This window comes from Sus scrofa, chromosome 5, assembly GCF_000003025.6.
Source record: "Sus scrofa isolate TJ Tabasco breed Duroc chromosome 5, Sscrofa11.1, whole genome shotgun sequence".
Lineage (NCBI taxonomy): Eukaryota > Metazoa > Chordata > Mammalia > Artiodactyla > Suidae > Sus > Sus scrofa.
Window position 1 is genome coordinate 41,099,585 of NC_010447.5, and position 288,358 is coordinate 41,387,942.

A 288,358-nucleotide genomic window follows, 5' to 3' on the forward strand; every position below is an offset into this window, starting at 1 on the left:
CTATCCAGAGAAAACCACGACTCGCAAAGACACATGTACTCCGATGTTCATGGCAGCATTATTTGCAGTGGCGATGATATGGAAACAACCTAAATGTCCATTTACAGAGGAGTGGTTCAAGAAGTTGTGGTATATATACACAATGACTATTACTCAGCCATTAAAATTAACGAAATACCAGCATTAAAAATGGATGGACCTAGAAACTCTCATGCTAAGTGAAGTCAGCCATACAATGAGACACCAACATCCAATGCTTTCACTGACATGTGGAATCAGAAAAAAGGACAAACTGAACTTCTTTGCAGAACAGATGCTGACTCACAGACATTGAAAAACTTATGGTCTCTGGAGGAGACAGTTTGGAGGGTGGGGGATGTGCTTGGGTTATGGGATGGAAATCCTGTGAAATTGGATTGTTATGATCATTATACAACTACAAATGTGATAAATTCATTTGAGTAATAAAAAAAATTTTTTTAAATCCTAAAAAAAAAGACAAATATCATTGGTTATTACTTATATGTGGAATCTAAAAACATGAGGCAATTGAGATTATTTATAAAACAGAAACAAACTCATAGATATAGAGGGGAAGAAAACTTAAGTTTACCAAAGGAGAAAGGGATGGGGGAAGAAAAATTAGGAGTTTGAAATTAACAGATACATAGTACTATACGCAAAAGATAAACAACAAGGATCTAGCACAGAGAATAATACTCAACAGTTTGTGATAACCTGTAATGGAAAGGAATCTGTAAAAGAATATATATATAACTGAATCAGTCTGCTGTACACCTGAATCTAACACAACATTGTAAATTAACTATACTTAATTTTTAAAAATAGATGATAAATTTCACATTGCCCGCAAATCTGCCCAGATGTGATTGAACATACAAGCCTAGATGGGGAGATTATTTTCTATTGCAACTCTAAAACATTGTGAATTGTTCTCTGTCTTTGAAAGTTTTTTGCCAATTGAGTTTTGTGACAGCTAAAATTTAGTTTAAAAATTTAGGATAACTTAATCTAAAAAGTTGTTATGACATTTGCTTAGGTGGATGTGCGAATAAGGTGAAGACAAAATGAAACTGGAAAAACATGATACTGGGCTTCTTGCTTTGTTTTAGCCTTTTTTTAAATCTAATTTTATTTTTGTTAAAGTATAGTTAATTTACAGTGCTGTGTCAATTTCTACTGTACATCATAGTGACCCAATAATACACATATATACATTATTTTTCTCACAGGGATATCTTCCGCCATGTTCTATCCCAAGAGACTATATATAGTTCCCTGTGCTATACAGTAGGACCTCATTTTTTGGTCCATTCTAAATATAATAGTTTACGTCAACTAACCACAAACACTTCATCCCACTTCCCTGCCCCCTGCCCCCTGCCCTTGGCAACCACAAATCTGTTTTCTATGTCTGTGAGTCTGTTTCTGTTTTGTAGATAGATTTATTTGTGCCATATTTCAGATTTCACATATAAGTGATATCATATGGTATTTATCTTTCTTTTCTTTTGTCATTTTTGTTGTTGCTGCAACTGCATCAAATATGTTTAAATTTTGAGGTCATACTAAAGAATAATAATACAACATCTGTCTGTTAATGATAATTTAGATTAAGATTCTATATATTTGATAGCAAATGTCCAACACAATAATTTGGTTGACTTGTTGGTGCATCTATATCACTCCCTATATTCTTTATATTTTTGTCTTAACTTTTTTACTTCATATTAGACTGCAAAGGTCTAGAAGATTAGGATAATGTCTCTTTTTGCCTGATTATATGTAGCACAACATATAGTATCTGCTTATATAAGAATTTAATAAGTAATGTCTAAACTCTACCAATATTTTAATGTACTTAAGAGTTTGAAAAGTTTTGATCTTCTGCATAATTAAGTTTTCCAACTTGTAGTACATTGCAGTTAATACATGAGAACTTTGTTATTGCCTTTACAACATAAAAATATTTAATCCTATTATAAAACCAAAAATTAGTACTCCTAACTTAAATGTATTTAAACTTAAAGTGGTAAAACTTCAGTGGATTTGCAAAGGTCATCTAAAGACTTTATAGCTCTGTACTGGGTAGATGACAGTCTCTTATTTAAAACAATGAGGAAAAATGTGTACAAGCTCTGCAAAGTACAGAAAGGTCTCCTTAAATATCTAACCCAGAAAGCCATCTTGAACTCCAGACCTACCTTTGCAATTACCCCCAGAATCTCTCCCCAAACCAACATGTCTGCAATACTTTCACTAAAATACCACGCCACTATTATCTGAGAAGTTTTTCCCAGAAATAAGGATAGAAAGGGGTTATTGATGAGGATAAAGGTATAAGCCTCCTATATGTAAAGTTATCTGCCCTTGTATAGCTCCCATCCACTTGTGACCTTATTAAGGTTCACAATACCAGATTTTTCAGGCTGTCTGACATCCATCCCAAAATTGAATTATCAGTTCACTAAAATTGGCCAGGCCTTTGCATATGCTCAGATCTGGCTGGACATGTGGCAGCACATTTGGACATTTGGCAGGAAGTAATTCATATGCATCATAGCTAGAATTTCTAGGTTTCCCAAATATCATAGTCTTTGCTTATTTCTAAATCATTTTTCAAGCTAACTTCCCAGGACCATGCACAGATTCAGGAAAGCTGGGCAGTAACAATGTAGGGAAAGGAGATTTGAGCATTATGGTACTGTAATTTATTACATATTATATTTCTGCTCCATCACAACTATCTGAAAACCATTAATACTTAAATCCATTGTTTTGGTGATTGTGAGCAGATATAGTTTATTTTGCCTTAAACAACACAATAGGCAGAAAATTTGATTCCTATTATCTAAAGGCTTTTGAAAACCTGATAAGCTTTTGAAAAAATGTCTCTCAAAGAGCAGTGCACCAAAACGCCCTCCCACAAAAGTGCTCCTCTTTCTGTGCTCCCCAACTTGGTAACAGATACATTATTCACTCAGCTTCCCAAGCTGGAAAGCTGCAAGGCATCTGAAATTACTGCCTCTCTCTTAAACATGCATGCAATTAAGGATAAAAGCTCACTCAAAAAAACATCCTACGTGACTATAAAATCCATTTCCTCACTACCAAACCAGCACTACTACCCCTCCTGTCTGAGTTACTTTAACAACCTGCTAACAGGCTATTTTTTCCTTCAGCCATTCTAAGCTACTTGTATTTCCTCAATTATAACCACACTCATTTGTTTATACTGAACTATACCACAGTCACTCTCACTAAACTTATTATTCCTTTAACACTTAAACTAAGATTAAATCTTCCAGAAAAACACTCTAAAAATTCTAACACCCTCCCAAAAGGCCCAACCCCAACACAAAATTTGTGTTATGTATGACTCCCTCTTCAGACTTTCCACCAGCCTAGCTTCTGTGGACTGGTACAGTGAAATATTCTTCCAAGCATTTTTTTTTAATCCTATGTAAATCTCTTACATAAGAGAAGGTGTTTTAGATATGTCATGGTGGTTATACAATACTCTTCTTTGTAAGACCACAATTTTCAACTTGCCGATTAGACTTTGAATAGTACTTATTTTTGTTTTAACTTTAGAAGAATAACTTACTTAATGAAACACAAGATTAAAGAAGAATAAGAGATGCAGTATATTACTATATAAGAGTATATGTCCCTGAAAGCGTGGTGCCAATATAATTACTCTTTCTGCTACCAATGCTGCTGTTGGGTCCCACCTTCCGGTTTTGCTTCATCCAGTCTTCCTACAAATGCCAGTGGTCTTTGCTACTAACCACAGCCAACCTGTCTCTCTCCCATCCAGGATACTGCACATGAGATTCGAGATTAAAAACTTAAAATCTCTTGACCCTCCTGATCTTGGGAATATTTTACTCTTTCCCTATATCAAGACACTTTTGCTTTTTCTTCCTTTGCTGTTGTCTCTTTCCTTTACTTCTAGTAGTCCTTCTTTCACCAAAATTGAAATAGAAGTCATCTTCTGAGGGCCTAGTAAACATAGAGTAAGGAAAAAAATGTCCAGTTCTCTTGATTCTTCTACAGAAACTAAAAAAAAATAAGATTAAATTGCTATAATGTGCTATTCCTCATAGACTAGCAGATTATATTTGTTTATTGAACATACACTGTATTTAAGCAAAGCATTACATATTTGTCCAGTGAAAAATATGGAAATTTTAAGCAAGGGCACATTAAAGAGAAATTAGAGGTTTTTCTCTCTTTATCATGCAATTCTGAGAGTTGAAAGGATGAAAATTTTAATCATTGCATACAAAGTATATCAGGCATAATTAGGTTACCCTCATTTTACTTAAGATTTGGAATTCTTGTTATTCTCCAATGACATTTTATGAGAAATTAATTAAGCACATTCAAGATTCTGATTTATTTAGAATGAATAGCTTCTTTCAATGGCATGACACATATTCCATCGAAAGGGTATGAGATAATAATGAAAGTATCCTTTCTACAATGAAGGAGCAAAAATATCCTTGAAGGAGCTGCCAAGGCAGTTAGCATATCTGTCTATCAGGAAGGAGATGATATTGAGGGTAAGCCATAGGCAGACATCCTAAGTAGGTGACATGTGCCATCTAGAATTTTTAGCTTCCCTGATTTAGGTCTTTTACCATTTTTAGTGTCCTTGTCTCCCACTTCAGGCACACAAGATGCTTAAGCTTCATCTAATGCCTCTGTATCTCCTGTCGAAACTTTCAGGAAATGTCCTAATGAATTTAACCACACTAAAATATAAATGATTAATGTTGTTTAAATTGAAAAGTACCTGTAGTCGCTGACTTTCAGGCTTTACAGATGGGTGGATAAGGATTATGTTTGGTCAAGAGGACTATTCAGCCTCTAAAAATCACACTGATATGACCATGCCAAAAGCACTTCAAGTGAAATGTCTATTTGTATATGTTTGGGAAAGTGTTCAAGATGACTTATTATCTACTAAAAAGTCTACCGAGAAAAACCACTGTCATAGTCAAATGAGATTATATATGGAAAAACACTTTTTAAAGTTAATAGTAAGAGTATGTACAGATACTAAATCATATTCTGTTAGCTTAATCTGAATCTTATTATTCTTTATGATAGCCATAGGAGATAAGTGCTATTATTCTTAGTACACAACTGAGAGACAACAAGAAGATAAGTAGTTTTCTGAAGGTCAAAAATATGGAAAGTAGTCCTGTTTCCAAACTACAACTTTTCATTACAATAATTATCAATGGTATTCTCATAGCTGGTAGGGTGAAGAATGGGTAATGAGAGAAAATAAATAGCTTAATTTGTAGGTTGTGTTACCTACTTAAGAAGAAGTACAGGCAGCAAAATTATTGTAGCTAACACTTGGTAGGTCATTCCTATGGCCTAAGTAGCCTGGTGTTAGCTGAATGTGTATCACCTCACTTATTGCTGCCAATAGTCCTGGAAGTAGCTCTCTTCAATTGACAGATAAAATCAAGGCTTATATGATGCACAGACAATGACACAGAGACACAGCCCCTTATCCAGTGGGTAGCACCAGTCCCAAGCCCTCCTGGCCACACAGTCATCTGGACAGAAATCCTATCACAACAATCCAAAATCATTGGGATGCCTCAAAAACAGCTCTAAGGGGGAAGTTTATATTGATATGTCTAGTTTGGAGAATAAGAAAATCCCAAATAAACAACCTAACCTTATACCTAAAGGAACTAGAAAAAGAAAAACAAACAAATCCAACATTTGTAGAAGGAAAGAAATCATAAATATCAGAGCATAAATAAATGAAGTGGAGACAAAAACAGAAAAACTCAGTGAAGCTAGGAACTGTTTCTTTGAAAAGATAAGAGCTGGTTCTTGATGAAAAGACTCATAAAGAAAAAAAAGAGAGAGGAACCAAATCAATAATATCATAAGTGCAAAAGATGAAGCTACAAGTAATACCATAGAAACAAAAGGTCATAAGAGATTATTACAAGAAAATATACACCAAAAACTGACAACTTAGAAGGAATGCAAAATTTTCTAGAATTGTACCACTCCCAAAACTAAATCAGGAAGAAATAGAACACACAGAGTAATTACTAGTATTAATATTGAATTGTTAATTTAAAAAAAACTACAAACAAACAAAAATCCAGGATGACATGGCTTCACAGGATGAATTTTGGCAAATATTTAGGGAAGATTTAATACCAATCTTTCTGAAACAATTCCAAAAAAATTGCAGACAAAGGAACACTTCTGAGCTCATTCTACAAAGCTAGACAGCAAAAACAGACACAGATATGACCAAAAAAGAAACTTACAAGCCAATGTCATTGCTGAACATAGATGAAAAAATCCTTAACAAAATATCAGCAAACCAAATTCAACAGTATGCTAGTTCCCATTGTGGCTCAGTGGTAACAAACCCAACTAGATCCATGAGGGCATGGGTTTGATCCCTGGCCTCACTCAGTAGGTTAAGGATCCAGCATTGCATGATCTGTGGTATAGATCACAGATGCAGCTCAGACCCCACATTGCTGTGGCTATGGCATAGGCCGGGAATTGTAGCTCTGATTCATCCCCATGCTGAGGGCATGGCCCTAAAAAGCAAAAAAAAAAAAAAAAAAAATTCAACAATACATTAAAAGGATCAGACACTATGATAAAATGGGATTTATCCCAGGAATGTTAGGATCATTTAATATCCACAAACCAATTAATGTGATACACCATATAAACAAACTGAAGAATAAAAATTATATGATCATCTCAATAGATGCAAAAAAAAGCTTTTGACAAGATTCAACAACCATTTACGATAAAAACTTTCAACAAAATGGGTATAGAGGGAGCATAGCTTGACTTAATGATAAGCCTTCAGCTAACATGTATATATATATATATATATGTATGTATATCTCACATATATGAAAGTAGTTAAGAGAGAAAATCCTGAGCTCTCATCAAATGGTGAAAGTATTTTAAAATTTTCTTTAACTTTGTATCTATATGAGATGATGAATGCTAACTAAAATTATTGTTGTAATTTTTTGAATGTGATATACACATGTGATGGAATATTACTTGTCCCTAAAAGTAAATCACCATTTCCAGCAACATGGATAGATCTATAGGGTATTATGTTTTGTGAAATAAGGTCGAGAAGACAAATACTGCATGATATCACTTATACGTGGAATCTAAAAACCAAACAAGCAAAACAAAACAAAAACAGATTCATAGATACAGGGAACAAATAGCTGTTTGCTAGGTGGGAGCATGATGGAGGGACAAAATAGGCAAAGGAGATCAAAAGGTCAAAACTTCTAGTTTAATAAGCAACATGGATGTAAAATGTAGCATAAGGAATATGTAGCATAAGGAATACAGTTAATACTGCAATAGCTTTGTATGGGAATAGGTGTTTAAAGATTTATTATGGCATAATCATTTTATAATGTATGCAAATGTTAAAGCACTATATAGTATGTAGAAACTAATATATATTGTATGTCAACTATATTTCAATTTTTAAAAATAGCTTATAAAATTTTATTGTTTTATCCAAGGTCATATGCATAGCATTTCATTCCTAGGAGCTGGCCATTTATTGCATATTCATAAATTTAAGCACTGTACTGATGATTTTAAATACTTTACCCCATTTAATCCTCATACCAGCTTATTAAAAAGATTATACGTATGGGAAAACTGAGGTTCTATGTAGTCAAATAATTTCCTTGTCTTCACAGCAAGTTGGTATTAGAGTTTAAATTTGAGTTTAGAAGTTTGTGATCCTCAAACCAAACTCTTACCTGTATGCTGCTCTGCTAACAATAGATAATAACTCTTGGGGTTTAGTTCTTACCTCTTCCTCTTTTGTTTAGAGTCAAAGTAAGTGAGAAAATTATGGAACACTAAGGCAGTGAGGATAAAAGGGGTAAGAGACCACACTCAAGAGCCTTCTACAACAACCTATACATCTCAATTTATTTTCTGAAATTCATGAACATTTTACAAACAAATGTTAATAATGTATTATTTATGTGTTTATAAAACTCATAGTAGGAGTTCCTGTTGTGGTTTAGAACTTGACTATTATCCATTTCGGATGCGTGTTAGATCCCTGGCCTCTCTTGGTAAGTTAAAGGATCCAGCATTGCTGTGAGCTGCTGTGTAGTCCATAGATATGGCTTGGATCGCATGTTGCTGTGGCTGTGGCATAGGCTGACAGCTGCAGCTCCAATTTGACCCCTAGCCTAAGAACTACCATGTGCCATGGGTGTGGCCCTAAAAGAGGAAAGAAAGAAAGAAAGAAAGAAAGAAAGAAAGAAAGAAAGAAAGAAAGAAAGAAAGAAAGAAAGAAAGAAAGAAAGAAAGAAAGAAAGAAGGAAGGAAGGAAGGAAGGAAGGAAGGAAGGAAGGAAGGAAGGAAGGAAGGAAGGAAAGAAAGAAAGAAAGAAAGAAAGAAAGAAAGAGCAAGAAAGCAAGGAAAGGAAAAAAACTCATAGTATAAACAAAAACACCAGTGGCAAATAACTGCAGATGAGGTCCATATATTTTTCACAAAGAGAAAGCATCTGATTTTGCTGGGGGATTCTGTGGCCTACAGAAGATAGAAGGTGGACATCTTTAAATTAACTGTTCAAATGTTGAACTTACCCATCAAATGTTATTTTGTAACTGGAGATAAGACAAGATATTTTTTTGCAAAGTTGAGCTACTGGTGTAAATGCTTTTGTTTGTTTTTCCAAGCATATTTGACTAAGATTATCATCCGAATTTTTAGCCAATAACCACTACCAAGAATAAGATGCTTAAAAATCTTTCCAGCAGACTTACCTGCTGTTCTTGGAGAGTCTCCTGGAGGCAGGAAACAACTGCAGCTCACATTGGGGACATAGACACTGGTCGCGGCCACTTTGGGTAGCTCCTTCTACCATGTAGACAGAGAGGCAGGGAAGCAACAAATTGTGGAATTTGCCTTTTGATCTTTAGCAAGAAGACCTGACCCTAACCAGGAGCCTGTGGGTGCCAGCACTAGGACACAGCTGGCTGCCTTAGGGTGCCCTGAACCCACAGTCACCTCTGGACATGACCTTGCCCACCACAGGGCCCAGGACAGAGCTTCACCCACCTGTGTCCCAGAATCCCCTAGCACTGGCCTTGCCCTTCAGGAAGGCTGCTGTACCCTCTGGACAAACCTCACTCACCAGGGAGCAGACACCATACTCAAGGGAGCCACAATCCTACAGCCTGCCCATCAGCAGACCTGATCTTGCCCTGAGACCAGCCGGGCTCTGCTCCTTCATACCAGCAAGTCAACACAAGCTTCAGGCCACCCTGGACCATATACCCAACTGTATCAGGAACTGGACCCCTACCATCAGCAATCCAACAAAAGCTTTGTGACCCCTGGGTCCCACAGCCAGACTCCAGGACCTGCCTCTGCCTACCAGTAAGCAGGCACTAACCTGGGGACGTGTATTATTCACCCAACGGTAAGAAGTCAACAGCCCAATCTTCTGGATGTTGGCTCCACCCATCAGTAAGACAACATAAGCTCCAGGGCCCCTTGGGGTTCTGCAGTCAGCCATCTGATGACCCAGTCATTCTATACAGTAAAGCTCTTATTCAGGTTTGATGAAGAGATGAAATACTTTACAAGGAAGCAAAGTTAAAGGGTTCAGCACCACCAAACCACTTTACAACAAATGCTAAAGAAATTTCCCTAAGATAAAAATAAAAGGCTACAACAGGAGACACGAAAATTATGAAATGAAAAAGCTTGTTGGTAAAGGCAAACAAATAGAAAAGATCCGTTATAAATGTATATGCACCATACATAGAAGCATTTAAATATATAAAGCAAATATAAACATACATAAAGGGAGAAATTGATGGCAACACAATAATAGTAGGAGATTTTTTAATACTAACACCCCACTTACATCAATGGACAGATCATCCAGACAGAAAATCAATAAAGAAACACTGGTCCACAGGAGTTCTTGTCGTGGCTCAGTAGTTAACAAACCTAAATAGGATATATGAGGATGTGGTTTGATCCCTGGCCTCACTCAGTGGGTTAAGGATCCAGCATTTCTGTGAGCTGTGGTGTAGGCCAGCAGCTACAGCTCCAATTTGACCCCAAGCTTAAAAATACATTATGTAAGAGGGACTAAATACAGGCGTATATAAATGTCCATCTGAAAGAGCCAGAATACACATTCTTTTCAAGTGCACGTAGAACATTCTCCAGGATATATCACACACTGAGTCACAAAACAAGCTTCAGTAAATTTAAGAAAATTGAAATTATATCAATCATCTTTTGCCAACACAATGCTATGAGGCTAGAAAACAACTACAAGAAAAAAGATGAAAAAAAAAAAACACAAATAGAGGTGGGACATGGATTGCACCTTCTCCAACAGTCACATTAAAAAAATATATACATGTAGAACAATTCACACAGAACATCTATTGCATACTGGTAGTAGACCCCAGACTTTCAAAAAGAGCAAGAAAACCTCCACATAACTGGATAGAACAAAAGGGAGAGAGAGAGAGAGAGAGAGAGAGAGAGAGAGAGAGAGAGAGAGAGAGAAAAGGAACAAGGATGGAACCAGCACTCGTGAGAGAGAGCTGTAAAAGAAGAAAGAATCCACACCCTGGAAGGGCCCCTCGTTGATAGGGAAATCAGCTGCAACAGATGGGGAGCCTCAAAGCCTCAGAGAAAAATGAAGCTGCTTGTCTGAGAAGGGCAAATTAGAGAGAGGCACAGACAATCGGTACCTCAGCCTTAGACACTCGGGCAGGGCCTGGGCATAGAAACTCTGGCTATGGAGGTCAGTTCTGGGGAGAAGACTAGGGTTGGCTCTGTGAAAACAGCCTAAGGAGGTAAGGGGATAGTGCACCATAGTCAAGGGAATCCTGGGAAGAGGAAGCCTGGGCCCAGAGAAGCAAGGTGCCATTGTTGGGGAGTGCCAGATGAAGAGGGGGTGGGACCACCATAGAAACTTATTTCTCTATGCACACATGGGCTCTCAGGTGGCAGGGTGCCTTTTGCATAGGCTATTGGGGCAGCTGCAAATTGCCATAGCCATATCACTCCAGAGGTGGATGCAGCATGCCATCACTGAGGGTCCCATAACCAAGCACTGTTGTGGCCCCACTCGCCTCAGGGATTACTGCCATAGAGGGACCTGCAACTGAACGCCACCTATTTCTCCCACCTCCCTGGGAATGCACACACACCCCTGGACTGATACAGTTGGTTAAGGATCTGGCATTTCCACAGCTGTGGCATAGGTCGCAGCTGCAGCTCAGATTCAATCCCTGGCCTGGAAACTTCCATATGCCATGGGTGCTGCCAAAAAAAAAAAAAGAAAAAAAAAAAGCAAACAAAAAAAATGAGAAATGAGATGTTACCTCATACATATCAGAAAGACTGCTATCAAAAAGACCACAAATCACAAATGATGGTAAGAATGTGCAGAATAGTGCATACACTGTTGGTTGGAATATAAACTGGTACAGCCACTGTGGAATACCATATGGAGGCTCCTTCAAAAAACTAGAAATAGAACTACCATATGACCCAGCAATTCCATTCCTGGGTACATTTCCAAAAAAAAAACAAAAGCACTAATTCAAAATGTACATGCACCCTAATATACACAGTAGTGCTATTTACAATTTTCTGTCCCCTTCTCTCTTTCTCCTTCTGGCATCCCTATAATACAGATGTTGGTGTGTTTCACGTTGTCCCAGAGTTCTCTGAGACTCTCTTCGTTTGTTTTCAATCTTTTTTCTCTTTTCTGTTTTGCAACCATAAATTCCTCTAATCTGTCCTTCACCTCGCTTATTCGTTCTTCTGCCTCCTGTATTCTGCTGTTAGCTGCTTCTAGTGAATTTTTTATTTCAGTTATTGTATTTCGCATCTCTTCTTATTTAAGTTTGATATCTTGTATGTCTTTGGTCAGTGTTTCCTGTAAGTTATCCATCTTTGCCTCCGAATATTTCCAATGTCTTGCATCATCTTCAGCATCAGCAGTCTAAAGTCTTTTTCCTGGAGGCTAAGAATCTTCTCCTCACTTAGCTGTTTTTCTGGGGTTTTTCCTTTCTCCCTCATCTGAGTTATAGTTCTCTGTCTTTTCATTTTTATAGGTTTTTGGCGTGGTGACCTTTTTACAGATACTAGAGTTGTAGCCTCTCTTACTTCTGGTGTCTGCCCCCCTTGTGGCTGAAGTCTGTATGGGGGCTTGCTCTAGGCTTCCTGATGGGAGGGGCTGATGCCTGCCCACTGGTAGGTGGAGTTGATTCTAATCCCTCTGTTGGGTGGGGCTTAGTTTCTGGATGGGATTAGAGGCAGCTGTGTGCCTGAGGGGTCTTTAGGCAGCCTGTTTACTGAGGTGTGGGGCTGTGATCCCACCTGGATTATTGTTTGCCCTGGGGCTTCTCAGCAGCTGACTGACAGGTGGGGCCAGATTTTCCCAAAATGGCCACCTCCAGAGAAAGGCACGGCTGCTGAATATTTCTGAGAGCTTTGCTTCCAATGTCCCTCCCTCACAACAAGCCACATTCACCCCTTCTTTCCCAGGATGTCCTCCAAGAACTGCAATCAGGTTCGACCCAGATTCCTATGGAGACCTCACTCTGCCCTGGGACCCAGTGCACGTGAAAGTCTGTGTGCACCTTTTAAGAATGGGGTCTCCGTTTCCCCCAGTCCTGTGGAGCTCCTGTACACAAGCCCCACTGGCCTTCAATGCCAGATGCTCCAGGGGCTCTTTCTCCCAGTGCCAGATCCCCACCTGTGAAGGTTTGATGTGTGGGGATATATATTGCAAAATCACCCCTCCTACCTCTTGATGCGTCCTCCTCTTTTTCTTCTGGAGCAGGATATTTTTTTAAGGTTTCCAGTCCATTTGGGTGAAGAGTGCTCAATCTTTAGTTGTGAATTTTGTTGTTTTTAGGAGAGAAGTTGAGCTCCAGTCCTTCTATTCCACTATTGTAATTCCATCTCCTGACTACTTTTTATATGCTTAACAAAAACTTTATATCCTCTTTAGTGAAAGGCCTACTCGAGTGTTTTCTGTTCATTTGTGTTGCCTACTATTTTTATATTAATTAACAGGAAATATTTGTAAAGACTTTGTGTGAAATATTTGACAGATACAGTATTTCTTACCTTTTTACTCCCTTAATAATATATTTTATTTGTAGATTTTTTTCAATTTTAAAAGAATATAGGAAATATTTTTCTTTATGGTTAGTGCCTTTTGTATTCTTTTAAGGCAATATTACCCTACTCTAAAGTTCTAAAAATGTTCAACTATGTTAACCCTCTTTAGTGAAATAAAATTAAATTTTATTGTTTTCTATGAGACAAACTTAACTATAGGTCACCCACAATTGATCATGTATATAGTGTGAAATTGGGTCATATTAACTTTACATGCTTATCAGATTGATTCATTACCATGTGTTTAAAAGTGTGTTCTTCCCCACTGTCCATGCCCTTGCAAAACTATTTTTTATAAATAAAAAGTAAAAATCAATTTAAATATTAAAAATTAACTCCAAATATCAAATAAACAGTGATGAAAATTAGGTGCTTTTATTTTTTTATTATATTAAATTTTATTTTTTTAATTTTTTTATTGAAGTATGTATGATTTACAATGTTTCAGGTATACTGCAAAGTGATTTACTTACAATATACACACATATATATTCTTTTTCAGAGTCTTTTCCATTATAGGCTATTACAAAATATTGAGTATAATTCCCTGTACTATACAGTAGGTTTTTTTGTTTACTAACTTTATTTTATTTTACTTTTGGCTTTCTGTCTTTTCTAGGGCCGCACCCGCGGCATGTGGAGGTTCCCAGGCTGGGGTCCAATTGGAGCTGTAGCCACCGGCCTATGCCAGAGCTACAGCAACACCAGATCCAAGCCACATCTGTGACCTACACCACAGCTCATAGTAGCGCCAGATCCTTAACTCAGAGAGCAAGGCTAGGAATCGAGCCTGCAACCTCATGGTTCCTAGTCCAATTTTTAACCACTGAGCCATGATGGGAACTCCTGTTATTTTATATATAGTTGTTTGTATCTGTTAATTCAAAAGTCCTGATTCATCATGCTCCCCCACTCCTTTCCTCTTTGATAACCATGTTTTATACATTTGTGAGTCTATTTATGTTTTGTACTTAAGTTCATCTGCACCATTTTTTTTAGTTTCATATATAAATGGTATCATATGATATTTCTCTTTGTCTGAATTCACTTAGTATGATAATCTCTAGATCCATACATGTTGCTGCAAATGGCATTTTTATGGCCAAGTAATATTCCATAGTGTATATGTACCATATCTTCTTTATCCATTCCTCTGCTGATGGAATTTAGGTTGTTCCATGTGTTGGCTATTATAAACAGTGCTAAAATGAACACTGGGGTGCATGTATCTTTTCAAATTATGTTTTTCCTCTGGATGTATGCCCAAGAGCAGGATTTCTCAATCATATGGTGACTCCATTTTTAGTTTTTTAAGGAATCTCCATACTGTTCTCCATGCTGGATATACCTATTTACATTCCCAACAGTTGGGAATGGGCCCCAAAAGGGCTCCTTTTCCTCCAAACCCTCTCCAGCATTTGTTATTTGCAGACTGTTTGATGATAGCCATTCTGGCCAGTGTGAGGTCATACATTATTGTAGTTTTGATTTGTACTTCTCAATAATTAGTGATATTGAGCATCTTCTTATGTGTCTGTTGGCCATCTGTAGTACGTCTTTGGAGAAATGTCCAGATTGTCTGCTCATTTTTTGACAGGGCTTTTTGTTTTCCTAATATTATAAGCTGTTTGTATATTTTCAAACTTGAGCATTTGTCAGTAGCATCATTTGCAAATATTTTCTTCTATTTCACAAGTTGTTTTTTCATTTTGTTTATGGTTTTCCTTACCTTACCATAGTTTTGCATCTAATTAGGACACATTTATTTGTTTTTACTCTTGTTTCCATTACTCTAGGAAATAGATACAAAAAATATTGCTGCAATTTATGCCAAAGACTGTTCTATGTTTTCCTCTGGAGATTTATAGTATACAGTTTTACATTTAGGTCTTTAAGCCATTTTGAGTTTGTTCTGTATATGGTGTTAGAGAGTGTTCTAATTTCATTCTCTTACATGTAACTATCCACATTTCCCACCAACATTTATTGAAGAGACTATCTTTTCTCCATTCGTTGTAGCTTTATTGACCATAAGTGCATGGGTTTATTTAATTCTGGGCTTTCTACCCTGTAGCATTGATCTATATGTCTGTTTCTGTGACAATTTTTGATTACTGTAATTTTGCAGTATGATTTGCAGTCAGGGAGGCTGATTCCTCCAGCTATGTTCTCATTTATCAAGATTGTTTTGACTATTCAGGATCTTTTATGTTTCCATACAAATTTTAAATTTTTATACTAGTTCTGTGAAAAATTGATAGGGATTGCATTGAATCTGTAGATTGCCTTGAGTAGTATAGTCAATATTAATTCTTTGAAACTAAGAACATTGTATATCTTCCCAACCATTTTGGTCACCTTCAATTTCTTTCATCAGCATTATAATTTTTGGAGTGCAGGTTTTTTTGCCCACATAGGTGGGTTTATTCCTAAGTATTTTATTCTGTGTCATGCAAATGATAAATAGGATTGTTGTCTTAGTTTCTCTCTCTGATATTTCTTCACTAATGTACAGAAATGCAACAGATTTCTGCATATAATTTTGTATCCTGCAACTTTACCAAGTTCATTGATGAGCTCTAGGAGTTTTCTTTAGCACCTTTAGGATTTTCAATGTATAGTATCATGTCATACACAAAAAAATAAAAAATGACATTTTTACTTCTTCCATTCCAAATTAGATTCTTTTTATTTACTTTTCTTCTCTGATTGCTGTGACTAGGACTTCTGAAACTATGTTAAATTAAAATGGAGACAGTGGGCATCTTTGTCTTGTTTCTGATCTTGAGAAAATGCTTTCCACTTTTCACTATTGACTATGATGTTAGCTGCAGTTTTGTCATGTATAGCTATATTATGTAGGGGTAGGTTCCCCCTGTGCCCATCTTCTTGAAGGTTTTTTTTTTTAATCATAAGTGGGTGTTGCATTTTGTCAAAAGCTTTTTCTGCATCTGTTGAGATGATCATATGTTTTTTATTCTTCTGTTTGTTAAAGTAGTGTTATCACCTTGATTGATTTGTGTATATTGAAGAATCCTTGCATCCCTGGAATAAATCCTACTTGATCATGTTATGATCCTTTTAATGCATTGTTGGATTTTCATTGCTAGCATTTTGTTGAGGATTTTTGCATCTGCTTTAATCAGTGATACTGGCCTGTAACTTTCTTTTTTTGTGTGATCTTTTTCTGGTTTTGGTATCAGAGTAATGATGATCTCATAGAATGAGTTTGAAAGTATTCCTTCATCTGTGACTTTTTAGGAGGAGTTTTAGAAGTGTAAGTGTTAACTCTCCTCCAAATGTTTGGTAGAATTCACCTTTGAAGCCATCTTGTGTACTTTTGTTTGTCAGGAGTTTTTAAATTACTGATTCTATTTCAGTACTGGTAACTTGTCTGTTTGTATTTTCTATCTCTTCCTGTCTCAGCCTTGGAAAATTGTACCTTTCTAGGAGTTTGTACATTTCTTCTAGGTTGTCCATTTTATAGTGTATAGTTGCTCATAGGAGTTTTTTATTGTCCTTTGCACTTTTGTGGTGTCAGTTGTTATGTTTCCTTTTTTATTTCTAATTGTATTGTTTTAGTCCCTCTCCTTTTTAGTTTATTACTTGATGAGTCAGGCTAAAGGCTTATCAATTTTGCTGATCTTTTCAAAGAATCAGCTTTTAGTTTCATTGATTTTTTATTGTTTTGATTTTTTTTTTTTTTTGAGTCTCTGTTCATTTATTTCTGCTCTGATCTTTAGGGTTTCTTTCCTTCTACTAACTTTGGGTTTTGTTTGTTCTTCTTTCTCTAGTTGTTTTAGGTGTGAAGTTAGGGGTTTTATTTAAAATATTTCTTATTTCCTGAGGGAAGCTTGTATTGCTATAATTGTTCTTCTTAGAACTGCTTTTGCTATATGCCATAGGTTTTGGAATGTTCTGTTTTCATTTTAATTTGTCTCTAAGTGTTTTCTGATTTCCTCTTTGATTTCTTCATCGATCCACTGGTCATTTCATATGTTGTATAGCCTACACATGTTTGTCGTTTTTGCAGTTTTTTTTTTCTTATAATTGATTTCTAGCCTAATAGTATTGCAGTGGGAAAAGATGCTTAATATGATTTCAGTCTTCTTAAATTTACCACATCTTGCTTTGTGGTGCACATGTGATCTATCCTAGAGAATGTCCATGGGCACTTGACAAGAATGTGTATTCTGCCTTTTTCAGATGGAATACTCTATAAATATCAATTAAGTTGATCTGGTCTAATGTATCACTTAAGGCCTGTGTTTCCTTATTGATTTTCAGTCTGGATGATATATCCATTGATGCAAGTGGGGTCTTAATGTCCTCCACCACTATCATTTTACTGTCAATTTCTACTTTTATATCTATTAATATTTGTCTTATGTATCAAGGTGCTCCTATGTTGGGTGCGGATATGTTTACAAATGCTGTCTCATCTTCTTGGGTTGATCTATTGATCATTATGTAGTGTTGCTTTATCTCTTGCAATAGTTTTTATTTTGGGATCTATCTTGCCTGACATAAGATTTGCTACTCCAGGTTTTTAAAATTTCCATTTGCATGGAATACCTTTACTGTCTACTCATGTTCAGTCTCTATGTGTCTCTAGATCTGAAATTATTCTGTTGTACGCAGCATCTGTATGGTTCCTGTTTTTGTATCCATTCAGCTACTCTGTGTCTTTTGGTTGGAGTATTTAGTCCATTTACATTTAAGGTAATTATTAATATGTATATTCTTATTGCAATTTTGTTGTTTTGGATTTGGTTTTATAGGTCATTTTTCCCTTTTGTTCTTTTTGTGTATGTGCATATATGTTATATATTTAGTGTTATGTTTGAATTCCTTTTTCTTTTATGTATGTATATTCACTATAGATTTTGTTTGGTGTTTATCTGAGGTTGTGTGTGTGTGCTTATTTTAAGTCCTTGATCTTTTATTCTTAAATGCATTTTAATTTTTTTTGTCTTTTTTAACATTTTTCTGGGGCTTCTAGGGGTATAATCAGAGCTGTAGCTGCTGGCCTACACCAGAGCCAAAGCAACATGGGATCTGACCTGCGTCTGAGACCTACACCACAGCTCAGGGCAACACCAGATCCATAACCCACTGAGCAAGGCCAGGGATCAAACTCACAACCTCATGGTTCCTACTCAGATTCGTTAACCACTGAGCCATGACAGGAACTCCCTATTCTTAAATACATTTTATATACCCTGCATTTGTACTTTCCTCCCCTCACTATTAATTTTTTGAGATTTTACATATCTTAAATGTTTATTGTGGATTCAGATGATTTTACTACTTTCATCTTTTAACCTTGATACTAGCTTTGTGTGTGTATAATGTCCTACTTTATCGTGTGTTTACTTTTACCAGTGAGCTTTTATATTTCATAATTTTCTTCTTTCTAGTCATGGCTTTTTTTTTTCAGCCTAATGAAGTTCCTTTAGCATTTGTTGTAAGGCTAGTTTGATGGCACTGAATTCCTTCAGCCTGTCTTACCTGTAAAGATTTTGATCCCTCCATCAGATCTGATTGAGAGCCTTGCTGGGTAGAATATTGTTGGTTGTGGATTTTTCTCTTTCATCACTTTAAGTATAAAAAATTATGTCATGCCACTCTTTTCTGGATCACAGAGTTTCTGCTTAAAAATAAGCTGATAGCCTTATGGGAGTTCCCTTGTGTGTTGCTTTTCACTTGCTGATTCTAGTATTTTCTCTTTATCTTTAATATTTGCCATTTTTGAATTATGCTTATGTAATTAATTCTCCAGAAAACCCCAATAAGACAGAGTTTGGAAAGCTTATGTGTTGGCAAGTGGTAGATTTGGGGAAAGCGGTGTGCCTGAAGAGGGCCTGGAAGCCCTGCACCCTTTCCCACATATCCTGACCTGTGTGTCCCTTCCATCTGGCTGTTCCTAAATTAGAATGTTTTATGATCAACTGTTTATCTAGGAGAAGGATCAAGATGTTGGAGGAGTAAGACATCATGCTCATCTTCTCCCAAAAACACATCAAAAAACACATCTATATGTAAAACGATTCACACAGAACATCTACTGAACACTGGCAGAAGAAATTAAACCTCCAAAAAGGGCAAGAAACTCTTGACATAAATGGGTAGAACAAAAGAAAAAGAGAGAGAGAGAGAGAGAATCAGGATGGGGCTAGCATTCCTGAGAGGAAGCTGTGAAAGAGAAAAGGAACCCAAATCCTGGGAAGCCACCTAACTGGTGGGGAGATAAACCCAGATGGAGGGACCTCAAAGTGGCAGAGAAAAGTGCAGCAGCTGGACTGAGGAGGGTTAAGTAGAGTGGGAGCCACACAGATTATCTGTACCACCTCTCCGGTGGGCACAGCCTGAGATGCTTGAGTGGGGGCTGGGTGCTGAGACTCAGGCTCTGGAGGTCAGTTCCAGGGAGAGGACTAGGATTGGTTGTGTGGGATAGCCTCAGGGGCTAAGGAGTGGTGTGTCACAGGTGGGGAGCAATATGCTACAGGCTGGGGAGTGGAACACTATAGCAGAGGGAACCCAAGGGGAGGTCTGGGCCCACAGAAGCAAGTTGAGAGGAGGAGGGACAGACAGCCATAGGAATCTCCCTGCATACTCATGGGCTCTCAGAGTGCAGGGTGCCTCTGGCTCAGGCTATTTTAGGTGAGAAGCCACTAGTTTGGGCTACAGGAGACTGGGAACTTCTTGTGTGGGCCATGGAGGGCCTGACTTCTCTGTGTGGGCTAAGGGCAGAAGGAGTATAAGTCCATGTGGTGCCTCTTGCATGATATAAAGTTGGCAGGGACAAATCTCGGTGGTGACCTCAGAGGCCAGAGGTAGGCATGGCCTGACACCACTGGCGGCCTGTAAGTGGGCTCCACCTGTGGCCCCAGTCACCTCAAGGGTTGGCAAAAAAAGGGGGCACTGCAACCTAGCACCAACTGTTGTGATTCTCACTCCCCTGGGAAAACACCAGCCCTGCTGCCATCCCTGCCAAATTCTCTGGACAGTGCAGACACTTGATCAATGTCTCTTCCCAAGACTCTGCAGCTAGTTGCAGCTGGTGCAGCACTACCTGTGTGGGATGGGGTGCTTCTTGCATGTTCTAAAGTTGTAGGGCAAACCATAGCAGTTATCTCTGACTCTGGAGGTAGACATGGCCCACCACCACTAGGGGTCCATGAACAGGCACCTCTTGTGGATGCCGTCACCTTAGAGGTCACCCCATAGAAGGGCATTGTGACCAAACACCACCTGTGTTGCCCTCGCAATTATGGGAGCATACCCGCCCTATGGCTGCCAATGCCAAAAGTTCTGGGCAGTCCCCACACAATTGATCATTGTCACTTCCCAGGATTTGTAACTAGGAGTGGACTTCACAGCACTTCCTGTGTGGGCTAAGCAGGAGGGTGTGCTTCTTGCAGGGTTTAGAGGTGGCCAGGGAAAACCACCACAGTTATCACAGACTCCAGAGGCGGGTGTATCCCTCCCACTAAGGCACCACTTGTGGCTCCAGTGACCTCAGAGGAGAACATTGCAATGGAACTGCCACTGCCAAATGCTCTGGGAACCTCCTAAATCTGCCTAAACCTCATTACCACTTCCCAGGGCCCTGCAACTAAGAGTAGATTGTGGCACCTTCTTGCAGGTCCTTGAGGCTATTAAGAGCCCAGCAACGAGACACTGACTACTAGCCCTACCCATTGCCTCCTTCTCCCTGGAAACACACTCAGCACCCTGGGGATAATAGACTGCTCACACCAAAGAAACAGAGATCAAATATCCAAACTCCAATGCCAAAAATAAATAACAACCCCCCAAAAAATACAAAGGGGTGCTCTTGCATGAAAGTAGCCTTCCAAGGCTACAGTTTGGCTTCCATAACCTCACAGACAAAAAAAAAAAAAAAAAAAAAAACATAAGCAAGAGGAAGAAGCTCAGGAACCATCCTCAGTTAAAAGAACAGGAAAATTCATCTGAACCAGCAAAAAAATGAAACAGACCTCTGCAGTCAGACAGACACTGAAATCAAAAGGGAGATAGTGGAGTTCCCGTCGTGGCGCAGTGGTTAACGAATCCGACTAGGAACCATGAGGTTGCAGGTTCGATCCCTGCCCTTGCTCAGTGGGTTAATGATCCGGTGTAGGTTGCAGACGCAGCTCGGATCCCACGTTGCTGTGGCTCTGGTGTAGGCCGGTGGCTACAGCTCCAATTGGACCCCTAGCCTGGGAATCTCCATATGCCGCGGGAGCGGCCCAAGACCAAGAATAGCAAAAAGAGCAAAAAAAAAAAGGGAGATAGTAAAAATACTGAAGGAATTAAGGCTGACTATCAAGGAAAGAAGAGAAGATATGAACTGTAATGCGGATTCCTTTAGAAAGGAACTAGAAAATATAAGGAGGTACATTTAAATATTAGAAAATTCATTTGCAGAAACACAAACTGAGATAAAGGCACTAAAGGGCAAAATGAACAATTCAGAGGAAAAAAATTAGTGACTTGGAAGACAGAATAATGGAAATCACCCGATCAGGACAGCAGACAGAAAAGCAAATAAAAAAACAAGAGGGCAATAAAAGAGATCTATGGGATAATATAAAGTAGGCCAATCTATGTATAATAGTGATTCCAGAAGGAGAAGGAAAAAAAGGGGATTGAAAATATATTTGAAGAAATTATGGCTGAAAAGTTTCCAAATCTAAAGGAAACAGATATCAACATACAGGAAGCACAAAGGGCCCCAAACAAGTCAAACCCAAATAGGCCCACACCAAGGCATATAATAATAAAAATGGCAAAAGTTAGAGACAAAGAGAGGATTCTAAAGGCAGTAAGAAAAAAACAAAATGTCAATTATAAGGGAACCCCCATAAGGCTATCAGCTGATTTCTCTACAGAAACACTACAGGCCAGAAGGGAGTGGCAAGATACATTCAAAGTTCTGAAAGGAAAAAAAAATTGCAACCTAGAATACTCTATCCAGCAAGAATATCATTTAAAATAGAGGGAAAATAAAGACTTTCTCTAACAAACAAAAGCTCAAAGAGTACAGCAATACTAAACTCGTTCTAAAAGAAGTACTGAAAGGGCTTCTGTAAATAAAAAGATAAATAAGAAGAAATAGGATGGAGGAAATCAAAATTGGAAAGCAATCATGTAAATAAGCCAGCATACAGATCTAAGAGTGGAAAAAAAATCTACCGCAACAATGATGATAAACACAAGGAACAGCAAAAGACAAACATGAAGATATTAAAAAAGGACTTTAAATTATAGAATGTGGAGAAGGAACATAAGAAAATAAGACTCTTTTTTTTAATAATGTGTTTGAGCCTCTATGACTATCAGGCTAAAGCAAGCAGATGCAAGAAGTGTTTAACAAACTTAAAAAATAGGGAAACCGCAAATCAAAACCAAATATTACATTCACACAAACTAAAAAGAAAAGTACACAAGCATAAAATAAATGGAAATCATCCAACCAAAATAAGAAAAAAGAAAAGAGAAACATAGAATCAACTGGAAAACAAGGTTTCAAATGGCAATAAATATGTATGTATCAATAATCATTTTAAATTCAATGGACTGAATGCTCCAATCAAAAGACACAGAGTGGCACTTTGGATAAAAAAGCAAAAACCTTCTATCTGCTGTCTACAAAAGACTCACCTTAGAGCAAAGGAAAGGAAGAGGTGCAATACTCACATAGTTTGAAGGTGAGGGGAAAAGATATTTCATGCCAATGGAAAAGATAGGAAAGAAAGAGGTGCAATACTCATATCGGAAAAAAATAGACTTTAAAGTGTAGGCCATAAAAAAAGACAAATAAGGACGCTTTTTAATGGTGAAAGTATCCATACAAGAAGAGATATTACAGTCATGAATATATACGCCCCAATATAGGAGCATCCAGATACCTACAACAAATACTAACAGACATAAAAGGATAAATTAATGGGAATACAATATTATTAGGAAAATTTAACAATCCATTCACATCAATTTCCTCTAGACAGAAAATCAATAAGGCAACAGAGATCTTAAATGACAAAATAGAAAAGTTAAATTTAATCAATATTTTCAGGACATTACATCCAAAAAAAATCAGAATATACATTCTTCTCAAGGGCACATGAAACATTCTCAAGGATTGATCACATACTGGAACACAAAGCTAACCTCAATAAGTTTAAGACTACAGGAATTATTTCAAGTATCTTCTCTGACCACAATGGAATGAACCTAGAAATCAACCACAGGGAAAGAAATGAGAAAAAATAGCGTTAAGGAGAATAAACAATATGCTACCAAAAAAACCAATGGGTCAATGAGGAAATCAAGAAGGAAATTAAAAAATTCCTTGAGATGAATGATAATGAAGATACAACCACTCAAAATCTATGGAATGTCACAAGAGCAGTGCTCAGAGGGAAATTCATAGGAATATAAGCCTTCCTCAAAAAAAGAACAAAATCTAAAGTCAGCAGAAGGAAGGAAATCATAAAGATCAAAGAGGAAATCAAAATAGAGATTCAAAAAACAATATAAAAATCAATAAAACCAAGAGCTGGTTCTTTGAAAAGGTAAATGAAGTGGACAAATCTCTGGCCAGGCTCACAAAGCAAAGAAGAGAAAAAACCTAAATAAACAAAATAAGAAATGAAAAAGGAGAAATCACAATGGATACTGCATAAATACAAAAAAAATAACACCATAAGAGAATACTATGAACAATTATATGCCAACAAATGTGACAACCTAGAAGAAATGGACAACATTCTAGAGACTTACAGCCTTCCAAAACTGAATCAAGAAGAAACAGATCAACTGAACAGACCAATCTCTAGAAATGAAATTGAATATGTCATAAAAACACTCCCTACAAAGAAAATGCCTGGACCAGATGACTTCACAAGTGAATTCTACCAAACATACCAAGAGAAACTTATACCCATCTTCCTTAATCTTTCCAAAAGGTTGAAGAAGAAAGAACACTCCCAAATACATTCTATGATGCCACTATGACCCTATACCAAAGCCAGACAAAGTACTATCAACAAAGAAAATTATAGGCCAATATCTTTTATGAATATAGACACAAAAATTCTCAACAAAATTTTAGCCAACAGAATCCAACAACCTATAAAAAAGATCATATGCCATGACCACGATCATCCCAGATTCAGAAGAATGTCTACACATGGACAAATCAATCAATATCATACACCACATTAACAGAAGAAAGGTCAAAACCCACATGTACCTCAATAGATGCAGAAAAAGCATTTGATAATGTCCAACATCTCTTCATGATAAAAACTCTTACCGAAGTGGGTATAGGGGGAACATATCTTATAATAAAAGCCATTTATGAAAAATCCACATCAAATATAATACTCAATGGAGAAAAGCTGAAAGGCTTCCCATTAAAATCTGGAACAAGACAAGGATGCCCACTCTCACCATTGTTATTCAGCATAGTATTGGAAGTCCTAGCCACAGCAATCAGAAAATAAAGAGAAATAAAATATATCCAAATTGGAAGAGAAGAGGTAAATTGTCACTGTATGCAGATGGCATGATACTATATATTTAAAACCCAAAGGACTGAACCCAAAAACTACTTGAACTGATCAACAAATTCAGCAAAGCAGCAGGATATAAGATTAACATTCAGAAATCAGTCACATTTCTGGATACTAACAATGAAATATTAGAAAAGGAATACAAAAATAACTTTTAAAACTGCACCCAAAACAAATAAAATACCTGGGAATAAACCTGACCAAGGAGGTGAAAGACTTATATGCTGAGAACTATAAAATATTAATCAAGGAAATTAAAGAGGACCCAAAGAAATGATAAGATATTCCATGCTTCTGGGTTGGAAAAATTAATATCATAAAAATGGTCATACTACCCAAAACGATCTACAGATTCAATGCAATCCCCATCAAATTACCCATGACATTTTTCACAGAACTTGATCAAATAACCTAAAAATTTATATGTAACCGCAAAAGACCCAGAATTGCCAAAGCAATCCTGAGGAACAAAAACCAAGCAGGAGGCATAACTCTCCCAGAACTTCAGGCACTATTACAAAGCCACAGTATTCAAGACAGTGTGCTCCTGGTACCAAAACAGACAGACAGACCAATGGAACAGAATAGAGAACACAGAAATAAACTCAGACACCTAAGGTCAATTAATCTTTGGCAAAGGAGGCAAGAATATAAAATGGGAAAAAGAAAGTCTTTTCAGCAAGTAGTGTTGGGAAAACTGGACAGCTGCATGTAAATCAATGAAATTGGAACACCCACTCACAACATACACAGAAATAAACTCAAAATGGCTTAAAGACTTAAACTTAAGACACCATCAAATTCCTAGAAGAGAACATAGGCAAAACATTCTCTGATGTCAACCTTACAAGTGGTTTCTCAGGTCAGTCTACCAAGGCAACAGAAATAAAAGCAAAAATAAACCAATGAGACCTAATCAAACTGACAAGCTTTTGCACTGCATAGGAAAGCATAAAAAAAAAAAAGACAACTTACAGAATGGGAGAAAATATTTTCAAATGATGCAACTTACGAAGGCTTAATCTGTAAATATACAAACAACATATACAACTCAACAGCAAAAAAGTCAACAACCCGATGGAAAAATGAGCAAGACACCTGAATAGACATTTTTCCAAAGAGGATATACAGATGCCCGACAAGCACATGAAAACATGCTCAACACCATTAATTATTAGAGAAATGCAAATCAAAACTACTGTGAGGTACCACCTCACATCAGTCAGAATGGCCATCATTAATATGTCCATAATTAATAAATGCTGTAGAGTGTGGAGAAAAGTCGGTGGGAATGTAACTTGGTATAACCACAATGGAAAACAGTATGGAGGTACCTTAGAAAACTAAATATAGAACTACCATGTGACCCAGCAATCCCACTCCTGGGCATATATCCAGACAAAACTTTCCTTGAAAAAGACACATGCACCTCTATGTCCACTGCAGTGCTATTCTCAATAGCCAAGACATAGAAACAATATAAATAAATGTCCATTGACAGACAATTGGATTAGGAAGATGTGGTATATATACACAATGGAATACTACTCAGCCATAGAAAAATAATAATAATAATGCCATTTGCAGCAACATGGATGGCACTAGAGACTCTCATACTGAGTCAGAAAGAGAAGTCAGAAAGAGAAGCCAAAAAGAAAAAGGCAAATACCATATGATATAACTTATATCTGGAATTTAATATATAGCACAAAGGAACATTTCCACAGAAAAGAAAATCATGGACATGGATTACAGACTTGTTCCAAGGGTGAGGGGGAGGGAGTGGGATGGACTGGGAACTTGGGTTTAATAGATGCAAAATATTGCCTTTGGAATGGATAAGCAATGAGATCCTTCTGTATAGTGGGAATTATATCTACTCACTTATTATGGAGCGTGATAATGTGAGAAAAAGGAATGTATATGTGTATGTGTAACAGGGCCAATTTACTGTATAGTAGAAAATGACAGAGCACTGTGAACCAGCTATAATGGAAAAAATAAAAATCATTAAATTAATATATATGTCATTTTTTTAACAATGTATCTTTGGGTTTTTGTTGGGGGGGGGTTAGTACTGTATAGGATTATCTGTACTTCCTGGACTTGGGTGACTGTTTTCTTTTCCAGGATAAAGAAGTTTTCAACTATTATCTCTTCAAATAAATTCTTAGGCCCTTTCTCTCTCTCTTCTCCTTCTGGGACTACTATAGTGCAAATGTTTTTGCACTTGATGTCCCAGAGGTCTCTTAAACTGTCCTCATTTTGTTTCATTCTTTTTTCTGTTTTGTGACAGTGATTTCCATTTCTTTATATTCCAGCTCATTGATCCATTCTTTGCCTCATTTAGTCTTCTTTTGATTCTACCTAATGTATTTTTCATTTCAGTTATTGTATTCTTCATCTCTTTTTGGTTGTTCTTTATATTTTCTACCCCTTTTTAAAAAACTTCTTATTTCTCATTTTATGCATCCATTCTTCTCCCAAGTTCTTTGATCATCTTTAGTTGCTATCTGTAATTTTATATATGTGGTAGATTAGTTACATTTCTCACTCTTGGAGAATTGGCCTTCTATAGGAGGCTTCAATGCATCCCAACAATTCACTCCCCTCATGTCACCCAAGCTATACACTCTAGGTGTTCTCCCTAAGAATGCTGTGTGAGTGTCTCTGTTGTGGGGTGCTGACTATGTGGGTGGTCTGGTAGACATATTTGATCTCTTGTCTTGGTGGCTGTTAGGCCCTGCTTTGTGTGGATGCTCCTGGCTGTTGTTTAGGAAGGATAGTTCATGAATTGGCTGGTTGTATAATCCAAGGGGTTCCCAGGCTAGTTCTGGATCATTGGTGGTTTGAGTCAGCATCCCAAAGACTCTAGTACTGTTGCTTGCCCACTGGCAGATAAAGCCAGATTCTTGGATTAGTGCTGGACTACTGGCAAGCACAGCTGATTCCTAGAGTCTGGCTGCAGGGCCCAGAAATTCCAGAGTTTGTTTCAGATCATTGTGTCTGTGTGGAAGAATGGGGGTGGTGCAGTCCCTGATACAGTGGGTATGGGATCTGAGGTGCCCAGAAGGATGTGTTGGCCTGATATTTGTCAGGGCCAGGGCCCAGCTGGTCCGAGCCTGGGGTCTGGGCTACATTTTCATATCATGTTTTCTTGCTTCTTGTGTCTGTCCCATGGTGATTGAGATTAGTCTAGAGCCCTCTGAAGGCTTCCTGGTAAGAGCGGCCAGTGCCTGTACACTGTTGGCTAGGTCTTTGCCCTCTGTTGGGCTTGGGTATGTCTAGGGGCATATCCAGAGGTGCCTGTGAGCTCCTTAGTCTCCTGTCTGCTAATAGGTGGGAATTTGTCTCCATCCATTTAGGTGTTTGGCCTGATTTTATCCTAGAACTGGAGCATAGTCTGTTGGGTTGGGTCAGGCCTTGGTGCTTCTGATCCAAGATGTCAGGTACAAGAAGTGGTCACATAGCTGAATATTCCCCAATATATCTACCATGAGGGTCCATGTCCCAAAGGTGAGCCACTGCTGCCCCTGACCTCTCCAGGAGACTCTCCAAGAGCAGCAGGTAGGTCTTGCCCAGGCTCCTATCAAGTTACTACTTTAGCCCTTGGTCCCAGTGCACATGAGATTCTGTGTGTCCCTATTAAGAGTGAAGTCTCTATTTCCTTCAGTCCTATGGGGCTCTTGCATTAGGCCCTGATGGCCTCCAAAGCCAAATGTTCTTGGTGATCATCTTCCCAGTGTTGTAACCCCAGGCTAGGAAGGCTGACATGGGCTCAGAACTCTCACTTCTGTGGGAGGAATTCTGCAGTATAATTACTCTCCAGTTTGTGGGTCAGCCACCCAGAGGGTATGGGATTTGATTACATCACAAGTCCATCCCTCCTACCCATCGTTTTGTGTTCCTTCTTCATGTCTTTAGTAGCAGAAAATCTTTCCTGGTAGTTTCCAGTCTTTTTAATCACTCATTGTTCTGCAAATAATTGTGATTTGGGTGTGCTCATGGAAGTAGGTGAGCTCATGGTCTTTCTACTCTGCCATCTTGCCCGCTTTTCTCAAATATTGGCTGCTTTTAAATTTCAGGTCTGCTGTAATATTCTAACTGAAAATATTTGTAATTCATTGAAAAGTATTAAGTATTTAAATTAATGCACAATAGTGATCTTGGACATAAATGAAGAGGAAATTTAAAGATATTCCAAGAAGGGAAAGTTGTATATGAAATGTACCTCTAATTTAATTTCTTTTATTTTAAACAACAAAAACTTGATATTTGTATTTCCTTGAAAGAGTGAAGTCATTTGTTATTCAGACAATTATATTTTTATTTGTTGGCCAGTAAACAAATGATAAACCATTTGAATAATCAGAACGAACATTTACCATGCAGTTTACAAAATCATATTTTTTTGTCTTTTTGTCATTTCTTGGGCTGCTCCTGCGGCATATGGATGTTCCCAGACTAGGGGTCTAATCGGAGTTGTAGCTGCCGGCCTGCACCACAGCCACAGCAACACGGGATCCGAGCTGCGTCTGCAACCTACAACACAGCTCTCGGCAACGCCGGGTCCTTAACCCACTGAGCAAGGCCAGGGATCGAACCCGCCACCTCATAGTTCCTAGTCAGATTCGTTAACCACTGCGCCACGATGGGAACTCCACAAAATCATATTTTTTAAAGACAAAGTTAACTGGCAATGAATAGTGTTTTCTCTCATTTACTATCTTACTATGTTGTTCTTTTTTAGCATTTGGAGTAGGGAGGAGTGAAGCATTAAAAAATCTAATCCTCTATTATCCTAAATAAGAAACCATGGAAGTAAATCATGTTATTTGTAAGTGAAGATTATTGTAACTATCTTGCCAAGGTCACACAACCAATAGGTTGGTGGGTCCAGGATGTAAACCTATGTATAATGGCTGTTCAGTTAACAAGTAAGCTATTGCAACTACTTTGTAACAGCTTGCAAGTGTTTTCACAAGATGAGAGACAGGGCTGCTAAAAGTGTGTATTGTATTTCAAATGCATTTATTCTAATTTATTCAACTTCTTTGTTTTCCTTGACTTCCAATTTTTGGTAAGCACAGAACTGAACTGCTCAAAAACAATGATTAATTCCTTCTACAATATGTCTGTTTGTGCACTCATGACAGGGAACAGTCCATCACTGTGAGAAGACATTTTTTTTCCAAACAGCAGGTGACCTCATGCATGGAAGGTTTGTATTTGTGTGCTTCTAGATTCTCTTTCCTTCCAGATGCATGCCACTAGTTTTGGTTGGGAATTACCTTAGGATATCTACTCAAAACCCAAGCCAACTCCTAAACATAGAAATAATTCAATCTGACGTGGGCTTTTGGGATCATTCTCTTCATTGTTTTGAAAAGGATAATGAGAATCATAAAATAGTGATTTGAAACATGGATGCTGGAAACAGACTGATTGATTCTAAGCTAAGATTCAATACCTGGACAAGTAACTTAACCTCCCTCCATCTCAGTTTCCCCTCCTATAAAATACAGATGATAACATAGCAAATACCTCCTCAGGCTGCAATGACAATTAGATGAGTTGATACACGTAAAACACTGAGAAAATAGATTATAGTAGCCATATAAATAAAATAAACATGACAGCCATCTATGATCTTATAGGAGTATTTAATACCAAACTTATGTCTGACACATAATACATTTTTTAAGCCAACTGATGAGGACATCCCTGAACAGAGCATCAAATATTTTATTTAATGTTTTATTTTATTCTTTCATATTTTACAATAGCATTGTGGGTCTCATAAATATTTTTTACAATTTTTTCCAAAAATACTGTTGCCTCATAGTGTTTATTGATATTCTAGTATGACCTTCCAACTATTCAAATATTTACCTTAGTAGGTTATCACAAGTACTCTTTAGTATCTCCTAATCTTGCAACTTAGTCCTTCCCATTGAAAACCTTATTTCTGCCTACAAAGACCCACCTTAGGGAAAGGGTCACATATAAAATGAAAGTGAGGATATAGAAAAAGAAATTTCATGCAAATGGAAAAGACAGGACAGCAGGATTTGCAATATTGATATCAGACAAAATAGACGTTAAAATGAAGTCCACAAAGAAAGACAAAGAAGGACACTATTTTATGATAAAAGGATACATTCAAGAAGAGGATATTACACACATAAATATATATGCACTTAATATAAGTGCACTCAAATACATACAAGAGATATTAATATACATAAAAGAAGAAATTGATGGAAATACAATAATAGTAGGAGATTTTAACATCATTCATATCAATGGACAGATCCTCTAGACAGAAAATCAATAAGGCAACAGAGATCCTAAATGACACAATAGAACAGTTAGATTTAAGTGATATTTTCCAGGACATTACATCCAAAAAAATAGAATATGCATTCTTTTGAAGCACATATGGAACATTCTCAAGGATTGACAACAAAGTAGGGCACAAAACTAACTGCAACAAATTTAAAAGTAGGGAAATTATTTCAAGTATCTTCTCTGACCACAATGGCATGAAACTAAAAATCAACCACAGGAAAAGAAATGAGAAAAAACTGACTTCATGAAGACTAAAAAAACATGCTACTAAATAAGCAATCGGTCAATAAGGAAATCAAAAGGGAAATTAAAAATACCCTGAGACAAATGATAACAAAAACAGAACCATTCAAAATCTGTGGGATGCTATACAAGCAGTTCTTAGAAGTTCATAGTGATATAGGCTTTCTTCAAAAAATAAGAAAAATCTTAAATCAACAACTTAAGCCACCACATTCAGGTTTGTCAGCAAAAGAAAGAGATCATCAAGATTTAGAGGAAATCAATAAAAAAAAGAGATTCAAAAAAATAGAAAAAAATCAATAAAACCAAGAAATGGTTTTTTGAAAGGGTAAACAAAATTGACAGACCTCTGGCCAGACTTGCCAAGAAGAGGAGAGAACAAACTCAAATCAAAAAAAATAACGAATAAAAAAGGAGAAATCTCAAGAGATACTGCAGAAATACAAAAAACCAGTGAGTTCCTGTTGTGGTGCAACAGAAATAAATCTAACAAGTATCCACGAGGATGCAGGTTCAATCCCTGGCCTCACTCAGTGGGTGGGGGAGCCAGCATTGCCATGAGCCGTGGTTTAGATCAAAGAACTGATTCAGATCCCATGTTGCTGTGGCATAGGCCAACAGCTACAGATCCAATTTGACCCCTAGCCTGGAAGCCTCCACATGATGTAGATGCAGCCCTGAAAAGAAATAAAAAATAAGAGAATACTATGAACAATTATATGCCAATAAATTTGACAACCTACAAGAAATGGACAACTTTCTAGAGACCTACATCCACATACATACAAGTGAATCGAAAAGAAATAAATCAATTGAACAGACTGATAACTAGAAATGAAACTGAATACGTAACAAAACACTCCCTACAAAAAGAAATCCAGGACCAGATGGCTTCACAAATGAATTCTATCAAACATACAAATAAGTCATGCCCATCCTTCTTAAACTTTTCCAAAAGGTTGAAGAAGAAGGAACACTCCCAAAGACATTCTATGATGCCACTATGACCCTAATACCAAAGCCAGACCAAGTACTATCAACAAAGAAAATTGTAGGCCAATATCTTTGATGAATATAGAAGCAAAAATTCTCAACAAAATTTTAGCCAACTGAATCCAACAACACATTAAAAAAATGATATGCCATAACAAAGTGGGATTCATCCCAAGTTCACAAGGATGGCTAAGCATAGACAACAAATCAATCCATATCAAACACCAGATTAACAAAAGAAAAGTCAAAAACCACATGATCATGTCAATAGATGCAGAGAAATCATCTGACATGGTCCAACATCCATTCATGATAAAAAAAACTCTTACCAAACAGACTTTAATGTAATAAAAGCCATTTATGACAAACTCACAGCCAATATGATACTCAACAGAAAATAGCTGAAAGCCTTCCCACTAAAATCTGGAACAAGACAAGTATGCCCACTCTCACCACTATTATTCAACATAGTTTTGGAAGTCCTAGCCACAGCAATCCAATGAACAAAAGAAATAAAAAATTATCCAAATTGGAAGAAAAGAGGTAAAATTGATACTGTATGCAGATGACATGATACTATATATAGAAAACCCTAAAGACTCCACACAAAAACTACTCAAACTGATCGAGTTCAGCAAAGTAGCAGGATACAAGATTGACATTCAGAAATTAATTGCATTTCTGCTTACTGACAATAAAATACTAGAAAAGGAATATAAAAATGCAATATGCTTTAAAATCACACCCCCAAAAATTAAATACCTAGAAATAAACTTGACTGAGGAGGTGAAAGACTTATATACTGAGAACTATAAAACATCAATTAAGGAAATTATGATGAGAAATGTTCTTTCAGGTGAAGTGTGATTTGACATGTCTTTTCAGAGCTGCAAGAGAGAAAGCAACATTTATGACTATCAAGAAATTAAAAAGAATAGACACTTCTCCAAAGAAGACATATGGATGGTCAACGGGCACAAGAAAAAAATTCTCAACATCACTAATTATTAGAGAAATGCAAATCAAAACTACAATGAGATATCACCTCACACCAGTCAGAATGGCTATCATTAATAAGTCTACAAATAACAAGTTCTGGAGAGGGTGTGGAGAAAAGGGAACCCTCTTACACTGTTGGTGGGAATGTAAATTGGTACAACCGCTAAGGGAAACAGTATGGATGTACCTCAGAAAACTAAACATAGAACTACCATACTACCCCTAGGCATATATCAGGTCAAAATTTTCATTTGGAAGATACATAAGAGTTCCCCTTGTGGTTCAGTGATAACAAATCTGACTAGTAACCATGAGGAAGTGGGTTGGATCTCAGGCCTCACTCAGTGGGTTAAGGATCTGGCATTGCTGTGAATTGTTGGTGTAGATTGCAGATGTTGCTCGGTTCTATCTTTGATGTAGCTGTGGTGTAGGCTGGAAGCTACTGGAGCAGTTTGACCCCTAGACTGGGAACTTTCATATGTTGTAGGTGGGGCCCTAAAAAGACAAAAAAAAAAAAGATACATGCACGTCTATGTTCATTACAGCACTATTTACAATGGCCAAGACATGGAAACAACTTAAAAGCACATCAACAGATGAATGAATTAAGATGCGGTACATCTCCACAATGTAATACTACTAAGCCATAAAAAACAAAATAATTCCATTTGAAATAACAAGGATGGAATTAGAGATTCTCATACTGTTAAGTCACAAAGAGAAAGACAGGAGCAAGATGGGGGAGGAGTGAGAGGTCACATTCACCATCTCCCAAAGACACAACAAAAAAACACATCTACTTGTAAAATGACTTGCAGAGAACATCGACTGAATGCTGGCAGAAGAACTTAAACCTCCAAAAAGGGCAAGAAACTCTTAACATAACTGGATAGAACAAAACAAAAGAGAGAGGAGAGAGAAAAGGAATCAGGATGGGACTAGCATTCCTGAGAGGGAGCAGTGAAGGAGAAAAGGAACCCATATCCTGGGAAGCCACCTAACTGATGGAAAGATCAGCCAGGTCAGCAGGACCTCAAAGTCTCTGAGAAAAGCACAGCAGTGGGACTGAGAACAACAAATCAGAGTGAGAGCCGCACAGATCATTTGAACCACTGCCACAGACACCACAGCCTGAGACACTCGGGCATGGGCTGGGTGCTGAGACTCGGGCTCCGGAGGTCAGTCTCAGGGAGAGGTCTGGGGCTGGCTGTGGGGGACAGCCTGAAGGGCTAAGGAACAGTGCGCCATGGGTGGGGGAGCCATACACCACAGGCTAAGGAGGGGAATGCCACAGCAGAGGAAACCCAGGAGAGAGTCCTGACCCAGAGGAGAGGAAAGGCACCATTGTTGGGGAGGGCAAGAGGAGGAGGCGTGGGCTGCCATAGGAAACTCCCTGAACTGGAGCATGCACATGCCCATGCCCATGGGCTCTCGGAGGGTGGGGCAGCTCTGGTGCACCTTATGGGTGGTGAGAAGCCTCCTTCTAGATTAGAGGAGATTGGGTGCTCCTTGTGCAGGCTACAGGTGTCCAGGCACCTCTTGTGTGGGCTAAGGGCATCAGGGGGCTAAATACAATGTGCTGCCTCTTGTGCAATCTACTGGTGGCAGGGACAGACCATGGCAGTTGTCTCAGAAGCCAGAGAGACATACGGCTTGCCACCACTGGGGGCCTGTGAGTGGGCTCCACCTGCAGCTCCAGTCACCTCAGGGGTTGGCCAAAAAAAAAAAAAAAAAAAAGAGGGCGCTGCATCCATGCACCATATGCTGTTGCTCTCACTCCGCTGGGAATACACCAGACCTGCAGCTGTCACTGCCAAACACTCTGGGGGTTCTCAGACACTTGGTCACTGTCTCTTCCCAAGACCCTACAACTAGGAGCAGCTGGTACAGCACTTCCTGCATGGGCTAAGTGGGACAGCATGCTTCTTGTGTGGTCTTCAGGTGTTGGGGCAAACCACCACAGTTATCCCTGATTCCAGAGGTGGGCGTGGCCCCTGCCACTGGGGATACCTGAACAAAAATCACTTGCAGCCCCAACCACCTCAGAGGGTACCAGAGAAGGACATTGCTACAGAACACCACCTGTTGTTGCTCTTGCTCCCCTGGGAGCACACCCACCCTGCTGCTGCCACTGCCAAACACTCTGGGCAGTACCCAGATACTTGATCACTGTCCCTTCCCAGGAACCTACAACTAGGAGCAGCTTGTACAACACCTCCTGTGAGGGCTAAGCAAGATGAGGTGCTTCTGGCATGATCTACAGGATGTGGGGGTGAACCACCGCAGTTATCTCTGGATCCAGAGGTGGGAGTGGCTTGCCACCACTAGAGGTCTGTGAACAGACACCACCTGCAGCCCCATTCACCTCAAGGGCACCACAAAGGAGGGCATTGTGACCAAACACCTCTTGTTGGTGCTCTGCACCCCTGGAAACACACCCGCTCTGCTGCTGCCACTGCCAAACATCCCTGGTAGTACCACATGCCTGATCTCTGTCACTTCCCAGGATCCTGCAACTAGGAGCAGCCTGTAGAGCACCTCCTATGTGGGCTCAGTGAGACAGGGTTGCTTCAGGCATGGTCTACAGGTGGTGGGGGCAAACCACCATAGTTATCATCAACTCTAGAGATGGTCATGGCACACTCCCAACAGGGGTCCCTGAACAGGCACCACCTGCAGTTCCAATCATGTCAGAGGAGGGCACTGCAATAGAATACAAACTATTGTAGCTCTCACACCCCTGGGAACTCAAGCACCCTGCTGCTGTTTCTACCAAATTTTCTGGTCACCTTGAAGATCTCCCTAAAGCTTATTACCACTTCCCAGGGCCATGTAAGTAGGAGTAGCATGTGTCACCTTTCTGCAGGTCCTTGCTGCTGTTGAGAGCCCAACAACCAGGCACTGACTGCTGGCCCTACCCACTGCCTCCTTCTCCCTGAAAACACACTGAGCATCCTGGGAATAACAGCCTACTCACACCAAAGAAAGAGACAGAAAATATTCAAACTCCCACACCAAAAATAAATAGTAACCCCCCCCAAAAAAAATACAAAGGGGTATTCTTGCATAGAAGTAGCCTTACAAGACTACAGTTTGGTTTCCCAAACTCACAGCAAAAGAAGAACACAAGCAAGATGAAGAAGCTCAGAAACCATTCCCAGTCAAAGCAACAGGAGAGTTCACCTAAAGCAATGAAACAGACCCCTGCAATCTGACAGACATTGAGTTCAAAAGAGAGATAGTGAAAATACTGAAGGAATTGAGATGATATGAACAGTAATGCAGATTCCTTTAAAAATGAATTAGAAAATATAAGGAGGAGCCAAGATAAACTAGAAAATTCATTTACAGAGATACAAACTAAGCTAAAGGACACAATAGAAAAGTTAGACTTAATCAACATTTTCAGCTCATTATATCCAAAAAAATCAGAATATACATTATTCTCAAGCGCATATGGAATATTATCAAGAATTGGTCACATCCTGGGACAGAAAGCTAACCTCAACAAACTTAAGTGTAGAAATTATTGACCACAATGGCATGAAACTAGAAATCAAACACAGCAAAGAAATAACAAAAAAAAAAAAAACTGATTACATAGAGACTAAAAACATGCCACTAAAAAACCAATGGGTCAATGAGGAAATCAACAAGGAAATTAAAAAATACCTGGGAAAAAATGATGAAGACACAACCACTCAGAATCTATGGGATGCCACAAAAGCACAAAAGTGGTGCTCAGAGGGAAATTCATAGCGATACAACCATCCTCAAAAAAGAAAAATCTCAAATCAACAACTTAACCCACTACCTAAATGAATTAGAAATAGAACAAACAAAACCTAAAGTCAACAGAAGGAAGGAAATCATAAAGATCAAAGAGGAAATCAATAAAGTAGAGATTTTAAAAATAATAGAAAAAATCAATAAAACCAAGGGCTGGTTCTTTGAAAAGGTAAACAACATTGACAAACCTCTGGCTAGACTCCCCAAGAAGAGGAGAGGAAAAAACCCAAGTAAACAAAATAAGAAATGAAAAGGGAGAAGTCAAAACTCATACTACAGAAATACAAAAAACCATGAGAAAATACTATGAACCATTGTATGCTAACAAATTTGACAACCTAGAAGAAATGGACAACTTTCTAGAGACTTATAGCCTGCCAAAACTGAATCAAGAAGAAATAGATTAACTGAACAGACCAATCACTAGAAATGAAATTGAATATGTCATAAAAACACTCCCTACAAAGAAAAGTCTAGGACCAGATGGCTTCACAGGTAAATTCTACCAAACATACAAAGAGGAACTTATACATATCCTCCTTAAACTTTTTCAATATGTTGAAGAACAATAAAACATTAATCAAGGAAATTAAAGAGGATTGAAAGAAATGGAAAGATATTCCATACTCCTGGGTTGGAAAAATTAATATCATAAAAATGGTCTACAGATTCAATGTGATCTACAGATCCAAAGTGATCTACAGATTCAATGCAATCCCCATCAAATTACCCATGACATTTTTCACAGAGCTATAATCAACAATCCAAAAATTTATATGGAACCACAAAACACCAGAAGTGCCAAAGCAATCCTGAGGAACAAAAACCAAGCAGGAGGCATAACTCTCCCAGAACTTCAGGCACTATTACAAAGCCACAGTATTCAAGACGGTGTGCTCCTGGTACCAAAACAGACAGACAGACCAATGGAACAGAATAGAGAACATACAAATACACCAAGACACCTATGGTCAATTAATCTTTGGCAAAGGAGGCAAGAATATAAAATGGAAAAAAGACAGTATCTTCAGCAAGTGATGTTGGGAAAACTGGACAGACGCATGTAAATCAATGAAATTGGAACACCCTCTCACAACATACACAAAAATAAACTCAAAATGGCTTAAAGACTTAAACTTAAGACAAGACACCATCAAATTCCTAGAAGAGAACATAGGCAAAACATTCTCTGATGTCAACCTTACGAGTGGTTTCTCAGGTCAGTCTCCATATCTCTGGATTTCCGTAATATGTGTAATAATAAACTTGCTCATGTTTTAAACTAGTTTATTGCAAAATTTTCTGTTATGGGCACAGAAAATTAGGTTTTAGGTAAATTTCTTACCTAAAACTCATAGAAATAAATTACTGGCTTAATTGAAAAGACCCACACGATCTGTTCTTTTAAAGTAAAGCAATATTTAATAATAAACAAAGGAGAATAATAAGAACAAATCATTTTCTGAAAGAATTTCATGCTTGGAGAAATCATTTTTAAAATGGCTGTGAACATTTTCTCCGTTTATATGATTTTGTTGGCAGAAACAATGTATCTCCCAAAATAATCCTATTGTACCATATCAGAATAAAATTTATTTTTATTCTAAATTTTTAGAGGATTTCCGCAGAAGAAATTGAGTTTCAAGCACATTAGATTTTTATTAAAATGTGAAGATGTAAAACATTCAGTCTGAAAGGAAAATTCATAGATATTAGGGGAAAATTGAAATTTACTAGGTAAAATTTAATAGAAACCGTTTCCAAAATTGGTGGTTGAGAGTAACAGATCACTCAATATTATTGTCTAATGACTCAGATGACTATTTTTAATCAGCCTTAGCTAAGAGTATTCAGGACAAACAAACATGTTCTGTCTACAACGAAACTCTGTGTATTTTAACCAGTTAGTCTTAATGAAAATTGTCAAGCTGGATCAAGGCAAAATTATGACACTAAAAAGTTAGTTAACTTAGAAGTTGAGAGCACACCAACTTCAGAATTAAACTAATTCAGGTTCGAAACTCTGCTCTACCTTGTAGCCCGGTTAACCTTGTTCAGTGTGGCTTTTTCTAGATCTTGTTTCCTCTTCCAGAAATGTAGATAATAATTACTTTATATGCTTTTTTTATGATTACGTTACATCTTATATGTAACTGTGCTTAGCTACAACCTATGGTAGCTATTTTTTTATAAAGTAAAATAATTGCTGTGACATATAAATTCTGGATTGCAGTTGAGTTGATATGATTCTTTAAAAAATCACCTACAAAAAGGATTTTCTCAGGAGACTTAAAAACTGACTAGAAGCAATTCCTTTTGTTATCTGGAGTTGGGCAAACATTCTGTCAATTCACTTGAGGGACATTCTGAAGATTCATTCAGAATTTTTTTCAACCATGAATATAACAAGAAAGCAATATCTTACTTTCCTATTGGTTAAGGGGGCTGGGGAAATGACAACTACAATGCATGCTAGAGATGTTTGGTTCAAAATTTCTTGGTTTTGTGTCCTTTTGTTTTCTGCTTGTGTTTGCTGCAATGGTGCAGTGGTTCAGAGGCAACAGGTAATACTAAAACTTTCTAAGTAATCTTTTTTTAAAATGAAAAAATACACACAATTTTTGGAGTTCCCGTCGTGGCACAGTGGTTAACGAATCTGACTAGGAACCATGAGGTTGCAGGTTCCATTCCTGGCCTTGCTCAGTGGGTTAAGGATCTGTCATTGCCGTGAACTGTGGTGTAGGTCACAGACACGGCTCGGATCTCATGTTGCTGTGGCTCTGGCGTAGGCCGGTGGCTACAGCTCTGATTGGACCCCCAGCCTGGGAACCTCCATATGCCACAGGAGCGGCCCTAGAAGAGGCAAAAAGACAAAATATATGTATATAGATACACAATTTTTTTTTTTTTTTTGGCTTTTTGCTATTTCTTGGGCCGCTCCCGCGGCATATGGAGGTTCCCAGGCTAGGGGTCCAATCGGAGTTGTAGCCACCGGCCTACGCCAGAGCCACAGCAACGTGGGATCCGAGCCGCGTCTGCAACCCACACCACAGCTCACGGCAACGCTGGATCCTTAACCCACTGAGCAAGGGCAGGGACCGAACCTGCAACCTCATGGTTTCTAGTCGGATTCTTTAACCACTGCGCCACGACAGGAACTCCTAGATACACAATTTTTAAGAACACAATTGTATAAAAGAAAGTTATTTTCAGCAATCACAACTGCACATCCCAAAACTCTGTATATATTTAGAAATTTAATTTAAAAATGGTAAGTTTTACTTTCCTAGAACAAGGTTTTTTTTCATGTTACAAAGATAAATGATTACACACCATTCTGTACAGTAGAAAAAAAATAATAATATATTGGGGAAATAAAAATTAAAAAAACAAAGATAAATGATTAAGTACTCTGCTATGTCACTAACTTCCTCTTTTCTTTACAAATACTTTTTCAAAGTTCCCTGCATGAAATGGTAATAAGACCAAATGCAAAAGTTAATTCATGAAAAGGAGGTTTAGGGTAGAAACTGAGAACATGTAGAGGATAGGCAATAAGTCAGTCAGCAGGAAGCCTAGTGAGTAAAGTGGAGTGGTAAGTAGGACAGAGAGGAATCTGCCAAATCACACAAGTACTAGCTGGCCATGACAAGGGCTTCAAATTTCAAATTGAAATGAAAATTTATTGGAGTTCTTTACGTAAGAAAATTGTATTATCTGATTTACATTTTAAAAATATCATTGTAGCTGCTATGTTGACAATAAGCATAAACTTAAATAATACACTCATATCCTATTTCTTGACCTATTTACTCCATTTAATACTTACTGAGTCTATGAAATGGAAGAGAAGGAATTTACCTCTTCTTGACTGCCTTTAAATCTTTGTTACAATTTTATTTTTATTTATTTACTAGTTTATAAATTATTTAAATAATTTAATGTTTAACCTCTGTTTCTTGATCCTTCACTTTTATATTCCATTTTATTCTTCCAAAAACATAGAAAAAATTATATATGTCCACCATAAAACTTTTAAGAAATCCAAAAATTTTAAAAAAGAACATAAAAAAATTCACCAAAATACAAGCATGCAGAAATAACTATTTTTAAATTTGGAATTATTTTAGACAAATATTGTATGAGCATATACTAAAAGGAAATGGAAAAAAATTACATATCTTGGATTTTTAATAAAAATATAGGTTTTAATTTTACTTAAATTTAACTGAAGAGAATGGGAGGAATAAAGTCAAATATAAAGAATTTATAAACATTACATAAATATTTCTCCCCCATCATACATAGTAGCTCCTCAAAACTCCTCTAAAATTTAAAAAAAAATAGATATGCATATTTCCACATCAACGCCTTAGTCTTTATTTGAGCATTTACTTTTTTAGACTGTGTCATACGATAGGCTGGATTAGAAGAGCTAATGCATTTTGTAAAATAATTTTCCGTGATTTCTAAACTACTGATTCTAAAGTTTCTTCCGTTCAGCCATTGCTAGTTTATTACTCATGCTGATTACTCTGTTATCAAAAACAATCAATAGTCAATCTAAGAAAGAAATGAAAAATTATTTTCAAGTCAACATGACAATTATTACCTGGGAGACAATCTTTCAGAAAGCTCTTAGCAGTATTCTGCCCCTTTAAGGTCAAAACATAATTTTATAAGTTTTTGAGACAAAAAAGTTGTGCATCAAAGTAACATACTGACAGTTTACATCGTCTGACAAGTTAAGGGTCATTGTGACCCCTTACAGGATTGAAAAATAAATATTACCTCCTAAGGAGGTATATTTATAGTACTTGCTGGTACTAGGAGGAGATTGCTTAATTTGGGTGGTAGGTATTCCAGTGTCTTCTAAAGGTATCTAGTAAATATATAATGCAGAAGCATAATGCACACTAAAGAGGCTCAAATGGTCAGAGAGAGAATTTTATGTTTAAAATGTTCTTATCTTGCCTTAAAAGTCATTTTATTTCATCAACTCTTACCAATGAGAATCTTTGGATAGGAGTATATCAGAAAGAACTATTGTTTTTGCAAGAACTGAGCACCAATGTTGTCAGGAGTTGTGCCTCATGGTGCAGGAGATTCGAATTTTTAATAATATATATAAATTTGTACCAAATTGTGCAATGCTTTCTAAAAGTTCTTTAGTTTTTTTGTGTCACCTTCATGGAACAAAATCAGAAGAAACACACTTTCTATTTATTTGCATTCCAACACCATGGAGTATACTTTGCTGTAGCACCTGTGGGAGTATCAGAGCACAAAACAAAAGTACATCTAAGTAATTTATCCCAAAATGAGATAAATTTATCCCACCCATGTTAACATGACCCACTTCAAGAAAAAGAGTATTGATAGAACTCTAGAGAATGCCTCCTACCCCACCACCAGTTCCTCTCTTGCCCTGAAAATGAAACCAATACCTGGAATTTACTGGTAATAATTTCCTTATTTTTTTTAGCTTTAATGTGTATTGCTAAACTAAATAGTTTAATTTTGCCTGGTTTTTTATCTTTCATGTAAATAAAATCATATAGTATGTATCACTTTGTATATGACCTCTTTGAACACTATACTTTAAAATCATCTGTTTTTTAAATAGCAAATATTTGTTCATTTTTGTTGCTATACAGTTTATAACATGAACAATTTGTTTATCGCTACTCATTGATGAACACTAAAAATTTTCTAGATTTTTTTTTTCTATTATGAATAGTGATATCAACATTCTCATACATGTCTCTTAGTACAAATATATATGCATTTCGATTGGGTATATACTTAGGCATAAAATTCCTAAGCAACTGAATATACATTAACTTACCTTTAGGGATAATGGCAAACTGCTTCTGAATTAGTTACACCACTTACACTCCCATCAGTACTACAGGAATTTCCTTTGTTCCACATAGTCACCAACACTGTATTAACAGTCTTTAATTTTGCCATTCTAGTGGCTGTATAGTAGTATAGTTTTTATTTGCATTTCTCTTATTTCCAAAGAGCTTGAGTTTCTTTTCAGCTGCATATTGGCCATTATATATTCTCCTCTGAGCAGTGCTTATTTAAATCCCTGGTACACTTTTCCACTAAGTTATTTTTCTTAGTGATTTTGAAGCGTTTTTTACAAATTTGAGATATTTCCTTTTTTCTGTCTCTCTTTTTTTTTTTAGGGCCGCACCTTCAGCATAGGGAAGTTCCCAGGCTAGGGGTCAAATTGGAGCTGCAGATGCTGGCCTACGCCACAGCCACAGCAATGCCTGATCCAAGCCACATCTTCAACCTATGCCACAGCTTAAGGCAATGCTGGATCTTTAACCGACTGAGCAAGGCCACATATAGAACCCATATCCTCATGGACACTACTTTGGGTTCTTGACCTGCTGAGCCACAATGGGAACTCCACTTTTGTAAACTTGTAAATTTTTTACTTTTGTAAACTTCATACTTTTGATAAGCAGAAGTTCTTGAGTTTTTTGTTTGTTTGTTTGTTTGTTTGTTTTGTCTTTTTAGGGCCACACCAGTGGCATGTGGAAGTTCCCAGGCTAGGGGTCTAATTGTAGCTATAGCCGTGGCCTATGCTGCAGTGACACTAATTCAGGATCTGAGCTGCATCTGTGACCCATGCCACAGTTCACGGCAACACCAGATCCTTAACCCACTGAGCAAAGACAGGGATCGAACCCTCATCCTCATGGATACTAGTTAGGTTCATTAACCACTGAGTCACAATGGGAACTCCAGAAGTTCTTGGTATTATTAAGGTGGTTAAATTTATCAATCTTTTTTTTGGGGGGGGTTCTTTTTATTTTCTGTGTAAGAAGTTTTTCCCTATTCCATGGTCATGAGGAAAATTTCTTTTATAACTCTGTAAATGCTTTATGTTTCACTTTTTCCCTTTTCTTTTCTTTTTTTTCTTTTTTTGGTCTTTTTGCCTTTTTTAGGGCTGCTCCCATGGCATATGGAGGTTCCCAGGCTAGGGGTCTCATCGGAGCTGTAGCCGCCAGCCTATACCAGAGCCACTGTAACTCAGGATCTGAGCCACATCTGTGACCTACACCACAGCTCACAGCAATGCCAGATCCTTCCTTAACCCACTGAGCAAGGGCAGGGATAGAACCCGCAACCTCATGGTTCCTAGTCAGATTTGTTAACAACTGTGCCACGATGGGAACTCCTTTCCCTTTATTTTTGCAATCCACCATCAGCACTTGGTGATTTTGCATATAGTGTTACAGTCAAATTTTTTTAGTTATGTGTATTCAGTGATGTTGCCCCATTGAAACTGAACGGGACTCTGCGATGCTTTTCTGGGGACAATTACTCATCACACCTTGTCCTCTGCTTACTGGTGATTAGAAAAAAACTGTGGGGATATACTTTGGCCTCCTAGGCCCTCCATGAGTAAAGAAAGAAAAAAGCAAGCCCTAGAAGCTGATGATTAGAAAAGGTAAGGAATACAGAGACAAAGATAGGGCAGTCAGGCAAAGACAATTAAAACAATAAATTAGCCCCAAGGACTCCCAGTTCTATCTCAAAGATAAAGATAAATCTAAAGCACATTCCTATTTTGCTCTGCACAAACAAGATTCCAACCTGAGAGAGAGAGTGATGACCAAGAGAACACAGTCCCCCAAATGGGCTTGAGCCCGAGATTGATTACATTAACCCCTGTAACTTCACCTAGTTACCTCATCGCCCACCCATTAGAGAACTGCACACCAGCTGAACACACACCCCATGATCATCTCCCTCACAGTCTTTGAAAACACATCTGTAAAAGCTACCAAGGAGTTCAAGATATCTTACACATTTTTATTCATTCTTAGGTGTTTGTTTTACTATATGTATATGTATATACATGTATGTGTATAATTCTTTACACATACATGTATATAACTTTTCAAAGCATTTCATTTTCTGTTTGTTACAAGTACATAAAATAAATGGATTTCAGTATTGTGAAATTATATCTGGCGAACTTCCAAAACTTTCCTATTAATTCTAATTATTTATCCATACCTGGTTTGTGGTTTTCTATTTACATAGTAATATTGAAGAGTAATGACATTTTATTTCTCTTTTTCTGACTTCTACTTTTTTTCTTTTCCTTTTCTTTTCTTTTTTTCCCTTACTTCCTGGGCTAAATCTTCTGATACAATCAGAATAGAGATAACATAGAAGATTCCTTTTCTTGATACCAATTGCACAAAAATCTTTCAAACTTTCACCATAAAACATGATGTTCACTGAAGGTAGATATGCCTTGTCAGAAGGTCATACATCTTAACACTGTTCTATAAATGAATGTTGGATGTTACAAATGTTATTTCTTCATCTATTGACATGATCATGTGATATTTCTCCTTTATTCTCTTACTTTGAAATTTTCATTGATAGATTTTTTCCAATGTTACACACATTTTTAGAATTGCTCTATTTATTCACTCATTATTATGCATATTACAAATACAGACATAACTTTCTATCTCTACATATACTTACTTATACATGCAGTCACTCATACACACAACACCACATACATAATTCCTTGATTCATTTTATTTTCTTTATTTAGGTCTTTTTAGTCCACTGTCTTGCCTAAAATAGGCCTATAATTTTCCTTCTTTTTTTCTTGTCAGGCTCTGATAACAATATTATTCTGATTTTATAAAATGGATTGGGGAGTATTTCCTCTTTTCCTATTCTCTAAAAGATTGTGTAAGATTTTAAATATCTGGTAGATTTCATTGTTTAAACTTGATCAGTATAGAGTTTTGGGAATTATGTTTTGGGATTGCAGTATAGATTTAATTTCTTTAATGTTATACTCTTTAGATTTTGTAATTTCTTCTTTTGTCAACTTTGTTAGAATAATTTTTTAGGAATTTATATATGTAATCAAAATTTTCAAATTCACTGCTAGGAAGTTGTTCTATTTTTAATATCCTCTTTTGCTGTTTTTAATGTCTGCAAAATATTTAATGATATTTTCTTTTGCATTCCTGGCATTAGTTATATATACTCTCTCCCTCTCCTCACTCTGTCTCTGAACAATCATATCACTTTTGGATTTGTTAATACTTTTTACTATATGTTCACTTTTTAAATTAATTTCTACTCTTATCTTCATAATTTTCTTCTCCTGCAGTCTTTAATTTTTCATATATTTTTTTTCTTCTTTAGCTCAGCTTTCCTTCTTTTTTGTTTTTTCTTTTTAGGACTGCACTTGTGGCATATGGATGTTTTCAGGCTAGGGATTGAACTGGAGCTGCAGCTGCCAGCCTACACCCCAGTCACAGCAACACCAGATTTAAGCCACATCTGCAACCTACTTTGCAGCTTGCAACAAACCCAGATCTGATCAAACCTGCATCCTCATTTATACTAATTGGGTTCTTAGCCTGCTGAGACTCAGTGGGAACTCCTCAGCTTTCCTTCTTTTCTAACATATTTTAAAGGTTCATATTTCCCTCTAAGCTGTACTTTAACTATATCCCACAAGTTTTATTAGGTATTATTATCACTTAGCTTAAAATGTTATCTGTTTTCTATTAAGATTCCTTCCTTGCCCAGCCAATCATTTGGAGATTTATTTCTTATTTTACAAACACACAGATTTTTAAATTATTTCTTGTTAACTAATTTCTAGCATAATGGCACTATAGCAGTTAATAAGTATGATTTTTAATTTTTTGACTTTGGCTCTATGTACTGGAATTTAGACAATGTTTTTAAATATTCTATATTTTAGTCTTTTTCTGATGGGTCTAAAATCGTCCTTTACTGATCTTTTTCTACTATCTACCATTTCTGTTTATTTCCTTTTGTGCTGTCTTATCTTCTCACTTTGCAAATTATGTTTTATTGTGAATAAGCATTTTATTTGCAAAATTGTTTGTAAAAATAAAATTTTGAGGACCAAGATGATGTAGCATTCCTCTAAGGAGAATTTATGTTTGCTCCTGCCAAGCACTTGGGGCCACTAGCAAACGGAGTTTCTCCTCAATCCAGTTGTCATGAATTGAGATAAATCTAAACTTAGCCATCTGAAAGAAGCATGGCTACTTCTTGCTCATCCTTACTGGGGCTATTCAAAGCAGGGAGTTTTGCGACTCCTCCCCAAGGGGCTCCTAAACACCAATTGCAGTTCATCTATTTTAGTGAGACTGTCGCATGTACTGCTGAGCCTATTGGTCTTCATCCACCCCTGCAGAATCGGCAAGGAACCCAGAGAAAAGGGACCACCTTTTAGGATTTTTGTCCTTTCTGTCTCTAGCCCATTCATTCTCTGGTATCCTGTTTGTTCTCCAATGGCTTTAAATGGCTTTAAATGGCATTTTAAAAATTGAAATATATTTGACATATGACATTGTATGAGTTTAAGGTGACACATATGTTGATACATTTACATATTCCAATATGATTGTCATTGTAGTGTTAGCTAACACTTCCATCAATCACATAATTATCACTTATTTTGAGGTTTGGAATATTTAAGATCTACTCTCTTAGCAAACTTGATGTTTATAACACAATATTGTTGTCTATAATCACTGTACTGTGCATTAGCTCTCCAGGACTTATTCATCTACAAGTTGCAAGGTTGTACCCTTAAATTACTTTTCTCTTATTCTCCCATACCTCAGCCATTGGTAAGCAACATCCTATTCTATATTTTTACAAGTTTGGCTTTTTTATATTCCACATATAAATGATATCATACAGTATTTTTCTTTCTCTGTGTGATTTATTTCACTTAGCATAATGTACTCAAGGTCCATACCACAAATGGCAAGATTTCCTTCTTTATCATAGCTGAATAATATTCATCTGTGTGTGTACCTTTATCTATTCATTCATTGACAAGACATGTAGGTTGCTTCCATATTTTGGCTATTGTGAATAATGCTGCAATAAACATGGAAGTTCATATATCTCTTCCATATTCTATTTTCATTTCCTTTGGGTATGAATGGATCCTAGGATAGTTCTATTTTTATTTCTTTAAGAACCTCTATACTATTTTTTATAGTGGCTCTACCAGTTTACATTTCCACCAACAGTTCATGAGAATTCCCTTCCTCTACCTCCTTCCAAAGCCTGTTATCCCTTTTCTTCTTGATAGTAATAATTCTAACAGTTGTGATGTCGTATCATGTACTTGGCAATCTGTTTGACTTCTTTGGGAAAAAAGAAGCACCTCTGCCCATTTTTAAATGTTATTAAAAACAAATTAATAACAACTATTTGAGGTTTTATTGTTATTGAGTTGTATGAGTTTTTTATATATATTAGATATTAACCCCCTCTTCAGTATGTGGCTAGCAAATAGTTTCTCCAATTCTGTAAGTTTTCTTTTCATTTTGTTTTTTCTTTTGCTATGCAGTGGCCTTTAAATTTGACTTGGTCCCACTTTTTGATTTTTGCTTTTGTTTTGTACTTTCCGATGTCATATCCAAAAACTCATTGCCAAGGCCAATGTCAAGGAGTTTCTACTGTATTTTTCTAGGAGTTTTACAATATCAAGTCTTATGTTTAAATCTAAATAGTTTTTAAATAATTATTTTCCCCTGATTTATTTGTTTTCTTTAGCACAGAAATGTCTAAGTTGTGTAAGTTGCCACTACCAAAGATATAATTCAAGTTAAGTCTTTAATTTCATTTTCATTTTAGAGCTGTTAAAATTACTTGTCTCCATCATTACCTTATAAATAAAACAATTTTGGTAAGGGAAGGCATATAAAACTCACAGTGAAGTCAGCACTAAATGATTTAGTCTTGTTGTTACTAAGATGTTAAATATAATTTATGGCTGGGGTATCTATATTGCTAAAGTTCTAGACCTCTTTTTCTTACTAAAATCCCAGCCTACCAAGTGAGTAAATAATATTCTGCCTTACTATTTTCTACTGCAATTACTGTTAAGGACTATAAACATTAAAGATAATTAGCATCAAGTGGAATTGTACACAACAGTTAACATTAGCATAATTAAAGATTTAGGCTGTCTGCTGCTACAAAATTAAGTTAAAATTTCAAGCAAAATCTATATTGTAGTTAATATATATTCACAGCCATATAGTGGATTGCCCATAAACCCAAATTAGATTATAAAGTTCACATAGAAGATATACCTTTATTTCCTCCAAGGTATCAAATTTATTTATTTTTTATTTGTTACATGTCACATTCTGTTTTCCATAATATGTCATAGGCTCCATTAAATTTTACAAAGATTAGTATACAGAAAATAACAATTTACCTCTCAAATAACTTAATGTTTGCATTGTTGATCAAAGTCATTTTTATTTGTTCCAACATCCTTCCCACAAAACAACAAAGACCTCACTAAAAACAACAAAAAGTATAAAAGAGAAAATAATAATATTGATAAATTAACTCAATTTCAAAGCTCATAGAATGAAGTTAACCTGCAAAACACTATGGAATCTAGACCAGGAAGGGAGGAATTGTTAAGACAAATTGTGACTACTGAGGCTTTAACTGGTACAGAACACCCTGCACCCAAGTGAGTACCTCAGTCTAGAAACATTTAACCTATTACTCTGATTAGAATGTCAAAAATAAGTGGGCAGCAGGAGAAAAGATGGTGGTTCTCTAAAGATCTGATATTTTAAAAATATTCATACATCATTAAATGTCAGGGGGCAAATCATTCTATCATATTAGTTTCTATTGTTTAACCCTTATATGTCAATAGAGTAAATGTTCATCATAAGTGAATTAGTGAATAGGGTGAAGAAAGGGCAAGAGTCAGCAAATTGCAATACAGCAAGCTTGCGACTTTAAGGGATTTTGTTCTGAGACACATCATATTCCTAAGAAAACTGAAATACCCCAGATAAAAAAGCAATAAAATTGGAGTTCCTGTTGTGGCTCAGTAGTAATGAACCTGACTAGTACCCATGAGGACACAGGTTCAATCCCTGGCCTTGCTCAGTGGGTTAAACCATCTGGTGTTGTGGTGAACTGTGGTGTAGTCACAGATGCACTTAGATTCTGTGTTGCTGTGGCTGTGGCACAGGTCAGTGGCTAGAGCTTCAATTCAACCCCTAGCCTGAGAACTTCCATATACCGTGGCTGTGGCCTGAAAAGCAAATAAAATAAAACAAAACAAAAATGCTAGATTTGATGAAAGGATCTTCAAGGCCACAAATGGTAACTGCATATAGTCATAATTATCTTTCCTCTACATCTTTTTTCTCCTGTTCTCATTCCATTCTTTCCAGCAAGGAATTCCATTTGAGGACATGAAATATGCATGAAATATGCATAAATTATGGGGGGCAATGAGAAAAGGCAAAAGAGGAACACAAGCTAAATGGAAATTTACCCATTTAAACATGTGAAAAACCAGGCAAAGAATTTCTACTCTCTCAAAGAAATTGCAGCTCTGAACTTTCTTTTAAAAAAACAGGATGGGGCATAAGCAGGCTATAATGTTCAAAGAAGAGACTACAGAAGGAAGTGAAAAGGGAACTTAGGAGCTCAGAACAGAAAAAAAGATAAAAATAGCACAATATGGACAAAAACCAGATTAATATGTCCAACACACACACATACACACACACATACACACACGCACACACACATGCTGTCTTGATGATTGTGGCTTTGTAATATTGCCTGAAGTCTGAGAGAGTTATGCCTCCTGCTTGGTTTTTGTTCCTCAGGATTGCTTTGGCAATTCTGGGTCTTTTGTCATACACATATAATTTTTAGGTTGTTTGATCAAGTACTGTGAAAAATGTCATGGGTAATTTGATTGGGATTGCATTGAATCTGTAGATCGTTTGGGGTAGTATAGCCATTTTTGTGATATTAATTTTTCCAACCCAGGAGCATGGACTATCTTTCCATTTCTTTGAATCCTCCCTAATTTCCTTGATTAATATTTTATAGTTCTCAGCATTTAAGTCTTTCATCTCCTTGGTCAGTTTTATTCCCAGGTATTTAATTTTATTGGGTGTAATTTTTAAAAGGCATTGTATTTTTGAATTCCTTTTCTAATATTTCATTGTTAGTATACAGAAACGCAACCAATTACTGAATGTTCATCTTGTATCCTGCTACTCTGCTGAATTCGTTGATCAGTTCAAGTAGATTTTGGTTTGAGTTCTTAGGGTCTTCTGTATACAGTATCATATCATCTGCATAGAGTGACAGTTTTACCTCTTCTCTTCCAATTTGGATAATTTTATTTCTTTTCTTTGTCTGATTGCTGTGGCTAGGACATCCAATACTATGTTGAATAACAGTGGTGAGAGTAGGCATCCTTGTTTCAGATTTGAGAGGGAAGGCTTTCAACTGTTGAGTATAATACTCTGTTGAGTTTTATACTGGCTGTGGGTTTGTCATAAATGCTTTCTTTTTAATCTATGTTCCCTCTATACCCACTTTGGTAAGAGTTTTTATCATGAATGGATGTTGGATTTTGTCAAATGTTTTTCTGCATCTATTTAGATATTCATATGGTTTTTGACCTTTCCTTTGTTAATGTGGTATATGATGTTGAACATTTGCATATATTGAACCATCCTTGTGAACCTGGGATGAATCCCACTTGGTTGTGGTGTATGATCTTTTTTATGTGTTGTTAGATTCAGGTGGCTAAAATTTTGTTAAGAATTTTTGCATCTATATTAACCCAAGGTATTGTCCTACAGTATTCTTTCTTGGCCTATTTTTCTTTGTCTGGCTTTGGTATTAGGATGATGGCGGCTTCATAGAATGTCTTTGGGAATGCCCCTCTTTATTCAAACTTGTGGAAAAGTTTAAGAAAGATGGGTATAATTTCTTTGTATGTTTGGTAGAATGAGCCTGTAAAGCCATCTGGTCCTGGACTTTGTTTGTAGGGAGTGTTTTTATGACATATTCAATTTCATTTCTAGTGATTGGTCTGTTCAACTGATCTATTTATTTTTGATTCAGTTTTGGCAGGCTATACGTCTTCAGAAAATTGTCTCTTTCTTCTAGGTTGTCAAATTTGCTGGCATATAATTGCTCATAGTATTTGCTGCCTTTTTTTTTTTTTTTTTGGTGTTTCAGTATTATCCAGTGAGATTTCTCCTTTTTCATCTTTTTCTTAATCTTTTTATGGCTGCACCTACAGCATATGGAAGTTCCCTGCCTAAAAGTTGAATCAAAGCTGTACCACTAGCCTACACCACAGCCACAGCAAAACAGGGTCCAAGCTTCAGCCACAGATCACAGCAGTGCCAGATCTTTAACCCACTGAGTGAGACCAGGGATCAAACTTGGGTCCTCATGGATACTAGTTGGGCTCGTTCACTACTGAGCCATTATGGGAACTCCTCCTTTTTCATTTCTTGTTTTGTTTATTTGAGTTCAGGAAGCACAGAGGGCCCCAAACAAGTTGAGCCCAAACAGGCCCACACAAAAACATATTATAATAAAAATGGCAAAAATTAAAGATCAGAGAGGATTCTAAAGGGCAGCAAGATAAAAACAGACTTAATTATAAGGAAACCTACATAAGGCTATCAGCTGATTTTTCTACAGGCCAGAGGAAAGTGGCAAGATATATTCAAATTTCTAAAGGGGGAATATTTGCAGCCTAGAATAATCTACCCAGCAAGCATATCATTTAAAATAGAGGTAGAAATAAATAATTTCTCCAAAGTAAACTAAAATTGAAGGAGTACAGGAATACTAAACCCATTCTAAAAGAAATGCTGCAAGGGCTCCTCTAAATAAAAATAATCAAGAAGAATTTGATGGAGGAAATCACAGTTGTAAAATATTGCTAAATAATCCAGTTTAGAGATATAAAAGAAAAAAACTGTTATAAAAGTGATGATAAACACAAGGAAAAGAAAAAGAATAAACATGGAGATGTTTAAAAAAAGGACATAAAAATCATAAAAATTGGAGAAGGAAAGTAAGAAAATCTAGGGTCTTTTTTTGGAGGTGGGGATTGTGTTTGGGCCTATATGACTATCAGGCTAAAGCAAGCAAGTATAAGAAGGGCTTAACATATTTGAAAAACAGGGCAACAATAGTCAAAACTAAGCAAATATTCATAAAAACAAAAAGGAGGACCCAAGCATAAAATAAAAGGAAAACCTCCAACCAAAAAAAGAAAGAAACAGAGGAGAAACATAGAATCAACTTGAAAATAAGGTTTAAAATAATAATAAATACATATTTACCAGTAATTGCCTTAAATGTCAATGGAATGAATGCTCCAATCAAAGGACATAGAATGGCAGACTGGGTAAAAAAAACAAGAGCCTGCAATATGCTGCCTACACGAGATTCATCTTAGGCTAAAGACATATATTAATTGAAGGTGAAGGAATGGTAAAAGACATATCTTGTGAATAGAAAATATAGGAAAGCAGGAGTGACAATACTCATATTAGACAAAATAGACTTTAAAATGAAGGCTATAGAGAGGATTAAGATGGCGGAATAAAAGGACTGGAGCTCAACTTCTCCCCTAAAAACAACAAAATTCACAACTAAAGACTGAGCAATCCCCACCCAAATGGACTGGAAACCTTAAAAAAGATACCCTACTCCAGAAGAACAAGAGGAGGCAACATCAAGAGATAGGAGGGGTGATTTTGCAATATAAACAACCCCAAACCTCCCGGGTGGGAAGCTCCACAGACTGAAAACTAATTGGTTCACAGAGACTCACCTACAGGAGTGAGAGCTCTGAGCCACACATCAAACCTTCACAGGTGGGGATCTGGCACTGGGAGAAAGAGCCCCTGGAGCATCTGGCATTGAAGGCCAGTGGGCTTGTGCACAGGAGCTCCACAGGACTGGGGGAAACAGAGACCCCATTCTTAAAAGGTGCACACAGACTTTCACATGCACTGTATCCCAGGGCAAAGCAAAGTCTCCATGGGAATCTGGGTCAAACCTGACTGCAGTTTTGGAGGACATCCTGGGAAAGAAGGGGTGAATGTGGCTTGTTGTGAGGGAGGGACATTGGAAGCAAAGCTCTCAGAAATATTCAGCAGCAGTGCCTTTCTCTGGAGGTGGCCATTTTGGGAAAATCTGGCCCCACCTGTCAGTCAGTGCTGAGAAGCCCCAGGGCAAACAACAATCCAGGTGGGATTACAGCCCCACCCCTCAGTAAACAGGCTGCCTAAAGACCCCTCAGGCACACAGCTGCCTCTAATCCCATCCAAAGACTAAGCCCCACCCAACAGAGGGATTAGAATCGCTCCACCTACCAGGGGGCAGGCATCAGCCCCTCCCATCAGGAAGCCTAGAGCAAGCCCCCATACAGACTTCAGCCACAAGGGGGGCAGACACCAGAAGTAAGAGAGGTCACCACGCCAAAAACCTATAAAAATGAAAAGACAGAGAACTATAACTCAGATGAGGGAGAAAGGAAAAAACACAGAAAAACAGCTAAGTGATGAGGAGATTCTTAGCCTCTAGGAAAAAGACTTTAGATTGTTGATGCTGAAGATGATGCAAGACATTGGGAATAAACTGGAGGCAAAGATGGATAACTTACAGGAAACACTGAGCAAAGAGATACAAGATATCAAACTTAAACAAGAAGAGATGCAAAATACAATAACTGAAATAAAAAACTCACTAGAAGCAGCTAACAGCAGAATACAGGAGGCAGAAGAATGAATAAGCGAGGTGGAGGACAGATTAGTGGAAATTACAGGTACAGAACAGAAAAGGGAAAAAAGACTGAAAACAAATGAAGAGAGTCTCAGAGATCTCTGGGAAAATGTTAAAGGCACCAACATCCATATTATAGGGTTGCCAGAAGGACAAGAGAGAGAGAAGGAGACAGAAAGAATATTTGAAGAGATAATAGTTGAAAACTTCCCTAACATGGGAAAGGAACCACTCACTCAAATCCAGGAAGCACAACGAGTACCATATAAAATAAACCCAAGGAGGAACACCCCAAGACATATGTTAATCAAACAGGTCAAAATTAAAGACAAGGAGAAAATCTTGAAAGTAGCTAGGGAAAAGAAACAAGTAATATTCAAGGGAACCCCAATAAGGTTATTGGCAGATTTTTCAGCAGAAACTCTGCAGGCCAGAAGGGAGTGGCATGATATACTTAATGTGATGAAAGGAAAAAACCTCCAACCAAGATTACTCTACCCAGCAAGGCTCTCATTCAGATTTGAAGGAGAAATCAAAACCTTCACAGATAAGCAAGAGTTGAGAGAATTCAGCAACACTAAACCAGCCTTACAACAAATACTAAAGGAACTTCTCTAGGCAGAAAAGAAAAGACAGCAACAAGAAACAAAAATTCCACAAATGACAAGGCTCACCAGTAAAGGTATATATACAGTAAAGATACGAAATCCTCCATGCACAATTATACCACCAAAATCAGAAATCATGAGAAGAGGTGGGTACAAATGCAGGACACTGGAGATGAAATTGCAATTAAGAGAACAACAACTTAAAACAGTCTCGTATACATATAGACTCTTACGTCAAAACTTCAGAATAACTGCAAACCAAAAATCTACAATTGATACACAAACAAGGAATCTCTGAAGAAGAAATATATCTCATAGTAAATAAGTACATAATCCACCATGAAGGGGGTCATTTGACATCATTCTTGGAATGCTGAAGTCTTCTTACTACTGGTTTCTTCTCCATCAAAGAATTTATGATAATTATAATTAAATAATACATCTGTACAATTAAATCATATAGGTCTACAATTGTATTATTAATAACCATTTCTCTCCATGGTACAATGTAAAGTCTATAATGTCTTGTTTATCACATCACCTAGGATGGTGTAATGCCTTTTCTTCTTTGCTTAGAGAAGATCCTAAGAAGATCCTTTTGGTCTTGCCATCAAATCTGAATGAGAGTCTTGTTGGGTAGAATATTGTTGGTTGTAGATTTTTCTCTTACATTGCTTTAAGTATATCATGCCACTCTTTTCTCGACTGCAGTTTCTGCTGAGAAATCAGATGATAACCTTATGGGAGATCAAAGCACATATAAATGTCCCCAAGAGCTCAAGGAACCTGGTTTCCTTATTAGAGAACTAGTACCTCAGAAAAATACATAAAAAGATCAGTTTGCAAATTAAAATATAATAAAGTAATAAATTAAAATAAACATTTAAGTCCTATGGTTTAAAGTTTTCCTTGATACATATATATGATGTTTACTCTTGATAATGACCCTTCTCTATAATTTTAAAATGTCTATTCTTTTCACATAAGTCAGACCATTTCTTCTGCTCAATAGTGTTTCAATAAAGTACATATAGATGTTCCCATTTCAAAATCAATGTGTATGATCTGAATAAAAGTCACTTTAGTATGATTTGAAAGTGAGAAGTTATCACAGCTCCTGATTTCCACAAGACTCCTATCAAGATGGTCTGCTCTTCAGTACTAGTTTCTCAATGAGTGAATCAATAAATCATGCTAATTTGAACATAAATTCCATAGAAGACTTTCCCTTTTCAAAAATTGCCATGTGTGGAGTTCCTGTCGTGACACAGTGGGTTAACGAATCTGACAAGGAACCATGAGGTTGCTGGTTCGATCCCTGGCCTTGCTCAGTGGGTTAAGGATCTGGTGTTGCCATGAGCTGTGGTGTGGGTCACAGACATGGCTCGGATCCCATGTTGCTGTAGTTCTGGCATAGGCCGGTGGCTACAGCTCCGATTAGACCCCTAGCATGGGAACCTCCATATGTCACAGGAGCAGCCCTAGAAAGGGCAAAAAGACAAAAAAAAATGCCATGTGTTTAATTTTGACCATTTTCTGATTTTGTTTTTCTGTATTTCCTTGTTCTAGCTTATAGACTTTCTTATTTCAAAAAATTCATAAATATCTGGAGTTCCAATCATGGCTCAGTGGTTAACAAACCTGATTGGCATCCATGAGGACATGGCTTTGATCTCTGGCCTCAATCAGTGGGTTAAGGATCCAGCATTGCCATGAGCTGTGGTGTAGGTCACAGACATGGCTCAAATTTGGCATTGCTGTGGCAGTGACTTAGGCCAGTTCCTAGCCAGGAACCTTCATATGCCACAGGTGTGACCCTAAAAAGACAAAAAAAAATTCATAAATATCTTTATAACATAAGACCCCAGAGTGGTGGACTAGTGACAAAATAAAACAATCACTAAATCCAGGAGTAAGGTCAACAAACTATACTCTCTAGCTCAGAGACTACAAACTAGCAGTTGATGGCCTAGGTTTTTGTTTTTGTTTTTGTTTTCTCCCACTCAGTTAAAATAAAACAAACTTGAATAAGTTAGTTACTAGAATTTTAAAAATTAGGATATCTCACATAAAATTTTGAGTTCTAAATTTCCCTTTGAAAATAGAACATGTAGTTCTCAACAATCATTCCCACATGGGGGAAATTGCTAGAACTAAACTAAATCTGCAGCATGCAAACTTAAGGTCACCTTCTTGAGCTACCATGGCCTCTTACTCCTTCCTTCATTACTTTTCCTTTTCTCCTTCCCCTTCTTTCTCTTTCTCTCTCCCCTTCCCTCTCTTTCTTTCCTTGTCTGGTTTCTCCAGATATATGGATTAAACAAAATTACCACACAATTGAGAACAGTACATTAAGATATCAGTCTACTTTGTGATATAAAGATCAAATTATGGAGGTATATTCAGTTCCTGAAGATATTTTCTGCTGTATCATCCTAAAGCTCTCAAGTGAAAAGTAAGGAACATTAATCTTGGAAGCTATACTTTGCCATGAGCATTTTTAGAAAACTGAATAAGTGGTATTTATTAAAGTCCCTTCCAAGACAGACAGGTGTTGAGAAGCACAACGATCCAACTGATGGTCTCCTCAGAGTTGGGCTGCATGCATAAGAAAATACTTTTATAAGATTGCCATGCCAGATCCAAGGCAAGCAACCCCAACAAGGGTTATTGAACCAAAGGTACATATTAGGAGAAGCAATCCACAAAATAAGAAATAGGCTGTAATCTTTAAGAAATTTACAAATATCTTCCTGCCTCACTTTCATACGTTTAGGTATGCTTAGAACTCTTAAATGTGTTAAAAACACAGCAGATGGCAGTTAAAATTACGTGTATCTTATTTTTTTGTGTTTGTGCATGTATATATTCAAACTGAATTATTTAATTTTATTTTTATAAATAATAAAAATAGTAGCATTATTTTAATAATAATGCCAAACAGAAATTCTGCCTAATGTCTTTATGAAAAACAAGTGTTGGAGGAAAATATGTCCATATTCTTAGTAACTGAACCCAGTTTTACTGTTGGTCTTGAAAAGAACAGGGTTTTCTCTTAGTATATTAAAATGTTATAACTCAAATTGCTTGTTTCCGCCCATATCACCAGAGGAACTGTTCTCTATATATAAAAAATAATTTTTTGTGGGAGGAGGGAAGATTTTTCTCTCCCAAAAAATTTTGCTTCTCCTGAGCTTTCTCTTCACTGTAGACCCTCTTTGCTCTGAGATATTTGTTAGTTTTTTTAAGTCCAAACCTGCAGTATATGGACGTTCCCAGGGTAGGGGTTGAATTGGAGCTGCAGTTGCCAGTCACAGCCACAGCCACAGAAACACAGGCTCTGAGCCACTTTTGCAACCTACACCACAGCTCATGCCTTGCTTAACCCACTGAGCAAGGGCAGGAATTGAACTTGCATCCTCATGAATACCATTAGGGTTTGTTAACCACTGAGCCACTACAGGAACTCCTTGCTCTGAGATCTTTTAAGGAGCAGAACTGAACTGACCTGAAGGTGAACTTATAGATTTTCATTATTTAGTCTCTTTTCCCTCTCTGTCTCTCTGAAGTCTTCAAAATGAATGCTATAGCCAATCCACAGCCTTTATCATTTCTTATGTGGCTTGAACTTTGGATAACAGAAAGTCAGTTGAGTGATTCCTGCTTGCCAGTTACTGAAGAAGTTGTGAGGGCCGATAAAATGTGAAATTATTTTCTTTGGGGGTAATGAGGTGTTTAAAATGAACTGTATAACTGGAGCATTCAAACTTTCAAAGTCATCTGGGGAGAATAGACCACATTCCATTCAACTATCTGGGTCCTTTGGGCTACATTCCAGGATAAGAGGGAATCCTGACCCAAGGGTGAATGCACAAGAAAAAACATTACTACAGGTTACCACAGCAAAATGTCATTTAACTAAATTGTATCATATTACTTGTATCCATATAACAAAGTTGCATCACTACTAATATTTGGGGCAAAAAAATCAAATTAATTTGGACAGTACAAGAGGGGAAAAATCACAGAAGGATTATAGAGGAAAGGAAACTTAAACAGCAAAATTATAGTGTGTTCATTCAGTGACTACAATCCAGGGGTGAATCCTGCATTTAGGGGAGATGCACATCTAGGAAAAAACTGGGCACAAAAGCTAGGACAAATTCTTCTAAGGGACATCTAGAAAGCAACCTCTCATATTCATATTTAGATGCAAGAGGTAATGAAGAAATCCCATTTTCCCCCTAAAAAGACCATTTACAGGACATGTTGGGGTGTCTGAATTTGTTTGCCACTGCCAAGTTGAAATTTTGACTTCCACAGTATTGCCAAAAAGCAGGAATTCCATTTGATTTGAAATGCATAGAAAGCACTGTTTTCTGATATGGTTTCCTTGGACACCTTTCATTGTATACTGTATTCTCCCTGCCTGAATCCTCTTTACTTCACATGTCTGGCTCTTTCTCAGGCTTCGCAGTTTGTAAACATTAAGGTTAAGGTTTATACCTCACTTCCTCAATGGCACAGTCCCTGATCTGCCTCCATCTAAAGTAAGTTGTCTCTTGGGGTACAGAACTCCAGTATATTGTTTAGTTCCTTTATAGCACACATCACAAACCATAATTTCTTTTTGTTTCTTTGCATCCTTCTCTGTTGACTGTCCACCCCATCTCACTCCCATCTCAGTACTTATTTGTGCTGGAACATCAAAGACATATTGGTCTAATTTACAGATGTACCTACTGGGTACCTTGCAAGGTGTCTGTCACAAGATTTTCTCCATAACTGTTTGAACAAATGTTAATAAGTGGGTAAATAAAAATTTTTCCTAGGTTATTAAATTCATTATATGAAACTTAGGTAAAAGCAAGTGCAACAAATTTCTTTATGGAAGGATTCCTACTACCAGTTGTGAATCTCCAAGATAAGTCCACATTCACTCTTTTTTTGAGAATTTCTTCACTACATTTTCATGGTCCATCTATTATCATCTACTCAATCTGTTCCCTTTCACTAGAAACATCATTTAACCAATGGACTGTGACAGATCTTTTGGCAAAAATGCCTTTAAAGCAAAAACAAGTATTCCGTTTGGGTAACACAACCCAGATAAACATATCTTCAAGGGCACTCAAATTGTTTTATGCCTCTCTGACCGTGCAATTTTTTTTTTTTTTGATCTTTTTGCCATTTTCTGGGCTGCTCCCTCGGCATATGGAGGTTCCCAGGCTAGGGGTCTCATCGGAGCTGTAGCCACCAGCCTATGCCAGAGCCACAGCAACACAGGATCCGAGCCATATCTATGACTTACACCACAGCTCATGGCAACGCCAGATCCTTAACCCACTGAGCAAGGCCAGGGATCGAACCCACAAACTCATGGTTCCTAGTCAGATTCGTTAACCACTGAGCCACGATGGGAACCCCCGACCGTGCAATTTTTTAACATAAAATTTATATTTTTAAATTTAGCCCATGCCACCAATAATTATGATTCCCAAGGTAAAATCTCTCTTATAAATCAATAAATTGGCATTTTGATTTGCAAATTCATCTCATAAATTTGACTGACATGAAATTGAACCCTTCTAGATAAAATAATGACAAATCAGTTGTTTGGTGCTGGAAAACTGAGGAACGAAGCCTCAGTCAAAATACAACTCAATTGAACAGCCTCATGGCCGAATATGACTTTGTCTATAATTACAGAAAAAATTTAAATTAGCTGCATACAAGCATCATAGAACTCAAAAATATATCTCAGGACATTGCTACATTTATCACTATAGGTCTCTGCTGAGCATGGTCCTTTATCTGGATCAAAAGCCAGTCAGGGTAAATTAATTTTTGTATTCATTTATTTATTTACCAAATGTGTATTGAGTATTTTTTCTGTGTTGCATTTGCTCTGGTGCAAGAGAAACCCTGATGAATAAAAGAGCTCCTGCTCTCAAGTTGTTCAGAGACAAGAGAAGTCAAACCAAAATACAAAATAAAAATGTTAATATTAAAATTCCCTCCATAATAAGTGTCATGAAAAAGGTATTTATGGCAATGAGGAACACATGGAGAGGCACATCTTAAAATCAGAGAGAACAGCATCTTAGAAGTACTAATCCTTGCTGAGCCACAAATGTTATGGATGGATATCACAGCATCATTCAGTGTTGTAGAATGCATATTAACTATATATTAAATATAGAATTCCTCCTAAACAATGGAACAAAGTTTAATCACCAGGAAGAAAGCACTACTTTAAATTAACTTCTATTATGGGTGCACTGAAGTTTAGTTGAAAGCAGTAAAATTTAAGAGTGTGAGTACCTATGGGATTTGTGCCTGACTATTTTTCAGGTGTTCTGTGACCTTTCTATTAAAATACATCTATGAGTTCCCATCGTGGTGCAGTGGAAGAGTCCAACTAGTATCCATGAGAATGTGGGTTCAATCCCTGGCCTTGCTCAGTGAGTCAGGGATCTGGCATTGCCATGAACCATGGTGTAGGTTGCAGACATGGCTTGGATCCAAGTTGCTGTGGCTGTGGCATAGGCCAGCAGCTGCAGCTCCAATTTGACCCCTATCCTGGGAACTTCCATATGCAGTTGGTGTGACACTAAAAAAGCAAAAAAAAAAAAAAATTTTAATATATCTGTTGAAAGAGTTTGCCTGGATTATATCATGCCACTAGGAGAGAGATGTTTGTAAGCTTAATATGTAATATCATTGGAAGATTCTAATTTTCACAGTGAAAGCATATTTTTACTTGGCAACCCTTATGTAAGAAACCATAAAAAAATTTTCTCCTAGAATTTAGCACCAAGAAAAAAGTCTTTCCTGACAAACTCAGATTTGAATTTTTAATACACAAAAATTATAATTCATCCCATGTTTATTCCATTTTGTAATGAGAGATCAGATAAATAGAGGGTTCATTTGTCATTGTGACTATCTCCCCATACATCCCAGAACAAATATTTTTCTTCTTCTAAATTATTTCTGATCATATTTGTTATTTGATTAAGCCATTTGTTATTTTATACAACATCACAAACCATTAAATATCCTTTTAAAGTAAAAATATTCTGTTATTAATCAATAAATAAATGGATAGAAGAATGAATGGATAGACATATGATTCAGATATAAATATATAGATCCTCAAATTTAGTCAAAGTTAGTGCTGTATTATGATTTCCTACATGTTTTAATCAAAAATATTAAATGTTACTAAAATAATTAGAAGTATATTCTATACACAAGAATGTTCCTAATGTTTAATAATTCATTCAAATCACCAGCATATATGTATTTACATATTTTAATCATAGTACTAATGAATTAATTCTTTTATTGTACTTAGAACAGTACCTGGCATAGAGAAAATGCTACTATGCATGTGCCTATTTCATAATTGTCCTAAAATTATTACAAATATTTCTTAAAATTTGAGAATTACCAATAAAGTTAATTATAATATTTCATGAAAGATGATAACTAGACTTACTGTGCTGGTCATTTCATAGTGTATAAAAATATTGAATCAACTATGTAATAAATTTGAAATTAATAGAATATTGTAAATTAATCATCATTTAATTTTAAAAACATTGAGAGAAATAAATTAGAAAAGAATCTACTACCTTAATTTTGTCTCATATATCTACCGTATCTTGCAAAAATCTCCAGAAGTATATAATACCAACTTAATTTTTAAAATTCATAATAATTTTTGTTTTTTCCATTATAGCTGGTTTACAGTGTTCTGTCAATTTTCTACTGTTCAGCAAGTACAGTACAGTATGTATACTGTACATATACTCAGTCATATGTATTTGACCTAGTTACACACATATATACATTCTTCTTTCTCACATTATCATGCCCCATCATAAGTGACTAGACATAGTTCCCAGTGCTATCCAGCAGATCTCATTGTTTATCCATTCCAAAGGCAATAGTTTGCATTTATTAACCCCGAATTCCCAAGCCATCACAATTTAAGTGTAAAATATTAAATGAGCTTCAAAGTATATAAATACCACATCTTATTCTTTAAGAATTTGATATATTCAACAATACTGGTAATATTTCCTTTAAAATTATGATAAAAAGTAATTTTTCTTCAATGAATTAATAATGCATAGATAGAAGTATCTGTTTTAAAATGTACATATTTACCCCTCATTCCCTATCTCTTAATGGTGTTTTCCTAATTTACTTTTTTATGATAATTTTTCACTTTTTAAATATCCCTATACACTACTAGAAAAACAATACACATAGTAGCACATATAAAAAAGTAAAGACATTACCAACTTCATTATTAGTCATAAATGAAGCTTGTGTTAATTCATATACTTGTATGTATCTACTCTTTATGTGTAAGTTGGGAAATATCCTTTGTAATTTGCAGAATAAATTTTATTTTATATACATATATAAAATATTTCTGTTAACCATGCACAATTAGCTGGAGGAATCAGGTTTCCTGATTTCACTATATACAAAGTATAATTGTACATGGTTAACTGAGAAAATGCAAATATTCCAATTAAAAAAAAAAAAAACAGGAGTTCCCATCGTGGCGCAGTGGTTAACGAATCTGACTAGGAACCATGAGGTTGCGGGTTCAGTCCCTGCCCTTGCTCAGTGGGTTGACGATCCGGCGTTGCCATGAGCTGTGGTGTAGGTTGCAGACGCGGCTCGGATCCTGCGTTGCTGTGGCTCTGGCGTAGACTGGTGGCTTCAGCTCCGATTAGACCCCTAGCCTGGGAATCTCCATATGCCGTGGAAGCAGACCAAGAAATAGCAAAAAATAAAAAAAATAAAATAAAATAAAATAAAATGTAAACGTTATTTAATACTTCCTAAGATCCTTCAAATAAAATTTCAACAAAGCATTATTTTCACTTTTGTGTTGTAATAACATTTAAAACAAAAGTGCCTTAGTATAGAACCAATATCAGTAAATGACTCCCCAAGAGAAGGTGCAAAACTTCTTGGTCTGGTTCATTCTGAACACTAGGGATTCATACAGAGCCAATACAAAATGTACAGCATCATACACTGATATTAATGATATATAAGTAGATTCTTAATTTCACCAAATATCAGGACACTCTTGAAATGCAAAGAGGTAAATTTGGGAGAAGTGAAAAGAAGACACAGACAATTAATAATAGACAATTAATACACAGAAATCTATTTCATTCTGTATACTAACAATGAAAGATCAGAAAGAGAAATTAGGAAAAACATCCCACTTACTATTGCATCGAAAAGAATAAAATACCTAGGAATAAATCTACCTAAAAAGTCAAAAGTCCTGTACTCTGAAAACTATAAGATGATGATGAAAGAAATCAAAAATGACACAAACAGATAGAAAGATATATCATAATCCAAGACTGCAAAAATTAATATTTTCAAAACTAATATACTACCCAAGGTAATTTACAGATTCAATGCAGTCCCTATCACATTACCAATAGCATTTTTTACAGAACAAGGACAAAAAATTTCTTAAATTTGTATGGAAACACAAATTATCCCAAATTGCCAAAGCAATCCTAAGATAGAAAAATGGAGCTGGAGGAATCAGGTTCCCTGATTTCAAACTATACTACTAAGCTGCAGTCATCAAATCAGTACTGGTACAAAAACAGAAATATAGATTAATGGAACAGGTTAGAGAGCCCAGAAATAAACACACACACCTATGGTCAACTAATTGACAAAGGAGGCAAGAATATACAGTGGAGAAAACACAGTCTCCCCGATAACTGGTGCTAGGAAAACTGAACAGCTACATGAAAAAGAATGAAATTAGGACACTCTCCAACACTATACACAAAAATAAACTCAAAAGGGATAAAAGACCTAAATATAAGACAGGGTACTATAAAACTCGTAGAGGAAAAAACATAGGCAGAATACTCTCTGACATGAACTGCAGAAATATCTTTTCAGACCTACTTCCTAGAGAAATTAAAATAAAAAGAAAAATAAAGAAATGGGACCTAAGATTTACATAGCAAAAGAACACAGAAATAAAACAAAAAACTCATAGAATGGGAAAAGATACTTGCAAATGAAGTGGCTGACAAGGGATTAATCTCCAAAATATACAAACAACTCATGTAGTTCAACATCAAAAAAAAAAGATAACCAAAATTTTAAAACTGGGCAGAAGACCTAAACAGATATTCTTCAAAGAAGACATACAAATGGCCAAAAAACACATGAAAATATTCTCAACATTAGGAGTTCCCACTGTGGCACAGCAGGTTAAGAACACAACACTGTCTCTCTGAGGATGTAGTTTTGATCCCTGGCCTTATTCAGTAGATTAAGGATCTGGCTGAGTTCCCATCATGGCTCAGTGGTTAACAAATCCAACTAGGAACCATGAGGTTGCAGGTTGGATCCCTGGCCTTGCTCAGTGGGTTAAGGATCCGGCATTGCCGTGAGCTGTGGTGTAGGTTGCAGATGTGGCTCGGATCCCACCTTGCTGTGGCTCTGGCGTAGGCTGCAGCTACAGCTCCAATTCAACCCCTAGCCTAGGAACCTTCATATGCCATGGGAGCAGTCCAAGAAATGGCAAAAAGACAAAAAAAAAAAAAAAAAAAAGGGATCTGGCATTGCAACAAGCTGTGGTATAAATTGCAGATGCAGATACAGTGTAGCTGTAGCTGTTGTGTAGGCCTGCAGCTGCAGCTCTGACTTGACCTTAGCCTGGGAACTTCTACATGCCTCAGGTGAGGCCATAAAAAGGAAAAAAAAAGACACTCAACATCTCTAATTACTACAGAAATCCAAATCAAAACTACTATGAGGTACTGCCTTATACCAACCAGAATGGCCATCATCAAAAAGTCTACAAAAAATAAATGTTGAAGAGGGTGTGGAGAAAAGGGTGTCCTCCTACTCTGTGGGTGGGAATGTAAATTGATACAACCACTATGGAAAAGCATATGGAGGTTTCTCAAAAAACTAAAAATAGAACTACCATATGATCCACCAATTCCACTTATCATAGCACTATTTGCAATAGACAAGACATGGAAGCAACCTAAATGTCCACTGACAGAGGAATGGATAAATGAGATGTGGTACATACATACGATGGGATATTATTCAGCCATACAAAAGCCAACAATATGGATGGACATAGAGATTATCATACCAAGTGAAGTTAATCAAACAGTGAAAGACAAACATCATATGATATCACTTATATGTGGAATCTAAAAAATGTATATAAGAGTTCCTGCTTTGGTTCAGTGGTTTCATGATCCAGCTTGTCTCTTTGGAGGCACAAGTTCAATCCCTGGCCTGACACAGTTGGTTAAGAATACAGGATTGCTGCAGCTGTAAAATAGGTCGCAGCTCCAGCTGGGATTTTATCCCTGACCCAGGAATTTCCATATGCCACAGGATGGCTGGAAAAGGAAAAAAATAAACTAGAAAATGCAAAAAGGATACAAATGAGATTATTTGTAGAACAGAAACAGACTTAACAGATTTTGAAAATAAACTTATGCTAACCAAAGAGGACAGGTGGGAGGGAGAGATGGACTGGGGGGACTAGAGTTGGCTTATGCTCACTGTGTTATATGGAATGACTGGCCCTAGGGACCTACTGTATAGCACAGAGAACTCTACCCAATATTCTATGGTAATCTATATGGGAAAATAATTTGAAAAAGAATGGATGTGTGTATATGTATAACTGAATCACTTTGTTGTACAGCAGAAATTATCACAACACTTTAAATCAACTACACTTCAATAAAATTTTTTAAAAACTGGAAAAAAAATCAGGAGTCACCATTATCAATCTTCTGGTTCCAACCAGTCTGGGGTTTCCATGCTTGCAGGCAGCATACAACGAACTTCTTCCACGTGGTGGGGGTTTCAATATGTAAAACAACTCAAAGGACATGACTCAGAAAATTATCTATAGCCCTTGAGAAGGAACTAAAAGTTCCTTAATTTTGTTTAATGGCTAAACTAGTATTATTTTGTCTTGCTTGACTGTTTTCCTTTCTTTTTTGATTTTCTCACTTCTCTGATTAAATGCATTATTTAACTAAATTTTTTCTACAGACAAAAGGCGGGTGAAGGACACAGGGCAGGGGGGTTGCAGGGCATCTGAACTGGGAAAACTCCATAGGTTACAGACCTATTCCCAAAATAGCAAAGAACATGGGCTAGGGGTGGTGGGGAAACTCAGAAGGGCCTAGAGTTCAGAGTCCACTCTGTGTCCCATTGTCTCTGTATGGCCCCAAAAACATTTACTTACCAAACATTTGCTTCCCTCCCTTTTGAAATCCCCAACCACTATCCCTAACATCCTCTTTTGTTTTTAGCTGAAGATGGTATTTAAGATAAGGAAGGACTTTGGCCATTTTGGCAAGTTACTCAGTGTGGAACATTTATAATGGTATCATCTGCTTAGTTTTCCTGAGTCTCCCTCATATATATATGTTATTAAACTTTTGCTTGATTTTTCACCTGTTAAACTGCCTCAAGACAATTTAATTCTTAGACTGGCCAGAAGAACCTATAAGGGTAGAAGAAAATTTTTTCCTCCCTAACACCCAACTAACCACTGTCTCCAGCATGCATTTCCATTATTCTGATTCCGAGCTTCTTTGATTCCCACCTACACAAACATCTTCTAGTTGGCCCTTCAATTTGTCATTTCTCCTGCCCCAGAGCACTGATACACTGCTGCCATTGTTTTTAATATAGCTATTTGTCCATGCTACTCCCTGGTCAAATTCCTTTACTTATCCTAGCATATAAAGTCTTATCTTCTAAGCCTGGCTTTCTAAATCCCCACAATATGGACCCAAACTATTTTTCTAGCTTTATTTTCTACAGTTACCCTCGATTAATTAAATCTCCCAGGCAAAATCATGCTGTCCTTCCTAACAGGCCATTGCATCCTTGATTTTATTATTTTTTTCATTTCCTATGCATAAGACATCACCCACACAATCTATACCAAAAAAAATTCCATATTTTCCTTGATCTTTTTTTTAAGTGATATTTTCCTCACTTGAACTTCAACCTATATTTTGGGTCTTAATTTGTACTATTGAGTTTCATTTTTACTTGTTTTATAGCTTTCTAGTCAATTCAAAGTTCACTAAAGTAGGAATCATATTTTATTTTTCTTAGTGTTACCTTCAATCCACCATGCTAGAAGAAGGTAGTAAAAAATACAAATAGAAGAAAACTCCACAGACAGGAAATATAAATACTCCACACTAAATTAGAAGCAAATTGGAAGAGTCTGGTTATGTTTTAGGTAGAAAAAAATCCAATTTAGGACAGGCCTCTTAAATTTGTGGGGAGTTTGAAATATCACAGAGGAAGTGAGCAGGTAAATAGTGAAAATATATTTGTGTATGTCAATTATTTACCAACCACTGCCTGTAGACTTCCTACTGACATCCTTAAATTATTTCAGATGTAGAAATTAATTCCAAAAAGGATAAAATACTTCACCAAATGCACTAGTCTGAACTTTATCCTAAGTAACTGTGCTACTGAGGTTTCCCTTGAGAAAACAATATCAGCAAAACCACTGATATTTCATTGTTTACAAAGCTGCCTTTTAACTCAGAAGCTTCCTGGAGTTGAAAAGGTAGAAATTCAGAAATACTGAACTCAAGTCATCTTTGAATATTTTTTTTATTTTTAGTAGTTTCTCTGTTTGTCTTAAACACATAAAAAATGTGAATTATCTCTGAATAACAAGAAGGAGGCTTTAGATTTGCAAATAAGAAACAGGCAGTTAGACAATAAGAAATGCAAAATGCAAATAAAATGGGATATGAGATTACAAATAATTTAAAATGTCAGCTATTAAAAAATCATGGCTTTGAGGATTAATCTCCAAAATTCATAAACACCTCCTACCACCCAATACAAACAAAAAACAAATAACCCCATCAAAAAATGGGCAGAAGTTCTAAACAGACAGTTCTCCAATGAAGACATAGGGATGGCAAAAAAACACATGAAAAGATGTTCAACATCACTAATTTTTAGAGAAATACAAATCAAAACCACTATGAGGTACCACCTTACACCAGCCAGAATGGCCATCATCAAAAAGTCTACAAACACCCTCCACCTAAATGAATTAGAAAAAGAAGAACAAAAAAGACCTAAAGTCAGCAGAAGGAAGGAAATCATAAAGATCAAAGAAGAAATCAATAAAATAGAGATTCAAAAAAACAATAGAGAAAAATAATAAAATCAAGAGATGGTTCTTTGAAAAAAACAAAATTGACAAACCTCTGGCTAGATTCACTAAGAGGAGAGAAAGAACCCAAATAAACAAAATTAGAAATGAAAAAGGAAAAATCACAATGGATACTGAAGAAATACAAAAAAACCGTAAGAGAATACTATGAACAACTAACTATATGCCAACAAGTTTGACAATCTGGAAGAAATGGACAGTTTTCTAGAATCTTACAGCCTGCCAAAACTGAATCAAGAACAGACCAACTGAACAGACTGATCACTAGAAATGAAATTGAAGAAGTCATAAAAACACTCCCTACAAATAAAAGTCGAGGATCAGATGGCTTCACAGGTGAATTCTATCAAACATATAAAGAGGATCTGGTGCCCATCCTCCTTAAACTCTTGCAAAAGGTTGAAGAAGAAGGAACACTTCCAAAGACATTCTATGATGCCACCATCACCCTAATTCCAAAACCAGACAAAGATAACACCAAAAAAGAAAACTATCGGCCAATATCTCTGATGAATATAGACCCAAAAAATTCTCAACAAAATTTTAGCCAACCAAATCCAACAACATACCAAAAAGATAATACAACATGACCAGGTGGGATTCATCCCAGGTTCACAAGGATGGTTTAACATATGAAAATCAATCAATGTCATACACCACATTAACCAAAGAAAAGTCAAAAACCACATGATCATCTCAATAGATGCAGAAAAAGCATTTGACAAAGTCAAACATCCATTCATGATCAAAACTCTTGCCAAAGTGGATATAGAGGGAACATTCCTGAACACAATCAAAGCCATTTATGAAAAACCCACAGCAAATATAATACTCAATGGAGAAAAACTGAAAGCCTTCTCACTCAAATCTGGAACAAGACAGGGATGCCCACTCTCACCACTGCTCTTCAACATAGTTTTGGAAGTCCTAGCCACAGCAATTCGACAAACAAAAGAAATCAAAGGCATCCATATAGGAAGAGATGAGATAAAACTGTCACTGTACGCAGATGACATTGAAAACCCTAAGGACTCAACCCAAAAACTACTTGAACTGATTAACAAATTCAGCGAAGTAGCAGGATATAAGATTAACATTCAGAAGTCAGTCGCACTTCTGTATACCAGCAATGAAATATTAGGAAAGGAATACAAAAATAAGATACCTTTTAAAATTGCACCTCAAAAAATCAAATACCTTGGAATACACCTGACCAAGGAGATAAAGGACTTATATGCTGAGAACTATAAAACTTTAATCAAAGAAATCAAAGAAGATGTAAAGAAATGGAAAGATATTCCATGTTCCTGGATTGGGAAAATCAATATTGTAAAAATGGCCATACTACCCAAAGCAATCTACAGATTTGATGCAATCCCTATCAAATTACCCATGACATTTTTCACAGAACTAGAACAAACAATGCAAACATTTATATGGAACCACAAAAGACCCAGAATCGCCAAATCAATCCTGAGAAACAAAAACCAAGCAGGAGGCATAACTCCCCCAGACTTCAAGAAATATTACAAAGCCGCAGTCATCAAAACAGTGTAGAACGGGTACCAAAACAGACAGACAGACCAATGGAACAGAATAGAGAACCCGGAAATAAACCCTGACACCTACGGTCAATTAATCTTTGACAAGGGAGGCAAGAACATAAAATGGGAAAAAGAAAGTCTATTCAGCAAGCATTTCTGCGAAACCTGGATAGCTGCATGAAAATCAAGGAAACTAGAACACACCCACACACCATGCACAAAAATAAACTCAAAATGGCTGAAAGACTTAAATATACGACAGGACACCATCAAACTCCTAGAAGAAAACATAGGCAAAACACTCTCTGACATCAACATCATGAATATTTTCTCAGGTCAGTCTCCCAAAGCAATAGAAATTAGAGCAAAAATAAGCCCATGGGACCTCATCAAACTGAAAAGCTTTTGCACAGCAAAGGAAACCAAAAAGAAAACAAAAAGACAACTTACGGAATGGGGGAAAGTAGTTTCAAATGATGCAACTGACAAGGGCTTAATCTCTAGAACATATAAGCAACATATACAACCCAACAGCAAAAAAGCCAAACACCCAATGGAAAAATGGGCAAAAGACCTGAATAGACATTTCTCCAAGGAAGATATACAGATGGCCATCAAACACATGACAAAATGATCAACATTTCTGATTATAAGAGAAATGCAAATCAAAACTACCATGAGATACCACCTCACACCAGTCAGAATGGCCATCATTAATAAGTCCACAAATAACAAATGCTGGAGGGGTTGTGGAGAAAAGTGAACCCTCCAGCACTGCTGGTGGGAATGTAAAGTGGTATAGCCACTATGGAGAACAGTTTGGAGATACCTTAGATATCTATACATAGAACTTCCATATGACCCCACAATCCCACTCTTGGGCATCTATCCGGACATAACTCTACTTAAAAGAGATACATGCACCCGCATATTCATTGCAGCACTATTCACAATAGCCAAGACATGGAAACAACCCAAATTTCTATCAACAGATGATTGGATTTGGAAGATGTGGTATATATACACAATGGAATACTACTCAGCCATAAAAAAGAACAAACTCATGCCATTTGCAGCAACATGGATGGAACTAGAGAATCTCATCCTGAGTGAAATGAGTCAGAAAGACAAAGACAAACACCATATGATATCACTTATAACTAGAATCTAATATACAGCACAAATGAACCTTTCCACAGAATGTAAAATCATGAACTTGGAGAATAGACTTGTGGCTGCCCAGGGGGAGATGGAGGGAGTGGGAGGAATCGGGAGCTTGGGATTATTGGATACAACTTGGAATGAATTTACAAGGAGATCCTGCTGAGTAGTATTCAGAACTATGTCTAAATACTTATATTGCAACAGAACAAAGGGTTGGGAAAAAAATGTATACATGTAAGAGTAACTTAGTCCCCATGCTGTACAGTGGAAAAAAATTAAAATAATAAAACAAGAGAAAAAAAGTCTATAAAAAATAAGTGCGAAACAGGGTGTGGAGAAAAAGGAACCCTATGACACTGTTGGTGGGATTGTAAATTGGTGCAACCACTGTGGAAGACAGTATGGAGATTCCTCAGAAAACTAGAAATAGAACTACCATTTGATCCAGCAATCCCACTCCTGGGCATCTATCCAGAGAAAACCATGACTTGAGAAGACACATGTACTCCAATGCTCATTGCAGCACTCTTTGCAATAGCCAAGATGTGGAAACAACCTAAATGTCCATTGACAGAGGAGTGGATCAAGAAGATGTGGTACATATACACAATGGAATATTACTCAGCCATTAAAAGGAAAGCAGTAATGGCATCTTTAGCAACATAGATGGACCTAGAAATTATCATGCTAAGTGAAGTCAGTCAGACAATGAGACACCAACATCAAATGCTATCACCTACATGTGGAATCTGAATAAAGGACACAATGAATTTCTTTGCAGAACAGATACAGACTCACAAACTTTGAAAATCTTGGTTTCCAAAGGAGACTGGTTGGGGGGTGGGAGGATGTGCTGGGGGTGTGGGATGGAAATACTATAAAACTGGATTGTGATGATCATTGTAATACAACTATAAATATAATAAATTCATTGATTAATTTAAAAATAAATAAATAAAAACAAGGAAAAAACAAAACATCTTGGTTTTGAAACTGACAATACTATTGGCCTTAACCTAGCCAGAACCCCGATTGGGACTTGAACCAATAGTTTTAAATTAGAATCACTCACCTGTGTGTCTGGACTCACTGCGGTTCTGGTTCTTCATGCCTCCATGCAGAAGGAATTCAGCGAGAGACAATGTGGGAGGAAAGAAATAGATTTATTAAGATAGGCCACTTGTGAGAGATTCAAGCAGGCAGGCAAGAAGGTTCTGCCCTGAGGATTAGGTGGGCTACAGTTTTGTCATCCAAGGGGAGTAGGGTTGGTAAAAGTCTGACTCTTCCTATTTCTTTGGTAGTAGCTACTCCTTAGTATCTGGTAAGAGAGTACTTGACCCCTTATAGTCAGACTAGGACTGTCATGGTACTTATTCAAATCAGCAGAAGGGCAATCCTCAAACTCCTGGCTTTGGTCTGAATCTGAATGTAGGCCTCACCCCATCATCCACCCAATGACTGAGGCATGGTTCATACCTCCACTAATCAAGCAAGACTATCTTGTTCTGATGGCTTTCTTGAGGAGTTATTAACTTACAGTGATCTCCCAAAGGCCCCTAGGTCTCCCTCTCTTTCTATGATCCCTTTCTGGGACTTCTACAGCTATCTGTGCCTACTCCATCTGTATAAGCTTAAGATCATAACAGATGAAATAATCTAAAAAGCAAGAGATGATTGGAAAGAAAATCAACTTAACAAATGTCACCTGAACAAAATATTTGATTATTTTATCTGTTTAAAGTTGTAATAAAATCTCTTTAGCTGATCAGAATGTGCTCAGAACATAGAATTGTATTCTTTCAAAAAATAAATATAAATCTCAAACTTTCTGGATTTTCTTATAAATATAGCAAAATAACCTCTAAGTGGTTTATGTGTTTTTTTTCTCAAATCATGCAAATATTTGAAAGACTAAAATAAAATTTTATGAACTATACGTAAGCTGACTCTCCTTCAAGAGCACAAATTTTTTAAAAAATAATAATTTAAGTTCAAATTATCCCCATAGCATGAACAAGGTATTTTTTGTCTTTTATACATATACCTAGCATATAGTTAGGGTACAATAAATTATTACAAGAAAATAAATTAGAGTTAAGCCTGATGTGAGCCCTCATTATTTCAGTCTCATTGTTTATCATTCCCTCAAAATATTCTTAGAGTCTAGGCACCTTTAACCACTAATATTCCTGTAATTTTCCTAAGGCCTCTTGTGCCTCTGCTTTTGCTAATTTGTCTTTCTTATACGGTATTTCAAATTAGCCTACATAATAGGCTCTTATTCATGCATTAAGACTGAATTCTAGTATCATTTCCATGTGAAGCCTTCCCTCTCCATTTCCAATGCTACCAGACACTTTCTATGTAACTCACTGGTAATCATCATGTTGTATTCTAATTATTTACATCTCCTTGGGACCATAGCCTGTGTCTTATTTGTATTGGGAATTTCATAGGTAACACCATGACAGGATACTACTGCATTACTGGAAGAATGTTGATCAAATGTCTAATTGTATAAGTTTCTTGAGGTTACAGAGGTATTGTGGCATTCATCATAGTGGAATCAAACCTAACACAGTGCCCACTGCAAGACAGCTCTGAATAAAACATTTTAATAAATTACCTTGCAATCAAGAAAGGACAGAGTTTAAAAATCAAGGTACTAGGATTTAACCTTAAGTTTTATAATGGTAGGTTAATATAAATTCACATACCTATACAAAAAGAAAATACATTATAGACAAAAGATTGTGGAGTTTATTAATATAAACTCCTTTTGCAAATCATTTTATTACTGTTATTTCCTAGAAAAACTCAGAAACATGTGCTTCTTTATAGACGATTCTCTCAATAAAAAGAAAATTTATTCAATAAATTTTTGACCACCACCGATAACGTTTTCATAATATAAGGAATAAAGGAAATTGAAAAAGGTATTATTTTGAAACATTCTTATTTTAATCAATGTGATATTACAAGAGTCAGTAAAATATAGAGCTGGGATTAGATTCTCAACCAACTCAAATATATCTGTGCTTGCAATCCCTAGCAGTTTATTTAACTTTTCTGGGCCTCTATTTCCTCAGTTGTAAAATGGGAAGGAAAGTAACAGTGCTCTTCTCATGGCACCACCATAAAGATTAAATTAGTTACCAACATTTGTAAACCACTGTACCTGGGACATAATTGCTCAATAAAATATGTGATTATGATACCAATAAATGGTCTTTAACATAAAAATGAAATTCTGTTCATTCCAGTGAAGGAAGATTAAAGGTCCTGACTAATCAAAAAAGATTTGAATTTCTATGAAACAAGCATCTTTGTGTGTCTTTTAGGCAGATCACCCAGAAGTCATGGGAGTCTGGAATAAGATGCCTTTTGCAGAAAAAAAATGAAATATGAATACATTTAATCTACCCTAGATATAAAATTTTGGTAGCAGAAAATAGTGCTATGTTGTAGCACACATATTACCATAAACACAAATGCCCAGAACAAAATGCATTACTATTAGTTATTAATAATTAATCTTTTGAAATTTATTTGGTATACTAACATTAATGCTCAGTACTATGGTTAATAGCCCTTCCAACTAAAGACCTTGTTAACATCTCAGGGTTATGTTTCTCTTTTTTTGCACAATTTTTAGTTGATTCATTTTTCATAGGTATAATTTTTCTGTAAAAACAAATTTGCAACACATTTTCTACTTTCTCCTTTTGATAGAAATATTCTTCCACACCAACATAAACTCTCCACTATTAAAATAAATATAATTTAAATGGCTGCACAGTATTTTCATAAGCATGTACATAATGACTTGGAATATTTCTTTATCATTGGAGAGTTACATTGTTTCATTTGTATTATAAATAATGCTACCATGAATATTTTCATGCACACTTTTTTGGCATTATTCTTTCTTTAAAGTCCAAGAGAAAAAATTGAGATTTTGAAAAAGTTTAAGATGGTAGAAAAATTCAAATTAAAAGAATTCTGTACACCAATTCTTATAGGAAACATAAACTGGGAATAAATTAACTAGCAACAAACATCTTTCCCTACCTAGAGGACTACCAATGTTCTATAATTCATATCTATAATTAAGTTTTTAAAATATGTTCCCCCCAAAAGAAAAAAGTATAAAATGGACTTACTGGTTAAGAAAAATGATCTAAGAGATAACAGAAGGAAAACAATACTTTTCATTTCACATCTTCTAGCATTAAGAATAGTTAATAAGAACAAAATTTATTGAGCGCCTCTTATTGAGTGCCAGAAATTATTATAAGTAACTTACATACATTGCCTCACTTGATTTTCATAAGAATTCTCTGCACCAGGTAGAATTATGACTCCCATTTTCCCATTATTTTTCATGAATAAACAAAGCCACAGAAAGGTTAAATAGATTGACAAACATCACTCAGCTTATTATTGGTGGATCCAGACTTCAAAGCAAGGCAGACTGACAAAGAGCTTGTGCTCTTAACCACTCCAATATTCTGCTTCCACAGGGCATGAAAACAAACCTCAAATAAAGGAAATGAATTTTTTTAAAAATGACTCAAAAATCAATTTAATAAATTCAAACCTATAGGACTAATTTTTTCAACTATTTTATCAACAGTGTTGGTAAATATATACATAAAACATGTGTATCAAATTTGAAGATACCATTGGAAGAAATATGTCAGAATTGAAATTTAAATAAATTTAAGAATGAATAGAAGGGTTGGTTAATTACTGAATTCTTGTTCCAAGGATCATATGATCTAGTTCCACTTCTCCAGTGACCATGGACATATGTAATATAATGTTCCAATGATAGAATGATCACAGACATATGTAATATAAACACTTTATGCATGAAGTTTAGTTGATCTCAAATTCAATAGTCACATAGCTACTAAAAAGTAGTAACACATTTTTCATTAATTTAATATTGATAATTCATCAACTACTATGTGTGCAAGGGTCATGATTAAGGGAGGTAACAGTCCACTGTTTTCTGGCTGATGATATCTGGAATATCATATCTCTGAGTCTAACTTTCAAGGGGATTATCCAAGAAAGTGATATCAGAACAATTAAGGGCAGGAGTGAGAGTCAAAGAAACGAACACAGTGCCCTCAGCTATCTGACAAGAAGTCATTGGGAAAAAAAAAAAACAGAGTTTATATTGCATTATTTCAAGTATATAACACATTTGAACAGCTAAAAATTTCAAAGAAGGGTACAGGACCACCTCATGAAGAAACAACCTTTCATTAGTGGAAAAATTTAAATACAAAATTGCGGGCCATTTTTCCAACACTGAGGACAAAATTGAACTAGAGTGACTATACAGTTTTTGCTAACTGTGATATTGTGAAGCTCTTAAAATCTAAAAACAAATAAAAATCATAAAGATATTTCTCTAACTGTAATATATAATTTCATTAAACTCCTATTAAAGTTGGTTACTTTCACCGAGTGGCATGTTAATGACAATGCTCATAGGCAATTCTGCTATAAAATCAAAATGTCTTTCAGCTAGAGAAGAAAACAATATGTACAGCCAAATCTTCCATTGATCCTACTCTAGTCAGAAATCCATTAGAGTAAATCTGACACATTGGGAATATTTTTAAAGTGGCACTTTTTAAAAATTGACTGAAAATTTGGCAAAATAAAGAGAAAAGCTTGAGCTTTAACATATTCATTCCTTCCTGAGGGGAAAAATGGGCATCAGATGAGTTTATTTACAACTTTATAAACACCTAATGGAATTTTCATTGACATTAATCAATGATATTTTAGAAAATGGACATTAAGTCTAATTTAAATTACCTTAACTACAATTAATGCTGAGATAACATTCCCATTGTAAAATTTACTTTTAATTTAGCAAGTTTATATCTTTTGAGAAAATTACTCATAATGAATAATTTATACGTTTCCATCTACAAGTGAATTTCAATGTGGAAATGGCTCTTAAAAGCAACCAGAATTACTCTTAAAAGGTAAAGAGCTTTGAAAGTCAAAGAAATTCTGCTTAGTGGGTTCTTTCTTGCTGAGAAAAATACAATTAAGGACCAGAAGTAACAGGTTATATGAATAAAAAGCAAGCAATACTTTCAAATATGAGTGCCAAATCAACCATGCTAAAGACCTAACATGTATTTAGTCCCAGACATTTATTCTATTATTGATCTTTGAATGAAAGTATTTGCTGTTCAAATGGATAGGTCATGTTGAACCCAATTTCAGAAATATTTGGATCTTCATAATGGAACATCTCCACTCAGGTTGTGAAATCTTTATCATGGAACAACATCCAGAAGCTAGACAGTTAAAAATTAACATTAGGGACTTTAAGTGCAATTGATTGTAGAAAGAGGACAAAAGAGCAATTATCCCCCAGATAATACAGATCACTATGTACTAGCAATTTTTAAATCTTTTATGGTTCCTAGTGACATTTTTACCATAGCAGACATGATTACAACAGCAAAGTCTCCAAGTTAGAGGTTAACTGCCCCACATTACATGTTACTTAACAATTAAACTGCCTCATTAGGGTTAAATATGCCATCAGACATGAAGCTCTACAGATATCAACTCTGGTTCTGGTATTAATAAGTGTGTGACATTGGGCTCATTTTCTAATCTCTTGAGACATCTATTTGCTCATTAATAAAATACCTAAATCATAGGATTAGGGTAAACAATTTTATGCATATAAAGAGCCTAGAACAATGTATGGCATAAAACAAGCACTAAACAATGTCAATTTTTATCATTTTATCACCTCAATGTTAATACTTGTTCCCAATAAATTTTTTAATGATGATTAGCTGTTCTGCCAACCAAGCCCAGGTTTATAGTGAATGAGCATTATTTTATGGCTATCTCTAATAACTCATCTGCTCTGAATTGGAGGGAAAAAGGCAAATTTTGCATATATACTTTTATCAAAGTTGCGTAGTGCAATTCTAATCTGTAATAAGATTTTAGCCATTTTCATTGTTATGTGCCTGTGTGCACTGATTATTTCTCCATTTCAAATTTTTCATAGCCAAACTATTAATCAGCCTGATACTATTATATTGCTATATTGAAAAATGAATGTAAATTCTCAAATGTTTATAGAAATAAGTCTTTTTTTTTTATTGGTGTTACATGTCCATTATTATTTTGCTACAGCTCTGCTTCTCCTATCCTTAGCTGCAGGACCCAGACTTAACAAAAGAGTCCCTCTCTAGGTCTCAGGGCAAAGAAAAAGAGAGACATGGCTGACTATAAGCTCACTTCTAAACTTTATGCAAAAGTAACATAATATCCCAACACATTTCATTGATTAATGCATGTCACATGGCCACTCCTGAGCCAAGCAGAGAAAAGACAGCTCTCCCATGGAAAGAGGCAGCAAACATATTGAACAAAAATATAATAATACCATGATTACTGTATCAGGTCTTAATGATGCCAAGAACTGGGGGTTTTATTTTATTTTGGTAGGGAGGGGATTTGGTTTTGTGGGGAATGGGTTGTGGTTTTACCCAGTGCAGTGTGGAACAGTTGTTAATGTTATTTTTTTCTATTATTTCTCACTAGCAATATTTATTTCGACTTAGAAAAGAAACTCTACCTATATCCTGAAACTAAGACATTAGTGGCCCAATGGCATTGGATTGAAGTGCATGGCGGGAATCAAAGTAGCCTACTTTTAAATTAAAATAAGATCATCTTTAAAGAAATTATACAATATATCATTTGCTCATTACTTAAGGGTTGACAATCTGTTTTGAGCATTATCACATTCTTCTGCTTTAATAAGAACATTAATCTCATTCAGAGAGTAGAACGAAAGGAAACCACAATCCCTAAAGTGGAAAATATGTATTTTTCAATTGCTAACAAAAGTTGATGATGATGCATTATTGTTTTAAATATGCCTTAGTTTCTTGTTATTTATTAATTTATTATTAATATTTTGTTTTTCTCTGTTTTAGTGTTCATTTTTATCTAGTACTACCAGTTAGGAATCCTAGTTAAAATGGATTCTAAAAAAAGATATTTTCCATTGATGTTTCTCTTCTCCAATATTTAATAGGTTTTAATAGGTTTTATAGGTTTAATAGGTTTTAATAGGTTTAATAGGTTTTATAATAGGGTTTTATAATAGGTTTAATAGGTTTAATAGGTTTTAATAGGTTTTAATAGGTTTAATAGGTTTTAATAGGTTTAATAGGTTTTAATAGGTTAAGTCAAATAATATCCTTTATTATGACATTTGATTTAGTTTCACTAAAGACACTCCTGTTGCATCTTTTTCTTTTCACCTCTGAAATAAGTGCCTACTGACCATTAACCATATGCTATATAATAAGGGCAAAACTCCCCCTTTTTCTTCTACACAATCTTTCTATACTATTTTGCTCCACTGCTTCTGTGACTAATAGATCCAACTATGCCTGTGCCACTGGAAGGAGACCTTATGTCTAATTCATCATTAAAATTAATGTTTTTTCTTTTATAGGGAGCAATAAACATGACTATGACTAGATTTAGATGGAATTATGCTTATTCTCCTACATAATCATCCATTTGGGGGGAATATCACCTACTTTATTGACTTGAGGACTCATGCTTGTTTTTATATTTTAGCATCTCATATTAAGATCCTTAAAATTATCATTAGAAGACATTGTACAATATTAATAAATTTTTTCTTTCTTGATTTTATAAAAAATTATGGTGACTTTTTTGGAGTTCTTTTGTGGCACAATGGGTTATCTAACATTGTCACTGCAGCAGCTCAGGTTGCAGCTGTGGCAGAGAGTTAATCCCTGGCCTGTCAACTCCCATGTGCCATGGGCACAGCCAAAAAAATTAAATTAAATTAAATTTAAATTATGATGCATTTTAAAATATTTCACATCTTAAATTCAGTGAAATATTGTTCTAATTAACAGATATCCCATGTTCGATATGTACTAACATATTGAATGCCTTGTCTGCTAAATCATAGTGCTGCGAACTGCTGTTCACTAGAGGCTGCTGTGCTAGAGGCCCCTCATGACAATCAGTAGGATTGGTCTGTGAAGAAACCATCCTGAGCATTTATACACTGGCACTAAGAGCACTTGCTGTGTTAACAAAATGGATGCCAGAATTACTCTCCTTTTCCAACTTTTATTGGTAGAACTTTCAAATCTTCATAAAATTAAAAAATATAGTAGAATGAACATCCATTTATACTGCTTATAGACTTAGAACATTTGCCTTCTCTGTGTGTATATGTTAGGTTTATTTTGAAAAACCACTTGAAAGTAAATTATGGACATCATAACATTTTATCCCGTAACATGCATCTCCTATATAACTATAGATGGTCATCACACTTAAAAAGTTAATAATAGGGAGTTCCTGTCGTGGCGCAGTGGTTAACAAATCTGACTAGGAACCATGAGGTTGCGGGTTCGGTCCCTGCCCTTGCTCAGTGGGTTAATGATCCGGCGTTGCCATGAGCTGTGGTGTAGGTTGCAGACACGACTCGGATCCCGCATTGCTGTGGCTCTTGCGTAGGCCGGTGGCTACAGCTCCGATCCGACCCCTAGCCTGGGAACCTCCCTATGCTGCAGAGCGGCCCAAGAAATGGCACAAAAAAAAAAAAGTTAATAATAACTTGGAGTTCCCATTGTGGCTTAGTGGGTTAAGGACCTGACTAGTATCCCTGAAGACACAGGTTCAATCCCTTGCTGCGCTCATTTGATTAAGGATCTGGCATTGCTACAAGCTGCAGTGAAACTCACAGATGCAGCTCTGATCTGGCATTGCTGTGGCTGGGGCTTAAGCTGGCAGCTGTAGCTATGATTCAACCACTAGCCTGGGAATTTCCATATGTTGCAGGCGCAGCCTTAAAAAAAAAGAAAAAAAATAATAGTAACTCAAAAACACACAATTTCATCTAATACATCATCTATATTTAAATTTACGTTAAGTGGGAGCTCCCATTGTGGCTCAGTGGTAATAAACCAGACTAGCATCCATGAGGGTGCTGGTTCGTTTCCTGTCCTTGCTCAATGGATTAAGGCTCATAAACTGAGCTGTAGTGTAGGCTGCAGAAAAAGCTCAGTTCTGGCCTTGCTGTGGCTGTGGCATAGGCCAGCAGCTGCAGCTGCAATTTGACCCCTACCCTGGGAACGTCCATATCCCATGGGTGGAGCCATTTTAAAAAATGACAAAAAATAAAAATAAAAAAATAAATTTACATAAATGTAACACACATAAATGTAAAATGAAATTTACACTGGCATTTTGTTGTTATGGCTTTTTAGTCTCATTGAGTAGAGCACATTATCCTATATGTTTGGTTGGTTATTTTTCAGATTATTGACTTATAAAAATTGTCCAGGTAGTTAGCTTGTAGAATCCCCAAATTCTGTCTCTTCCCTCCTAAATAGATTCAGATGTGGGGTTTTTTTTTGGGGGGGGGTTGGGTTTTTTTGTTTGTTGGTTGGTTTGTTTTGGCACAAATACCTAAGCAGTGATACAGTGCACCTCTTCTAGCATCCCATCAAAAAGCACATAAAGTCAAGTTGTCCCTCTCTAGATGTGGCTGAGTTTGGACGGTTTGTTAAAATAAGGATCAGAATTTTCCATTGTAAAGGTATATTTTTTCCTTTGTGAGATCTAAGAATACATAGAATATTGACATAGATGATTGAGGATTTGAGAGGACCTAATAAATGCCATTCCCATTTTGCATCCTAGTTCTGTACTAAGGACAAATAACCCGGAGAGAACCATAAGCAATAGTTGTTTTTTACCTTTCAATAACAATTAGATTTAATTTAGGATTCTATCCTAAATTCTGGACTATAAAACCTTTGGATCTCCAAAGGAAGTGTTCTAGGTCTCTTACCTATTGACACTTCTCACACAAGGCTACATGAATACACTCTACCAATGAGATGGGTTCCTTTGAGATATGGAAAGCTGAAGAGGGACGAAGACAATGCTGACTGACAAACAAACTTGAATAGATATGTGTCTGCAGTGGAAGACTTCACTTTCCACATTATATTCATCCACTTGGGCCACAGTGGCAGAAGTCATTCAAAAGTACTACATGACTTTTGAATTACAACTTTAATAAAATGACCTTGAAACCAAAAATCCAATGGAAGCCCTCTGAATTCCACTTCTTCAGCCCACCCAACTAATTTTGTAAGGACTGGTTTCTTGCATTTGCCTAGGCTTGAAATTAAGAAAACAGTCCTCATTGGACCCTGTCTGACAGAGGTACAAATACAAAGAAATTGAAAAGAAACACTACAAGCAGAAGTTTGTGCCACTGTAGTACCAAACATTTTATATAGAGAGAATTTTTTCTGGAGTTTCAGTAAATGGATATTATGTAGAAATATACAAGTTAGAATTCCAATGTTATAAAATGTTAGTAATGGTACTGCTCTTAAGCTCTTTGTTTAGTTAGGACTCTTCACGAGGAAAAAGTGTCCTCCATCCAAATTCAATAAGCTAAATGTTACATTTTTCCTTTAAAAATAATCTAATTTTTATACTTCAGAGTCCACCACAAACGAGTAGTATTACTCATCTTTTCTATAATGTCAGCAGGTCTCTCATGGGAAAAACAATAGATTAGCTTTTCTACGAAACATGGTCCCTTGAGTTAAGCAAAATGATTCTGGACAGGTTTCCTATTTAGCATCTTTAGAAACACTTTGTGAAAGTTGCAAAAAGAATTTCTTTCCCATGGTGCTCACTTGCCTAAATGGAAGCATATGGTCTGAAGATTAGTGCACCCTAGGAAAACTCAAGGTGAAATATGCCACTTTCCTTCTGTAAAACCCAAGTATTAACCACCCGCATGTTACCAAGTCCTCCAACATTTTAGAGTCACGACTTCTTCCTTTGATATCTCAATAAACCTTTCTTCTTACAGCAAGGATTCTGGAGGATTGAGGAGCCCCAACTTTTTCTTAGAGGATTATTAAAGTATGCATTGTTATCCTGGTTTCCTGCTTTATTCGAAGGTTCAATTACCTTTTCATAATGATTATGCCTCCCCTGGAACCTATTCACCTCCTGTACAGCTTAGACCAAGCTAATCATTTCCCTCTCTTTAGTTACCCCCGGGAGAAAAGAGAATTTAACTGAAATTATCAGGCTAACAAAAGGGAACTTAAACACAGAAAATCAATAGTACAAAATTTAATATCAGCCATTTCTATTTATGAAACTCCTATTCTTGTGTCTACAGGGAGTTTTCTTTTTTATTTATTTAGTGGGGGAGGTTGTCTCCCAGTCATGGTCCAGGCTACCATCATGATGCCTTAGAATCCTCCATAGTTGGCCCTTCTCTGTATCTCCTCTTCTCTCTCATTCTCCCCACACATACTCTTCTCACTCCTAGATTCCTGGTGTTTTTTTTTTTTTAATTCCTGGCATTTTATTATTGCTTTTTATAAAGCAATTTTATCTTCATTGATGTTGCCCTGGTCCACCCATATGAGACCCCTCGCCTCACTTTCCCTAATCCAAAGACAGTTAAAGTGTTCTGCAACACTTCCAAGTTATCTTCTCTAAAGCTCCTCTCTAATGACACTTAGGAATGGATCCTGACTCATGAATAGCAGTATTATAACCATGCTGAGAGGGAAGAGTAATGTTTTTCCACAAAATGAGAAATGTAGGGATGATAATATTGCTCCAAAAAGCCATCAGTGGTCCAAGTTTTTCTAACTTTCAGCAACACAATACTTTTCACCTGTATCCCCTTCCCTCATGCATAATACAGATAGATGTTCCACTGTCAGACAGGAAGAAGAGCAAACGTCTAAAAAAAAAAAAAAAAACAAAACAAAACAAAAGTAAGGAGAGAGTGAGAGAGAGAAGGCAAGAATGCTAAAGGGCCAAGCCAGCCAAGCCTACTCCTTTTAAAAGAACTTCTAGGAAATGCCATCTGAAATTATCTACTTCTATTTCTTTGGCTAGATCTGTGTTATACACCCACCACTCTACAAAAGTGTATACAAGATGTGATTCTGTTAGTAAAAAAAAAAAAAAAAAAAAAAAAAAAAAAAAAAAAAGAGGATGAATATTTGGTAGGCAACCAGAAATATGCATAAGTGGAAGTAATTAATACAGAGATCAAACAAATATGAGATCCCACTAAGAAACAAGCCTACTATACACAGCCAAGTGTTCAAGCTAACAAATGGCTTCAAAAAAACAGAGAGAGCATTGGGGTGTCAAGAGCAGGGCCCCAGGTTATTCCCATCAGACATCCCCTCTGGTCAGAATAGATGAGATCTTTATGTGAAAGTCACAGAGCCACTTCAGATGGAGGGAGAATTTAAATTGTGAAACATGTCTACTTTATACCCCAAAGAAATATAGGACCTTTGTCAGATTCCAATTAGACTAGTTCACCTGCCTTCTCTCTCCCTCATACCTGGGTTGATTTTTCTCCAACCAGCTGCTTTCATTCCTTCCTCCCAGTCTTTAGCCTATTTTTCCTCTTTTTGACGAGGTGAGGAGATAGAACCATTTTCTTTTAGTTATGATTTTTTTAAATTGGGTAAGAGGAGGTTCTTAGGCCAGAATCTTTTGTGCAAAGTGATGGATAAAATATGTATTTGCTCCATCTTGAGAATGTTCCCTCAAAGTCATGAGATTTTTTTTCCCTTATATCTACAAAGTAAGTAAACAAATTTATGGAGTCTAACTGCCATTTATTGTGCAAGTTATTGGGACTCTCAAAAAAGGTGAGAACTCATCCTTGCCCTGTAGAAGCTCACAGTTTTGAAATTAATAAGAAAAATTTCAGACCAGACATTGAATTCCATATAGACAAGAGGTTATTAACCAAAATAAATCAATGTTTAAAACCAATTAAATATTTATTTTTTTAAATGACTGCAATCCTCTTTATTTATTTATTAGTTTGTTTATTTATTTGCTTTTTAGGGCTGCACCAAGGGCATATGGAAGTTCTCAGGCTATGGGTAAAATCAGAGCTATAGCTGCCAGCCTATGCCACAGCAGGGTGGGATTCAAGCCACATCTGCAACCTACACCACAGCCCACAGCAATGCCAGATCCCCAACCCACTGAGCGAGGTCAGGGATTGGACCCACATCCTCATGGATACTAGTCGAATTCGTTTCTGCTGTACCACAATGAGAACTTCCAAATTAAAGTATTTAAACTAGACAAAATACTTCCCAGAGTACTGAGATGACTAAAAGTAATTTTTCATATTACAAAAAGTAACTATTGCTTCCAGAACACAGTATATATGCAAAGTCCTGGTTAAAAATAGCAGATGGAGAAGAAGGTAGTGGATCTTTGACAACTAACTTCAAAATCAACAATCACTTTGCTAGAGGGAATCTTGTCACTCAGTTCCCTCCATTTCCAAGCAAATATATTTATAGAGGTGATATGATTCTCTTTATTATGGTCATCCAGCAAGCTAGTGGTACAACAAGCTTTAGAAAGAAATGATCACCTCACCAGAATAGAAAAGGTAGGAAGTTTCCTTTGCTAGATGTTAGATGAAGAGGATGTTGCTGTTAAATGTATTCCTACTTCTATTAAGTACTTTTAGCCTTACTTAACAATTTAGAGTGCTTTCAGGTCCTTATCACTTACATATATATTTTTTTTAAAATAGAGTATGAGAGCAAATGTGTAAAACTATTTTAAAATCTTCCAAGAGTGAGTAAAAATATGTTCTGAGGAGATTTCCCTCAAAATTAGTACCTAGGGTAGCAGATGCCTCACAAATTGCAAAGGTTTTGCAGATGTATAAGAATTTGAAAGTGGCCCCCAAAGATTACTAAGAGCCTCACTGTTATGAAAAAAAAATGGAATCATCAGTGCACAGTCTGGGAAAGCAAGCAATAATGTCACATCCTGGCATTAATCCCATCAAAGCTGCAGAGAAAAAGCAAGCTGGGAGGTAACAGCTATATTTTCAAATGATGAAAATATTAAAGGTACGGCAGAGGTCTGTGGAAGTTATTTTCATCTCAGTTGTGTACCCATCAGGTGAGTTCATTTAATTGATATTCTGCAAGAATCAGGTCCTTTAAAACTTAGAGCACCATGTGAATGAGGACCTGTGCTGCTTCTCTTTTCTGGCAAAAACTGTATCTTAGGGCTGGGCCCAAAGTCTTGTGGAGATCAGCCTTTGGTTATATAAGTTAATCAGTATGTATTAATCTACAGATCTGGAAGACCTTTAAATATGCTTTGTAAATCCATGAGGGTATTTATTTTTGTTTTGTTTGTTTTGTTATATCCCTTAATAGCCCATAATAGTGCCAAGGGAGGGGCAACATAAGGTAGGCAATTAAGAGATACAAATTTTATGTATAAAATAAGCAACAACAGTATACTTCATGGTACTGGGAATACAGCCAACAGTTTATAATAACTATAAATGGAGTATAACCTTTAAAAACTGTGTGTCACTATATTGTACACTTATAGTATAATATTTTATATCACCTCTACCTCAATATAAATAAATAAATAATTTTTAAAATAATTTTTAAAAGATGACTAAATGTATGAAAGCTACAATTGTATATAGGAGAGCATAGCAGGAAAAGTAATAGCTTTGTTGTCAGGAAGCTGCAGAGTGAATCCTTATTAGTCTGTGATCTAACTTAGTTAACTTGGCTGAGTCTCCATTTAATGGCAGAATAAGAGCACCATCATCTATTTCCCAAGGCTTGGGGAAAGACTAAGGTTCTGGACTTTGGGATGTGCTTAAGAAATTTGTGGTGGCACCCTACAGAAGAAATTTTGGTTGAAAGGTATGCATATTTTTACAAAATTAAATAGCAAAAAGTTTAGTACAGGATTGAAATCCTATCCATACACAATAAGACCACAAAAGTATTATATCCATCATTCAATAAATTTTTGGGCACCTCATCTACCAGATCTGTGCTAGGTTTTAGAAGCTAATATCTCTGATGAAGTAAAAAATGGGGGCTAGTTGCCTTACCTCCTTTATTTCCAGCTCTGTTTTATACAAAAGAGACTTAATCAACAAGAGCTAATGCCTCTAGGGCTTAGAGCTGTGTTTCAGAAATTAATTAATTAATTAATAATAAAGTAAAATACAAAGGGACCCAACTGCCAAATTTATTTATGCTGACCGTCCTTGCTTGACCTCTCTCAGCTGATTTGTTTAAGCCATTCTCCAATCTGCTGGTCAGAACATCAGGTTTATTCTGTTACTTTAAGTACATGGTACAATCAAGTAGAAAACATCATTCTACAAAAAGGCTTAAGATTGACCTCCTTAAGACAACAGAGAAAATAATAACATCATGGTCAAAAAAAGTGAAAATTCCTCAAGGGTGAAATGATTTTTTTTAGATCCATGCAAGCAAATATGCTTGCAGAGTTACATCTCAGGAGTAAAATGTAATTGTTTTGACAATGAATATATTTTTCATATAATTAACTCTAAAATGTGACTTTGCCTTCAAGAATTTACTTTGACAGCTGAGATTTTTTAAATCAATGTTTGCCATATTCAACTACCATTGCCTTAGGTGACCATACTAAAATATTTACAACACTATGCTTTCTATGTAATAAATATTTTGGATATTATTGTGTTTAGTGTATTTAAACTAAACAAAAAGAAAAATGAAAGTTTTCTCCTAGAAAGCATTTATGGTGATACAGTCTCTCAGCATACTGTTTATCCAAAAGTCCTAATCCAGATCTACAGGTTTGATGAGAAGAAGTATTAGATACCAATCTGCCAAACTTTTCCATGAGTTCATTAGTGAACACTCATAACAGTTTCTGTTTCCCCACATTACCTCATAACTACAGAAGTCAGATAATGAATATTCATTCAATTACTTTCTCATATATATCATCCAAGTGTAAATCTAGAGCTTGAGAGACTTAATTTCAAGCCCTGCTTCTGTCTTGTGGTGACATAACTTCTCTGGATCTCAATTTCTTCCTCACTAAAATTGATAATAAAGTCTACTTTATAGCATTGTCATGAAGATGAAATGAAATAATTTATTTGAAATCTTAGAACATAATAGATCATAATAAATAATACTTCTTATTCTGAGGAAAATTCATGTAAGATATCAATACCTACCAAGAAATGAGTGTGAAAGGGGCTAATCCATTCAGGACATACAGAACATCCAGGGTCCTTTCTGTGGCTTGAAGCTTCACTAAGCTCAGCCGTGAAGGAGAAAGGCAAACAGAAAATTAGGTGGACATAGCCAAAAACACAACTTAATTGCAAACATGAATGTCATTCTTTTTCTGGATTTTCAAACTTCCCTTTAATATTACATTTTCCCTTCAGACTATCTGTCAACCCTCTCTTCCTTCCAAGTGGTAATAAAGATCCCTTTAAAGATGTATAGCTATTGGTTTGATAATGCTTAAGTGTTGCTAAGAAATGCCACAAAATAATTTTTACTTTATGCAAATATCCCCAAATTAGCCCACACATAATCCAAAAAATAATCTCTCCACTATTAAAATATTGAAGTGGCCCAATACATAAAGAGAAACAGGAGTTCCTGTCATGGCGCAGTGGTTAATGAATCCGACTAGGAACCATGAGGTTGCGGGTTCTACCCCTGCCCTTGCTCAGTGGGTTAAGGATCCGGCGTTGCCAAGAGCTGTGGTGTAGGTTGCAGACGCAGCTCTGATCCCGAGTTGCTGCGGCTCTGGTGTAGGCTGGCAGCTACAGCTCCGATTGGACCCCTAGCCTGGGAACCTCCATATGCCGCAGGAGCGGCCCAAGAAATGGCAAAAAGACCAAAAAAAAAAAGAGAGAGAAATAAAAGGAGTAAAACAGATAGCAAATCAAATTACCTTTCAATTGATAAAGACTATGTCAAAGGTCACAGCTTAATATAAGAGCTAAACTGGCTTGCTAACTGATCCCAGTGTTAGGCATATTTACCTATCCATTCACAGGTTTTTTTGGACAGGAGCAGATAAAACTTAAACTACAGAGGAACTGAAGGGAACCACTCCATGAAGACAGCCTTGTTGCAAGAGAAAAACAAAGGGAGGTAAAGTGAACATGCTCAATTGATCCTTCTCAAAAGTATAGGAGTTTGTTCTGAAGCAGTGTAAAAGGAATGAAGAAGCATTGCCACAATAACAGAGTTCCTTAAACTATGAAAAAACCTCAGGCATTAGGGAGAAAATAGTCTCCCTTAACATCCACAACCAGAAGATAAACAGAAATAAACTGAAAACTGAGAAGAAAGAAAATTCCCATGCTTTCACCCAAAGAGAAGTAGGGCAGGACACACTGTTAGAAATACAGGAACTCCATACTCCCACTAAGAGAGGAAAGTGTGAACATATTATCCATGCCTTCTCACCAAGAAAGAAATCATTCTTCTTTGTATGGGGAGTTAGCAAAAATTGCAAGGGAGTGTAGAAGTCCTCAACCCCATACTTTCATGTGGAGAGAAGGAAAAAACCATCTCCTTTACACATTGCAGTCTATCCAAATGGGTGGTAGAAACTTAATGCCAGTTAATGCAGAAGCAATGCCCTTTATCACAGTGGTGGCTAAATTGTAGAGGGAGGGAGACTTGGCCTCATGTGGCACCAGAACATTCAGAGAGTCAGAGAGAAAGGTGTCAGGTCCAGGAAGGCAACCAGCTACTCTGGTATCTGCACAGACCCTTATACTTGTCTGACTTCAGATGTTAGCTCATACAGGCTGCCACTTCTTAAGCCTCAGCCCTGTCCAAAAGGTCCCTTGGGTTTGAGCTTTGTCTGTTACTTCAGGAGTAGGGGAGTAAACATGAAACTACCTGCATGACACTGGCACAGGGGAAATTAGGGATCTAATGTCCTGAGTCACTTTCACACTCCTCCCTGGCACATAGAAATCAGTTATTTGCTCTTCTGTCACCCAGAATCCACTATAGACCCAGCTTCCTTGATTGGGAATTTTTCTACTATTCTTGCTCCTCACCAGGACACAGGAAGTTTTATAAAACTATCCTCTCAGGTCTTTCTCTCTCAGGCTCCATCATGAAATGGGTATGAGATGTCCTTGCCTCTGTCACATCCTAGCAGAACAGCTAAGATTTTGTACTTATTACAGCCATTCCCAGCACAGTTTGACTCAAAAAAGCAGAGCACAAGAGCTCGTAGTACATAACCAATAAGTATAATTATTATCAAGTCCATGATTGTGATTATTCATTTACTATGTCTCCATTTCATCTATAAAAAGGTATAATAAATCTATTCTACCAAATTGTAGTGCAGTTCAAAGAAGTCTGCATTTATCAAAAGCATGTTGAAAAGTATAATTAAATACTATTATTTTTTGTGAGTTCTTTCACAAAACATGTCTTCATTTTTACCCACACCATCTCATATAGGGTATATAAAAATCTCAATTAATGTTTTCAGTAAGCCATTACCTAAAACATATATAAAACAAGGTTATAACTTAATTGAAAACATTTATTTTCCACCAAATTAAGCAGAAATTCTGCCATGTAGACTTTTGATTAGCCCCCAAAATTTAACACAGTGGTAAATACATAATAGGAGAGTAGTGAATATTTGTGGACTGATTGATTCACTTCATCTTAATATATTTAACTGGCTATCTGTAGCTTCTGAATATAACTGAAAATGCTTAATTTGTCTTGGAAAAACAACAAGAAAATCAAGTTCAAAACGTCAAGATAATATTCTGGAAATATTATTTCCAAATATAAAACAATGGAAATATGCCAGTATTAACCTAATAAAGTACAAAGAAAATTATTTCTCTGTTACATTTCAGAAAGGTCGGGTTGGCTGTGTTTCATGCTGTTATTCAGAGGCCAAGTTTCTTCCATGTTGGATCTGGGGAGTATTCCCTAGTACAATGCCTTCAACAGCCTGAGAGAGGCTGAAAAATAGTAGGACTGTGGAGAAGAGATAAGACCCAGAGGTGGTCCCATCATTTCTGCTCATTGGCAGAATTTAAGTAATATGGCCACACCTGATTGCCAGAGAAACTGAGAACAAGGAAGAAACTAGCAGACCTAACTACAATAACGAATACTTGTTGTCCCAAATAAGTTAACGTAGTTTAATTTACAAATAAAATCTAGCCAAAACAAGAATTTGCAGATCAGAAAGGAAGAGAAGTCAATGTCTCTATGCAGAACTTATTTATATCCACAGACTATAATTTGTTCAATTTATATAGCATACAGTCAATAGTCAGTGGGCATTTATTTCATAAGTGAAAGAAAAAAGAAGCTACAAGAATCTCTTTAGTCAAACAGAATAAAATGTCACAGTAAATGATATTGTTTAACATAAACTTATGTAAAACCTGCTAAATATTGGAGAAGAGAAACATTAATGGTAAATATCTTCTTTTAGAATCCATTTTAGTTAGGATTCCTCACTGGAAATCATTGATAAAAATGAACACCAAAACAAAGGGGAAAACAAAATTTTAGTATTAATCAATACAAGTAATAAGAAACTGAGGAGTATTTAAAATATTAATGCATTATCATCAACTCTCTTTAACAATCAAAAAAGTAAAGTACAAATTTTTCACTTTAGGGATTGTTGTTCCCTTTCATTCTACTCTCTGAATGAAATTAATGATGTTCACTGTCCTTATTAAAATAGAATAATGGGAAAACACTCAAAACAGATTGTCAGTCCTTAAGTAATGGCCAAATAATAGATTTTATCTTTATTTAAAGATTATCTTATGAAAATTTAAAAGTTGAAGTAACTAAAGTTTTTGAAATTTGGAAAATAGATTCCATAGAATGTTATAAGAAAAACAATGGTTCATAGATATATAAAAAGCTTTTATTAACATGCTTATGAGTTAAATATACATTTAATAACATTTATAAATATAGAAAATCATTGCAAGTTTTAGGTTATAAATTCTTACTTTATTGCAATAGAATTTTTATGATCACATAGTTCATAATTTTTTTCAGTCAATAGAATTTTTTAAAAATAATTAGGAATTCACCATATGTGTTTAGGCTATAATCTGTAGATTCCTAAAAGGTTTACTTATTTTGGGCACCTTTATAGTGTTTACATCTGACAGGTGAGTCCACTGACTCAGAGAAATACACACACACACACACACACACACACACACACACACATGAGACTTGCTTCAGATCTAAAGACATACAAAGATTGAAAGTGAGGGAATGGAAAAAGGTATCCTATGAAATTAAAGCTGGTGCAGTAATTCTTCTATCAGACAAAAAAGACTTTACTACAAAACCAGCACCAGAGACAAAGAAGACATTACATAATGGTCAAGGGATCATTCTAACAAATAGATATGACAATTGTAAAAATGTATGCACTCAACATAGGAGCACCTAAAAAATTAAGCAAATATTAACATATTTAAGAGGATAAATTGACAGTAAAACAATAGTAAGGGACTTTAACACCCCATTTACATCAATGGACAGACAGAAATCAAAACAGAAACACTGGCCTGGCACAGTGGGTTAAAGGATCCAGCATTGCCAAAACTGTGGCGTTGCAGCTGTGGCTCAGATTCAGTCCCTGGCAAGGAACTTCTATATGCCAAGGGTGTGGCCATTAAAAAAAAAAATCTCCCAATGAAAAAAGTCCAGTGCCAGATGGCTTTACAGGTAAATCTACCAAAGTTTAAAAAATACTTAACACCTGGGAGTTTCCTGGTGGTTCAGTGGTTTAAGGATCTGGTGAGGTTTCTGCTGTCACATCAGTTTGACTCCTGGTCCAGGAATATTGTTTGTATATGTCTCCTCAGGCAAGAGAAACAAAAGCAAAAATAAACAATAGAACCATATCAAACTTAAAAGATTTGCACAGTGAAAGAAATGATCAACAAAATAAAAAGACTCTCTACTGAATGGGAGAATATATTTGCAAGCTGATATCTGATAAAAGGTTAATACCAAAAACATAAAAAGAATTCATACAACTCAGCATAAAAAAAAAAGAAAAACTACCCAATTATAAAATGAGCAGAGAATCTGAACAGACATTTTTCCACAAGAGACATACAGATGGTTAACAGGCGCATAAAAAGATGTTCAACAGCACTAATCATCAGGGAAGTCCAAATCAAGACCATAATGAGACTTTTAGAATGACTATTATCAAAAACTAATAATAATAAATAAAAAGAAGGTGGATCAAGGTGGTGGAGTAGGAGAATATGGAGCTAACCTCTCCCCACAATCACATGAAAACTACATCTACATATGGAAAAATTTTCATGGAAATTTAACTGGAAACTGGAAAAGAATTCTGATACAACCAAAGCTGCAAGAAAGACTTCCACATAACTGGGTAGGATGGAAGAAAGGAATGACTTCTATCCATGGGAGGGATCTTTAAAGAAAAGAAGGTTTTCACAGACAGACCCTCACCCAGGGGGGGAGAGTGGCTTGACCAACAGACTGAGTGTCCCAGTCCACGGCTCCTACACAGAGGAGGAAAGTCCCCTTAGCTACTGTGAAGACTGCGAGGATAGATAGAAGGGCTAAAGAAATCTAGACTCCACTCATGAAGAGTGCACAGGTGATGCTTTGTTAAAATAAAAAAGACATAGAGAGCTTTGCACTAACAGCTGCCAGCCTTGCCACACTGCCCAATCTGAATGAAAGAACACCCCTGCCCTGCTCTCTCCACACCACAGCTTGTCACAAGATCTGGGCAAGTCAGGACCTGGGAAGAGATTTAGTCCCGCTACACAGAGAAGACTTGGGGCCTGGGGTATGGTCTAGGTTGGATAGGAGGGCAATTGTCAGTGCTTACTCAAGCAGTATCAAGAAGCAGCATGTCTTTGTCCCTGTCCTCAGCCCCCACCCTTGTACCTGCCCACCCCATGTCACAGATTGGGACTAGAGATGGGGTAAGTAGGCCTGAAAGAAGGCTCAATATAGGGATGCAGAAATAGTTGGAAGTCCTGGGGTGTGGAGAAATGGGGCAGTGGCAGCCATTTTCAGTGCTAGCTCAGGCAGCACCACAGAAGGAACTATGAGAGCTCCTCATGGTCCATCTCACAGCTAAGCTAGCATTCTGGCCCCACTCACTCCATGCCACACCTTAACACTGGATCTGGGGGTGCATCTGAGCAGGGATGCAGACATCCACACAAGAAGGATATCAAACATCTGTGAGCACATGGACCTCAATTGCTTCAGCTCTCTACTCCTTTGGAATAGGGCACACACTCAAGAGGAAATGATCCTGATAAATCCTAAACCTTGGGGCTTCTCATCTAAAAATCAAGTAGCTAACCCCACCCCTGACAGGGTAGTGACAGCCGTGGGGCAAAGAGGAAGTCCAGCCTCTCACATGCACAGGGTTTAGATCTTCCAACAACAACCACACTGCCTATCAAGATGATAGCATACAGGACACCCTGGAGAAATATGTAGCTGGCATCCACATCAAATCCAGCTCTCTAACCAAAAACATTGAGCACAAACATCTATACAAGGGTATTTCCACATAAAAACACTCCTTTAAGACCATAGTAGATAACTGTTTCCCCTAAATTCACAGAGACAGAGAAATTTAAGTAAATTGAAAAGGCATAATAAAGAGATAGGTCCCAAAGTACAGAAGGTCTTAAACAAAATGAGCCCAAACATATCCACATCAAGACATAACATAATTAAAATGGCAAAAGTAGAGATAAAGGGAGATTCTAAAGGTGATAAGAGAAAAACAAAGAGTCGTTTACAGGGGAACCCAAATAAGGCTATCAGGTAATTTCTCTGCAGAAGCTTTGCAGGTCAGAAAGGAGTAGAATGACATATTCAAATTCCTCAAAGGATAAAACCTGTAACCTAGGGTATTCTACCCAGCAAGACTAGCATTTACAGTTAAAGGAGAGATAAAGAACTTCTTAGGCAAGCAAAAGCTAAAAGAATTCAGCAATAGTAAATCTACCAAGAAAGAAATATTGAAGAGTCTTCTATAAATAGAAAAAAATCAAAAATCGATAGGAAAGACAAAATCCCAATAGGAAAGGCAAATATATTAGTAAAGACTAAAGATCACTTAAGTCAGTACATAGACTAAATACAAAATTAAAAAATTGTAAAAACAATTGTAACTACAATAACCGGCAAAAAGATAAGCATAAAGATGTAGAATAGGACATGGAAATCACAAAATATTTGGGAGAGGAGGAAAAATATGCAGATCTTTTAGAATTTGTTCAAACTTAAATATTATCAATTTAAAGTTATTAGAGGAGTTCCGGTCGTGGCACAGTGGTTAATGAATCCGACTAGGAACCATGAGGTTGCGGGTTTGGTCCCTGGCCTTGCTCAGTGGGTTAACGATCTGGCGTTGCCGTGAGCTGTGGTGTAGGTTCCAGACGTGGCTCGGATCCCGCATTGCTGTGGCTCTGGTGTAGGCCAGTGACTACAGCTCCAATTGGACCCCTAGCCTGGGAATCTCCATATGCTGCAAGAGTGGCCCAAGAAATAGCAAAAAGACAAAAAAATAAAAAATAAAAAATAAAAAATAAAGTAAATAGATATAGTTATAGGTAAAGATACATGAACCCCAAGGTGATCAAAAATCAAAAAATATAGAGTAGATTCACACACAAAAAAATAAATAAATAAAAGGAACTCAAGCATACCCTAAAAGAAAACTAGGAAAACACGATGGGAGAAACAAAAAAAATTAAGAAGAAATGAACAAATAAGAACTACAAAAACTACTGGAAAGCAAGGAATAAAGTGGCAATAAGTACATATTTAACAATAATTATTTAAATATCAAAGGATTAAAGGTTACAATCAAAAGAGATAGAGTTGCTGACTGGATTAAAAATAAAAAAGAACCTGCTATATGTTGCCTACAAGAGACTCACTTCAGTGTGAAAGACACTCTTAGACTGAAATTGTGGGGGACTGAAATGGAAAGCACAAGAAAGCAATGGTAGCAATATTATATTAGACAAAATAGACTTTAAAATGAAGGAAATAAGAAAAGACAAAGGACATTATGTATCAATAAAGGGATCAATAGAAGAAAAGGAAATTAAGCATGTTAACATTTTCACACACAATACAGGATCACCTAAATATATAAAATAAATAGTAACTGCCAGATGAGAAAAAAGAAACTGGAAATAAAGCAACGATAGTAGGAGATTTTAACACCCCACTGAATTCAATGGACAGAACATCAAGACAGAAAACCAATAAGACAACAGAGGTCTTAAATGACACAATAGACCCCTTGGATTTAATTGATATCCACAGAAAACTACATCCCAAAAAAGCAGAATGCACATTCTTTTCAAGTACACATGGAACATTCTCTAGGATAGACCACATATTAGGTCACAAAACAAGCCTTAACACATTTAAGAGGATATAAATTATATATTTTTCAACCAAAATTGTATTAAACCAGAAGTCAAATTCAGAAAGAAAAACTGGAAATGACCAACACATTGGGCCTGAACAACATGCTATTAAAAAAAAAATCAGTTGAAGATGAATTCAAACAAGAAAGCAGAAAATAAATTGAGAAACATGAAAATTAAAACACAATTTTACAAAATCTATGGGATGCCACAAAGCAGTTCTAAGAGGAAAATTCATAATGATACAGGCCTTCCTCAAGAAACAAGGAAAATCTTGGAGTTCCCATCATGGCTCAGCAGTTAACGAAACTGACTACCATCCATGAGGATGCAGGTTTGATCCCTGGCCTCACCTGTTAAGGATCTGGCATTGCCATGAGCTGTGGTGTAGGTCACAAATTCAGCTCAGATCCCATGTTGCTGTGGCTGTGTCATAGGCCTAGCCTGGGAACTTCCGTGTGCCACAGGTGTGGCCCTAAAACAAAACAAAAAAAGACAAAAAAGAAAAAAGAAACAAAGAAAATCTTAAACAATATAACCTGTTACCTAAAAGAATTAGAAAAAGAACAAAGCCTAAGGTCAGCAGAAGGTAGAAAATAAAAAGATCAGAGAGAAAATAGGTTCAGTCAAGAAGAAACACAACCTGAACAGACCAATCATTAGAATGGAAATTGAATCTGTAATTTTAAAAAAAATCCCAGTAAACAAAAGTCCAGGACTGAATGGCTTCACTGGAGAATTCTAGCAAACATATAAAGAACTTATACCTATCCTTCTCAACTTATTCCAAAAAATGGAAGAGAAGGGAACACTCCCAAATTCATTCTGTGGGGCCATCATTACCTTAATACCAAAACATGACAAAGACACTACAGAAAAGGAAAATTACACCCAATATCTTTAATGAATATAGACACAAAAATCCTCAAGTATTAGCAAACTAAATCCACCAATACCTAGAAAATATCTACATCATGATCAAGTGGCATTCATTCCAGGATCACAAAAGTGGTTCAATAGACACAAATCAATCAATGTGATACACCACATTAACAAATGGGAAAAAATATGACGATCTTAACAGATACAGAAAAAGCATTTGACAAAATGCAACATCCACTCATGATAAAAACTCTCATCAAAGTTGGTAAAGAGGGAATATATCTCAATGTAACACAGGCCATTTAAGACAAAGACACAGTCAACATAATACTCAATGGCAAAAAGCTGAAGGCCTTTCTGCTAAATTCAGGAATGAGACAAAGAGGCCCACTCTCAGAACTTCTACTTAAAGTAGTATTGGAAGTCCTTGTCACTGAAATCAAACAAGAAAAAGAAATAAAATGTATCCAAATTGGAAGGGAAAATGTGAAACTGTCACTACCTGCAGATGACATAATACTCTATATAGGAAACACTAAAGTCTCCACACAAAAACTATTAGAAGTGGTAACTAATTTCAGCAAGGTACACAGAAACAATAGACAGAAATATAAGACATTTCTATATACCAATAATCAAAAATCAGAAAGTAAAACAATCCTATTTAAAATCACTTTTAAAATACCTAGAAATAAATTCATACAAGGAGACAAAAGACTTACACACTGAAACCTCTAAAATATTGATTTAAAAAATTGAGTAAGATTCAAAAAGATGGAAAGATATTCCATACTCTTGGATTGAAAGAACTAGTACAGTTAAAATAGCCATAGTATCCAAAGCAATCTACAGATTCAGTGCAATCCCATCAAAATACCCATGATATTTTTCACAAAACAAATCATCCTAAAATTTATGTGAAGGCACAAAAGACCCAGAATTGCCAAAGTAATCCTGAGGAAAAAAAGAACAAAGCTGGAGGTATAATCCTCCCCCTAACTTCAGACTATATTACAAAGCTATAGTAATTAAAACAGAGTGGTATCAGCACAAAAACAGATATATAGATCAATGGAACAGAATACAGAGCCCAAATATAAACCCAAAATGGTGTTGGCATAAAAAAAGATATATAGATCAATGGGGCAGAACAGAGACTCCAGAAATAGAGACCCCATGTGGGCAATTAATCTATGACAAAGGAGGGAAGAACATACAATGGAGAAAAGACAGTCTCTTCAAAAAGTAGTGTTGGGAAATATGGAAATCTACATGTAAAACAATAAAATTAAAACATTCTTTCCCTTCTTCCTCCCTCTCTTATTCCTTCTCATCCTCCTTCCTCACTCCCTTCCTCCTTCCTTCTTTCCTTCTGCTTAGCTACCAAATCAGTACTTACTTTGATAGGAGGGAACAGGTTCTTTCTCTCATCCTTCTGGGCTCCAGTTTTTCCAGACAAAAGTGCTTCCACTGTGGGGGAAAAAATTGCAGAGTTGTAATTAAATATTGTAGTGATATAAAATGGTAAGAAGCTCTGTTGACAGCTCTTAACAGCTATGTGTTCTAGAAAACAGCATTTATGATGTCATCCCTATAAGGGAGTGTGTTTGAATTATACAGTAGAAAATTGACAGAAAACAGTAAACCAAATATAATAGAAAAAATAAAAATCATTAAAAAATAATAATTATATCTGATCACAAAAAATATTCTTCACGTCATATACAAAAGTAAATTCAAAATGGTTTAAAGACCCAAATATAATACATGCCAATATAAAACTCCTAGAAGAGAAATATAGATAAAACTTTCTTTGATCTAAATTGTCACAATATTTTCTTAGTGTCCCAAGGCAAAAGAGATAAACAAATGGGATCTAATCAAACTTAAAAGCTTTTGCACAGCAAAGGAAACTATCAACAACACAAAAAGACAACAAACAAAATGGAAGAAAATATTTGCCAATGATGCTACTGGCAAAGGGTTAATATATAAAATATCCAAATAGTTCATACAATTAGATATCAAGAAAATCCCAAACAAACAAATCAATAAATGGGCAGAAGACATAAATAGATATTTTCCCAAAGAAGGCATACAGATGGCTAACAGGCACATGAAAATAAGCTCAACATAGCTAATTATTAAGGAAATGCAAATCAAAGGTACAATATGGTATCATCTCACACTGGTCAGAATGGCTATCACAAAAGTCTGCAAATAATAAATACTATAGAGAATATGAAGACAAGGAAACCCTCATACACTGTGTGGATGTAAATTGGTTCAGTCACAATGGAAAACAGTATGGAGCCTCCTTTAAAAAGCTAAAAATAGAACTTCCATATGATCTAGCAATTCCATTCATGATTATATATGCAGAAATAATGAAAACTCTAATTCAAAAAGATATGTGAGACACTTCCTACACTCTTGGTAGAAATGTAAATTGGTACATCTACTACGGAAAACAGTATGGGAGTTCCTCGGAAAAATAAACATAGAACTACCATTTGATCCAGCAATCCCACTCCAGGGTATATATCTGGACAAAATTACAATTCAAAAAATACATGCGCCCCCTATGTTTATAGCAGCACTATTCACAATAGCCAAAGACATGGAAACAACCTAAATATCCTCCAACTGATGAAAGGATTAAGAAGATATGGTATGTAAACATAAGGGAATACTACTCAGCCATAAAAATGCCATTAAAAATGCCAAAAATGTTATTTGTAGCAATATGGGTCTAGAGAATACTATGCTGAGTGAAACAAGTCAGACAGAGAAGGACAAATACTATATGATATCACTTGTAGATGGAATCTAAAAAATAATATAGGAGTTCTTTGTGGCACAGCAGGATAAGGATCCAACATTATCAATGCAGTGTGGCTAGAGTCACTACTGTGACATGGGTTCAATCTCTGGTCCAGTAACTTCCAGATGGCAGGTATGGCCAAAAAAATAAATAAAAAACAATAATACAAATGAAACTATATACAACATGGACATAGAAAATAAACTTATGGTTACCAAAGGGGAAATTGAGAGGGGAGGAAAACATTAGGAGTATAGGGTTAACAGATATAAACTACTACACATAAAATAGATAAGCAATAAAGATTTACTATATAGCACAGGGAATCATAACCAATACCTTGTTATAACCTATAATGGAGTACAATCTGCAAAAAAAAATCACCATGATGTATACCAAAAACTAACACCATATTGAAAATCAACCATACTTCAGTTTTTTAAAAAGACATAACGAGTGTTGGCAAGGATATGGATAAAAGGGAAATTTCATGTATTGTTGGAGTGAACCTAAATTAATACAGCCACTATGGATAACACTGTTGAGATTCCTCAAAGTATTAAAAATAGAACTACCTCATGATGCAAAAATATTAATACTGGGTATTTATCCAAAGAAAAGGAAAATGCTAAGTATAAAAGATATATGCACCCCTATGTTCACAGCAGTATTATTTCCAATAACTAAAATATAAAAATAACCTGAGTGCTTATCAATACACACATGGATAGAGAAGACTAATACATACAAATATTAGCCATAAAAAGAATGAAATATTGCCATTTGTGACATTAATTGACTTAGAGAGTATTAGGCTAAATGAAATTAGTCTGACAGAGAAAGATAAATACTGCCTGATTTCCCTTATAATGTGGAATCTGAAAACAAAACAAATTAATAAGCACAACAAAACAGAAGCAGAGTCATTGACACAGAGAACAAAAAGATGATTGCCAAAGGGGATGAGACAAATAGGTGAGGAAGATTAAGAGATATAAATATCCAGTTGCAAGATAATAGAGTATGAAATGAACAATATAGGGAATAAACTCAATAATTAATATATTTGTATAGTAAGAGATGGTAACTCAACTTATATAATGATCATTTTGAAATATATAGAAATGTCTAGTGACTATTTGCTATAGATGAATTATAATTCAAAAACAAACAATCTCATAGAAAAAGATCAATTTGTGGTTACCAGAGGTGAGGGGTTGGGAAGAGGGAATTGGATGAAGACAATCAAAATGTTCAAACTTCCAGTATTAAGATAAACAAGAAATAGGGATGTTTTGTACAAGATGATAAATGTAATTAACACTGGTCTATGTTATATATGTGAGTTAAGAGAATAAATCCTAGGAAGTTCCCACTGTGGCACAGTGGAAACAAATCAAACTAGTATCCATGAGGATGTGGGTTCAATTCCTGGCCTCTCTAGGTGGGTCAAGGATCTGGCAATGCTGTGAGCTGTGACATAGGTCACAATACAGCTGGAATCCCATGTTGCTGTGGCTGTGGCATAGGCCAGCAGTTGTAGCTCTGATTCAACCCCTAGACTGGGAACTTCCATATGTTGTGAATGCAGCCCTAAAAAAAAGAGAGAGAGAGAGAAAGAGGAGAGAACAAATCCTAAAAGTTCTCATCACAAGAAAAAACTTCTATTCTTTTAATTTTGTATCTATATAGGATGTTGGATGTTCATGAAAGTTATTGTAATCATTTCATGATGTATGTAAGTCAAATTATTACGCTATACATCTTAAAGTTATACAGTGCTGTGTGTAAATTATATCCCAATAAAACTGGAAGAAAAAATAAAATAATTTTTATAAGTATTTTTAAGTATTAGGGATGCAATGTACAACAAGATAAATATAACTAATACTGTTGTGTGTTATATATGAAAGTTGTTTAAGAGAGTAAACCCAAAGAGTTCTCATTACAAGAAAAAAATATGTTTTCTATTTCTTTAATTTTGTATCTATGTCAGATAATTGATGTTCATTAAACTTACTGAGGTAATCAGAAAAACAATAGTTGGTACAATATTTTAAACATGGAACCAGTGCCTGGCATATGAGAGCTACTCAATAAATGTGGCTTTTACTATTCTCAGTATGATCACATACCTTCATCAAGAAAGTGTACTCTGAAACTTGATTAAGCCAACAGTCAATTAAAAGACAATGCAGAGTAATAGGGGATTAAGATGGCAGAAGAAAAGGGCTGGAGCTCAACTACTCTCCTAAAAATAACAAAATTACAACCAAATGCTGAGCAATCATCAATCCAATGGACTAGAAACTTTCAAAAAGATATCCTAATCCAGAAGACAAAGAGGAGGCCACAACAAGAGGTAGGAGGGGTGATTACACAATATAAGCAACCCCATACCTCCCAGGTGGGAAGCCCCACAGACTAGAAAGTAACTGAATCACAGAGATTCACCCACAGGAATGAGAGTTCTGAGCCCCACATCAAGTCCCCACACCTGGGAATCTGGCATTGGGAGGAACAGCCCCTGGAGATCTAGCATTGAAGGCTAGAGGGATTTGTGCCCAGGAGCTCTATGGGGCTGGGGAGAATGGAGACCCCATTCTTGAAAAGAACACAAAGACTTTCACGTGCACTGTGTCCCAAGGCAAAGCAAAGTCTCTATATGAATCTGGGTCAGAACCAAGTGCAGTTCCAAGAGCATCTCCTGGAAAAAAGGGGGTGAATGTGGCTTGTTGTGGGGGAAGGGCATTGGAATGTGCATATCTCTTGAGGTGGCCATTTTTGGAAAATCTGGCCCCACCAATCAGTGCTGAGAAGCCCCAGCCCAAACAACAATCCAAGAGGGATCATAGCCCCACCCATTAGTAAACAGGCTGCCTAAAGTCCTCCCAGGCACACAACCACATCTAATCTCATCCAGAGACAAAGCCCCACCCACCAGAAGGATAGGAATCAGCTCCACCTAGCAGTAGGCAGGCATCAGCCCCTCCCATCAGGAAGCCTACAGCAGCCCCCATACAGACTTCAGCCACAAGGGGGGGCAGACACGAGAAGTAAGAGAGGCTACAACTCTATTATCTGTAAAAAGGTCACCACACCAAAAACCTATAAAAATGAAAAGACAGAGAACTATAACTCAGATGAGGGAGAAAGAAAAAACCACAGCAAATCAGCTAAGTGATGAGGAGATTCTCAGCCACCAGGAAAAAGACTTTAGACTGTTAATGCTGAAGATGATGCAAGACGTTGGACATAAACCAGAGGCAAAGATGGATAATTTACAGGAAACACTGGGCAAAGAAATACAACATGTAAAACTTAAGCCAGCAGAGATGCAAAGAACAATAACTGAAATAAAAAATTCATTAGAAGCAGCCAACAGTAGAATACAGGAGGCAGAAGAATGAATAAGTGAGGTGGAGGACAGAGTAGTGGAAATCACACATATGGAATAGAAAAGATAAAAAAGATTGAAAACAAATGAAGACAATCTCAAAGAACTCTGGGACAATATTAAACACACCAACATCTGTGTTTTAGAGGAGACAGAGGGAGAAGAGAGAAAAAGTGACAGAAAAAATAGTGGAAGAGATAATAGCTGAAAACTTCCCTAACATGGGAAAGGAATCACTCACTCAAACCCAGGAACTGCAATGAGTACCATATAAAATAAACCCAAGGAGGAACACCCTGAGACACATATTAATCAAACTGACCAAAATTAAAGACAAAGAGAGTATCTTGAAAGCAGCCAGGGAAAAGAAGCAGATAACATACAAGGGAACCCCGATAAGGAAGATCAAGGTTTTTTTCTGTCCCTTTTTCTCTCTTCTCCTCCTTATACCCTTATAATATGGATGTTGGTGTGTTGTCTCAGAGTTCTCTGACATTGTCTTTGTTTTCAATCTTTTTTCTCTTTTCTATTCCACATCTGTGATTTCCACTACTCTGCCCTCCACCTCACTTATTTGTTCTTCTGCCTTGAGGTTCCTTGTGTGTTATCTGTTTCTTTTCTGTTATTGGCAGATTTTTCAGCAGAAACTCTGCAGACCAGAAGAGAGTGGCATGCTATACTTAACGTAATGAAAGAAAAAAAAAACCTCCAACCAGGATTACTTTACCCAGCAAGCCTCTCATTCAGATTTGAAGGAGAAATCAAAAGCTTTACAAATCAGCAAAAACTAAGAGAATACAGCAACACTAAACCAGCTTTACAAGAAATATTAAAGGAACTTCTCTAGGCAGAAAAGGCTGCAACAGGAAACAAAAATATGACCAATGACAAGGATCACAGGTAAAGGTATATATACAGTAAAGACACAAAATCATCCATGCACAATTATGCCATCAAAATCATAAATCATGAGAAGAGGAGGGTACAAATGGAGGACCCTGGAGATGCACCTGCAATTAAGAGACCAACAACTTAAAACAATCTCTTATATATGTAGACCCTTATGTCAAAACTTCAGAATAAATGCAAACCAAAAATCTACAATTGATACCGATACAAATAAGAAAAATCAATTCAAATACAACAATAAAGATAGTCATCAAACCATGAGAGGAGAGAACAAGAGAAGGGAAGAAAAAAAAAAAGCAACAAAAATAAATCCAAAGCAATTCATAAAATGGCAATAGGAACACACATATCAATAATTACCTCAAATGTTAAACAACTAAATTCCCCAACCAAAATATACAGAATGGGTGAATGGACACAAAAATAAGATCCATATATATGTGTCTTCAAGAGATCCACTTCACTTCTAGGGACACATACAAATTGAAAGTGAGAGGATGGAAGAAAATATTCCATGCAAAAGGGAATCAAAAGAAAGCTGGAGTAGCAATACTCACAACAGACAAAATAGACCTTAAAATTAAGACTATTTTAAGAGACAATGAAGGACACTACATAATGTTCAAAGGATCAATCCAAGAAGAAGATATAACAATTTTAAATGTCTACACACCCAACATAAGATCACCACAATATATAAGGCAACTTCTAACAACCTTAAAAGGACAAATCAACAATAACACAATTATAGTGGGGGACTTTAACACCCCACTTACAGCAATGGACAGATCAACCAGGCAGAAAATCAATAAGGAAACACATCCCTGAATGATGCATTAAACAAGATGGAATTAAGTGATATCTATAGGACATTCCATCCAAAAGCAGAACAATACACATTTTCTCAAGTGCACATGGAACATTCTCCAAGATTGATCACATCCTAGGCTACAAATCCAACCTTGGTAACTTTAAGAAAATTGAAATCATATCAAGCATCTTTTCTGACCACAATGCTATACAACTGGAAATCAACAAGAAAAAAACTGCAAAAAACACAAACACGTGGAGACAAAACATCATGCTACTAAACAACCAATGGATCACTGAAGAAAGAGGAAATTTAAATATACCTAGCAGCAAATGACAACAAAGATACAACACTCCAAAACCTATGGGATGCAGCAAAAGCCATTCTAAGAGGAAAGTTTATAGCAATACAGGCCCACCTCAGGAAACAAGAAAAAGCTCAAATAAACAAGCTAACTTTACATATGAAACAGTTTGAGAGAGATAAACAGACAAGACCTAAAGTTAGTAGAAGGAAAGAAATCATAAAGGTCAGAGCAGAAATCAATGAAATAGAAACAAAGAAAACCATAGAAAAGATCAATGAAACAAAAAGCTGGTTCTTTGAAAAGATCAACAAAATTGATAAACCCTTAGCCAGACTTATCAAGCAAAAAAGAGAGAGGACTCAAATCAATAAAATTAGAAATGAAAAAGGAGACATTACAAGAGACATCACAGAAATACAAAGGATCATAAGAGGCTACTATATGCAACCATATGGCAATAAAATGGAAATCCTAGAAGAAATGGACAAATTCTCACAAAAGTACAACCTTCCAAGACTAAACCAAGATGAAACAGAAAAGATGAATGGACCAATCTCAAGTACTGAAAGTGAAACCGTGATTAAAAAACTTCCAACAAACAAAAGTCCAGGACCAGATGCTTCACAGGCAAGATCTACCAAACATTTAGAGAGGAGCTAACACCTATCCTTCTCAAACTATTCCAAAAAATCACACAGGACGGAGACACACCCGAACTCACTCTATGAAGCCACCATCACCCTGATATCAAAAGCAGACAAAGATATAACAAAAAAAATTACAGGGCAATTTCACTGATGAACATAGATGTAAAAAATGTTCAGCAAAATACTAACAAACCAAATCCAAAAATACAATAAAAGGATTGCACATCATGATCAAGTGGGATTTATCCCAGGGATGCAAGGGTTCTTCAATATCCACAAATCAATCAGTGTGATACACCACATTAACAAACTGAAGAATAAAAACTATATAATCCTCTCAATAGACAGGGAAAAAGCCTTTGACAAAATCCAACACCATTTCTGAAAAAAACCCTTCAGAATGCGGGCATAGAGGGAATCTACCTCAACGTAATAAAGGCCATATATGACAAACCCACAATTAACATCATTCTCAATGGTGAAAAGCTGAAAGAATTCCAACTAAGATCGGACAAGAGGGGGGCAAGACAAGGATATCCACTCATCACTACTCTTCAACATAGTTTTGGAAGTCCTAGCCACACAATTAGAGAAGAAAAAGAGATGTAAGGAATCCAAATTGGAAAGGAAGGAGTAAAACTATCACTATTTGTAGATGACATGAGACTATACCTAGAGAATCTTAAAGACTTTACCAGAAAATTGTTAGAGCTCATTAATGAGTTTGGCAAAGTCACAAGATGCAAAATTAATACACCAAAATTTACTGCATTTCTATATACTACCAATGAAAGATAAGGAAGAGAAATTAAGGAAGCAATCCCATCCAAAAGTATAAAATACCTAGGAGTAAACCTACCTAAAGAGACAGAAGATCTGTACTCTGAAAACCATACGACACTGATGAAAGAAATCAAAGATGACACAAATAGATGGAAAGACATACCATGCTCTTGGATTAGAAGAGTCAATATTATGCTGCCCAAGGCAATCTATAGAGTCCATGCAATCCCTATCAAATTACCAAGGACATTTTTCACAGAACTTGAACAAAATATTTTAAAGTTTGTTTGGAAGCACAAAAGACCCAGAATAGCCAAAGACATCCTGAGAAAGAAAAATGGACCTAGAGGAATCAGGCTCCCAGACTTCAGGCTATACTACAAAGCAACAGTCATCAAGACCCTATGGTACTGGCACAAAGACAGAAATATAGATCAGTGGAACAGGACAGAAAGCCCAGAATTAAACCCATGCACCCACAGCCAACTCATCGATGACAAAGGAGGCAAGAATATACAATGGAGAAAAGATGGCCCCTTCAATAAGTGGTGCTGGGAAAACTGGACAGCCACATGGAAAACAATGAAACTAGAACACTCCCTAACACCATACACAAAAAGAAACTCCAAATGTATTAAAGACCTAGATATGAGACCAGATACTATAAAACTCTTAGAGGAAAACATAGGCCAAACACTCTCCGACATTAACAACAGCAACATCTTCTCAGATCCACCGCTTAGAGTAATGACAGTAAAAACAAAAATAAACAAATGGGACCCAATCACACTTAAAAGTTTCTGCAGAGCAAAGGAAACCCTAAACAAAATGAAAAGACAACCCACAGAATGGGAGAAAACCTTTGCAAATGAATCAACTGACAAGGGATTAACCTCCAAAATTTATAAACACCTTCTGCAGCTCCATAGCAAAAAAAAACAAACAACCCCATCAAAAAAGGGGTAGAAGATCTGAACAGACAATTCTCCAAAGAAGACATACGGATGGCCAAAAAACACATGAAAAGATGTTCAACATCACTCATCATTAGAGAGATGCAAATCAAAACCACTATGAGGTACCACCTTACACCAGCCAGAATGGCCATCATCAATAATTCTACAAACAATGAGTGCTGGAGAGCATGTGGAGAAAAGGAACCCTATGACACTGTTGGTGGGAATGTAAATTGGTGCAACCCCTGTGGAAGACAGTATGGAGATTCCTCAGAAAAGTAGACATAGAAGTACCATTTGGTGTTCCCACCTGGGCTCAGTGGTTAACGAATATGACTAGGAACCATGAGGTTGCGGGTTTGATTACTGGCCTTGATCAGTGGGTTAAGGATCCAGCATTGCCCTGGGCTGTGGTGTAGAGTGAAGACGTGACTTGGATCCCATGTTTATGTGGCTCTGGCATAGGCTGGCATCTACAGCTCTGATTAGACCCCTACCCTGGGAACCCCCATATGCCATGGGAGCGGCCCTAGAAAACACACACACACACACACACACACACACACACACACACACACACACACAAAAGAACTACCATTTGATCCAGCAATCCCACTCCTGGGCATCTATCCAGAGAAAACCATGACTTGAAAAGACACATGTACTCCAATGTTCATTGCAGCACTCTGCAATAGCCAAGACACGGAAATAACCTAAATGTCCATTGACAGAGGAGTGGATCAAGAAGATGTGGTACATATACACAATGGAATATTACTCAGCCATTAGAATGAAAACAATAACTGCATTTTTAGCAATATGGATGGACCTGGAGATTGTCATGCTAAGTGAAGTCAGTCAGACAATGAGACACCAACATCAAATGCTATCACTTACATGTGGAATCTGAATAAAGGACACAATGAACTTCTTTGCAGAACAGATACTGACTCACAGACTTTGAAAAACTTATGGTTTCCAAATGAGACAGGTTTCAGAATGGGGAATGTGCTGGGGTTTAGGATGATAATGCTATAAAATTGTGTTTTGATGATTGTTGTACTCCTGTAAATGTAATAAAATCATTAAATAACAACAAAAAAACGATAATATGATAATAATTAATCTCACTTCACTGAAATAGTTGTCATACCCGTAAAAAGAAAATAGCTTTTCTAGATCAGATCAGGGACATTTACCACTTTCACAGTCTTTATTCTTATAATCCACTTTGATTCACTTCAAATTGGTCTTTGTACAAAAACTGCCATTTTCCAAGTACTCTGAGAGTAGTCTGTGGTCACAATTGTTCAATGTTCTTTGAAGAACAGTCTTCCTTAACTGTCATTCTATTTCTGAAACTTTTAACTACTGTACACATTTCAGCATGCTCAAATGAAATGGAATCCTCTGTTGTTACCCACTACAAAGTTCTTTTCTCAGAGTCTTGGAAATGGAGTTTTTTGTTTATTTGTTTGGGATTTTTTTAAATATATTTCATGTAACAAAAAAATATCCACTTTGTGCTATGGGGCAGAAATATTTATTCATAACTGGGTAGATTTTTTTACAGTTTATTTATTATTTTGTGTAATATCCTGACATTGGAAAAGAAACAGTCTCCATAAAAGGATTTTCTCCTTCTATCAAGTGACATACATAACTTTCAGTGGGAAGAGTTTGTTTATAGTGCTCATCCTTTTAGCACAGGGAACTATATATCTAATCACTTGTATAGTGCTCATCCTTTGATGCCTGATGTTGAGGGAAAAGGAAGTCTGTGATTTTTAGTGTCATGTGACCCCAAGAACATCTACACAAATGTATGTCATCCCATCTTATTCTTGATATTCAATCTATTTATTTATATTACCTTGCCATATCCTTTGATTCTGTCTGTACCCCTTCAGGAATTTGGCTATTTCTGTTCCATCAGTGATATACTTGAGGCCCTTGGAATCCCTACGAAGCTAGATATTTCATCAGATATGCCTCTGCTGCCTCTGCCCTCAAGGCTCTTCCTAGCAAGATAGTATGGGATCCCTTTCTGTCATATCTATCAATACGCATGCACTTATCACTTCTTGATCTCTCTTCTTTCTGCCAACTTAGCAGAATCTCCTCTATCCTAAGTTGCTCTTCACAACTCTGTGCTGTTTTGTTTTGTTTTGTTTTTTGAATTATTCAATTCCTTCCCACTCCCACACAAGTGTGTGAACTTTTGGAACTTACACTGGTTTGCAACCTCAGGAGTTTCCCAGGTGACATTCAAAACTGGCCCTCATATGTGGAGGGAAATGAGAGCCCCCCAAAATAGGCAGACTACTGCAGATTGGTAGGTGGCAGGTTTAATAAGCAAGGAAACTTAATAAGAGGTTTGTCTTGTGTGGCCACAAGAGGAGTAGATCTCCACACCCAGCTGTCAGAATCTTAAAAGTTTATATGCAGGCCTTCATGAGGTTCAGACACATATATAGCCCAAATAGTTTCAACAACACCTTACTTTCTAAAGTGGCTGCTAAAATGAGAACAGTAGTATTAATATATATTCTAAGGACAGGGGAGGGGATACGGACCCTCTGATTGACTGGTCCCAGCTCACAGGTCACTCACCGGGCACATCCTCTCAATGACCTCCCCCAACTACATAAAAACCAAGAGGCTTCAGGTTCCTCAGGAAACAGATGTTAAGATGGAGATATGGGGAATGATCTTTCAACCAATGCCTGTAAGGGATAGAGGGCAGCAGGACTGAGTAAAGGGGGAAGTTCAACAGGACACAGGTGCAACAGAGGCCACATGAGACCTGACAGAGAGTTTGGAGAGAAACAGATATGACTCTTCAGAGATGCTCCAAATTGTAAGTGCTGGACTTTATGCCCCTTCACAAATGCTGCACCAGAGAAGGACATAACCTTGGATGGGGCTGCTCTTTTCAGTCATGACAACTCCTGGAGCCATAGGTAAGCTATACTCCTGGCAGCTGCAGTAATAAGAATCTCATTCCTAAAGTGGGAGATCTGCTTCATCCACTATCTCAAAGGTTCTCAAATATCAGCTGTGTCAGAATCACCTAGAGGAGATTGTTAAAACATGGATTACTAGGTGCAACCCCAGAGTCTGATTTATTATGTATGAGTTGAGGATGGACCATATGGACAAGTTTCCAGGTAGGGATGCTGCTTCCAGGTACAGAACCACTGCACTTCACTATCCCAGGATTATGCCACTTATTTTAAACTCAAGAAGTCTAAAGAAGACAAATAGAATAAGGAAAAGTGGAGAATGAAAATATGTTCATTTTTTTAAACTCTATACTACCAAAACTCACTGGGGTAATACTTTTTCTTTTACTTATTACTTTGCCATTCTTTATTCCATATTTAATTCCTTTTTTCTTCCTTTTCTCCTATTTGGTAAATGTTATTTGTTCTCTGATTATTTTCCAGCATTTCCCTGTCAACTTTTCCTAACCCTAGCAGCAATAACTCTTCAACATTGTCCCATTCTGAGTGACTTATTCATTCATACATCATTTGCTCTGTGCCCATATTCATTTTTTATGTATGAATTCACCAGTGATAAAAAGTTTAGTGCAATTTAACTATTATCTTCACTAATATGAATTATCGTGGCACATATATATAGGAAAAACCACAATCACAAACTCTGTGTGGAGAAGGCTAGATGACATTCAAGCTTGGCTGTAAATGACAGAATGACCTCTACAAAGAAAGATAAGTTCTGTAAACTAGTACAGCAGGATAGCCAAGATGTGAAGTAGAATGAAGAGGCCTTAACATATGTTTCTCATTACTCTGCAATTATTTAGGTTCTAATCATGCTTTTAGGTGGCAGTTCTCTACTAAACACACACAGGTCACTGAAGCACATTTAGGCCTGATGATCATGCCCAAAGAAGATAAGTTCTGTGAAAGGTCCTAGTTCTCCTTCACCCAAACTGATTTCTTGCACACTCTTTCTGCATAAAACTGATGTTTATCTGTGTCATTTCACCTTGTTTTTGCTTCTCATAACTGTCTCCTGTCATTCTTTTTAATATGGTTTCAATGCATAAAATGGTAAATAATGGTAGTAAGATCATGTTTTCCTTTTTACCTTCCTCTGCAAAGGTCCCAAATCCTTCAAATTTTTTCATATAACTTTGGAGTATACTTTTTCTGGACATCATGGCTAATACATGATGTGTGAATTTTAGAAATGACATTTTTAATTAAAGAAGATGATTAACAGGAGTTCCCATTGTGCTTCAGTGGAAACAAATCTGACTAGCATCCATGAGGATTCAGGTTCAATCCCTGGCCTCACTCAGTGAGTTAAGGATCTGGTATTGCTGTGAGCTATGGTGTAGGTCACAGACATGGCTTGGATCTGGCGATGCTGTGGCTGTGGTGTAGGCTGAACACTGTGGCTCCAATTTGACCCCTAGCCTGGGAAACTCTCCAAATGCTGCAGGTGCAGCCTGAAAAAGAAAAAAAAAATTAAGATAGATGCTCTTTAAAAGACACTGTTAGGTACATTAAGAGATGAGCCAAAGACTGGAAGAAAACATCAGCAAAACACATTACCTGAAATAGGATAAACCAGAATAACAAAGAATGCTCAAATTTAAAAAAAAAAAAAAAAAGTTTAAAAAGCAGAAAAAAGGAGTTCCCGTCGTGGCGCAGTGGTTAACGAATCTGACTAGGAACCATGAGATTGCGGGTTCGATCCCTGCCCTTGCTCAGTGGGTTAAGGATCCAGCGTTGCTGTGAGCTGTTGTGTAGGTTGCAGATGCGGCTCGGATCCCGTGTTGCTGTGGCTCTGGCATAGGCTGGCAGCTACAGCTCCGATTAGACCCCTAGCCTGAGAACCTCCATATGCCGTGGGAGCGGCCCAAGAAATGGCAAAAAGGGGGGAGGGGCAGAAAAAATAATGTCTAGGAAAATGTAGAAAAACTAGGATTATTTAAGATTAAAGTTTAGGGATTAATTTAACAATGTACTTCAAAGATATAAAGGGCATATCGAAGGTAAGATTGCTGGAAGAATGAGGCAAGAAAGACACTGAATTTCTGTTAAAAAACAAGAGACAATATAAACTAGAATGAAAGATTTTCTTACCTAGCAGACTGTTTGACATTAAATGGGCACCTGAGAAAGTTGTATTACCTGTTTTCCTGGGAGTCTTAAAAACAAAACAATATCATATTTCAAAGAGGATTATGTGTGGTCCTATCAGAGGACAGGTTAGTAGAATAGATGACCTCCTTAATTCCCTTCCTATCCTAAGATTTTATCTTTTATTATGGCAGTCAGAGACATTCTGCTGGACAAAATTGATTTCTGACAAAAAACCTATCTCCAAAGAACCATTTTTCATTGTTTTATATACAATTTTTATTGATAGCATAATCTACAAAGGCTGAAGAGATGGTGCCCATGTAATGAAAATCCTTAGTCTATACTATCTTTGTGCTTGGAAAAATTTACATTTCCATGGGTTTTTGTTTTGTTTTGTCTTTTCTAGGGCCACACCCATGGCATATGGAGGTTTCCAGGCTAGGGGTCTAATTAGAGCTGTAGCCACTGGCCTATACCATAGCCACAGCAATGTAGGACCTGAGCTGCATCTGTGACCTACACCACAGCTCACAGCAATGCTGAATCCCCAACCCACTGAGCAAGGGCAGGGATCAAACCCACAACCTCCTGGTTCCTAGTCGGATTTGTTAACCACTGAGCCATGATGGGAACTCCCATTTCCTTGATTTCTTGAACTTAACTCATTGTGACCCAATCTAATATTTATATTGTGTATATGGAACCTGGTTAGCAATAAGAGAATAAGACTAGATAATGTAAATTTGGCTAACAACTACACCAAAAAATATTTGAAAATACCATCTTTACGAATTTTGGTTTTCCCATATTCGTTTATTTTCATTCTTTCATAAGGTTTTATAGAGATCAGAAAAATCAATTGAGGAAAAACAACCCAAGAAGGGTGGGACTCACTCTGGATAATATTTGCAGGATGTCAAATGTATACTTTGCCATCCTAAAATAGAGTCACTAATGAATGGCTCCTAGAGTGGGGTATATAAAATTGAAAGAGGCGCAAAGGATATAAGATATCTCAGGTTGGAAATTACCTTGAGTCTTTTCCAGTGTATCGAAATTCTCACATTAAATCCCAGTTAAAATACCACCTTGTCTGGGAAGCCCATCACCATTCCCACAGTCTTGTGACAGGGTTTAAATCCTAATTCAACAAACCCTACCTATAAAAAGTTGAACATTTTACTTAGTACTTCTTAACCTCAAAATAAATTTTACAAAGGTATGTTTTTGAAAACTTCTAAGATAGTGACATATACAGAATAGGTATTCATCAAACATAAATTTCCACCCCTAAACTGTTATAATGGGTCATTTTTATATTTGTGATAGTAATTATTTTATCTGCCTTGGCAAAATTATTCTTGCTCATATATCTATATCCCACTCCCATAGTTATAATTTTCTTAAGACCTAGTACTGTGCCTTAGTCACACTTAGAAATTCATGATGGTGCTGAAAATGTACCTGTATTAAACACATGTTTATAATCTCTAAGGTTCAAAACCCACTATGTGTTGAGAGTTCTCTGGTCATTCCGCTGGTTAAGGACCTGGTATTGTCATTGCTGCACTCTGGTTACAGCTGTGGCACAGGTTTGATTCCTAGCCCCAGAACTTCCACATGCTGTAAGCACAGCCAAACAAAAACCAAAAACCACCATATGTCAGTTTCTTAAAAGATACTAGAACTTCTTAGAGAGATGGGATTAAGATGGCAGAATAGAAGGACTGGAGCCCAACTCTTCTCCTAAAAACAAACAAAAAAAACCTCACAACTATAGGCTGAGCAATGTTCAAGCAAATGGACCAGAAACCTTAAAAAAGACATCCTACTGCAGAAGACAAAGAGGAGGACACATCAAGAGGTAGGAGGGGCGATTACATGGTATAAACAACCCCATACCTCCTGGGTGGGAAGCCCCACAGATTGGAAGCTAACTGGTTCACAGAGACTCACCTACAGGAGTGAGAGTTTTGAGCACCACATCAAACTCCCACATGTGGGGATCTGGCACTGGGAGAAAGACCCTTGGAGCATCTGGCATTGAAGGCCAGTGGGGCTTGTGCACATGATCTCCATGGGACTGGGGGAAACAGAGACCCCATTCTTAAAAGGAACACACAGACATTCACATGCACTGGTCCCAGGGCAAAGCAAACTCTCCATAGGAATCTAGGTCAAACCTGACTAAAGATCATGGAGGACCTCCTGGGAATACAGGCGTGAATATGGCTTGTTGTGAGGGAAGGACATTGGAAGCAAAGCTCTCAGGAATATTCAGCAGCATGCATTCTCTGGAGGTTGCCATTTGGGGAAAATCTGGCCCCACTTGTCAGTCAGCGCTGAGAAGCCCAGGGCAAACAACAATCTAGGTTGGATCACAGCCCCAACCATCAGTAAACAAGCTGCCTAAAGTACCCCCAGACACACAGCCATGTCTTTTTTATTTATTTATTTATTTTTGTCTTTTTGCCATTTCTTGGGCCACTCCCGTGGCATATGGAGGTTCCCTGGCTAGGGGTCTAATCGGAGCTGTAGCTGCCAGACTACGCCAGAGCCACAGCAACATGGGATCCAAGCCGCATCTGCAACCTACACAACAGCTCACAGCAATGCCGGATCCTTAACCCACTGAGCAAGGGCAGGGATCAAACCCACAACCTCATGATTCCTAGGTGTATTCCCTAACCACTGCACCACAGGGGAACTCCCACAGCCCTTCTTAATCCCATCCAGAGACAAAGCCCCACCCACCAGAGGGATAGGAATCAGCTCCACTTAGCAGTAGGCAGGCATCAGCACCTCACATCAAGAAGCCTACAGCAATCCCCCATACCAACCTCAGCCACAAGGGGGGAAGACACCAGAAGTAAGAGAGGCTACAACTCTATTATCTGTAAGAAGGTCACCACACCTAAAACCTATAAAAATGAAAAGACAGAGAGAACTATAACTCAGATGATGGAGAAAGGAAAAAACCCAGAAAATCAGCTAAGTGATGAGGAGATTCTCAGCCTCTAGGAAAAAGACTTTAGATTGTTGATGCTGAAGATGATGCAAGACATTGGAAATAAACTGGAGGCAAAGATGGATAACTTATAGGAAACACTGAGCAAAAAGATAAAAATAATAAAATTTAAATAAGAAGAGATGCAAAATAAAATAATTGAAATAAAAAATTCACTAGAAGCATCTAAGAACAGAATACAGGAGGCAAAAGAATGAATAAGTGAAGTGGAGGAAAGATTAGAGGAAAATATGGATGCAGAAGAAAAAAGATTGAAAACAAATGAAGAGAGTCTCAGAGAACTCTGGGAAAATGTAAAACACACCAACATCTGTTTTATAGGGGTGAGAGAAGGCGAAGAGAGAGAGAAGGGGACAGAAAAAATATTCCAAGAGATTAATAGCCAAAAACTTCCATAACATGGTAAAGGAACCACTCACTCAAATCCAGGAAGCACAATGAGTACCATATAAAATAAACCCAAGGAGGAACACCCCAAGACACATATTAATTGAACTGACCAAAATTAAAGACAAAGAGAAAATCTTGAAAGCAGCTAGGGGACAGAAACAAATAACCTACAAGGGAAACCCGATAAAGTCACTGGCAGATTTTTCAGCAGAAACTCTGCAGACCAGAAGAGAGTGGCATGCTATACTTAATGTAATGAAAGAAAAAAAAACCTCCAACCAGGATTACTTTACCCAGCAAGCCTCTCATTCAGATTTGAAGGAGAAATCAAAAGCTTTACAAATCAGCAAAAACTAAGAGAATACAGCAACACTAAACCAGCTTTACAAGAAATATTAAAGGAACTTCTCTAGGCAGAAAAGAAAAGGCTGCAACAGGAAACAAAAATACCACCAATGACAAGGATCACAGGTAAAGGTATATATACAGGAAAGATACAAAATCATCCATGCACAATTATACCACCAAAATCAGAAATCATGAGAAGAGGAGGGTACAAATGGAGGACCCTGGAGATGCACCTGCAATTATGAGAACAACAGCTTAAAACAATCTCATAGACATATAGACTCTTATATCAAAACTTCAGAACAAATGCAAACTAAAAAATCTACAATGGATACCCACACAAATAAGAAAAAGCAACTCAAATACACCACTAAAGACAGTCATCAAACACGATAGGAGAGAACAAGAGAAGAAGGGAAGAAAAAAAAAGCAACAAAAATAAATCCAAAGCAATTCATAAAATGGCAATAGGAACACACATATCAATAATTACCTCAAATGTTAAACAACTAAACGTCCCAACCAAAAGATATACACTGGCTAAATGGATACAAAAACAAGATCCATATATATGCTGTCTTCAAGAGACCCACATCACTTCTAGGGACACATACAAATTGAAAGTGAGAGGATGGAAGAAAATATTTCATGCAAATGGGGATCAAAAGAAAGCTGGAGTAGCAATACTCATATCAGCCAAAATAGACTTTAAAATGAAGAATATTTTAAGGGACAAGGAAGGTCACTACATAATGATCAAAGGACCAATCCAAGAAGAAGATATAACAATTTTAAATATCTATACACACAACATAGGTTGACCACAATATATAAGGCAAGTGCTAACAACCTTAAAAGGACAAATCAACAATAACACAATCATAGTGGGGAACTTTAACACCCCACTTACAGCAATGGACAGTTCATCCAGGCAGAAAATCAATAAGGAAACACATGCCTGAATGATGCATTAAACCAGATGGACTTAATAAATATTTATAGACATTCCAACCAAAAGCAACAGAATACACATTCTTCTCAAGTGCACATGGAACATTCTCCAAGATTGATCACATTCTAGGCTACAAATCCAACCTTGGTAACTTTAAGAAAATTGAAATCATATCAAGCATCTTTTCTGACCACAACGCTATATGACTAGAAATCAACAACAAGAAAAAATCTGCAAAGAACACAAACATATGGAGACTAAACAACATGCTACTAAACAACCAATGGATCACTAAATAAACCAAAGAGGAAATTTAAAAATACCTAGCAGCAAATGACAACAAAGATATGACACTCCAAAACCTATGGAATGCAACAAAAGCCATTCTAAGAGGAAAGTTTATAGCAATACAAGCCCACCTCAGAAAACAAGAAAAAGCTCAAATAAACAAGCTAACTTAACATCTAAAGCAGCTCAATCGAGAAGAACAGACAAGACCTAAAGTTAGTAGAAGGAAAGAAACCAATGAAATTGAAACAAAGAAAGCCATTGAAAAGATCAATGAAACGAAAATCTGGTTCTTTGAAAAGATCAACAAAATTGATAAACCCTTAGCCAGACTTATCAAGCAAAAAAGAGAGAGGACTCAAATCAATAAAATTAGAAGTAAAAAAGGAGATGTTACAATGTACATCACAGAAATACAAAGCATCATAAGAGACTATTATATGCAACTATATGCCAATAAAACAGAACACCTAGAAGAAATGGACAAATTCTTAGAAAAGTACCATCTTCCAAGACTAAACCAAGATGAAATAGAAAAGATGAATGGACCAATCACAAGTACTGAAATTGAAACTGTGATTTTAAAATGTCCAACAAACAAAAGTCCAGGACCAGATGGCTTCACAGGTAAATCCTATCAAACATTTCGAGAAGAGCTAACACCTCTCCTGAAACTACTTCAAAAATTTCAGAGGAAGGGATACTCCCAAACTCATTCTATGAGGCCACCATCACCCTGATACCAAAATCAGACAAAGATATAACAAAGAAAGAAAACTACAGGCCAATTTCACTGATGAACATACACGTAAAAATCCTCAACAAAATACTAGCAAACCATGTCCAATACATTAAAAGGGTTATACATCATAATTAAGTGGGGATTACCCCAGGGATGCACAGTTTCTTCAATATCTGCAAATCCATCAGTGTGATACACCACATTAACAAACTGAAGAATAAAAACCATATCATCCTCTCAATAGACACAGAAAAAGCCTTTGACAAAATCCAACAACCATTTCTAATAAAAACCCTTCAGAAAGTGGGCATAGCGGGAACCTACCTCAACATCATAAAGGCCATATAAGACAAACCCACAGTGAACATCATTCTCAATGGTGAAAAGCTGAAAGAATCCCTGCTGAGATCAGGAACAAAACAAGGATGTCCCTTCTTGCCACTACTCTTCAACATAGTTTCGGAAGTCCTAGCCAAAGCAATCACAGAAGTAAAAGAGATAAAAGGAATCCATATTGGAAAGGAAGAAGTAAAACTATCACTACTTGTAGATGACACGATACTGTACCTAGAGAATCCAAACGATTCTACCAGAAAACTGTTAGAGCTCATCCATGAATTTGGCAAAGTCACAGGATACAAAATCAATACACAGAAATCCATGTCATTTCTATACACTAACAATGAAAGAGAAGAAAAAGAAATCAAGGAAGCAATCCCATTTACCATCGCATCCAAAAGAATAAAATACCTAGGAGTAAACCCACCTAAAGAGACAAAAGACCTGTTCTCTGAAAACTATAAGACACTGATGAAAGAAACCAAAGATGACACAAATATATAGAAAGACATAGCACCCAAGACAATCTACAGATTCCATGCAATCCCTATCAAATTACCAAGGACATTTTTCACAGAACTTGAACAAAATATTTTAAAGTTTGTTTGGAAGCACAAAAGACCCAGAATAGCCAAAGACATCCTGAGAAAGAAAAATGGACCTAGAGGAATCAGGCTCCCAGACTTCAGGCTATACTACAAAGCAACAGTCATCAAGACCCTATGGTACTGGCACAAAGACAGAAATATAGATCAGTGGAACAGGACAGAAAGCCCAGAATTAAACCCATGCACCCACAGCCAACTCATCGATGACAAAGAAGGCAAGAATACACAATGGAAAAAGGACAGCTTGTTCAATAAGTGGTGCTGGGAAAACTGGACAGCCACATGGAAAACAATGAAACTAGAACACTCCCTAACACCATACACAAAAAGAAACTCCAAATGGATTGAAGACCTAGATATGAGACCAGATACTATAAAACTGTCAGAGGAAAACACAGGCAAACACTCTCTGACATAAACAACAGCAACATTTTCTCAGACCCACCTCTTAGAGTAATGACAGTAAAAACAAAAGTAAACAAATGGGACCTAATCACACTTAAAAGTTTCTGCAGAGCAAAGGAAACCCTAAACAAAATGAAAAGACAACCCACAGAATGGGAGAAAACCTTTGCAAATGAATCAACTGACAAGGGATTAACCTCCAAAATTTATAAACACCTTCTGCAGCTCCATAGCAAAAAAAACAAACAACCCCATCAAAAAAGGGGTAGAAGATCTGAACAGACAATTCTCCAAAGAAGACATACGGATGGCCAAAAAACACATGAAAAGATGTTCAACATCACTCATCATTAGAGAGATGCAAATCAAAACCACTATGAGGTGCCACTTTACACCAGCCAGAATGGCCATCATCCAAAAGTCTATAAACAATAAGTTCTAGAGAAGGTGTGGAGAAAAGGAACCCTATGACACTGTTGGTGGGATTGTAAATTGGTGCAACCCTTGTGGAAGACAGTATGGAAATTCCTCAAAAAACTAGAAATAGAACTACCATTTGATCTAGCAATCCCACTCCTGGGCATCTAACCAGAGAAAACCATGACTCACAAACACATATGTACTCCAATGTTCACTGCAGCACTCTTTGCAATAGCCAAGACATGGAAACAACCTAAATGTCCATTGTCAGAGGAGTGGACAAAGAAGATGTGGTGCATACACACAATGGAATAGTACTCAGCCATTAAAAGGAATGAAATACCAGAATTTTTAGCAACATAGATGGACCTAGAAATTATCATGCTAAGTGAAGTCAGTCAGACAATGAGACACCAACATCAAATGCTTTCACTGACATGTGGAATCTGAAAAAAGGACACAATGAACTTCGCAGAACAAATGCTGACTCACAGATTTTGAAATTATGGTCTCTGAAGGAGACAGTTTGGAGTGTGGGGGGATGTGCTTGGGTTGTGGAATGGAAATCCTGTGAAATTGGAGTGTTATGATCATTATAAAACTACAGATGTGATAAATTCATGTGAGTAATAAAAAAGATACTAGAAATTCTTTTAACAATATAAATTACTCACTTGTTCTCAAATTACGCCATAAATGAAAGTTCTAAATAAATAAAAGCAAAAGCTGATGATAATCTGTGATTTTACAGAACATACTTCCATTCTATACTCTGTGATCATTTCTTGGAAATTGTGCATAAAAGAGAACATAAAAGTATGATGGAATGAATGTTTCTCCTCAAAATTCATAGGTTGAAACCCTAATCCCAATGTGAAATTTGGAGGATGGCCCTTTGGATATCATAAGGTATAGCCCTCATGAATTGGAAAGACCAGAGAGCCCTCTCATTTGTTCTGCTGTGTAAGAACACAGAGAGAAGATGACCTTCCAATAAAAGAGGAAAAAAAAAACAAGAATCTGACAAGGCTGGCCCCTCATCGTAGACATTTAACCTCTAGAGCTATAACATATAAATGCTTGTAATTTAAGTCACACAGTCTATAGCAATTTGTTATAGCAGCACAAACTGACCAAGATAAAAGGTTTAGAATGTTAAAACTATATATACATAGAAAAATTCATTCTGACTATTATTACTTTAATATAGCACTTAATGTAAATTAGGCATGCATGATCATAATTTAAAAATGAGCAAAATAGAAAAAAAAACCTTAAAGATGAAGAGAACACAAAGATTAAATACCTTTACCAATTTGGTAAATATTCTTCCAGTGGGAGAACCATAGAATCAACTGGAACATGAGGTTCAAATGGCAATAAATAATCATCTATCAATTATCACCTTAAATGTCAATGGACTGAATGCCCCAATCAAAAGACACAGAGTGGCTGAGTGGATAAAAAGGCAAAAACCTTCAATATGCTGCCTACAAGAAACTCACCTTAGGACAAAAGATACATATAGATTGAAAGTGAAAGGGTGGGGAAAAATATTTCACGCCAATAGACATGACAGAAAAGCAGGAGTCGCAATGCTCATATCAGAAAAAATAGACTTTAAAACAAAAGACATAAAGAAAGACAAAGAAGGACACTATTTAATGACTAAGGAATCCATCCAAGGAGAGGATGTTACTATCATCAACATATATGCCCCAAACATAGGAGCACCCAGATACATACAACAAATATTAACTGACATAAAGGGAGATATTGATGAGAATACAATCATAGTAGGAGACCTAAATACCCCCCTCACATCAATGGACAGATCCTCTAGACAGAAAACCAATAAAGCAACAGAGATCCTAAAGGAAACAATACAAAAGTTAGACTTAATTGATATCTTCAGGACACTACATCCAAAAAAAGAAGAATACACATTCTTCTCAAATGCTCATGGAACATTCTCAAGAATCAACCACATATTGGGACACAAAGCGAATCTCAATAAATTTAGGAGCGTAGAAATTATCTCAAGTATCTTCTCTGACCACAATGCCATGAAATTAGAAATCAACCATGGGAAAAGGAAAGAGAAAAAACCTACTACATGGAGACTAAACAACATGCTACTAAAAAACCAATGGGTCAATGAGGAAATCAAGAAGGAAATTAAAAACTACCTTGAAACAAATGATAATGAAGACACAACCTCTCAAAATCTATGGGATGCTGCGAAAGCAGTGCTCAGAGGGAAATTTATAGCAATCCAGGCCTTTCGCAAAAAAGAAGAAAGATCCCAAATGGACAACTTAACCCTCCACCTAAACGAATTAGAAAAAGAAGAACAAAGAAGTCCTAAAGTCAGCAGAAGGAAGGAAATTATAAAGATCAAAGAAGAAATCAATAAAATAGAGACTCAAAAAACAATAGAGAAAATTAATAAAACCAAGAGCTGGTTCTTTGAAAAGGTGAACAAAATTGACAAACCCCTGGCCAGACTCACTAAAAAGAGGAGAGAAAGAACCCAAATAACCAAAATTATAAATGAAAAAGGAGAAATCACAATGGATACAGCAGAAATACAAAAAACCATAAGAGAATACTATGAACAACTGTATGGCAACAAGTTTGACAATCTGGAAGAAATGGACAATTTTCTAGAATCTTACAGCTTGCCAAAACTGAATCAAGCAGAAACAGACCAACTGAACAGACCGATCACTAGAAATGAAATTGAAGAGGTCATAAAATCACACCCTACAAATAAAAGTCCAGGACCAGATGGCTTCACAGGTGAATTCTATCAAACATATAAAGAGGAATTGGTGCCCATCCTCCTTAAACTCTTTCAAAAGGTTGAAGAAGAAGGAAGACTCCCAAAGACATTCTATGAGGCCACCATCACCCTCATTCCAAAATAGACAGAGATACCACCAAAAAAGAAAACTATCGCCCAATATCATTGATGAATATAGATGCAAAAATTCTCAACAAAATCTTAGCCAACCGAATCCAACAACATATCAAAAAAATTATACACCATGACCAGGTTGGGTTCATCCCAGGTTCACAAGGATGGTTCAACATACGCAAATCAATCAGCATCATACACCACATTAACAAAAAAAAAGGTCAAAAATCATATGATCATCTCAATAGACACAGAAAAAGCATTTGACAAAGTTCAACATCCATTCATGATCAAGACCCTTGCCAAAGTGGGTATAGAAGGAACATTCCTGAATATAATCAAAGCCATTTATGATAAACCCACAGCAAATATAATACTCAATGGGGAAAAACTGAAAGCCTTCTCACTCAAATCTGGAACAAGACAGGGATGCCCACTCTCACCACTGCTCTTCAACATAGTTTTGGAAGTCCTAGCCACAGCAATTAGACAAACAAAAGAAATAAAAGGCATCCATATAGGAAGAGAAGAGATCAAACTGCCACTGTATGCAGATGACATGATACTATACATAGAAAACCCTAAGGACTCAACCCCAAAACTCCTTGAACTGATTAATCAATTCAGCAAAGTGGCAGGATATAAGATTAACATTCAGAAGTCAGTTGCATTTCTGTATACCAGCAATGAAACATTAGAAAAGGAATACAAAAATACGATACCTTTTAAAATTGTACCTCACAAAATCAAATACCTCGGAATACACCTGACCAAAGAGGTAAAGGACCTATATGCCGAGAACTATAAAACTTTAATCAAAGAAATCAAAGAAGATGTAAAGAAATGGAAAGATATTCCATGTTCCTGGATTGGAAAAATCAATATTGTGAAAATGGCCATACTACCCAAAGCAATCTACAGATTCAATGCAATCCCTATCAAATTACCCATGACATTTTTCACAGAACTAGAACAAACAATCCAAACATTTATATGGAGCCACAAAAGACCCAGAATCGCCAAAGCAATCCTGAGAAACAAAAACCAAGCAGGAGGCATAACCTCCCAGACTTCAAGAAATACTACAAAGCCACAGTCATCAAAACAGTGTAGAACGGGTACCAAAACAGACAGACAGACCAATGGAACAGAATAGAGAATCCGGAAATAAACCCTGACACCTATGGTCAATTAATCTTTGACAAGGGAGGCAAGAACATAAAATGGGAAAAAGAAAGTCTATTCAGCAAGCATTGCTGGGAAACCTGGACAGCTGCGTGCAAAGCAATGAAACTAGAACACACCCTCACACCATGCACAAAAATAAACTCAAAATGGTTGAAAGACTTAAATATACGACAGGACACCATCAAACTCCCAGAATAAAACATAGGCAAAACACTCTCTGACATCAACATCATGAATATTTTCTCAGGGCAGTCTCCCAAAGCAATAGAAATAAGAGCAAAAATAAACCCACGGGACCTAATCAAACTGAAAAGCTTTTGCACAGCAAAGGAAACCAAAAAGAAAACAAAAAGACAACTTACAGAATGGGAGAAAATAGTTTCAAATGATGCAACTGACAAGGGCTTAATCTCTAGAATATATAAACAACTTATACAACCCAACAGCAAAAAAGCCAATCAATCAATGGAAAAATGGGCAAAAGACCTGAATAGACATTTCTCCAAGGAAGATATACAGATGGCCAACAAACACATGAAAAAAATGCTCAACATCGCTGATTATAAGAGAAATGCAAATCAAAACTACCATGAGATACCACCTCACACCAGTCAGAATGGCCATCATTAATAAATCCACAAATAACAAGTGCTGGAGGGGCTGTGGAGAAAAGGGAACCCTCCTGCACTGTTGGTGGGAATGTAAAGTGGTGCAGCCACTATGGAAAACAGTTTGGCGATACCTTAGAAATCTATACATAGAACTTCCATATGACCCCGCGATCCCACTCTTGGGCATCTATCTGGACAAAACTCTACTTAAAAGAGACACGTGCACCCTCATGTTCATTGCAGCACTATTCACAATAGCCAGGACATGGAAACAACCCAAATGTCCATCAATAGACGATTGGATTAGGAAGAGGTGGTATATATACACAATGGAATACTACTCAGCCATAAAAAAGAACAAAATCATGCCATTTGCAGCAACATGGATGGAACTAGAGACTCTCATACTGAGTGAAATGAGCCAGAAAGACAAAGACAAATACCATATGATATCACTTACAACTGGAATCTAATATCCAGCACAAATGAACATCTCCTCAGAAAAGAAAATCATGGACTTGGAGAAGAGACTTGTGGCTGCCTAATGGGAGGGGGAGAGAGTGGGAGGGATCGGGAGTTTGGGCGTATCAGACACAACTTAGAATAGATTTACAAGGAGATCCTGCTGAATAGCATTGAGAACTTTGTCTAGATACTCATGTTGCAACAGAAGAAAGGCTGGGGGAAAAATGTAATTGTAATGTATACATGTAAGGATAACCTGACCCCCTTGCTGTACAGTGGGAAAATTTTAAAAAAATTATAAAAAATAATTCTTCCAGTATTTTCAATGTGCTTTCCATATATCTGATCATAATTGATGTTTATACATTTAGCTATAGTTTATGTAACCTAATATACAGAATAATTTTCAATGTTATTACAAGCTTTTTAAAAATCATTATATTTGTTATCAAATATGCATATATATATATAACAATTATTTAGTCATTTCCATTTACTTGGATGTTTTAATTTCTCAAATTTTACTTCATAATTAGAAATGTTAAAAGAAATTTAATTGCTATATTGAAATTTAAAATAGTAGACCTTGGTCTAATATGGCAGAGTAGAAAGCCAAAGAGATCACCCCTTCTCACAGGCACACCAAAATTACAACAATTTATAGAACTATCAATGAGAATGACCTGAATACTAGCAGAAAAGATTTTCAACTTTTACAACTAAAGATATAAAGAAGAATCCAAAATAAAATGGGTAGGAAGGATAGAAAAGTAGCAGTAAAGACCCATAATGCCAGGTAGATATCCCATGAATAGGAGGATAATCACAATTGCAGAAGTTCTCCCCAAATAGAGAGTGGTCAAAGCCGCACATCAGGCTGAACAGCCCAGGGTTCCTGCACCAAGATTAGCTCCCAGAACATTTTGTTTTGAATGCCAGCAGTGCTTGTGAATAGGAGGGTCAGAAGGCTTTAGGGGGAGTTCCCATTGTTGCTCAGGGGAAACAAATCTGACTAGCATCCATGAGGATGCAGGTTGAATCCCTTGCCTTGCTCAGCGGGTTAAGGATGTGGCATTGCCATGAGTTGTGGTGTAGTTTGCAGATGTGGCTCAGATATGGCATTGCTGTGGCTGTGGTGTAGGCTGGCAGCTGCAGCTCCAATTTGAACCCTAGCCTGGGAAATGCCAAATGCCATAGGCCCTAAAGACAAAAGTCAAAAAAAAAAAAAAAAAAAAAAAAGAAGGCTGTAGGAAACAGAAACTCCACTATTGAAGGGCTTGTGCAAAACCTCAGAAGATCCATGATCCAGTGCAGAGGCAATAATTTGAAAGAAGCCTAGGTCAGACCCACTTACTGATCTTGAGAGTCGACCAGAGACAGAGGAAAAAAAGATTCCCTGTAGGGACTCAGATGCTGGCAGCATATATTTTGGGAAGTTCATTCTACCAAGAGGACACCAGTGCTAGCAAGAACCACTTTGGACACCTTTCTCTGGTTTATTAGTGCCTATGGTTGACTAGCCAGTTGGCACTGGTGCAACACTCTACAGGCTGAGAAGCCAGCCATGCGAGGACACAAACACACCCACCAGCAGGCAAGCACCAATACTGGGCACCTCTGGCCCCACAATCAGCTTCCCCCAGACCTGAACCCAACCACCAGTTGACAAGCACTACACTAAAACCACACAGGCCATGCCAGCCACACAAGGAAACAACTTCAGTGACCAGAGAGCCAGAAAAACCCCTGGGACCATACCAGGCCCCACAACCAGCCACCCCAAGATCCAGCCCTGTGCACAAGGAAATGAGCAACCTCCATATGAGGGAGAGCCTGTCAGCCAACTGGCCAAAGCCTAGCCCCACTTATCAGCAGACTCAAAATACTTGGAAAAACCACAAAAGAAGGGCTGACCCACCCCACAAGCAAGGCAGCCCTAGAGCATACAGCCCTGGTAACTAAAGGGAAGTGTTTTTCTGGCCCCTGTAGGACATCTCCTACATAAGATATCATCTCTAAAGTCAGAAAAGTTAAACCAACTTATCTAATACATGAAAAGATATACAGAGATTTAGGCAAATAAGGAGACAGAGGGATATGTCCCCCCCAAAAAAAAGAACAAGATAAAACTCCAGAAGAAGAACTAAGCAAAGTGGAGCTAAACAATCTAACCAATAAAGGGTTCAAAGTATTGATCATAAAGATGCTCAATGAACTATTGAAAAGAATGAATGAACACAGTGAGAGTTTAACAAAGATAAACTATAAAGATGAAAGAAACATAAGATAAATGCAATAACTGAAAATATATATATATATACTAGAAGGAATCAAGAGTAGGTTAGATGACACAGGGGGAAAAATCAGCACACTGAGAGAGAGAAAAGTAAATCACCCAAATTGAAAAGAAAAGGAAAAAAAATTGTGAATATTGTTTAAGACTTCTGAGATAACATCAAATGTACTAACATATTCTTTATAGTAGTCTCAGAAGGAGGAGAGAGAACAGGGCAGAGAATTTATTTGAAAAAAAAAAATCACTGAAAAATTCCCTAACCTAGGAAAAGAAATAGGCATCCAGGTTCAGGAAGCACAAAGAATCCCCAAAATTATAAACCGCAAAAGATCAACAATAATACACAATGTAATTAAAATGGCAAAAATTTAAGATAAAGTCTGCAAAGCAGAGTTCCCATCATGGCTTAGTGGTTAACGAATCTGACTAGGAACCATGAGGTTGTAGGTTCAATCCCTGGCCTTGCTCAATGGGTTAAGAATCCAGTGTTGCTGTGAGCTGTGGTGTTGGTTGCAGTAGTGGCTCATTTCCCTCATTGCTGTGGCTCTGGTATAGGCCAGCAGCTACAGCTCCGATTAGACCCCTAGACTGGGAACATCCATATGCCACAGGAGCAGCCCTAGAAAAGGCAAAAAGACCAAAAAAAATTAAAATTAAAAAAAAAAACTGCAAAGCAACAAGGCTTCGCAACTATTTACATACACACAAACTCCCACAATGTGAGTTGCCTTTTCAGCAGAAATCAGGCCAGAGGGAATAGCATGATATATTTTAAATAATAAAAGAAAAAAAACAGAGTTCCCACTAATGCACTGGGTTAAGAATCTAACTGGGATGGTTTGGGTCACTGTAGAAGCATGGGTTTGATCCCTGGCCCAGCACAGCAGGTTAAAGGATCCAGCATTGCTGCACCAGTAGCATAGTTTGCAGATGCAGCTCATATTAAATCTCTGGCCTGGGAACTTCCGTATACCATTAGTGCAGCCATAAAAATAAAAAAAAAGCATAATACATTCATCCAAGAGAACTGTACTTAGAAAGGCTATCAGCATCTGAAAGAGAGTTTACAGACAAGAAAAAGATAAAAGAGTTCAGCTCTAGAATGGCTTTATAAGAAATATTAAAGGCAATTCTCCAAGCAGAAAAAAAAAAAAAAAGACCACAACTAGAAATAGGAATATTAATAATGGAAAAAATCTTACTGGTAAAGGCAAACTAAATTTAGCAGATGAGCCATTTATAAAACTACTAGGAAGGTTAAACAACTAAAGTAATAAAGTAATGTATATCCACAATAAGTAGTTAATGGATATACAAAACAAAATTATGTAAATTATGATGCCAAAACCACTAAATGGGATGTGTCGTGGTAGAGTAAAATAGCAGGACTGCTAGAAAATTTTTCAACAAAAGAGATTATCACTTAATCACATATATAAATATAGGATGTTATGTTGTGAGCCACATGGGAAGTCCAGGATGTTATATAAGAATCTCATGGTAATCAAAACCCAATAATAAACACAAAAAAAGAGAGAAGTGAACCCAAAAATAACTCTAAAGCTCTCAGCAAATCACAAAGGAAAATAAAACAGAAAAGGGGGGCAAAGCAGAGAGAGCTACATAGACTACCAGAACCATGTCCCAGGACACCATGGCCTGTGACATTTAGAAGGGGGCTGGGAACTAAGACTCGTCTCTTGAGGTCAGTTCCAGGGAGAAGAATAGGGTTGGCTGTATGGAGACAGATTGAGGGGATATGGAGTAGTGCACCAAGGTCTTGGGAGTGGAGCTCCACAGCTAAGGGAGCACAGGAGGAGGTCTGGGTCCATAAGAGAAGCAAGGCACCATTGTTGGGAGGGCAAGAAGAGGAGGAACAGACCACCATAGGAATATCTACCTCTGCAGGTATGTGGACACTTAGAGGGCAGGGCTATGGGAGGTGAAGCAATTTTTGCACAGGCAACAAACTCCTCTTACACAGGTTATGGGTGGCAACATGTCCTGCACTGACTAGGCATAATGGTGTACCTCTTACATGGTCTACAGATAGCAGGGGCAAACCGCTATAGTAATCTCAGACTTGAGAGGTTGGCAGAGCCCATCACCAATAGGGGTCCATGAATAGGCACTATCTGTTGTCCCAGTAACCTCAGAAGTTGGCACAGAAGGGACACTGCAACTGAGGACCATGTATTGTTGCTCTTACTCCCCTGGGAATGCACAAGCCCTGCTGCTGCCACTGCCGAAAACTCCAGGCACCACCTACATGTATCTGAGGATCACTGCCACTTTCCAGGGCCCTGCAAATAGGAACAGCCTGCCAATTTCCAACAGGTCCTTGCAACACTCAAGGGATCAGCAATAAGGCACTAGCAGCTAAACCTAGCCATTTCTTTCATCTGCCTGGAAGCATATGCAACACCTTATAAGGGGAATAACAGTATATACACACTGAGGAAAGAGACAGAAAGCATCCAAAACAAAAGAAGTCCTCATGCCAAAAAATAAAGAGTAAGCCTTCACAAAACAACCAGGGGTACTCTCTCATATAAACAGCCCTTCAAGACTACTGTAGTTTTTTTCCCTAAACTCACAGAATAAGAAAAATAAAAGCAAAATGAAGAAATTCAGGAACCACCTACATGTTAAAACAACAGGAGAATTCCCCTGAAGAAGCAAAAAAAAAAAAAAAAAATGAAACATGCCTTTGAAGCCTAACAGACACAAAGGTGAAAAAGAAGATAGTGAACATATTGCAGGAATTAAGAATGAATATGAGGGAACAATGTGCAAATATGTACAGTAATGCAGATTAATTTAGAAAGGAAGTAGAAAATATGAGAAGGAACTTAGAAAAATTAAAAAATTCATCTGCAGAGACACAATCTGAGTTAAAGGTAGTGAAGAGCCAAAGGAATGAATTAGTGACTCAGAATATAGAGTAGTGGAAGTCACCCAATTAGGACAGCAGACATAAAAACAAATAACAAATATTAAAGCAATATGAGAAGTATGGAATAATTGAAGCAGGAAAAACTATACATAATAGGGATTCCAGAGGCAGAAGAAAAAGAAAAAGGGATTGAAAACATATTTGAAGAAACTATGTCTGAAAACTTTGCAAATCTAAAGGAAACAGATATCAAGATATAGGAAGAACAGAGGGACCAAAACAAGTTGAACTCAAACAGGACCACACAGAGACATATTATAATAAAAAGGGCAAAATTTAAAGATCAAAAGAGGATTCTAAAGGAAGCAAAAGAAAAAGAAAAGTATAAGAGAACCCACATAAAGCTTCCAGCTGATTTCTCTACAGAAATATTACAGGCCAGAAGAGAGTGGCAAGACATACTCAAAGTTATAAAAGGGAAAAATTTGCAGTTTAGAATACTCTACCTAGAAAGAATAACATTTAAAATAGGAGAAATAAATATTTTCCCCAACAAACAAAAACTAAAAGAGTACAATACTAAAACTATTCTAAAAGAACTACTGAAAGAACTTCTCTAAATAAAAAAGAAGTAAGAAGAATTTGATGGAGGAAATCTCAATTGGAAAATAATCACTTAAGCCAGTACACAGATCTAAAAGGAAAAAAAGCCTATTGTAAAAGTGACAATAAAAACAAGAAACAGCAAAAGGATAAGCATGAAGATGCTAAAAAGAAACTTAAAAATCATAAAATGTGGGGAAGGAAAATAAGAAAATCTAGACTCTTTTATTTGAGAATGTGTTTGAGCCTTTATGACTCTCAGGCTAAAGCAAGCAGATACAAGAAGATGTTAACATACTTGAAAAACAGGGCAACCACACAAAAAAAATACATTCACAAAAAGGAAAAGGAGAGGACAAAACATAAAATGAAAGGAAAAAGCATAAAACAAAAGGAAAACAAAAAAAGTAAAGGAACAAAGGAGAAATATAGAATCAAATGGAAAACAAGGATAAAAATGTAAGTAAATACATATTTATCAATAATTGCCATAAATTTAAATGGGCTGAATTCTCCAATCAAAAAACAGAGTGGCAGCCTAGATAAAAAAAAAAAAAAAAAACAAGAGCCTGCAATATGCTGCCTACAGGAGACTCATCTTGGAGCAAAGAACACATGTAAATTGAAAGTAAGGGTATAATATGTCTTGGTGTGGGCCTGTTTAGGTTCAACATGGTTGGGGACCTCTGTGTTTCAGTATCTTGACATCTGCTTCCTTTAGATTTCAAAGGTTTTCAACCATAATTTCTTCAAATATATTTTTAATCCCCTTTTATTTTCTTATCCTTCTGGAAACACTATTATGCATAGATTAGCACACTTTATATTATTCCATAGATCTAATATTGCTTTCATGTTTTTTCAATTTGTTTTCTGTCTGCTATCATGATTGGATGATTTCCATTATTCTATCTTCCAAGTAACTAATTTGTTCTTCTGCATTAACATTCACTTCTTCACTGCCTATATGCTGAGAACTATAAAACATTAATCAAGGAATTAAAGAGGATTCAAAGAAATGGAAAGACATTCCATACTCCTGGACTGGAAGAATTAATATTATTAAAATGGCCATACTACCCAAAGCAATCTACAGATTCAATGCAATCTATACCCAATTAGCCATGATATTTGTCACAAAACTAGAACAAACCATCCAAAAATTTATCTGAAACCATAAAAGACACAGAATTGCTAAAGAAATCCTTATTGGGAAAAAATCTGGAGGCATAACTCTCCCAGACTTCAGAAAATACTACAAAGCTACAGTAATCAGGACAGTGTGGTTCTGGAACCAAAACAGACATATGGACCAATGGAACAGAATAGAGAACCCAGAAATAAACCCAGACACCTATGATCAATTAATCTTGGACAAAGGAGGCAAGAATATAAAATGGGGAAAAGAATCCCTTCAGCAAGTGGTGCTGGGAAAACTGAACAGCTATATATAAATCAATGAAACTAGAACATACCCCCACACCATACACAAAATAAACTAAAAATGGATTAAATACTTTAAATAAAAGACAATGTAAAACTCCTAGAAGACAACATAGTCAAACATTCTCTGACATCAACCATACAAATGTTTTCTTAGGTCAGTATCCCAAGGCAACAGAAATAAAAACAAAAATAAACCAATGAACATAATCAAACTTAAAAGCTTTCTCACAGCAAAGGAAACAATAAAAAAAATACAACATATGGAATAGAAGAAAGTAGTTTTGATTTGCATTTCTCCAATAATAGTGATTTTGAACATTTTTCATTGCCTCTTGGCCATCTGTCTTCTTTGGAGAAACATTTATTCAGGTCTTCTGCCCATTTATCAATTGGGTTGTGGTTTCTTGTTGTCGTTAAGATGTATATTTTAGAGATTATTTCATTTTGAGTGTCGTTAAGATGTATATTTTAGAGATGTATATTTTAGAGATTATTTCATTTTGAGTGGATTAGCTATGAAATCCTGCTGTATAGCATGGGGCACTGTATCTGGTCACTTGTGACAGAACATGATGGAGGATAATATGAGAAAAAGAATGTGTATGTGTGTGTGTGTTTATGTATATTTCTGTAGAGCAGAAATTGACCAAACAATGTATATCAACTATGATAGAAAAAAAAATAAAAACCTAAAAAAAAAAGAGAGAGAAGATGGAAAAAGATATTTCATGTTAATGGAAAAGACTGCAAGAATTTCAATACTTATATCATAAAAAATACAATTTGAAATGAAGGCCACAAAGAAAGACAAAGAAGGACACTATTTAATGATACAAGGATCCTTTTAATGATATGGGAGCACCCAGATACATACTACAAATACTAACAGACATAAAAGGAGAAATTGAGGGGAATACAATACTAGTAGGAGATTTTAACACCCCACTCACATCAATGGACAGATCTTCTAGACAGAAAATCAATAAGGTAACAGAGATCCTAAACAACACAATAGAAGTGTGAAATTTAATTGATAATATCAGGATATTACATCCAAAGGAAACAGAATATACATTCTTTTCAAGTGAACATGGAATATTCTGAAGGATTGACCACATACCAGGGCATAAAAATAACCTCAACAATTTTAAGATCATAGAAATTATTTCAAGTATCTTCTCTGACTGCAATGGCATAAAACTAGAAATCAACCAGAGGAAAAGAAATTAAAAAAAAAAAACCTGAGTGCATGGACACTAAACAACATGCTACTGAAAAACCAGTGGGTCAATGAAGAAACCAAAAGGGAAATTTAAAAATACCTCAAGACAAATCATAAAGAAACAGAACCATTCAAAATCTACGGGATGTTGCAAAAACAGTGCTTAAAGGGAAGTTTACATGCCTACATGCCTTCCTCAAAAAAGAAAAAAAAATCTCAAGTCAACAAATTAACCCACCACATAAAAGACTTAGGAAAAAAAAACAAAACCTAAATTCAGCAGAAGGAAGGAAATCATAAAACTCAGCGAGGAAATCAATAAAATAGAGATAGAAAAAAATCGATAAAACCAAGAGGTGGTTGAAAGGGTAAATAAAATTGACAAACCTCTGGGTAGACTCACCAAGAAGAGGAGAGAAAGAACTCAAATTTTAAAAATTAGAAATGGGGAGTTTCTATAGTGGTATAGCAGGAATGAATCTGAGTAGTATCCATGAAGATGCAGATCAGATCCATGGCCCCAGTGTGTCAAGGACCCAGTGTTGCTATGAGCTGGGATGTGAGTCACAGGCATGGCCTGGATCCTGCATTGCTATGTCTGTGGTGTAGGCTGGCAGCTGAAGCTCTAATTCAACCTCTAGCCTGGAAACTTCCATATGCCCCAGGTACAGACGTAAAAATAAATAAAAAAAAAAAAAGAAATGAAATGAAAGAAAATTCTCAACAGATACTGCAGAAGTCCAAAAAAAAAAAAAGATTATGAACAATTATATGCCAAAAACTTTGAAATGGACAACTTTCTAGAGATGTACAGCTCAGCAAAACTGAATCAAGAAAGAGATCAACTGAACAGACCAATTGCTAGAAATTAAATAGGATATCTAATGAAAACACTCCCTACAAACAAAAGTCAAGGGCCAGCTGGCTTCACAGGCAAATTCTACCAAATGTACAAAAAATATTTACCCAAACTTCTTAAAATTTTCCACACAGTTGAAGAAGAAGGAATAATCACAGAGACATTATATGAAGCCACCATCACCCTAATACCAAAGCCAGACAAAAATACCACCAAAAGGGAAAATTATAGGCCAATATCTTGGATGAATATAGACCAAAAATCTTGCACAAAATTTTAGCCAACTGATTCAACAGCATATTAAAAATATCATACACCATAACCAAGTGGGATTCATCCCAAGTTCACAAGGATGGTTCAACATATGCAAATCAATCAATGTCATACACCACATTAACAAAGAAAATTCAAAAAGCACATGGTCATCTCAATATACGCAGAAAAATAATCTGATAAAATTCAACATCATTTCATGATAAAAACTCTTACCAAAGTGGGTATAGAGGGAATATGACTGAATATAATCAGGGCCATTTATGACATACCTACTGTAAATATAATACTCAAGGGAGAAATGCTGAGGGCCTTCCCACTCAAATCTGAAACAAGACAAGGATGCCCATTCTCACCACCACTATTCAACATAGTGTTGGAAGTCCTAGCCACAACAAAAAGACAAAAAGAGGGATAAAATTATCTGGATTGAAAGAGAAGAGGGAAAATTGTCACTCTATGCAGATGTCATGATTCTATATATAGAAACCCCTAAGGACTTCACACAAAAACTTCTCAAAATAAAACCTCTGATCAATGAATTCAGCAAAAAAGCAGGATACAAGATTAACATTCAGAAATCAGTTGCATTTCTGTATACCAAAAATGAAATATTACAAAAGGAATATAAAAATATAATATCTTTTAAAATCACCCACAAAAGAATGAAATAACCAGTAATAAACCTGACCAAGGAGGTGAAAGACTTATATGCTATAAAAAGAAAATGAAAAGGTAGAGAACTACAACTCAGATAAGGGAGAAAGGAAAAAACTCAGAAAAACATCTAAGTGGTATTTACGAAATCATCCATGCACAAATATGCTACCAAAATCAGAAATCATGAGAAGAGGAGGGTACAAATGCAGGACACTGGAGATGCACCTGCAATTAAGAGACCAACAACTTAAAACAATCTCATGTATATAGATACCCCTATATCGAAATTTCAGGGTAACTGAAAACCAAAAATCTTCTATTGATACACACACAAATAAGAAAAATCAACTCAAATACAACACTAAAGATAGTATCAAACCACAAGAGGAGAGAACAAGAGAAGAAAGGAAGAAAACAGAGCAACAAAAACAAATCAAAACCGTTAATAAAATGGCAATAAGAACATACACGTCAATAATTATCTTAAGTATAAATGGGCCAAATGCCCCAACCAAAAGACATATCCTGGCTGAATGGATACAAAAACAAGATCCATACATATGCTGTCTTCAAGAGATCCACTTCACTTCTAGGGACACATACAAACTGAATGAGAGGATAGAACAAAATATTCCATGCAAATGGGAATCAAAAGAAAGCTGAAATAGCAATACTCATATCAGACAAAATAGACTTTAAAATAAAGAATATTATAAGAGACAAAGGAGAAATTTATATAATAATCAAAGAATTGATCCCAGAAGAACATGTAATAATTGTAAATATAAACACGCCCAACATAAGATCACCACAATATATAAGATAACTGCTAACAACCTTAAAAGGAGAAATTTACAATCATAGTGGGGGATTTTAACACCCCACTTACAGCAATGGACAGATTATCCAGACAGAAAATCAACAAGGAAACACAGGCCCTGAATGAAGCATTAGACCAGATGGAATTAATACATATTTATAGGACATTCCAACCAAAAGCAGTGGAATACACATTCTTCTCAAGTGCACATGGATAATTTTCTAATATTGATCACATCTGTGCCACAAATCAACCCTCACTAAGTTTAAGAAAATTGAAATCATATCAAGCATCTTTTCATGTTATACTACTGGAAATCAACAACAAGGAAAAAAAGGCAAAAAACATAAAAATGTGGAGACTAAACAACATGCTACTAAACAACCAGTGGATCACTGAAGAAATCAAAGAAGAAATTAAAAAATACCTAGAAGCAAATGACAACAAAGATATAACACTCCAAAACCTAAGGGATTCAGTAAAAGCAGTTCTAAGAGGGAAATTAGCAATACAAGCCTACCTCAGGAAACAAGAAAAAGCTCAAATAAACAAGCTAACTTTACATCTGAAGCAGCAAGAGATGAACGGACAAGATCTAAAGTTAGCATAAGGGAAGAAATCATAAAGATAGGAGCAGAAATCAATGAAATAGAAATGAAGAAAACCAGAGAAAAGATCAATGAAACTAAAAGCTGGTTCTTTGAAAAGATCAATCCTATAAAATTGGATTGTGATGATCATTGTACAACTATAAATGTAATAAATTGATATAATAATAATTTTAAAAAGCAAGCAAGCAAACCAACCAACAACAAAAAAAATTGATAAACCCGTAACCACATATCAAGAAAAAAAGAGAGAGGACTCAAATCAATAAAATTAGAAATGAAAAAGGAGACGTTACAACAGACATCACAGAAATACAAACTGTCATAAGAGACTGCTACATGCAACTATATGCCAATAAACGGAAAACATAGAACAAATGGCAAAATTCGTACATAAGCACAATCTTCCAAGACTAAACCAAGATGAAATAGAAAAGATGAATGGACCAAACACAAGTACTGAAATTGAAACTGTGACTTAAAAACTTCCAACAAACAAAAGTTCAGGACCAGATGGCTCCAGAGGCAAATCCTATCAAACATTTAGAGAAGAGCTAATACCTTCTCAAAATGTTCCAAAAATTCGCAGAAGGGACACTCCTCAAATCATTCTATGAGGCCACCATCACCCTGATACCAAAACCAGACAAAGTTTCCACAAAAAAGAAAAAGGAAAATTATAGGTCAATTTCACTGATGAACATAGACGCAACAATCCTCAACAAAATACTAGCAAACCAAATCCAACAAAACGTTAAAAGGATTGTACATCATGATCAAGTGGGACTTATCCCAGGGATGCAAGAATTCATTGATGTCCACAAATCAATCAGTGTGATACACCACATTAACAAACTGAAGAATAAAAGCCATATGAACCTCTCAATATATATAGAAAAAGTCTTAGACAAAATCCAACACACATTTCTGATAAAGATCCTTCAGAAATTCATAATAAAGGTCATATATGCCAAACCCACAACTAACATCATTCTCAACGGTGAAAAGCTGAAAGAATCCCCCAGAGATCAGGAACAAGACAAGGATGTCCTTTCTTGCCACTACTATTCAACATAGTTTTGGAAATCCTAGCCAAAGCAATCAGAGAAGAAAAAGGATTAAAAGGAATCCAAATTGGAAAGGAAGTTGTACAACTACATCTATTTGCAGATGACATGATACTATACCTAGAGAATCCTAAAGACTCTACCAGAAAATTGAAAGAGCTCATAAATGAATTTGGCAAAGTTACAGGATACAAAATTAATATAATGAAATTGACTTCATTTCTATATACTAACAACAAAAGATAAAAAGTGAAAATAGGGAAACAATCCCATTTACCATCACATCAAAAACAATAAAATACTTGGGAATAAACCTACCTAAAGAGACAGAAGATCTGTACTCTGAAAACCATACGACACTGATGAAAGAAATCAAAGATGACACAAATAGATGGAAAGACATACCATGCTCTTGGATTAGAAGAGTCAATATTATGCTGCCCAAGGCAATCTATAGAGTCCATGCAATCCCTATCAAATTACCAAGGACATTTTTCACAGAACTTGAACAAAATATTTTAAAGTTTGTTTGGAAGTGCAAAAGACCCAGAATAGCCAAAGACATCCTGAGAAAGAAAAATGGACCTAGAGGAATCAGGCTCCCAGACTTCAGGCTATACTACAAAGCAACAGTCATCAAGACCCTATGGTACTGGCACAAAGACAGAAATATAGATCAGTGGAACAGGACAGAAAGCCCAGAATTAAACCCATGCACCCACAGCCAACTCATCGATGACAAAGGAGGCAAGAATATACAATGGAGAAAAGATGGCCCCTTCAATAAGTGGTGCTGGGAAAACTGGACAGCCACATGGAAAACAATGAAACTAGAACACTCCCTAACACCATACACAAAAAGAAACTCCAAATGTATTAAAGACCTAGATATGAGACCAGATACTATAAAACTCTTAGAGGAAAACATAGGCCAAACACTCTCCGACATTAACAACAGCAACATCTTCTCAGATCCACCGCTTAGAGTAATGACAGTAAAAACAAAAATAAACAAATGGGACCCAATCACACTTAAAAGTTTCTGCAGAGCAAAGGAAACCCTAAACAAAATGAAAAGACAACCCACAGAATGGGAGAAAACCTTTGCAAATGAATCAACTGACAAGGGATTAACCTCCAAAATTTATAAACACCTTCTGCAGCTCCATAGCAAAAAAAAACAAACAACCCCATCAAAAAAGGGGTAGAAGATCTGAACAGACAATTCTCCAAAGAAGACATACGGATGGCCAAAAAACACATGAAAAGATGTTCAACATCACTCATCATTAGAGAGATGCAAATCAAAACCACTATGAGGTACCACCTTACACCAGCCAGAATGGCCATCATCAATAATTCTACAAACAATGAGTGCTGGAGAGCATATGGAGAAAAGGAACCCTATGACACTGTTGGTGGGAATGTAAATTGGTGCAACCCCTGTGGAAGACAGTATGGAGATTCCTCAGAAAACTAGAAATACTACTATCAAAGAGTGCTGCAGTGAACATTGGAGTACATGTGTCTTTTCGAGTCATGGTTTTCTCTGGTTAGATGCCTCAAAAAGACCATGACTCGCAAAGATGCATGTACTCCAATGTTCACTGCAGCACTCTTTGCAATAGTCAAGACATGGAAACAACTTAAATGTCCATTGACAGAGGAATGGATCAAGAACATGTGGTACATATACACAATGGAATATTACTCAGCCATTAAAAGGAAAGAAATAACAACTAAATGTCAATCGACAGAGGAGTGGATAAAGATGTGGTACATATACACAATGGAATATTACTCGGACATTAAAAGGAAAAAATAATGGCATTTGCAGCAACATGGATGGAACTAGAGAATCTCATACTGAGTGAAATGAGCCAGAAAGACAAAGACAAATACCATATGATATCACTTATAACTGGAATCTAATATCCAGCACAAATGAACATCTCCTCAGAAAAGAAAATCATGGACTTGGAGAAGAGACTTGTGGCTGCCTGATGGGAGGGGGAGGGAGTGGGAGGGATCGGGAGCTTGGGCGTATCAGACACAAGCTAGAATAGATTTACAAGGAGATCCCGCTGAATAGCATTGAGAACTATGTCTAGATACTCATGTTGCAACAGAAGAAAGGGTGGGGGAAAAACTGTAATTGCAATGTATACATATAAGGATAACCTGACCCCCTTGCTGTACAGTGGGAAAAAAAAAAAAAAAGAATGAAATATCTAGGAATGAACCTAAACAAGGAAGTTAAAGACCAAAAAGCACAAAATATTGATGAGGGAAACTGAAGATGATACAAAGCAATAAGACCCTTGCTCATGGATTGGAAGAATTAGTATTGTTAACATAGCCATAATTTTGTATATGATGTCCTTTCTAAAGCTCTCATTTATATATGGTTTTTCCTTCCTTTCTACTCCCACAGAATTTTCTTCTTTTCTATGTAGCTTGTAACATAGTTGAATGTGTATTTACTATCTGACAGAGGTGCACAATTTTAAAAGATTTTGAAAGATTTTAATACCTTTCCAACTCAATATTGCTTTTTGCATCTTTCCATTTGTTCTCTTTTATTTATCTGGCCTCAGCATGCAGAGGTTTCCAGGCCAGTGATCAAACCTGTGCTGCAGCAGCAACACTGCCAGGTCCTTAACCCAATAGACCACCTAGGAACTCTTGTTGGGTTTTTTTTTTTTATTATTTAGCTTATTTAATATTTAAATATGGCTTTATAAGATATAATTGACCTACAATACGGTGAATTTAAGGTATAGAGCATAATGATTTGACTTACAAATATCATAAAATTATTACCACAAAGAGCTTAGTGATCATCCACCATCATATACAGATAAAACGTTAAAGAAATAGAAAAATAGCACTAGGAACTATATCTAGTCGCTTATGATGGAGAATGATAATCTGAGAAAAAGGAATGTGTACATGCATGTGTGACTAGGTCACCTTTCTGTACAGTAGAAGATTGACAGAACACTGTAAACCACTTATAATGGAAAAAATAAAAATCATTAAATAAATAAATAGAAAGAAAAATGTTTTTCCTTGTGATGAGAGCTAACTGGCAACCATGTTCATTCTCTGTATCTATGTCTCTGTTTCCTCTTTTATTATATGTATTCATTTATTTTGATTTTTTTAGATTCTACATATAAGTAAAATCAAATAGTATTTGTCTTTCTCTCTCAGGCTTATTTCACTTAGCATAATATTATTTAGGTCAATCCAAGTTGTCACAAATGGCAAGAGTTGATTCCTTTGATGGATGAGTAATATTCCATTGTATATACATACTGCATCTTTGTTCATCCATCTACTTAGGTTGATTCCATGTTTTGGCTACTGTAAATAAGGCTGCAATGTATATAGGAAACCACATATCTTCTCTGACTAGGTTTTTGTTTCTTTGGATCCTATGGTAGTTCTAGTTTTATTTTTTAGATCCTGTGGTAGTTTTAATTTTATTTTTTTCCATAGTAGATGCATGAATTTACATTCCCATTCATGCTGTACAAGGATTCCCTTATCTTCACATCCTCGCCAGGACTCATTTATTGTCTTTTTGATAATAGCCATTCTGACAAATGTGAGCTGATATCTCATTGTGGTTTATGATTTGCATTCACTGATGATTAGTGATGTTGAGCATATTTTCATGTGCCCATTGTCCATCTGTATGTTTTCTTTGGAAAATTGTCTATTCAGATCCTCTGCCAATTTTTTAATCTAGTTATTTGTGTTTTTTGTTTTTTTGATATTAAGTTGTATGCTTTTTTGATATATTTTGGATTTATTGTTTGCTAATATCTTCTCCTATCCATAGGTGCATTTTAATTTTGTTAACAGTTTCCTTTGCTGTGCAAAAGCTTGTAGTTTGAGGTAGTCCCATTTGTTAATTTTTGCTTTGTTTCCCTTGCTTAAGGACATATTTTTAAAAATATGACCCATGTCAGAGCTTACTTTCTTGTTTTCTTCTACGGGTATTATGGTTTCAGGTCTGACATTTAAGTTTGTTCTGCATTTTGTATTTATTTGTGTGCATACTATGAAAGAGTAGTCCAATTTGATTCTTTAATAATTTGCTGTTTGTTAAGTTCCATTTGCTAATATTTTGTTGAGGATTTTGCATCTATTTCACCAGTGTTAATAATCTAAAATTATCTTTTTGTGATATCTTTCTTTGGTTTTGGTATTCTGTGTTTGGCCTCATAAAATGGGTTTAGAAGCATTCCTTTCTCTACAATTTTTTTGAATAATTTGAGAAGAATAGTATTAACTCTTCTCAAAATATTTGGTAGAATTCATTTGTGAAGTCATCTGGTCCTGGACTTCTGTGTGTTGGGAGTTTTTGATTACTGATTCAATTTTATTACTGGTAATTGGTCAGTTCATAGTTTTTATTTCTTACTGATTCAGTCTTAGAAGATTGTACATTTCTAGGAATTTGTCCATTTTTTCTGGGTTGTCCATCTTATTGTCATATAGCTGTTCATAGTAATGTCTTTTGATCATTTGTATTTCTCTGGTATAGTCTGTAACTTCTCTTTCATTTCTTATTTTATTCATTTTGGCCCTTTCTTTTTTCTAAATGAGTCTGACTTATCAATAAGTCTGCTTTATCAATTTTGTTTATCTTTTCAAAGAATCAGTTCATAGTTTCATTGATAATCCTACTTATTTTTAAGTTTCTATTTCATTTTATCTTTTTCTCTGATTTTTATGATTTCTTTCCTTCAATGAATTCTGGTTTTTTTGGGGTTTTCTTTTTCAATTTCCTTTAGGTGCCCAGTTAGGTCATTTACTTGAGATTTTTCTTCTTTCTGGTGGTAGGCTGGTATTGCAGGAAAGTTCCCTCCTACAACATGTTTTGCTTTCTACCGTAGATTTTGAATCATTGTGTTTTTGCTTTCATTCATCTCTAGGGTTTTTTTATTTTCTCTTTGATTTCTTCAGTGACAAATTTGTTCTTTGTAACATTGTTTATTTTATTGGTGGTTTTTGTAGTTTTTTTTCTAATAGTTGATTTCTAGTTTTGTGTATTTAGGTGCTCCTATGTTGGGTTCATATATATTTGCAACTCCTATATCTTCTTATTGCTATATCTTTTCTTAATCATTATGTAAAACCTTCTTCATCTCTCGTGAGAGTATTTGTTTTAACATCTGTTTTGTCTGATGTAAGTGTTGCTACTCTAGCTTTCTTTTTGTTTACATTTTTATGAAATACCTTTTTCCATCTCCTCAGTTTTAGTCTAATGTGGCTTTATCTCTGAAGTGAGTCTCATTTAGGCAGCATATGTATTGGTCTTATTTTTTTAATCTATTCAGCCACTCTATGTCTTTTGACTGGGGCATTTAGTCCATTTACATTTAACATAATAATTACTAGGTATGTACTTATTGTCATTTTGTTCATTATTGGGGGGTTGGTAGTTCCTTTTGTTTATTCCTTACATTCTCTTCCCTTTTGATTCAATGACTATCCTTAGTTTTATGTTTGTATACATCTTTTCTCTGTGTGTATCTATTATAGATTTTTTTGTTTGTGGTTACCATGCATTTTACACATAGCCATATATTATGTATACAATATATACATATTTTATACATATATCTATAAATGTTGCTCTTCTTTTAATTTCAAATGCATTTAGCAAGCTTACGTTTTTGCTCCCAAACCAATTCAATGTTTTCAACCTCATATTTTACACTTTTTTGTTTTGTGTGTCCTTTAACTTCCTATTATGGATATAGATGATTATACTACTTTTGTTTTTAACCTTCCTACTAGCCTTATGCATGGTTGATTTACTACCTTTAGTGTATTTCTTTTTACCAGAAATATTTTTCCTTTTGTAATATTTATATTTCTAGTTGTGGCCTTTCCTTTTCTGCTTAGAGAAATCCCTTTAATCTTTCTCATAAAGCCCTGAAATGTATGGAAGCTGTGGCTACCAGTGGGTGTGGCTGGGTCACAAGCAGCTGGTTGTGGAATCCTGAGGTATCCCAGAGCTAATGTTGGCCACTGGTGGATGAAGCTATGTTCTTGGATGTGTGGTTGCAAGGCTCAAGTTCTCAGATTTAGCATTTGCTGGTGGGCAGAGATAATTCTTGACAGGCTGGCTGGAAGGTCTGTGCTGTTCCAAAGCTGGTGTTGGCCCTCTGGTGAACAGGAAAAGGACTTGGTGTGGCTGTGGGCTCAGGGACTCTTAAGAGAGCTAGATGCTGGTGGGTGGGACTGTGTCCATGCCCAGTTAATTGCTTAGCCTGAAACAGCCCAGTACTTATTCAGACAGCTGGTGGGTGTGACAAGTTTCCAGGAAGGTTCCAAAATGGTGCTTGCCCACACAATTGTCCTCTCATAGAATAAGCTTCCAAAAATGGCTGCCACCAGTGTCTGTGTCCTCATCTCCAGTTTCCTCCTGCCTCTCCAAAAGGCTCCTAAGATCACCATGTGGAGCCAATTTCAAATTTCTGTTTCCCCTGGTTTCTGGATTGTGTGTGATCTTGTGTGCACAATTTAAGCGTAAAGTATCTATTTCCCCAGTCCTCCGGGACTCCCAAAAGTAAGCTCTGCTGGCACTCAAACCCCAACATTCTGGGGCTTATCTTCCTGGTGCAGGACCCCTAGGCTGTGAGAGCTAACCTATGTCTCAGACTTCTCACCATTTTTGGATGTGGTGAACAGCTAAGTAGACATCAAAGAAGAAATTAATAAACTTGAAATATCAATGGAAACTATCCAAAATGAAACATAGAAAAAATTATTTAAAAAATAAATCATTTAGCTGTGGGACAATGTCAAGTACCCATATACACATGTGATTGGAATACTCAAAGGAGCAGACAAAATGGCCAAAACTTTTCCATATTTGATGAAATTATAAACTCATGGATCCAAGAAATTCAATGAATGCCAAGCACAGGAAAAAAAAAAACAGGGGGGAATATTCCACTAAAGAGCATCGTAATCAAATTCCTCAAAACTGGTGATAAAATGAGAAGAATAAAGGCAACAATGAAAAAAAAAACACATTACAACAAGATCAAGATGATAGATACCTTGTCAAATATAATACAACTGAGAAAATGATGGATAACCAAAAAAGAAGAAAGAAAATGATAGATTACATTTTGCAAAGAACTAAAAGAAAAGGACTGTGAAACTATAATTCTTTGCTCAGCAAAAATATCTTTTGAAAACAAGGATATACAAAAGCACTTTTTTCCTACTTTGTCTCTTAAGATGATGAACAACTTTAATTGACAATGTTAAATAAATATTGCATTTCTATAATACTTAGGCATAGTATAATAACCTTTATGAACATAGCTTGGTTGAGTTCAATAATATTTTGGTTAAACTATTTCAACTTAGTCCTTAAATGAGATTAGATTGTTATTTTACTTTCAAGTTCTTGTAACAAAATACAAGGTGATGCCAGACTCACAGAGGAGAGTATTTCCTTTTTCGACAGTCTATAATTGTTTATGTAATATTAAAATTATTTATCTTGGATATATGATTGAAATTTCCACAGACGATATCTAGACAGGAAGTTTTTTGGGGGGGAAATTTTCATTAAGAGTGTAGTGTAACACCATGAACAAATAAACTCAACATAGCTGAAAGACTTAATATAAGACGGGACACCATCAAACTCCTAGAAGAAAACATAGGCAAAACACTCTCTGACATCAACATCATGAATATTTTCTCAGGTCAGTCTCCCAAAGCAATAGAAATAAGAGCAAAAATAAACCCATGGGACCTCATCAAACTGAAAAGCTTTTGCACAGCAAAGGAAACCAAAAAGAAAACAAAAGACCACTTACAGAATGGGAGAAAATAGTTTCAAATGATGCAACTGACAAGGGCTTAATCTCGAGAATATATAAGCAACTTATACAACCCAACAGCAAAAAAGCCAATCAATCAATGGAAAAATGGGCAAAAGACTTGAATAGACTGTTCTCCAAGGAAGATATACAGATGGCCAGCAAACACATGAAAAAATGCTCAACATCGCTGATTATAAGAGAAATGCAAACCAAAACTACCATGAGATACCACCTCCCACCAGTCAGAATGGCCATCATTAATAAATCCACAAATAACAAGTGCTGGAGGGGCTGTGGAGAAAAGTGAACCCTCCAGCACTGTTGGTGGGAATGTCAACTGGTACAGCCACTATGGAGAACAGTTTGGAGATACCTTAGATATCTATACATAGAACTTCCATATGACCCCACAATCCCACTCTTGGGCATATATCCGGACAAAACTCTACTTAAAAAAGACACATACACCCACATGTTCATTGCAGCAGTATTCACAATAACCAAGACATGGAAACAACCCAAATGTCCATCGACAGATGATTGGATTAGGAAGAGGTGGTATATATACACAATGGAATACTACTCAGCCATGAAAAAGAATGACATAATGCCATTTGCAGCAACATGGATGGAACTAGAGACTCTCATACTGAGTGAAATGAGCCAGAAAGACAAAGACAAACACCATATGATATCACTTACAACTGGAATCTAATATCCAGCACAAATGAACATCTCCTCAGAAAAGAAAATCATGGACTTGGAAAATAGACTTGTGGCTGCCTGATGGGAGAGGGAGGGAGTGGGAGGGATCGGGAGCTTGGGGTTATCAGATACAACTTAGAATAGATTTACAAGGAGAACCTGCTGAGTAGCATTGACTTCTATGTCTAGATACTCATGTTGCAACAGAACAAAGGGTGGGGAAAAAATGTAATTGTAATGTATACATGTAAGGATAACTTGATCCCCTTGCTGTACAGTGGGAAAATAAGATAAAATAAAATAAAATAAAATAAAATAAAATAAAATAAAATAAAATAAAAAAGTGTAGTGTAAGAAACAGGAGTTCCTGTCATGGCTCAGTGATTAATGAATCCGACTAGGAACCATGAGGTTGTGGGTTCGATCCCTGCCCTTGCTCAGTGGGTTAAGGACCCAGCGTTGCCGTGAGCTGTGGTGTAGGCTGCAAACGCAGCTCAGATCCCACGTTGCTGTGGTTCTGGTGTAGGCCGGCGGCTACAGCTCTGATTGGACCCCTAGCCTGGGAACATCCATGTGCCGCAGGAAGCGGCCCAAGAAATGGCAAAAAGCCAAAGAAAGAGTGTAATGTAAGAAACAATGTATACATAAATGTAAGACTATGTCACTTTGCAGTACAGCATAAATTGGCACAACATGCTAAATCAATTATACTTCAACTTTATTTTATTAATTTAAAAAAGAATGTCATTAATGCTTTTAGGATGATAATTTTTCTCATTTATCTTGTGAAATTTGTGAAAAATTATATTTTTTAGAAATTAGTACATTTTACCCATTTTTAAATGTATTAACAAAGTTATCTGTAATATATTTGAATTTTCTCTTAGTATATATATCAACAGATGTGCCCTTTCTTATTTCTATATTTATAATTTCATATTTTGTACTTTATATTTTATATTTCATATTTTATGCATTTTTATACTTTTATATTTTATACTTGTATATTTCTATTATTTATATCTGTGTCTTCTTACTTTTATTCTTCTATGAGCTTTGCCAAAGATGGTCTATTTTTTAGTTTTTTCTAAATCAATTGTTACTTGATATTCTGAAAGTTTGTTTTATCTCAATAATCACTCTTCTTATATTTATTACTGAATTAATTTATCTTTATCACCATATTTATTATACTTGTCATCTTCCTTCAATTCTGTTGATGAGAAATAACAGACACTCTCACTATGGCTGTTTTGACATCATGGGTTTTTTCTGTTTGACCTTTGGGATCTTCATTTTATCTTTGAATTTCATCAGCTTTATTTTTACATGTATAGGTGTCGATTTTTTTTCTCTTTTTGATTTTTTAATTTTTTATTACTCAATGAATGTACTACATTTATAGTTGTACAATGATCATCACAGCATTTCCATCCCAAAACGCCAGCAGCATCCCCCCATACTGTCTCCTTTGGAAACCATAAGTTTTCAAAGTTTGTGAGTCCGTATCTGTTCTGTAAAGAAGTTCATTGTGTCCTTTATTCAGATTCCACATGTAAGTGATAGCATTTGATGCTGGTGTCTCATTGTCTGACTGGCTTCATTTGGCATGACAATTTCCAGGTCCATCCATGTTGCTAAAAATGTCATTATTGCTCTCCCTTTAATGGCTGAGTAATATTCCATTGTGTATATGTACCACATGTTCTTGATCCATTCCTCTGTCAATGGACATTTAAGTTGTTTCCATGTCTTGACTATTGCAAAGAGTGCTGCAGTGAACATTGGAGTACATGCATCTTTGCGAGTCATGGTCTTTTTGAGGCATCTAACCAGAGAAAACCATGACTCGAAAAGACACATGTACTCCAATGTTCACTGCAGCACTCTTTGATAGTAGTATTTCTAGTTTTCTGAGGAATCTCCATACTGTCTTCCACAGGGGTTGCACCAATTTACATTCCCACCAACAGTGTCATAGGGTTCCTTTTCTCCATATGCTCTCCAGCACTCATTGTTTGTAGAATTATTGATGATGGCCATTCTGGCTGGTGTAAGGTGGTACCTCATAGTGGTTTTGATTTGCATCTCTCTAATGATGAGTGATGTTGAACATCTTTTCATGTGTTTTTTGGCCATCCGTATGTCTTCTTTGGAGAATTGTCTGTTCAGATCTTCTACCCCTTTTTTGATGGGGTTGTTTGTTTTTTTTTGCTATGGAGCTGCAGAAGGTGTTTATAAATTTTGGAGGTTAATCCCTTGTCAGTTGATTCATTTGCAAAGGTTTTCTCCCATTCTGTGGGTTGTCTTTTCATTTTGTTTAGGGTTTCCTTTGCTCTGCAGAAACTTTTAAGTGTGATTGGGTCCCATTTGTTTATTTTTGTTTTTACTGTCATTACTCTAAGCGGTGGATCTGAGAAGATGTTGCTGTTGTTAATGTCGGAGAGTGTTTGGCCTATGTTTTCCTCTAAGAGTTTTATAGTATCTGGTCTCATATCTAGGTCTTTAATACATTTGGAGTTTCTTTTTGTGTATGGTGTTAGGGAGTGTTCTAGTTTCATTGTTTTCCATGTGGCTGTCCAGTTTTCCCAGCACCACTTATTGAAGGGGCCATCTTTTCTCCATTGTATATTCTTGCCTCCTTTGTCATCGATGAGTTGGCTGTGGGTGCATGGGTTTAATTCTGGGCTTTCTGTCCTGTTCCACTGATCTATATTTCTGTCTTTGTGCCAGTACCATAGGGTCTTGATGACTGTTGCTTTGTAGTATAGCCTGAAGTCTGGGAGCCTGATTCCTCTAGGTCCATTTTTCTTTCTCAGGATGTCTTTGGCTATTCTGGGTCTTTTGCACTTCCAAACAATCTTTAAAACATTTTGTTTCAGTTCTGTGTAAAACGTTCTTAGTAATTTGATAGGGATTGCATTGAATCTGTATATTGCCTTGGGTAGTATAGTCATTTTGATATTAACTCTTCTAATCCAAGAGCATGGTATGTCTTTCCATCTATTTGTGTCATCTTTGGTTTCTTTCATCAGTGTCTTATAGTTTTCAGAGAACAGGTCTTTTGTCTCTTTAGGTGGGTTTACTCCTAGGTATTTTATTCTTTTGGATGCGCTTGTAAACAGGATTGCTTCCCTAATTTCTCTTTCTTTTGTTTCATTGTTGGTGTATAGAAATGCAGTCAATTTATGTGTATTAATTTTCTATCCTACAACTTTGCCAAACTCATTGATGAGCTCTAACAGTTTTCTGGTAAAGTCTTTAAGATTCTCTAGGTATAGTATCATGTCATCTACAAATAGTGATAGTTTTACTCCTTCCTTTCCAATTTGGATTCCTTCTATCTCTTTTTCTTCTCTGATTGCATGGCTAGGACTTCTAAACTATGTTGAATAGTAGTGGCAAGAAAGGACATCCTTGTCTTGCCCCCCCCCCAATCTTACTGGGAATTCGTTCAGATTTTCACCTTTGAGAATGATGTTAGCTGTGGGTTTGTTATATATGGCCTTCATGATGTTGAGGTTAGTTCCCTCTGTGTGCACTTTCTGAAGGGTTTTTATCAGAAATTGGTGTTGGGTTTGTCAAGGGCTTTTTCTGAGTCTGTTCAGAGGCTCATATGGTTTTTATTTTTCAGTTTGTTAATGTGGTGTATCACACTGATTGATTTGTGGATATTGAAGAACCCTTGCATCCCTGGGATAAATCCCATTTGATCATGATATAAAATCCTTTTACTGTATTGTTGGATGCAGTTTGCTAGTGTTTTGTTGAGGATTGTTGCATCTATGTTCATCAGTGATATTGCCTGTAATTTTCTTCTTTTGTGGAAACTTTGTCTGGTTTTGGTATCAGGGTGATGGTGGCCTCATAGAATGATTTGGGGAGTGTCCCTTCTGTGAATTTTTGGAATAGTTTGAGAAGGATAGGTATTAGCTCTTCTCTAAATGTTTGATAGGATTCACCTGTGATGCCATCTGGTCCTGGACTTTTGTTTGTTGGAAGTTTTTTAATCACAGTTTCACTTTCAGTACTTGTGATTGGTCCATTCATCTTTTCTATTTCATCTTGGTTTAGTCTTGGAAGATTGTGCTTTTGTGAGAATTTGTCCATTTCTTCTAGGTTTTCCATTTTATTGGTGTATAGTTGCATACAGTAGTCTCTTATGATCCTTTGTATTTCTGTGATGTACATTGTAATGTCTCCTTTTTCATTTCTAAATTTATTGATCTGAGTCCTCTCTCATTTTTTCTTGATAAGTCTGGCAAAGGGTTTATCAATTTTGTTGATCTTTTCAAAGAACCAGATTTTAATTTCATTGATCTTTTCTATGGTTTTCTTTGTTTCTATTTCATTGGTTTCTTTTTTTCCTGGAGGCTGAGATTCTCCTGATCACTTAGCCATTTTACTGGGTTTTTTTCTTTCTCCCTTATCTGAGTTATAGTTCTCTGTCTTTTCATTTTTATAGGTTTTTGGTGTGGTCTCCTTTTTACAGATAATAGAGTTGTAGCCTCTCTTACTTCTGGTGTCTGCCCCCCTTGTGGCTGAAGTTGGTACAGGGGCTTGCTGTAGGCTTTCTGATGGGAGGAGCTGGTGCCTGCCCACTGGTCGGTGCAGCTAATTCCTATCCCTCTGGTGGGTGGGGCTTTGTCTCTGGGTGAGATTAGAGGTGGCTGTGTGCCTGGGGGTTCTTTAGGCAGCCTGTTTACTGATGGGTGGAGCTGTGTTCCCACCTGAATTGTTGTTTGCCCTGGGGCTTCTCAGCACTGATGGGTGGGGCCAGATTTTCCCAAAATGGCCACCCCAGAGAAATGCATGCTAATGAATATTCCCATGAGCTTTGCTTCCAATGCCCTTCCCCCACAACAAGCCACAATCACCCGTTGTTTTCTCAGGAGATGCTCCAGGGAATGCACTCAGGTCTGGCCCAGATTCCTATGGAGATTCTGCTTTCAAGAATGGGGTCTCTAGAGTTCCCGTCATGGCTCAGTAGTTAATGAATCCGACTAGGAACCATGAGGTTTTGCAGGTTCAATCCCTGGCCTTGCTCAGTGGGTTAAGGATCTGGCGTTGCCATGAGCTGTGGTATAGGTTACAGACGTGGCTCGGATCCCGCATTGCTGTGGCTCTGGCTTAGGCCGGTGGCTACAGCTCCAATGAGACCCCTATCCTGGGAACCTCCATATGCCCTGGGAATGGCCCAAGAAAATGTCACAAAGACAAAAAAAAAAAAAAAAAAAAGAAGGGGTCTCTGTTTCCCCCATCCCTGTGGTGCTCGTGTGCACCATCCCCACTAATCTTCAATGCCAGATGCTCCAGGGGCTTTTTCTCTTGATGCCAGATCCCCAGGCATGGGGACTTGATGTGGGGCTTAGACCTCTCACTGCTATAAGTGAGTCTCTGTGATAGAGCTACTTTCCCATCCATGGGGCTTCCCACCCTAGATGTATGGGGTTGCTTATATTGTGTTATCACCCCTCCTACCTCTTGATGTGGCCTCCTCTTTATCTTTTGGAGTCCATTTGGTAGAAGGTTGCTCAGCATTTGGTTGTAATTTTGTTGTTTTTAGGAGAGAAGTTGAGCTCCAGTCCTTCTATTCTGCCATCTTCCGTATAAGTATGGATTTGCTTTTCCTTTATGGGAATTGCTGCTCTTTTAAAATCTATCAATTACTGGTTTTCATTATCTGGGGGAAATTCTGAGTCTTTTTTTAACAAACTTTAATTTCTTAATGAAATCCTGGGAGATAGTGCAGAGTTCCCATATACTCCACCCCAACTCTCCTGATTGCTAACATCTTTTATTATTATAGTAAATTTGTTACAAATAATTAATTAATACTAACATTCTAAAGTAAGTTTATAGTTTATTAAGATTTCCTCAGTTTTCACATAATGTGACTTTTCTATTTCAGTATCCCATCCAGAATACCACGTTATAGTTTGTCCGATGGCTTCCTAATTTCCTCTTGGCTATGGCAGTTTCTTGGGTATGCCTTCTTATGATGACCTTGACATTTTTATGATATCTATCAGATATTTAATAGAATTTCCATCAGCTGTGATTTCTCTGATATTTTCCTCATCATTAGACTGGACTTTTTGGTTTTTCTAGAAGAAAGACCGCAGAGATAAAGCACTATTTTCATCATGTAATAACAATAGGGTTTCAAATGATGCAATTGACAAGGGCCTAATCTCTAAAATACGCAAACAACTTAGACAACTCAATAGCAAAAAAGCCAACAACCCAAAGGAAAAATGGGCAAAAGACCTGAATAGACAATTCTCCAAGGAAGATATACACATAGCCAACAAGCACATGAAAAAAAGGTCTATATCACTGATTATTAGAGAAATGCACATCAAAACTACCACGAGATACCACCTCACACCAGTCAGAATGGCCATCATTAGTAAGGCCACAAGTAACAAATCCTGGAGGGAGTGTGGTGAAAAGGGAACCCTCCCGCACTGTTGGTGGGAATGTAAGGTGGTACAACCACTATGGAGAACAGCATGGAGTCATCTTAGAAAACTATACATAGAACTACCATATGACCCAGCAATACTGCTCTTGGGCATATATACAGACAACACTTTCCTTAAAAAAGACACATGCACCTACATGTTCATTGCAGCACTAATCACAATAGCCAAGACATGGAATCAACCCAAATGTCCACTGACAGACAATTGGATTAGGCAGATGTCGTATATATAAACAATGGAATACTACTCGGCCATAAAAAAGAACAAAATCATGCCAACTGCAGCAACATGGATGGCACTAGAGACTCTCATACTGAGTGAAGTAAGTCAGAAAAAGAAACACAAATACCATATGATATTACTTATATCTGGAATATAATATATGGCACAAAGGACTCTTTCTACAGAAAAGAAGATCATGGACTTGGAGAATAGACTTGTGGTTGCCAATGGGGAAGGGGATGGAGTGGGAGGTACTGGGAGCTTAGGGTAAATAGATGCAGAATGTTGCCTTAGGGATGGGTAAGCAATGGGGTCCTGTTGTGTGGTCCTGCTGTGCAGCACTGGGAACTGTGTCTAGTCACTTATGATGGAACATGTAAGAAAAAATAATGTATACATGTATGTGTAACTGGGTCACCATGCTGTACAGTAGAAAAAAATATACATATAAATAAAAGATAAGAACAAAACAAAACAAAAGCATCAACATGATTTATCATTGTTATTGTTAATCTTGACCACCTGGCTGAAGTAGTTTGTTAGCTTTGTCCATTGTGAAGTTATTCTTTTTCCTCCTTTCTAAACTGTACTCTTTGGAAATAAATCACTCTATGCAACCCACACCTAAAGACTGAGAAGTTATACTCTATTGTCTTGAGAGCAGAATAAATATACATATATATATATACATATACATATGTATATATACAGTTTTGAATTCTTTTGAAAATAGACATTTTTCTATTTTCCTTCATTTATTTACTTACTCATTTGTTCGTATCACTTTGGACTCAAAGGTATTAATTTTACAGTTTGTCTTATAAACTATTATTACTTTATTGTGTTGCTCAAATTATTTTAGCTTTGGCCATTCAGAGTTCTTTTTGTTGGCTCTTGTTCCCATTTTACATTCTATATTATTGTGGTTTCTTTATGTTTTATCTTGTTCTGTTTTGTTTTGTTGAGCATTTCCTTATTTTATTTCCAAATAAACTGTTTCGGATTCAGCTTGCATATTTTATGTCCCAGTCCTAGTATCAGACATTCCTCCAGTAAGCCTGCATTCTTTCACTGAAGAACAGTATAAGAAACAAAAATGTAGGTGCTAGGTGTACTCATAAATATAATGATGCCATTGCTTTTCACTCCATCTACTGACAGATCAAGGAAATGTATGTGTGCGCGTGTGAGTGTGTGTGTGTGTGTGTACACCAGTCACTATATCTTATTAAAAGGCTTAATTTTTAGAGCAGTTTTACATATTCACAGCAGAGTTGAAAAGAGGTTTCCCATATACTACTTACCCCCACACATGCATAGCCTCTCTCTTTATAAATATCCCTCACCAGAGTGATACATTTGTTACAATCAATGAAACTGCATTGATACATCATTAACACCCAAAGTTCATTGTTTATATTGGGGTTCACTCTTGGTAGTGTACATTCTGTGGGTTTGGAAAGTGTATAATGACAAGTACCCACCATTATAGTATCATACAGAATAGTTTCACTGCCTTAAAAAACCTCTGTGCTCTGCCTGTTTATCTCTCCCCCCTCCAAACCCTATCTTTTTACTGTCTTTTACAATCACCGTGGTTTTGCCTTTTCTAGAATGTCATGTGGTTGAAATCATACATTATATAACCTTTTACTTTGCAATATGCATTTAAGTTTCCTCCAGGCCTTTTCATGACTTGATAACTTGTTTCTTTCGGGCACTGAATAATATTGCATTGTCTAAATAGACCACAGTTTGTCCATTCACCTACTGAAGAACATCTTAGTTGCTCTCAAGTTTTGGCAATTATGAGTAAAGCTGTTATAAACATCTATGTGAAGATTTTTGTGTAGATATAAGTTTTCAACTCATTTGGGAAAATAGCAGGCAGCACAACTGCCGCATCATATGGTAAGAATATGTATAGTTTTGTAAGAAACTGCCGAATTGTCTTCCAAAGTAGTTGTATCAATACGCATTTCTACCAGCAATGAATGAGTGCATTGGCTCCACATCTTTGCTGGCATTTTGGTATTATCAATTTCAGGTGTTTTCACCATTCTAATAAATTTGTACTATCATTACATTGTTTTAATTTGCAATTCACTAATAACGTGAGATTGAGCAACTCCTCATATGCTTATTTGCCACCAATATATCTTCTTTATTGAGGTTTCTGTGGAAAGTTTTGTCCATTTTTAATTGAGTTATTTCTTTATTGTTGAGTTTAACTTTTTTGTATTTTTTGGAAAATAATCCTTTATCAGATAGGTCTTTTGCAATATTTTCTCACATTTTGTGGCTTGTCTTCTCATTCTCTTGAAAATGTCCTTTGTAGAGCAGAAGTTTTTAATTCAATAAAGTTCAGCTAATCAATTATTTCTTTCATAAATCATGTTATTTTAATTTTAGATATTTCTTTTTCCTATTTTTAATCTCATCTCTTTCTGGAATCCAAATACATATATGTTAACATTTTACTCCTGTTTTCATACCTCTTATGCTTCCTTTAGAATTTTCATAGCCTTGTCTCTCAATGCTATGTTTTCTGTTGCCTTGTAAGTTTAGTTATTTTAAATAGCAAACTACTCATTTTCCTTGGAATTTTATTTTTGGGAAATCTTTATCTTATCAGATTTTCTTTTCATCTACATTGTGTTGTCTAGGATAATGTTAAGTTCTCAAAATAAAATTTTTTGCTTAGACTACACAGGAAATTTGAATTCAGGCTGAATATAACATGAAGCTTATAGTACCAAACTTTTAGTGTCTTACTTTTCCTGGCTTCTACTCAGCACTGACTTAAAGGCAGTAGCTTTTCCTTGCCACAGTAAAAGAAATAGGTGTTTGATTTATTTCTAGTTCAGCCTTATTCTGAGGTTGTAATCTGTGGAATCTCAGGCATAAGGGGGGAATTATATTTTATTAAATTCACCAATGTGGTTGATCTCTGGATTTTATCTCATTTATCAGGTAGTATGTGAGGCCATGAAGAGCGAAACTCAATTGTACAGTTTAGCAAATTCTTTTACAGTAAAAACAAGCTTCTGTGCTCCACTGTCCTTTCTGAGATCTTAACTTTCACTAGGTTTTTTGGTACCAAAAAAAAAATACTTCCTTACAAGATTCTCAATCCATTTGTGATTATTGGAAATATTTTGTCCAGAATTTTGAGATTTTTCCTTAGAAAAATATCAATTTAGGGGTCTATAACTGGAAATAGAAACCTTCCACTCAGTTTTCCCACTTCTTTCCTCACTAGTAGCCTGGCATCAAGAAAAAAATCAAGAGAAATGCAATATACCCATCTTTAAAATTTTCCGAAATAATGGCTTTGGCATCAGTAGCTTCCATTAAGTCTTCCCAAAAGACTTCAGCTCTTCACTCCCTTCCCCTGCTATTTATACTGCCTTTTCACTCTAGAAAAAAAGTGATCATCTTTGCAGTTTTCTCATTAGATTCATGGCATCTGTAATATATTGTATATTTTTACAGAAACTACCTTTTTTTTTTTTTTTGTCTTTTGTCTTTTTGTCTTTTGTTGTTGTTGTTGTTGTTGCTATTTCTTGGGCCGCTCCCGCGACATATGCAGGGTCCCAGGCTAGGGGTTGAATCGGAGCTGTAGCCACCGGCCTACGCCAGAGGCACAGCAACGCAGGATCCGAGCCGCATCTGCAACCTACATCACAGCTCACGGCAACGCTGGATCGTTAACCCACTGAGCAAGGGCAGGGACCGAACCCGCAACCTCATGGTTCCTAGTCGGATTCGTTAACCACTGCGCCACGACGGGAACTCCAGAAACTACCATTTTAAAAAGAGCTAAAACAGAACATAAAAATATTTCTTAACCTACAAAGGTAATTTCTTCACAAGGCTGAAAACATTGCTGAAACTTGCCCAGAAAACAAACAGAAAAAAAATGATTGTTCAGTGATAACGTTTAAAAGGTCTTTAAAAAGGAAACCCAGGAGTTCCCGTTGTGGCTCAGGGGAAATGTATCTGACTAGTATCCATGAGGATGCAGGTTCAATCCCTGGACTTGCTCAGTGGGTTAAGGATCCAGCATTGCCATGAGGTATGGTGTAGGTCACAGAAGTGGCTAGAATCTGGCATTGCTGTGACTGTAGCATAGTCCAGTGACTATAGCTCTGATTCAAACTGTAGCCTAGGAAACTTAACACGCTGTGGATGTAGCCTAAAAAGACAAATAGTTAATTAACCAATTTTAAAAAGAAAAAGAAAACCCAATATCACTTTTTCCCACTTATTCACAATGGCTGCAAAGGGAATCTGTATCTTTCTTCTCATTTTTGTTTTTGTTTGCTTTAAAGGAAAATAATCCCATGGAATCCAAAGTCCATTTAGCAGGATTACTGGTTATTTTATTTGTTGAACAGGAATTTTAACTTTAAAATCTGTATGTTCTGCCTCTTAGAAAAAATATTTAGCACAATTGTTATTTCTGAATAGCTATCAACAATCCATTTGAGAAAAGGCTTGTTAAAAGACAAGGATATTGCTTCTTTTGCTAAGCTCTCAAAGAGTCGATATATTTTGGCATATCTATCTAGGAAGCTAAATATAATCATCACTTCATTACTCTAATAATGACAATTTCATAGCTATTAGAAAATTGTTATTTCAACATATTGACCTTTAGGCCAGTCAGGGAAAAAAAGCTAAAAGCAATACCTTATCAAAATCTTTAATCACACACAAAAAAATTTTCATGATTTTATATGACATAAAACCTGAATTTAAATTTGACAGAAAATAAGCCATCCATGAAGGTTTATGTCTTGATTCCACTGGCAAAAAATTAGTAAAAGCAGGGAGAATAGGGATGGAATGACAGAGATAGAGGAAATTATCAGAGCAGGGAGATTTTAGATAATTGGAGGAAGGGGAAAGACATGAAATAGCCATAAAATAAATTAAATTGTGGCAGGACAATGTTGTTGCTGTTTTTGTCATTTACTTAATTGTTGTCTCTCCTTTTTCCCTCCTCTTGGGTGTTGCCTACATCCAATCAGCCAAGCATGCTTTATTCCAGTGAAGCAAGGTGAGTAAAGTAGCTAAGAGGATCCTCTTGGCATTTTTTCATCAAGCGCACACCCTTGTGGAAGAGAAAAGGGCTCTAAACATTTTTTGAGTTTATAGACAGCAACCATAGAACAGAATAAAGCCTCTTAGATGAAAAAAATTTTCCCATGAGCCCTGACGAAGAGGACAGACCTACAAGAATGGCTATAGCTACTAATAGATCGGAAAGAGAGAGAACATACATCCTCTTGCTGGGAAAATTCCTGAGAGCAAAGAGTCAGGATCACATCTGAAGACACAGGAATTAAAGCCTTGCAGAGACTCCAATGAACTCAAGTGTAACACTGATGGAATGGAAAGAGCCAGATTTCTAAGGAGAGTCTTCATGTATTGATGATAGAGGACCAGAAGGGAGGACATACATCTCAGGAGGTATCTCTGTGAACACCTGATACTGAAAGTCTGATACGACCCTCCTTCTCCATACTTATTTCACCAGCCATCAAAAACAACATGACAAGCATCACATTCCCTCTGCGTCTTACCTGTCACTTGGTAAAAGGACAAGAATCTTACATTCATGGAGGCTGTTTCTTTTCCCATGTCAAAATGAGGCATGAAATAAGTTAAAATACATTATATTTTTAAAACAAAATTGTGTATTTTTTCACGTCTGAGATCAGAAAATTTGTATCCCCATTTCATTAGAAGTAGATTTTAATCCTTTAAAACATAAGTTATATAAAAAACAAACCCCACACCAAAAAGAGAAGACATTTTAAAAAGGGTGATGACAATTATCAATGACAGGCATCTTTTCATGTGCCTATCAGCTATCTGTATGTCAATGAGATATGACTTCATACCTATCAGAATGGGTATCATCAATAAGTCTATAAATGACAAATGTTTGAGAGGATATGGAGAAAGGGGATCCCTTAACACTGTAGGTAGGAATGTAAAATATACTATGGAAAATGGTATAGAGAATCCTCAAAAAACTAAAAAAAGAACTACCATATCATGCAGCAGTTCCATTCCTGTGTATATATCCTAAAAAAACAAAAACACTAACTCAAAAATATACGCACATCCCAGTGTTCATAGTAGCACTATGTACAATAGCCAAGACATGAAAACACTCTAAAAGCCCATCAAAAGATGACTGGATTAAGAAGATGTGATAGGGGTTCCCATTGTGGTGCAGTGGTTAACAAGTCCAACTAGGAACCATGAGGTTGCGGGTTCAATCCCTGGCCTTGCTCAGTGGGTTAAGGATCTGGTGTTGCCATGAGCTGTGGTGTAGGTCACAGACGCAGCTCAGATCCTGCGTTCCTCTGACTCTGGCATAGGCTGGCAATTACAGATCCAATTATACCCCTAGCCTGGGAACCTCCATATGCCATGGGAGTGGCCCAAGAAATGGCAAAAAGACCAAAAAAAATGATGTGATAGATAGATAGATAGATAGATAGATAGATAGATAGATAGATAGATATGATATGTGCACAGGAATATTACTCAGCCATAAAAAAGAATGAAATTCTACCATTTTCAGCAAATGGATGTACCTAGAGAATATTATCCTGGTGAAATGTCAGATAAAGACAAATACTGTATGATATTTATATGTGTAATCTAAAAAATAATACAAATGAAAGTATTTGCGAAACAAAAACCAACTCACAAATATAGAAAACAAACTAGTTTTCACCAAAGGTGAGCAGGAAAGGGAAAGGGGCAAATTAGGGGCATGAGATTAAAAGACACAAATTACTATGTATAAAATTGCTAAGAAACAATGATGTATAACAAAGGGAATTATAACCATTATCTTGTAATATTTTATAATGGATTTTAATCTAAAAAAAATACTAAATCACTATGCTGTACACCTGAAACTAATATAATATTAGAAATCAAGTATATTTCAATAAAAATAAAAGGTGACAAAATATAGTTCACCATCATTTTATCAACACACTAGTACTTACTGTACCAAAGGGATAAGAAATAAGAGTGACAACTGAGAAAGTCTTTGTGATGGAATTTTGAACAATTCTGAACATAGACTAATTTCAGAGTACTTAGACAATAATTGCTCAAATTAACTAAATTTATACCTAAAGGAATTAGAGGAAAAAAAATTTCAAAGTCTTTACAAGGAAAGAAGTCATAAAGATCAAACTGGAAATAATGAAAGAAAAAATTGAAAAGATCAGTGAAGGAGTTCCCACTGTGGCTCAGTGGTTAACGAACCTGACTAGTAACCATGAGGTTGTAGGTTCAATCCCTGGCCTCGCTCAGTGGGTTAAGGATCTGGTGTTGCCATGAGCTGTAGTGTAGGTTGCAGACACGGCTCGGACCCTGTGTTGCTGTGGCTCTGGCATAGGCCAGTGGCTACAGCTCCCATTAGACCCCTAGCCTGGGAACCTCCATAGGCCGTAGATGTGGCCCTAGAAAAGACAGAAAGACAGGAAGGATGGAAGGAAGGAAGGAAGGAAGGGAGGGAGGGAGGGAGGGAGGGAGGGAGGAAGGAAGGAAGGAAAGGGAAAGAAAGTCTTCAAATATTTAAAGAAGAGTTAACATTTGTCCTTCTCAAACTATTCTAAAAAATTGAAGAGGGGAGAAGTCTTCCAACTCATTCTATAAGGCCAGTATCACCCAGATAGCAAAACCAGACAAAGCTACCATAGGAAAAAAAAAATTACAGGCCAATATCCCTGATGATTATAGATGTGAAAAACTTCAACAAAATATTAACAAACCAAATTCAATAATATATTAAAAATATGATATACCATGATCAAATGAGATTTATCCCAGGAATACTAGAATGTTTTAATATGTTCACAAATTATCCAATGTGATACATACACCACATTAACAAATTGAAGAATAAAATTATATGATCATCTCAGTGGTTAGGGAAAAAGATTTTGAAAAATTCAACATCCATTTATGATAAAAACTCTCAACAAGTGGGAAGAGTGGAAACATGCTTTGATATATTAAAGTTAATAGTTATCAAGCCCACAGCTAATATTATGCTCAAGAGTAAAAAACAGAAATAATTTCCTCTAAGATCAGGAACCAAAAAGCCAAGGATTCCTATGCACACCACTTTTTCAAAATAGTACTGAAAGTCCTAGCCACAGCTCAAATAATAAAAAGAAATCTGAATTGGAAAGGAGGAAGTAAAGCTGTCACTCTTTGCAGATGACATGACACTGTATATAGGAAATCCAAAAGAAGTCACAAAAAAAAAAAACTGTTAGAACTAATCAATGAATTTAAGCTGCAAGACAAAATTAATATACAGAAATCTGTTGTAATTCTATACACTAACAATGAACTCTGAGAAAGAAAACAATCAAACCTGTATTACTTTCTCACACTATATACAAAAATAAACTTAAAATAGTGTGAATACTTGAATTTAAGACCTGAAACCATAAAACTTCTAGACGAGAACAAGTATACTCTTTGACATCAGACTTAGCAATATTTTTTTGATCTGTCTTCTCAAGAAAGTGGGAAGAAAAGCAAAAGAAAAAAAAATGGGACTACATCAAACTAAAAATGCTTTTGCCCATTGACGGAAGTTATCAACAAGAATAAAAAAGGCAGCCTACTGAATGGCAGAAAATGTTTGTAAGTCATGTAAGGGGTTAATATCCAAAATATACAATATACCCATGAAACTCAACATTAAAAAATGAAACAACTCAATTTAAAAAATGAGCAGAAGACCTGAATAATCATTTTCTCAAAGGAGACATAGAGGTTGAAAACAGACAGATGAAAAGATGTTCAACATCATTAATCATTGGGGAAATGTAAATCACAATTAGATACTACCTCACATCTATCAGAATGGCTATCCTCAAAAAGACAAAAAACAACAAGCATTAGTGAAGATGTGAAGAAATGAGAAACTTGATGCACTGTTTGTAAGACTGTAAATTAGTGCAACCACTATGGATAACAGTATGGAGATTCCTCAAAAAAGTAAAAAAAAAAAAAAAAAAAAAGCACCATATGCCAGAAACTTCACTTCTTAGTATTGTTCACAAGAAAACAAAAACACTAATTCAAAAATATATATGCACTCCATTGTTCATTGCAGCATTATTTATGATAGCCAAGAAATGGAAGCAACCTGAGTGTTCATTGATAGATGAATGAATGAAAAAGATAGGATATCACACACACACACAATAGAATATTACTCATCCATTTCCCTCTTTCAGACTCAACATGTTCTGCTTAAGCTTGTGTCATATGGCACCTGGTCAACCCTACTGCTATATTTGCCCCCTTCAGGAACAGGAGAGGTTTCTTCATTCCAGGGCACAAAATGAAGTGTGTAAGCCAATTGCCCTATAATGGCTGTGAGGGGGACCTGCTGGCCATAACGGACCAATGCCCACTTACTAAGGCTGATCTAGCTCCATTTCTTCTCTAGTGAGTGAAAATTGTTCCATTTAGTGCTTGACTGTATTTTGTTTTTATTGACAACTTCAATACCAAGATGCAGTGGACAGAAGTGTTTGGAATTCTATAATCTGTATTTGTTTCTCACTTGTGTACTCATTCGCCAAATATTTATTGAGTGCTTACTATGTCCCAGGAAACTCTCTAGGCTTGGGGAGATAACAGCAGTGAACAAGACATAACCCACAGCTTCAGAACTAATTTTATTTATAAGAAGAGTAATTCCTGTCCAATAATTTAGATAAAAAATAGAAATTGCATAATTAGTTACATGTAGGAAAAAGTCTTGGTTTCTATTAATGTATTCTGATTTTTTTATATAAAACATCCTTTTTAGGAGCTACAACCTATTCTGAAAATTTAGCAGCAAGTACCACACTGATTGTACATCCAGGATTCATCTGCCTAAGTAAAAAACATCATAATGTGGTAAATGGTACTGGCCACCACAATTGTGAGATGAACTTTGGTAAAGACAGAAAAGTCTTAACACTGGAAAATCTGTAGGCTTAGATTGATTTCACATAATGTCTCAGTAAGACTCATCATTTTTATTTTAAAAGATTTTCAAAGCTTCTCCGATTACAAGTATATTAGCCTTAGAGTGAGCTCTTAAGAGTAAATCTCTCTTACAATATTTCCACATTAGCTCAGTTACTTAATGAAACACGCAGTCATCTAAAGAATATGAGGGCAAAATATAATGCAAAATGTGCAATCAGAAAAGAAAAGAAATGCTTTAAAACAAGATTAAAACTTCCACAGAGAAAGAGAAATGAGAGAAGATTAGGATATCTTTTATCCACTGATATAACAAATATTTTTTGGGCTCCTAACATAAGTGAAACACTGTAATGGGTGTTGAAGGTACAAAGAAGAATATTAGTCAATGCAAGTTTAGAATCATAGGATCTTATTGCAAAATAGTGACTCTTTAGTTTATTTAACTTATATTTATGAGACTGCTTCCAGATTTTTAAAGACATTTAATTCTCAAGAATTTGATGAAACCCCTAAATATTGAATCTTGTATTTCCATCATTGTATGTATACAAATGCATATATATATATATTTCTAAATATAAGTTCATACATGTATATATACTATATACATATATATTATGCTGAATTATTAATAGAAGCTCTTAATTTAATCTTATTTAGGTTTTTCTCTGGAGGAGCACTTTAATATATGAAATTATAGAAATAAATGAGATTAAGTATATAGGTGATTATGAAAGTTATATGTATGTCATTCTTTTTTTTTTTTCTCCTTTTTAGGACTGCATCTGTGCAATATGGACGTTCCCAGGCTAGGGGTCAAATCAGAGCTGCAGCTGCCAGCCTACACCAGAGCCACAGCAACACAGGATCCAAGACACATCTACAACCTACACCACAGCTCACAGCAACATCAGATCCTTAACCCACTGACAAAGCCAGGGATCAAATGTGCACCCTCATGGATACTAGTCAGATTTGTTACCACTCAGCCACAATGGGAACTCCTGCATAAGTCATTCTTAATTTGTATTTTTTGTTTCAACTTATAGGAAATCAATGAAAGTACTACTACTTATCCTATTTACATGGAATACTTCCATGGCCTGACTCCTGCTAAATCTTTCCAGATTCTTCTTTCATCACCCACTGCCTCACTCTTCCTGCCTTCACAACATTAAACAGTGTGCTATGTCTTACACATATTGTGTTATCTCTCACTTCAGTGTCTCTGCTTTTTCTTCCTCCTGTGTCTGGAATACCGGTGTCCCCTCCACTTTTTAAAAATCTTATTTATGTCCAAGCTTCACAGACATCTCAAGGTTACTTTCCTTAATGACTACCTGTCTCTTCCAGCCATTTTCTACTCAATACACTCAGATATCTCTTGATTAGGCAGACCACATTATATTGGTAGCCTTAGATTGAACCTAATGAAACTCTCATTATTTGTTTGATGTTGACCTTCAAAAATGGTGTCATTCTCTGTCACAGAGCTGTAAACACTATTAAGAAGGGGATTTTCCTAATTAGTCTCTGTCCATTTCCTCCTTGTTTGAAATGGGCCCCAATAACTATGTGTTTATCTGCATGACTAGATGATTTTGAAATAGTCACAGAATTTTGAAGGATGCTCCCTAACACTGCCCTGTGCCATAAATTTAGGCTGGTTTCAGTCCGCTCATCCTTTGAATGAGTTGAATGCATGATAAAACCAAATTGTTTTATTTTTTTATAATATTCTATGTTTCTGATACTAGAACATGGCTCAATCCAATTTTTTGTTGGCTGTTCTTGCAAATTGCATGGCTTCTTTGTAAATATACCTTCAATGAAAACCTGAGAAAATCTGTCCCCTAGCAACAGCTCTCTGTAAGCAACAGTCATAAATCAATACAAAGAGAGGGAATGAGAAACATGGGGGGGGGAGCATTTCTGATTTCTTGGTTGAGCATAATTTTAACTTGACGCAAGATTCAATTGATTCAAACTGATTATGGACTGAACCGTCTCTGTCCTTCCTTGGCTTCAGTTCTATATACCTCAGCTTCATCCTAAAAAACATTGCTGCTTGCAGCAGCCAACCTATTCCTTCCCGGAACCATTTAGTCATGCCTAGTAAATGGATTGTGAATAAGAAGCAGACACATGATTTACTTCCTACCACTTACTACTCACCTATCTCTATTTAGCAAGTGCCCAATATGGTTCAAAGAATTAAGCTAGGATTGCAAAGATGGGTATAAAGTAATAACTTTTATACTTAAGGTGCTCAGATTTAGTGAGAGGAATGAGACATAAAAATAATTAATGTCCCAACGAAGAGAGAAACCCATATTAGAGATATGCCAAGCCATACATCAGTAAGGGAGAGTTTCAACTTTGCTGCCAGGGGGAAAATTGAATTGTTTATGAAATATATCTGTAGAATCTGACAATTAGGAGAACACTGGTGACCTTGATGAGAACAGCAATAGTATCTACTAGAAAAGGAACTCAGATACTAATTAGTTAAGGTACGATCTGAGGATGTGAAATTTGAGACTATTTTTTCAATGTGTACACCTGATATAAATTATAATATTAATACTGAAATTGGAGTTCCCTGGTGGCTCAGTGGTTAAGGACCTGGCATTGTCTCTGCTGTGGCTCGGCTCACTGCTATAGCATGGGTTCAATCCCTGGCCTAGAAACTTCCACATGCTGTGGGAATGGCCAAAACAAAAAACAAACAAAAAAAAAAAAAAACACTTAAAAAGAAATGCTGAGATAAAGTAAGTTTTAATTATGGAAAGGCAAATGGGTAAAGTGCCTAGAAATATCTATGTATATAGAAAGATAGATAGATGATAGATAGATACTCACTCTTATTAAACATGTGGGTGAGATATCTTTACGTTCTGCCTTTTACAAATAAGGAAACCAATAAACTAGATTTGAGCTACAAATGAAAAACCATTATTGTTTGACTTTTTTATATTAAATCAATTTCCCAGTTTGTGTTCAGGTTCTACCTTTGTAGCATTTTCATATTTTATATAAACAAACATCCCCAGTAGGCATTTTTGGCCTCACCCATGGCGTGTGGAAGTTCTGGGGCCAGAGATAGAAACCATGGCACATCAGTGACCTGAGCCACAGCAGTGACAATGCCAGATCCTTAACCTGCTGAGCCACTGGGGAATTTCCCCAAGAGGCATTTAAATGAGAAAAATTCAGGAATAAGACAGACAGGATTAAGTGATTTGTTCAATGTCACATGACTACAAAGCCGGCATTTTATCCAAGATTCTTCTACTCTAACATAGAAACTATCTTTCATTCTTCCAATGTTTGAATTGCCATTTAATATGCCTTAGAAACACAATACCCAAAATCTAATCTAAACCCATGCTTCCCTTAGTTGATGTATATTGTATATCCTTTTCTCCTCTTCTCTAATCTGCCAACAAATTTGGGGAAAAATAAGGTAGTGATTAAGTGGTAGGAGGCAAGATTTTGAAGCCAAAAGGCCTCCATTCAAATCCTGGTTTTGTCACTTACACACTGAGCTTGGTAAGTAATTTAAACTTTCTGTGATATAGCTTCTTCATCTGTAAAATGGAAATGGTAATAATTGCTCATACAGCATAAGACAGTTTTGAAGCTTAAATGAGTTAATATATGGCAAGCACTTTGAATGGTGTCTTGTACATAGTAAGTGATATATATATATATATATCATTATGCTATTATTATTATCTATTTGTTGTATAATAAGTAAGCAGATGTCACAGATATCAGAAAAGAGTAAAGTAACAGTCAGACCCATGAATTCCTTCTAACTGCTACCACAGCTATTCCACTGAGATGTTTAAAAAGAGAAATAGAGACTTTGTCACAAATTCTGGGAAAAAAATCATTGGTAAGAGATGTGATGAAAATACTTAACTAAAAAATATAGCGTATTTGAGGATTTCTTTATCTATGATATCTCTTTTCTAATATTAACCCTAATATTGAACATTGCTTTGGTGTTTAACTTACCCACAAATCTCAGAAAAATAATTTCCACTATTCTCCTCATAACTTTTATTCCTTTGTGTTCATTTTAATGAAAACCTTCCTGTGGAAGAAACATGTCTTTTCTTAATATAAGAATTCTAGAAAAGAAAAAGGAGATGTGGAAAAAAGGAAGCTGGAGAACAATAATGAGTAGTGGAGAGAGAATTTTGCATACTGACTTCTGTTTTCTCTATTCTGCTCAGATGTATTTTCACCTGAGCTTTGTATCTCTTGAGAGAATATGCTGTGCCTTGAAATGTCATTGAATGAATGCTCCAAATTATTCCTTTCAAATCTGAAGCTATGATTCTGAGAAAAGTACACCGCACCCAATTTGCCATTATGTTTTTCAAGTAGTTAAGCCACCTTATGTTAGAAAAATAACAAAAATGTTTAAATAAGTAAAATGTAAAATTTGAAGAACTATAACATTTATTAAACATCATTATGTTCCCGATCTCTAAAATGAGTATTTCTAATATCATATTATTTAATCCATATTGCTATACTACAAAGTAAACATAAGTTTTATGTTAGAGATGATGAAATTGAAGCTCAAAATCAAATAACTTGCTCAAGACCACAGAGCTAATAAGGTCAGAACTTTGTGCAATTTATTTGTTCATTTATTTGTTTATAAGTATATTGATTTTACTTACTTCCTATGTGTATAAATTTATTTTTATTGAGATAATATTGATTTATAATATTATATAATTTCATATGTACAACATTATATTTCCAATTCTGTATATGCTACAGATAGTGGGTCTAATTTTATTAGAAGAATGCAGAAAAAAGGAAGATGAACTCAATTGAGAACTGGAAAATACAAAACAATTGTTACCAAAATCCCTAAACAAAAAATGAGCAGATGAATAAATGTCAAACAAACAAGTAAATTAACACTTAATTCTAAATCAGAAGTGAACAAATTTTCTGCTATATATTTCCAGCTATTTGATATAAAAGGAGATAATTTTGTCAAATTTACATTTGAACATAGGTATATCTGTAATACATGCTTTCATTTCTATATATTATAGAATTGCTTGAAGACTGGAAACATGATCTTGTAGGATATACTGTGTTGTTCATGAAATCTGTAACTGTATTTTCACTCAACATGTAAGTAATCAAAATATATTCTGGCTTAAACAAAATTGACAAATTTCTGGCCAGACTCACCAAGAAGAGGAGAGAAAATGGATACTGCAGAAATACAAAAAACCATAAGAGAATACTATGAACAATTGTATGCCAACAAATTTGACAACCTAGAAGAACTAGACAACTTTCTAGAAATTTACAGCCCACCAAAACTGAATCAAAAAGAAACTGATCAATTGAACAGACTGACCACTAGAAATGAAATTTAATGTAATAAAAACACTCCCTACAAAAAAAAAGTCCAGGGCCAGGTGGCTTCATAGGCAAATTCTACCAAATATACAAAGAGGAATTTATACACAATCTTCAATAAACTTCTTTTCCAAAAGGTTGAAGAAGAAGGAACACTCCCAAAGACATTCTATGAAGCAACCATCACCCTAACACCAAAGCCAGACAAAAAACTTTCAAAAAATAAAATTATAGGCCGATATCTTAGACGAATATAGATGTAAAAATTCTCCACAAAATTTTAGCCAACCAAATCCAACAACCTATAAAAAAGATCGTACACCATAACCAAGTCGGATTCATCCCAGTTTCGCAAGGATGGTTCAATATATGCAAATCAACCAACGTTATATACCACATTAACAGAAGAAAAGTCAAAAACCACATGATCATCTCAATAGATGCAGAAAAAGCATTTGACAAAGTCCAATATCCATTCATGATCAAAACTCTTACCAAAGTGGGTTCAGAGGGAATATAACTTAACATAATCAAGGCCATTTATGACAAATCCACAGCAAATATAATACTCAATGGAGAAAAATTGAAAGCCTTCCTGATAAATTCTGGAACAAGACAAGGATGCCCACTCTCACCACTGCTATTCAACATAGTATTGGAAGTCCTAGTCACAGCAATCTGACAAACAAAAGAAACAAATTTATCCAAATTGGAAGACAAGAGGTAAAATTGTCACTCTATGAAGATGACATGATACTATATATAGAAAATCCCAAGGACTCAACCCAAAAACTACTTGAACTCATCAAAAAATTCAGCAAACTAGCAGGAAACAAGATTAACTTTCAGAAATTGGTTGCATTTCTGTATACTGACAATGAAATATTAGACAAGGAATACAAAAATATAATAGCTTTCAAAATTGCACCCCAAAAAATAAAATACCTGTGAATAAACCTGACCAAGGAGGTGAAAGATTTATATGCTGAGAACTATAAAACATTAATCAAGGAAATTAAAGAGGATTCAAAGAAACAAAAAGATATTCCATGATCCTGAGTTGGAAAAATTAATATCATAAAAATTGCCATATTACCCAAAGAAATCTACAGATTCAATGCAATCCCTATTAAACTACCCATGACATTTTTCACAGAACTACAACAAATAATCCAAAAATTTTATATGGAACTATAAAAGATCCAGAATTGCCAAAGCAATCCTGAGGAACAAAAACCAAGAAGGAGGTAAAATTCTCCCAGACTTCAGGCAATATTACAAAGCCACAGTAATCAAGACAGTATGCTACTGGTACCAAAACAGACATACAGGCCAATGGAACAGAACAGAGAACCCACAAATAAACCCAGACACCTATGGTCAATTAATCTTTGGCAGAGGAGGCAAGAATATAAAATATAAAAGACACTTTTTCAGTAAGTGGTGCTGGGACAACTGGACAGCCACATGTAAATCAATGAACTTAGAACACACCTTCACAACATACACAAAAATAAACTCAAAATGGCTTAAAGACTTGAACATAAGACAAGAAACAATTAAACTCCTAGAAAAAAACATAGGCAAAACATTATCTGACATCAACCTTACAAATGGTTTCTTAGGTCAGTCTCCCAAAGCAACAGAACTAAAAGCAAAAATAAACCAATGGGACCTAATCAAACTGACAAGCTTTTGCACAGCAAAGGAAACCCTAGAAGAAACATAACAAGGAGTTCCCATCATGGCTCAGTGGTTAATGAACCTGACTAGCATCCATGAGGACATGGGTTTGATCCCTGGCCTCTCAGTAGGTTAAGGATCTGGCATTGCCATGAGCTGTGATATACATTGCAGATGTGACTCAGATCCTGCATTGTTGTGGCTCTGGCATAGTCCAGCAGCTACAGTTCTGATTCGCCCCCTAGCCTGGGAAACTCCATATGTCACGGGTGTAGCCCTAAAAGACAAAAAGACAATAAAAAAAGAAATAAATAAACATAAGACACATGCTAATCAAACTGAAAAATATTAAATACAAAGAAAAGATATTAAAATCCACAAGGGAAAAACAACAAATCATGTACAAGGGAACCTGCATAAGAATAACAGCTGATTTTTCAGCAGAAACTCTGCAAGCCAGAGGGAGTGAAAAGATATATTTGAGGTGATTAAGAAGAGGAAACCTAGAACCAAGAATACTCTACACAGCAAAGCTCTCATTTGGATTTGATGGAGAGATGAAAAGCTTTTCAGACAAGCAAAGGTAATAGAATTCAGCAACTCCGAACCAATTCTACATCAACTACTAAAGGAAGTTCTCTAAGCAGAAAAGGAAAGGCCGCAAGTAGAAACAAGAATATAGCAAGTGAAAAGGCTCACTGGTAAAGGCAAAGATAATACAAAAGTAGGAAATAACCCATTGACAAATATGATATGAAAACCAGCAGCATGAGATGAGGAGAGGACAAATAGAGAACATTGAGAATGGATTTGAAATTTAGAGACCAGTAATCAGAAAGAAGTGTGCACACATATAGATGGCTAAATCAAAATGTAATGGGAACCATTTTTCCCATTACATTTTTCTTTTTCAGGATGGCTTTGGCTATCCTGAGTCTTTTGTGCTTCCAAACAAACTTTAACATATTTTGTTCAAGTTCTGTGAAAAATGTCCTTGATAATTTGATAGGGATTGCATTGAATCTGTAGATTGCCTTAGGTATTATTGTCATTTTGATAATATTAACTCTTCCAATCCACGAGCATGGTATATCTTTCCATCTATTTGTGTCATCTTTGATTTCTTTCATCAGTGTCTTATAGTTTAAAGAGTACAGGTCTTTTGTCTCTGTAGATAGGTTTACTCCTCTGTATTTTATTCTTTTGGATGCGATGGTAAACAGGATTGCTTCCCTAATTTCTTCTTCTGCTCTTTCATTGTTAGTGTATAGAAATACCATCAATTTCTGTGTATTAATTTCGAATCCTGCGACTTTCCCAAATTTGTGGATAAGCTCTAACAGTTTTCTGGTAGAGTCTTTAGGATTCTCTAGGAAAGACCCAGAATAGCCAAAGACATCCTGAAAAAGAAAAATGGACCTGGAGGAATCAGGCTCCCAGACTTCAGGCTATACTACAAAGCAACAATCATCAAAATCGTACGGTACTGGCACAAAGACAGAAATATAGATCAGTGGAACAGGATAGAAAGCCCAGAATTAAAGCCATGCACCTACAGCCAACTCATCGATGACAAAGAAGGCAAGAATACACAATGGAAAAAGGACAGCTTGTTCAATAAGTGGTGCTGGGAAAACTGGACAGCCACATGGAAAACAATGAAACTAGAACATTCCCTAACACCATACACAAAAATAAACTCCAAATGGATTGAAGACCTAGATATGAGACCAGATGCTATAAAACTGTCAGAGGAAAACACAGGCAAACACTCTCTGTCATAAACAACAGCAACATCTCAGATCCACCTCTTAGAGTAATGACAATAAAAACAAAAGTAAACAAATGGGACCCAATCACACTTAAAAGTTTCTGCAGAGCAAAGGGAGAAAATCTTTGCAAATGAATCGACTGACAAGGGATTAACCTCCAAAATGTATAAACACCTCCTACCACTCAATACCAAGAAAGCAAACAACCCCATCAAAAAATGGGTAGAAGATCTAGACAGTTCTCCAAAGAAGACATACATATGGCCAAAAAATACATGAAAAGATGTCCAACATCACTGATTATTAGAGAAATGCAAATCAAAACCACTCTGAGGTACCACCTTATACCAGCCAGAATGGCCATCATCCAAAAGTCTACAAACAATAAGTGCTAGAGAGGGTGTGGAGGAAAAGGAATCCTATGACACTGTTGGTTGGAATGTTAATTCGTGCAACCACTGTGGAAGACAGTATGGAGATTCCTCAGAAAACTAGAAATAGAACTACCATTTGATCCAGCAATCCCACTCCTGGGCATCTATCCAGAGAAAACCACAACTCAGAAAGATACATGTACTCTGATGTTCATTGAACCACTCTTTGCAATAGCCAAGACGTGGAAACAACCTAAATGTCCATTGACAGAGGAGTGGATCAAGAAGATGTGGTACATATACACAAAAGAGTATTACTCAGCCATTAAAATGAATGAAATACCAGCATTTTTAGCAACATGGATGGACCTAGAAACTATCATGCCAAGTGAAGTCAGCCACAAAATGAGACACCAACATCAAATGCTTTCACTGATTTTTGGAATCTGAATAAAGGACACAATGTACTTCTTTGCAGAACCAGTACTGACTCACAGACATTGAAAAACTTATGGTCTCTGGAGGAGACAGTTTGGAGGGTGGGGGATGTGATTTGGGCTGTGGGATGGAAATCCTGTGAAATCAGATTGTTATGATCATTATACAACTACAGATGTGATAAATTCATTTGAGTAATAAAAAAATTAAATTAAAAAAATGTAATGGGAACCATAAATCAAATAACTATAATAGTCACACCCATAAAAAGAAAAAGCAAAACAAACTCAACACTAAAGATGGTCAGCAAAACACAAGAGAAAACAACAAAAAGAGGAAGGGAAGAAAAAAGACCCAAAATAGCATATGGAAAAAAATAAGAAAATGAAAATAAGTACATACTTATCCATAATGAAATTGAAAGTAAATGGATTAAATGCTCCAACTAAAAGACACAGACTAGCTGAATAGACACAAAAACAAGACCCATATATGTGCTGCTTACAGAGACCCACCTCAGATCTAAGAACATATACAGACTTAAAGTGAGGGGATAGAAGAAAATATTACATGCAAATGGAAATGATAGAAAAGAAGGAGTTGGTGTTCCCATTGTGGCAAAACTAGTATCCGTGAGGACACGGGTTCAATCTCTGGCCCTTCTCAGTGGGTTAAGGATCCAGCATTGCCATGAACTGTGATTTATGTCTCCGATGCAGCTTGGATCTTGCATTGCTATGTCTGTGGTATAGGCGGGCAGCTACAGCACTGATTTGACCCATAGCCTGGAAACACCCACATGCCCAAAAAATATGCAGCCCTAAAATAAGGGACAAAAAAAAAGAAAATCATGAGTAGCAATATTCCCATCGGACAAAATAGATTTTAAAATAAATAAGGTCAAAAGAGGCAAAGAAGGACATTACATAATAAGTAAAGGCTCAATCCAGTAAGATTTAGCAATTGTAAATATATATATATGCACTCAACATAGGAGCACCACTACATAAGGCAACTACTAACTGCCATAAAAGGAGAAATTGACAGAAACACAATAATAGTGGGGACTTTAACACCACACTTACAGCAATGAACAGATCGTCCAGACAAAAAATCAACAAGGAAACACAGGTCTTAAATGCTACACTAGGCCAAATAGACTTAACAGATATCTATAGAACATTTCAGCAGAACGTACTTTCTTCTCAAGTGCACATGGGACATGCTCCAGGATACATCACATCTCGGGCCACAGATCAAGCCTTGATAAATTTTTAAAATCTGAAATTATTTCAAGCATTTTCTATGACCACAGTACTATGAGGCTAGAAATCAACTACAAGGGGAAAAAAAAACAGCAAAAAAAAAAGCAAACTCCTGGAAGCTAACCAATATGCCACTAAGCAAGCAATGGATCAATGAAAAAATTGAAGGAAATTAAAAGATACTTAGAGACAAATGACAATGAAAAAATAAAAATTCAAAACCTGTGAGACACAGCAAAAGCAGTTCTGAGAGGGAAGTTGGTAGCAATACAATCTTATCTCAGGAAAGAAGAAAACTCAAATAAACAACCTAACCTTTCACCTTAAACATCTAGAGAAGGAAGAAGAGACAAAATCAGAAGGAAAGAAATCATAAAGATTAGAGCAGAGAGACAAAGAAAAGAATAGAGATCAATGAAACCAAAAGTTGGTCCTTTGAAAAGATCAACAAAATTGATAACCCTATAGCCAGAATTATCAATAAAATAGGGAGAGGAATCAAATCAATAAAATTAAAAATGAAGAAGCATAAGTTACAACAGACGTCACAGAAATACAAAGGATTGTGAGAGACTGCTATGAGCAACTATATACCAATAAAATGGACAACCAAGAAAAAATGGACAGATTCTTACAAAGATACAACCTACCAAGACTGAACCAAGAAGAAACAGAAAATATGAATAGACAAATCTCAAGCACTGAAGTTGGAGATGTAATTTAAAAACTTCAAAAAAAAAAAAAGTCCAAGATCTGCTGTCTTCACAACTGAATTCTATCAAGCATTCAGAGAATAATTAACACCTCTTCTTCTGAAACACTTCCAAAAAATTGCAGAGGAATGAATGCTCCCAAGGTCATTCTATGAAGCCACCATCACCATGATACCAAAACCAGACAAAGATACCACAAAAAAATAATAAAATTACAGGCCAATATCTCTGAAAACATAGATGCAAAAATCTTCAGCAAAATATTAGCAAACCACATACAAATATATATATTTAAAAGATCATACACTATGATCAAATAGGATTTATCCCAGGGATGCAAGGATTCTTCAAAACAAACAAATCTATCAATATGATACACCATATCAACAAACTGAAAAATAAAAAACATGATTATCTGCATATTTGCAGAAAAAGCTTTTGACAAAATCCCACACCAATCTCTGATAAAAAAAAAAACCTCCTGAGAGTGGGCATAGAGGGGAACTACCTCAATGTAATAAAAGCCATTTATGGCAAACCCACAGCATACATCATCCTCAATTTTGAAAAAGTGAAAGCATTTCCACTAAGATCGGGAATAAGACAAGGATGTCCACTTTCACCAATGTTATTCAATACAGTTTTGGAAGTCCTAGCCATGGCAATCAGAGAAGAAAAAGAAATAAAAGGAATGTGAATTGGAAAGAAGTAAATCTATCACTGGTTGCAGATGACATGATACTATACCTAAAAATCCTAAAGATACTATCAGAAAACTGTTAGAGCTCATCAGTGAATTTTTTAACATTTCAGAATTCAAAATCAATACACAGAAATCAATTGCATTTCTATATACTAACAATGAAAGAGCAGAAAGAGAAATTAAGGAAACCATATAATTTACCATTGCATCAAAAAGAATAAAATACCTAGGAATAAACCTATCTAAAGGGACAAAAGACCTATACTGTGAAAACTATAAGACACTGATGAAAGAAATCAAAGTTGACACAAACAGATGGCAAGATATACCCTGTCTTGGACTGGAAGAATCAATTTAGTCAAAATGACAATAATACCTAAGGCAATATACAGATTCAATGCAATCCCTATCAAATTACCAATGACATTCATAACAGAACTAGAACAAAATGTTTTAAAATTTGTATGGAAACACAAAAGACCTGGAATAGCCAAGGCAATATTGAAAAGAAAAAATGGAACTGAAGAAATCAGGCTCCCTGACTCCCTGACTACAAAGATACAATCATTGGAGCAGTATAGTACTGGCACAAAAATAGAAATATAGATCGATGTAACAGGATAGAAAGTCAAGAAGTAAACCCAAGCACCTATGGTCAACTAATCTATGAGAAAGGAGGAAAGAACATACAATGGAAGAAAAATAGTCTCTTCAATAAATGATGCTGAGAAAACTGGACAGCCGCATGTAACAGAGTGATGTTAGAATATTCTCTAACAACATACACAAAAATAAACTCAAAATTGATTAAAGACCTAAATGTAAGGCTAGATACTATAAAACTAGACAAAAACATAGACAGAGCATTCTTTGACATAAATCACAGAAAAATCTTGTTTGATCTACCTCCTAGAATAATGACGATAAAGACAAAAATAAATCCCTGGGAACTAATTAAACTCAAAAGTTTCTGCACAGCAAAGTTAACCATTTAAAAAATGAAAAGACAAAACACAGAAATGGGAGAAAATCTTTTCAAATGATCCAACAGGCAAAGGTTTAATCTCCGAAACATTCAAACAACTCACACAACACAACCACAATAAAAAACAAACAACCCAAAAGAAAAATGGGCAGAAGACCTAAATAGACATTTCTCTGAAAAAGGTTGGCAAACAGGCACATGAAAAAATGCTCAATATCACTAACTACTAGAGAAATGCAATTCAAAACTACAGTGAGGTACCACCTCACACCATTTAGAGTGGCCATCATTAACAAATCAACAAACAACAAATACTAGAGAAGATGTGGAGAAAAAGGAATCTTCTTTCACCATTGATGGAAATTTAAATTGGTACAACCACTATGGAAAACAGTATAGAGATACCTCAAAAAAACAAATATGACCCAGTAATCCCATTTCTGGCCATATATCCAGCAAAACTGTCATTGAAAAAATACTCGTACCCATATTTCATTGAAGCACTATTAACAATAGCCAAGACACGGAAACAACAAAAATGTCCATCCAAAGATGAATAGATTAAGAAGATGTAGTACATTTATACACGGAATAATAATCAGAAATAAGAAAGGACAAAATAATGCCATTTGCAGCAACATGGATGAAACTAGAGACTCATACTAAGTGAGGTAAGGTAGAAAGAGAAGGACAAACACTGTTTAATATCACTTATATGTGTAATCTAAAATATGGCACAAGAGACCTATCTACAGAACATAAATAGATCATGGACATGGAGGGGAGACTTGTGTTTGTCATGGTTGAGGGGAGAGAAGGGGAATAGATGGGGAGTTTGGGGTTGTTAGAGACAAACTGTTTCATTTAGAACAGATGGGTGATGGGGTCCTGCTGTACAGCACAGGAAACTGTATCTAGTCTCTTGGGTAAGAACCTAATGGAAAGTGAAAAAAAAATAGTTATGTATGGGTGGCTGGGTCACATTGCTGCACAGTGAAAATTGAAGGAACATTGTAAAGCAACTATACTTTAATAAAAAAAAATTTTAAATCATTGGTCTATTTGAAATAAATAGGGAGACTATGTTGCTATAATAATTTATCAGGGAGATATTTGAGGATACATGAAGTTTCACAATATATTCATATTATATTATGTAAAAAAGTGCCCAGCAAATATATACATAGAATATATAAAAATATTGAACAAATACTAATCAAAGAAAATTTTAAGTCAAGGGCTTTATCTATCTTTTGTCCTGACTGAAAGCCTTTTCTTGGTAACTCCAATACCACTTTATCTATCCTCTAAGGATTTGAAATTGATCCTTCCCTTAGAACAATTGTCAAGAACATTACCATTCCTTCAGCTGAAAAACAACTACTGAGTTCTAATCCTGGCGGGGGGGGATTATGCAGCAATATAATTTTCAAGCTACATCTTAGAAGGAAAATATAAAGAGATAAATAATTTTCAAAAGGGGAACAGAAAGAAAATTCCTCTTCTATGTGATTGTTTTTCACAGGCAGATGTCTTATTTAAAAAAAAAAAAAAGATAAAGAAATTGCTACTCTGAAGTAGTTGAGAATTTTTCCTGTTTTAATATTTTTAAAAAATTCACAGATATGCATCATTTTTCTCTTAAGTAAAGATTTCATCTGGGAAATTAAAATACAGAGACCATTTATTCTGGATTCTGCTACACTGAGCCCCACAAATATTTGATTTTGAGTATAAATATAGGTACTGGTATTTATTTTTATAAAAAGTATTTTCTACTTAAAAAAGCATCAGTGAGACCAAGAACTCTTGTTTCACTATCTTAACAAGGACCCCAATGCAACTAAAAATAAAATCAAAAATCATCCTCCTACTGAAAAAAAAATTAATAATAATAAGAGTAACACCATAAAATCTAAGAAGGCTGATTTTGTCAGGAAGCAAAAGAAAATTTCCTTAATACTTTTAGAATTAGAGGCCTGAAAAGAACCTGGGTAGTTTATTTAACTTAAAGCTAATCTCATATATAAATCATCTCACAAAGAAGATGAGATGCTGTTTGTTCATCTCTCAAGCAGAAAAAAGATTTCACAACATCTCAAACAATTTTAAACTATTTAGGAACTTTTTGGAGGACATTGAGCTTTGTATGTTATGTAAATCTTTCCCCTATTCCTTAAATATATTTATATCCTTAGTGGAGTGCAAGAATGAGTGGTTATAACCTCTATATTAAGACCCTTTCTGTGACTGGAGGGCCCTGGAGCTGGTCCAGTTTCTAAGTTGGACCTGGGCCAACTCCAGCCAGTTAGCAGACACAGTTCCGAAGAAGAAATGCTCCAAGTCAGAAAGCTCACAATGCAGCTGAATGGGGCTGAGATCCAAGGGAATGTTCCCATACCCTCCAGAGGCAGCAAGTAGGTAGTGAGCACTGGCCAAAAGAGAGATGGGATTAAGATGGCACAATAGAAGGACTGGAGCTCAATGCCTCTCCTAAAAACAACAAAATTTACAACTACATGCTGAGCAATCTTGAAGGGCATAGACCAGAAACCTTCAAAAAGATATCCTACTCCAGAAGACAAAGAGGAGGCCACATCAAGAGGTAGGAGGGGCAATTACATGATATAAACAACCCCATACCTCCTGGGTGGGAAGCCCCACAGACTGGAAACTAACTGGTTCACAGAGACTCACTTACAGGAGTCAGAGTTCTGAGCACCACATCAAACTCCCACGTGTGGGGATCTGTCACTGGGAGAAAGACCCTTGGAGCATCTGGCATTGAAGGCCAGTGGGGCTTGTGTGCATGATATCCATGGGACTGGAGGAAAAGGAGACTCCATTCTTAAAAGGCACACAGAGACATTCACGTGTACTGGGTCCCAGGGCAAAGCAAAGTCTCCATAGGAATATAAGTCAAACCTGAATTCAGTTCTTGGAGGATCTCCTGGGAAAACAGGGGTGAATGTGGCTTGTTGTGGGGGAAGGACATTGGAAGCAAAGCTCTCAGGAGTAATCAGTGGCATGCATTTCTCTGGAGGTGGCCATTTTGGGAAAATCTGGCCCCACCCATCAGTGCTGAGAAGCCCCAGCCCAAACAACAATCCTAGTGGGATCACAGCCCCACCCCTCAGTAAACAGGCTGCCTAAAGACCCCCCAGGCACACAGCTGCCTCTAATCCCATCCAGAGACAAAGCCCCACCCACCAGAGGGATAGGAAACAGCTCCACCTACCAGTGGGCAGGCATCAGTCCCTCCTATCAGGAAGCCTACAGCAAGCCCCCATACAGACTTCAGCCACAAGGGGGGCAGACACCAGAAGTAAGAGAGGCTACAACTCTAGTATCTGGAAGAAGGTCACCACACCAAAAATCTATAAAAATGAAAAGACAGAGAACTATAACTCAGATGAGGGAGAAAGGAAAAACCCCAGAAAAACAGCTAAGTGAGGAGAAGATTCTCAGCCTCTAGGAAAAAGACTTTAGACTGTTGATGCTGAAGATGATGCAAGACATTGGAAATAAACTGGAGGCAAAGATGGATAACTTACAGGAAACACTGAGCAAAAAGATACAAGATATAAAACTTAAACAAGAAGAGATGCAAAATACAATAACTGAAATAAAAAATTCGCTAGAGGCAGCCAACAGCAGAATACAGGAGGCAGAAAAATGAATAAGTGAAGTGGAGGAAAGATTAGTGGAAATTACGGATGCAGAACAGAAAAGAGAAAAAAAGATTGAAAACAAATGAAGAAAGTCTCAGAGAACTCTGGGACGACGGCAAATGCACTGACATCCATATTATAGGGATGCCAGAAAGAAAAGAGAGAGAAGGGGACAGAAAAAATATTCGAAGAGATTAATAGCTGGAAATTTCCATAACATGGTAAAGGAACCACTCACTCAAATCCAGGAAGCACAATGAGTACCATATAAAATAAACCCAAGGAGGAACACCCCAAGACACATATTAATCGAACTAACCAAAATTAAATACAAAGAGAAAATCTTGAAAGCAGCTAGGGGACAGAAACAAATAACCTACAAGGGAAACCCGATAAAGTCACTGGCAGATTTTTCAGCAGAAACTCTGCAGACCAGAAGAGAGTGGCATGCTATACTTAACGTGGTGAAAGGAAAAAAACCATCAGGATTACTTTACCCAGCAAGCCTCTCATTCAGATTTGAAGGAGAAATCAAAAGCTTTACAAATCAGCAAAAGTTTCGCAGATAAGCAAAAGCTAAGATAATTCAGCAACACTAAACCAGCCTTACAACAAATACTAAAGGAACTTCTCTAGGCAGAAAAGAAAAGGCTGCAACAGGAAACAAAAATACCACCAATAACAGGGCTCACAGGTAAAGGTATATATACACTAAAGATACAAAATCATCCATGCACAGTTATACCACCAAAATCAGAAATCGTGAGAAGAGGAGGGTACAAATGCAGGACACTGGAGATGCACCTGCAATTAAGAGACCAACAACTTAAAACAATCTCTTATATGTATATATATATATATATATATATAAGAAACATATAAAAACTTATATCAAAACATATCAAAACTTCAGAACAACTGCAAACCAAAAATCTACAATGGATACACAAACAAATAAGAAAAATCAACTCAAATACAATACTAAAGATAGTCATCAAACCACAAGAGGAGAGAACAAGAGAAGAAGGGAAGAAAAAAGAGCGACAAAAACAAATCCAAAGCAATTAATGAAATGGCAATAAGAACATACATATCAACAATTACCTTAAATGTTAATGGACTAAATGCCCCAACCAAAGACATAGACTGGATGAATGGACAAAAAAAAAAAAGATCTATATATATGCTGTCTTCAAAAGATCCACTTCACTTCTAGGGACACATACAAATTGAAAGTGAGAAGATGGAAGAAAGTATTCTATGCAAACGGGAATCAAAAGAAAGCTGGAATAGCAATACTCACAACAGACAAAATAGACCTTAAAATTAAGACTATTTTAAAGGACAAGGAAGGTCACTACATAATGATCAAAGGACCAATCCAAGAAGAAGATATAAAAATTTTAAATATCTATACACACAACATAGGTTCACTGCAATATATATGGCAAGTGCTAACAACCTTAAAAGGAAAAATCAACAATAACACAATAATGGTGGGGGACTTTAACACCCCACTTACAGCAATGGACAGTTCATCCAGGCAGAAAATCAATAAGGAAACACAGGCCCTGAATGATGCATTAGACCAGATGGACTTAATAGATATCTATAGGACATTCCATCCAAAAGCAGCACAATACACATTCTTCTCAAGTGCACATGGAACATTCTCTAAGATTGATCACATCCTAGGCTATAAATCCAACCTTGGTAACTTTAAGAAAATTGAAATCATATCAAGCATTTCTTCCAACCACAACGCTATACACCTGGAAATCAGCAACAAGGAAAAAACTGCAAAAAACACAAACACGTGGAGACTAAACATCATGCTACTAAACAACCAATGGATCACTGAAGAAAGAGGAAATTTAAATATACCTAGAAGCAAATGATATCAAAGATATAACACACCCAAACCTATGGGATGCAGCAAAAGCTGTTCTAAGAGGAAAGTTTATAGCAATACAGGCCCACCTCAGGAAACAAGAAAAAGCTCAAATAAACAAGCTAACTTTACATCTAAAGCAGCTCGAGAGAGAAGAACAGACAAGACCTAAAGTTAGTAGAAGGAAAGAAATCATAAAGATCAGAGCAGAAACCAATGAAATAGAAACAAAGAAAGCCATAGAAAAGATCAATGAAATGAGAAGCTGGTTCTTTGAAAAGATCAACAAAATTGATAAACCCTTTGCCAGACTTATCAAGAAAAAATGAGAGAGGACTCAGATCAATAAATTTAGAAATGAAAAAGGAGACATTACAATGTACATCACAGAAATACAAAGGATCATAAGAGTCTACTATATGCAACTATACACCAATAAAATGGAAAACCTAGAAGAAATGGACAAATTCTTAGAAAGGTACAACCTTCCACGACTAAACCCAGATGAAATAGAAAAGATGAAGGGATAAATCACAAGAACTGAAATTGAAACCGTAATTTAAAAACTTCCAACAAACAAAAGTCCAGGACCAGATGGCTTCACAGGCGAATTCTATCAAACTTTGAGAGAAGAGCTAACACCTATCCTTCTCAAACTATTCCAAAAAAATTGCAGATGAAGGGACTCTCCCAAACTCATTTTATGAGGCCATCACCCTGATACCAAAACCAGACAAAGATACCACAAAAAAAGAAAACTACAGGGCAATTTCACTGATGAACACAAATGCAAAAATCCTCAACAAAATACTAGCAAACTGCATCCAACAATACATTCAAAGGTTTGTACATCATGATCAAGCGGGATTTATCCCAGGGATGCAAGAGTTCTTCAATATCCACAAATCAATCAGTGTGATAAACCACATTAACAAACTGAAGAATAAAAATCATATGGTCCTCTCAACAGACTCAGAAAAAGCCTTTAACAAAATCCAACACCCATTTCTGATTAAAAAAAAAACCCTTCAGAAAGTACACATAGAGGGAACCTACCTCAACATCATAAAGGCCGTATATGACAAATCCACAGCGAACATCATTCTCAATAGTGAAAAGCTGAAAGAATTCCCACTGAGATTAGGAATAAGACAAGCATGTGCACTTTTATCACTACTCTTCAACACAGTTTTGGAAGTCCTAGCCACGCAATCAGAGAAGAAAAAGAGATAGAAGGTATCCAAATTGGAAAGGAAGAAGTAAAACTATCGCTATTTGCAGATGACATGATACTATACCTAGAGAATCCTAAAGACTCTACCAGAAAACTGTTAGAGCTCATCAATGAATTTGGTAAAGTTGCAGGATACAAAATTAATATAATGAAATTGATTGCATTTCTATACACCAACAATGAAACATCAGAAATAGAAATTAGGAAAGCAATCCTATTTACCAGCACTTCCAAAAGAATAAAATACCTAGGAGTAAACCTACCTAAAGAGACAAAAGACCTGTTCTCTGAAAACTATAAGACACTGATGAAAGAAATCAAAGATGACACAAATAGATGGAAAGACATACCATGCTCTTGGATTAGAAGAGTCAATATTATGCTGCCCAAGGCAATCTATAGAGTCCATGCAATCCCTATCAAATTACCAAGGACATTTTTCACAGAACTTGAACAAAATATTTCAAAGTTTGTTTGGAAGCACAAACGACCCAGAATAGCCAAAGACATCCTGAAAAAGAAAAATGGACCTGGAGGAATCAGGCTCCTGTACTTCAGGCTATACTACAAAGCAACAATCATCAAGACCCTATTTATTACTGGCACAAAGACAGACATATAGATCAGTGGAATAGGTTAGAAAGCCCAGAATTAAACCCATGCACCTACAGCCAACCAATCGATCACAAAGAGGCAAGAATACACAATGGAGAAAAGATGGCCCCTTCAATAAGTGGTGCTGGGTAAACTGGACAGCCACATGGAAAACAATGAAACTAGAACACTCCTAATACCATACACAAAAATAAACTCAATATGGATTAAAGACCTAGATATAAGACCAGATACTATAAAACTGTCAGAGGAAAACACAGGCAAACACTCTCTGTCATAAACAACAGCAACATCTCAGATCCACCTCTTAGAGTAATGACAATAAAAACAAAAGTAAACAAATGGGACCCAATCACACTTAAAAGTTTCTGCAGAGCAAAGGAAACCCTAAACAAAATGAAAAGACAACTCACAGAATGGGAGAAAATCTTTGCAAATGAATCGACTGACAAGGGATTAACCTCCAAAATGTATAAACACCTCCTACCACTCAATACCAAGAAAGCAAACAACCCCATCAAAAAATGGGTAGAAGATCTAGACAGTTCTCCAAAGAAGACATACATATGGCCAAAAAATACATGAAAAGATGTCCAACATCACTGATTATTAGAGAAATGCAAATCAAAACCACTCTGAGGTACCACCTTATACCAGCCAGAATGGCCATCATCCAAAAGTCTACAAACAATAAGTGCTAGAGAGGGTGTGGAGGAAAAGGAATCCTATGACACTGTTGATTGGAATGTTAATTCGTGCAACCACTGTGGAAGACAGTATGGAGATTCCTCAGAAAACTAGAAATAGAACTACCATTTGATCCAGCAATCCCACTCCTGGGCATCTATCCAGAGAAAACCACAACTCAGAAAGATACATGTACTCCGATGTTCATGGCAGCACTATTTACAATAGCCAAGACATGGAAACAACCTAAATGTCCATTGACAGAGGAGTGGATCAAGAAGATGTGGTACATATACACAAAAGAGTATTACTCAGCCATTAAAGTGAAAACAATAACGGCATTTTTAGCAACATGGATGGACTTAGAGATTGTCATGTAAGTGAAGTCAGTCAGACAATGAGAACCAACATCACTTACATGTGGAATCTGAATAAAGGACACAATGTACTTCTTTGCAGAACCGGTACTGACTCACAGACTTTGAAAAACTTATGGTTTCCAAATGAGACAGGTTGGGGAATGGGGGAATGTGTTGGGGTTTGGAGATGGAAATGCTATAAATTGGGTTGTGATGATCGTTGTACAACTATAAATGTAATAAATTCATTTAGTAATGTAAAAATTAAATAAATTAAAATAACAGGAGTTCGTTAGGAACTCCTGTTCGTTAGGAACAGGAGTTCCTAACGAATTCGACTAGGAACCCTGAGGTTGTGGGTTCGATCCCTGCCCTTGCTCAGTGGGTTAATGATCCGGCGTTGCTGTGAGCTGTGGTGTAGGTCGCAGACGCAGCTCGGATCCTGCGTTGCTGTGGCTCTGGTGTGGGCTGGCAGCCACAGCTCCGATTAGACCCCTAGCCTGGGAACCTCCATGTGCCATGGGACAGCCCAAGAAATGGCAAAAAGACCAAAAAAATGAATTAATTAATTTAATTTAATTAAATAAAGTAAAAAACTCAGTTCTCCTGTCTTATCTTCATATATATGCCAAGAGGATCCTTTAATATAATCTCTTATGCATTTGAGTGGCTTGTCTCTGAACACTGCCCAATAGTTTACATGTTCATTTAGATAGGGAACTCAGATGTCATCAAGATATTTAGCATGAAGATTATTTTGCAACATCTATAAATAATGTAGTAATTACTTTAATATCATTTTAATACTTTTGGAAGAGATTTATGATGAAAATTACTTAGAATCTAAATCTGATTCTCAAAACAAACAAAAGTTCATAATAGGTGTTTTAATTTTTAATTGATTTACTGATAGCTTTTTCTCTTTTTTGTCTTTTTTTGGGGGGGTGGCTGCACCTGCTAGGTCCCAGGCTAGGGGTCGAATCAGACCTACAGCTGCCAGCCTATGATACAGCCATGGCCTTGCCAGATCTGAGCTGCATCTGCAAACTACACTGAAGTTCATGCGTGCAGCACTGAATATCAGATCCTTTAACCCACTGAGTGAGGCCAGGTATCAAATCCGCATCCTCACGGATACTAGTTGGATTCTTTACCCACTGAGCCACAACACCTGATTTACCAATAGCTTGATACATGCATTCAAAAAGTCATCATGGTCTCTTATAATAGAATAACAATACATACTCATAAGCCTCTCATTACAAAAAGTAAGAATATTAGATTAAATATAGAAAACAATTGCTTTCATATTTTATTTCATATACTCTGTATATTAGACAACAGACAGCATGGAATTATAAAACTGAAAGAAAGGAAACAAGGTAAGCCATATACTTGCCTGGACTTTTTGCCTGGAGTTACATTCTGAACTACTGCATATAAAGGGCAGACAAACCATGGGTGTGCCACTGGATTAAGGAGACAGCAGAGTTTTGAGGAACAAAGACTAATGTTAGCTAGAATTTGAAGAACGGAGTACCTGAGAGGAAAAAAATCATACAAAAAAGAATCCCAAAATTTAGCCAAATTAATTTGACTGATTACAAATTTGCATATAAATTGGGAGTGAAACATATGAGGCTAAGTAAAGTACAGCTACTAAGGAAAAAAAAAGTATTGGAGTTTGCACAAGGCTGAGGGATATCTACATTTTATTCATCCAGAGTGAGAAACTTCACTGAACACCTGGGCCATTCAGGAGGAGCTCTGGAAAGGCCACACATTAGGAGTAATGCTAACCAATCCCTAGTGTAAAGATAATTCTGGATGCATTCTAATAAATCTGAGGAAAAAAAAAAAAGCCCAGAAGAATCAAGCAGTTCTTCAATAAACTAATTACTATATAGCAAAGTTCTTTAAAAGGATGGATACAAAATCTAAATACTCAACAACCAAATGAGTGAAACAGAAGATGAGCCAAAACCAGGAAAAAAATCACTCAGTACAAATAAGACAAAGAAACAACCAAGATGATAGACAAACAGGAAGGATTTTTTTAAACAGCTATTAAAATATGTTTAAAATGTAAAGTGGGAGTTCCTCTTGTGGCTTAGTGGAAATGAACCTGACTAGAATTCAGTGAGGATGTCGGTTTGATCCCTGGCCTAACTTAGTGGGTTGGGGATCTGGCACTGCCATGAGCTGTGATGTAGATCACAGATGCAGTTCAGATCTGGTGTTGCTGTGGCTGTAGTGTATGCTGGCAGCTGCAGTTCAATTAGACCCCCTAGCTGGGAAACTTCCATATGCCACAGGTGTGGCCCTAGAAAGACAATAAATAAATACATACATAAAATGTAAAGAAAAAGAAAAACATAAATACAATGAGAAAACTAGGAAAACAGGATCAATTATAACTTCTTGAGATGGAAAATGCAACACCTGAAATAAAAATTTCACTGAAATAAAAAATGCACCAAAAAAATTAACTGTGTGTAAATTATATTTTAATATACCTGACTCAAAAAAATCATTAGACAGAATTAATAGTACATTAAGTATTGAAGAAAAATATCAATGAACTTGAAGACAAAGCAATAGAAAATATACAACTGAAAAGAAAAGAAAAGCAAAATAAAAAGTCTAATATTTGGACATATCAAGTGGTCTAACATGTGTAAGTGGAATCCCAGAGAGAAAACAAGATTGTTTACTAATTATGTTAAAACATTATTAATCCACAGTACCAAGAAATGCAGTGTACTCCAAGCAAGGTAAGGAGACACTGGAGTTCCCGTCGTGGCTCAGTGGTTAACGAATATGACTAGGAACCATGAGGTTACAGGTTTGACTCCTGGCCTTACTCAGTGGTTAAGGATCCAGCGTTGCCATGAGCTGTGGTGTAGGTCGCAGACGCAGCTCGGATCCCGCATTGCTGTGGCTCTGGCATTAGGCCGGTGGCTACAGCTCCGATTAGACCCCTAGCCTGGGAACCTCCATATGCCGTGGGAGTGGCCCAAGAAATGGCAAAACAACAAAAAAAAAAAAAAAAAAAAAAAAAGATAAGGAGACACACATACACACACACACAAAGCAAAGTACAATATAATAAAATTTATTAAAAAACAAAAAGGAAGTCTTAAAATCAGCTTGGGAGAAGGGAAATGAAAAAATGCTCAACATCATTAGTCATCAGTGCAGAATAAATTCAAACCACAATGAGGTACATCTACTAAAAAATGCAAAACCAAGCAGACTGACCATCCCATGGATTGAAGAATGCACAACCAAACAATTTATGCCATACTATTTTACAAGTGTAAAATGATACAAGCAATTTCCTAAAAGTTAAACATATATCTATACTATGACACAACAATTCCATTATTATTTATTCATCTCAAAATACATGTTCACAAATTGATTTATTAAAAGAATGTCCATTACAACTTATTCCAACCAAAAACTGAAAACATCTCAAATGTGCATAAATAGGAGAATAGCAAACATTTTGTGGCACATTCATACAACAGAATACTACTTGGTATAAAAAGAAATTAAGTACTAACACCAAAAACAAGGAAAATCCAAAACATTATGCCTAAAAAATGCCAGAGAATAGATACTCTATGACTTCATTGTTAGAACATATCATTCTAAGGTAGGCAAAAGTAATAAATGATTAAAATGATTATAAAAAGTACAGGTTATGTAGGATTGGGTGGGGAGAAGAGAGGGATTGGTTAAGGGTTGGTGGGGTGTTGCTCTAACAAATACCTGAAAATGTGGAAATGCCTTGGCATTAAGCAGTAGGTAGAGGCTGGAAAAATCTTGAGGAGCAAATGGAAGAATAAGAGGATATGCTGCTGTTCTCTTTTGAACTGGAATGTTTGTAACTATTATTTGTACCCATCTCACCATTGTATTTGGGAGCAGATAATTTTTTCCCAAATTTCACAGGTACACAGATGGTAAGGAATTACATTCCAAGACAGACTATACCAATAGCCTCACTCATACTGCATTTAGAAAATTTAGATAATGAGATTCACTCTTTCAAGCTGATCATGTTTTACACTTTGAGTTGATGCTATAATTGATTGAGATTTAGGAAGAAACTTGTGATAGGTTAAATGTATTTTGGCATATATAAATATGGACATAAATCTGGTGGGCTAATATGGTAAAATGTGACAGAAAATGGTCCCTCCAAAGATGTTCATGTACTAGTCCTTTAAACCCATGAATACAATACCTTATGTGACAAATGAGATTTTGCAGATGTGATTAAGTTACAAACCGTTTTTCTTCCAGCTTTATTGAGATAAAGTTAGCAAATTAAAATTTTATATATTGAAGAGATACAATGTGATTATTTTTATATTTATATATAGTTGACCCTTGAACAATATAAGTTTGAACTATGCAGGTTCACTTAAATGCAGATATTTCAACAAATATGTACCACAGTATTATACAATCTGCAGTTGTTTGAATCTGCAGATGTGAAAACACTGATAAAGAAGGCCACCTCTAAAGTTATACACAGTTTTTTTTTTCCTTTGCCATTTCTGGGGCCGCTCCAGCAGAATGTGGAGGTTCCCAGGCTAGGGGTCCAACCGGAGCTGTAGCTGCTAGCCTACGCCAGAGCCACAGCAACATGGGATCCAAGCCACACCTGTGACCTACACCACAGTTCATGGCAATGCCGGATCCTTAACCCACTGAGCAAGGTCAGGGATGGAACCAGATACCTAATGGTCCCCAGTAGAATTTGTTAACAATTGAGCCATGACAGGAACTCCATATACACAGATTTTTGAATGCATGGGGGTTTGGCCTTCCTAACCCCCAAGTTGCTCAAGTGTCAATCATACATTATGAAAAGATTACCACAGTTAGGCTAATTAACTTAACAAGCACCTCATATACTTACCATTTTGTGTGTGCGTGTGTGTGTGTGTGTGTGTGTGTGTGTGTGTTATGTGCGTGCATGTAGTAAGAACACAAGATCTACTCTCTTAGCAAATTTCAATTGTACAATGCAGTATTATTAACTGTAGTCATTAGATCCTCAGAACTTATTCATCTTGCAACTGAAACTTTGTACCTTTTGATCAATATCTCCTCACTTCTACTCTCTAGCCCCTGAAAACCACCATTCTACTCCACTTCTTTTAGTTTGACTTTTCAGATTTCACATATAAGTGAGATCATACAGTATTTGTCTTTTTTGGTTTGGCTCATTTCATTTATCATAATATTCTACAAGTTTATCCATTTTGTCACAAATCCATTTTGTCACATAGATGACCCTTGAAAAATATGGGTTTGAACTGCCCAAGTCCACTTACAAGCAGTTTTCAATAAATACATTCTACAGTTCTACATGATCCACAGTTGGTTGAATCTGTGGATGCTGAATTGAGGATATGGAGGGCCCACTGTAAGGTTATATGTGGATTTTTGGCTTTGCAATTTAGGCACACCTAACTCTCTCACTGTTCAAGGGTCAACTGAATTTCCTTCTGCTTTATGGCTTAATGATATTCATATATGTGTGTGTGTGTGTGTGTGAGTAAACATGGCTGATGGTGATTTAGGAAGACATTTGTGATAGGTTAAATGTATTTTGGTATATATGAAGATGGGCATAAATTGGGGGGATACATGGTAAAATGTGGCAGGCAGAATAATGGTCCCCCTAAAGATGTTCATGTACTAATCCTTTGAACCTGTGAATATGTTACCTTACTTGGCTATATATATATATATATACATATATATATATATATATATATATATATATATATATGGTTCCCAGTCAGATTTGTTAACAACTGGGAACCATATATATGGTTCACACACACACACACATTTTTTTAAATTGGGTTGTTTGTGATATATATATGTATATACACACACTCAATGGAACAAATCGGCAAAAGACCTCAATAGACATTTCTCCAAAGATATACAGATGGCCAACAAGCACATGCAAAAGTGCTCAACATCCCTGATTATTAGAGAAATGCACATCAAAACTACCACGAGATACCACCTCACACCAGTCAGAATGGCCATCATTAATAAGGCCACAAATAACAAATTCTGGAGGGGGTGTGGTGAAAAGGGAACCCTCCTGCACTGTTGGTGGGAATATAAGATACTACAACCACTATGGGGAACAGTATGGAGGTACCTCAGAAAACTACACATAGAACTACCATATGATCCAGCAATCCCACCCTTGGGCATATATCTAGATAACACTTTCCTTAAAAAAGACACATGCACCTGCATGTTCGTTGCAGCACTATTCACAATAGCCAAGACATGGAAACAACCCAAATGTCCTTAGACAGACAATTGGATTAGGAAGATGTGGTATATATACACAATGGAATACTACTCAGCCATAAAAAAGAACAAAATCATGCCATTTGCAACAACATGGATGGACCTAGAGACTCTCATACTGAGTGAAGTAAGTCAGAAAGAGAAAGACAAACACCATACAATATCACTCATATCTGGTGTCTAATATACAGCACAAATGAACTTTTTCCACAGAAAAGAAAATCATGGACTTGGAAAGTAGACTTGTGGTTGTCCGGGGGGAGGGGGAGGGAGTGGGATGGATTGGGAGCTTGGGGTTAACGGATACAAACTATTGCCTTTGGAATGGATTGACAATGAGATCCTGCTGTGTAGCACTGAGAACTATGTCTAGATACTTACAACAGAGCATGACAATGGGAGAAAAAATTATGTCTACATGTATGTGTAACTGGGTTCCCATGCTGTACAGTGGGGGAAAAAAATGTGTTGGGGAAATAACAATAAAAAAATTCTTTTAATGTGATATATAAATATATCACATTTTCTTTATTCATTCATCCAAGATAGACATTTAGACCGTTTTCGTATCTTGGCTATAGTGGATAATTTTGCAGTAAGCGTGGAAATGCAGATATCTCTTCAAGATATTCATTTTATTCTCCTTAGATATATACGCAGAAGTGGGATTGCTAAATAATATGGTAATTCTATTTTTTGAAGAATATTTCTAATATTTCCAATAATAGCTATACCAATTTACATTCTCAACTAGAGTATACAAAGGTTTCCTTTTCTCTGCACCCTAATCAATTTATCTTTTTTTAAAATAATCATCCTGACAGATGTGACATGATATCTCACTGTGGTTTTGATTTGCACTTCCATGATGATTAATGATGTTGAACCCTTTTCTTTATATCTATTTGTCATTTGTATGTCTTCTTTAGAAAAATGTCTATTAAGGTTCTTTGCCCATTTTTTGCTTTTTTTTTAAAGTTCTTCGTATATTTTGGATACTAACCCCTTATCATATATGCGTTTTGCAAATATTTTCTTCCATTTTGTGGGTTGCCTTTTTCATTTTCTTGATGGTTTCCTATGCTCTACAGAAGCCCTTTAGTTTGATGTAACTCCACTTGTTTATTTTATTTATTGTTTATTTGCTTTTGTTGCCTTTGCTTGAGATGGAGAGATTATTCTGGATTACTAAGAGGGAAGAAGGCTCAATCTAATCACATGGGTCTATAAGAGTAGAAAATATTTCCCATCTATAGAAAGAGGATGATGTCACTATGGATAAATGGCCAGACAAGTGCAATGTTGCTGGCTTCAATGATGGAAAAAGGGAGACATGAGCCAAGGAACACGAACAAACTCTAGAAGCTGGAAAAAACAAGGAAACATTCTTCCCTAGAGCATTCAGAAAGCAATGCCACCCTGCTGAAACCTTGATTTTGGTCCAGTTGACCTTCTAACCTACAGAGCTGTAATATAATAAATTTGTGTTGTTTTAAGCTACAAAGTTTGTGGCAAATTATTGCAATAGCAGCAGAAAATGACTATAGATTTTGGAACTCCAGTATGAGCCAACAATGCCTAATGATAATGCTGCTAATCTTTACTTTAAACACAAATGTTTAACAAGTTTGATCAGTTCCATACCTGGCCAATGGAAATTTTGCATCACCAAAATGGTGATGCCAGAGGATATGTTATGTGTCTGGCTTATACAAGAAAGGCAGTAAGAACATTCTAATCACAGAACCCATCCACAAGGAATAAGCTTTTGTTCTACACGAAAATACTTGCCAACAGAAATGTTCATCTGCTTTATTCAAATAAAATATTGATTGTATGTATAAAACATTTTTACAGGTCTTACTTTTACCAACTTTTCAATTAAAGATCAACTGTCTCTCTCAGTCACATTGAATAAAAAGGGCTTCCATTGAATTACTACAAACAGCTACATTGACAGCAGCAAGAAGTAAGGTTGATGATCCAAGACTAGGTGGCAAAGCTTATGGAAAAATCTTAATATGCTCAAAATAATATATTTGTTCAAAGCATAGAAATCTGGCAATGGACCTTAGGAATGCCTGATTATATTACTATATACCTATGTGATGCAATAACTGACTTTTATCATGACAAACCTGAGTTGCCAAAAAATTGAGCTAAGGCTTCCACATGTACTAAAGAAACAGAAATCTGAGAAATACATTTTTAAGAAATTTTTGTTATACTGCCAAAGTAAATGTGTTTATACTTCAAAGGACATTTGATTGGAGAATTTCCTTAAGAATTATAAAAATAAAAAACAACTAGAAAATATTTGCCTCAGCTGAGACCTCAGTGCCAAAATGAGAATCTTGCCTTCATATTTGCAACTGTAAGATGTTTAGAACTAATTTCTGAACTTACTATAATATTTAAAGTATCATGGTATTATTTTTCCAGACCTTCTCCCCCAAATCCCATCTTTATTTCTCAAAAGAATAATCAGATACTTAAGGTAACACATTATTCCAGCTCAAATATATTTTCATACAGATGACAAGTTAGATAAAATGTTATATTTTACACTAAGGGAAAATTTAATTGAATATTTATTAAGGAGTTTTACAGCCAATAATTATAAGAGAGTTTTTTCTTTCTAATTTGAGTAGAGTTAATTGAAAGATTTTAACATCTTTGAATTCTGCTATACTGAGCCCCACTTCAATATAGTTGGAACATCAGCTATATTGAACCATTTGTTATTCTGGGTTTCAATACCATGTTTCTTTCCGTAAAACAATGTTTTGTGATTTGCTGCCTTTATGCCATTCTGAATGCAGACTGAGAGAGAGACATGAGACAGCAAGCTATTAGAGACAATGAAATTTTTATTGTCAAAGAAATGAGATTTGCAGCCCTTTAAAAAGGGAAAAAGAGAACCCTATATAAAAGTTCTAGGAGTTCCTGTCGTGGCTCAGCGGAAACAAATCCGACTAGGAACCATGAGGTTGTGGGTTCAATCCCTGGCCTCCCTCAGGGGGTTAAGGATCCGGCGTTGCTGTGAGCTGTGGTGTAGGTGGCAGACGCAGCTTGGATCTCAGACCAGCTTGGATCTGGCATTGCTGTGGCTCTGGCACAGGCCAGCAGCAACAGTTCCGATCAGACCCCTGGCCTGGAAATCTCCATATGCCACGGTGAGGCCTTCAAAAGACAAAAGACAAAAAATAAAATGAAATGAGATAAAAGGTCTAGTAAACTAATTCTCTCAGCTTCTATTAATTTCTAAGAGTTAACCCCCTCAATACCACTCATGCTCCTTTCTGATTCTCTGAATAGATTACAAGTAAAAGGAGGAAACTGAAACAATAATCACAATTCTTTTTCAAAGAAGAATCCAACTAGAAAACTGGAACAAGAATTATCATTTCTCTCAGAGTGGGGGAAAAAAAAAGAGGGAGAGAAAGAGAGAGCAAGCATGCCATGTCACTGCTGAGAATCTAGTTTCCTGAAATAGACCTTAAGAATCCATGTACCCATTCAAACTGCTGATAATTAGAACCTGTCTCTGAGATTCTGTTCACAGCTCATTATATCAACAGCAATTTTCTTCTGACATGGAAACCATAACATCGTTAAAAAAATATGGCAAATTAAATCATAAGGTCATGAAGGACAGTTTAAGAAATATTAAAGTGTGCAATTAAACAGACCGAGGCTTGAATCCTAATCCCAGACCCTATTAGTTATGTAAACAAAAGCAATTCCTCCACCTCCAAGTCTCTTGCTTTTCTGTGGGGGGAGGAGGGACAGTCTGTGAAAGAACTATAAAAATACTCACCAGAAACCACAATACTATTGATTATAGTAACATTTACTAAAAATAAAACACTTACTAGAATACTTTTGTATAATATTTGCAATTTGGTAATTTGCAAGATAAGATTCAGTACAGTATGGAATACTCTTCCATCCACTCCAACTCATTTCTTCCAGCTCTTCAATAATCATAATCTGTTAGAATCAGGCTCTTCATAATATAAATATCATAGAAAAAAGTACAACAGCCTAAAACTTCTAAAATGTTCAATATATGTTTAATTTAGTATTAAGTTAAATATAGACAAATAATGTTCAAAATACTTCTTCAACTTAAATATCGAAAATACAGATCTATAATTCCTAAAAGACTTAAGACGCTTATTATTTAGCAGGATTACCATACATCATAGTTATAAAGTAATTACCCTTATTTCTAATAATAAGAAGAACCTCATTCAAGAGCTATGTTCAGTTTGAGTCTTAAGATAAGGTAATTGAAGTAAATAGCAACAGAAACCAAAAAAAGTATGGAAAGTTAGGAATAATGATAAAAGACAAGAAAATTTGGCATTATATGACAACAAAATTTCATATTTCATTTAAAGTATTCTATCATCACTCTGAATTCTTTTTCAGGTGATATCACTTATATGTGGAATCAAAAATATTGTACAAATGTACCTATCTACAAAACAGAAACAGACTCACAGACATAGAGAACAGATTTGTGGCTGCCAAAGTCGCCACAAGGAAGTGGGAGGGAAGTGGGATGGAGTGAGAGTTTGGGGTTGGTAGATGCAAACTATTACATTTAGAATGTATAAGCAATGAGGTCCTACTGTACACCAGAGGGAACTATGTGCAGTCTCTGGATCTATGTGCAGTCTCTTGGGACAGAACATGATGGAAGATAATATGAGAAAAAGAATGTGTGTGTGTGTGTGTGTGTATGCCGGGATCACCATGCCGTACAGCAGAAATTGACACAAAATGGTAAATTAACTATACTCTAATTTAAAATTTTTAAGTATTCTATATATTCTGGATATGATAATTAACATTATCCAAGTGAAATATAAAATAATATTGCAAAAGCAAGATTTCAGGGGCAGCAACTTCCACTATTTGGGATTATGTAGGGCTATGATCCCCTCCAATAGCATTGAACCACTGAAGACTGACTTGCTATACTGAAGATATGGAGACTATCTGTGCACTTTGATGATAGCAAGAAATATGGGAGTTCGTTATAAAGAAGATGAACTCAGAAGACTAGAACGCCCTTCCAAGCAGAATTTTGGAATTCTTTCCCTAGAATTATTTAAGAACATTATTTCCCTGTAATTATTTGAGAAAATTATTTTCTTTAAGAAAATGAAATGAGAAAAATACATTTTAATTTTCCCCTAGGAATCTGTGAGTAAATGCTTCATTATGAAAATAATTTCCCTGGAATTCTTTAAGACATCCTTAATAAAATAGGAACCAGATTTCCTATTTATTTCATTCTAAGAGCTGATGGTATGTGTCAGGATGGACAAAATATGCTTTAAAAGAACAGCAAAGTTATATGATTTACATAGTATAAGATGCTCAAAATGTCTAGTTCCTTATTTGACCTCCATACAATAAAGAAATACACTCATTAACGTTTGCCAGTATTTAAGATATCTTCATGCTGATGCGACCTCATATTTTTCACTTATGTTATAGAAAATAAGCTGAGTAAGGGGAAAATGATACAAAAAGAGAGAGAAAAAAAATAAAGATAGAAAGGGAAATAAAGGTAACATCTAATTGTGTACCTCCCTGTTCAGCTGCCTTTATCCAAGGTGATTTTTCATCCTATAAAGATAAAGATAGGAGCTGTACTGCACTTGCCTTCTTTTAGTATTCCAGGTGCCTAGAAAAACAGCCCTTTTGTTCATGAATGTAATTTGATTTGTGTTTTGTTAGAACCTCTTTTCACCAAACAAATTAAGAACTGACCCTTTTGTGGCAGTGAGGAGAGGCAGCCTGGTAAATATCTACTTTCTCAGATTTGATTCTCAGATCCATTGTTCACAGTGGTTATTTTAGTCTGATGGGGTCCACCACTTAGGAGATAAATCTCTTTTCCTTTCAAACATGCAGTGAAACATGAGCTTTGTGATGGCTGTTGGCTTTTCCTTCAATAAACAAAATTGTTTGTAAAAAATGCTATTTTTTGATTCAGTACAGTCACCCAAGATATGGTCCTGTAGTGCTTTCTATTTGTCACCAACAGTTTCATTATATTTTATAATGGCCTTGGTGTACCACAGTTATTGCTTAACCCAGTTTTGTCTTGAACAAAACAGAATTGTCATTGCTTGCTTAACCTTATTCTTCCACATCTCTACCATTCTTTCATCCATATTCAAAGGAGCCTAATGTAACTTTCAATTGAAAATATTGAAACATCCTCTATAAGAGAGCCCATGTTACAATAAATACTCCTATTAAATGTAAGGCCTTGGCCCAACTTTCTCTTCAGTTTTTATCTCCTTCCATCCCCCCCAACCTTTTTCACCATATTCACAGCAACAATCATGTTAACAGTAATTTTAACCTTTTGTTTCATTTCATCCTTTTAAAAGCTTTCTCAAGGAATTGCTTAATCCAGACTATCAGTTGAAAAGTAACAAAATTCACTTCCTACCAGTATAAAGCAAATGGGGGGAATTTATTGGAATGGTAGCATATCACAAAACCAAAGAGCCAGAGATGAAGCCTAGCCCCATGAAACACAGGGATCGGGCAATGAAACCAGTAACCCTGTTCTGGTCACCACTCTTCCTATTTTATCTTTATTTATGGATCTACTCCCTTCATCTCTCCCTTCTCATAGACTCAGCCTATACATGGTCCACAGCTGCCTGGTCTCCAGTTCACAAGGCCAACCAGTGCGTTTCAAATCAAATTCCAAATTCTGAGAATTGAGAGCCTGATAATTGTCCACTCTAGTGCATTGACTATAACCAAGGATTCAGAGTCATTTAATTCAAATGTAGCTATTATGGCCCCATCTTGGTTTCACAAGGAAATGGGTTATCAAAGAAAAGGGATAAGTGCTAGAAAGAGCCCTCAGATATGTTCTTACTACTAGGACACAGGTTCTGTTGAATTAGCCCCATTTTAAGATGTGAAAACTATAACAGTCTTACCTTAAAAGATGAGTTTGAGGCTTAGCTTTGTCACTAACAAGATTTTTAAACTAAGTCAAAATCATTTCAGACTATACAATTTACAAGGTTTCTTCCAGTATTAAAATACAGTAGTTCTATGTTCACCTGAGATCAGTCATTTAAATAGTCAATGCTCTTGTATGGTGATATTTTGTAGCTTAACAGTATTGGCTAACTATTGCTGAATAGTTTTGTGGACCAGGCACTATTCTAAAAGCCTTACATATATTAACAATACAGTTCTGACACAAACTTCATAGATGAAGGGCACAATACCCTACAATGCTGCTTTTACCTCAGATTCCAACTGCAAGTTTAAAGGTACCTAGGCTACTCTGTACTTCTGACCAACTAGAAAAAAATTCAGGGTTCCTACTACCCCTCATGTTTGATAATCTAAAAAAAAAAAACACAGAACTCAGGAATTTACTATACTTACAATTACAGTTTTAATTATAAAGGATAAAAGTCAGGGCCAGCCTAAAGAAGAGATGCATTGGACAAACAGTCTGGGAGGGTCTTAAAAATGAAGATTCTGAGTCCTCAGGAAACTATCCTCCTGCCACTTCAATACATTATACCAACAAAGTACCATGTTTCAGGTGTCCAGCAGTGTTATTGGGTTTCATTACAGAAGTATAATTGATTCAATAATTGACCATATAATTGAGCTCAATTGTTAGCATCCTTCTCCAGTGGTTAGGAAGGTAGACTGGTATAACATGGCTCAAAGTTCCATTCCTTTAATCATATGGTTGGACTTTGGCATGACCAGCCACCATCCTGAAACTATCCACAGGCCCAACATGAGTTACCTTGTTAGTATAATTAATATAAACTCAGATGTGTCTCAAGGGGCCCACCATGAATAACAAAGACACTCTTATTACCAGGGAAATTCTAAGGAACCAGGATTAAAGGCCAGCTAAATTATTCATTATACAACATTAATTCATTTAATTCTCATAAAAACCCTTTGAGGGGCAAGCAATTATTTCCATCATTTTATAGGGTGGAGGGTGGTTAAGTAACTTGCCCAAAGGCCACACAGCTAATGAATGAACAGAGAATCTGATTTCAGAGCCTGGGACTAAACGACACAGACTTCCTCTTCAGTTTTTTGTTTAGAAATCTAATCAAGAAACTCCATGCCCTAAATAATAGATAGCTCTTCTTTGACTTACCATGTCATACTTTTCAACATTCTAGTCTTTTGATTTTTCAAAAGAAAAGCTATCTTAACTCAATGCTGTTTGTCATCGTCTTCCCTTTAAAACAACAAAATAACTGGAGTTCCCACTGTGGTACAGTGGATTAAAGATCTAGGATTGCCATAGCTATGGCATAAGTTGCATTTGTGACTTGGATTCTGTCCCTGGCCTGGGAGCTTCCATATGTCATGGGTGCAGCTGAAAAAGAAAAGAAAAAAAAACACAAAATAACTAAGTCATAAATCTCTGGGAAATGTGAAAATTCGATAGCTTCACAGCCATTACCGTCAAAGTACCTGAGTGCAGAGAATGTGGTAGGCATTTTATCCAACAATGGTTTCTAATATGACATTGGTCAAAGTGGTTAATGTTGATTACTGCAATAAATGGCCCCAAATCTCAGAGGCTTAGCACAATACAGATTTCTTTTTTACTCACATGAAGTCCAGCAAAGGCTGGACAGCACTCTTCTAGCTGAAATTTAAGGATATGTGTTCCTTCTATTAAGCCATGAAATACTCCTACAATCCTATTAGAAGGGTTAAAATGTAAAAGACTGACCACATCAAGTGTTAGTGCAAGTGTGGCATAACCAATACCTGAACATGCAGTGATTACTGTAAACTGATGAAACCCCCACATCTAATACCAATTTCTGTTTTGATCAGCTATTTAGCTGCTATAAAAATAACCTCCAAATCTCAGAGGCTTACAACAAAAATTTAGTTCTTACTCACACCACATCCTATATGGTCTAGTGGCTCCCCAGGGTGTAGTCTAATGGCTCACCTTCTCCATGGCCTAGCCATCAGGGTCCCTTCAATCACAGGGTTTCATTATCCTAGAGTCTTTTCTCCCCAACAAAGTGGACAGGGAAAGAGAGTATGAGACAGAAACACCATATAGCAAACCACTTTGCCCCACAAGTGATATAACCCACTTGTTTACATTCCATTACCCAGAACAAATTTTTCAGCCAAACTAATTTTTGTCTACTACAAATAGTTGACAATAAATTGTGTTATACATTTTCTCTACCTGTGCTCTGGAGTCTACACGTTACAGATTTCTGAGAATGATTCCAAGCCTCATCCCCTCCTTCAACTCTTGAACCATTTCCAATTTTCAGATTATTGAAAAAATTTTGATTGGCTCTATTTTCCCTTAAAGATACCATCCTCTTCCTACCCCAGCATTTTAAAGATTCACATTTAAATGTGTTCTTGCTACACATCCTCCCAATCTGACTCCTTACTCAAGCATTTAGATTGCTTTCAAACCACACAAAGTACTCTCTCATAAACTTCAAACATTCTTACTGAGCTGTCACCAAGATCAATACCCATTCCTCTCTTCCTAACTCCCTTTCCTCAGCACAAATCATTATTTTCCAGCTCCCTCCTACCTCTTCTGGCATAATCTCACTAAAATACATTTCTTCTCAGTGCTCCTGTGCTTGGCCCTTTACTCTTCTTCCTTTCCTGATGTTAACTATCATCTTTCCTAATTTTTTTCAAGTGTAACTGACCCCAGAACACTTGGAAAAAAGTGTGTTTCTATAAATAGTCTTTCATTGCTAGAGTGTTAGAATTCTGTAGTTAGAGAGATTAAACCAGCTAAACACAGAATTGGAGATGTGGAAGGAATACTTTAACTACAACTTCTCATTTTTTAAGGCAAAATCATAATAGTCTGTGACTTGACTGGGATCATACTGCTGCTGGCTGTCAGGAAAGCTAAGATTAGAACCCCATTCTCCAATACCCTATACACTATTCTAAGCTGATACCCTGATTTTTATTAATTCTCAGTTTCCACTGGTTTTCCTATTTATTCAAATAAATCCCAGTGAAATTCCATTAGGTTGTCCCAAGGAGATAGCTCTAGGTATAAATCTTCCAGAGAAAGGCATCTGGACAGCCAACAAATGAAACTAAAAGCAAATATTATTAATTATGAAGTGCTTCCATTTATTTTTATTCTATGGTGAAACTCTCATTCCTTTAGCTCATTTAAAATATAATTGATAATTGTTTTAATTTTAGGAGTATGAAAGTATGAAAAACCTTTTTGATATAAACAGTAGCTTCTTTTTTTTTTTAATCTTTTTTAGGGCCACACCTGCAGGCATATGGAAGTTCCCAGGCTAGGGGTCAAATCAGAGCTACAGCTGCCAGTCTAGCCGCAGCCACATCAATGCAGGATCTGAGCCACATATGCAACCTACACCACAGCTCATGGCAACGCCAGACCCTTAAACCACTGAGCAAGACCAGGGATCAAACACTCATCCTCGTGGATACTAGTTGGGTTCATTACCACTGAACCAAAATGGAAACTGCCAGGTTTTTAAAACATAAGAATTGCATTTGGTTTTATTTCTGTTGCGTTGGGAGACTGACCTGAGAAATAAAAGCAAAAATAAACCAATGGGACTTAATCAAAGTGGAAAGCTTTTGCACAGCAAAGGAAACCAAAAAGAAAACTAAAAGGCAAATTACAGAATGAGAGAAAATAGTTTCAAATGATGCAACTGACAAGGGCTTCATCTTTAGAACATACAAGCAACTTATACAACTCAACAGCAAAAAAGCCAACAACCCAATGGAGAAATGCTCAAAAGACCTCAATAGACATTTCTCCAAGGAAGATGTACAGATGGCAAATAAACACATGAAAACATGCTCAACATCCCTGATTATTAGAGAAATGCACATCAAAACTACCACAAGATACCACCTCACACCAGTCAGAATGGCCATCATTAATAACTCCACAAATAACAAATGCTGGAAGGAGTGTGGAGAAAAGGGAACACTCCTGTATGGTTGGTGGGAATATAAGATGCTACAACCGCTATGGAGAACAGTATGGAGGTACCTCAGAAAACTATACATAGAACTCCCATATGACTCAGCAACCCCACTCTTGGGCATATATCCAGATAACACTTTCCTTAAAAAAGACACATGCACCCGCATGTTCATTGCAGCACTATTCACAATAGCCAAGACATGGAAACAACCCAAATGTCCTTAGACAGACTATTGGATTAGGAAGATGTGGTATATATACACAATGGAATACAACTCAGCCATAAAAAGAATGAAATCATGCCTTTTGCAGCAATGTGGATGGACCTAGAAACTCTCATACTGAGTGAAGTAAGTCAGAAAGAGAAAGACAAATACCATATGATATCATTTATATCTGGAATCTAATGTACAGCACAAATGAACCTTTCCACAGAAAAGAAAATCACGGACTTTGAGAACAGATTTGTGGTTGCCTAGGGAAAGGGGGAGGGAGTGGGATGGATTGGGAGCTTGGGGTTAATAGATACAGACTATTGCCTTTGGAATGGATTGACAATGAGATCCTGCTGTGTAGCACTGGGAATTATGTCTAGTCACTTATGATGGAGCATGACAATGTGAGAACATAGAATGTGTACATGTATGTGTAACTGGGTCACCATGCTGTACAGTAGAAAAAAAATTGTATTGTGGAAATAAGCAATTTAAAAAAATAAAAATAAAAAAAGAATTGCATTTGGAGTGGATAAGCAATGAGATCCTGCTGTATAGCACGGGGAATTATATGTAGGCACTTATGATGGAGCATGATAATATGAGAAGAAGAATGTATATTTGCATGTGTGACTGGGTCACCTTGCTGTACAATAGAAAATTGACAGAACACTGTAAACCAGCTATGATGAAAAAAATAAAAATCATTTTTTAAAAATTTTGAAACAAGAATAATCCTCTCAAAATATTATTAATTGGGAATTATTAGTGGATTTTATTTAGCCTAGTTTGTCATGTTAATCTTTGTTACTTATTATAGCAAGTATCATTTATTTCTTCTCTGAAAGACAATTATTCCAACTGAGATTTTTAATAGATGAATAGAGCCGAGGACTTATAAAGATAAAATTCAAAACTTCCAAAATATTAAGCACTTTGTATAAAATGTCAGGGGTTGTCATGATCATGATACAATATTGGGTTTTTTATAGAAGTATAGTTGATTTACAGTTTTTGTGTTAGCTTCAGGTGTAGAGCAAAATGATTCAGTTTTTTTTCAGATTCTTTTCCACTATATGTTTTCACAAGTTACTGAACATAGTTCCCTGTGCCATACAGTAAATCCTTCCCATACTCCTAATTTATACACACATACACACATACATATTTTCTCCCTTTTGTAACCCTAAATATATTGTCTATGTCTATAGGTCTGTTTTGTCAATAAATTCATTTGTATTATTTTTTAGCTTCCACATAGAAGTAATACATAATATTTCATGCAATAGCTCTCTATCTGACTTATTTCCCTTAGTATGATATCCTCTAGACCCATCCACATTGCTGTAAATGGCAGTGTTTCATTTTTTAATGGCTGAATAGTATTCCATTATCTATATACACCACATCTTCTTTATTCATTCATCTATTGATGGACACTTAGCTTGCTTCCATGTCTTGGCTATTATAAATAGTGCTGCTATGAACACTGGGGTGCATGTATCTTTTTTAATTAGCATTTTCATCTTTTCTTAATATAAATCTGGGAATAAGAATGGTGAATCACATGGTAGCTCTACTTTTAGTTCTTGAGGGAAGATATACTGTTTTCCTCAGTGGCTATACCAATTTACATTCTAACAACGGTGTAGGAAGTTTCTCTTTTCTCCATACACTCTCCAGCATTTATTATTTGTAGTATTTTTTATGATAGTCATTCTGATCAGTATGAGATGATACTCATTATAATTTTGATTTGCATTTCTCTAATAATTAGCAATGTTGAGGATCTTTGATGTGTCTGTTGGCCATCCATATGCCTTCTTTGAGAAATGACTATTTATTGCCCATTGTTTTATTGGGCTCTTTGTTTTTTTAATACAATGTCAGTATTTTTATTCCCTTTGAATGAGGCTGTTTCACTCTAGAGACACATAGATTGTTATTAACTTCAAGTAATTTATTTCACTATTTTTGAAAGCTTCTTTATAATATCTCTACCCAAATATCTTCTGTTAGGAGTTATGGGATCCTGTTGAGCTGAAACTGAAAGTAAGAGAGAAACAGTCTAGAAAGTTTTCAATTCCTGGACACACACCGAGCAAAGTAAATGAGTCAGAGGGACATGGGCCTGAGGGTGGAGAGGTGTGAAAGAGTAGGTTTAGCCACTGGAGTACGTGTCAGAAATAAAATGCAACACGATTACCATGGCTGCTTTTTGGAGTTTGAAGCCCCCTAAATATATTCAATTAGAAAGATCCTATTCACCTGGATTAAGGTACAGCCAAACAGATCAATGTGACAATATAGGGCTTTCTTGTTCTACTCCTTTCTTATTCTATTCAAGAAATAGAAGAATCTAATAAAAAGTAATCAAATATAATGAAATTATAATATTCTAAGATATTAAAAGGTAAAAGTAAGGGTCAATATGAAGGATGAGGAATTAGCCAAGTGATGATGTACAGATAAGGTGTAAAAAGAGAATATCACACTAAAGAGATTCCCAATTATTGAGACTGTCATTAATTTGCATTCTATAAATAGGGAAAGTTTCTTATTGTTACTCAAGTAACAGCTAGTTGGGGCTGAGTAAAGGAAACTGAAGAAAAATTTTGGTTATAAGTGTGTATTCAAAATGAGGAAAATTGGAATTAATGCTTTTGTTTGTTGGTTTCTGCTTTGAAGTCTAAGATCCATCCTCCCTTCACTCTTAGGAAACTGTGGGGAAAAACTCACTACAAGAAAAGACCACATTGTACAAGCTAGAGTTTACCAATCATACTGATTGTCTGTTCTTAAAGGAATATGGGTGTTAAGTAAGGGATTTAAAAGCCCTCGATGTTTTGACTCTATGTCCATATCCATGTCCACCTTTGAAGGACATCCAGAATTTGCCAAATTCTCCCTGTGCTTATTGGGATAAGACAGGTAGGCAAATTAGCACACAGGAAGAATTATTTTTTAACACTAACTTGATTGGCAAATAGAACAGTTTAATACATTTAATTACTGGAAGTGGACTGATATAAGAGAATTTATGAGAAGAGCCTTCTAACTGTTCTCCCTGCTTCCTCTAATCTATTCACCACACTGAGCCTGGTGAAAATGCAAATTTGATCACGTCACATCTATGCTATAAACTTTCACTGACTCTCCATTGCTTTAATACAGTCATCAAGCCCTTTCTAGTCCAGCTCCTCCTTAACTCTGTTTCTCATCTTTCACAGCCAGTCCTTCTCCAACTCTCCTGATGAGCTCCACTGAATGCCTCCCACATCTGAGTTCTCCAGTCCTCTGACTCACACTTTTGAATGTGCTGAGCTCTTGGACCTCATCATTTCTGCTCCCCCTTCTCACCTGATAACACTTACCCAGTTTCCAAAAGGCCCCCTGACCTGAGACTAGATGGGCCTCCCTTATCTCATAGCATCTTTTACTTAAGCTAAAAGAGCATCTATACAGTTTAGTCAAAGTCTAAGTTTCCAATCAGCAGTTCCTTTTCAGGCATTTCTGGAATCATGCCTCAAGCTGGAAACATGGATGTTATATTCTTTTTTAATAACAGAAAAATGGAAGTTTCAATCAAGATTCAAAGACAATAGATTCCAGATACCAAACTCTTAGGTAGTTCCAGCACATATCATTATGTTGGAGCTTCCTGGCACTCTTTCCTCTCCTCCCTCCCTTAGAACTGACTTCAGCCCCCTAGAGGTCACAAATAACCATCACTGATTCACTGACAGGAGAAAAAAGAGAGAAATTGCCAGCCACATCCCTTTCTCCAGATGGGGACTTCAAGCCTACAGAACAACCTGGGTGACAGAAGCAAGTACAGTCAAGATTCAAGCAATGGGTGATCAGAGAAAAGATGGTGGATATAAGGACTTTAGCTCATGTCCCTTCATGAAAAAATCAAAATCACAATTAACTGCTGAACAACCACAGACAAAAAACCCTGCAAACTACCACAAAAAAAAAAAAAAGTACTTTACATCCAAAGACAAAGAAGCCACAATCAGACAGGAAGAGAGATGCTTTCATGATATAGTCAAATCCAAGAACCGCTGAGTAGGTGACACGCAAACTGAAAAATAATTATACTGCAGAGGTTCTCCCATAGTAATGGGAGAGTTCAGAATCCCCCACCAGCCTGTGGTTCTGTCATCAATAGGAGGAGCCCTCTGGCTTTGATGGCCAGCAGAGATTGAGTACAGAAACTCCACAGGATTGGGGGAAATACACACTCCATTCTTGGAAGGCACACACAGGGTTTCATGTACACTAGGACCCAGGGCAAAGCAGTGACTCCATAAGATCCTGGGCCAGACCTACCCACAGGTCTTGAGGGTCTCCTTGGGAAGCGGTGATCGGTTGTGGCTCACTGTGGCGGCAAGGATACTGGTTATGGAGATCCCCGGGAATGTTCATTGGTATGAGCTATTCCAGAGGTCACCATTTTGGCACCAGAATCTGGCCCCACCCAACAGCCTGCAGGCTCCAGTGCTGGATCACCTCAAGCCAAATAACCAACAGTGTGGAAACACAACCATGCCCATCAGCATACAAGCCACCTAAAGTCACTTTGAGCCCACAGCAACCTTGCTTCTAAACACACCCCTTGACATAGCCCTGCTCACCCAAAAAACAAGACTCAATTCCACCCACCAGTGGGCAGGCAAAAGTTCTTTTCACCAGAAACCTGCACAAGACCCTGGACCAAACTTCCCCACCAGGTGGCAGATACCAGAAACAAAAGGAACTACATTGCTGCAGCCCGTGGAATAGAGACCACAAGATTCAAGCAATGGTGGCTCCTATAATGACACTATGTTATGGAATCCACACTGACATGGAACTAATATTTTGGGCAGTTTGAATGGTTTAAACAGGATGCCATCAGGTGGAAAAATCAGGCTTACACCACATAGTGTGAGTTCACTAGATTGAGGAAGTTTTAAAAATTCTACCTAAGAGACAAATATATATTATGCAATACAGGGAAATAAAGTTATTATTTTGTAATAACTTTAAGTGGAGTACTATCCAATAGAGTATATAATACCAAATCACTATGTTGTATACCTGAAACTAATACAATATTGTAAATCGAAAATAATAAAATCTAAAAGTAAAAATTCTACCTAAGTAACTTCCTACAAATTTGTTTGTTATTCAGAATATTTCTGATTTCTTAGGTTAGAGTTCTTAGAAGCCTCTTTTGCAGCTACGGCATTATTGGAGCTCTCGGGGTTTTTTCCTCACTCATTATTATCTCTTTAGACAATTTTACCCAAGCCCACATCTTTAGTTACAACTATGGCTCCCAAATGTATACTTTCAAGTCCAGACAACTTCTCTCAACTTCAGGTTTATAACCATATTCATAAGACATTCAAGGAGATGCAATGTGTACAGTCACACAAGCCCCTGTGCTTAGGAGGACCTTCATTTGGTTTAAAGCTCTGTGGTAGCCATGTTGAAATTAGTAATAAATTTTAAATAAAAGTCCCCACATTTCATTTTGCACTTGGTCCTACAAATTATGTATCCAGTCCTCCTCATAGCCTAAATTCATCTCCATAAGGAACTTACATACTTTAAATTCAGCACCTCTCAAGCTGAGCTAATGACCTTTCTCTCAAACTTGAGTGGGGTTTCCTGGTGCAATAACAGCAACACTATCCATCTTGTTGAACCCCCAGAAACCTAGGAGACATTCTTGATCCCTCCTTCTACCTTTCCTCCCATGCTATTAAGGCCTGTTGACTGACTTTCTAAATCTTGTTTAGATTTTTTCCCTTCTCTCTATTGCCATGGCTTCCACCGTCATCCAAGCAACCATCATTTCTCAGCTAGACTGTTACAAAAGCTTCATAATTAATCTGCCTTCATCCATCCAGATCCTTTCCAAACCTTTCTCTATGCAGTAACAAGAATGTTTATTTTAATATGGATCTTATCACAGTATACATACACACTATCCAACTGACATGTACTCACAGCTGCTTAAAACCTTTCGATACCTTCCCATTATTCTTTATTACATTCTAAAACCTTCGCATAACCTACAAACCCTATGGTACTGTGCTACTAGTGCTACTAGTTTTGTTTTGTTTTTTAAATATGTTTACATAATTTGTCATTTACTCTCTTTCCCCAAACCCACCCCTATCCTAAACTTCATGGTTATAAAAACTGCATGTTTTTTTACTTATCATTCTATGATGCTACACTGCAAAAATACTGCAGACTACGTAAGAGTCTACACCATGTGTGACAAATGCAAAAGTCTCCATCAGGTAACATAAACAAATGAGAGAGGCTGGATGTCAAAGAATCATCTACGGTAAGCACCGTTGCTAGCTGGAAAGCACATGCTCTATGTAAAGGAGGACACAATTACTCTGTATTGACGAACTGCTTCTCAGTGGGAAAACAGGTCCAGTAGTGCCCTTACTACTTTATCAAGTGATGCTAAAAGTCTCCATGAGGGTAAAATATCTCTATTTTAAAACCATGTGCAATCCTGCAATCCAAACAAAACACTCTGTTTGCAGTGTAAAGCCTTCTCATTTGTAGGGTCTAGTAACAGTGGTCATAAATGGACTCGAAGTCATCAGAACCTCCAGAGCCTTACTTCTTTAGGGAGATTGAATTATAGAGAGAGGAGTAGTTTGGATTTGTACATCAAAACTAGAAACAGGAAAAGAAAGGAAGGAAGGAAGGAAGGAAGGAAGGAAGGAAACAGAGAAAGAGAGAGAGGGAGGGAAGGAGGGAGGAAGGAAGGAAGGCTCATTCCACTATATGTTCAAATGTCAGCAAGCTACCTGGAACTGTGACATATAGCTTGGAAAATCGGCACATCTGGACCAAATTTGTGAAAGAGTTTTTTAAGAGACTAGTGTACTGAGCCTTGGAGGGCTCTCAAAATTCTCACTATTGGTAAAGCCCATGAAAAGTAAAAATGACAGTGGTGCTAAGCAAAAGAGTGCCACAGGTATGCCTCATCTTGAAGCCGAATCCATGAAAAGAAAGATATCAATGGACAGTTCACTGATTTCAGCTAACATGATTGACATCTTTCCTGTCCCCTGAATTGAAGTAGGACTCAACTTGGAAATAGCATTCCTAGATCTGTTTTCAGTATGGCAGGAAGGCCAGGACTTTTAGTACTTGGATATCCATCCATAGCCATTTTACAGTTCCCTGCAGGGGTGAAACTAACTGTACATTGGCTCTGGTTGTGACAGAAAGACATATTGTGCCAAACTGCATCTTGAGGATTTTAACCCTAATTATAGGAGTAGAATCCTCAAAGGAAGAGAAAATTAAATGTCAGTATGACTGTCTTGATTCTCAGACATACCAGGAAAAATTGATTGGTACAACCAGACAGCCTAGTAATGCCTTCAGATGAAACTGAGAAAAATCTCATTCACCTCAGAGAAGGAAAAGAAAGGAATATGGAACTGTGAAAGGGAAGAGATCCTAGGAAGAAAATATATGCTGTGAGCCTTGCTAAGGGAAATATGCAATGAGGTAGAGATTTACATGCAAGAGAATTCCAGAGGGTCTGGGTGGCTCAATTCGAATAAGGAAAACAAAAGATAAACCATGATTACTAGGGAGCTAAGGGATAGAAAAGGACAATTGTCAGGAGTGTATGTCAGGAGAGTTCTCTGCATAAGCACTGCAAAGAATAAGGCAAGGTAGAGGCAGAAGCAGGAAAATGGTTAAGATATTACGGAAAGTCAGAGGGAGAGATTTTTAGCAGGTGCCCTGAGTAGGAAACTTGGGGCAGAGCAAACAATACCTGAAAATGTTTTTTGGAATATTTTTAGGTGATCAGCTATATAAAATTCCTATCTTGCTACTGCAAACAGAGCAGTCACACACATCTATGCTATTAACTTTTTTTTTTTTTTTTTTTTTTGTCTTTTTGCCTTTTCTAGGGCTGCTCCCGCTGCATATGGAGGTTCCCTGGCTAGGGGTCCAATCGGAGCTGTAACCACCACCCTATGCCAGAGCCACAGCAATGCGGGATCTGAGTCACGTCTGCGGGTTCCCCACCCACTGAGCAAGGCCAGGGATCAAACCTGCAACCTCATGCTTCCTAGTCAGATTCGTTAACCACTGCACCACGACGGGAACTCCACACTGTTAACTTTTTAGGAGTAAAATTCATAATGAGGTGTTGAGGTCTGTGGGCAAAAGAGAAAATTGTGTGAGATGAGATGTCTAAACAGACCAAAGTAGGCCAAGCCATCCACTCACAATTGGGGCACATTTGGGGGGCCCATCTAGGATCAACATATACTTAACAGACTTAAAAATGCAACCATTATGGAAAACAGTATGGATGTACCTCAGAAAACTAAATATAGAACTACCATATGACCCAGCAATCCCGCTCTTGGGAATATATCTGGACAAAATTTTCCTCAAAAAAGATACATACACCCGTATGTTCATTGCCGCACTATTCACAATAGTCAAGACATGGAAACAACCTAAATGTCCATCAACAGATGAGTAGATTAAGATGTGGTATATATACAAAATGAAATAATATTCAGCCATAAAAAAACAAAAACAAAATAATGCTATTTGCAGCAAAATGGATGGAACTTGAGACTCTCATACTAAAGGAAGTAAGTCAGAAAGACAAAGACAAATATCATATGACATCACTTATATCTGGAATCTAATATATGGCACAAATGAACCTTCCCACAGAAAAGAAATTCATGGATTTGGAGAACATACTTGTGTTGCCAGGGTTGAGGGGGAGGGAATGGAACAGACTGGGAGTCTGGGTTTAATAGATGCAAACGATTGCATTTGGAATAGATAAGCAATGAGATCCTGCTGTATAGCACAGGGAACTGTATCCAGTCACTTCTGATGCAACATGATATGATAATGTGAGAAAAAGAATACACACACACACATACACATATATATATATTGAGTCATTTTGCTGTACAGTAGAAATTGACAGAACACTGTAAATCAACTATAATGGAAAAAATTAAAATCACAAAATAAAAAAAAAGAAATCTATGGCAGAACTAGAATTTAAGATACACATTTCAGCAAGTATACGATAAAGAAAATCAAAATCTTAAAAGGCTGGAGCTCTTTTCTTCTGACCAAAATTAGGCACTCAGAGACACATCATACTGGCAATCTGCCCCAGGTCCATTGCCCACAGCACTGGAAATACTCAGCAAGGAGGGACTTTGATATCTTCTTATTTAGAATGGCACCCACTTCACAAAAAGTCTAAGTTCACAAAGTCTGAGATGTTTGTTCAGTGCTGTTGGGTATAATTGATTTTAGATTATCCTGATTAAAGTGAATTTAATTTTCAGACTGTTGTTATATCTAAAGTCCCTACTGAAAATAATCTTTGTGAGGAGCTTCTGACAGTTTGGGCTTAATTACTTTCCACAAAATCTCCTTGAAGTAGAAGAAACAACAAACAGGCTTTTCAAGACTAAGAATTCTTTAACCCATTTGACAACTGGGAAAGCTTAGCCTAGGGAATGATAATTTACAAAATATACTTTCTTCTTTTCCTATTACTAAATGGAAATAAAACATGTTACTTAGAGAAAGAAGCTGAGCCCTTTGATCTGATTACAGACAAAATCTGGGGGACAAAATCGATATGCATGATGTTTTAGGAAGAAAATTACTTTTGAAAAAAATGCTTCACAGTATTTATTATTGTTAGGATAACAGTATCATCCAGATTGGCTACTGTAGTCTTCTCAAGGAAGCACACTACTCTTCCAGTCTTCTTTACTTACAGATTGATTCACTTCTTCAGTTTTGAAATTATTATTTATCAATTATTAATCCCAGTGTGGCACACTAAATGGAATCACGAAGCCTTGAAAGAGTTAATGCAGCTCCTCAAAGGTCCAAGATGCTACCAGAAAATAGCTCAGAAACTGAAACAATGCTGGACCTTGGCTGCACATGAAAATCAATCGAAGTGCTTTAAAACAAAAATACCAATGCCAAGGCTCTATGCCCAGAGTCTTTGGCCTTGGGTGGAGACTCACCATTGTAAGCCCCCCACATGATTCTAACATTTGGAAAACACTGAATCAAAAAATCTGTACAACAAGTATTTCAAAAAAATCAACAAGTGGCACTTATTATGACTGTCAATATATTGAGTACGATTCAAAAGATTAACTCAACACCTAATTATGATATCTTTCCAAAGGAATAATAGTATAATATATAAGTCTTACTGGTACCATAACCTAGAATTATGCATAAAACTGTCCCATTGTTCCTAAATTGGAGACTATTTTGCATAAAGCATGAATAAAAAAGAATGTGTACATTATTTCATCTTCCAGATATATACATCAAGCTATGAAAAAGTGCCTCAATCACCACGATTAAAGAACATGCTTAGCACAACACTGTAAATCAACTATACTCTGATTTTTAAAAATTGTAATTAAAGAAATGAGAAAAAATAATTAAAACAATACATTTGTTTTATATAAAGTCATTCAAGTTTCTAAATGATGGCTCTTTCATCAGAATTGGTACAATTCTAATTTCTTTGAGAAGTTTTGGCCAGTATTATTGCAGTACCACTTTTAGGGGGAAATCTTTGAAATATAGGGATTACTACCTACACCTCCCCTTTTTCACTCTCTCACACTCTACCCATACACAAGGAGAAAACTGACATGTTCCTGAAACACAGGGCACAAATATAAGAACTGTCTCCAATGCAGAGGATCAGCAATGTCTAGAGTCCTAATAGAGCAATGGGAGATGCAAGCCTTCATAATTACAGTCACCAGCTCTACAAGGTACTTTATACCTGCTACCTTAATTCTAAAGGCTCATTTCTGGGTAGCTATATATAGATAAGGTAGGAAGAAAATATTGCCTTGAATTTAGAACTTGTAAATCCAATTAGTGTGAAATTTCAATTAAAAAAAAAGTGTGTACTAACTATTTTTCTATGTCTTATCTCCAACCTATAGCAACCATGAACTAAAGCGGCACTTTTCAAAGTGAAACCCCAGGACACCTCTGTGAGAGGGTCAGGGGGAAGTATTGCCTTTTAAGGGGGAGATGAGGTCAGCAGTTATTTTTGTAATAATATAAAGGGTTTTGTTTGTTTGTTTGCCCTTTTCAAAGAGTTAAAGTTTATACTGATAGTGTGAAAACAATGGTGGGAAAAATTTCATGTATCCCAGAATGAAACAAGCATGCTATTTTTAGAAGTCATGCTATTTTTAACTGCCATATACTTACAGGGGAAAAAAATCACCTGCTCCACTTATTCAGAAGATTGATGAAGCAGTAAAACTTATTAATTTTACTAAATCTCAGGCTTTGAGTGCACAACTACACTTTTGCTTCATACTGAGGTATGATGATGGTCTCAAGAAAAAAATGCTTGTGAAATTACTTAAGCTGCAAGCTCAACTAGCCACTTTTTTCATAAAACACTATTCTCACTCAAAAGAGTAACTGACAAACTATGATCATTCAGTCTTGGATACTGGACAGAATTTTTTTTTAAGTGAACAAAATGTGCTCATCAGTTCAAGAAAAATCACCGCAAGTATTTGTTTCCAATGACAGAATTCAAGTTTTCAAGCAAAAATTATATTTGAAAACTTTCACCTGCCACCCTAAGCTTGACAGCTTCCCAGTACTTAAAGACTCTTCTGATGATATCAGTGGTGATAATAACAAGTGTGATTTGTGGAAGGAGAAGGGGGATATATAATGAGAGGGTGTATATAATGAGAGGTGTCAACATTTGGAGGGGGAGGGCATTAACAATGAGAGGTTAATATTTCCTTAATTTTTTAGTTTTAATTGCTAGTATATTAAATGTCATAGATGTAACACATAAACAAAGCCTTTTTGGGTGTGCCCATTAATTCTCAGTGTAACGAGATCCTGAGACAAAAAAAATATATAAATAGTTGCCCCAAGTAAAGTCTTCACTTTCCACATACTTCACCAACCCATTCTCTTGTTCAGTCAGTTACTCAGCCCACAAATATTTATTTAGCACTTATTACTAGGTAACACTGTAGGGACTGGGGCTAGGGCAGTAAATAAAACAGTCCCAGTCTATATTTTCATGGAGTATATATGGTCTAGTGGAGTTAGACAATACACAGGTAAACAAATAAATGAGTGAGGCAACTTCCAACAATGATAAGTGCCATGAAGTAAACCAAACAGAGTGAGGTGATAGAGAGTGAGTCAAAACAACACCAACAACAAAACAAAAACAGCCAGGGTATTTTAGATTGGATTTTGAGGAGAGGCCTCTATAAGCAGACAAAGTTGGAACTGAGACTGAATGACACCAAGGAGCCACGCATGTAAAGACCTGGGGAAAGCATGTTTCAGGGAAGAAAGAGAAAGTGCAGACTGAAGTACAAAGAGGTGGGCCTAAGCCAAATCAGGGAGTGTCTTGGAAGTCAGGCGAAGGAGCTAAACTTTTATACATAGAGGGATATATCTAATCTATTTCTTTTCCCTTCAATCAGCACATCCGCTCCCTCCCTCAACACTTGCATTCTTTCAATCACCCCAAAGACTTCTCATTCACCTGCTCTAAGCCCACATTCAAATCACATGCTGAGTAAAAACGAAAGCCTTCCCAAGATAGAATGATTCCTATGCACATATGCAAAAGGAATTTTTCTGCTCAGAGGTTGATTATATAAAGGTCAGCATACTGATAACAGGAATATTTTTCTGCCTTCCCCTCATCCATCTGAAAGCAGGGCTTAAATTTCCCTTTGTGAAAGTGTCCCTTCTCTCATACCCAGAAGAGAGCAACCCTTATAACCAGAGCTAAAGAGGGAGTCTCAAAATGAGTTGATATAAACAAACCTTACTAAATGCTTCTCTTCTCTGAATTTCTCCCTATATTAACTAGTTACTTCCCCACAATCTCTTGAAGACAAATCACCTTTCCTTGCTAAAATGGTTTATAAGTCCCTGAGTCTAAGCATTTCTCTGTTTCACTTCTTTTCTATGAAGTCTCACGCACAGAAATATTAATAAAAATTGTGTGCCTTCTCTTCTGTTACTCTGTCGTTTATTAGTGTAATTCACAGGCCCCTCCAGTCCCTGAACCCAAGAGGAGAGAGGACATGTTGTTCCTCCCCAAGAGCAGTTTCAATCTATCCTTCTCCTGTGTTTAAAACTTCATCTCCTTAAATCACATAACACTTTCATTACAATGTGCAAAAATATTTGTTATACTAGTAATTAGATAATTACCAAGTATTTTGGAAATTTGTGGTACACACAGAGATTACTCTTAGTAATGCAACAATTTGTCGGTATGCTTCTTACATGGATTTTTTCCACTTTGGACATAAAAATCTTTACTACAGAATTCAGACAATGTCCATTCAGCCTACAAGCATATTTATCAAGAATACTAAATACATACCCTAGAATGAGAACTATGTATTCTTATAATAATTCATGTAAATATTATCACTGCTATAAATAATCTACAGAGAGGTTCATAATTTGGTGTGGGGGTATGATTCTCCCAAAAACTTAAGGTAAAGTACATTCTCACTATAAAATTTTATACACTGAAAAAATGTGTGTAGAATTCCAAGTAATATTTTAGGCCCCTGGAGATCATCCATAACCTAAGTTAAGAACCCATCCATGACAGTAAATTTTGATGTATTTCAGGTTTTTAACAGGCAAATGAGGTGACCTTAGATGATATAGATAGATAGAGAGATGATAGATAGATAGATAGATAGATAGATAGATAGATAGATAGATAGATAGATGATAGATAGATGATAGATAATAGGTAGATAGATAGATACAGATATTTACAGAAAGTAACTCTGTTATTTATTTAGAAAATGAGTTTTAGAAATGCAAAATCTTGTTAGATGGTATAATAGTCCAATGATGAGTAAAGATACAAAGTGAGCAATGATGGTAGTTTGGACTATTACATAAACTAGAGATGTTATATGTAGGAATATAAGATATATTTCTAGTCAAAGAAAAATAATATTAACCCACAAGTTAGGTATTATTATTATTATCAAATATAAGAATGCAAGAAATTGTAAGAAAAAAATAGAAAGATGCATTAAAATTGCACCACAAAAAATCAAATACCTGGGAATATACCTGACCAAGGAGGTGAAAGACTTATATTCTAAGAACTATAAAACACTAATCAAGGAAATTAAAGAAGATGTAAAGAATTGGAAAGATATTCCACGCTCATGGGTTGGAAAAATTAATACTGTAAAAATGGCCATACTACCCATAGCAATCTACAGATTCATTGCAATCCCTATCAAATTACCCAGGACATTTTTCACAGAACTAGAACAAACAATCCAAAAATTTATATGGAACCACAAAAGACCCAGAATCGCCAAAGCTATTCTGAGGAAAAAAAAAAAAAAAAAAAAAAAAAAGCGGGAGGCATCTCTCTCCCAAACTTCAGGCAATATTACAAAGCCACAGTCATCAAGAGAGTATGCTACTGGTACCAAAACAAACATACAGACCAATGGAACCGAATAGAGAACCTAGAAATAAACCCAGACACCTATGGTCAATTAATCTTTGACAAAGGAAGTAAGAACATAAAATGGGAAAAAGACAGTCATTTCAGCAAGTATTGCTGGGAAACCTGGACAGCTGCATGCAAATCAGTGAAACTAGAACACACCCTCACACCATGTACCCAAATAAACTCAAAATGGCTGAAAGACTTAAATATAAGACAAGACACCATCAAACTCCTGGAAGAGAACATGGGCAAAACATTCTCTGACATCAACCTTACAAATGTTTTCTCAGGTCAGTCTCCCAAAGCAACAGAAATAAAAGCAAAAATAAACCAGTGGGACCTCATCAAACTGACAAGCTTTGGCACAGCAAAGGAAACCAAAAAGAAAACTAAAAGGCAAATTACAGAATGGGAGAAAATAGTTTCAAATGATGCAAATGACAAGGGCTTCATCTCTAGAATATACAAACAACTTAGACAACTCGACAGGAAAAAAGCCAACAACCCATTGGAAAAATGGGCAAAAGACCTCAATAGATATTTTTCAAAGGAAGATATATGGATAGCCAACAAGCACACAAAAAAATGCTCAACATCACTGATTATTAGAGAAATGCACATCAAAACTACCACGAGATACCACCTCACACCAGTCAGAATGGCCATCATTAATAACTCCACAAATAACAAATGCTGGAAGGAGTGTGGAGAAAAGGGAACCCTCCTGCACTTTTGGTGGGAATGTAAGCTGGTACAACCACTATGGAGAACAGCATGGAGGTACCTCAGAAAACTATGCATAGAACTCCCATATGACCCAGCAACTCCACTCTTGGGCATATATCCAGACAACACTTTCCTTAAAAAAGACATATGCACCTGCATGTTCATTGCAGCACTATTCACAATAGCCAAGACATGGAAACAACCCAAATGTCCATCGACAGATGATTGGATTAGGAAGATGTGGTATATATACACAATGGAATACTACTCAGCCATAAAAAGAACAAAATCATGCCATTTGCAGCAACATGGATGGAACTAGAGACCCTCATACTGAGTGAAGTATGTCAGAAAGAGAACGACAAACACCATATGATATCACTTATATATGGAATCTAATATACGGCACAAATGAACCTTTCCACAGAAAAGAAAATCATGGACTTTGAGAATAGACTTGTGGTTGCCAAGGGGGAGGGGGAGGGAATGGGATGGATTGGGAGCTTGGGGTTAATAGATACAGACTATTGCCTTGGGAATGGATTGGAAATGAGATCCTGCTGTGTAGCACTGAGAACTATGTCTGGTCACTTCTGATATAGCATGATAATTTGAGAAAAAATAATGTATACATGTAAGTGTAACTGGGTCACCACGCTGTATAGTAGAAAATTGACAGAACACTGTAAACCAGCTAAAACAAAAATCATTTTAAAAAAAGGAAGATGCAATGAACCATAATTATTAAATGAATTAAAACAGTGATTTCATGTTTTCCTTAAACACACCTTAGGCTCAGATGGTATTATTGGAGTTCCTATTGTGGCACAGCAAAAACAAATCTGACTAGTATCCATGAAGATGCAGGTTCCACCACTGGCCTCACTCAGTGGGTCAGGGATCCGCATTTCCGTGAGCTGTGGCATAGGTCACAGATGCAGCTCGGATCCCAAGTTGCTGTGAGTGTGGTCCTAAAAAGAAAAAAAAAAAAAGATGGTATTACTGTATACTGTAGTGTTCTACATAGCTATCTGCGTATCTGTGAGGGTCCAATCTAAAATTTCAACAGGGAAAATTTAATTTGAAGAATGATTAACTTTAAAAAGTGGTGAACTACAAAAAAGCACTCTAAAGAATATAGGAGGGGCAAGCACAGGAAGAACTAATTCTAGGGTCTAGAGTAAACAGAAAGAACTGAGAACCCCATAATCCATCCCCATGACTATTTTCTAAATTCCTACAGGTACAAATTGGCAAGATCTTTCTCCTTTCATAAATATGCTATCTCTTCCTAAGAGTAGACATTACACTTTTCCATCTGGACTACTCCGGACATTAACTTTCATTACAAGCCTCAAGGCAATGACAGATGGTGTGAGAGTTTCCCACAGAGAAGCTAACTATTCCCGATAAAGTCATTGAAGATTATTAACACAGAGGAGTAATTATTTACTCAAAGTGAGATGAAGAGGCCAGGCCCTTCCATTAGCAAAGAAGTTTCAAGATAATATAGGGACCCAGAACTCTCCCTTAGTCTTTTTCTGTCCAAATTCTCCACTCAAGGTAGGGTACCCGTCATTCCCAGCCATAAAGGACTTAAGTGAACAAGGTTGCAGCTCTGTAATACAAGCAGATCTGAGGTCTGATGCTCAGTAATGTCTGCCCTGTGGCTATATAAGATCTGGAAGTTTTTAAGGCCATCCTGGATGCTTTCTGATACTCCACTCATGATATCCCTTGGAAATCCCAAGTCTTAATTTTTATTTAATTTTGTTTAATTTTGTGCTTTGATTTTCATAAGCTTTCCATCACATTTATAAATGACTGACCTAACTCAATATGTTTGTAATCAACATTGCACCATAGCAACTAAGTGCCAGAGCCACTATGCCAATACCTTGCCCTCTTCCAACACTCCATTTCATGCCACCATCCATGACAGCTTAAATAATCATGAAGCTGCTGTGTGGATGGAATAATTGTGCTACATTTCCTCCAGCAAGAAGATTATCTGAGTGCTCATTAAATATAGGAACAGCAGAAAGCCAAAGCCTCATTTTGAAGCTTTCCTTCATGACACCAGTTCAGGTCTAGAACCAACTTATTTATATTCAGGATCCTGGTAGAAAGATGGCACACATTAAAAGGTGTAACTGAAGAGAATTTAATAAGAGAAAAATTCACAGAGCTGTGAATAGGGTTAAGAGTGCAAACAAAAGGTGACAAGGCACCCCTGGACTTGCAACAGTGGGAAGCCTCCACCAACACCAGATCCAAAGGGGCAAGAAGAGGGAGACTAGTTATCAGGAGGCCATGAGAACTAGAGCCACACAAGAAGGGATTCCTAGAAGAATCTGTACTTTAAAAGAAAGATAGCCACTGCTGAACCTGGAGAAAGTAGAAAGAATAAATATCAACCACTCAGTCCTCTTGTCTTCTTGTCTCCAATCTTTGCCTCCTATACTCAACCCAAACAGAAGGCAGAGAACAGGGTATCCTGGGTGATTCAGTTCCTAGCAGTTGACCTTCCTGGACATACAAAAGGGAAAAGAAACGCAGAGAAAGGATCTGAGGTGGAAAGTGGAAAAAAAAAATCATTATAGCTTCTGAATCCATTCTGTAAAGACAACATAACATCAATAATACAACTTAACAAGGACATTTCAATAAAGAAATATTATAGCCACATTCACAAACACGGTTAGAAAAATGCTAAACAAATTATTAGGAAAGTGAACCCAGTAATATATAGAAGGATAGTAAAACAGAAATAAGTGGAAACTACTTCAAGAAGTCAAAATTAATTTAACATTTGAACATAAATCAATGTAATTTACCTCACCATATCAACAGAATAAATAAGAAAAATAAATAAATAAAAATAATAATAAAGGAGTTCCTGTAGTGGCACGGCAGAGACTAATCTGACTAGGAACCATGAGATTGTGGGTTCGATCTCTGGCCTTGCTCAGTGAGCTAAGGACCCAGCATTGCCGTGAGCTGTGGTGTAGGTTGCAGCCGTGGCTTGGATCTGGCATTGCTGTGGCTCTGGCAACAACTCTGATTAGGCCCTTAGCCTGGGAACCTCCATATGCCACCAGTGCGGCTCTAAAAAGAAAAAAAAAAAAAAGAAGAAGAAAAATCATATACTCAATCAAAAAAGAAAAGAGTAAAAATTCAACATATATTCAAAAAACAATTTTAAAGTATATTGATAAACCAGGAATTAAAGATGATTTCATTAATCTGTTAAAGTATATCTATAAGAAGTCAATGCCAAACATCATACTTAATGAAAATACATTTAACATTTTTTCATGGAAATATTTTTTAATACTAAGTTCCCTGTAAGTGAATACGGCAATTAAAAGAGGGAGTTTCCATTGTGGCTTAGCGGTAATGAACCCAATTAGTATCCATAAGGACTCGGGTTCCATCCGCGGCCTCACTCAGTGGGTTAAGAATGCAGCATTGCCCTGAGTTGTGGTGTAGGTCACAGACACAGTTCAGAACTGGCATTGTTGTGGCTGTGGTGTATGCTGGCAGCTGCAGCTCTGATTGGACCCCTTGCCCAGAAATTTCTGTTATGCTGCCGACGCAATACTTTAAAAAAAAATGCAAAAAAAAAAACGAAAAGAAAAGAAATATGTGTAAGGATTATTTGAACATGTTATGGTTATATACATAAAACAATCCAAATGAATCTAAAATTAAAATATTAAGAATAGTTTATTTAGCAAAGTTTATAGGTACTAATACCAAAATCAATTGCCTTTAATCACACCAGCAGCAAAACACTTAGAATATGAATTTTTTAGGAATGCATTTACAATAGCACAAAAATATCAAATCTCCAAAAATAAATCTAATAAAATTCATGAAGAGCTCTGTAGAAAATATTGTAAAATATTATGGAGAGAAATTAAAGATGGCCAAAACAAATAGAAAATTATCTTAATAGATTGAAATATAACATATTATAAAGATATCAGTACTCTCTAGATTGATTTCATTTCCATGTAATAACAATCAAAAATCCAAAAATTTTTTGGTAGAATTAATTCTAATGCAAAGAATTAAATGCAAAATGCAAAGAATCAAAAATAGGAATTACCTTGTTTTGTAGCACAGCAGGTTAAGGAATCAGGTGTTATCACAGCAGCAGCTCAGGTCACTGTGGTGGTGCAGGTTCAATTCCTGGCCCAGGAACTTCTACATGCTTATGGTATGGACCAAAATTAAAAAAAAAAAAAAATCAAATAGCCAAGATGCATAGTTCTCATTGTGGCTTGGAGGGTTAAGAACCCAACATAGTATCCATGAGGATGGGGGTTCCATCCCTGGCCTCACTCAATGGGTCAAGGATCCAGTGTTGCTGTGGCTGTGGTGTAGGCCTCAGCTGCAGGTCTGAATTGACCCCTAGCCCGGGAACTTCCATATACCACACATATGGCCCTAAAAAGGAATAGCCAAGGCACTATTGAATGAGGCGGAGAAGGCAGTAGTGTGATGGTAGTGGTAATAGTAAAAGGACTTCACCACCATATATCAAGTCTTACAATAAACATACAATAGTGAAGAAAGTGTGTTATTTTTACAAAGATAGACAAGTAGACCAGTGGAATGATTCAGAGCTCAGAAACAGCCCCACACATATGTACACATAACCTAGGAGGGGAAAAAGGAAAAGATATTTTAAATAAATAACACTGAAATAAATAATTGAATGACCATAAGGGATAAATTAAACCTGAATACAACTTCAGGCCACACAGAGGGCCCAGGTGATTTGAATGCCCTGCTTTGTTTCAGTGTAGACTGACTACACCAGGAATCTAGGGTGCCATTCTGGGAGGCCTCAGCAGGGATTGCTTCTCTCTGTTCTACATGGCCCCTCATCATCCAGTAACCCAGCCCAGCCTTGTTCACATGGCAGCAGCTTTCCAATAGAGCACTGGTTCTTGACTGGGGTGATTTTGCCCCATTCCCCAGGACATTTGTTAAAGACCAGAACTCTCTAGGTTGTCACAATTGGGAGTGGAGGCTATGAGATGGTGCATAGTGATGCTTGCTCTTAGCATCTAATGGTAGAAGCCTGAGACTCTGGTAAATACCCTACAATGTACAAGGGAGCCCCTAACAAAGAAATATCAGGTCCAAAATGTCAATAGCGTTGAAGCTGAGAAACAGTGCAACAGAGTGAGGGGACATTCTAAGGTTTCTGGAGGCCTAGGCTTGGAAATCACACAATATGATTTTCACTACATAGTGCTAGGCAAAGTATCACAAAGTCAGTCCAAATATAGGCAGTTGGAAAATAGTTTCCACGTTTTGGTGGGAGGAGCTACAAAGAATTCATAGACTTTTTAGCTACCACAAAATCTGATGCTTTAGGGATGGGGATGGGAGACTGAACTACTAAGTTTTCATAAAATGGAGAAGTGTTTGCTCATTTGTTTGTTTTTTGTTTCTTTGTTTTGCTTTTTAGGGCTGCACCCACAGCTTATGGAAGTTCCCAGGCTAGGGGTCAAACTGGGCTATAGCTGCCAGCATCTGCCATAGCCACAGCCATGGCAATGCCAGATCCAAGCTGCATCTTCACCCTACACCACAGCTCATGGCAGGGCCAGGGATCAAACCCACATCCTCATGGATACTAGTCAGGTTTGTTTCCACAGAGCCACAACAGGAACTCCTCAAAATGGGGAAGGTTGTATTACAAATAAGTTAAGTTTAGACAGAAGGGCTCAAGGATATCTCTGAGAGTTCAGAAATGGAGCATTAAAGAAACAGAGAGGCAGTAGACTAAGACGGCGAAAGTACTGTGCAATATTCAGGCCTGACATATTGATGTTCTAGGGAGGAGAATAGTTTCATTTTTATTCCATGAATGCAGGATGCTGAAAAGTTTTGACAGTTAACATAGATAAATAAAACTTGAAGTTTATCTTATTGCCATACTTGCCACAATGTCATACCACCCCCAAATCTGAGTTCAACTTAAATAAAGGGGGAGTTCCCATTGTGGTTCAGTGGGTTAAGAACCCGATATAATGTCCATAAAGATGCAGGTTCGATCCCTGGCCTCACTCAGTGGGTTAAGGATCTAGCGTTGCCATAAGCAGCAGTGTAGGTCACAGACGGAGCTCAGATCCAGTGTGGCCAAAGCTGTGGCTTAAGCCAGCAGCTGCCTCTCCAATTTGACCCCTATCCCAGGGAACTTCCATATGCCAAAGGTGTAGCCATAAAAAGAAACTCATCATCATCATCATCACCACCACCTAGGCTTTCGCTAAGGTCCCTTGAGGAGTCAGCAACACGGGAAATACATTATATAGCAAACACAACAATCTTAAAACCCTCTTTAGATATTTCCTGCATTCCCCCCAGTCCCATTACCCATGGCAACTACTCATGTTTCTTCCCTTTTTCCCTTTACAAACCTCACGAACTGCTCTCAGCCTACCTGCCTTTCTTTCTATTCTTCCACTAGTGGTCCTCCTCCTGCCACCTCCCTTGGATCTTATTTTTCTTGGTAGGTCTGTATCCTAGCAATCTACCCCTTTTACCATCCCACTCAACAAAACCAAAGAATCTGCCCCAGTTCCTACTTCCTTAGAGATTGAAATGAGTGAAGGTTAATGGTTTACTTACATTTAAAATTTTGTTAGTTCCTGGCTAGCTACATGGATAAAAATGTTTCTTATGACACTTTCTTGCCTGCACCTCTCCATGCATCTATATATACAGCTATAGAACGCTTACAAGGATAAAAAAAAGTCTCAGCTTCCGTTTATAGGTATAAATGAACCCAAGTTGTGACCAGAGCTTTCCTCAGACTGCAGGTTATCTCACCTGAAGTGTAAGTTGTGGGGACACAGACAGAGTGTACCCACCAGGACATGAAGTTTCATAGAGAAATAGCATTTATCCCACTTTGAAAGCATGTCAAAGTTTGAAAGCATGTCAGTAATGAACAGTTTGTTGCTACTGGCTCAATGATAAGGCTCTGTCTTATTCTTCAGGGGCTGCTATCACAAAACACTATAGACAGAATGGTTTAAACAAAACATTTGTTTTCTCAAAAACAAATGGAGGCTGGGGAGTTCCTGTCATGGTTCAGCTGTAATGAACCCTACTAGTATATATGAGGATACAGATTCCATCCCTGGCCTTGCTCAGTGGGTTAAGAACCTGGTGTTGCTGAGAGCTGTGGTGTAAGTCACAGATGTGGCTCAGATGCTGATTGTTGTGGCTGAGGCATAGGCTGGTGGCTACAGCTCCAATTCGACCCCTAGCCTGGTGAACTTCCATATGCTATGGGTGCAGCCCTAAAAGGACAAAAAAATAAATAAATAAAATAATGGAGGCTGGGAGTCTGAGATTAATTGCAGCTGGTTGGGTTCTGGTGAGAACCCCTTCTTGGATTGCAGATGGCCACCTCTTTGACATGTGTGCACATGGTCTTTCCTTGAAGAAAGCTCTGGGGTGTCACTTTCTCTTATTGAAACACTGATCCCATCATGGAGCACCCAGCCTCATAATCTCATCTAAACCTAATTACCTTCCAAAGGCCCCACTTCTATAAACTATTACATTGGCGGATTAGGGCTTCAACATATAAATTTAGAGTGAACACAAACATTTAGTCCATAATGAGGCCAAAGATCTTAAGATCAGGAAGAAACAACTTCATAAGAGGGTGGGAAAACTATCTTTATATATAATATTTTCCTGGAGTTGAATTCAGAGCATTTCTTACCTTCATGATAAATATAATTTACTCTACATTCAAGCCTGAAATACCTATATTTATTATGATTTTAAAATATTTTAGTACTTCTCCCAAAGCCATCAGTCCCTGCCTTTATTAACTTTAAGCAAAATGCTCCATTTTTTAATGTTTTATTAATTCCTATAATTAAGAATCCTTTTTCTTCTTCTGTCTTTTTTCATGACAACATCTTCCCTTTTCAAACACAATTTTCTTCTTACTGAATTGCAGAGGTGGGAAAAAAAGGAAGTTGAATAGCACTGTGAATATAAACACATCTGTTGCCATGGGAGCAGCAGCAGCTGAGCTAGGAGAACCACTTGTGGCTGCAACATTTGCAGGAGACCAATTACCAAATCTGGAATCTCTAATTCAGTAAACAGGAACAATGGTGAGCCTGGTTAGAGAAAATTGCTTATTTTATTGGGAGGGAGAGAGACAAAACAGGAGACTTTAAGAAATATAGCAAGCAGAGATGATATTGATGAGCATGGCCATTGCCTAATGAAGTGGTTGTTTCCAAAGGGACCTGGGAAAAATGCAATTTGCACCTACCATAACTACAATATGGGAGTCTAATACCACCTCCTGTGTTTACTGGTGATTCCCCCACAGGCCTGGTGATGAGACAGTGTGAATATGCTGCCACCCTGCAACTGTTGCCAAGTTGCTGCCTGTGGGGTACCATAAAGTCATGAGCAATGTAAAACAGGCCCAGTAGGACTTGGTCATTCACTCAGCTTTACAAATGAAAATCTGCTTAAAAATTCAGTGCCATGGAAATAAATCTACAGCAACATTTCTCATTCATCTCCATCTTAAGAATGAGAAGAGCAATCAAGAAAAATTTTATTTATCAAAAGCATCATTATTTGTACTCTGGGTCTTAGGGATTGGGGAGCATCTTTGTGCATTTTGTTTCGTCTTAAGAAAAATATTAATAGGAACAGTTAGGTACATCCATATTTCTGAAATTTTAATAAAAAGAACTAAGGACCCACTTCATGAGGACTTGTATGTACTAGAGGATATGCAATAAAAATTATTTGTGTCCTATATGTCCTATGTGCCAGAACCAGCACCCCAAGAACCAAGGCCTCAATGATCTAGTTTGTCACAACTACAAAAAACAGTCCAATGAACTCCTTGATGACTTATTTGACTATTCAGCCTTTTTGCTCCTCTGCTGTTGTTTACTAAACAGAACAGTTTCCTGCACACATTGCTGGTACTTAATAAAATTTTTAACTGAATTTAAGTAGACAAAAAGAAAAGTTGTTAAAACAAATAGTTGTAACAAATACGAATAATTGAATATGATTACAGTATGATAAAAGATCTGAAAAAGACTTTAATTTCTGCATTTTAAACTGAAATAGTGGGTTTTAATTTTTTTGGACACACCCACAGCATATGGAAGTTCCTGGGCCAGGGATCAAACCCAAGCCACAGCTGTGACATACACCACAGCTGCAGCAATTCCATACCCTTAACCCACTGCACCACAGTGGGAACTCTACAGGTTTATTGTAAAACTATTAAATTTATTTTTATGTCAGCCCCCAAAAAGATGTTTAGTCTTGGTTTATAGAAGTTGAGTTTGTACAGTGGAAACAACAATGCCAGAGATTTGTTTTGTTTTGTGTCCAGCTTGAACTCTAATTGGCTGCATGACTTTGGGGAAATCCTCAAGTTCATTTTCCTATTCTGTAATATTCTCCTTAGTGAGGACCAAATAGAAGGTCCATTATAAATATGAAGGCAGCTCAAAACTTGTATGCTATAAAGTAAACTATATAATCTTAACTTCCTTAGCATCTTTATATAAAGGCCACCTTCTCAGTGAGGCCATCCTTGGGTAGCCCACTGCCAACCCTGTTTCTGCTTTATTTATCTCCTTAGAATGCATTGCCATGTTGCACAATACACACCCTACTTATTTGTTTTGTGTATGGCCTCTTTGCTTGCTAGAATATAAACGTCAGGAGAAGAGAGATTTTTGTTTTGTTTTGTTTTCTTTTCTTTTCTTTTTAGGGCCGCACTCACAGCATATGGAGGTTCCCAGGCAAGGAGTCAAATTGGGGCTGTGGCTGCCAGCCTACACCACAGCCACAGCAACATGGGATCCAAGCCACATCTGTGACCTACACCACAGTTCACGGCAACACCAGATCCTTAATCCACTGAGCAAGGCCAGGGATCGAACCCTCTTCCTCGTGGATACTAGTCTGATTCGTTTCCACTGAGCCACGATGGGAATTCCCAGAGCAGAGGTTTTTGACTGCTTCTTTCCCCAGCTATATCTACAGACCTAAACAGTAAGTGTTTATAATTATTTTTGAATGGACGGATAGAAAAAATTAATGAATAAAAAAATTCATTGTCTAATTTTTTTTCTAAATTTCTTTTCAAAATAATGGAAACATATCCAGAGTCATTACAGCAATGCCTGTAATCATATCAGTTAAAGTAAACAGGATACCCACAAAATGGACAGTCCTAGGCATGCCTTTCAACCATTCCCACTCTGTCTCATGGACAAGTCAACAAGTAACATCAGCTCCAGCCTCTCCTGTAGGATTGTTATCAGTATTAAATATGTGAGCAAAGTGCCTTAAAAGTTAAAAGCACTAGTAAAGTATGGGTTCTGGTTCCTTATTTTGTCAGGGACATTAAACCACAGTGAGATGAAGAGTGACAGTTGCAATACAAATATTTTCCAAGGAGTGACAAGAAGGTAGTTGCAACTGGCCTTGGCCTCTCAACTCTGAATGCGTTTGAAACCTCAGTCATGAGCTACAGAGTAGAACACAGACCACAGAGGTTTGGCCAAAGGTAAAGGATGCCTTCAGTGTTTTTCATGAAACTTGAAAGAGTTGAGGTGTGAAGCAAACTCAGACATTCTAGCAAACTAAATGCTAGATTAATGTTCACCATTCACTACCACATAAAAGGCATAATTAAAAACATTTAAAAATTAGTCATACATCTGAAAATAATAAATTACTCCTTCTTGCAAAATGTCATGGAAATGGGAAGTGTCTCCTGACAGATTTTATTGTTCTTTGGATACTGTTAGTACCCATGCATATGATTAACTTTCAAATAACAGTAAGTTTTTACATATTAAAACTCAGAGTAGTTTTCCACAATTTGTATTTCTTTTTTCCTCAGAATCATTATATTTTAGGTATAGAGAGTGGTTTTTTTGTTTGTTTTGTTTTGTTTTGTTTTGGGGGGTGCCACGCTTACAGCATGCAGAAGTTCCCAGGGATTGAACTCTCACCACAGCAGTGACAAAACCAGATCCTTAAACTGCTGAGCCACCAGGGAACTCCAAGAATGGTTTTTAATGACTATTCTTCTAGAAAAAGTTGAGTCATAAGCAAGGAAAGTTCTAGACCTGTGCAGGGAATCCATGTGATTATTGAATAACAAAACCCTTTGGAGTCATACTACCCTGGGTTTCAGTTGTAGCTCAGGGGCTGTTTCAGCCAGTTTCCCAGCTGATTTCAAAAGGAGTTCAGAGTCTGGCCATCTGTGTGTGAAAATGGTGTATGATATCTCTCAGATATCTATTGTATGAGTTGACATGCATAAGGGTTTTCATCTTTAATCCAAAGAAAAAGGGATATTTGGAAAAAAGAAGAGTGTGAAAGAGGGAAAGGATAGGGAAGGGGAAGAGAATAAAGGGACATCATCTCTCTGTCTCCTATATGTACCAGGGATTGTTTTGAGCCCCAGTTGGAAAGACAAGTGAAGAATAGAAGTTGATGGAGTTCCCATGATGGCACAGCAGAAACGAGTCCCACTAGGAACCATGAGGTTGAGGGTTTGATCCCTGGCCTCCCTCAGTGGGTTAAGGATCCAGTGTTGCTGTGAGCTGTAGTGTAGGTTGCAGACATGGCTCAGATCTGGTGCTGCTGTGGCTCTGGCGTAGGCCGGCGGCAACAGCTCCGATTAGACCTCTAGCCTGGGAACCTCCATATGCCATGGGTGCAGCTCTAAAAAGACAAAAGACCAAAAGGAAAAAAAAAAAAAAAAAAAGAGCAGAAGCTGAAGAAGTAACTTAATGAGTCAAAGAATGGGGGGGGTCAATAATTTCACAATGAGTACATCTTCGGGTCTGGGTGAAAAGGTGCTGCACAGAGATGGGGATAAAGCCATCCTTTACCCTGAATTCCTTTTACCCTCTTACAGCCCTCCATGTTGATTGCAGTTCAGACTTGGTGCTGAGGGATCCAAGGGTAGCCGCCAACCCAGTGGCTCTGCTTGGCAGAAACCCCTGGAGAGAGCATTCTCAGCAGAAGTGTTGCTGACCCATCAACGTGGGAAATCAAAGTGGAGGCATGAACCCATGTGAGACACCTGGCAGAGACCGGAAGGGTGACTCTCACACAGGAAGAGCTAAGGGCATTGCCATTTGGGTGGTAATGTTAACAAGACCTCATTCTTACACTCAGATAGATGAAAGTTGAAGCAATTCTTGTTATAGAGAGTGTAGTTACCTCAAACGTCCATCAAAGGATTGAATTAGATGACAGTGTGGTGTACGGCATAGTGATTTGACATGTAGACAGTACTGGCTAAATGTATCAGTCTTAGAGGATTTCCCAGGTACCTAAATGCAAAAGAGCAGAGAGAATACCCACATCCTCCAGTGTCCTTCTCAGTCCCTCACCCCTTACTTAAGCATCCTTACTGAAACTGCAATGGCTGCAGGGGTTTGGGTTTGTCCAAGAGGATGTCCAATAGTTTTCTGTTCTCTACACAAATAACAGCCTGGACTTTGCCATTTCCATGTCAGGTGTCAGGGGACAAATAGACACATTGGAATATGTCATATGTTTTTGTACTCGACCTCACCAGCATCTCTTAAGTATCTTATAAATTAACAATATCTTTTGAGAGGGAGAACATTTTTGGACTTGAAATAGTGCCAAAATTATATGAACAAATCTGAATTAAATTAGCCGTAAACATATCATCTAGCTCAGAGGAAATTTTTAGAGCCAAATCATCTCACTGGTGGTGGCATCAGTTTCTCTTCGCTCAACGTTCTATTTTTAAAACCCCTGTAATACTGCCCTCACAAATGGGGCTATAGGAAAAAGATTCAAAAAGAAAAGCCTAATAATAAAAATCAAAATGATGCTTCATACCAAACATGACAAAATAAAATATTTCTCTCTCCCAGGGGTCTGCCACAGCCGGTTCTTTCAGTTCATCTACTGCTGAGAAGTTTTATGTTCTCTTGATTACATACAAGGCAAAATTGCCCTAATTATTTAATCTTACGCATGCCAGGAATGCACTACATCTGACAAATATAAAGTGAAATCAGTTGCCTCCGTTTTTCCCCGAATTCAATGTGCAAGTGTGTAGAGTTTCTGAGTAACACAGATTGATGAAATGAGTGTAAATTAAAATATAAAAAGTTTATGTTGTTTCAATCAATGAAATGATTCAAAAGACACTGATGTGAAACTTCTTAGCTCTATACTCAGTCATAAGAGGTTCTCATTAGGCCTGAGTGAATGTGCATGGTGGTATGCACTAGATTATAAAAGACTTTCAGCTTAGGAGCCACATTTTCTTTTTCTCAAGAGCTTTTTCCGCTCTCCCAACCTACTCCCTAACCCATTTATATTACACTGTAGAATTATAGCTATTCAGGAACTTCCAGTCCAGTCACTCATTTTTAAGGTGAGAAATAAATAAAATTCAGTTTTAAGCCTTTCTGAAAAGATAGTTAAAAATCCTAACCGAAGAGAATGTTTATAAAGGCTCTCTTCTCCTGGATTTAACCTTAGAGGCCCATAATGGGATGCATTTTTGTCACCAAGCAACAGGAAATATGATGCAAAAAGATTGTTTTCTCCAAAAAACTGTGACTTCTTCAAACAAAGGTACTATATCCTATTATCTTTATGGTTTAATAAGGCACAAAATAGAAAAGAATGAAATAAAACCCACATATGAGATAAATGAAATATTCCTCTTCATCATCCTATGTTAGGAAAGATTTGTCAGATCTTCTATGTAATTTTCCCTAGTTGCAGACTATTTTCAGTGGCACAGACCACAACACATAGTCAACGCGACTGACTAGCTAGTGACTTAACTTCTTCATGTGCATAAAATGAATATACCAGAGACAGTATAGAGTTGAAAAATATCCACATCTATAAATGCCCAACATTTGGTACTGCACTTAAAATTATTCTTCTTAAAAAGAGCATTATTCAGGAGTTCCTGGTGATTCAGGGGGTTAAATATCTAGCATTTTTCACTGCTATGGCTCAGATCACTGCTGTGCTACAGGTTTGATCACTGGCCCAAGAACTTCCATACGTGGTAGGTGTGGCAGAAGGAGAGAGAGAGAGAGAGAGAAAGAAAAAAAGAAAGAAAGAAAGAAAGAAAGAAAGAAAGAAAGAAAGAAAGAAAGAAAGAAAGAAAGAAAGAAAGAAAGAAAGAAAAGAAAAGAAAAGAAGGAAGGAAAGAAGGAAGGAAGGAAAAGATTGATTCTCCAAATGCATGAAGGTCTTAGAATTTGGTTATATTCATATTGTCCATCATCATAATAAAATCATTATCTCAGGCCTGCTGCACTAATTATAGAAAAGCACTCTACATTTTAGACATTGTCTTTTAACCTATGAATTATACTATCTTCCTATACTTGGTTTGTTGGGTAAACTGTTGACAGCTTATTGCTATCTGAACAGAAATAACAGCTTCAACGACCACATTTCAAATGCCCATACTGAAATGTGTTTTTCTGCTAAAAGTTAAAAAAAAAAAAGTTGCCCAACTGAGTGAGACATATACATACACATCACATATATACACATATGTGTGTGTGTGTGTGTATATATATATCATATATAGGTATCTATGATTTGTGGAAGTTAATAATATGCTTATGTCAACAAGTACTCTTCAGCTGCTTTTTGAGACTGCCAAAGAATCCTTTTTTTTTTTTTTTTGCTTTTTAGGGCCGCACCTGCAGCCTATAGAAGTTCCCAGGCTAGGGGTGGAATTTAAGCTGCAGCTGCCAATCTACACCACAGCCACAACAACTCAAGATCCAAGCCATGTCTGCAACCTACACCACAGCTTATGGCAACTCCGGATCCTTAACGCACTGAGCAAGGCCAGAGATCAAACCCAAGTACTCATGGATACTAGTTGGGTTTGCTACCAAGTGGGAACTCCAAGAATCATTATCTTAAAAGAGTATTTTTACTTAGTTCTTAATGGGTAAAGAATTTCCTTTAAGAATCTCTAAGTAGCTTTACAGAGAATAATTTCACTAACCATTACAGTATGTTTCTCTGAAGTTTCTAGAAGGAGTAGTATGCTGCACATTGCACTGAGGGTGGTGATGAGCTCTGGGAAGAGCTTCTCTCCCTATACTGCTCACATTGGGGTCCTTTTGTTGTAGCTTTACAACTGTCCCAATACGTTAAGGGGTACTTCATCTAACATGTGCAGACTTAGTACCAGCAAAAAGCAGCCACTGAGGGCTTTGAGATGTCAGTCTTAATGTAGTTCAAGTTCCACCAAGTAAAAATCTAAACATTTTAAAACCCACACAGACACCATTACCCACCCTCTCTCATATCCCCTGAGCACCCAGAGTTTCCACTGTTCTTATGGACAATTTCTGGGTACGTTGACAACTTTTCCTCTCAAACACCCTTCCCTATCTGTTTCTCTACCTATGAGACACTGTTTGCACAGATGGCCATGAAAAAACCTTAACTTTATTATGTTTCAGGTGCTTTTTATTTCCACACTCTTACTGTGATGATGCAAATCTCCTATTAGCGAGGCTCTTTTTATCATACTTATAAGCATTCTGGAAGTGCTGGGAATTCAACACAAGTAGGAACCCTCAACAACAAGGGAAAGAAATGAGTACCCCAACTTCCTTGTCTCTCAGTAAGATAATTTTAATTTCCTAAGACCACTCCCAACTGAACTAAATGCCACTGGTACATGGGTAACCCATCTCATTTAGTGCACTCGCTAATGGCTTTTCTCCCTTCCCTCTCCCACCTTCTCAGCGCCTTCATTTGTGTATCCCAAGATCCACCCAGATAAACTATCTATATCAAGTCCTTTTTTTAGGGTCAGCTTTTAAATGATTACAACTAAGACAAAGTCTTCCTTCAAACAAAGTCAGTGTAATGAACAAATCACCAGTAGTGGGGGGCAGGGAGGGGAGGAGGGAAGAAGTATCACTTCTACTGAACCTCTGAAAATGGGTTCCATTCATATTTATTGATGTACCATTTTTTTAAGAAAATCTCATAAGGGACATATTTTCCATTTTCAATCCAAGTATGTTTTCAGGCATAGTTTCTGAGCTATATCTCCACCAACATATTTTCCTCATGATATTTGGTTTTCAGAGTCATTACATTTTCCTATGGACTCCACATTTCGTCTTATCTGACAAAGCTTACAGAATGACAAGCTATGTTTCCACACTGCTTTACCTCTAACTCTCTCCAGTTACTATCAGTCTGGCTTACAGAAACTGTTAAATATATAAGAAAATAATGGAGGAGGACAAGATAGCGGAGGAGTAGGAGGACACGCTCGCCCTCTCCCACAAACACAACAAAAAAAGCACATCTACAGAATAAATGACTCGCACAGAACAGCAACCAATCGCTGGCAGAGGAACCTAAACTCCAATAACGGCAAGAAATTCGTGACATTATTGGGCAGAACAGGAGAAAAGAGGAAAGTGAGAGAAGGTGAATCCGAGCGGGACGGGCGCTCCCGAAAGGGAACTGCGGAGGAGAAAGGGATCCCGCACCCTGGAAAGTCACCTACATGGGGGAAAGATCAAACGAACCGGAGGAATCTCCAGATGCAGAGAAGAGTGTAGCAGTAAGTTGGAGTACGGAAAAGCCGATCAAGAACCCAACGGACCATCTGAACTACGGGCACAGTCACCAAAAATTGAGATGCCTGGGTGGGGGCTGGGCACCGAATCCTCGGCTCCAGAGGTTAGTCCCCGGGAAAGGGCCGGGGGACGACTGGGTGGGGGCTGGGCACCGAGACCTCGCCTCTGAAGGTTAATCCCTGAGAAAGGGCCGGGGGACGCCTGGGAGGGGGGCTGGGCACCGAGACCTCGCTGCAGAAGGTTAGTCCCCGAGAAAGGGCCGGGGGACGCCTGGGAGGGGGGCTGGGCACCGAGACCTCGCTGCAGAAGGTTAGTCCCCGAGAAAGGGCCGGGGGGTGCCGCCTGGGTGGGGGCTGGGCACCGAGACCTCGGCTCCAGAGATTAGTCCCCGGGCTAAGGGGGCGGGGCAGAGCGGAAACTGCTTGGGAGGTCTAGAAACCAGTTGAGGGGCAGAGACTGCCTGGGAGACTAGAAAACAAAGCTGTCGCAGAGGAAGGGAGCAATCAATACTCCAGGGGCGGGGAAGTGGAAAGCCACATCAGAGGGAACCTGGGAGAAGAGCCTGGTCTGCGCCCGTGCTGGGGAGGGGAGAAAAGAAGGGGTGGGTCCCCATAGAATACCCCCCACACCACAGCAAGCTTATAGGCCCGCTAGCTAGCTGAAAACTGTGCTTCCCAGTGCATCCCCTCCCCCCACCCCCGCCACGCCCTACGCGCTCACGGACCTGGGGCTGCCTGCCATCCAGGAGGGCTGGCCTCAACAATTGCCTGAAGCCTACCACTGCAGGGGCTGTCCCTGCACAGGCCTGCTTGCCCTTTGGTGGGGCTACACTTCCGTAGAGCAGCACCAAACACCACCAGCCCCCGAGAAAAGGCCTGCAGCCCAGAAAAGCTAGAACAAGCTTAGCCAGGCTGTGAATAGATCGGCCTAATTCTCGGACAGTTTTTCTGAGTCAGGTTGCCCCGGGGAGGAGCCTCTTCAGTTTCCATCAGCCCTGCTACCCGCCCAAGTCCCCAGGGGGTGCCCCACTCCCGTGAAATAACTGCTCAGCACCACCAGCCCCCTGGAAGAGCCCCTGCAGCCCAGAAAAGCTGCAACAAGCTCGGCCAGACTGAAAAGATCCGCCTACATTCTCAGGCTGTCCTTCTGAGTTGGGCTGCCCTAGGGAAGAGCCTCTCAGGTTCTCAGTGCCCCAGATAGCTGCTCCAGCCCCCAGGGGGTGATGCACCCCTTAAGAGCAGCTGCCCAACACTGCCAACCCCCTGCAAGAACCCCACAGACTAAAAACACCAGAGCAAGCTCTGCATGACCAAGTGAAATCTGCTACCATCGTGGTGTGGACCTCCCAGTCCTCGTCTGCCCTCAGGAAGTCCTCCTTTGCTTCAAAGAAACACTGTTAGCCCCATCAACACTCCAGAAAAGCCACACTGCCTCAAAAAAGATTGACCAACAACGCCAGCCCTCAGGAAATATTCCACGGCAGTGACAAGGCAAACACTGCCCGATCACGGAGAGTACAACTCCCTCAGGAGAAAGAAAACAACAAGCAAGATGAAGAAGCTGAGAAACCACCCCCAGTCAAACCAACAGGAGAACTCACCTAAAACAGTCAACAATGAAACAGATCTCTGCAGTCAGACAGACCTGGAGTTCAAAAGAGAAATAGTGAAAATACTGAAGGAATTAAGAGAAGATATGAACAGTAATGCAGATACCCTCAGAAAGGAACTAGAAAATATAAGGAGGAGCCAAGAAAAACTAGAACATTCATTTGCAGAGATGCAAACTGAACTAAGGGCAGTAAAAACCAGAATGAATAATGCAGAAGAACGAATCAGTGATATGGAAGATAGAATAATGGAAATCACTCAATCCGGTCAACAGACAGAAAACCGAATCAAAAAACTGGAAAGCAATATAAGAGACCTATGGGATAATATAAAGCGGGCCAATCTACGCATAATAGGAATTCCAGAAGGAGTAGAAAAAGATAAGGGAATGGAAAATATATTTGAAGAAATTATTGCTGGAAACTTCCCAAAACTAAAGGATACTGGATTCAAGATACAAGAAGCACAGAGGGCCCCAAACAAACTGAACCCAAACAGACCCACACCAAGACACATCATAATAAAAATGGCAAAAGTTAGTGATAAAGAGAGGATCCTAAAGGCAGCAAGAGAAAAACAGAATGTTACCTACAAGGGAACCCCCATCAGAATATCAGCTGATTTCTCTACAGAAACACTACAGGCCAGGAGGGAATGGCAAGAGATATTTAAAGTGCTCAAAGGAAAAAATATGCAACCTAGAATACTCTATCCAGCAAGAATATCATTTAAAATAGAAGGGGAAATAAAAATTTTTCCCAACAAACAAAAACTTAAAGAATACAGCAACACAAAACCCAGGTTAAAGGAAATATTGAAAGGGCTTCTCTAAACCAAAAAGAAAGGAAGGAAAGGGAAGAAAAAAGAAAAGAAAAAAAAAAAAGAAGAAGAAGAAGAGGAAGAACTAGGACTGAGGAAACTGCAATCAGAGAGCAGTCACTCAAATAAGCCAGCATACAGATTTAATCATGAACATGCTTCAAACAAAATAAAATTAAAAAGAAAAAAATAAAAAAGAGTCATCAAAACCATAAAATGTGGGCAAGGGATGTCAGGAGGTAAATAACCCTTTTTGTTTATATGTATGTCTCTCTTCTTAATTTTAATATAGTAATGAAGTGTTTGAACTTACAGGACCATCAGGCTAAAACACACAATTATGGGAAGGGGTTAGCATACTTAAAAAACAGGGCAACCACAAGCCAAAACCAAATATTGCATTTGCAAAAAATGGAAAAAAAAATACACTCAAGCAGATAATAACAGGAGACCATCCAACCCAAAAAAAAAAAAAAAAAAAAAAAAAAGAAAGGAAGAATGGAGAACCATAGAATCAACTGGAACATGAGGTTCAAATGGCAATAAATAATCATCTATCAATTATCACCTTAAATGTCAATGGACTGAATGCCCCAATCAAAAGACACAGGGTGGCTGAGTGGATAAAAAGGCAAAAACCTTCAATATGCTGCCTACAAGAAACTCACCTTAGGACAAAAGATACATATAGATTGAAAGTGAAAGGGTGGGGAAAAATATTTCACGCCAATAGACATGACAGAAAAGCAGGAGTCGCAACGCTCATATCAGAAAAAAATAGACTTTAAAACAAAAGACATAAAGAAAGACAAAGAAGGACACTATTTAATGATTAAGGGATCCATCCAAGGAGAGGATGTTACTATCATCAACATATATGCCCCAAATATAGGAGCACCCAGATACATACAACAAATATTAACAGACATAAAGGGAGATATTGATGAGAATACAATCATAGTAGGAGACCTAAATACCCCCCTCACATCAATGGACAGATCCTCTAGACAGAAAACCAATAAAGCAACAGAGATCCTAAAGGAAACAATACAAAAGTTAGACTTAATTGATATCTTCAGGACACTACATCCAAAAAAAGAAGAATACACATTCTTCTCAAATGCTCATGGAACATTCTCAAGAATCAACCACATATTGGGACACAAAGCGAATCTCAATAAATTTAGGAGCGTAGAAATTATCTCAAGTATCTTCTCTGACCACAATGCCATGAAATTAGAAATCAACCATGGGAAAAGGAAAGAGAAAAAACCTACTACATGGAGACTAAACAACATGCTACTAAAAAACCAATGGGTCAATGAGGAAATCAAGAAGGAAATTAAAAACTACCTTGAAACAAATGATAATGAAGACACAACCTCTCAAAATCTATGGGATGCTGCGAAAGCAGTGCTCAGAGGGAAATTTATAGCAATCCAGGCCTTTCGCAAAAAAGAAGAAAGATCCCAAATGGACAACTTAACCCTCCACCTAAACGAATTAGAAAAAGAAGAACAAAGAAGTCCTAAAGTCAGCAGAAGGAAGGAAATTATAAAGATCAAAGAAGAAATCAATAAAATAGAGACTCAAAAAACAATAGAGAAAATTAATAAAACCAAGAGCTGGTTCTTTGAAAAGGTGAACAAAATTGACAAACCCCTGGCCAGACTCACTAAAAAGAGGAGAGAAAGAACCCAAATAACCAAAATTATAAATGAAAAAGGAGAAATCACAACGGATACAGCAGAAATACAAAAAACCATAAGAGAATACTATGAACAACTGTATGGCAACAAGTTTGACAATCTGGAAGAAATGGACAATTTTCTAGAATCTTACAGCTTGCCAAAACTGAATCAAGCAGAAACAGACCAACTGAACAGACCGATCACTAGAAATGAAATTGAAGAGGTCATAAAATCACACCCTACAAATAAAAGTCCAGGACCAGATGGCTTCACAGGTGAATTCTATCAAACATATAAAGAGGAATTGGTGCCCATCCTCCTTAAACTCTTTCAAAAGGTTGAAGAAGAAGGAAGACTCCCAAAGACATTCTATGAGGCCACCATCACCCTCATTCCAAAATAGACAGAGATACCACCAAAAAAGAAAACTATCGCCCAATATCATTGATGAATATAGATGCAAAAATTCTCAACAAAATCTTAGCCAACCGAATCCAACAACATATCAAAAAAATTATACACCATGACCAGGTTGGGTTCATCCCAGGTTCACAAGGATGGTTCAACATACGCAAATCAATCAGCATCATACACCACATTAACAAAAAAAAAGGTCAAAAATCATATGATCATCTCAATAGACGCAGAAAAAGCATTTGACAAAGTTCAACATCCATTCATGATCAAGACCCTTGCCAAAGTGGGTATAGAAGGAACATTCCTGAATATAATCAAAGCCATTTATGATAAACCCACAGCAAATATAATACTCAATGGGGAAAAACTGAAAGCCTTCTCACTCAAATCTGGAACAAGACAGGGATGCCCACTCTCACCACTGCTCTTCAACATAGTTTTGGAAGTCCTAGCCACAGCAATTCGACAAACAAAAGAAATAAAAGGCATCCATATAGGAAGAGAAGAGATCAAACTGCCACTGTATGCAGATGACATGATACTATACATAGAAAACCCTAAGGACTCAACCCCCAAACTCCTTGAACTGATTAATAAATTCAGCAAAGTGGCAGGATATAAGATTAACATTCAGAAGTCAGTCGCACTTCTGTATACCAGCAATGAAATATTAGAAAAGGAATACAAAAATAAGATACCTTTTAAAATTGCACCTCAAAAAATCAAATACCTTGGAATGCACCTGACCAAGGAGGTAAAGGACTTATATGCTGAGAACTATAAAACTTTAATCAAAGAAATCAAAGAAGATGTAAAGAAATGGAAAGATATTTCATATTCATGGATTGGAAAAATCAATATTGTAAAAATGGCCACACTACCCAAAGCAATCTACAGATTCAATGCAATCCCTATCAAATTACCCATGACATTTTTCACAGAACTAGAACGAACAATCCAAAAATTTATATGGAACAACAAAAGATCCAGAATTGCCAAAGCAATTCTGAGAGACAAAAACCAAGCAGGGGGCATAACTCTCCCAGACTTCAAGCAATATTACAAATCCACAGTCATCAAGACAGTGTAGAATTGGTACCAAAACAGACAGACAGACCAACAGAAGAGAATAGAGCACTCAGAAATAAGCCCTGACACCTATGGTAAATTAATCTTTGACAAGGGAGGCAAGAACATAAAATGGGAAAAAGAAAGTCTATTCAGCAAGCATTGCTGGGAAACCTGGACAGCTGCATGCAAAGCAATGAAACTAGAACACACCCTCACACCATGCACAAAAATAAACTCCAAATGGCTGACAGACTTAAATATACGACAGGACACCATCAAACTCCTAGAAGAAAACATAGGCAAAACACTCTCTGACATCAACATCATGAATATTTTCTCAGGTCAGTCTCCCAAAGCAATAGAAATTAAAGCAAAAATAAACCCATGGGACCTCATCAAACTGAAAAGCTTTTGCACAGCAAAGGAAACCAAAAAGAAAACAAAAAGACAACTTACAGAATGGGAGAAAATAGTTTCAAATGATGCAACTGACAAGGGCTTAATCTCTAGAATATATAAGCAACTTATACAACTCAACAGCAAAAAAACCAATCAATCAATGGAAAAATGGGCAAAAGACCTGAATAGACGTTTCTCCAAGGAAGATATACAGATGGCCAACAAACACATGGAAAAATGCTCAACATCGCTGATTATAAGAGAAATGCAAATCAAAACTACCATGAGATACCACCTCACACCAGTCAGAATGGCCATCATTAATAAATCCACAAATAACAAGTGCTGGAGGGGCTGTGGAGAAAAGGGAACCCTCCCGCACTGCTGGTGGGAATGTAAACTGGTACAGCCACTATGGAGAACAGTTTGGAGATGCCTTAGAAATCTATACATAGAACTTCCATATGACCCTGCAATCCCACTCTTGGGCATCTATCCGGACAAAGCTCTACTTAAAAGAGACACATCCACCCGCATGTTCATTGCAGCACTATTCACAATAGCCAGGACGTGGAAACAACCCAAATGTCCATCGACAGATGACTGGATTCGGAAGAGGTGGTATATATACACAATGGAATACTACTCAGCCATAAAAAAAGGATGACATCATGCCATTTGCAGCAACATGGATGGAACTAGAGAATCTCATACTGAGTGAAATGAGCCAGAAAGACAAAGACAAATACCATATTATATCACTTACAACTGGAATCTAATATCCAGCACAAATGAACATCTCCTCAGAAAAGAAAATCATGGACTTGGAGAAGAGACTTGTGGTTGCCTGATGGGAGGGGGAGGGAGTGGGAGGGATCGGGAGCTTGGGCTTATCAGACACAACCTAGAATAGATTTACAAAGAGATCCTGCTGAATAGCATTGAGAACTATGTCTAGATACTCATGTCGCAACAGAAGAAAGGGTGGGGGAAAAAACTGTAACTGCAATGTATACATCTAAGGATAACCTGACCCCCTTGCTGTACGGTGGGAAAATAAAAATAAAAAAATAAAAAAAAAAGATTACCAAGTATAAATAAATACAGAAAACAGAGTAAAAAAAAAAAAAGAAAAGAAAATAATGAAGAAGAGAAGGAAGGGAGGAAGGGAGGAAGGAAGGGAGGATATATAACAGTCTAAAAACGCGTTTGGTGCTAAGCTGAGTGGCTCTTTATAAAGGGCCATTTTGATGCATATTGTGCATATAAATTATAAAGTTTGAAAATTACTTGGTTATCTGTAATTCTTAACATAAGCCCAGATATTCCTTAATGTCAAGTGAAAAAATAAGTATCATCTACCAGAAACTCAGGAAAAGCACTGAGACATCTGAGGAACATTTTTCAAAAGAAATAAAGTCTGAACACCAAAGCAGAGTTCAGTACAAGGAGTCAAAACAAAGCTTTTCAAGTTCTTAGCAAAACAGCTTAGTTCAGGGATATTTTACTCCATTCCACAGGAGAACAACGAATTCAAAAATCAAATGTGCATAAAAGAAAACAAAGTGTATGATGTTTCTGTGTCTTGAAAATATAGCAAAAGTTTATCTACATGAAGATGAAGTGAATGGTAAAAAATCTTTTGAAAATTAAATTCATGAAACTCAACCTATGATCCAGTAATATACCCCTTGGTATTTACCCAAAGGAATTGAAAATTTACATTCACACAAAACCTGCACACAGATGTTTATAGCAGTGAGCAGATGTTTATATCAGTGGTTGACAGAGGTTAGCAAGGAGGGAAGATTAATAGGTGAAGCCTAGAGGATTTTTAGGGCAATGAAACCACTCTATATGATACTATAATGGTACTTGTCATTATACATTTGTCCAAACCCATAGAATGTACAACACTAAGAGTGAACCCTAATGTAAACTATGGACTTTGGATGATAATAATATGTCAATGTAGGTTCATCAATTTAAAAATTGTACCCACTGGTGGAAAATGCTGATAACAGAAGAGCCTATGCACGTGTGGGAGCACAGGATATGTGGGAAACCTTTGAACCTTCCATTCAATTTTGCTGTGAACCTACAACTGCTCTAAAAAAAATAAAGTTTATTTGTAAAAGATATTAAAGTAGCACATAATTTAGTTCTCACCAGCAATTATCTATCTTCAACTGACTTGTTCAAAATTGTTCTTAAGAAGTCATTTTTTTCTCCACCCACCTCAAAATAAAATCAAAATAAAGATAAAGAGGAAAATAATCAGTCTTGAAATGCTTGGGTTTTTTTTTTTTTTTCATCCTACTCTCACCAAATCATGTTTTTACAAAAGGCCTAGATATGCAAAAAAAATATGAAAATATTTTCTGCAAATTATAGTTCAACTACCTTGGAATGTGTGTGATCATTTACTTCCTACCTCAAGATTAATCTTAGTTTTCTTTCCAAGACAAGCAAGCTTTAGTTCCGTTGAGGGACTACAATAAGTAATTTGTCTAGGCTATAATTTCAAACTTTTGAGCTTCTGGTAACTTGCCCCTCCTCACCATTTCTTCAGATCTTCCTCTCCTCCTCCCTTTATCCTCCTCACTCCCACACACACGTAGCCCCCAAATATCCTCCTTAGAAGCAACATGGGTGCAAATTGGAATGATAGGAAGATTTTGAAGTCACTCAGGCGCAATAATTTGCTTTCTATTTTTAAAAACAGATCTACTGGTAAAATAAATCAAGTGTCAGGCAAAGTGGTATAATCAAATGTTGTGTTTTGTGCCTCTTCTGAAAAACAAATAAATTTTCCCTCTGTAGGAATGAGAAATTATTTAGAGTTTTGGAATAAACTTCACTTCTTTCTCCAAAGTCTTGATCTTGCAATATTGACCATCTTGATGAGAAATGCAGACTGTCCCTAACAGGCCAGACTCAGAGAGAGTGCCAAGTTGGTCAAAACTAGGGACAACAGTGCCTCCAGTTTCCTTTTCAATGTTCAAGTCATAAACAAGATCCCTCTGGTCTGCATATATTTACAAGTTATAATATTTTAGTCTTCCTTCACTTCTCTGCCTGTTTGGAATGGAGTGTTAGGAATCAATAAATATTAAAGTGAGTATCTTTTTAAAACTGAAACAAACAGTAGGAAAAGAAATGCTGATTTATTACGTATTTATAAATGTATACCCAAAGCTTCCCATTCCAGGTTCCTGTTCACCTCATTTCACCCTAATCCTTTTGCAGTCATTTTCAAAAAAAGGTGAATGCTGAAGTCAAGCTCTATACAACATGACCAACAGACATTAAATGCCATTTCCCAAGTAATTTCAGCAAAATCCCATGATCCTAGGTATATCAGGAACAATCTCTTCTTGACCAAACTCTAGAAACATGGCCTCTAGCACCTTAAGATCATGTCTCTAGGATGACACCAGACCCCTCTTAAAATGCTGCCTGAGAGAGTTTACAATTATAAATCCTTCCTCTAATCCTTTATGATGTAAATCTTCTACCACCCAAATCTGTCTTCTCCAGGACCTGAGAGTCATCTCTTTGAAATACATTCAAGGATGTAACTCTCACCCTGGCTCTCAGTCCCCACGGGAAAAGAAGGGCCTAACTTCAGAGAACACCTTGCTATAACTTGCATAACTACCCCCTGTCATATATACACAGAAGATTGCTTCCCCTCTGGATAAGAACCAATTAGCCAGATGGCCTAGTTACGCGGACTAGTTACATGTGCCCCTTTCACACTCTTTAGTGTCCTTCCTCTAGCACACTTCAGTACTTAAAATATCTCCTGCTTTTTACTTCAGCAGATTTGAGCTCAGGTTACATGGGATTCTCTCCCCTATTGCAGTAGTTCCTACTGAATAAAACCTGTTGTTATTGCCTACAGCTAGTGCCCTGCTTTATCTTTGACGTGAGTTCAGTGAAGGAAAGAGAAACCACTCCAGGCATTTCAAACATAAGAAATTTAAATACAGGTAATTAGGTATTTACATTCTTATTGCAAGAACTGTAGAACTGGAAGTAGGATTACTACTTTTACTGTCTAAACTAGGAGCAGTTTTTAAGAGTGAGTGGAGCTCTATTAATAATTACACTGGTATAATGGGCATAAATCAGGACTGTTCTGGGCATACAGATTTGTGATCAACATAAAGCCATGTTGCCACTGCCATGTCAAAGTCATACCAGTTAGCTATATTCAGGGTTTTGAAGCTTCAGCTTCTACTGATGCTGCCACAACCCTGAAAGTTTCACATCCACAAAACTAGAGGCTAAAAAGGGGGAGGATGAAGCAAGTCCCTACCAAACTTCAACCAGAGCATGTTTGTCAGGAAAATACCCTTCTCTTCTGCCCCCTCATTCTATCTGAGTGCTTCTAATTGGAAGAACCTGATTTACATCTGGACACCCTAACTTCTACTGAGTCTGGAAATGTCATTGGAAGTTTCCCAACCTCTGCACAAAGGAGTCTGAAATGAAGGCTCATAGAGCCAATAATCTATTATAACAGGCTATTTGGCTTTGATTTCAGAGTGAAAGTTTAGTCTCTGCTCTGTCACAGATTTAAAATATGTGGAGCTTTGAGATGTCCAAGTCCCCTCAAGATTACCCAAATGAACTCTGTAGCCTGGCTCAGAACTATTCATTTGTTCTAGCCATTGCTAATTGTCGATCCTAATTCCATTTCCAGAGAGAAGGCAAAGATGATTAAATGGTTTTTTGTTCTAAATCTCTGCTAATAAATTATCAATGTGTTAACAGTTTGTTAAAGCAGCAGATAGGGTTGTTTTCTAAAGGTATATTGAAAATAGCATAAAGGATCTCTGTGATCAACAGGAGGACTACCTGAGGCATAATAAATACAACATTTTGGTAGGTTTTACATTCCACTTGCTGAATATACTGTGGGATACTTACAAAAACTGGTTATTTGATTTGTCCTTCGGGTGTGGCTATATCAGGTATCAAGGAATGTCAGATAGCATCGACCAGGAAAGAGACAGGAGAGGGAGAGGAAAACTAATATTACCACTGATCTAATCAAATAAAAAGTCTATAAGTATTGGGAAGCTGCAAGCTTAGAGTACCACGTAAAAATTTCCAAAACCTGTAGTTTGGGAGCTTAAATTTTATCATTGTCAACAAAAACTGTCAGTTGTGTTTCTTGAAGCAACAGGCTCACTTTATTGATTTTTGAGAAAATGTCTGACAAATAATCAAATCTGAACCGTGCTTTGCCAGTTTCAGGTAAAATGTTTCATGAAAAAGCAGAAAGCTCATCTCACAAAACAAACCATTGAGTTTCGCTCAGTTTCCATCTAGACATCAATAATGAAAGATTCTAATTAAACTGGAAGCTGGCATTGCTACAGCAACAAGAGATGATGCAGAGGATCCTTGAGGTCTGATGGTAAACATAGCTAAGACACTAGCGGATCTCAGCAGAAGGGGGGCATGTTCACGAGGATGTTTGGCATCACCATTACCACTGAAGCAAACATCAGCAGGCTCAACGTTGGACAACTTACTCCTTAGAGTTTCAGAGGTCATCAGTAGTGTTGGCAACAGAGCACTTTAGTGTCAGAGTTGCTTATGGGATTCACAAGAGATTGTTCACTTGAGTGAGAGTAGAAAAAATTGGGAGTCGTGGCTAGTGCCGGGTAGGGAGAAATTTTCCCCTCTACCCCCCTTGAGTTCTTGCAGCTAAATAATAAAATATACACATGACATTAACAGGAGAAAAAGAAACGAGTTTTAATTCATGAGCATAGAGGTCTCCCGAGAAATGGTACCTAAGAAGTGGTCAGAGCAGGCAGCTCTTATAATTTTTAGGGAAAAAAAAAAAAACAATAAATTTGTGAGGTATTGACAGAAGAAAGAAATTTAGGCTTTAAGTGCTTAATTAGTGAAGAATTTAAACAGAGTTTGGTCTTGGGGTAGTAATTTTTATAAAAGTAACAAGGTTTGTTTTATACAGGCCTCTCAGCCTGAGGTAAGGGTGTCCTTTACACCCTTTACAGAATCAGATGGTGCAGTTTCACATGGGTGATTTATTTCCTAATTTCAGGGAGACAGAGAGGAGGGTCAAAGTGTTTCTCTTTCATCTGATGTTTATTCTGTAAATTTAATCCAAATTTATCAATATGTCATTGAGGCATGCTTGTGGGTAGCCTGCCCTGGGCCCCAACTCTGGCCCATAGAAAACATGAGACAATCCAGTCTCTAGAGAAAACTTACAACACTCTCTGAAAAGAATTTACAGTAATGCTAGTGTTCCCACAGAGACAGAAGAAAAGCCAGAGAAATATTGTTTTGAGGTATTGTTTTCCTTCTGGGTGATAAAATCAGGCAAATTATTGATCATTATGTATAAATGAAATTCTAATACAGAATGTTAACTTTCTAATTATTATTATCTTTCACAAACATTAGCTTGATCTGAAAGTCCTTTTTAACAATGACCTATTTTCTCAAAAATTTTCATTGTGAATCAGAAAGCAGAAAGGTTTCCTGTTAATGAAAAATCATTTGCTGTTTTTATTTTCTCCTCAAAGACTCTGTGTCTGATCTCTAGTAATAGCTAAATATCACTGCATAGCCTGACATTTTCAGTATCTATTTTCCACTCTATATAATCCTATTACTTGGAGGATTTAAGTTGCTTCATCATGCTTTATGACAGTTAATCTATCCAAAGAATTTCTCTGTTTTACAAAAAAATGTACAGGTATACCTCATTTTATTGTGCTTCATTTTATTGAGCTTCACAGATGTAGTGTTTTTCACAAATTCAAGGTTTGTGATATGCATGAAGCAAGTCTATCAGCAGTGATTTTTAATTAAATGTACATTGTTGTTTTAGATGTAATGCTATTGCATACTTAATAGGGTATAGTAAATATAACCTTTATATGCACTGGGAACCCAAAAAACTTGTGTGATTTGCTTTATTGTGGTGGTCTGGAACCAAAACTGCAATATATCTGATGTATGCTTATAATATAATATCTAACAGAAAAGTCATTAAACTGACCACAGCAGAAATATAGTACTTTACATTGTATGCAGCTTTTAAATGTCAATTTTTTAAATAAGTGGTTTACTATAAGTTATAAAATCCAAGAGATAATTAAAGAACTCTTAAAAATATATAAATTTAAATATTTACATATATAAATATATATAACATATAATTGATATATTAATGTATAATATATATAACTGAGTACTTACAAAAAATTTGCTTATGTTCCATTAACAAAAATAGGCTGTAAATAGAAATAGAAATTACCCACCACTCTCCCTCTCCACTCTCTCCAACTACTGACATTTTTGCCATTCCTCAAATATGCCAAGCTTGTTCCTAGCTTGTCCTACCCAAAAAAATCTTCTACTTGTTATATATTTTTGTACTACTTTTATATTTCTGTGTAACAAAATATCCCAAAACTGCACAACTTAAATCAATAAGCATTTATTACCCCACATTTTCTGTAGGTCAGAATTTCAAGAGGGGCTTAGCTGGGCACTCTGGATCAAGGTCTCTTAAAAGATTGCAGTAAGATGTCAGCTGGGGCTGAAGTCATCTGAAGCCTGACTCAGGGATTAGAGTCCACTTCCAACATAGCTTCTTCATGTGGCCGGCAAGGTGGTACTGGTTGTTGGCAGGAGACCTTAGTTCCTAACCATGTAGCCTCCCTCTGTAGGGTTAATTGAGCATCCTCATGACATGGCAGCTGGCTTTCCCCAAAAAATGTTCCATGAAATCAAGGTGGAAATGGCAATGTCTTTTATGTCTTAACCTCAGAATTTGCATACTATCACTTCTACCGTATTCTACTGATCACATAGACCAGTGCCAATACAATGTGAGGAAGACTACACAAGGGCATGAATACCAAGAGGAGGGGAGGGTCATCAAAGGCTGGCTACCACACTCCTTCTCTCAGATCTCTTTTCTTTTTGTCAGCTCACCTAATTCAGGTTCCTGCTGAAATGTGATGACCTTGAAGATCTTTCTACCTTGCCTTATGGCCTACTCTACATTACCTTGCATTGATTTTATAGCACCTACCAATGCCTGAAATTTTATTACTTATTCCCTTATGTATTTTTTTAAATCTTCTAGCCTCCAAGCTTCACAATGGGAGAAACTTTCTCTATCCTGTTCACAATACAGGCCAATCACCAAGTACAATGCCTGGCATAGAGTAGGCACTCGGTAAAAATGTTTTTAATGAATGAATAGCTTTTGAAGCAATGGTAATGACTTTACACTCAACTTTTCGTGCTCTTTCACACTGCTTTGCAACTGCACACAGAAAAAAATATTAGCAATAACCTGAAGGATGACAAATCACAATAGTAGAGCTCTACAATATTACTTTTAAGTGAATTATAGTGTTTGTTACTAATTAAAGTTTTCACTATTCAGTATGAATGATTTCTACCTTTTTAAGGGAAATCTCCAGGATTTGCGGAATATTTTAATTAGTATATTAAAAGAGAAAAGTCAAATGATTTTAAATATTCAAGTTTAATAATAATCAATAGACTATCAGAAGAAAGTGTTTGAAAATATAGTGGAATAGAGATGTTCATTTTGGAAGGGGCTTAATCTCTTTTTTTTTAAGGCTACAGCCACAGCATACGGAAGTCCCTGGGCTAGGGGTTGAATCAGAGCTGCAGCTGCCAGCTTACACAACAGCCACAGCAATGCCAGATCTGAGCCTCATCTATGACCTGAATGGCAGGTTGCAGCAATGCCAGATCCTCAACCCACTGAGCGAGGGCAGAAATCAAACCCACATCCTCACAGATTCTATGTTGCATTCTTAACCCACTGAGCCACAATGGGAACTCCTTAATCTCATTTAATACCATTTATTTAAATCTTCTGGTTTATGGAGATTTTTATTATCTCCGTACCTGATACACTATACATCATCTATCGTTCCATCACTGTACTAAGTAAGAAAAGAAGTATGCTTGTTGCATACAGATTAAGGATAGTTCTCTCTACTCACCCTGCTCTCCTACCCACAACTCTCAAGGAGGTAAAATTGCAACTTGTCCTTTCCCTGCTAATAAGAATATAATCAGTTAAAACCTAATTCTTACATTTCACCTAAGATGTTGTAGTTCGAACTCTGCACAAAAAACACCTAGAAATGTTTCAGCAAACTCATTTCTGCAAAGTATTTGCACCTATGCAATTAGATTATCATGGAGATAATCTGCTCAGACTAATAGTTCTCATTGCAAATGTAATTTTTCCAGCTTTAATCTATCTTAATTGAGTAGGAAAGCAGAAATGGAAAGATCAGTCAGTAAATGAACCTCTAACTCTAAGATCAAAGTGAGTAAATGATGTTCATTTTAAAGTGGCCACTAAATAATTTGGGGGGGCAGATTAATAAAATTATTAAAATAGTCTATTAGAAATTAATTCAGGAGTTCCTGTCGTGGTGCTGAGGAAATGAATCCGACTAGGAACCATGAGGTTGGGGGTTCGATCCTTGGCCTCGCTCAGAGGGTTGAGGATCCGGCATTGCCATGAGCCAAACAGACGCAGCTCAGATCTGGAGTTGCTGTGGCTATGGTGTAGGCTGGCAGCTGTAGCTCCGATTATACTCCTAGCCTGGAAACCCCCATATGCTGCAGGTGCAGCCCCAAAAAGACAAAAAAAAATTAAAATAAATATTTAATTCAACATCTCAGCCAAAACAAGTTTCTCCCATAACACTCAACCTTGATATAAACTGTAATTGTGATGGAGGTCTCCTCTCAAAGTATTTTTAGCAAATATGAGTTAAAATATTAGTAACATTCTGAGAAGCTTCTGCCTTCAGAACCTAGTTCTATTGCATGAAATATAACAAAATAAAGCTAATTTTCTGCCACTTTACAGTCCTTTAGGTTAGTGATTCGCAAATCTGGATACACATTGGAGTCATCTGGGGAGCTTAACTACTGATGCATTCCCAACAGCAAAATTCTGATTCATCATGTCTGGGATGTGATATGTGCATGTAAAATTTTAAAAGCTCCCTATGTGACTTTAATGTATATACAGTGATGAGAACCACTGTATTTGAAAAGAGCTATCTTGTGCCCAACAATTTTAATCTTCTTTTCCCAAAATGAATTATTTTCTTTTCCTTCTATTATTCTTCATAGGACATAATTTCAATATTCTCAATATCTTCTAAGTATCCTAAATAAACTCTACTTAGGTGAAGCAGATCTTTAAATACAGAACCTTACAGTTCTCCAGTGGTGTATAGTGCAGAATAAAGTTGCCATTGTGATTTCTTATTCTCTGCAGATTGAATTGCATTAGTGTTTGAATAATTATACAACATGGTAGCACATGGTGAGCCTACAGTCAAATAAAGCTTTTAATTCCTTTTAAATGAGCTGATGTTAAACCATCACCAAACCCAAACCTGACTGTACAAAGTTGATTTTCTTTTTTTTTCAGTTTAAAAAAAATTTTATTAAAGTATAGTTGATTTACAACGTTGTGCCAATTTTTGCTATACAGCAAACTGATTCACTCATACATATATATTCCTCTGATTTTCTGAATTCCCTTAATTATTTTATCCCAAAACAACTTTCATCTTGTTTCTTTTCATTTGTTCTATCTTAATAATTTTTAAATGAATCATTATTCAATTATGCAATACAACATGCAAAGGCCAAGATAGGGAGAGGCAAGTAAGAAATTCATCTCAAGGACAAAATTTAAGGGGCACCAAAACTCAGGAATCAAGACAAATAATTTTTTAAGCTTTGTTGACAAAATTGTAATATAGTTAAAGTGTACAATGTGACTTTGTACACACTGTAAACATTGTGAAAGGATTCTCACAATTTAATTAACACACCTGTCACCTCAAGTATTTATGTCTTTTTCTTTTTTTTTTTTTTTGGAGATACAAGTTCTACTCTCAGCAAATTTCAATTACGCAGTACAGTAATATCAAATACAGTCACCACATTATACATTAGATCCTCAGATATCATTCATCTTAAAATGAAAATCTGAACCCTTTTACCACCCTCCCCCTGTTGATCCCCACTTGGCAGCTCTGGCAACCAATTCTACTCTCTCTATGAGTTTAAGCTTTTTTTTTTTGATTTCACATACAAGTGATGCAGTACTTGTTTTCCTCTATCTGACATGTTTTACTCAGTATAAAGCCCTCCAGGTTTATATATGTCATCACAAATGGCAGGATTTCTTTCTCATCCATGAATAATTATTCCCTAACATATATATCACATTTTCTCAATCCATTCATTCACTGACCCACACTTAGGTTGTTTCCATGCCTTGGCTGTTGTGAATAATGCTGCAATTAACATGGGAGTACAGATTTCTCTTTGAGATAACAAATTATTTTTTTTTTCCTTTTTATGGCTGCACATGAAGCTTGTTCCCAGGCTAGGTGTCAAATCAGAGCCGCAGTTGCAGGCCTTCATCACAGCCACAGCAACATTAGATCTGAGCCGCATCTGCAACCTATGCTGCAGCTTGCAACAACACTGGATCCCTAACCCACTGAGCAAGACCAGTGATCAAACCCACATCGTCACAGATACTATGCCAGGTTCTTTACCTACTGGGCCACAATGGGAACTCCAACTAATAATATTTTAATGCAATATGTTTTAAACTAAAATCTGTACCATAAAATCCATGATAAGCAAAATATCAAAATTTTAAATAAAGACAAGACAGATCTTGTTTATTTGTTCATGTGTTTGTTTTATGACCCTGCACTATTGTGCTGTGAGAACAATTGTTTCTGAGCAGCCTGTGGTTCCCAGGACAACAAGCCCCAACCATTGCACCACCCCATGTCTACTACAGTGGGTTCATGAGGGCTAATAGCAACATGGGAACAGACTGGGGAAAGCAGAGCCTTATATAGAGAATCATGTGGATTTTTTTTTTAATCGTGAAGTTTTTATTACCTTTTCCATTTGGTTCATAATATGAGGGAATATTTTGATAATTGTATATTGGGGCACACATTTTCTTTTCATCTCAAGCTTTAATAAAGCATCTCACAGCACTGCAACAACCATTTGTCCCCATTCCCATATTTATATCCATAATTTGATAAGTATGACTTTTATATATGACTTTTGTCAAGGCATTGATAAATATATTGATCAGGAGAAATTCAAGTATAAACCTCAGTTCTCTGGTTGAGAAGCTTGCTCCAGTTTGAAAATTATTCAAACTAAAAATTCACTTACATATTTGTTTCACATTTCTCCATCTTCATATTTCTGTACCTAAGAGGCACACAATATTCATTAAACTGAATTGTCCTCTTCTTAATATTAGAATAGCTTGTTTCATGGGAGTTCCCATTGTGGCTCAGCAGGTTAAGAACCCAACTAGTATCCATGACGATGCAGGTTGGATCTGTAGCCTTGTTCTTTGGGTTAAGGATCTGCCTTTGCCACGAACTGCATCTAGGTCACAGAGGCAGCTCAGATCTGTCGTTGCTGTGGCTGTGGCAGAAGCCTGCAGCTGTGGCTCCAATTCAACACCTAGTCTAGGAAATTCCAAACGCTGCAGGTGAGGCTCTTAAAAAAACACAGAATACTTGTTTCACATAGGGGTAAAATACCAGAAAGCTTACAGTGTTTTATTGAAAATGTGTTGTAATTTTTATTATCTTTTTACCTACACAGAAAAAATCACTAATTCTTGTATTTGATTTATTTAGGACAATTACCTCTATAAATGGTTTCTTTCTTTGGAGAGCAGAATAAACAGATGGAAATTATAGAACACTGCATTTTTATAAAGAACAATGAAGAATTTTCTAACTAGAAATATTCAAACTTAAAGGTGAACTAATTATTACTTTATCATTAGAAGTATTTCTAAGTTACTTGCTGTAAATGTCATAGCAGGAATGTCAAAAGCATAAGAGGAGCTTGGGTTTGATTACTCTGGATAGAATTCTATGATAAGATCCCATAAGATAAGCAGTGTTATAAAGGCCCATGTGAGTGAAATTAGTTGTTCTTTCATTGGAATTATATATAACTATGGATCAAAGAGACATTTGCAAAAAAAAAAAGTAATTATTTTCGTGATTTCAAACCCAAGGACTAAACAGTCATTCTAAATAACCCCAGTTTCCTTTAAAGTAATCTATCACACATCATTTTTCTAGGCCCTGTGAAACCTATTTTATTTTCTTCCTGCATTACACATTCTGTGGCTTTAATACTTATTTGTAACGTAAAACATCATATTACTCTATTCATTCTAAAATAGCTTCTTTCTTACCTCTGAGGGAAAATTAAAAGTCATTTAAAGTCATTTCTATTGTCTCCATACTACTCTGAACAAATTGAATGTAAAAGTACTCACAAAATTTTGATAATACATCTTATAAATATATGCTTATATAGTGACCTAAGGAAAAAATAATCTTTTTTATTCCATTAGAGATGAAATATATATTCATCTATAGGCTTCTATATCTTCACCTATAGGCTTCCCTATAGGAATAGTTCTCAACCTGGCTATTTATTAAAATCACCTTAAAAGTATTTAAAATACCAGAGTTCCCATCATGGCACAGTGGTTAACAAATCCAACTAGGAACCATGAGGTTGTGGGTTCAATTCCCGGCCTCGTTCAGTGAGTTAGGGAACCGGCATTGCCGTGAGCTGTGGTATAGATCATAGACGCAGTTTGGATCCCGCGTTGCTGTGGCTGCGGTGTAGCTCCAATTAGACCCCTAGCCTGGAACCCTCCATATGCCGCTGATGCGGACTTAAAAGGACAAAAGACAAAAAAAAAAAAAAAGTATTTAAAATACTGATGACCAGGCCCCACCTCAAGCCAATTAAGTCAGAATCTCCTAAAAGAAAAACAGCATGGGTAAGAGTATTTTCTAAAGTTTCCCAGTTATTTTTAATGTGCACTGAGAGTTGAGAACTACTGTTATATTTGTATGTTGTACTCTCTCACTCTCTTTCTCCTACACAGGTGGAACTTAAAACAAAAACAAAAACAGTCAGAGGTTCTCTGCATGTAACTGACTCCATACCAGTAACTGAGATGCAGGTGTAATCAGAATATTTTAGGTGCCCAGAAAGGAGAGAATTGCAATCATTGACTTCCAAAAGGAGTTTTTCTCCCTCAATATGAAAAAATGAAAGATAAAGAAATACTACTTTTTTAAACTAGATTGAAAATAAAACATCCTGATTCACAATTTAGGGCTCTTTTTGTTTTGTTTTTACTATAAAACACAGTTAAGAAATAAGTAAACCATAATTTGGGACATTCCTAATATGTCACAATGCCCTGCTTAAATGCTGGAAGGTTATATCATATACTGGTTAGTAATAAAAACTACTAACAACTGTGCACTTTATATCTCAGATTATTTTAATTTTAAGAACTTGGGTCAATCTTTCATTTATTTAAAAAATAAACATTTTTCTTATATTTAAGTCTTTAAGCCATCTTGAGTTTATTTTTGTGCATGGTGTGAAGGTATGTTCTAGTTTCATTGATTTACATGTCATCAAACTCCTGGAAGAGAACATAGGCAAAACATTCTCTGACATCAACCTTACAAATGTTTTCTCAGGTCAGTCTCCCAAAGCAACAGAAATAAAAGCAAAAATAAACCAATGGGACTTAATCAAAGTGAAAAGCTTTTGCACAGCAAAGGAAACCAAAAAGAAAACTAAAAGGCAAATTACAGAATGGGAGAAAATGGTTTCAAATGATGCAACTGACAAGGGCTTCATCTCTAGAATATACAAGCAGCTTATACAACTCAACAGCAAAAAAGCCAACAACCCATTGGAAAAATGGGCAAAAGACCTCAATAGACATTTCTCCAAGGAAGATGTACAGATGGCAAATAAGCACATGAAAACATGCTCAACATCCCTGATTATTAGAGAAATGCACATCAAAACTACCACGAGATACCACCTCACACCAGTCAGAATGGCCATCATTAATAACTCCACAAATAACAAATGCTGGAAGGAGTGTGGAGAAAAGGGAACCCTCCTGCACTTTTGGTGGGAATGTAAGCTGGTACAACCACTATGGAGAACAGCATGGAGGTACCTCAGAAAACTATGCATAGAACTCCCATATGACCCAGCAATCCCACCCTTGGGCATATATCCAGACAACACTTTCCTTAAAAAAGACATATGCACCCGCATGTTCATTGCAGCACTATTCACAATAGCCAAGACATGGAAACAACCCAAATGTCCATCGACAGATGATTGGATTAGGAAGATGTGGTATATATACACAATGGAATACTACTCAGCCATAAAAAGAACAAAATCATGCCATTTGCAGCAACATGGATGGAACTAGAGACCCTCATCCTGAGTGAAGTAAGTCAGAAAGAGAAAGACAAACACCATATGATATCACTTATATATGGAATCTAATATACGGCACAAATGAACCTTTCCACAGAAAAGAAAATCATGGACTTTGAGAACAGACTTGTGGTTACCAAGGGGGAGGGGGAGGGAGTGGGATGGATAGAGTGCTTGGGATTAATAGATGCAGACTATTGCCTTTGGAATGAATTTGCAATGAGATCCTGCTGTGTAGCACTGAGAACTATGTCTGGTCACTTACGATGCAGCATGATAATGTGAGGAAAAATAATGTATACATGTAAGTGTAACTGGGTCACCACGCTGTATAGTAGAAAATTGACAGAACACTGTAAACCAGCTATAATGGAAAAAAATAAAAACATTGTATATAAATAAATAAACAAATAAAATAAACATAAACATCTGATGAAATATATAGAAGAAATTATCTAAAAATCCAATAATATAACACTGATTCAACAAATCATGGGTAAAAAATAAAGACATATTAAAGTAGACCAGTGCTATTGTATGAAAAAAAAATCAGGTTTAAAAGTAGCATAAATACTACAACCTCATTTTTATAAATTACATATAAATATATGATATACTCAGAGAGCAAATATTTTTTTTAATATATATATTAGTCTCCCATATGTTGGGGAGGGTGGACTGACACTTGGCTAGCCATGTGGGAGACGGCTGGACCCTGCTTGCCACCCTGAGCTGCTACAGTAAGAGATTGTGGGAAACAGAGGCCAGCAGAAGGTAAAATTTGTTACCACATCAGCCTCCCAAATCTACACCTGCAAAGTCTGGTAGAAAGGAAAGATGAGAATACCTTTTATCTCTCTCTACTTTTAGATTAGCAGGAAAAAAATATTAGTGGAGCTAGTTCCTTGAACTTAGTGACTCTTAGGGATACTTTTCCTCTCAGAAATGGTCACTGTTTTTCTTTGTTTTCATCTATTATGTCATTTGTCATAAGGAAGAAAACCATTAGTCTGACTAGGTTTTCCTTCTTATTGTTCTATGTTTTAAGAGCTTAGTTCATGTCCAGTGAGAATATTCTCTCCTATCACTGCCATCCAGAAAGTCCATTTGCAAAGGCCATCTGGTGGACAGCGGACTGGACTAGGGATCTGAGGCATGGAGTCTAAACAGCATACATTTTGTCTGGCTATGCTGGGTCTCGAGGGAATTTGTCTTAAGAAGTACTAGTTCATAAGAGGTCTTTGTCATCTCAAACATCACAGCCTTCAGTACACCTTTCTTATTGCCTGTAGAAAAAAAGGGCTTTTACTTTCTTAGACTAACTCCAGGGGTGAACTTTCTGGATATTGTGAAGGCTACACACCCTCTTGTGTTTTGCCTCTTGTTTCTTTGGTTAAGCCATTTTAGAAAAGGTTTATCAGGAGTGTCCGTTGTGGCACAGAGGATTAAGACTCTCACTACAGTGGCTCAGGTTGCTTCAGAGTATGCGTTCAATTCCTAGCCCAGCATAGTGGATTGAAGAATCCAGCACTGCAGCAGTTGCAATGCATGTCAACAACAGCAGCTCAGATTCAATTACTGGCCCAGGAACTTCAATATGCCATGAATTCCGGCACAATGTTTTTAATTTCTTTTTTTAAAAAAAAGGCTTATTGGTTTGAGTCACTATTCAAAATTAATGTAAGATCCTCTTCATCAATGGCCAGATGATGGATCCTTTAAATTGGATATATTTAAAAGAAAATTTTGAAAGGGGATCAAGATGGCAGAGTAGGAAGATGCTGAACTCACCTCCTCCAATGAACACATAAAAAAATGCACCTAGGGAGGATTAAGATGGTGAAGGAGTAAGATGTGGCACTCACATTCTCCCACAAACACATCAAAAAAAAATCTACATGCACAATGATTCACACAGAACATATACTGAATGCTGGAAGAAGACCTTAAACCTCCAAAAAGGGCAAGAAACTCTCCATATAACTGGGTAGAACAAAATGAAAAAAGAGAGAGAGAGAAAGGAGTTAGGAGGGGAATAACACTTCTGAGAGGGAGCCATGAAAGAGGAAAGGAAGCCACACCCTGGGGAGCCACCTAACTGACAGGGAGATCAGCTGAGACGGAGGTACCTCGAAGTCAGAGAGAAATGTACAGCAGCTGAACAGAGGACGGTAAAGCAGGTGAGATCTGCACAGACCATCTGAACCACCACCACCTGAGATGCTTGGGTAGGGGCTGGGGGCTGGGTACTGAGACTCAGATTTTAGAGGTCAGTTCCAGGGAGAGGACTAGTGTTGGCTCTGTGGGGACAGCCTGAGGGACTAGGGAGTGATGTACCACAGGCTGGCAAGCAGTACACCGCAGGCTTGAAAGCAGAATGCCACAGCTGAGGGAACCCAGGAGGAGGTCTGAGTCCACAGGAGAAGCAAGGCAACACTGTTGGGGAGGATGAGAGGAAGGAGGGGAACAGACATAGGAATCTCTTCCCCTGCACACGAGGACACTCGGAGGATGAGTTGCCCCTGCCAGAGGCTACAGATGGCAAGGCACCATTTGTGCAGGCTACTGGAAACCAGGAACCTCTTATATGGGCTATGGGTGGCTGGACACTTCTTATGTGGCCTAAGGACAGTGGGGGGCTAAGTGTGATGCTCAGTCAATAGGTGGCAAAGAAAAACCAGAACAGTCATACCAGATACTGGGGTGGGGGGCTGCCACCACTAGGAGGCTATGAAGAGGCACCACCTGCAGCCCCAGTCACCTCAGAAGTCAGGACAGAGAAGGGCATTGCAGCTGAGCACCACACATTGTTGCTCTCACTCCCCTGGGAATACACCTGCCCTACTGCTGCCATTGCCAAATACTAATGGTGCCACCTACACATGCCTGATTACTGTCATTTCCCAGGGGCCTGCAGCTAGGAGCAGGCTGCACCACCTTCTGATGGGTCCTTGCCACTGTCAAGGGCCTAGCACCAGTTACTGCTACTGGCCCTGGCCATTGCTTCCATCTCCCTAGAACCATATGCAGCACACTAAAAGTAAAAAATAAGCCCTAACAAAATACCCAGAGGCACTTGTGCATATAAATAGCGCTCCAAGAATACTGTAGTTGTTTTCCCTAAACTCACAGAATGAGAAAAATATAAGCAAAATGAAAATGTTCAGGAACCATTCCCAGTTAAAAGAACAGGAGAATTCACCTGAAGGAGCAAACAATGAAACAGACCTCTGCATGCCAACAGATGCCAAGTTCAAAAAGGAGATAGTGAAAATCCTAAAGAAATTAAGAGAAAATATGAAGGAATTAAGAGTGGACATGAACATTAATGCAGATTACTTTATAAAGGAACTAGAAAATATAAGGAGGAGCCAAGAAAAATTAGAAAATTCATTTGCAGAGATGCCAGCTGAATTAAAGGCACTGAGGAGCAGAATGAATAATTCTAGGAATGAATTAGTGACTTGGAAGATAGAATAATGGAAATCACCCAATCAGGACAGCAGACAAAAAAAAATGAAAAAACATGAAAACAATATAAGAGATCTATGGGATTAGTATAAAGGCCAAACTATGCATAATAGGGATTCCAGAGGAGAAGAAAAAGAAAGGGGATTGAAAATATATTTGAAGAAATTATGTCTGAAAACTGTCCAACTAAAGGAAACAGATATTAAGATATGGGAAGCACAAAGGACCCCAAGCAAGTTGAACCCACACAGGCCCACACCAAGACATATTGTAATAAAAATAGCAAAGGGATGTTGAGCATTTTTTCATGTGTTTGTTGGCCATCTGTATATCTTCTTTGGAGAAATGTCTATTCAGGTCTTTTGCCCATTTTTCCATTGATTGATTGGTTTTTTTGCTGTTGGGTTGTATAAGTTGCTTATATATTCTAGAGATTAAGCCCTTGTCAGTTGCATCATTTGAAACTATTTTCTCCCATTCTGTAAGTTGTCTTTTTGTTTTCTTTTTGGTTTCCTTTGCTGTGCAAAAGCTTTTCAGTTTGATGAGGTCCCATGGGTTTATTTTTGCTTTAATTTCTATTGCTTTGGGAGACTGACCTGAGAAAATATTCATGATGTTGATGTCAGAGAGTGTTTTGCCTAGGTTTTCTTCTAGGAGTTTGATGGTGTCCTGTCGTATATTTAAGTCTTTCAGCCATGCAAATCAAAACTACCATGAGATACCACCTCACACCAGTCAGAATGGCCATCATTCATAAATCCACAAATAACAAGTGCTGGAGGGGCTGTGGAGAAAAGGGAACCCTCCTGCACTGCTGGTGGGAATGTAAACTGGTACAGCCACTATGGAGAACAGTTTGGAGATACCTTAGAAATCTATACATAGAACTTCCATATGACCCTGCAATCCCACTCTTGGGCATCTATCCGGACAAAGCTCTACTTAAAAGAGACACATCCACCCGCATGTTCATTGCAGCACTATTCACAATAGCCAGGACGTGGAAACAACCCAAATGTCCATCGACAGATGACTGGATTCGGAAGAGGTGGTATATATACACAATGGAATACTACTCAGCCATAAAAAAGGATGACATCATGCCATTTGCAGCAACATGGATGGAACTAGAGAATCTCATACTGAGTGAAATGAGCCAGAAAGACAAAGACAAATACCATATTATATCACTTACAACTGGAATCTAATATCCAGCACAAATGAACATCTCCTCAGAAAAGAAAATCATGGACTTGGAGAAGAGACTTGTGGTTGCCTGATGGGAGGGGGAGGGAGTGGGAGGGATCGGGAGCTTGGGCTTATCAGACACAACCTAGAATAGATTTACAAAGAGATCCTGCTGAATAGCATTGAGAACTATGTCTAGATACTCATGTCGCAACAGAAGAAAGGGTGGGGGAAAAAACTGTAACTGCAATGTATACATCTAAGGATAACCTGACCCCCTTGCTGTACAGTGGGAAAATAAATTAAAAAAAAAATAGCAAAGGGTAAAAGTCAAGAGAGGATTCTAAAAGTAGCAAGAGAAAAACAAAGAGTTAATTATAAGGGGGACCCCCATAGGGCTATCAGCTTATTTCTCTGCAGAAAAACTACAGGCCAGAAGAGAGGAGCAAGATATATTCAAAGTTCTAAAGGGGAAAAAATATGCAGCCTAGAATACTCTACCCAGCAAAAATAACATTTAAAATGAAGGCAAAATTAAGATTTTCTCCAACAAACAAAAACTAAAAGAGTATAGGAATACTAAACCCAGTCTAAAAGAAATGCTGAAAGGGCTCCTCTAAAAAAAAAAAAGAAAGAAAGAAAGAAAGAAAAGTAAGAATAAAGAGGATGGAGGAAATCAAAATTGGAAAGTAATCACTTAAATGAGCCAGTATATAGATCGAAAAGGAAAAAAAAAAAAAAGCTATTGTAAAAGTGTTGATAAACACAAGAAACAGCAAAAGGACAAACATGAAGATGTTAAAAAAGGGGGGGACAACAAAATAATAAAATGTGGGGAAGGAAAGTAAGAAAACTAGACTCTTTTTTAGAATGTGTTGAAGCCTGTATGGCTCTCAGGCTAAAACAGACAGATATAAAAGGGGTTAACATACTTAAAAAACAAGACAACCACAAATCAAAACCAAATATTACATCCACAAAAACTAAAAAGAAGAGGACACAAGCATAAAATAAAAGGAAATCATCAAACCAAAAAAGAAAGGAAGAAAAGAGAAACATAGAATAGACAGGAAAACAGGGTTTAAAATGGAAATAAATACATATTTATCAATAATTACCTTAAATGTCAATGGACTGAATGCTCCAATCAAAAGACATAGAGTGGCAGTTTGGATTAAAAAAAAAAAAAAAAGCAAGAGCCTACAATATACTGCCTACAAGAGACTCACCTTAGGGTAAAGGACACATATAAATTAAAAGTGAGGGGAATGGAAAGAGATATTTCATGTGAAAGGAAAAAACAGGACAGCAGGAGTTGCAGTACTCATATCAGACAAAACAGACTTTAAAATGAAGGCCATAAAGAAAGACAAAGAAGGACACTTTTTAATGATAAAAGGATCTGCTTAAGAAGAGGATATTACAATCATCAATATAGATGCCCCTAATATTGGAGCACACAGATACATAAAACAAATACTAATAAACAGACACAAAAGGAAAAATTGGTAGGAATACAATAATAGTAGGAGATTTTCACACCCCACTCACATCAATGGACAGATCCTCTAGACAGAAATTCAATAAAGCAACAGAGATCCTAAATGACAAAATAGAAAAGCTAGACTTAATCAACATTTTCAGGACATTACATCCAAAAAAATCAGAATATATATTCTTCTCAAGTACACATGGAACATTCTCAAGAATTGATCACATACTGGGGCACAAATTTAAGATTACAGAAATGATTTCAAGTTATCAGAATATACATTCTTCTAAAGTGAACATGGAACATTCTCAAGAATTGATCACATACTGGGGCAACAAATTTAAGATTATAGAAATGGGAGTTCCCGTCGTGGCGCAGTGGTTAACGAATCCGACTAGGAAACATGAGGTTGAGGGTTCGGTCCCTGCCCTTGCTCAGTGGGTTATCAATCTGGCATTGCTGTGAGCCGTGGTGTAGGTTGCAGACGTGGCTCCGATCCCACGTTGCTATGGCTCTGGCATAGGCTGGAGCTACAGCTCTGATTAGACCCTTAGCCTGGGAATCTCCATATGCCACAGGAGTGGCCCAAGAAATGGCAAAAAGACAAAAAAAAAAAAAAAAGATTATAGAAATGGGTTTCAAGTTATCTTCTCTGACTACAATGGCATGACTCTAGAAATCAACCACGGGAAAACAAATGAGAAAAAAATTGACTACAAGGAGACTAAACAACATGCTACTAAAAATCCAATGGGTCAGTGAGGAAATCAAAATGGAAATTAAAAAATATTTGGAGAAAAATGATGACGAAAACAGAACCATTCAAAATCTATGGGATGTTGCAAAAGCAGTGCTTGGAGGAAAGTTCCTGAAAAAAGAAGAAAAATCTCAACTTGACAACTTAACCCACCACATAAAAAAATTAGAAAAAGAAGAAAAAACAAAACCTAAAGTCAGCAGAAGGAAGGAAATAATAAAGGTCAGAGAGGAAATCAATAAAATAGCAATTCAAAAAACAATAGAAAAAAATCAGTAAAACCAAGAGCCGATTCTTCAAAAGTGTAAACAAAATTGACAACTTCTGGTGAGACTTACCAATAAGAGGAGAGAAATAACTCAAAAAAACAAAATAAAAAATAAAAAAGGAGATATCTCAATGGATACCAGAAATACAAAAAACCATAAGAGAATGCTATGAACAATTGTATGCCAACAAATTTGACAACCTAGAAGAAATGCATAGCTTTCTAGAGACTTACAGCCTGCCAAAACTGAATCAAGAAGAAATAGATAAACTGAACAGACAGATCACTAGAAATGAAATTGAATATGTCATAAAAACACTCCCTACAAACATAAGTCCAGGACCAGATGGCTTCACAGGTGAATTCTACCAAACATACAAAGAACTTAAGGACTCAACACAATAACTACTCAAACTGATCAATGAATTCAGCAAAGTAGCAGGAGACAAGATTAAATCAGCTGCATTTCTGTATACTAGCAAAGAAGTATAGAAGAAATATAAAAAAACAATACCTTAAAATCACACCCCCAAAAAATTAAATATCTAGGAATAAACCTGACCAAGGAGAAGACTTACAGGCTGAGAACTATAAAACATTAATCAAGGAAATTAAAGAGGAGTCAAAGAAATGGAAATATATTCCATGCTCCTAGATTGGAAGAATTAATATCATTAAAATGGCCACACTACCCAAAGTGATCTACAGATTCAATGCAATGCCTATCAAATTACCCATGACAATTTTCACAGAACTAGATCAAACAGTACAAAAATTTATGTGGAACTGTAAAGACCCAGAATTTCCAAAGCAATCCTAAGGAACAAAAAAATACAAGCAGGAGGCATAGCCCTCCCAGACTTCACAAAATATTACAAAGCTACAGCAATCAAGACAGTATGGTACTGGTATCAAAACAGACATAGAGACCAATGGAACAGAATAGAGAACCCAGAAATAAACCCTGACACCTATGGTCAATTAATCTTCGACAAAGGAGCCAAAAATATAAAATGGGGAAAAGACAGTCTCTTCAGCAAGTAGTGCTGGGAAAACTGCAGAGCTGCATGTAAATCAATGAAACTAGAGCACGCCCTCACACTATACACAAAAATAAACTCAAATGGCTTAAAGACCTAACCATAAGACAAGACACCATAAAGCTCCTAGAATAGAACATAGGGAAAACATCCTCTGGCATCAACCTTACAGATGTTTTCTTAGGATAGTCTCCTAAAGCTACAGATATAAAAACAAAAATAAACCAATGGGACCTAATCAAACTGTCAAGCTATTGAACAGCAAAGGAAACCATAAAAAAAAGACAACCTATGGGATGGGAGAAAACAGTTTCAAATGATGCAACTGACAAGGGCTTAATCTCTAAAATATACAAACAACTTAGACAACTCAACAACAACAACAACAACAAAAAAAACCAACAACCCAACTGAAAAATGGGCAAAAGACCTGAAAAGACATTTCTCCAAAGAAGACATACAGATGGCCAACAGGCACGTTAAAAAAAAATGCTCAACATCTCTGATTATTAGAGAAATGCAAATCAAAAATTCTATCAGGCCTACCTCACACTGGTCAGAATGGCCATGATTAACAAGTCAACAAATAACAAATTCTGGAGAGGGTATGGAGAAAAGGGAACCCTCCTGCACTGTTGGCAGGAATGTAAATTGGTACAACCACTATGGAAAACATTATGGAGGTATCTCAGAAAAGTAAATATAGAACTACCATATGATTCAGCAATCCTACTCCTAGGCATATATCTGGACAAAACTTTCATTGAAAAAGATACGTGCAGCCTTATGTCTCATTGCAACACTATTCACAATAGCCAAGACATGGATACAACCCAAATGTCCATCAACAGATGAATGGATTAAGAAGATGTGGTATGTATACACAATGGACTACTAGTCAGCCATAAAAAAGAACAAAATAATGCCATTTACAGCAACAGGGATGGAACTAGAGACTCCCATACTAAGTGAAGTAAGTCAGAAAGAGAAATACAAATACCATATGATATCACATATCTGGAATCTAATACACAGCACAAATGTACCTTTCTATAGAAAGGAGACAAACTCATGGACATGAAGAACAGACTTGCGGTTGCCAAGAGGAAGTGGGAGGGAGTAGGAGGGACTGGGAGTTTGGGGTTTAATAGATGCAAATGATTGCATTTGGAGTGGATAAGCAATGAAAACCTGCTGAATAGCACAGGGAATTATAAGTCACTTGTGATGGAACATGATGGAGGATAACAAGAAAAAAAGAATATATAGGAGTTCCTGTCATGGTGCAGCAGAAATAAATCCAACTAGGAACCGTGAGGTTGCAGGTTCAATCTCTGGCTTCACTCAGTGGGTTAAGAATCCAGTGTTGCCCTGAGCTGTGGTGTGGGTTGCAGACACGGCTCAGATCTGGTGTTGCTGTGGCTGTGGTGTAGGCCAGTAGCTGTGACTCCAATTGGCCAGGGAACCTCCATATGTTGCAGGTGTGGCCCTAAAAAGCAAAAAAAAAAAAGAATATATTAATATATGTATAAATGAATGAGTCACTTTTCTGTTGATCAGAAATTGACAGAACAATGTAAATCAACTATAATAGAAAAAATGAAAACCTAAAATATGAAAAAAAGATTTTAAAAATTACACATACATGTGGAGCAAATTTCAGTGTAAACAAACAAGAGACTGGCAAAGTCTTCTACACAGCAAAGGAAATCATCGGCAAAATGAAAAGATATCTTAGTAAGTGGGAGAAAATATTTGCAAATAATTTGATCAATAAGGGATTAATATCTAAAATATATAAACAGCTCATGCAACTCAATCAAAAACACAAACAGGAGTTCCTGACAATTGTCTCTGTGAGGATACAGGTTCAATCCTTTGACTTGCTCAGTGGTTTAAGGATCTAGCATTGCCACAACCTGCTGCATGGGCCACAGATACAGCTTGGATGTGGTGTTGCTGGTTGGTTGTGGCATAGGCCACCAGTTGCATCTCCAATTCAACCCCTAGTCCAGGAACCCACTGCTGTGGGTGCCATAAAAAAAAATCCCACAAAAAATCCTATTAAAAAACAGGTAGAAGAACTGAATAGACATTCTTCCTGAGAAGACATACAGATGATTAACAGGCACATGAAAAGATGCTCAACATCACTAATCATCAGAGAAGTGCAAATTAAAACCACAAGGTGATATAACCTCAGACCCATCAGAATGGCTGTCATCAAAAAGCCCACAAATAAAAAATGTTGCCAAGGACATTGATAAAAGGGAACCCTAGCATCCTGTCAGTAGGAAGGTAAATTAGTATAGTCTCTATGGAAAACATTATGGAGTTTCCTCAAAAAACTTAGGTAGAACTAGCATACCATCCAGCATTTCCATTACTGAGTATATACCTGAAAAAAACCAAAACGCTAATTTGAAAAGATTCATGTACATCAATGTTCATAACAACATTATTTACAATAGCAAAAATATGGAAGCAACCTGTGATCTTCAACAGATGAATGGATAAAGATGTGAGATTTTATATATATATATATGTATAAAATGGAATATTAACCAGCCTTAAAAATTAATGAAATTTTACCACTCGTGACAATGTGAATGGACCTAGAGAGTACTATGCTTAGTGAAATAAGTCAGAGAGAAAGACAAATATTGTATGTCATCACTTATATGTGGAATCTAAAAAATAAAACAGAAAAATATATATCATAAAACAAAAACAGTCTCCACATTTATAGAAAATAAACTAGTGGATACCAGTGGGGAAAGGGAAGCAAGGGGCAAGGTAAGGGTAAGGATTAAGAGACATAATCTACAATGTATAAAATAAATAAGCAGTAAGGATACATTATATAGCATAGGGAAATATAGCAATTGTTTTCTAACTTTAAATAGAGTATAATCTACAAAAATATTGAATCACTAAGCTGTACACTTGAAACTAGTATACTATTATAAATCAGCTATACTTCAATTAAAGTATTACAATAATAATTTTAATAATAAGTAAATAAAACTAGCCCAAATTTCACCTATTCATGAAGCCTTCCAACAATTCCACTAATCTCTCCCTCCTCTGATTTCTTCTACTTTTGTCTATACAACATATTTAGATCAATTTGATATCAAGTTATATTGTTATTTCACTTTTTATTTAAGTAAAACTGCCCTTTCCAATGAGAATATAAGAAAATTGAGGACAAGACTATATCCTACATGCACTCATGACAGCTTAATACACACAATTCTTTGGTACCTACTTTCACCTTCATGAGGGTATGGCTTCTCAAATGGACTTGCTCAATTGCACCTAAATCATGAGAAGGCCAAGTTTCTGATGATCTCCAGGCACCTGCAGCTGAACCAGTAAATCCTTTCAAAGATCTGTCACAGATTAAACCACAGCATGTTCAACAATGATTCCAATTCATATAATCCATTGTTGTATACAATAACTATGTCTTCATCTGAGCATATACCCATTGCTTAATTAAGCAAGAAATGTTTTGCCTGTAACATCTGTATAGCAGTCAAAATATTTTTCAAAGGATGAATTTAGAGCAAATCTTCCCAAAGTTTGCTTTAGAGAACATAAGACTATTAAAATACTCTGTTTAAAATTTTATGGTGAAATAAGAATGAAAAGACTGCATATTTTATCCAACTCCTGGAAATTCACACTGTGCGCTAATGTACTAATGCTCCTGTGAATTCTTGCAGTAAACAAACTTCCTTAATTTGGTTTAACCCAGCATTTCTCAGTGAATCATTTGTTGTAAAATATTTAATAACATCCTGCAGAACATTCTTAGGGAAATGCTGATTCTGAGATTCAGAATTTCATTTCCTCTTTCTTAAAGGACATATAAAAATATCATATTTTCTCACTGAATTATCACCATAAAGATTATTGGGGTTAATTAGGAGGAATCTAAACATCATAAGTTTTTGTTGTGTCCAAACTTCTTTTTAAAGATTTGTCATTCAGAAGATTACCTTTCAATATTTGAAGAACTAAGTAAATAAGCCATATATTTTAAGTTTCTTAAAAACAAGGACTATCATTTTATTTACTATTTAGCCGCTCCAGTGAACAGGAAGTCTGTCAACTTTTCTGTTCACTAATAGGGTTTTCCCAAAGGTTCATTCTTTTTTTCTGGTTCAACTGTTAGATCACAATGGTAATACTTCAAAATATTCTATCTGGGGATGAATCTATTAACACAAAGGAAGCTTTGGATTATGCACAGTGAGACTGTTTGACAAAAAAGAATGATGGAAAAGAACATCTATCCTGCTAGAGAACAAAGCCTCCCAGCTATGCTTAAAATATTCAGATCTGGTTTGCAGCAGCTTCTGTCCCTCTGTGAAAACAGAGAAAGATGGTGAAAGCATAGAGCTGGAATAGGGTTCTGGATGCCATAGTAACAGCATCTTCAGTGATGACATTATGTACCACCTGGTGCTCTCCTGACTAAATTGCAGTATTATGTCTCAGTATTCACCGAGCTGGGACAAAGCCCAGGCATAAAACAGAATAATCACATTAAAGCAACAATTCACCTACAGGTTAGAGTAGGACACATCAATCTTTTTTATATGCCTAATAACATTCTTTGTGCTACCAGGTGTTAGTACCACAGCAAGATTTATAAGTACACAGCAAGATTCGACGTACTCTAAAAGTAAAGCAGAGAACCATATATTTGTAAATCACAAACCTGCATAGAAGACCTTACTGAAATCTACTTATTTCAGTAAGAAACTCTTGCCAAATTTTTAGACTATTTAATCAATAGAGGTGCAAAGGCAGAAGCTGAATAATCATTTGGGGAAACATAGAGGAACGCTGGATAAATCTTTGGCCTTCAGGACCTTGATCACAGTCACAGTGTGATCTAGACACAATGGTTCACAGCATTAAATATGAACAACCTACCAAGTTTTCCATCTAAGTAGGGAAAAAACACTTCTCCTCCCATGTGTCTGCTTTACTCTCACGCTATCATCACACTCACAACACTTAGGATGCCAGATGTGGGGGGCTTTTCTCTCACTAAGCAATTTGCTGTGACACCAGCTGGGTGTCCTACAATTTAACTCAATTCTGACAATATCTACCTAGAGATAGAGTCAGATCCCACAGGTTGAGGACTCAGTTCAACAAGACTGCCTCCGGTTCCTCCCACCCCATTTCACATGCCAATCCCAGGTCCAGGTTGTCAGCTGCGCCTCTGACTGACTGACTATAAATTGAAGGTTCCCATGATCCCCCTTTCCTTGGATTCAATTACTTTGCTAAAGTGGCTCATGGGACTCAGTAAAACAATTTTACCAGTTACTTTTAGCAGTTCATGAAAGAATATGATAAAGGGATACAGATAAACAGCCAGATGCATAGGGCAAAGTCTGGGAGGGTCTCAAGCAAAGGAGCTTCTGTCCCCATAGAGTTGGGCTTCATCAACCTCCCAGTATATAGATGTGCTCACCACCTTGAAGCTCTCTGAAGCCATAGTATTGGGATTTTTACAAAGGCTTCATCATTTTTATAAAGGCATGTTGGATCATTAACTCCATATCCAAACCATCTCCCTTCTCAAGAGAATGAGGGATGGAATTGAAAACTCCAAATTTTTAATCATGGCTTGGTCTTTCTGATAGCCAGTCCCCATCCAAGGGCCATCCAGGAGCTGAACCAGAGTTACCTCATTAGAACAAAACATACTCTTACCACCCAGGAAATTATAAGCATTTCAGAGCTCTGTGCCAGAAACCAGGGGCAGATATATATATCTCTTTATTATCTCACAGTACCAAATATATATATATATATATTTTATTATATCATAGTACCAAATAAAGGTAATGATAATTTTCCCATCTTCCCATAAAAAAGAAATCCTCAGTGGTTTTGTAAACCTATTCAAATAAATCTTTCATCTAACAGTGGGCTCTAATTCATTCCTAGATATGCCAATATTCACTTAACAAGCTTCCATCATGGATTGTTCCATGTACAGCATCACGAGTGTTATGAAAGAGATATTATCATTACTATTCACCAAGTATTTCTGGCTAGAGAACTTTCAAGATACATGATGATTGCATTTCCTGCCCCTTTTTGTAGTTAAGCTTGGACCTGAAATTTGTTTTGACCAGTGGTACGTGACTAGAAGGGAAGTATGTTACTTCTAAACAGAAGTTTTGAGAGTCAAAGCATTTGCCATGTTTTCTTCCCACTTCTTCTGTGACACTGGAAGAAAATGTCAAAATGAAGTCACCATCACCCTGGGTCTTTGAGTCTCTCCATTGAGCAAAGCTCTGCAGCTGACCCATGTTCGACATGAAATTCAAGAGAGAGAAACTTCCATGTTATGTGACTGAGATTTGGATTGTTTTTTACAACAGAATAATCAACATTTTCTATATGGTAAGAGAAAAGGAAAGATAACTGCATTTTAGTGCAACTACTATGTACACATCACATTATATATTATCACATTTAGTCCACATCACAATCCCATGATTGAAGGTATTTCTACCTTCTTTTATCAAGGAAAGAAATTACATATTAGAGGGATTAAGTAACTTCCCCAAGATCAAGCAGCTGGAAAATGTCAGAGCTGCAAATCAAACCAGGTTCTGAATCCAGGCTTTTTCTATCACCCATACAGCCTGTTCTTGAGGGAGTTAAATTCTAGCCAGATAATTTTTTAAAAGACTAAAAAAAAATGATAATTTTGAGACAATACAAGGGTGTACAGTATATACATTGTGGGGAAAAAAACTTTGCAGAAATACAAATAGATGAAGATCAATTTAGACCAAATTTAATTAGTAATAGTGATATAAATGGGTCCTGAGCCAAATCTATAAGAGCTAGCAAAATTTTGATGAGTAGAAATAAAGGGGATAGCAATAGAGGATGAAGGTACTGCACAAGCAAACAGGACAGGAAGAAAGTTATTAGAAAACAGCTGTAGCAGAGGATCTTATGGAAAAGATGTAATAAGTTTGCCATGGGTGGTATTTTTATATTATTTTTTCCCCTATGGAACTAATGTTTAAATGTAGAGGTAAGCTGTAAAGTTGTAATCAGTTCTAAAAGAATACATTGAGAAATGCATTTAGGACAATTGTAAACATATTTGAAAATATTACAATCTAAATTTAGATCCTGCAGAATCATGTTTTACCTTAAGATTAGAATTCACTACTTTGTTACATCTTAAACTCAATTATTAATTTTCTCAGTAAAGTTTCTATCAAGAGACCCCTCTAGAACAGCAAGATAGGAAGGGATTACTACACAGGCAGCAAGATCCAGTGAACAATCCCATCCTCATATGGACGCAGTTGTCACCATTAGAGCTCCCTCTCAGTCAACACTCTTCCCAAAGTTGAAATCTCACAATGTATAGATTATCCAAAGTAAATTATAGGAAACTGAATTATTTGAAATGAAAGAATGAGTCATAATATTTGAAGAAAAAAATGGGCTCATAGGTACTTCTTAAAGGATAGTAGCTGTTTAATAAATGGACCTGGAGTTATGAAAAATTCCATAGGCAGGAAGGCAGTCTGTTTTCTGGGAGAGACCCAGGAAAACAGAGTAACTCACCAAAATAGCAGAAGAAGCTTTTACCTTAAATACTGTTCTGGGCTAAAGACAAAAGATGTTGAGTATGGAGAGAGTCAGTTGTCCATGAAAAGCCCAGTAAATAGTAAGGTTGTTTGTTATACAGATTTAAATCATAGCCTTCTCCATTGATAAGAGTTTCTAGAGATTTGGCCATTCTCCTATTCCTAGTACAGAGAGAAAGACACCTCTACAAATGGAGTTTTCCCTTATAAATGTAAATGTTCCTTACAAAAGGGTAACTCCTACTTGGTTTTCAGAGTTTCTCCCCTGTTGGCTCTTTCTTAGAAAAAGAAACCCATCAGGTCCCTGTGGGGTTCCTGGGCACAAAAGACTTTCTGGGTCCACCATTTCCTGTGTTTTGGAAATGGGCCTCATTCAACCTCCATGACTTTCCCTGAGTTCCAAAGGAAAGGCTCAGACAGTTGATGGTCAGGGAAGGAAGGGGATGCAAAGACAAGGGAGGAACAGTCAAGAAACAATAATACGGCCGTGGGTCAGGATCCTGGTTCCCTCTCAAGGTATACACATAAAAATATAGGCATGTTATACACCTAAGAGCAAAGTTATACTCATTATGCTTCTTTTGGAAGTGAATACTTTAAAACTGAACAGCTTAGAGTCTTTCCTTGTCCTACTCCCTTGCTTATTTGCACCCTAAACACAATCACCCATAAGTTAAAGATTAGGCACCCTGAGCACTATTGCCTGTGGGTTAAAGATTATTAGTACATAATGTTTTTCAGGATCTTTCCTAGTTTGTTCTAATCTCTGATCGACATGCCCTTTTCCCTAGTACTCTTATTCTAGGTAATAACCCAGAAGCCCATCGTCATGATCAGGCCAAGATCTCCTGACACCAGCTTTGATGACAAAGATTCTCCTAAAGAAAGAAGAATGCATGTTTTCCTCAATCCTGATTCCTATCGGAAAGCCTGTTTTTCTGCTTTTTACTATAAAACTCTCTGCAATTCTCCCAAAGGGGGCACAGTCTTTAAAGCACTAGCCTGCTCTGGCCCCATTTGCCTGGCAAAGCAATAAAGCTATCTTTTTCTCCTTCACCCAAAATTCTGTCTCTGCATTTCTATTCAGCAATGGTGGACAGAAGCCAAGTTTTGGCAACAAAACTAACCAACTTAAAATAATTAACATGCCAGAGACATATTTTGGGGTGGCAAATTCTGTTCCTCTATAATGTTATTAAATGGTTTGTTTGATTTAGCCCATTAGTCTACCTCATGTCAATTCTCAGACAGTCCAGAAGAACTTAGAAGGGCAAAGGAAAATTAATTCCTCCCAACAAACGAAAATAATTTATTATAAATGTATATAAAACACTTCCTATGTTAAATTTAGAAAGTGTAATTTTTAAAAAGATCCCATTCACAATAAATAATAATAATAACAGCCAAATAATACTTCTGTTTAAATCTAAAAAAAAGATATGTAAAATTAACACAGGTATGTGAATTTTATCCCAATAGAGCTTTTGCCAAAAGGAAAAAAGTAACACAAAAAATACATAGATATAGGAGTTCCTACTTCGGCACAGCAGAAATGAATCCAAGTAGTATCCATGAGGAAGCGGATTCAATCCCTGGACTCACTTAGCGGGTCGGGGATCTGGCATTGCCATGAGCTGTGCTGCCGATCACAGACACTGCTTGGATCCTGTGTTACTGTGGCTGGGGTACAGGCCGGTAGATGTAGCTCCAATTCAACCCCTAGCCTGGGAACTTTCATATGCTGTGGGTATAGCCCTAAAAAGCAAAAAAAAAAAAAAAAAAAAAAGATATAGAAATAATTACTGTAACATTTTGATATATGTCCTTCCAGATACTTTTAAATAAAATGGAATTATACAATGTATGCCATTATGAAATCTACTTTTTTGGTTTGACATGATATTAAGACTATTTTTACAAGTGAGCCGTAAAAATCATATTAATGGCTAAATAGTATTTGTTGATGAAAAATTAATCAGTCAATCTAAGAAAAACAGAAAATTTTATTAGCACCAAAGTGAGAATCAAACCTGGAAACAGCCTCTCAGAAAACTCTGAGAACTGTTTTTCCCATTAAAAGTCACAGCACACAGAGCTCCCATTGTGGCTCTGCCGTAATGAACTCAACTAGTATACCTGAAAACATGAGTTCCATCCCTGGCCTAGCTCGGTGGGTTAAGGATCCTGCATTGCCATGAGCTGTGATGTAGGTCACAGACATGGCTCTGATCCCACATTGCTATGGCTGTGGTGTAGGCTGGCAGCTATATCTCTGATTTGACCCCTAGCCTGGGAACTTCCATATGCCACAGGTGTGGTCCTAAAAAGAGAAAAAGAGAGAGAGAAAAAGTCACAGCACAGTTTTATGTAAGTTTTTTGAGACAGAGGGCTGCACATTAAAGAATTTACTATTGACCTTTTACACAATCAAGATCTAGGCATAATATGGGTCATAATGGTCCTCTACAAATTAAGAAGGAATGTTATCTTTTAAGAAGTTGTCTTGTTGGTGCTAGAGGAATGTTGTTCTTTATGGTTGAGCAAGTATTTCTGCCAATGGGCGAGGGTTGGTTGATGCATAATGCAGAGTAATACATAATGAACAGTAAAGGGAGGAGGAGGCCAGAGGGCAGAGAAAAAAATTTGTGTTTAAATTTTTCTTGCCTTGCTATAAATATAAGTTTTATTTCACACTTTATATGGATATACCATAATTTATCAAGTCTAATGCTTGGCTGTTACAACACTTTTAATACTGTGAGGTTATTTCTATTGGATATAATTCAATAAGAAAAATTGTGGATCAAAGAAAATATACATATTTTAATGTACATATTCTGAAAAAGTTATAGCAATCTAAATTCTGAGAACTCCCCTTTTCACACACTTATCTAAATTGGAAATTATCACTTTATATCTTTGCCAAGTAAAAAGTAGTATATCATGGTTATCTTTTTTTTTTTATTTTAATGGCTGCAATCACAGCATGTGGATGTTCCCAGGCCAGGTACTGAATCTGAACCGCAGGTGCAAACTTCACTGCAGCTGTGGCGACACAGGATCATTTAACCCACTGGGGATCAAACCACAGTGACTCAAACTGCTGAAGATGTGGTATATATACACAATGGAATACTACTCAGCCATAAAAAAGAACAAAATCATGCCATCTGCAGCAACCTGGATGGAACTAGAGACTTTCATACTGAGTGAAGCAAGTCAGAAAGAGAAAGACAAACACCATATGATATCACTTATATATGGAATCTAATATATGGCACAAATGAATCTTTCCACAGAAAAGAAAATCATGGACTTTGAGAACAGACTTGTGGTTACCAAGGGTGTGGGGGAGGGAGTGGGATGGATTGGGAGCTTGGGGTTAATAGATGCAGACTATTGCCTTTGGAATAGATTAGCAATGAGTTCCCTCTGTGTGGCACTGGGAACTATGTCTGGTCACTTATGATGTAGCATGATAATGTGAGGAAAAAGAATGTATACATGTAAGTGTAACTGGGTCACCATGCTGTACAGTAGAAAAAAATAATAATAATATACTGGGGAAATAAAAAATTAAAAAAAAAATAGGAGTTCCCGTCGTGGCGCAGTGGTTAGCGAATCCGACTAGGAAAAAACCATGAGGTTATGGGTTCGATCCCTGGCCTTGCTCAGTGGGTTGACAATCTGGCATTGCCGTGAGCTGTGGTGTAGGTTGCAGACGGGGCTCGGATCCCGAGTTGCTTGTGGCTCTCGCGTAGACCGGAGGCTACAGCTCCGATTAGACCCCTAGCCTGCGAATCTCCATATGCCTCGGGAGCGGCCCTAGAAAAAACAAAAAAAATAATAATAATAATAAAAAATTTAAAAAATAAAAAAATTTTAAAAACCCACGGCACTCCGATTCTTAACCCACTGCACCACAGTGGGAACTCCTTTTTTTTTTTTCATGGTTATCTTAATTGCATTTCCTTACTGGTGCATTTCAACAATTATTTTATACGTGTACCCACAATACGAATTTTTAATTACCGACTCATATCCTTGGACCATTTTTCCATTGATATGTTTGTTCAAGTGTTTTTTAAAGAAATCTAGTTAGGATATGCTAAATAGATTAAGGCATGTGTGCTGCCTAACTGCAACTAAAGGAAGATAAGATTTCAGAATTGTAAACCTTTGTTTCTGTTATATTGCTCTAAAGCTATGGCCTGTTTTGTTTAGGATCAGAATAATGTTGTGGTCAGAAAAACAATATACCAAAGTAATTTCAATTTTTAACCAAATGTAGTCAATACTCATAGTCCATGTGGTCAAAAACCACTTCTATTTTTTTTTTTTTTTTTTTTTTTTTTTTTTGCTTTGTAGGGCCACACCTGTGGCATATGAAAGTTCCCTGTGGCTAAGTGGTCGAATCAGGGTTACACCTGCCACTGCTGGCCTATGCCACAGTCACAGAAATGTGGGATTCAAGATGCATCTGCAACCTACACCACAGCTCACAGCAATGCTGAATCCTGAGCAAGGACGGGGAAGCATATCCTCATGGATACTGGTCAGGTTTGTTACCACTGACTGATGATGGGAACTCCCAAGCCATTTCAATGTTTAAACCCAAGTCCTTTACCTTTATTTTATTAACACTGTGAAAGAAAATGGATACATAGAGTGATTAAAAGTATTTGTTTAAAATTTTTCTTTTTCCTCTTCCAACCAGCCAAGTACAAAATTCTTGATTTGATACTAAAACTATCAGACCCAGTAAAGTGGTTTCTAATCTGTGGGCTTCAGACCTACAGAAATAACATCTTCGAGATTTCCTCCTCAAAAACACAAATCGAATACATTCTACCTTTTCGATTAATAACGTTCTAATTAACAAGAGACCTGCTAGAACTCAACAGAGTATCTCCAAATTAAAGAAACTTACTTTGACCTAACCTACAGAGCTAATTAACAAAGGTATATGAAACTCTTCTTCCTCAAATAAAATTAAAAGGTTATCCTACCCATATGGTAAAAGCACATGAACTTTTCCTGTGAAGTGTGTGGCATTAGGCACATATTCCAGAGAAAAAAGAACATTCCATAGTTCATAAAATGTTAATCTAATATTCATTAGTGATCCATCCAGTTGTTCTTTAATAAATGTGAATAAGGCTTATCACTTCCATATTTGAGCTTTTTTTTTTTTCTTTTCTATATTCTTACTAAAATTTCTACTGCCCATGAAGATCTCATAGAACCTCTCTTAGGGAAGATGTCATTAATCATCTTATTGGGACTGGGTAATTTTTTGGTATTTCATTTAATCCTCTTAATAACCTCGTGCAATTTACTAACATCCATCTTTTATCTTTTTTTTTCTATTTCAGAAACTTGAGAATGAGAAAATTGTTGTCTTGATCTTCAGGATTATTCTGATCCTTTCAACTGTCCTTAAATACTTAATCATTATGTTTCTAGGAAAGGAGATAATGTGCTATTTAGAATGATTCTCAGTTACTATGTTTCTCAAACATAAGCAAGACCTATCTGAGATAACTGTAAGAGCTGATTGAAAAACATGCAAACCCCTACTCAGCTCAGGGATTTTTGTCACCATAGTACCTGGTTATCTCCGATAATCCTCAGTTTTGACAGGAACAAAAATTAGATCTTCATACATCTGTCAATGTACACATTATTGGGACTGAGTATTATCACTTAGCTAACCATCTCCATACTAAATATTGACAATATTATTAAATATGCTTACCCATTTGTTGCAAAGAAGAAAATAATGTATTCTGTCCTTTCCATTACAAAAAGTCAGGGAAATAGACAAATCTGTAAAATATAATAAAATTATGGAAACACATTATATATTTTCTTCCATGTTTTAGCACATATTGTATATATAAATTACCATTTTTATTTTTGTGCTATTATTATTGTATTTTATATACAACTATGGATGGTATTATTATGGTGTTATATGTAAAAATCATAACAGATGGGACTCCTTAAATCAGTGGGGAAAGGATAAGTCAAGAGGGGTTTAAAAAAAAAACTAACCTCATGCACAAATAAATTCTAGAATGATTAAAGCTTTAATGTCAATAAGGAATACTAAGGAAAAATATAGAAAAATTTATATTAATATCAGGGTGGGAAAGGAGTTTGCTATATAATATACAATCATAATACAGAAACCATATGTGATAGGCAAGAAAAGCAGCAATGTTTTTTCCAAAAAGTTACTGCTAAAAATAGATGTTACCAAAAATTAAGGGGGGCTTTATTAAATAATCCCCCTTGCCTCCGATCCACTGGAACAACTCTCTGACTGTATAGTAATGAGGGAATGGGTCAAAATAGAGGAATCCATACTATGAGATTACTAGTGGTGTGCTAGGCACCATGCCAGGTTCTATGAATGCTAAGATGATTTCATTCTATCAGATAGATTTTTGCTCATATTGCAAGGAGTTCTGGATAGGCAGGTGTAAATGAAAAATGTTGCCTGCCATATCAGTAAACAAAAGATGTCGGCAGCCATAAAGCTACTACAGCCGCCCCCAACAGTGAGCCTTGAGAGAACTCAGATGGAGAAAATGAGATGCCTGCTGCCAAGCCCTCAGCCTTGGCAGCCGCCCTCAATGGTGCACCCTGAGGGGACTCAATGTGGGAGAGCACAAGATACTGGTCCTACAAAGCCAAGGTGCATATCAAAGGAATGATTTCAATGAGCCCAGACTCTTGCATCTTCCCATGTGTAGAAAAAATTAAATTAATTAATTGCAAATGTCTGGTTTTCTTTATTTAACAGTAATCTTTTGATGTTCTAACTACCTGGTCTTTGTTGCAAAAAACCTTATATATCCTTTTTCCTCTCTTACTCCTTTAGAGCAATTCCTTAGAGCTATTTAAGAGGCTGCATTTCAGGCTTAAGTTCTCAGTTTCGTCTGCCAAATAAAATATAATTCTTAACTTATAGGTTTTGTTTGTTGGTTGGTTTTTCAATCAACACAGGGAAACTCAGAAGAGCCTAGCCCTGAAACTGGATGTATATCTTCAGGTAGAAAGATATGTATCAAATGTCCTGGAAATGATGAAAGCCAGAACAATGATCTAAAAATCAAAAGATCTGCTTAGATTTTACTGTGTTCACACGTGTGCTAGAGCTATTCCTGTGATCCTGACAAATAATTTGGCCTAACCTCATCTGGCTCAAACAAGCCAATCCTTAAAGTCACTTCTTGTTGTAATATTACACCATCTATCATACATTTAGGAAATCACAAGACAGTTATCACACTATGACCTGGAGTATAGTATTCATCACATGTGCTAGAACTGCTTTATATCTGCTCTGTAAGTTTTCCTGAACTGAACAGTTTCTAGAATAAACTACATCTCTCACCTTACTGAGGTTTAGGAATTGATGAAAATTTTTCATAGGTTTCATGAATCTTGTGCGCTGCAAGTTTCGCCCTCTCATAGATTTGCCTTGTGTAAACTCCTTAGAAACAGTTCTTTAACAAGTCTATAAGTATATACCTTCTCAAAGACTCTTAATTAAAGAAACTAGGCAATTACTTTCTTAAGTATATATACTGTGTGTAATGGAGAGAGAATTGGTCTGAAAATGAAAAAGCTTGGATTCTTTTTTTCCAAAAATCACTAGCCCTTGCATCATTAGGCAGTATTTTACACATAGCAGGCACTATGGAATTGGATTGGAGCTGCCAGGCCATTATTGTGAAGGATTTTGATGTTGTAACACTACCACCTAGTGGGAAATCTGATCAGAAAAAAAATTCAAGGTATTCCTAAAAACATCCTTTGAACACTTTTGAATCCAATGTTTGAGGTCTATTTTATAAGGAAGAATTTTTTGATTATTGATATCACAATATAGGAATAAGTGATATACGAAAGAAGACATTTGTAGTCAAATAATTTTTCTAATGAATACAAGTTTGTATACCCAATGCACAATGAAGCAAAACAAACTGAAATATCAGAGTTTGGAGCAGAGAAAGTTTTATTACAGGGCTAAGCAAGGAGATGGGTGGCTCAAGCCCATGAAAACCCAAATTTCTCCAAAAGTTTTAGCAAAGCTTTTTTTTCTTTCTAGGGCCACACCCATGGCATATGGAAGTTTCCAGGCTAGGGATTAAATTTGAGCTACAGCTGCTGGCCTATGCCTGAGGCATAGCAGTTTGGGATTCAAGCGGTGTCTGCGACATTTACCACAGCTCAGGGCAATGCTGGATCCTTTAACCCACTGAGCAGGGTCGGGGATTAAACCCATGTCCTCATGGACACTAGTTGGGTTTGTTACTGCTGAGCCACAATGGGAACTCTGCAAAGTAGTTTTAAAGGCCAGGTGAGTGTGGAGGGTCACAGAATGTGTTATTAATTCATTCACAATTCTCTGATTGGTTGATGGTGAGGGAACAAGATCAACATTATCAACCCTTAGGCTCCAGGAGGCCTGGGGGCTATGTGCTCATAGTCATCAAATAGTTAAACATCTTTCATTTGTAGAGGTTTTCACATCGACAAACAACTTAGGAAATGTGCATTAGATACTATCTAGGTACTTCAGTGAGAAGCTAAAGCAGAGGATCCTGGGGAGGGACTTGCCCTGGGAAGGTCCAGTAGGGTTCTGCTTAGTAACAGTTTTGGATAACCTAGGGGGGAAAATAAAGTGTGTTTTTTTTTTAATGTAAGTCTTCTCAAAGCATTTTTTTACCTTATAATGTTCACCTTATAATGTTTTTGGAATCAAGGATTTGACCTATAATTGATGTGTATATTCAATGTTACTATAAACTTTTCTCCAAAAGTTACTAAATCAATGGCAAAACTTATAATCACACCTACACTTTTATTGAGGATAAACATAAAAATTTGCAGATTTCACAACTTTATTTGAATATTGATCACTTTTTTCTTGGAGCATTTCATAGAAATATGTTAAACATTACACATTCCTACCACAGCTTAGATTTAAAATGTTGGTCTAGTTATATGGAATAGTTATCATGATTAATTGGTCAATTGCTTACTTATTTTGGCACTCATACCAGGCAAAGCAGTTTCACCTTTGTGACCTATTCAGTGGCTTGAGGCCTAGAATTAGAGCAACTGGAAAAAGGAAAACCTGGCTAAAAATGCTAAATTTAGTAGGATCATAGAAATATGTCCTATAAAGAACAGAGAGGTTATAGGAACTCAATTTTTTTTTTTTAATCTTAAATTGTGCACCAAGGCACGCGAGGGCACAGCAAAAACTTTGAGGGCCACTGCAAGATATTTTAAATTTTCAAGTGAAACATATCTTGACATCTGTTGGATACTACTCTTAGCCCAAAGCAGTTCAGTTTCACCATTAGTTCACACTATATTCCTTTAATTACTGTCATATCTTTATGAAGCTGAGTTTCTATGGTTACTGTGATACAAAAACAAGCACTGTTTGAAAATAGATTGGAGCTACTACTTTTCTTCTTTTTTCTTTTTTTTTTTTTCATCATGAACTGAGAAAGTTTGAGAACTTCTGGATTAATCTATTCACTAGTTAACAAATATTTGAGAACAGACTAGATATCAGGCACTATTTCAAACGCTGGCAATAACAGCAATAAAAAAAAAAAAAAAAAGACCCTACTTTCCTGGAACTTACATTTTCAAGAGGAAATACAGATAATAGCAAATGAATATGGACATCAGGGTGGTATGAAGAGAAATTTAGTGCTGCCCAATTCTTCTTTTATTCCATTAATCTGGTTCAAAAACAAGATTCCCCCCACCTATCAAACTGTAAAGTCCTTAGTGTGGCCTTCAAGTCCCTCCACAAAACATCCAATAATGTAAGAGTTATAATTACTTCCCATGAATTCCTTGACTTAGAAGTTTTACATATCACCAGGCGGATGGTCACCTATATAAACATATCATCTTCTTTATTAGGATATAAACTACTTGAGAAAAGTATAGAATCTCATCCACTTTTATATTCCTTCAGGATCAATGTAGTTCCTTTTCAATGGCAATTACTCAATAAATAATTTTTGAATAAATGAAAGATACTAAATAATAACCTTGTACAACGAACTAGACCATTTCAAGTCCCAACCTGCAGAGAACACTCATCTGCATAAATTCCTTGAGGACTAATACAGCCTTCTCCATTTAGTGGATCCAAAGCTGCATTTTTTATATACACATTTCTTTAGTTTAGGATTTCCATTTGGGATTCATATAATGAGAACATACTTTGGAAACCTTCTTAGCCTTTTTTGCCTTGCTAGAAATTCAGTTTCTTAAATCCAAACTGTGAAAAGGTTTAGTAAATACTTGTAGGTTGGCAAATACCATCACTTACCTTCCCTGAACTGACAGGATCACATCGTTTGTTTTCAAGAAAATCATGTTAACACTCAAGTCAAAATAATCATAATTATGGAGCTCCCGTTGTGGCACCGTGGTTAACGAATCTGACTAGGAACCATGAGGTTGCAGGTTCAATCCCTGGCCTTGCTCAGTGGGTTAAGGATCCAGCGTTGCCATGAGCTGTGGTGCAGGTCGCAGACGCGGCTGGGATCCCGCGTTGCTGTGGCTCTGGTGTAGGCCGGGGGCTACAGCTCCAACTGGACCCCTGGCCTGGGAACCTCCATATGCCGTGGGAGCGGCCCTAGAAAAGGTAAAAAGACAAAAAAGATTAAAAATAAATAAATAAAATTTTTTTTAAAAAATCATAATTTTGTGTCAGATTTTCTTCCAAGTAAATATTAGGTTTCATGGAAATGTTGCCTTTCAACTTACAATTCATGTACCTTTCTTCAAGCTATCATACTTTAGTAATCAGCAGAAGTGCTTTATGTCTCCTTCACATTTCATCATATAGAGTATTAAAAGTTTGCTCTTGATAGACTTCCCGTGTGGCTCACAAAAGTTTTCTCTTGAGGATTACAAAATAAATTATTACGTATTGATTAATTATATAATTTAAAGTTAATTATATAAATTTAATTATTAATTTTTACTGCTGCCTTAAGTGAAAAAAATACTGTGGGTTGGAAGAGTGAATGAATGGATTAACAAATAGAAGTGTAAGAATGCAGATGATTCCACAATTAACACAAAATAAAGAAATCACACCAACCCAAAGATTGCAAAATTTAGCTATCTATCACTTTCCTCTAGACATGAACACTTTTTAAAAAATCTCCTGATTTGGATTACTAAAAAATAAAATAAAACATAAGAATTGAAAATTAAGGACCCTAGTGTCTCAAAATGGCAGAATAGAAGGATTTGAGCTCACCTCCTCTCATGAAACCACCCAAACCACAACTAACTGCTGAACAACCATCAGAAACAGACTGGGAGTTCTCACTGTGGCACACAGGTTAAGGATTTGGGAATTGCCTCTGTGGCAGCACAAGTTCAATCTCTAGCCCAGTGCAGTAGGTTAAAAATCTGGCGTTTCTGCAGCCATCGCTCAGGTTTGATTCCTAGCCTGGGAATTTCCATATGCTGCAGATATGGCCATTTAAAAAATAAAATAAAAGAAAGAAAAAAGTGAAAATGGAAATAATTTAAAAGATTTTCTACACCCAAAGGTAAAGAAGAAGCCACAACAAGATGGCAGGAGGTTGCACTTTCATGATATAATTAAATCCCATGCCCCCCAGGTGGGTGACCACAAACTGGAAAACAATTATCCCACAGGAGCAAGAGTTCTGAGCCCCTCATCAATTTCCCTAGCCTTGGGATCTAGCATTGGGAATAGGAACCCCCAGAGTATTTGGCTTTGAAAGCCAGTGGGGCTTGAGTACAGGAGTTCCACAGGACTGGGGGATAGGCTAGGGGTCAAATTGGAGCTACAGCTGCTGGCCTACACCATAGACACAGCATCACCAGATCTGAGCTGCATCTGTGACCTACACTGCTGCTTGTGGCAATGCCAGCCTTAACCCATTGAGCAGGGTCAGGGTTCGAACCCACATCCTTATGGATACTAGCCAGATTCTTAACTCACTGAGCCAGCATGGGAACCCACAGAAACTATGAGATACCACCAAAAAAAATTACAGGAGTTCTGGTTGTAGTTCCAGAAATAGAGACCCCTCTCTTAGAGGGTGCACACAAGGTTTCAAGTACACTAGGACCCAGAGCAAAGTAATGAATCCATAGGAGCCTGGGCCAGACCTGCCTGCAAGTCTTGGAGGGTCTCCTCAGGAGGTGGGGATTGACTATGGCTCACTGTGGAGCAATGACGTTGGTGGTGGAAGCCTCAGGGAATATTCATCAGCATGAGCTCTGCTGGAGGTCACCATTTTGGCATTGATACCTGGCCCCACCCAACAGCCTGAAGACTCCAGTATTGGGATGCCTCAGGCAAAAACCAACAGGATGAAAACACAGCCCAAACCAGTGGCAGACAGGCTGCCTAAAGTCATCCTGAGCAGACAGCCACCTCTAAACACAACACTTGACATGACCCTGCCCAACAGAAGGTCAAGATACAGCTCCAGCCATCAGTGGGTAGGCACCAGTCTTCCCACCAGAAAGCCTGAGCAAGCCCTTGGATCAACTTCACCCAACAAGGGGCAGACACCAGAAGCAAAGGGAGCTACAACCCTGCAACCATTGAAAAACAGACCACAAACACAGAAAGATAAATAAAGTGAAATGGCAGAGAAATATGTTCCAAACAAAGGAATAAGACAAAACCCCAGAAGAACAACTAAGTGAAGCTAGGAAACTTGCCTGAAAAAGAATTCAGAGTCATGATAGTAAAGATGATCCAAGATCTTGGTGGGGGGGGAATGGAGGCACAGACTGAGAAATAAGAAATGTTTAACAAAGAGATAGAAAATTCAAAGAACAAACAGAGATGAACAATACAATAACTGAAAAGAAAAATATGCTACAAATTAAATAAATAATCCATTTTAAGATTAAAATGAATGAAAAATGAATTGTTCCCAGAAAGAGATATTGAGTTAAAGGGGAAAAAAATTTGCTGATTGGAAACCATCGTAAATTCAAGGATTGCTAGTCCCTATCTAGAAAAATGCCATTCCTTTTTGGTGATTCCTACACAGTGATTCCATGCATAGTCATCATGAAAAATCACATTTATGCATTGACCGATTATTGTCTATCTCACTACCGAATCCACTACTAGATATAAGCTTATTGTAAGGGCTTGCTTGTCTTCTTCACCATTGTTATAATGCCTACAATAGTACTTAAAACATAAGTACTCAGTTATAGACTATATCAATGTAAGCTTTGCTTATCACCAGATTTCTTTCCAATGGTGAGACATATTAAAAAGAACAATATCAGCCAGAAGTAAGATATTAAACAAATGTTATAACATTTCTACTACAATACAAGTGTCTGCCATGAATTTCTTATTTTAAAAAAGCCATTTTTTAAATCAGTGGCTTTTTAAATTTTTTTTATTAAAGTATAGTTGATTTTCAGTGTTGTGCTATTTCTGCTATACAGCATAGTGACCCAGTCATACCTATTTGTACATTCTTTTTCTTATACTTTCTTCCATCATGTTTTCTCACAGGACATTGGATACAGTTCCCTGTACTGTACAGCAGGACCTCATTGCTTATCCATTCTAAATGTTATCTACCAACAACAAAATCCCAGTCCATCCCACTCCCTTCCCCCTCCACCTTGGCAACCATAAGTCTGTTCTCTATGTCTGTGAGTCAGTTTCCTTTCAGAAGATAGGTTTATTTGTGCCATATTTTAGATGCCACATTATAAGTGATATCATTTGGTATTTGTCTTTCTCTTTCTGACTTCACTTAGTATGAGAATCTCTAGTTGCATACATGCTGCTGCAAATTGCATTTTGTTCTTTCTTATGGCTGAGCAGTATTCCATTGTATATATGTACCACATCTTCTTAATCCATTCATCTGGCAATGGACTTGTAGATTGTTTCCATGTCTTGACTATTGTGCTGCTATGAACATATGGCTGCATGTATTTTTCTTTCTTTTTTTTTTTTTTTTTTTTTTTTTTTTTTGCTTTTTGCCTTTTTGTGGGCCACTTCTATGGCATATGGAGATTCCCAGGCTAGGGGTCTAATCTGAGCCGTAGCCACCAGCCTACACCAGAGCCACAGCAATGCAGGATCCAAGCCATGTCTGCAACCCACACCACAACTCATAGCAACGCCGGATCCTTAATCCACAGAGCAAGGCCAGGGATCAAACCCGCAACCTCATGGTTCCTGGTCAGATTT